Source organism: Ranitomeya variabilis, chromosome 4 (genome assembly GCF_051348905.1).
Source record: "Ranitomeya variabilis isolate aRanVar5 chromosome 4, aRanVar5.hap1, whole genome shotgun sequence".
Lineage (NCBI taxonomy): Eukaryota > Metazoa > Chordata > Amphibia > Anura > Dendrobatidae > Ranitomeya > Ranitomeya variabilis.
In genome coordinates this window covers 404,322,980-404,611,337 of record NC_135235.1, presented here as the reverse complement: position 1 = coordinate 404,611,337, position 288,358 = coordinate 404,322,980, and the positions used below count along the sequence as shown (strand labels likewise).

Genomic DNA, 288,358 nt, shown 5'->3' with positions numbered 1-288,358 from the left:
AGCCATTATACAGTATGGAGAACGGTGTGTGGCCATTATACAGTATGGAGCATCATGTGTGGTGGCCGTTATACAGTATTGAGCATCTTGTGTGGCCATTATACAGTATGGAGCATCATGTGTGGCCATTATACAGTATTGAGCATCATGTGTGGCCATTATACAGTATGGAGCATCATGTATGGCCATTATACAGTATGGAGCATCATATGTGGCCATTATACAGTATTGAGCATCATGTGTGGCCATTATACAGTTTGGAACACTGTGTGGCCATATTTTTTTTTTGTTTACAATTATTGTATATGAAACAGCGTGATCAGCAGTGCTAAATGGCTGTGGTTGGGACGTCAATATGGGTGTGACTAGTTGTGAAATGGGTGTGGTCAGAGGCGTGGCCTAAAATTTGCCGCGGCGCACTACGCGCGCTGCAAACTTTATACCTCCTTCCCTTCTTCAAAAGTTGGGAGGTATGGTACCGCATTTGCCAGATCACGGCAAGTGCCGTAAATCCCATAGGGAATGAATGAGGCCAAACGCAGTGTTGCCGTAAGTGATCCGTTACGCGGCAGATGCAGAAAAACTGCCGGATCTGCTGCAAAAGGCGACTTTCACATCAGCTATTTTTGCCAAAGTCACTGCCGATAGTGTCATACTCACCAAAGGGGGAGGCAGCACAAAAAGTGCCTAGGGCAGCAGAAACTCTAAATACGGCCCTGCTGCAGAGAGAACCCGGATAAATGGAGCGCGCTGGCTGATCAGCTGTCCGGCGCCGCAGAGCAGGATCCAAAATAGTAGCCTAATTTACTTAATGGGTGCAGAAATTCTGCAGAAAATCTGCAACATCAAAAACTCACCAAAGGCCTGTTGTGGGAACATAGCCTAAGGCGCAGATTTATGAAAATTGGTAAAAGAAACATTTGTCTTGTGCGCATAGCAGCCAATCACAGCTCTGCTTTTATTTTTCAAGAGCAGAATTTGAAATGAAAGCAGTGTTGTGATTTGTTGTTATAGGCAACAAAGACAGTTCTCTTGCAGTGTCAAATATCCTCTTAAGTTTATGTAGCGCCCCCACCGCCGCAGGGCCGAGGGGTACCCGGTACCGGGCCTCTGAGTCTCTGCTTCTGGGGTTGTCACGGCGGCTAGGCCCCGGTCCGTGACCCTGCCGTGGGGCGCACAGTGAATGATAGGTGTGGATGTTGGTGGTGCAGTTGTGGGGGTGCAGGTCGCGGTAAATAACGAGGACACCAGGTTGCAGTCTCTTTACCTCTTTACTGGAGATCTCCGAGTCCTCAGTCCAGAATATGGTTCACCAGGCTGCGCAAGTCCGGCCGGTCCAATGGCACCTACAGAGTTCACTTCACAGGTGGAAATCGGTGCCTTCCTTCTTAGCGCTATGTGTTGTAGTCCTTCCCTGCTATGCTTACGGAAAGTACCCCACAACCGTTGTGTCTGTTTCTCGTGTTCCCTCACAACTCGATTAACTGATCTTCTGCTAATCTTCCGTCCCTTCCTGATGTTACAGTTAGAACGGCACCCGTTTGTCGGGTAGGCCTGGAGTTCTTCCGGGACCCTAGAGACGCCCCTCTCCCGCAATTGCCTCCCAAGACTTCATAGGTGATTTAGGTGAGACAGCCCGCCTGAGACTGACTGTCCTGCCGCTGTTTAGAGTATTGCTTGAAGCTCTCTAATGAAATACTCCCTCGGCGTTCCGGCCACCGGTAATGCGCCTCAGTAGGGTGTTGCTCCGGTCTTACAGCATGACCCCTACTGGTATTCTCCTATTGCTTGATCTCGTTTCTCACTCAGCACAATCTATCTCGCCTCTAGTCCTTTCTTGGGTCCCGCCGCTTCCCGGAGCTGGCGCGGACCCGTTACGTTCTTTTTCAATGCCAAGCCTCTGTCAGGATCCCACCCCTGACAGAGACCCTACTGTCTCTTCCTCCACAACACCCTCTGCCACCAGGTGTTGCTTCGTTCAATCCAGTCAGCTTTCTCTTCTAACTTCCTGCCTGACCCCCAGTTTACCCACTATGGTGGGGAGTGGCCTAATGAATAGAACCCTTAGCTCCCCCCGGAGGCCCAGCTGTGAAATCTATTGGTGTCTGTGATACCTGATCAGATGAACTCCTTCAGTGCCATCGGACGCACCGTAGCTCCCCATAGTGGCGGAGCCACAGTACTGCAACGACCAGGACTCTGGGGCGCTGCATTTACACATTTACACAGCCTAAAATTTAGACTGTTTTAGTAAATCTTCTAATTTACCCACAACAGTAGCATAAGGGGGGCGTCTGGTGGGATGGGGGAGGGAGAGGGGTGTTTGCTCAAAGGGGCCCACCCGGAAGCATGCCGATATAGTTAAGTTGTGCGGTAGACGGTAGTTAGAGCAGGGAGACTGTCTCTTTGCACTACGCTCTCCTTTCTGTAGACCACAAGTCGCTTTATGCCTGCAGTCTACAGAACGGCAGAGTGCTGCAGAGACAGAAGCATCGGCACACAAACAGGACGTCAGACACCCGGTACGGTGATATCAATGCGTTGGACGTCTGATGTCCAGGGCATACGGCCGACGCATTGCAGGAAGGCTTGTCAAAATCCTGTGTTAGGCTACTTTCACACTGGCGTTTTTTGTCCTCCGTCGCAATGCATCATTTTGGTCAAAAAAGGCATCCTGCAAAAGTGCTTGCAGGATGCGTTTTTTGTCCATAGACTAATATTAACGACGCATTGCGACGAATTGACACATGTCGCAACCGTCGTGCGACGGTTGCGCCGTGTTGTGGCGGACCGTCGGCTGGAAAAAACGTTACATGTAACGTTTTTTGCTGCCGACGGTCCGCTTTTTCCGACCGCGCATGCGCGGCCGGAACTTCGCCCCCACCTCCCCGCACCTCACAATGGGGCAGCGGATGCGCTGGAAAAATGCATCCGCTGCCCCCGTTGTGCGGCGCAGAGAACGCTAGCGTCGGTAACCTCGGCCCGACGCACTGCGACGGGCCGAGCCCGACGCTAGTGTGAAAGTAGCCTAAGGGGAATATTTGATTTTTTTTTAATTAATTAAAACATAAGGGGCTTCAAAGTATGGAGGCATCATCTGACTATGGATGCATCATAAAATATGGGGGCCTCTTACATTGTAGTTGCTACTGTGATGGGCCACCATACAGTGCAGCAGTTTCTGTGGGAACCTTCATAAACTGTAGGGATTACTGTCGGGAGCCTCAATAAAGTGTGAGGGCCATTATATAGAGTGGTGCTATAGGCAGGGCCGTATTTAGTGTTTCTGCTGCCCTAGGCACTTTTAGTGCTGCCCCCCCCCCTTTGGTGAGTATGACACTATCGGCAGTGACTTTAGCAAGAATCGCTGATGTGAAAGTCGCCTTTTGCAGCAAATCCAGCAGTATTTCTGCATGTGCCGCGTAACGGATCACTTATGGCAACACTGCATTCGGCCTCATTCATTCCCTATGGGATTTGCGGCACTTATGATGTGGCAAATGCGGTACCATACCTCCCAACTTTTGAAGAAGGGAAGGAGATAGAAAGTGTGCGGCGCGCGTAGCGCGCCGCGGCAAATTTTAGGCCACGCCTCTGACCACACCCATTTCACAACTAGTCACACCCATATCCACGTCCCAACCACAGCCATTTAGCACTGCTGATCACACTGTTTTATATACAATAATTATAAACGTAAAAATATGGCCACAGTGCTCCATACTGTATAATGGCCACACATGATGCTCCATACTGTATAATGGCCACACATGATGCTCCATACTGTATAATGGCCACACGATGCTCCATACTGTATAATGGCCACACATGATGCTCCATACTGTACAATGGCCACACAGTTCTCCATGATACTGTATAATGACCCCCCCCTCCTGTATGCATGGCTCATATTCCCCCCCTGTATGCATGGCTCATATTCACCCCCCCGTATGCATGGCTCATATTCACCCCCCCGTATACATGGCTCATATTCACCCCCCCCCCGTTATGCATGGCTCATATTCACCCCCCCCCCTGTATGCATGGCTCATATTCACCCCCCCCCCTGTATGCATGGCTCATATTCACCCCCCCCCCTGTATGCATGGCTCATATTCACCCCCCCCCCCTGTATGCATGGCTCATTCACCCCCCCCCCTGTATGCATGGCTCATATTCACCCCCCCCCTTTGTATGCATGGCTCATATTCACCCCCCCCCCCCTGTATGCATGGCTCATATTCACCCCCCCCCCCCTGTATGCATGGCTCATATTCACCCCCCCCCTGTATGCATGGCTCATTCACCCCCCCCCCCCCCTGTATGCATGGCTCATATTCACCCCCCCCCCCCCTTTGTATGCATGGCTCATATTCACCCCCCCCCCTGTGTGCATGGCTCATATTCACCCCCCCCCCACCTGTATGCATGGCTCATATTCACCCCCCCCCCGCCCCTGTATGCATGGCTCATATTCACCCCCCCCCCGCCCCTGTATGCATGGCACATATTCACCCCCCCCCCCCTGTATGCATGGCTCATATCCCCCCCCCCTGTGTGCATGGCTCATCTCCCCCTCCCTCCCTGTATGCATGGTGGCATTGGTGGCTCTGGCTCGTCATCTCCCATCCCCCATCCGTGGCTCATCGGCAGCCTGCCCCGCCGCTCCCCATCTATCTTGTGGCTGCCGCCTGCCGGGCTCCTCGATCCTCCTCCTTCATCCTCCCCGGCTCCCCCCGTCCCTGCCTGTCATCATACTCACCTGGCTGTGTCACCTCACACCGCGCACGGCGCGCAGAAGAACGGGATCCTCCACCTCAGTGCTGTGTCCCGGCGCAGCACCCTCGTCGTCCTGTATGAGCGGTCAGGTGGTACCGCTGTTAAGGTCATGACCTTAATCAGCGGTACCATGTGACCGCTCACACAGCGAGGGTGCAGTCACTGAAAGCAGACCAGGCGTCGCTGGAGCAGGTGAGGTGAGTATGCATCAACCATAGTGTGTATGGGCAAGGAGGCAGCGGCGGGGGGGGCGGCGGTGACGGCGAGGGGGGGGGCGGCGAGTGGGGGGGAGGGGCTTAAGCCTTAAGGTGACCCCGGCCGGACCGGACTTTGCATTAAAAAAAAAAGAAAAAAAAAAAAAAAAGAGCACACACACCTGCTCAGGTGCCGCCCCCCCCCGCATGGCCCCGCCCTAGGCACGTGCCCTCAAGTGCCTAGTGGCAAATACGGCCCTGGCTATAGGATACGTTTATATATGATATTCTTAGAGTAACACACGCTGGGACTAGATACAGGGCTCAGTGTAGTGTATCACATGATGGAATTAGATGTTGGGCTCAGCAGAGTGTATCACACAAGATGGGATTGGATACGCAGTATATAGCGTACTGTATGTAATGTGTGACCCTGCCCCACATAGTGCTCAATACAGTATAGTGGCCCCACGTAGTGCTCCCCAGTATAATAGCCCCATATAGTCCTCCACAGTATAATGGCCCCATATAGTGTACCATAGAGTATAATGGCCCCACATAGTGCTCCACACTATAACCTCCCCACATAATGCTCCACAGTATAATGTGCACTACATAGTGTACCATAGAGTATATTGGCCCCACATAGTGCAACAATATAATGGCACCATAGTACTCCACAAGTATAATGTGCACCACATAGTGTATCATACAGTATAATGGCCCCACATAGTGCTCCACACTATAATGGCCCCATATAGTGCTCCACACTACAATGGCTCCACAGTATCCCCACATATTGCTCCACACAGTATAATGGCCCCACATAGTGCTCCACACTACAATGGCTCCACAGTATAATAGCCCTAACACACTGCTCCACAGTATAATGGCCCCACATAGCGCTCTACAGTATAATAGGCCTCACATAGTGTACCATACAGTATAATGGCCCCACATAGTGCTCCACACTATAATGGCCCATGCTCCACACTACAATGGCTCCACAGTATCCCCACATAATGCTCCACACAGTATAACGGCCCCACATAGTGCTCCACACTACAATGGCTCCACAGTATAATAGCCCTAACATAGTGCTCCACAGTATAATGGCCCCACATAGCGCTCCACAGTATAATAGGCCTCACATAGTGTACCATACAGTATAATGGCCCCACATAGTGCTCCACACTATAATGGCCCCATATAGTGCTCCACACTACAATGGCTCCACAGTATCCCCACATATTGCTCCACACAGTATAATGGCCCCACATAGTGCTCCACACTACAATGGCTCTACAGTATAATAGCCCTAACCTAGTGCTCCACAGTATAATGGCCCCACATAGTGCTCCACACTACAATGACTCCACAGTGTAATAGCCCTAACATAGTGCTCCACAGTATAATGGCCCCACATAGCGCTCCACAGTATAATAGGCCTCACACAGTGTACCATATGGCTCTATATAGTGCTCCACACTACAATGGCTCCACAGTATCCCCACATATTGCTCCACACAGTATAATGGCCCCACATAGTGCTCCACACTACAATGGCTTCACAGTATAATAGCAATAACATAGTGCTCCACAATATAATGGCCCCACATAGTGTACCATACAGTATAATGGCCCCACATAGTGCTCCACACTATAATGCCCCACATATTGCTCCATACATTACAATGGCCCCATATAGTGCTCCACACTAGAATGGCCCCATATAGTGCTCCACACAATAATGCCCCCACATAGTGCTCCACGCTATAATGGCCCCATATAGTGCTCCACAGTATAATGGACCCACATATTGCTCCATGTAGTATAATGGCCCCACATAGTGCTCCACAGTATAATTGCCCCACATAGTGTACCATACAGTATAATGGCCCCACATAATGCTCCATACAGTATAATGACCCCATATAGTGCTCCATACAGTATAGTGGACCTCAAATAGTGCCCATACAGTATAATGGCCCCACATAGTGCTCCACAGTATAATGGCCCCACATAGTGTACCATATAGTATAATGGCCCCACATAATGCTCCGTACAGTATAATGACCCCACATAGTGCTCCACAGTATAATGGACCACATATAGTGTCCCATACAGTATAATAGCCCCACATAGTGCTCCATACAGGATAATGTTCCCATATAATGCTTCATACAGTATAATGGCCCCACACAGTGCTCCACACTATAATGGCCCCACATAGTGCTCCACAGTATAACGGGTCCCACATAGTGTACCATGCAGTATAAAGGCCCCACATAGTCACCATGATGGGATTACATACACAGCTCTGCTGTATCAGTTTAATATGGCTAAATTAATAAAATAGGATGCATACATTTTACATTGCATACAACCAGTGGTCACTTTCTGTAATTTAGTGGTCATCCCCCTATAGCATGAACTGGTAGTGGAGAGTACATTGGTTAATGTGTCAGGACCTGTTTGTCAGAGAAGAGCAAAGTCCACATGTATTATGACAGAGGGACCTGGGGTGGAGACGGACAGGGACCAGAGAAAGTGAGGAGGAAAAAGACTAAAAGAAACTGATGTAAACTGTCATTTTGGTTTGTGGAACCTTAGAAAGCGCTTTTATATACATTTAGAATTAAAACTATTCAACCTCCATTGCGAAGTAGAATTAATAGTGCAGTAATTGTGTAAATTTTGCTAAATAAATTAAACAAGGACAATTTATGTAGCTGAACAAATCTAATTTGTGGTTTCTCCAAATTCATTAAAAAAATTAAACTTTTACTGCTGTCTCAGAATGATGTCCCTTCATGGCAAGTGTCTTTAATACTTAGTAGAGCGCCTTTTGGCTGTTATGACCTGCTGCTAATGCGATGGATGGATAACCAGCATCTGGAAGCGTTCCTGGGGAATTTTACTTTATGCTTCACGGATAATGGTCTCCGATTCACCAACATTCTTGGGTTGTAAGACCCCCGCGGAATTCACACTGGGATAATATCGTAAATACTGCAGCTTCCTATGAGAGGGTGGTGAATAAGAATAGACACTGTCCTCCAAAATTTGATAAGGTATGGAAGCCTTGGTTTTGATTTTCCTTTTGGCTCACTTTAGTCCCCAGGTGATTAGTGGTATTCTCTCATATTTAAATTATATGATATTTAGTGCCTGACATGGGTGTCTTATGCAAAGAAATGATGAAGGACAGCATCCAATCCAAGTGGAAAAAACTTCTTTTATTGTGCCAAGTGCACTTGCACAATAAAATAAGTTTTTTTCACCTGGATTGGATGCTGTCCATCATTTCTTTGGGTATGTACACTTCCACTTTGGTCCGTGGGACTAGGACGGGCATCCCATTGCCAGTTGTGCTGTCAGCTACTCTCTGAATTTCAAATGGGTGTCTTATGCTTCTGGTTAAGATATTAGACTCCTGGTATGTTAAGGGCAGGGTGAACTTTGCCAGACTTCCCAACATGCACCATACACATGTGGTCAAAATTGTTGGTACGCCTCGTTTAATGACAGAAAAACCCCACAATGGTCACAGAAATAACTTGAATCTGACAAAGTAGTAATAAATAAAAGATCTATGAAAATGAACAAATGAAAGTCAGACATTGCTTTTCAACCGTCCTTCCACAGAATTTAAAAAACAATAAAACTCATGAAATAGGCCTGGATAGAAATGATGGTACCCTTAACTTAATATTTTGTTGCACAACCTTTTGAGGCAATCACTGCAATCAAATGATTCCTGTAACTGTCAATGAGACTTCTGCACCTCTCGACAGGTATTTTGGCCCACGCTTCAAGAGCAAACTGCTCAAGTTGTCTCGTGTTTGAAGGTTGCCTTTTCCAGACACCATGTTTCTACTCTTTCCAAAGATGCTCAATAGGATTTATCTCAGGGCTCATAGAAGGCCACTTCAGAATAGTCCAATGTTTTCCTCTTAGCCATTCTTGGGTGTTTTTAGCTGTGTGTTTTGGGTCATTATCCTGTTGCAAGACCCATGACCTGCGACTGAGACCAAGCTTTCTGACACTGGGCAGCACATTTCTCTCTAGAATTCCTTGATAGTCTTGAGATTTCATTGCACAGATTCTAGACACCCTGTGCCAGATGCAGCAAAGCAGCCCCAGAACATAACAGAGCCTCTTCCATGTTTCACAGTAGGGACAATGTTCTTTTCTTGATATGTTTCATTTTTTTGTCTGTGAACATAAAGCTGATGTGCCTTGCCAAAAAGTTCCAATTTTGTCTCTTCTGTCCATAGGACATTCTCCCAGAAGCTTTGTGGCTTGTCATCATGTAGTTTGGCAAATTCCAGTCTGGCTTTTTTATTATTTTTTTTCAACAATGGTGTCCTCCTTGGTCATCTCCCATGAAGTCTACTTTGGCTCATACAACAACGGATAGTGCGATTTGACACTGATGTTTCTTGAGCTTGAAGTTCACCTTTAATCTGTTTAGAAGTTTTTCTGGGCTCTTTTGTTACCATTTGTATTATCCGTCTCTTTGATTTGTAATCAATTAACATCAACTCTTTCCTTCACTTCCTCTGGCCCATGTTGAGTGTGATACACACCATGTCACCAAACAGCACAGTGAGTATCTGTAGCCCTATTTACAGGCCCACTCACTGATTCCAAGATTGTAGACACCTGTGATGCTACTTAGTGGACACACCGCGATTTACCATGTCCCTTTTGTCACATTATTTTCAGGGGTACCATCATTTCTGTCCAGGCCTATTTCATGAGTTTTATTTTTTTTTTAATTTTGTGGAAGCATGGTTGAAAAGCAATGTCTGACTTTAATTTGATAATTTTCATAGATCTTTTATTTATTATTACTTTTGTTAGATTCAAGTTATTTCTGTGACCATTGTGGGTTTTTCTGTCATTAAACGAGGGGTACCAACAATTTTGACCACGTGTGTATACCGTATATATATGGCGCTGCATGAGCTGTGTTCCCGCAAACCGCCATATACAGTTGTACTCAAAAGTTTACATACCCCGGCAAAATTTTTGCTTTCTTGGTCTTTTTTCAGAAAACATGAATGATAACACCAAAACTTTTTCTCCACTCATGGTTAGTGGTTGAGTGAAGCCATTTATTGTCAGACTACTGTGTTTTCTCTTTTTAAATCATAATGACAACCCAAAACATCCAAATGAACCTGATCAAAAGTTCACATATCCCATGTATTTAGAGTGCCCGTCAAGGCCTAGGGTTACTCGGTACCGGGTCCGGTTGTCATTAAAGGGGTGGTCACGGTCCGTGGCCCTGGGAGTGACCCGGTCCGTGGCCCTGGGAGTCCAAATGAAAGGGAAGGTCTTTAAAGGGGTTATTAGAAATAAGAATGATCGTGACGCCACCTGTGGTATTCGGTCAGGGGTCACCGACGCTGCTTAAAGGGGTCCTCTGGGGAGTGATGGCTCTGCAGCAAGGATGGTACGGCTTCCCACAGGTGACGCTGGGTCCTCAGGGCCGGTGTATTCAGAAAAGATAGTGTGGTGCCAGAAATAAGCAGAGGACACAAGGTTGCAGTCTCTTTACCTGGTTTACTGGTGGTTTACAGCCACAGTCCAGGGTACCAGCAACAGGTGATGGTGGAGTCCAGGCAGCCTGGAAACGAGTTGAATTCCCTTTGCCAAGTCACATTGGGAGCCATCCGCTACGCGCTGTATAATAGTCCCTTGCTGCATATAGCTTCTTTCAAGGTCCTCTGTCACTCTCTGTCCTGAGACAGTATCTGAATGGTAGGCAACGCGAGCCGTTTTATAGGGATCTCTATTCACGGTGACTCCGGGCTCTGTATGTTGCTGTACCTCAGGGTGTAGATGTGGGCAAGTTACTTTCAATCTCCTGCCCTCCGGTTTCTGCTGTGGGGCATGCAGTCCCACACAGCCTCGGACTCCCGGTGTCCGGTTCCTGAGCTTCAGCGTGGAGGGAGCCCAGTTGCAGCTCTCCTCCAGCTCCTTACTTCTCCTGTGTTCCTTCCTCCTCTGTCTCACACAAACTCCAGACTGAACTAACTCCTCGTCCAAGCCAGAATATATATCTCTAGGGAAGCTCCCCTGAAACTGGGTCTAGAGCTCCCCCTTCTGGCCTGGAGTGAGAACATGTTGCATGTAAAGATTACCTGTCAAAGGGATCCTTCTCATTTTCAGGCATGGCATCACCCTCCACGAAAGGAAGGCAGTACCACTGTGGTACCCAAACTTCTGGGGTGCCACATATTGCCCCCTCTAACATCAATGGCAGCTTGAAGTCTTTTGTGGTAGTTGCGGACGAGGTTCTTTATTTTCTCAGACAGTAAAGCTGCACACTCTTCTTGGCAAAAAGCCTCCAGTTCCTGTAAATTCCTGGGCTGTCTAGAATGAACTGTGTGCTAGAGATCTCCCCAGAGTGGCTCAATGATATTGAGGTCAGGAGACTGTGATGGCCACTCCAGAACCTTCACTTTGTTCTGCTGTAGCCAATGACAGGTCGACTTGGCCTGTTTTGGATTGTTGTCATGTTGGAACATCCAAGTATGTCCCATGCGCAGCTTCCGGGATGATGATTGCAAATTTGCCTCCTGTATATGCAGATAACGTGCTGCATTCATCTTTCCTTCAACTTTAACCAAGTTTCCTGTGCCTTGGTAGCTCATACATCCCCAAAACATCAGTGATCCACCTCCGTGTTTTACAGTAGGAATGTTGTTCCTTTCATGATAGGCCTTGTTGACCTCTACCCAAATGTAACGTTTATGGTTGTGGGCAAAAAGTTCAATTTTGGTCTCATCACTCCAAATTACCTTGTTCCAGAAGTTTTGAGGTTTGTCTCTGTGCTGTTTTGATTATTGTAGGTGAGATACTTTGTGGCATTTGCACAGTAATGGCTTTCTTCTTCGACCATGCAGCCCATTTTTCTTTAAGTGCCGAAAGCATTGCAGAGTATTAGATCAGTAATCAATCAATTAAATAAAAATCGATGTCCCATCCTGGGACAATGTAAAAAAGTTAAAAAATAAAAGTTATAAAAAGTTAAAAAAAGAAAAATTATTAATCCAATAAATACATTTGTTTATGTAAAAACAAAAATAACCAAAAAGTACACATTTGGTATCATCACATCCAGAACGACCCCACCTATAAAACCGTCTCACTAGTTAACCCCTTCAGTGAACACCGTAAAAAAAAAATTAAAAACAAGGCAAAAAACTATAGTTTATCATCTCACTGCCAAACAAAAAGTGGAATAAAAAAGACGAATGTAAATAAAAATGGTATAGCTGTAAACATCATCTTGTCCCACAAAAACAAGCCTCCATACAGCTCCATCAGCAGAAAAATAGAAGAGCTATAGCTCTCAGAATAAAGCAATGCAATTTTTCTTTTCTATAAAAGTTTTTATTGAGTAGGAGTGCCAAAACATAAAAAAATATATAAATGTGGTATCCTGAACCTGAAGAATAAAGTTGCCTTTTCAATTTTACCACCCACAGAACAGCATTAAAAATAATCTGAATTGCTGTGTTTTGTTCATTTTGCCTTCCAAAAATCGGAATAGTAAGCAAAAAAATATGCCCCAAAATGGTGCCAATAAACAAAGTCAACTTGTCCTGCAAAAAACAAGCTGTCACATGACTGTCAGCTGAAATATGGAAAATTAATAAATTATATTTATTGTGATGCAGTGATCCCTGTTGCAGCTAGGGGGCGCTGTGTGTGCTCCTCGGGATATGCATGGAGGCGTATCTGTGGTTATAATAATGATGAAACAGTGACCGGCACTTGTAAATGGCCAATATGTGTCGCAGAGGGAGTCTGCGCTGTAAGCCTGAAGTAATGTTGTTGTTCTGGGACCTGTAGTCCCACAAGTGTTTGTATAGTAGTCAAGGGAGGCTTACAGGGCTAGTTATGAGAGCTGGGTGGATTGAACTAGACACACACACCATCCATCTATGGGAGTCGTTACAACTACATAATGTGACCTGGGTGTGGGTCACATGGTTCCTGTGTATGGACCTGAGTGGTCTCTGTAGAGTGTGTAGATACTGGACGGCTTGTGTGTTGGGAGATCCTGGGAGTAGGATTGGATCCCTGAACAGCGCACTGAAAGGCTGTGGATCTGGAAGACTGGTGTGTTGGGAGATCCTGGAAGTAGGATCGGATCCCTGAACAGCGCACTGAGAGACTTGTGTGTTGGACGGTCCCAGGTGGGGACGGACGTCCTGAATATTGCAGTGAGTGGCCTGTGTTGGAAGTCCTGGGAGTAGGATTCCTGAAGAGCACATGGGAAGGAGTGTATGCAGAGTCTGCAATGGCACTGCATTGGGGGAGCTACAGCCCATCTGAGGATCTGGACTATCAGGTGCCTAGTGAGCAAGACATTGTCCGGGATGGTGATCCCAGGTTGACAGCTTCCCTGCGAGACAGAGGACTGACGGGAGGTCAGTGTGTAGAGCAGGAGCTCCAGAAAGGTAACACCCGAGAAGGGGGCTATCATAACGGCAGAGAAGTATCTGCCAGTGGAACAGACTGTTGGTGCTTGTTGTGTTCCATGGACATTGATAAACTGTTCGGCGTATGGTCACCCATGGTAACTGGACTGTAATAATTATAGGGGATAACTCAGGAGACTCTTTGCATGGAACAAGACAACTACAGGACACAGTTTTATAAGTGGTAAAGTCTATATTATCACACTGTGATTCAAACAGGTGCAGAGAGAAACTCAAGTCCACAACACTTGGAGTAAATATTAAATGCAGCTAAGCAGTCTATAGGAAACCTCAGAGGAAAATGCAATCACACAGAAAGTCTATGAAGCACAATTATTCTTGAGGATACTTGACACGAATAAGTCCTTGCTTAGTCCAAAACACAGATAGATATGCTTATAAGGCAGTTCAAATAATATCTTAATATCTTAGCTCAACCAGGGAGGCCTGGGTAATAGTCTCAGGTTCTTGCAGAGCAGCAAAGCTTACATGTCCAGCAAATGCAGATGGAAGTAAACACGAGCAGCAGATGAAGGAGGATTACTAGAACTGGTGTATGCAGCAGGAACTCAGAGCAGAGTAGCAGAATAACCCCACAGGTTCACAGGAGCAGGTACTTAGCCAGGGAGTCACCAGAGGTCAGGAGCTGGATGCAAGGCAGAATACTCTAGCACAGACTGAAGGCTGGGGTGGAATTTTATAGCAGGAAGACACAGTGCACAGGAGACCAAAGACGCCATCTTGGAAAAGGGCAGTAATGCACAAAAGGTAAAAAATGTTCAGAGTCCTGACATTACTCCCTCCTTAGAAGCGGCCTCAGGACGATCCTGGACCTGGTTTCTCAGGGAATCTCTGATGAAAACGAGAAATCTTCTGTTGGGCACGGATGTTTTCCACAGGTTCCCAAGAGTCTTCCTCAGGGGGATATCCCTGCCATCTTATCAGATATTGGAGCCGATTCCTGAGAATCCTGGAATCAACAATTTCCTCCACCACAAATTGTTCTTGCTCATCAATCACCACAGGCTGCGGAGGTGGCACAACACGTCCCTGGAAGGTATTAGGAGATACAGGCTTTAGTAAAGATACATGAAAAACTGGGTGTACCTTCATTGTCCTAGGCAGCTTCAGCCGGCAGGCCACAGAGCTCACAATACCGTTGATCTTGAAAGGGCCAATGAATTTCTGTCCAAGTTTTTGTGAAGGAATGTTTACCTTCAGATTCTTAGTTGCTAACCACACGGAATCTCCTACCTTGAACATGGGTGCAGGTTTTCGGAATCTATCAGCCGATCTCTTATAGCGTTCTTGAGCTGTGGTCAGGGATTCCTTCAGAACCTCCAGATTTTGCCTCATCGCAGTCAGCCTTTCCTCCACTGTCAGAACCGGAGAATTAATTGGAGACCTAGGTAAGATACACGGATGATAACCCCGATTGGCAAAGAAAGGTGTAAATTTAGTGGAGGCGCTCTGAGAATTGTTATATGAAAATTCGGCTAACGGCAGCAACTCCAACCAATCATCCTGGAGATGGCTGACATAGCATCTTAGATATTGTTCCAGCGTCTGGTTGGTACGCTCAGTCTGACCATTTGTCTGGGGATGGTAAGCAGAAGAGAGACAGACATTAATATTGAGTGCAGAGCAAAACCTGTTGTGAATTAGACTTTTTTGGCTCCCTCTTGTGGTCACTAGTGATATGACTCTGGGATTGTCTTTCCTCAGTTTGGCACCCACCTGGGTCGTTAGTCCAGGGGTGTTGCTATATAAACTTCCTGGTTTCTCAGTCCAGTGCCTGGCATCGTTGTAATCAGTTCCTTTCTGTTTGCTCCTGTCTGCTGGTCTTGGATCTTGCAAAATTAAGCTAAGTCCTGCTTCCTTGTATTTTGGTTATTTGCTTTGCCCTTATTTTTTGTCCAGCTTGTACTAAATGTGATTCCTGATTTTGCTGGAAGCTCTAGGGGGCTGGTGTTCTCCCCCCGGGCCGTTAGACGGTTCGGGGGTTCTTGAATATCCAGCGTGGAAATTTTGATAGGGTTTTTGCTGACCATATAAGTCATCTTACTATATTCTGCTATTAGTCAGTGGGCCTCTCTTTGCTAAATATCTAGTTCATTCTTACGTTTGTCTTTTCTCCTTACCTCACCGTTATTATTTGTTGGGGGCTTGTATCCAACTTTTGGGGTCTTTTCTCTGGATTCAAGAAAGGTCTATCTTTTCCCTTCTAGGGTTAGTTAGTTCTCCGGCTGGCGCGAGACGTCTAGAACCAACGTAGGCACGTTCCCCGGCTGCTGCTATTTGTGGTGCTAGGATTAGATATATGGTCAGCCCAGTTACCACTGCCCTATGAGCTGGTTTTTTGTGTTTGCAGACTTGGTATGTACTTTTGAGACCCTCTGCCATTGGGGTCATAACAGTATGCCAGGCCAAGGTTGAATGTTTAATGCATTGCAGAAGTGGGATTACAAGAAAGGAAAGTCTGAGTTTTTTTTTTTTTTTTTTTCTTTCCTCTCTTTTTTCCTCCCCTTTACCTCTGAGTGGCTTGTGCTTGCTGCAGACATGAATGTCCAGACTTTGATTACAAGTGTGGATCAGCTTGCTGCTCGTGTGCAGGGCATACAAGATTTTGTTACCAGTAGTCCAATGTCTGAACCTAAAATACCTATTCCTGAACTGTTCTCTGGAGACCGATTTAAGTTTAGGAATTTCAGGAATAATTGTAAATTGTTTCTATCTCTGAGACCCCGTTCATCTGGAGACTCAGCTCAGCAAGTAAAAATTGTTATCTCTTTCTTACGGGGCGACCCTCAGGATTGGGCCTTCTCGCTAGCACCAAGAGATCCGGCATTGGCAAATATTGATGCGTTTTTTCTGGCGCTCGGATTGCTTTACGAGGAACCCAATCTTGAAATTCAGGCAGAAAAAGCCTTGCTGGCTATTTCTCAGGGTCAGGATGAAGCTGAAGTGTATTGCCAAAAATTTCGGAAATAGTCCGTGCTTACTCAGTGGAATGAGTGTGCTCTGGCCGCAAATTTCAGAAATGGCCTTTCTGAAGCCATTAAGAATGTGATGGTGGGTTTCTCCATTCCTACAGGTCTGAATGATTCCATGGCACTGGCTATTCAAATTGACCGGCGTTTGCGGGAGCGCAAAGCCGCGAATCCTCTGGTGGTGTTGTCTGAACAAACACCTGATTTAAGGCAATGTGGTAGAATTCAGACTAGAAATGAACGAAAAAATCATAGACGTCAGAATGGGTTGTGTTTTTACTGTGGTGATTCTACACATGTTATATCAGCATGCTCTAAACGCCTAACTAGGGTTGTTAGTCCTGTCGCCTTTGGTAATTTGCAACCTAAATTTATTTTGTCTGTGACTTTAATTTGCTCATTGTCTTCCTACCCTGTTATGGCGTTTGTGGATTCAGGTGCTGCCCTGAGTCTTATGGATCTGTAGTTTGCCAAGCGCTGTGGTTTTGTTCTTGAGCCGTTGGTAAATCCTATCCCTCTTAGAGGTATTGATGCTACGCCATTGGCGGAAAATAAACCGCAGTTTTGGACACAGGTAACCATGTGCATGACTCCTGAACATCGGGAGGTGATTCGTTTTCTTGTTCTGCATAAAATGCATGATTTGGTCGTTTTGGGTCTGCCATGGTTACAGACCCATAATCCAGTCTTGGATTGGAAGGCAATGTCTGTGTCAAGTTGGGGCTGTCAGGGAATTCATGGTGATTCCCCGCCAGTGTCTATTGCTTCCTCTACTCCTTCGGAAGTTCCTGAGTATTTGTCTGATTACCAGGATGTATTCAGCGAGTCCAGGTCCAGTGCTCTTCCTCCTCATAGGGACTGTGACTGCGCTATAGATTTGATTCCAGGTAGTAAATTTCCTAAGCGAAGATTATTTAATCTGTCTGTACCTGAGCATACCGCAATGCGTTCGTATATCAAGGAATCTCTGGAGAAGGGGCATATCCGTCCATCCTCTTCCCCTCTTGGTGCGGGATTCTTTTTTGTGGCCAAGAAGGACGGATCTTTGAGACCTTGTATTGACTATCGGCTTCTGAATAAAATCACTGTTAAATTTCAGTATCCTTTGCCTCTGTTGTCGGACTTGTTTGCCCGGATTAAAGGTGCCAAGCGGTTCACCAAGATAGATCTTCGCGGTGCGTACAACCTTGTGCGCATTAAGCAAGGAGATGAATGGAAAACTGCATTTAATACGCCCGAAGGTCATTTTGAGTACTTGGTGATGCCTTTCGGGCTCTCTAATGCTCCTTCAGTGTTTCAGTCCTTTATGCATGATATTTTCCGGAAGTATCTGGATAAATTTATGATTGTTTATCTGGATGATATTCTGTTTTTTTCTGATGATTGGGACTCGCATGTAGAGCAGGTCAGGATGGTGTTTCAGGTTTTGCGTGAGAATGATTTGTTTGTTAAGGGCTCAAAGTGTCTCTTTGGAGTACAGAAGGTTCCCTTTTTGGGTTTTATTTTTTCCCCTTCTGCGGTGGAGATGGACCCAGTCAAGGTCCGAGCTATTCATGATTGGACTCAACCCACGTCAGTTAAGAGTCTTCAGAAGTTCTTGGGTTTTGCTAACTTCTACCGTCGTTTTATCGCTAATTTTTCTAGCGTTGTTAAACCTTTGACGGATATGACCAAGAAAGGTTCTGATGTTGCTAACTGGGCTCCTGCAGCCGTGGAAGCCTTTCAAGAGTTGAAGCGCCGGTTTACTTCGGCGCCTGTTTTGTGCCAGCCTGATGTCTCACTTCCCTTTCAGGTTGAAGTGGATGCTTCTGAGATTGGGGCAGGGGCCGTTTTGTCGCAGAGAGGCCCTGGTTGCTCTGTAATGAGACCATGTGCTTTTTTCTCTAGGAAGTTTTCGCCTGCTGAGCGGAATTATGATGTTGGCAATCGGGAGTTGTTAGCCATGAAGTGGGCATTTGAGGAGTGGTGTCATTGGCTCGAGGGTGCTAAGCATCGTGTGGTGGTCTTGACTGATCACAAAAATCTGATGTATCTCGAGTCTGCTAAACGCCTGAATCCTAGACAGGCCCGCTGGTCATTGTTTTTCTCCCGTTTTGACTTTGTGGTCTCGTATTTACCAGGTTCAAAGAATGTGAAGGCTGATGCTCTTTCAAGGAGCTTTGTGCCTGACTCTCCTGGAGTCGCAGAACCAGTTGGTATTCTCAAAGAGGGAGTTATCCTGTCAGCCATTTCTCCGGATTTGCGACGTGTGTTGCAGCGATTTCAGGCTGGTAGACCTGACTCTTGTCCACCTGACAGACTGTTTGTTCCTGATAAGTTGACCAGCAGAGTCATTTCCGAGGTTCATTCCTCGGTGTTGGCAGGGCATCCGGGAATTTTTGGCACCAGAGATCTGGTGGCTAGGTCCTTTTGGTGGCCATCCTTGTCACGGGATGTGAGGTCATTTGTGCAGTCCTGTGGGACTTGTGCTCGAGCTAAGCCTTGCTGTTCTCGTGCCAGCGGGTTGCTCTTGCCCTTGCCTGTCCCGAAGAGGCCTTGGACACACATTTCCATGGATTTCATTTCAGATCTTCCGGTGTCTCAGGGCATGTCTGTCATCTGGGTGGTATGTGATCGCTTTTCCAAGATGGTCCATTTGGTATCTTTGCCTAAGCTGCCTTCCTCTTCCGATCTGGTTCCTTTGTTCTTTCAGAATGTGGTTTGTTTACACGGCATTCCTGAGAATATTGTGTCTGACAGAGGATCCCAGTTTGTTTCCAGGTTCTGGCGATCCTTTTGTGCTAAGATGGGCATTGATTTGTCGTTTTCGTCTGCCTTTCATCCACAGACTAATGGACAAACGGAGCGAACTAATCAGACTCTGGAGGCTTATTTGAGGTGTTTTGTTTCTGCAGATCAGGATGATTGGGTGACCTTCTTGCCGTTGGCTGAGTTTGCCCTTAATAATCGGGCTAGTTCCGCTACTTTGGTTTCGCCATTTTTTTGCAACTCTGGTTTCCATCCTCGTTTTTCCTCGGGACATGTGGAGCCTTCTGACTGTCCTGGGGTAGATTCCGTGGTGGATATGTTGCAGCGGATCTGGAATCATGTGGTGGACAACTTGAAGTTGTCACAGGAGAAGGCTCAGCGTTTTGCCAACCGCCGCCGCGCTGTGGGTCCCCGACTTCGTGTTGGGGATTTGGTATGGCTGTCTTCTCGATTTGTTCCTATGAAGGTCTCCTCTCCTAAATTTAAGCCTCGCTTCATCGGTCCTTACAAGATATTGGAAATCCTTAATCCTGTGTCCTTTCGCTTGGATCTTCCGGTGTCGTTTGCCATTCACAACGTGTTCCATAGGTCTTTGTTGCGGCGGTACGTTGTACCTGTGGTTCCTTCTGTTGAGCCTCCTGCTCCGGTGTTGGTTGAGGGCGAGTTGGAGTACGTGGTGGAGAAGATCTTGGATTCTCGTCTCTCCAGGCGGAGGCTTCAGTATCTGGTCAAGTGGAAGGGCTATGGTCAGGAGGATAATTCCTGGGTGGTTGCCTCTGATGTGCATGCGGCCGATTTAGTTCGTGCCTTTCACGCTGCTCATCCTGATCGCCCTGGTGGTCTTGGTGAGGGTTCGGTGACCCCTCCTTAAAGGGGGGGTACTGTTGTGAATTAGACTTTTTTGGCTCCCTCTTGTGGTCACTAGTGATATGACTCTGGAATTGTCTTTCCTCAGTTTGGCACCCACCTGGGTCGTTAGTCCAGGGGTGTTGCTATATAAACTTCCTGGTTTCTCAGTCCAGTGCCTGGCATCGTTGTAATCAGTTCCTTTCTGTTTGCTCCTGTCTGCTGGTCTTGGATCTTGCAAAATTAAGCTAAGTCCTGCTTCCTTGTTTTTTGGTTATTTGCTTTGCCCTTATTTTTTGTCCAGCTTGTACTAAATGTGATTCCTGATTTTGCTGGAAGCTCTAGGGGGCTGGTGTTCTCCCCCCGGGCCGTTAGACGGTTCGGGGGTTCTTGAATATCCAGCGTGGAAATTTTGATAGGGTTTTTGCTGACCATATAAGTCATCTTACTATATTCTGCTATTAGTCAGTGGGCCTCTCTTTGCTAAATATCTAGTTCATTCTTACGTTTGTCTTTTCTCCTTACCTCACCGTTATTATTTGTTGGGGGCTTGTATCCAACTTTTGGGGTCTTTTCTCTGGAGGCAAGAAAGGTCTATCTTTTCCCTTCTAGGTTTAGTTAGTTCTCCGGCTGGCGCGAGACGTCTAGAACCAACGTAGGCACGTTCCCCGGCTGCTGCTATTTGTGGTGCTAGGATTAGATATATGGTCAGCCCAGTTACCACTGCCCTATGAGCTGGTTTTTTGTGTTTGCAGACTTGGTATGTACTTTTGAGACCCTCTGCCATTGGGGTCATAACAAAAACCCCTTCCAGAATCTTGAAGTGAACTGCACTCTACGGTCAGAGATGATCTCATACGGAACCCCATGCAACCGAAAGACATTCTGTATAACCAAGTTCACTGTATCTTTAGCTGAGGGGAGGCCGGTGCACAGAACAAAATGAGCAGCTTTAGTCAGGCGATCAACTACCACCATGATTGTATTCATGCCCCCCGATGTAGGCAGCTCCACAATAATGTCCATTGATATAGACCCCCAAGGGCGGAACGGAACAGGTAGTGGTTGTAGAAAACCCATAGGTGCCACATGAGGAGTCTTGTAACGAGCACATACCTCGCAAGAGAGAACATAGTCCTTGGTATCCTTCAGGCAAGTTGGCCACCAGAAGAATCGGCTCAGGAACTCTTGTGTCTTCTGTACCCCCCTGTGACCAGCCAACTTGGAGTCGTGTACCAACTTGAGGATCTGCAGACGGACGACCTCAGGGACATAGATACGTCGATCTCTGAACCACATGCCACCCTTAAAGACAAGATTAATATCCACAGGTGGGTTGGCCAGAAATACATCACCGTCATAGGCCTCCCTGCACTCATTCCACAAGTCCTGATCGTGGATAACTCCGATGAAATTGGCATCAGATAGAATGTTCTTGGACGGGGCTCCAGGTACAGAATCCGCAGCATGGATTCGGGATAAAGCATCAGCCTTCCCATTACGAGAACCTGGACGGTACCAGATAACAAAGTTAAATTGATTTAAAAATAAGTTGCAACGAGCCTGACGAGGAGAAAGAGATCTAGCAGATCTAAGGAACTCTAAATTGCGATGGTCAGTTAGCACTATGATCTGTTGTGCAGCTCCTTGCAGATGATGCCTCCATTCTTTGAAAGCCACAATAATAGCCAGCAATTCCTTGTCTCCCATGTCGTAATTCTTCTCTGCTGGGGTTAGTCTACGGGAAAAGAAAGCACAAGGATGTAGCAGACCCTTCTCTCCAGTTCTTTGGGAGAGAATAGCCCCCAAAGCATTATCAGAAGCATCCACCTCCACAATGAAAGAAAGTGTTGGATCTGGGTGTATCAACAGCGGTGCTGATGTGAAACAGATCTTAAGCCAAACAAAAGCTTCTTGAGCCTGTGGTGACCACTTAAAGGGCTTTTCCTTCTTTGTCAAGGAAGTAATGGGACGGACAATATCAGAAAAATTTTGAATGAAGCATCTGTAGAAATTTGCAAAACCAATAAAACGGACCTCCTTAATGTTCTTGGGTACCGGCCAGTCAATGATAGCCTGAATCTTACCAGATTCCATGTTCAGCCCCTGGGGAGAGATGATATAACCTAAGAACTGTATCTCAGAACGATGGAACTCGCATTTCTCCGGCTTAATATACAGATGGTTCTCTTTCAGACGTCTTAAAACAGTTTTGACATGTTCTTCTTGTTCCTGTAGAGAGTCAGAAAAGATTACTATATCGTCCAAATAGATCACTACAAACTGGTCCAACAAATCTCTGAAAATGTCATTTGCAAGGTGTTGAAACATTGCAGGGGTGTTACAAAGCCCGAAGGGCATCACAAGAGATTCAAAGTGTCCATACCGGCATCTGAATGCTGTCTTCCACTCATCCCCTGGACGAATACGCACCAAATTATAAGCCCCACGAAGATCCAGTTTAGAGAACACCTTAGCATGGTGGACTCTTTCCAGTAATTCGGGAATCAGAGGCAAAGGGTAACAGTTTCGTAGGGTTACCTTATTGAGTTCCCGATAGTCAACACAGGGTCTCAGGGTCCCATCCTTCTTCTTTACAAAAAAGATAGGTGCCCCTGCTGGTGAGGAAGAAGGACGTATGAAGCCTTTGGCCAGATTTTCATCAATATACTCCTTTAAGGCTTGAAGCTCAATTATTCTTGAGGATACTTGACACGAATAAGTCCTTGGTTAGTCCAAAACACAGATAGATATGCTTATAAGGCAGTTCAAATAATATCTTAGCTCAACCAGGGAGGCCTGGGTAATAGTCTCAGGTTCTTGCAGAGCAGCAAAGCTTACATGTCCAGCAAATACAGATGGAAGTAAACACGAGCAGCAGATGAAGGAGGATTACTGGAACTGGTGTATGCAGCAGGAACTCAGAGCAGAGTAGCAGGATAACCCCACAGGTTCACAGGAGCAGGTACATAGCCAGGGAGTCATCAGAGGTCAGGAGCTGGATGCAAGGCAGAATACTCTAGCACAGACTGAATGCTGGGGTGGAGTTTTATAGCAGGAAGACACAGTGCACATGAGACCAAAGACGCCATCTTGGAAAAGGGCAGTAATGCACAAAAGGTAAAAAATGTTCAGAGTCCTGACATGGACGAAGTGAGAGGTCATGTTTAGTGTCTGTGAGTCAAAGCCGTATATGAAATATCTGAGCTAAAGCTGCAACTTAATGTCACCGGTTGGTGCCTATTGTGTTCTATGAAGTTTACAATGAACTGTGCATAACCCGGTTTATGTCTGCATAATAAACTGCATGGACTGTTTTTGTGAGAAAACGTACCTGCGTGACTGAGTCCCGATGCTAAGCGAGTGTCCCCCAACACATGCAGTAAGTGTTATCTCACACTATATAGATGCAAAAATCTTTCTTCTGCAATAAAAAGTGTCTTTTAGTGTGTGTGTAAGTCTGGTATCACTGTAATCACACCGTCCCAAAGAATAAAATCATAAAAAATAAATAAAACAAATTCTTCACCTGCTGTTGATGTGTTCATTCTACCTCCCAAAGTTTGCAGTAAAGCTTGGCTCACATTTATTCTGCGCTCTACGCTGACCTCTTACACCAGGTTTCCTTGTAAATTTCTGAAATACGTGATTCAGATGGAACCGCTGGCGGAAGATTCTCTATAATGAGGCAGATAGAGGCACTGTGGATGCTGTATATACACAATAGTAATACATATACAATGGTCAGATATGCAAATACAATAGTGGTAGTACAAAAGTATGCAGAATATAAGGGTCAGTTATCAGTCAGATGAAAGACCTGACTTGCTGCTGAAAGGGCTGCCACATGAGAGACTGGTGGTCCCCTCTATTCTTTTACTTCTCCCCACACCATATGTTGTTGCAACCTCCCCAGAGAATAAGCAATAGGCCATGCTTTACACAGCATTTAACCCCTTGGGGTCATTTCCCTCCTGCCTTCTGGTCTGGACCTAAATCCCCTCCCATTGCATCTAGCTGCTACAAACTCCAAAACCTAAGATGGGTTATAATTTCTTAATGGACAGTCCTAGAGAGGCTGTTTTGGCGCCATCAGTACAGCCGGGCCCCTGTTACACGTTAAGACCAATCACGGCTTTGTTACGTTTCTCCTACTAGCTATTCTCCCCATCCTGGGGTTGCTAGAACGGATCGAGACCCTGGAAGGCGTTCGGCCCATTCCAGAGATCTTGAAAATGTAACCAATGTGTGGCTAGGACATACAATAAGTCCATAATCTCCTTATGATATCCTAGATGTCTGAACAAAGCAGTTACACTGCATCGGCTCCACAGGAGGTCTTCATATAGGAGTTTAGATACTAGCTAAGCTGGTGGTAGTGTGAATTTATTCTTTGATGCTGCAAAGGCTGGGCCACTTGCTGAGCCAATTGTTCTGTTATAGCTACACATGTTGAAAGAGGGCTGTAGTCAGGGGCTGATGGCCCAGGTGGCAAAGAGGCAAATGCCCCCCGGGCCGCTCCCCCAGCAGCTGTTCAGGGCCGGCTGCCTGGTGGTGGCTACAGCCACACAGCAAATTGTGCGCAGCCATGTCTGCTGTACTGTGACGTGGCTGGCAGCAGACACAGCCGCATCACAGTTAGCACACACGTCTGCGCTGGGGCCAGGAGCTATGCTTGGCTGTCACCTTGACGGCTGCGCAGCTACTGCTCCCTTCATGTTCTCTTATACTTCCAGGTTAGCTGTTGGACATGCGCGATGGCGTCCTCACGCACACGCCGACATGACCCGGATGCTAGGAGCAGAGAGGCACTGCATGGGAGCGACTGGTGAGGTAAGTATGAAGAACTTTTTTGTTTTCTTTATAAAATAAATTTAATGGTGGGTAACTGCAAGTTATGAAGTGGGGGGTGTAAGGAGGCTGCACATGATAGAATTTGTGGGTTAAAGGAGACTGCACATGATGGAGTGAGGGGGTAAGTGGGGCTGCACATGAAGGTTGAGTGGGGCTGTACATGGAGTGGGGCTGCACATGATGAAGGGGAGTGGGGCTGCACATGATAGTTTAGTGGATAAAGGAGACTGCACATGATGAAGTGGGGAGAGCGGGGCTGTACATGATGGAATGGGGCAGCACATGAAGGGGGATTGTGCATGATGAAGGGGGAGTGGGGCTGTATATGAAGTGGGGGGTAAGGGGGACTGCACATGATGAAGTGGGGGGTAAGGGGGACTGCACATGAAGTGGGGGTAATGGGGACTGCACATGATAAAGTGGAGTGTAAGATGGACTGCACATGAAGTGGGGGGTAAGGGTGACTGCACATAATGAAGTGGGGGGTAAGGGGACTGCACATGATGAAGTGGGGGGTAAGGGGACTGCACATGATGAAATGGGAGAAGGGGACTGCAGGACTGCACATGATGAAGTGTGTCTGATGTGGGACTGCTCATGATGAAATGGAAGGGGGATAGGGGGTTGCAAATGATGAAGGGTCACTGCAGATGAAGTGAGGGGGTAATCGGGGACTGCAATGAATGAAGTAAGGGGACTTCAAATTAAAGTGGGGGGACTGCAAAATTATAAATTCAGTGTGAGGGACAGGGGACAGCAATTTAATTGAAGGTGGGGAGAGCAAATGATCAATTGAAGAGGGTGGGGAGAGCAAATGATGATCTAGGGGAAGAACAAATAATGAATTTTAAGGGTGGGGAAGTAAATGATGTATTGAAAGGGGGGTAGAGCAGTTGATAATGAATAAAGAGTAGGAGAGAGAAAGACATGACAATGAATTGGGGTGGGAGGGGCATGTAACTATAATGAATCGGGGTTAGGGTTAGGGTGGTACATAGTGCAGGGCGTTGAGGATGAAGTGACTGGTAATGCATTGGGGGAAAGAGTACAGGTGCTATTTAATTTATATATTAAATGGGGAAAGTGGCTATTTATAGTTAGTGGGTCCACAGAGGTGGATTATAATTTATATTTCGAATGGTCAGTTAATAATAATAATTATAATAATTTTATTTCTATAGTGCCAACACTTTACATTTTAGAGGGGACTTGTACAGACAATGGACATTAAGCATAACAATAAACACATAGATCAACAGATACCAAAAGGAATGAGGGCCCTGCTCGCAAGCTTACAATCTATGAGGTTGCATAATAACCAATTATATATTTTGTGGGTGCACCTCTGTATTCAGATGTCTAGTGTACACCATGTTCCAAATTATTATGCAAATTGGATTTAAGTGTCATAAAGATTTAATTGTTTTGTTTTTCAAATAAACTCGTGGATGGTATTGTGTCTCAGGGCTCAATGGATCACTGAAATCAATCTTAAACACATGTGATCATTAGTTTTCCAGGTGATTCTAATTAAAGAAAAACTACTTAAAAATTATGTTCCACATTATAAAGCAGACCACAGGTTTCAAGCAAAATGGGAAATAAAAAGGATCTCTCTGCTGCTGAAAAGCATTAAATAGTGCAATGCCTTGGTCAAAGTATGAAAACATTAGATATTTCACGAAAACTTAAGAGTGATCATCATACTGTGAAGAGATTTGTGACTGAAACAGAGCACAGACAGAGTTCATGCAGATAAAGGCATAATGAGGAAGGTTTCTGCCAGACAAATTCATTGGATAAAGAGAGCAGCTGCCAAAATACCATTACAAAGCAGCAAACAGTTATTTGAAGCTGCTGGTGCCTCTGGAGTCCTTCGAACCTCAAGGTGTAGGATCCTTCAAAGGCTTGCTGTGGTGCATAAACCTACTATTCGGCCACCCCTAAACAGTGTTCACAGGCCGAAACGGTTGCAGTGGGCCCAGACACACATGAAGACTGATTTCCAAACAGTCTTGTTTACTGATGAGTGTCGAGCAACCCTGGGTGGTCCAGATGGATGGAGTAGTGGATGGTTGGTGGATGGCCACCATGTCCCAACAAGGCTGCAACGTCAGCAAGGAGATGGAGGAGTAATGTTTTGGGCTGGAATCATGGGGAAACAGCTGGAAGGGCCCTTTAAGGTACCTGAAGGTTTGAAAATGACCTCGGCAAAGTATATAGAGTTTCTGACTGACAACTTTCTTCCATGGTATAAAAATCATCTTCATGCATGTCAATGCACCATCTCATGCTGAAAAGAATAAATCTGAGTCATTGGCTGCTATGGGCATAAAAGGAGATAAACTCATGGTATTGCCACCATCTTCCCCTGACCTCAACCCTATACAGAACCTTTGGAGTATCATCAAGCAAAAGATCTATGAGGGTGAGAGGCAGTTCACATCAAAACAGCAGCTCTGGGAGGCGATTCTGACTTCATGCAAAGAAATACAAGCAGAAACTCTCCAAATACTCACAAGTTCAATGGAGGCGAGAATTGTGAAGGTGATAACAAAGAAGGGTTCCTATGGTAACATGTGACTTGGCCTGTTAGGATGTTTTGGAGTTAAATAGCTTTTTTGTTCAGTGAATGTGACCTCCTAATGCTGCATATTCCACAAATTATCATTTTCAGTTCTTTAAAACAGATCAAATGTTTAGAAATTCTACTGTGCCTAATAATTTGGAACAGTGCATTTTGAGTTTTTATTCATTTTGGAGATTATACTGTTATCATTGGGAGGTTTCTCCAATAAAATTCGATGTATACTCTAACGGGTGATGACTTTTATTAGACTGACTGTCATTTGCACCGACCATTTAGGAAAATCTGAGAAAAATATAATTTGCATAATAATTTGGAACATGGTGTAGAAGAAAGGGAAAAAGTGGGGAATGTGGTCTGGAAGCCGTGCTCTAGGTAACTGTGTTATTTTATGCAGAGACGAGTCCTGGCTGGAAGAAGTGATGGCAGTCTGTGCTGGATGAAAATGAAAAGCAAAGATCAAGGACTTCAGCTAGAGACGTCACTAGTGAGTCAGTGTATTACCTGTACACTGACACTATACACTGTATACTATATACAAAGCTCCTATGTATAATGTCACTGGCAGTGGTGATCACTGTATTACCTGTACACTGACACCTTATACAGATCTCCTGTGTATAATGTCACCAGTGATCACTGTAATATCTTTACACTGACCGTAAATACAGAGTTCCTGTATACAATGGCACTTAGTGTTGTGCTTTTTTAAAATTAATGATCAGTATTGTAGTATACAAGTAGTAAAAGTTGTACACTCCCTGACAGAAGTAATGTCGCTTATCCATGTTATGTAAATAAAAGCTTATAACCAGAAGTTAAATTCATCCATTGGTTGCATAAATTATTCTTTTGAAAGCTGAAACCTTCCAAAATGTGGTTTAGGTTAAGAAAATAAATTGACATCAATGCAGAAATATTGATCAGTTAATGGACACAGAATGGTCAGATTTTAGCAAGACAAAAGTTTTGTCGCCTGGTCATATAATGCACCCAATCCTAGATTACATCCTCACCTGTGCTCAGTAAATGATCGGTTATTTAGTGTGTGTGTATAAAAAGAAACCCAGCACCCCAGACCTTCATTTGCACTGCAACTTGAGCTCTTGACAACATGCCAAAAATAAACCCTGCGACCAAACCCTGGATTATCAAGAGGCTGAAGACCAGATCCACTGCAGAGGTGGCGGGCACCTTTAATGTGTCTCAGCGTCAAGTACAAAGAATTAAAAAAAAGATTTGAAGAGACTGGATGTCACGGGGGTACTGGGTAGACTACAGCTGATTACCCGGACCCCGCAAGACAACTGCTCACGAGGAATGTTTGTTGGTTAGAAAATCCAAAGCAAGCCCCTCTTCCACAGCAGTAGAGCTCCAACAGGTCTGGTCACCTCAAGTCCCTGTGTCAACTAGTTAAATTCACCGCACGTGACACGCCGATCATTAGCAAGGTGCGGGAGCGCCGCTTGTCATAACAGACACTGCAGGTCCACACTACTGGACAGGATCTTCCATAGGCAGACATTTAGATTACAATAGAGCTTATATTGCACCGCAGGGACTTTCCGCCTTCTCTGTGTATCACTATCTTAGCTGGAACAAGCGATTACGTGACAAAGGCTCTGGTTGAGCTGAAACGTTGTATATAAAAAATCGCAGATGCTGTAATATTCTGTTACACTCCCAGTTTATGTATAATAAATTTATACCAGACTTTGCATAAGAAACCTAGAGAGAGTGCAGTGAATTTAACTTTTACTGTTATTCTGGGCCATTGGTCCGTTACACCAGCACCTCACCATATTAAGGCTGAGTGCACACCTAAACCTTTACCTGTGTCAACTAGAACAGTTTGTAGGATTCTGTCTCAAAATGGCCTCCATGGTCGAATCAGTGCCCAGAAGCCAGCACTAACAAAAGGCAAATAAAAAACCGTGTGGCATTTGCAAACTCCCACAGCCTGCTAAATAGATGGACGCTGGAAAAGTGGCAGAAGATGGATTTCTCTTCAGTAGAATTACACCACAGCTGCCACAAACACTGCAGGAGACCTACTGGAGCCCGTATGGATCCAAAATACACCCAGAAGACAGTTAAATTTGGTGGTTGAAAGATCATGGTCTGGGGTTACATTCAGTATGGGGGTGTGCGAAACATTTGCAAGGTGGAAGGCAATATCAATAGCCTAAAATATCAAGAAGTATTAGCTACCGCTTATATTCCAAATCATAAAAGAGGTCAAATTCTGCAGCAGGATGGTGCTCCATCTCATACATCCATCTCTACAACAAAGTTCCTCCAGGCAAAAAAGATCAAGGTGCTCAAGGACTGGCCAGCCCAGTCACCAGACATGAACATCATTGAGCATGTTTGGGGAAGGATGAAAGAGGAAGCTTGGAAGACAAAACCAAAGAATGTAGATGAGCACCACAACTTCATTCATCAATGTTGTGCAACATATATTTGTATTTTAAGTTAATTATTTGTCTGTGGGCAACAAAAATGTTGTCTTGCCAAAATCTGTCCATTCTGTGTCCATTAACTGATCAATATTTCTGCTTTGATAACAATTTATTTTCTTAACCTAAATCACATTTTGGAGGGTTCCAGCTTTCAAAAGAATAACTTATACAACCAATGGATGAATTTAACATCAAGTTATAAGCTTTTATTTACATAACATGGATAAGCGACATAACTTCTGTCAGGGAGTGTATGGTGGCATCATTGGTCTTTGTATAGAATGTAGTTTCATGTAGAGGTAATGGTGATATAATATTATGAATTCTCTGTGTAGTGGTGATAGTACTAGGCACTGTGTAGCTGTATTGTTGTATGTTTGTAAGTAAGCTCCGTTATGGCACCATATCTAAGCAATAAGCTTGGTTCTGGTACTCTATCAATGTAGTAATCTAGATTATGGTACTGTATGTATGTCGTAATCTCAGTTCTGCTCCAGTTTCTATGTAGCAGACTTGTTTCCATGTAGTAGACTTATTAAGCTCGGTTCAGCTCCTTTATCTCTGTAGTAAGCTCGGTTCTGCTCCCATATCTCTGCAGTAAGCTCGGTTCTGCTCCCATATCTCTGTAGTAAGCTTGGTTCTGCTCCCTTCTCTCTCTAGTAAGCTTGGTTCTGATCCCTTATCTCTGTAGTATGCTAGGTTCTGCTCCCTTATCTCTGTAGTAAGTTTGGTTCTGCTCCCATATCTCTGTAGTAAGGTCGATTCTGTTCCCATATCTCTGCAGTAAGCTCGGTTCTGCTCCCATTTCTCTGCACTAAGCTCGGTTCTGCTCCCATATCTCTGTAGTAAACTTGGTTCTGCTCCCATATCTTTGCACTAAGCTCGGTTCTGCGTCCATATCTATGTAGTAAGCTCGGTTCTGTTCCCATATCTCTGTAGTAAGCTCGTTTCTGCTTCCTTATCTCTGTAGTAAGCTCGTTTCTGCTGCCATATCTCTGTAGTAAGCTCGGTTCTGTTCCCCTATCTCTGTAGTAAGCTTGGTTCTGCTCCCATATCCTTGTTGTTAGCTCGGTTCTGCTCCCATATCTCTGTAGTAAGCTCGGTTCTGTGCCCATATCTTTGCAGTAAGCTCGGTTCGGCTCCCATATCTCTGAATCTAGTAAGTTCAGTTCTGCTCCCATATCTCTATAATAAGCTCTGTTCTGCTCCCATATCTCGGTAGTAAGCTCTGTTCTGCTCACATATCTCTGTAGTAAGCTCCGTTCTGTTCCCATATCTCTGGAGTAAGCTCGATTCTGCTCCCATATCTATGCAGCAAGCTCCGTTCAGTTCCCATATGTGTACCAGCCTGTTTTTAAAGCCTGTTATCTCTGCTACTTTAATGCAGTGGCCAGATATAAGCAGGGAAAAGGAGGGCCACCGCAACACGAGGGCCACTGCCTTGTGATTGCCCCCCAGGCTGAAAATTGCCAGCCAGCCCCTGGCTGTAGTATGATATGATACAGTTGACGGGCATGACTTAAATCCAGCCATATTCTTCACAGTTCCCAATAAAAGCTTCAAATCAATACACAAAAAAAAGCTACCACTCAGGCCTGTCATCTGTTAACAGAAATATAGGGGGCTTCCACATTACTTGTACAAAGGCTCTGGAAAAGCGCTATGGCTCCTTGCACCCCAAAACCAATTCAGCAAATTCTGCACTTCCGAATCCAAATGCCCCCTCCGTTCTGTCCATGACATGAGTAAGACTGCTTAGTGCAGTCGAAACACCTTGACTGGGTCATGTCGACCATGTAAATTTTTCTTTTGTATGCACTGTAATTTCTTTTGAAAAAAAAAAGGAAAATCCAGTCCTGTTGAGCCAGACTCCAATTTTTTCTATTTCTACATTTAGCAGAAATTGTATAACAATTTTTTGTGCCATTTTTACCCATTTGCCAGTGTGAAAATGCAAAAGCTAGGGCTAAAACAAAATGTTACTGGAAAACTGTAATTATTTTTTCTTCACTAACCAATTATATAAAAATTCTATGACACACCTGTGGTGTCAATATGATCAATTGACCCCTAGATGAATTAATTGAGAGATGTAGACATGTGGGAAATTGATTAACTATTTTGTGTGACATAACTCTTTGATTTAAGGGCAAAACAATTACAAGTTTGAAAGTTGCTAAATTTTCACAAATTTTCTGATACATTTTCACAAATAAATGCATGTTCTATTGAACAAATGTTACCTCTATCGTGAAGTACAATAGGTAATGAGAAAACAGTCTCAGAATCACTAAGATCCATTGAAGAATTACAGAGTTATTACTTCTTAAAGTGAAACTGGTCAGAATTGAAAAAAATGTCCTGGTCAGGAAGGTGAAAACAGGCTTTGGGGTGAAGGGGCTAATGAGCAATGAGAAATGCTGTTTGTTCTTTTGTTCTATGATGTAAACTTGTCATGGTGTAAAATTTTGAATAAAATGAGTTTAAAAAACAACAATATTCTTGGGTTATTAAGAGAATGGTCCAAAAAAGTCAAGTGGCAGAAAGAGGAAGACATCATCAGCTGCTATGAGAATTCTGAGTAGGGAGGTGGTTAAAAACCCTCAAGTGACTGCAAAAGGGTTTTGGTAGTCCCTAAATTGAGGTTTCAGTTTTTACACCGGTAACAAATTTCTCCAAATTAAATACAAAATGTCACTTTTACTGATTACTGTAGCATTGGAATTATTAAACCTATTCTTGACAAGTGTTTTTAGTTCTTAACAGAGCCCTTTTGACTGTTATGACCAAGTGTGTTGTGAAATTGGATTTTGGGCTCCCCCGGTGGCCACTGGTGGAATTGAACTGGTGTGCATCATCCCCTCTGTTCACCTGTTTCCATCAGGATGTGGGAGTCGCTATTTAGCCTTGCTCCTCTGTCACTTCCATGCCGGTCAACATTGTAATCAGAAGCCTTTCTGTGCATGTTCCTGCTGCTAGACAACTCCCAGCTAAGTTGGACTTTAGTCCTCGTTTGTTTTTGCATTTTGTTCCAGTTCACAGCTGTAGTTTCGTTTCTGTGTCTGGAAAGCTCTTGTGATCTGAAATTGCCACTCTGATGTTATGAGTTAATACTAGAGTCTTAAAGTAATTTCAGGATGGTGTTTTGATAGGGTTTTCAGCTGACCATGAAAGTGCCCTTTCTGTCTTCCTGCTATCTAGTAAGCGGACCTCAATTTTGCTAAACCTATTTTCATACTACGTTTGTCATTTTCATCTAAAATCACCGCCAATATATGTGGGGGCCTCTGTCTGCCTTTCGGGGAAATTTCTCTAGAGGTGAGCCAGGACTATATTTTCTTCTGCCAGGATTAGTTAGTCCTCCGGCCGGCGCTGGGCGTCTAGGGATAAAACGCAGGCAACGCTACCCGGCTACTGTTAGTTGTGCGGCAGGTTTAGTTCATGGTCAGTTTAGTTTCCATCCTTCCAAGAGCTAGTTCTTATGTTTGCTGGGCTATGTTCTCTTGCCATTGAGAACCATAACAGTTTGACCGGCCTTAAAGGGTTAAATTAATTGACAGAGAAAGGAGAGAAAAGAGAAGTCTGCTGAAGATTTTTTTTTTTTCCCTTCAGTTCTGAGTGTGCTTGTAATTGAATCTCTTGCAAGTCTGCCTATATTGCAGCCTTTCTCTCTCTCTCTCCTTCTAATCCTGGAATGGCTCTGTGTTCACCTGTTTAAAATGGATATTCAGAGTTTAGCTGCAGGTTTGAATAATCTCACCACGAAAGTTCAAAATTTACAAGATTTTGTTGTTCAGGTTCCTATATCTGAACCTAGAATTCCTTTGCCTGAATTTTTCTCGGGGAATAGACGTTGCTTTCAAAATTTCAAAAATAATTGCAAGTTGTTTTTGTCCCTGAAATCTCGCTCTGCTGGAGATCCTGCTCAGCAGGTCAGGATTGTGATTTCCTTGCTCCGGGGCGACCCTCAGGATTGGGCTTTTGCATTGGCTCCAGGGGATCCTGCGTTGCTCAATGTGGATGCGTTTTTTCTGGCCTTGGGGTTGCTTTATGAGGAACCTCAGTTAGAGCTTCAGGCGGAAAAGGCCTTGATGTCCCTATCTCAGGGGCAAGACGAAGCTGAAATATACTGTCAGAAATTCCGTAAATGGGCTGTGCTTACTCAGTGGAATGAGTGCGCCCTGGCGGCGAATTTCAGAGAGGGTCTCTCTGATGCCATTAAGGATGTTATGGTGGGGTTCCCTGTGCCTGCGGGTCTGAATGAGTCCATGACAATGGCTATCCAGATCGATAGGCGTCTGCGGGAGCGCAAACCTGTGCACCATTTGGCGGTGTCTACTGAGAAGACGCCAGAGAATATGCAATGTGAAAAAATGGGTTGTGCTTCTATTGCGGTGATTCAACTCATGTTATATCAGCATGCTCTAAGCGTACTAAGAAGCTTGATAAGTCTGTTTTAATTGGCACTTTACAGTCTAAGTTTATTCTATCTGTGACCCTGATTTGTTCTTTATCATCTATTACCGCGGATGCCTATGTCGACTCTGGCGCTGCTTTGAGTCTTATGGATTGGTCCTTTGCCAAACGCTGTGGGTATGATTTGGAGCCTCTTGAAACTCCTATACCCCTGAAGGGGATTTACTCCACCCCATTGGCTAGCAATAAACCACAATACTGGACACAAGTAACTATGCGGATTAATCCGGATCACCAGGAGATTATTCGCTTTCTTGTGCTGTATAACCTACATGATGTGTTGGTGCTTGGATTGCCATGGCTGCAATCTCATAACCCAGTCCTTGACTGGAAAGCTATGTCTGTGTTAAGCTGGGGATGTAAGGGGACGCATGGGGATGTACCTGTGGTTTCCATTTCATCATCTATTCCCTCTGAGATTCCTGAATTCTTGACTGAATATCGTGACGTTTTTGAAGAACCTAAGCTTGGTTCATTACCTCCGCACCGGGAGTGCGATTGTGCCATAGATTTGATTCCGGGTAGTAAATACTCTAAGGGTCGTTTATTTAATCTGTCTGTGCCTGAACATGCTGCTATGCGAGAATATATAAAGGAGTCCTTGGAAAAGGGACATATTCGTCCTTCGTCATCTCCCTTAGGAGCCGGTTTTTTCTTTGTGTCTAAGAAAGATGGCTCTTTGAGGCCGTGTATTGATTATCGGCTTTTGAATAAAATCACGGTTAAATATCAATATCCGTTGCCACTGCTGACTGATTTGTTTGCTCGCATAAAGGGGGCCAAGTGGTTCTCTAAGATAGATCTCCGTGGGGCGTATAATTTGGTGCGAATTAAGCAGGGGGATGAGTGGAAAACCGCATTTAATACGCCCGAGGGTCACTTTGAGTATTTGGTGATGCCTTTTGGTCTTTCAAATGCCCCTTCAGTCTTTCAGTCCTTTATGCATGACATTTTCCGTGATTATTTGGATAAATTTATGATTGTGTATCTGGATGATATTTTGATTTTTTCGGATGACTGGGACTCTCATGTCCAGCAGGTCAGGAGGGTTTTTCAGGTTTTGCGGTCTAATTCCTTGTGTGTGAAGGGTTCTAAGTGCGTTTTTGGGGTTCAAAAGATTTCCTTTTTGGGATATATTTTTTCCCCCTCTTCCATCGAGATGGATCCTGTCAAGGTTCAGGCTATTTGTGATTGGACGCAACCCTCTTCTCTTAAGAGTCTTCAGAAATTTTTGGGCTTTGCTAACTTTTATCGTCGATTTATTGCTGGTTTTTCTGATGTTGTTAAACCATTGACTGATTTGACTAAGAAGGGTGCTGATGTTGCTGATTGGTCCCCTGCTGCTGTGGAGGCCTTTCGGGAGCTTAAGCGCCGCTTTTCTTCCGCCCCTGTGTTACGTCAGCCTGATGTTGCTCTTCCTTTTCAGGTTGAGGTCGACGCTTCTGAAATCGGAGCTGGGGCGGTTTTGTTGCAGAGAAGTTCCGATTGCTCCGTGATGAGACCTTGTGCTTTTTTCTCGCGTAAATTTTCGCCCGCCGAGCGGAATTATGATGTTGGGAATCGGGAGCTTTTGGCCATGAAGTGGGCTTTTGAGGAGTGGCGTCATTGGCTTGAGGGGGCTAGACATCAGGTGGTGGTATTGACTGACCACAAAAATCTAATTTATCTTGAGTCCGCCAGACGCCTGAATCCTAGACAGGCGCGCTGGTCGTTGTTTTTCTCTCGGTTTAATTTTGTGGTGTCCTACCTGCCGGGTTCTAAGAATGTTAAGGCGGATGCCCTTTCTAGGAGTTTTGAGCCTGACTCCCCTGGTAATTCTGAACCTACAGGTATCCTTAAGGATGGAGTGATATTGTCTGCCGTTTCTCCAGACCTGCGGCGGGCCTTGCAGGAGTTTCAGGCGGATAGACCTGATCGTTGCCCACCTGGTAGACTGTTTGTTCCTGATGATTGGACCAGTAAAGTCATTTCTGAGGTTCATTCTTCTGCGTTGGCAGGTCATCCTGGAATCTTTGGTACCAGGGATTTGGTTGCAAGGTCCTTCTGGTGGCCTTCCCTGTCTCGAGATGTGCGAGGCTTCGTGCAGTCTTGTGACGTTTGTGCTCGGGCCAAGCCTTGTTGTTCTCGGGCTAGTGGATTGTTGTTGCCCTTGCCTATCCCGAAGAGGCCCTGGACGCACATCTCGATGGATTTTATTTCGGATCTTCCTGTTTCTCAGAAGATGTCTGTCATCTGGGTGGTGTGTGATCGTTTCTCTAAGATGGTCCATTTGGTTCCCCTGCCTAAGTTGCCTTCTTCTTCCGAGTTGGTTCCTCTGTTTTTTCAAAATGTGGTCCGTTTACATGGTATTCCGGAGAATATCGTTTCTGACAGAGGTACCCAATTCGTGTCTAGATTTTGGCGAGCATTCTGTGCTAGGATGGGCATAGATTTGTCTTTCTCGTCTGCTTTCCATCCTCAGACTAATGGCCAGACCGAGCGGACGAATCAGACCTTGGAGACATATTTGAGGTGTTTTGTGTCTGCAGATCAGGATGATTGGGTTGCTTTTTTGCCTTTAGCGGAGTTTGCCCTCAATAATCGGGCCAGCTCTGCCACCTTGGTGTCTCCCTTTTTCTGTAATTCGGGGTTTCATCCTCGATTTTCTTCTGGTCAGGTGGAATCTTCGGATTGTCCTGGAGTGGATGCTGTGGTGGAGAGGTTGCATCAGATTTGGGGGCAGGTAGTGGACAATTTGAAGTTGTCCCAGGAGAAGACTCAGCTTTTTGCCAACCGCCGGCGTCGGGTTGGTCCTCGGCTTTGTGTTGGGGACTTGGTGTGGTTGTCTTCTCGTTTTGTCCCTATGAGGGTTTCTTCTCCTAAGTTTAAGCCTCGGTTCATCGGCCCGTACAAGATATTGGAGATTCTTAACCCTGTGTCCTTCCGTTTGGACCTCCCTGCATCTTTTTCTATTCATAATGTTTTTCATCGGTCATTATTGCGCAGGTATGAGGTACCGGTTGTGCCTTCCGTTGAGCCTCCTGCTCCGGTGTTGGTTGAGGGCGAGTTGGAGTACGTTGTGGAAAAAATCTTGGACTCCCGTGTTTCCAGACGGAAACTCCAGTATCTGGTCAAATGGAAGGGATACGGTCAGGAGGATAATTCTTGGGTGACTGCCTCTGATGTTCATGCCTCCGATCTGGTCCGTGCCTTTCATAGGGCTCATCCTGATCGCCCTGGTGGTTCTGGTGAGGGTTCGGTGCCCCCTCCTTGAGGGGGGGGTACTGTTGTGAAATTGGATTTTGGGCTCCCCCGGTGGCCACTGGTGGAATTGAACTGGTGTGCATCATCCCCTCTGTTCACCTGTTTCCATCAGGATGTGGGAGTCGCTATTTAGCCTTGCTCCTCTGTCACTTCCATGCCGGTCAACATTGTAATCAGAAGCCTTTCTGTGCATGTTCCTGCTGCTAGACAACTCCCAGCTAAGTTGGACTTTAGTCCTCGTTTGTTTTTGCATTTTGTTCCAGTTCACAGCTGTAGTTTCGTTTCTGTGTCTGGAAAGCTCTTGTGATCTGAAATTGCCACTCTGATGTTATGAGTTAATACTAGAGTCTTAAAGTAATTTCAGGATGGTGTTTTGATAGGGTTTTCAGCTGACCATGAAAGTGCCCTTTCTGTCTTCCTGCTATCTAGTAAGCGGACCTCAATTTTGCTAAACCTATTTTCATACTACGTTTGTCATTTTCATCTAAAATCACCGCCAATATATGTGGGGGCCTCTGTCTGCCTTTCGGGGAAATTTCTCTAGAGGTGAGCCAGGACTATATTTTCTTCTGCCAGGATTAGTTAGTCCTCCGGCCGGCGCTGGGCGTCTAGGGATAAAACGCAGGCAACGCTACCCGGCTACTGTTAGTTGTGCGGCAGGTTTAGTTCATGGTCAGTTTAGTTTCCATCCTTCCAAGAGCTAGTTCTTATGTTTGCTGGGCTATGTTCTCTTGCCATTGAGAACCATAACACAAGTGCAAACGTGATGCATAGACAATCTCAAGAATCTGACAGCATTACTGAAGAATCTTAGCCAGTTTCTTATGGGCAATATTGTCTAGTTCACCAATATTCTTGGGTTTTTATGTTGCAACTGCCTTGTTGATTTCCCATCAAAGATGAGTTCAAGTTAGGAGACCGTGACAATGTAACGCCCGCCAGGGCCGTGGGGTACTCGGTACCAGGGCCGGCTCCAGGTTTTTGAGGGCCCCGGGCGAAAGAGTCTCAGTGGGCCCCCCCTTTAACACATACCACGATTCATGATCACATATAAACACAGCCATGTAGTATATAGCAGCCCAGCCCATGTAGTATATAGCAGCCAAGCCCACGTAGTATATAGCAGCGCAGCCAACATAGTATATAGCAGCCCAGCCCACGTAGTATATAGCAGCGCAGCCCATGTAGTATATAGCAGCCAACGTAGTATATAGCAGCCCAGCCCACGTAGTATATAGCAGCGCAGCCCATGTAGTATATAGCAGCCAACGTAGTATATAGCAGCCCAGCCCACGTAGTATATAGCAGCGCAGCCCACGTAGTATATAGCAGCACAGCCCACGTAGTATATAGCAGCGCAGCCCATGTAGTATATAGCAGCCAACGTAGTATATAGCAGCCCAGCCCACGTAGTATATAGCAGCGCAGCCCATGTAGTATATAGCAGCCAACGTAGTATATAGCAGCCCAGCCCACGTAGTATATAGCAGCGCAGCCCATGTAGTATATAGCAGCCAACGTAGTATATAGCAGCCCAGCCCACGTAGTATATAGCAGCGCAGCCCATGTAGTATATAGCAGCGAACGTAGTATATAGCAGCCCAGCCCACGTAGTATATAGCAGCGCAGCCCATGTAGTATATAGCAGCCAACGTAGTATATAGCAGCCCAGCCCACGTAGTATATAGCAGTGCAGCCCACGTAGTATATAGCAGCGCAGCCCACGTAGTATATAGCAGCGCAGCCCATGTAGTATATAGCAGCCAACGTAGTATATAGCAGCCCAGCCCACATAGTATATAGCAGCCCCCCAGCCCACGTAGTATATAGCAGCGCAGCCCACGTAGTATATAGCAGCGCAGCCCACGTAGTATATAGCAGCGCAGCCCATGTAGTATATAGCAGCCAACGTAGTATATAGCAGCCCAGCCCACGTAGTATATAGCAGCGCAGCCCATGTAGTATATAGCAGCCCACGTAGTATATAGCAGCCCAGCCCACGTAGTATATAGCAGCGCAGCCCGCATAGTATATAGCAGCGCAGCCCACGTAGTATATAGCAGCGCAGCCCGCGTAGTATATAGCAGCCCAGCCCACGTAGTATATAGCAGCGCAGCCCGCGTAGTATATAGCAGCGCAGCCTGCGTAGTATATAGCAGCGCAGCCCGCGTAATATATAGCAGCACAGCCCACGTAGTATATAGCAGCGCAGCCCACGTAGTATATAGCAGCGCAGCCCACATAGTATATAGCAGCGCAGCCCACGTAGTATATAGCAGCGCAGCCCATGTAGTATATAGCAGCCCAGCCCATGTAGTATATAGCAGTGCAGCCCATGTAGTATATAGCAGCCAACATAGTATATAGCACAGCCCATGTAGAAGTATATAGCAGCCCACGTAGTATATAGCAGCGCAGCCCGCGTAGTATATAGCAGCGCAGCCCGCGTAGTATATAGCAGCGCAGCCCGCGTAGTATATAGCAGCGCAGCCCGCGTAGTATATAGCAGCGCAGCCCACGTAGTATATAGCAGCGCAGCCCACGTAGTATATAGCAGCGCAGCCCATGTAGTATATAGCAGCCCAGCCCATGTAGTATATAGCAGTGCAGCCCATGTAGTATATAGCAGCCAACATAGTATATAGCACAGCCCATGTAGAAGTATATAGCAGCCCACGTAGTATATAGCAGCGCAGCCCGCGTAGTATATAGCAGCGCAGCCCGCGTAGTATATAGCAGCGCAGCCCGCGTAGTATATAGCAGCGCAGCCCGCGTAGTATATAGCAGCGCAGCCCATGTAGTATATAGCAGCGCAGCCCACGTAGTATATAGCAGCGCAGCCCATGTAGTATATAGCAGCCCAGCCCATGTAGTATATAGCAGTGCAGCCCATGTAGTATATAGCAGCCAACATAGTATATAGCACAGCCCATGTAGAAGTATATAGCAGCCCACGTAGTATATAGCAGCGCAGCCCACGTAGTATATAACACAACCCAATCAGTATATAAGAGCCCATACCTTGTCCTCCCAGCCAGGCTCTGCATCCCCCGGCCCCCGCAATCCTTTGTTCCAGGTGGCAGGTGCTGCACACTTCCTGTTTGGCGACGCTCGGCTCATTCTCCAGGCACTGGACAGTCGGAAGTCACTCTGCTCTGCGTATCCATGGCGACGGATTGTGGGCGGCTCTCCAGCAGCTGCAAAAGTCCCAGAGCTCCGTGCTGCCTCTGCCTCCTCTCTTCTAGCGTGCACCTCGGACCGCAGATGCTTGCCTCGGGCTGCATGCGGGCAGCCTGCCCCTAAATGGGCCCCCCTGTCTCGCCAGGGCCCCGGCACTTGCCCGGGTATGCCGGGTGCTGACGCCGGCCCTGCTCGGTACTGATACTTAAAGGGATGTCATGGCGGCGGCGACCCGGTCTGTGGCCCTGGGCGCCCATGTTAAAGGGATGGTCTTTAAAGGGGTTATTTGAATAATAAAAGTTCATGACGCCACCTATGGTACTCGGTCAGGGGTGACCGACGTTGCTTAAAGGGGTCCACTGGGGTGATGTTATGGCAGCAGGGATGGTATGGCTTCGCAGAGGTGAAGCTGGGTCCCCAGGGCTCCAGGTGTAATAGATGTAGATGGTGATAGGTGGTGTAGTAAGAAACGGAGGACAGGGGGTTGCAGTCTCTTTACCTCTTTACTTGGTTCAAAGCAGCCACAGTCCAGGGCACCGGATCACGGATCCTGGTGTGGTCCGGCTGGGTTGGAATTGATTTGAGAATCCCTCTAACCAGGTGGGGTTGGAAGCCTTCCTTCTAGCGCTGTGGTTTTGTAGTCTCTTGCTGCCTTAAGCCTCACACAAGGTCCTCACGTTTTCTCTCTGCCCCCCTTTTAGGTAGGACACTACCTGTATGACAGGTAGCTCGATCTCTATCACGACCTGGGCTCTATTTGCTACTGTGTCCTCAGGTGTTAATGGTGGACAGGTAACTTGCAATCAGCTGTCCGCCAGTTTCTGCCGTGGGGCATGAAGTTACCCCCACAAACTCGGTCTTCTAGCTACAAGTATCTGCGCTCAGCATGGAGGAAGCACAGTCGCAGCTTCTCTCTCCAGCTGTTCACTCTCCTGTGCTTCTTTTCCCTCTCTGTCTCCTACAGACTGCTCAGCTTTCCTTTTCCTTCCCAGGAGCTGCAGAATCACTAATCTCCACGGCCCCAGATTTTCTTCCTCTCACCTCGCTTTCCTCTCGCAAACTGTCTAACTCCAACTGCCTAGCAACTGACTCCTCCTCCCGACCAGAGAGCTACTCCCCTGAAGTCGGGTTTAGAACTCCCCCTTCTGGCCTGGAGTCAGAACAGTGTTGTATGTGCTGAATACCTGTTAAAGGGATCCTTCTTCGCTTCCAAGCATGACATCATTCTTCTTGTGAGGAAAGCAATGCCACTGTAACAACCGGTTCCCTGGGGTGTTACAAGGACCACTCCAGAATCTTCCAGGACGCCTTCTAAAGCCAAGCCTTGATGGATATTAAGGTATATTTCGGATCATTAACCCTTAGAAAGATCCAATGATGTCCAATCCAAACGTCATCTTTCTCATAGATGGTATGACATTTTCTCCTGACTTTTCCTGATGCTGTATTGAATCCATCTTATCCTACACATCCAATGGGTTTATAGTGTCAGAGAAAGCAAAGCAACCCCAGAGCAGCACTGAGCCACCTCCATGCTTTACTGTAGGCAGAGTGTTCTTTTACAGCATATGCTGCAGCCACAGGTCATAATAGCCAAAGAGTACTCTACTAAGTACAAAAGACGCTTGTCATGAAGGGATTGATTAATTTTGAGACTGCAGTAATAAATAAAAGTGACAATTTGTTACATTTAGAGAAACCACTTGTTATATTAGTTGTGTGGAGCTATTTAAATTGTTTCTTGTTTGATTGATTTATTGCAAACAGCAAAAATTGTATACATTTTGCTAATAAACCTAATTTGCAATGGGGATAATTTTGGGAATAACTTTGATTGCAACTGTATATCGGAGATAAGTTTAATAAAACTTTGGATATATTCCAGCTGCTGCATAATAAGTCTGATTGGTGGGGGGCCGGAATCTAAGACACTCATCGATCGCTCAAAACAGTACTTGGAACTGTTCTGCTCCGGCATGATATTGAGCACAAAAAGCAATTTACGGGCTCAATGGTAAGTCTGTGGGTCCATACACAATGTCAGGACTCTGAACATTTTGATTACCTTTTGTGCATTACTACCCTTTTCCAAGATGGCGTCTTTGGTCTCATGTGCACTGTGTCTTCCTGCTATATAACTCCACCCCAGCCTTCAGTCTGTGCTAGAGTATTCTGCCTTGCATCCAGCTCCTGACGACTCCCTGGCTTTGCACCTGCACCTGCTCCTGTGAACCTGTGTGGAGATCCTGCTACTCAGCTCTGAGTTTCTGCTGCATACATCGGTTTCCAGTAATCCTCCATCTGGCTGTTTGTGTTTGTTTCCATCTGCATTTGCTGGACATGTAAGCTGTTGCTGCTCTCCTTAAACCTGAGACTATTACCCAGGCCTCGATGGTTGAGCTAAGATATTATTTGAACTGCCTTATAAGCATATCTATCTGTGTTCGGACTACCAAGGACTTATTCGTGTCAAGTATCCTCAAGAATAATTGTGCTTCATAGACTTTCTGCGTGATTACATTTTCCTCTGAAGTTCCCTATAGACTGCTGAGCTGCGTTTAATATTTACACCAAGTGTTGTGGACTTGAGTTTCTCTCTGCACCTGTTTGAATCACCGTGTGATAATATAGACTTTACCACTTATAAAACTGGGTGCTGTAGTTGTCTTGTTCCATGCAAAGAGTCTCCTGAGCTATCCCTTATAATCTTTACACACAGCTTTGTGAGAGTGAGTGTACAGACCAATAGACTGACTATTGTACCTGTATACTAATCTGTGCACACAGCTCATGCAGGAGAGGTAGGATCTGCCATTGATCAGCATCACTGTGCAGTGCCTGTCATATATAAAATCTTTAGATTTAATTTTCCGCATCGGTAAAAAGTATCCATATATACTTTATAGTACCCATAGGCCATTATTCGTCAGACATATCCTCCTATATTGACAACTGGTCCATCTGGAGACATTGAAAGGTGTATACTGATATAGAGGATGATCCTTATTTTAGATGTTCTGTGCCTTCTTTAGGCCAGTGTTCTCAACTGTTTCAAGGAAAATACTCCCCAATAACAAAGTGTTCCAATCATGTAACCCAAGGCCAGATCCAGCAAATAACTGGAGTTAATTACAAAAATATTCGTCTACTGTGTCCTACACAACAGACATCAGAAAGTGGCAGCCCCAGACAAAAATTTTGCCTGCTCCACCTATTTAGAACATAAGTATATATGACCCCAACAATAATAAAGACCAGACTTCAGTGTGTTTTTTTTTAAATTGAATATATATTGAAGATTTCAGGCAAACTCTCTTTGAACTATGAATTTCCAGACTTTTTCCTAAATCTCAAGCATGCATGTGCAGCGCCCCAGGGTCCTGGTCGTTGCAGTAATGTCGTTCTCCTCTAGGGGGGAGTGATGTTACGTTTGGAGGCAATAAAGCAGATCTCACTACCAGGTAACACCAACACACAACACACTTCATATTCCAGTCCACCAGGGGGAGCTATGCTCCTATTTATTAGGGCACTCTTCGCAATTAGGTAAAACTGGTGGTCTGGATAGAAAGTTAGGTGGATGCTGACTGAGCTTCTCTCAGGCAGCTGCTAGCTGAGCTTTGGCTCAGGTAGTTGGTCCCTGACAGGGGTGGGATCCTGTCAGAGGCCTAGACAGAAGGCCACGGAGCTGCGCCTGCTCCACGTGCGGCAGCTTCCAGAAAAGACACGAACAGAGAACTGTATTGTAGAGAGTGAGAAGTCATAGCAAAAGGAGAGGAAACCAGAAGGAGTTTTGCCCTACACAGGCTGCCTCCTTCTGAGGCACAGGATCCCGGTAGCCGGAACACCGAGGGAGCAACAGTCCATTATGCCTTGCTCCAGAGACCGTCAGGACAGCTAATTTCACGTTACCTGCACGCCCTATACCCAGGAGGCAAGGGAGCACCCACGAGAGGCTGGGGCATGATAGAGTCCCTGTAAAAAGCCTCACGCCACCGGTCATACGGGTTTGTCCTATCCAACTGGGGGACAGAGAGAGACACAACATCTAGAACACCAACAAAAGTTGTGAGGACCTTATGAGAGGCTCATCAGTAAGGTACTACAACACCCAGGCGCTAGAGGAAGGCTACTGATTTCCACCTGGATAAGGGGACTCTGGATTTGCCTACAAACCGGCCGGACTCTGCCTGGCCTGTGATCTGGTGCTCTGGACTGTGGATGCTGAAGTCTACAGTAAAAAGGTAAAGAGACTGCAACCTTGTGTCCTTGTTCTGCACTGCGCCTCACACCATCCACCACCTACACACTGGGAAGCCCTGGGGACATACTTCACCTGTGGGAAGGTATACCATCTAGCTGCCATAACATCACCCCAGCGGACACCTAAGCAGCGTTGGTCACCCTGACCGAATACCACAGGTGGCGTCACGAACATTATCCCTTTAAAGACCTTCCCCCCCTTTTTTACAACGGACCTCCCGAGGGCCACGGACCGGGTCAGCTACCGTGACATCCCCCTTGAGAACCAAAGGGCCCTGTACCCCACAGCCCTTGGGGGCGCTCCACATGCGCCAGTTACATGTAGCACAGTTTTGCCAGTTTATTTTACCCTTCAGGTTTTCCATCTCCACTTCCCGTTTCCACTAAACCTACAATGTCATCCTGCAGAGGCAAGATTATGGCACTGTACAGTATACCTATAATGAGAAAAATAAAGCTTGTATTGAGCCTCTAACTGGTTTTACAGGCTTTTAAGACTATAGACAACTCAGTGAAAGGTTAAAGTGCAATTAAAGACACCTGGTCACTAGGTAAACATGTTATTGTGCAGTAGAAGAATGCTGTCTTAAGGAGCATTTACACTGCAAGATTATTGTGAACGTGCGTTCTGAAGAACACTCGTTTGGCAAAAATCTTTCAGTATAAACATGCTGCCGATCATCGGATGAACAAGAAAAACATATTTACTAGGTAAAAATGATCTTATGTGCTGCACAAAAAAATCGTTGTTCTCGGCAGCACATCATCCTGTGGAAATAGAATTTTCGCTGCTGAGAGCAAGGTCACTCAATACGAACTGTGCGATCTATTACAGATCATTTAGTATCTTCTTATCCTCTCGCGTCCTCAAACTCAATGTGGACAAATCATAACTCATCATCTTTCCTCCATCTCACAGATCTTCACAGACCTGACCTATCTATCACCATTAACTACATCACGCTTTCCCCCATACTGGAAGTCCACTGCCTCGGAGTAACCCTTGACTCTGCCCTGTCCTTCAAACCGCACATCCAAGTTCTTTCCACGTTCTGTCGTCTCCAGCTCAAAAATATTTCCAGAATCTGTCCTTCCCTCAACCCTCAATCTACTAAAATGCTTGTGCATGCCCTCATCATCTCCCACCTCGACTACTGCAACATACTTTTCTGTGGCCTCCCTGCTAACACTCTCGCACCTCTCCAGTCCATCCTTAATTCTGCTGCCTGACTAATTCATCTCTCTCCTCGCTACTCCTCCGCTTCCCCCTCTGCAAATCTCTTTACTGGCTCCCATTCCCTCAGCGTATCCTTCCCCACCATCCTGTAGAATGTAAGCTCGCAAGGGCAAGGTCCTCTTCCATCTGTATCAGTCTATAATTGTTAGCTTACTTACTGTAAGTGATATCTGTAATTTGTATGTAACCCCTTCTCATGTACAGCACCATGGAATCAATGATTAATAATAATATCATCATTACGAGAGATCGGCCTGTCCAAATAAGTTGCTGATTGGTGGTTGTTTAGTGCCTCCGATAGGTTTGTGTAAATGAACCTTAAAGGGGTGTTTGGTCCAAATCGATAAGTCTGCAGTCACTCTGTGTGACTGCAGACTTAAGAATCCCCCCATGCACAGTGCGCTGTGGGGATTCGCCAGTTTCTGACCTGGGACCAGAGGATATGTATGAGTTACACATACTCCCGACCAGTGGGCGTGGCCTAGCTCAATACACCTGTATTGAGCGAGACCGTGCCCTGTCTAGTGACATGGCCTTTCAGTGGGCATGGTCGACCAGAGGGTGTGGCCTCGCTCCATTCAAGTGTATGGAGCGAGGCCACGCCCAGTGGCCGGGAGTATGTGTAATGCATACAAACCCTGTGGTCCCGGGTCAGAAACTGGCAAAATCACAGACAAGTATTTACCATCATCAGGTCACAGTACTAATGTACTGCATGATGCCACAGTAAAGGAGAAGGCCGCACAGGTGCAAATCACTACTAAAATGACCACTGACACACCTATCATTCATATAGGGGGTGGCTTGTATAGGGCGCCGGTTACACATATACAGTACGTGTGATGGATAATGTCTTGCTTACAGCCTATTAATAACACCCATACTATTAGATCAGGCGGGCTGCCCAGCACTATATAAGTGCACTTCACAAGGACAAGACTGCACAAAAACGTGCAATGAAAAAGATGTAACAAATGTATAAGGTATCGGTTATAATTTTGCCCTAATTATGCAAGCTCACAACCTACGTCAGGGGTACTCATTGTCTTGCGAGGCCCTACACTAATATTAAAGGAACTTACCGAAAAGAACATAAAATTCAAAAATATAACCTCAAAAAAAAAGGCATGCCAGGTCACATTGTGCTGTGCACAGGGCCGTATTTGCCACTAGGCACTTGAGGGCACGTGCCTAGGGCGGGGCCATGCGGGGGGGGGGCGGCACCTGAGCAGGTGTGTGTGCTCTTTTTTTTTTTTTTTTCTTTTTTTTTTAATGCAAAGTCCGGTCCGGCCGGGGTCACCTTAAGGCTTAAGCCCCTCCCCCCCACTCGCCGCCCCCCCCCTCGCCGTCACCGCCGCCCCCCCCGCCGCTGCCTCCTTGCCCATACACACTATGGTTGATGCATACTCACCTCACCTGCTCCAGCGACGCCTGGTCTGCTTTCAGTGACTGCACCCTCGCTGTGTGAGCGGTCACATGGTACCGCTGATTAAGGTCATGACCTTAACAGCGGTACCACCTGACCGCTCATACAGGACGACGAGGGTGCTGCGCCGGGACACAGCACTGAGGTGGAGGATCCCGTTCTTCTGCGCGCCGTGCGCGGTGTGAGGTGACACAGCCAGGTGAGTATGATGACAGGCAGGGACGGGGGGAGCCGGGGAGGATGAAGGAGGAGGATCGAGGAGCCCGGCAGGCGGCAGCCACAAGATAGATGGGGAGCGGCGGGGCAGGCTGCCGATGAGCCACGGATGGGGGATGGGAGATGACGAGCCAGAGCCACCAATGCCACCATGCATACAGGGAGGGAGGGGGAGATGAGCCATGCACACAGGGGGGGGGGGATATGAGCCATGCATACAGGGGGGGGGGGGGTGAATATGTGCCATGCATACAGGGGCGGGGGGGGGTGAATATGAGCCATGCATACAGGGGCGGGGGGGGGGTGAATATGAGCCATGCATACAGGTGGGGGGGGGGGTGAATATGAGCCATGCACACAGGGGGGGGGGTGAATATGAGCCATGCATACAAAGGGGGGGGGGGTGAATATGAGCCATGCATACAGGGGGGGGGGGGTGAATGAGCCATGCATACAGGGGGGGGGTGAATATGAGCCATGCATACAGGGGGGGGGGGGTGAATATGAGCCATGCATACAGGGGGGGGGGTGAATATGAGCCATGCATACAAAGGGGGGGGGGTGAATATGAGCCATGCATACAGGGGGGGGGGTGAATGAGCCATGCATACAGGGGGGGGGGTGAATGAGCCATGCATACAGGGGGGGGGGTGAATATGAGCCATGCATACAGGGGGGGGGGTGAATATGAGCCATGCATACAGGGGGGGGGGTGAATATGAGCCATGCATAACGGGGGGGGGGTGAATATGAGCCATGTATACGGGGGGGTGAATATGAGCCATGCATACGGGGGGGTGAATATGAGCCATGCATACAGGGGGGGAATATGAGCCATGCATACAGGAGGGGGGGGTCATTATACAGTATCATGGAGAACTGTGTGGCCATTGTACAGTATGGAGCATCATGTGTGGCCATTATACAGTATGGAGCATCATGTGTGGCCATTATACAGTATGGAGCATCATGTGTGGCCATTACACAGTATGGAGCATCATGTGTGGCCATTATACAGTATGGAGCACTGTGGCCATATTTTTACGTTTATAATTATTGTATATAAAACAGTGTGATCAGCAGTGCTAAATGGCTGTGGTTGGGACGTGGATATGGGTGTGACTAGTTGTGAAATGGGTGTGGTCAGAGGCGTGGCCTAAAATTTGCCGCGGCGCGCTACGCGCGCCGCACACTTTCTATCTCCTTCCCTTCTTCAAAAGTTGGGAGGTATGGTACCGCATTTGCCACATCATAAGTGCCGCAAATCCCATAGGGAATGAATGAGGCCGAATGCAGTGTTGCCATAAGTGATCCGTTACGCGGCACATGCAGAAATACTGCTGGATTTGCTGCAAAAGGCGACTTTCACATCAGCGATTCTTGCTAAAGTCACTGCCGATAGTGTCATACTCACCAAAGGGGGGGGCAGCACTAAAAGTGCCTAGGGCAGCAGAAACACTAAATACGGCCCTGGCTGTGCACAATATAAAGTGTAATGTGTGAGGGTGATGTGTAATGTGAATTGTATTGTGATACATTGTAGTGTTTTGCACTGTATTGTTAGGAAGCTGAGTTCTGCCCAGAAACAGACAGTGATTATGGTAAGACATAGTTAAGTGTTAGGACTAGCCCAGAGAGGGCGGAGCTATGTAGCAGGGTCAAGGAGGACTTCCTAGTAGTGACTCAGACACTGACAGGGCCTAGCTTGCAGCTAGAGCAGAAGTTTGGTCTGAGTGCGCAGCATGTCCACATGTAGTGGACTGACCAGAGAGCAAAGGCAGCAAGTTAGATGGGTCTGGAGAAGGTATGCCTAGCGGCATGGCCCTGAGTAGCTTACAGCTCTTAAAGGTAATGGGCCAGTACGGAAAAAAATGAGACTAAGTGAGTGTCCAGGTCGGGAGTTCACTAAGCGTCAGAGAGATTGAAGCCGAGTCCGGTCATATTGGCAAACCCTCTCCTCTATTGTCATGACTAGGATTCCCTGTCAGTTATACTTTCGTTTAGTCTGTGTCTGACCCCTTGAGTGGGTGCTCGGTTTGCATTTGCGTGCTTTGCTCCTTGTGTTTTACTCTGCTTGTTTGTTCTGCTGGTTTTCTGACCTTTGGCTCCTTTCTGACTATCCCTCCGCCTCACCCCTTGGTTACCTCATCTCCTGGTTTTGATCTTGGCACGTTTTACTACTCTCCAGTGTATATCGTCTCCTGTGCATCCCAGCGCCTGGCGCTACCCTCGACCACCTCCTTCCCTGTCACATGGTTCAGGTCCTGTTTGCTACCCAGTGAGTTCCCCGCCACTCTGGTCTCAGCTCCCTTGCTGTAGCACGAAGCTCTCCCCACAGCAGTAATACTCGGGAGTCGTGACATTATAGCTGACCATACAGTCTTTCCCTAGTGGTGGGGTTGGTGCTAGTATATTATGATCCGGTACAGGCTCTCATGGAGCAGGTTAATGAGCTCTCCCAGTTTATGCAGAAGCTTTCCATGGAGCAGCAAGTCCTGGTTCGCTCGCACCAACAGGACTGTCCATGGACTTTATCACTAATCTTCCTCCTTCCAAGGGCAACTCAGTGGTATGGGTTGGGGTGGATAGGTTCTCCAAACAAGCCCATTTTATACCGTTACCCGTGTTACCGGCTGCTGAAACCTTGGCCCACTTATTTATACAGCACATAGTTCGGTTGCATGGGGTACCGGTGAATGTGGTGTCGGACAGGGGTGTGCAATTTGTGGCCAGGTTTTGGAGAGCGTTTTTGTAAGAAGTTGGGGGTCACGTTATTATTCTCCTCTGCTTATCACCCGGAATCTAACTGACAGACTGAACGCACGAATCAGTCATTGGAGCAAATTCTGAGATGCCTGGCCTCGTCCAGACAGGAAGACTGGTGTGAGGTATTACCCATGGCAGAATTTGCGTTCAGTTGTTGTATTCATCAGTCTACTGGAAAGTCTCCCTTTCAGGTCAATTATGGGTTTATCCTGCAGTTTGGGGAATTTGGGGATTCAGGTTGTCCTGGTGCTGAGGCTATGGTACAACATGAGAACCCTTTGGAGGGAGGTCCAGGGGAACATCTATTAAGCCCAGAAAAGGTACAAACGATTTGCAGACAGGAGGGGGTCAGCTCCGGTGTTAGCAGTGGGGGAGAAGGTGTGGTTGTCCACCTGTAATATCAAGCTTAAGATACCCTCTATGAAGCTGGGCCCCAGGTTTATAGGTTCATACAAGATTGTGGAGCTGATCAACCCGGTGGCCTATAGATTAGTTGCCTATCTCCTTCAAAATATCTAATGTCTTCCACAGATCCCTATTAAAACCTGTGGGACGGTTAGAGAAGATTCCTTATCTAATGTTCAGTCAGTGTTGGTAGAGGGTCAGCTGGAGTACGAGGTAGGGTGCATCATTGATTCACGATGGGTGCGTCAAAGGCTTCAGTATCTAATACATTGGAAGGATCGGTCATAGGTTCCGGCCAGTTCTGTGCATGCTGATCAACTGTTGCAAGCTTTTCATGCCAGATACCCTGAGAAGCCTGGGGGTCCAGTGGCCCGCAGTTAAGAAGGGGGGGTACTGTCATAGTATAGGACATGGTTCATGTCCTGCTCTCTCAGGGTTAATATTACTGGCCTCGCTTTGGATCTGGGAGGGGTATTTATACACACTCCAGATTAGGATTCCCTGTCAGCTATACTTTTGCTTAGGGCTTGTTTCCATTTGCGAGAAACACGTCCGTGTCGCGCATGTGGAAACCAAGCTCTGGCGCCGGCACTCCAGAGCGGAGCGTGCGGCCGCATAGGAACACATGGAGCTGCACAGCTCCACTCCAAAGTGCCGGCGCCAGAGCTTGGTTCCCACATGCGAGATACGGACGTGTGCCTCGCATGTGGAAATGAGCCCTAAGTCTGTGTGTCTGACCCCTTGAGTGGGTGCTCGGTTTGCATTTGCGTGCTTTGCTCTCCTACTTTACTCTGCTTGTTTGTTCTGCTGGTTTTCTGACCTTTGGCTCCCTTTCTGGCTATCCCTCCGCCTCACCCCTTGGTTACCTCATTATCTCCTGGATTTGATCTTGGCACTACTCTCCAGTGTATATCATCTCCTGTGCATCCCGGCGCCGCCCTTAACCACCTCCTTCCCTGTCACGTGTGTCAGGTCCTGTTTGCTATCTGGTGAGTTCCCCACCGCTCTGCTCTCAGCTCCCTTGCTGCAATGCGCAGCTCTCCTGGCAGCAGTAATACCCAGGAGTGGTGACATCTATGAGGAGATTCAGATGCAAAACCATAGGAAGAGGACATTACTTTCATGGATTCCACTGTGGTGTTAAGCTGGTGAAGGAAATGAGACCAGTGAGGCAGGAATGAGTGAGGCTGAGGAAGTAACGAGACTGTGTATTTAGATGCTCTGCAGTAATGAAGAAATGTTTGAGAAGTTGTGTATCCGCTATCCTGTGTACATAGTTGCCACGCAATGGCTGTTTAGGAAAGGTTCGTTTGTTACGAACTGGTGGTCTCCATTCATGAACTGATAATGGCAAACCAGGGTCATCAGTTACATGTGGCCTACACGCGCGTAGCACCCTCACAGCACAAGACCACACAGCCAGCACCACAACCTTCATGTAACTTGCCGAGGCACAACCGTCGAGTACCTTGTCCACGGCTACTGCCCCATGCAAACTTATACCTGCAAACAATAAATATGAGGTATGAAATGATTACATTTCATTTTTACAAAAGAGAAAAAGTTACTAATAAATAGGGGATAGTTAGAAATATTGCTAGAAGGCGAATAGATCACTCATAACACATTACAGGCATAAATCCTTCTGATAATTTCCCTTAAAATCACACCAGCAAGAGGATTAGAAAAAAAACATTCAAAGACGACCAGTTGCTGCAGGACAACTTGGGAGCTTCTTGTCTTGTTCTGGCTGATGTTTTTTTTATTTTCAGCCCTTTACTAGTATGCAGATAACCAACTTCTTATGTTGTTCTTCAAGAGAAAACATGCAAGTGATAAGACGACCATATTTATAGCAGAGTGGTGGTTAGGAATGGTTACTGCTGAAGCCGGGGTCATGGTGTCATACGGGGACATGCACAGTAGTACTGGGCAAATGGTAAATCACAGAGAAAACACCATTACACCAGAGGGGTTTAGCGTTACTATAAAATGAACTCATACAATGGTCTAGATAATAATTAATGCTTGAGACTACGATTTTATTGGTGGCAAAATTGTAACCTAATTTTGCAAGTAGGGTGACAGTACACAAGGTCTTCCATGTCTGGTTCTGTATCTCACTGCTGCTTCATCACAATCACATCAGTCAAAGTCTGATTACCTCCTTATCATCCTGCCCTTTGTATCTAGCCAAAGGGTTTGTGGCCCTGGGGTATGATATATAGAAAGTTTTTAATGTCATAAATTCCAGGGGATCAAGTAGTGTACACAAAAAGATCATGTCCAGCTTTATCAGTGTGCTCCTACATGGTCTGTATCAGTGAGTATTGTGTAGACAAATACATTAGTGGTGACAGAGAGTCACTGATGGCATGCAATGGGCAAATGCTGTTCTGCAGAAATCCTGTGCAAACACATTCTCCTAGACCAGTGTCTCTCTACTTTTTCAGGTCAAGTTCCCTCTAGTAACAAAATTTTTTGAAACCGTACCCCAATGGCACAATCAGTTATAAATGCAACGCTGTCCATACAACACATGATAAAACTTTGAACGACTGACTTATAAGTCAATGGGGGTCTGCCAGTTGGGACACTAGTATAGCCAAACTAGGAAGAGAAATAATAAGAATAAATTATTGGCTACTGCTCTAACCATTTTGAACAAGCCCCAACCTGCGACCTAGTACCTATGTCCTCCTTCAGCAGACCACAGCATGAATGGAGTCCATTCACCAGATATCTTAAAAATACAAACCCCTGCCATGCATTCAGACTCCAGGCAGGAACTCCCCATTAGGCCAGGGTCACACTTGCAGGGGTGATGCGAAAAACTCACGCGAGTCTCTCGCATCAATACCCGGCACTTGGACCGGAGCGTTCAGCTGCATAGAAATACATGCAGCCGCACGCTCTTATCCGAGTGCCGGCGGCAGTGTAGGGTACTGATGCGAGTTTTTTGCATCACACTCGCTAGTGTGACCCTGGCCTAATGGGGAGTTCCTGCCTGGAGTCTGAATGCATGGCAGGGGTTTGTATTTTTAAGATATCTGGTGAATGGACTCCAACAGAGTCCATCTACATCAACTAACCCCAGGCTCTCCTTTTATACACAATCCTCACACATATATATGACCATTGTCCTCCATAAAGCCAGTGACCATTGAGTCGCAATTGATGTGGCCCATGGCCGGACCAGCCCAGCCAATTTAGCATTTTCCAAAATTGCCAGTATGATTCTGTTCTCCCTTGCATCTACAGGGGGTCCAGCTAGCAAATAATGTGGGAGTTTGGGTGAATAACTGCAAGGCATGTAAATTTGTTTGGTTCAGTAATCCTCAGTGACGCAAAATGAGGCCTAAACTGTCACTGAAGCCAGGAATCCGAAACTCAAAATTAAGGCATATAAAAGTTTGGGCACCTCTGGTCAAAATTACTGTTATTGAGAACAGTTAAGAAAGTTGAAGATGAAATGATCTCTAAAAGGTCTAGATTAAGATAACACATTTCCTTTGTATTGTAGGCAAATTTTTTATTTTTTTTTCGTTTTAAAAATTATAATAATGAAAATGGACCAATGCAAAAGTTTGGCCACCCCTGGGGATTTGTGTGCTCAGATAACTTTGACCAAGGTTTCAGACCTCAATTAGCTTATTAGGGTTATGGCTTGTTCACTATCATCGTTATGAAAGGTCAGGTGATGCAAATTTCCCAGCTTTATAAAAACCCAGTGTCCTCTAACATTGTGCCAAAAACAGTAGCCATGGGTTCTAAGCAGCTGGCTACCACTCTGAAAATGAAAGTGGTGGAGATCTGCAAAGCATGCGAAGGCTATAAGAAGATAGCAAAGTGTTTTCAAGTTGCCCTTTCCTCAGTTTGAAAAGTAAATAAGAATGGAAGTTAACAGGAAGAGTGGTAGTTAACAGGAAGAGTGGAAGATAAGGTCTGGAAGACCAAGCAAAATTTCACTGAGAGCTGCTAGTAGGATTGCTAGAGAGGCAAATCAGAACTCAGGCTTGACTACAAAAGACCTTCAGAAACATTTAGCTGACTCTGAAGTTGTGGTACATTGTTCTGCAGGTCAGAGACACCTGCACAAATATGGCCTTCATGGAAGAGCCATCAGAAGAAAACATCTACTGCATGCTCATCATAAAATTCAGAAGTATACAAAAAAAAACATCTAAACAAGCTTGATGCATTTTGGAAACAAGTCCTGTGGAACTAGTAGGTTAAAATATAACATTTTGGCCACAATAATTAAAGGTATGTTTAGCGAAAAAGGGCACAGAATTTCAGGAAAAGAACATCTCGCCAACCATTAATCATGGGGGTGGATCAATCACGCTTTGGGGTTGTGTTGCAGCCAATGGCATGGGAAACATTTCACAGGTAGAGGGAAGAATGGATTCAATGAAATCTCAACAAATCCTTAATGCAAAAATAACACCATCTGTCAAAAAGCTGAAGTTGAAAAGAGAATGGCTTCTACAAATGAAAAATGATAATAAACACGACAATATCCACAATAGACTACCTCAAAAGGCGCAAGGTTTTACAATGGCCCTCACACTCACCTGTGTTATGAACTGGTGGTTTAGGAGCAACATGGGACGAGCTCTGGAGGAGGTGGTACCTGTACTGACCGCAGTTCCTGAGCTTAACACAACACTAGAAGTAGCCGTGGGATGTTCCTGTCACACCCTAGACACCTCGTCACAGCCGGAGGACTAACTACCCCTAAAGATAGCTTTCCTGTTTCTATCTTGCTTCAGAGAAAATCCCCAAAGGATAGGACAGCCCCCCACAAATATTGACTGTGAGTGGAGAGGGAAATGACATACGCAGAATGAATCCAGGATGTAGCAAAGGAGGCCAGTCTAACTAGATAAATAGAACAGGAAAGAATACTGTGCGGTCAGTATTAAAAACTAGAAAAATCCACCACAGAGATTACAAAAATCTCCACACCTGACTAAAGGTGTGGAGGGTAAATCTGCTTCCCAGAGCTTCCAGCTTAACTGAATAAATCCATACTGGCAAGCTGGACTAGAAAAAACATAGAAAGTGCAGAAAGATTAAGTCCACAACAAGTGGACTGCAAAAGAACAAAGCAAGGACTTATCTTTGCTGAACTGGTCAGAATATCAGGGAAATCCAAGCAGAGATGTGAATCCAACCAGGAACCATTGACAACTGGCACAGGCTGAAGGATAGAACCAGGCTAAATAGTTGAGCCAGAAAGACAATCAGTGGAAGCAGCTGCTGACTACTAAATCCAAGGAGCAGCAGTATCACTTAAAACCACCGGAGGGAGCCCAAGAGCAGAACTCGCAAAAATGCCACTTACAACCACCGGAGGGAGCCCAAGAGCGGAATTCACAACACACCTGATCTGAACATCATTGAAAATCTGGCTAGACCTCAAAATAGCAATGCATGCAAGATGACCCAAGAATTTTCCAAGGAAGAATGGATAAAAATCCCTCAAACAAGAATTGAAAGACTCTTGGCTGGCTACAAAAAATGTTTACAAGCTGTGATACATTCATAAGGGGGTGCTACTAGGTATTAACCGTGCAGGGTGCCAAAACTTTTAAATCAGCTCATTTTCCTTTTTGCAATTTTTAAAATGTAAGAGCTGAAAAAAATATATATTTATTTGCTTCAAATACAAAAGGAAATGTGTCATCTTCAACTTTAGGCCTTTAAGACATCATTCCTTCTTCAACTTGCTTACGTTTTCACAATAACAATAATATTGACCAGGGGTGCCCAAACTTTTACATGCCACTCCATATTTGAGCGATTATTGCAGGGGTCGTTGAGGTCTCTTCCTTCCTGGACGTGAATGAAAAAAAAAAAAAATTGTGCATCTTTCTCACTGGCAGTATCAGTTAGGCCTTATTCAGACATCAGTGTTTCACCTACGTAAAAAAAAAAAAAAAATGGTATCGGTTTTGGTTTTCAGTGTTTTTGATCCGTGTGTCATCAGTGTTCGGTCAGTGTTTCTTGCGTGGATAAAGAAGAACAAAAAAAACATGTCTTCTATCCTATGCAATGTTAAATACGGACAACACACGGATGCACAATGTTTTTCACAGACCCACAGACTTGTATTGGCATGTTTCATCTGTGATACCAGAAAATAACGGTCGTGTCTCTGTGATTTTTGAAAAACACAGTGCACAAAAACACAGACATGTGAATAGCAGCATAGATTATAAAGGGTACATGTATTGAAGAAAAACAAGGATAGGACACATACTGGTACATTAAACACGGACAGCTCATAGGCAAAGAAGGCGTATGGCTCCCTCGTTACATAGAGCCTTTGAGATGACTGGTTATATTAAATAAATTGAAAATATCCCTCCATTGAGCTAATCCGCTTTTAAATCTCTGTTTTGTTACTTATAACTCCTCTGTATTAATAAAGTATGATTGCAGTATTTATGAGACATTTTCCAGCACCCTGTTCTTTTTGGTTTATTGATTGAAAATGTTGGTGTATCTCCATTACTAAGCTTGTTATATTGGCTATAGGAAATTAGCCGGTCTTAAAACATCTATTTACTTGCATCTGTAGTACAAAAACATTATCCTCATAACGACCGCCAATACGCATTTTCACAGCAGTTGTTAAGAGGCTTTATTCCTCAGCGCCGTTTTTTCACAGTGCTGTGGAACAAATGTGCAAAGATCCCCAGCATGCGAAAATCCATGGAATATATAAACGTTGACACCCTACAGCATTGGCCGTGATCGGTTTTTGAACCGATCTTGATCGATTAACCCCTTAAATGCTGCAATCAAACGTGACAGTGGCATCTAAGCGTTTTAAGGAGGGTTATAACATCCCCTTTAACACTATTGCCACCCATAATCGCGGGTGCCGATAGTTGCCATTGCACCCCCAGGTAATCTGATGAGCCCAGGGTATGGTAGCTTGTCAGACCTAGCCATAAGCAGGCAGAGACAGTGAGAAACTGATAGATCTCATGCACTGAAATACACAAGTACTGCAGTGTATGAGATCAGCGATCAAAGTCAAAAATATTCATGTCCCACAGTGGGACCAAGTGAAAAAGTAAAACAAAAAAGTTGAATAAAATGTTTAAAAGGAAAGCCCAAAAAATGCACAAAAATCTGTTTTGCCATTAAAAACAAAAATATACCAAAAAGTTACCCAATTGATAGCGCTACGTCCAAAACAACTTGAACTATAAAACGGTCACATTAACCCCTTCATGACCTTGGGATTTTCCGTTTTTCCGAGTTAGTTTTTCGCTCCCCTCCGTCCCAGAGCCATAACTTTTTGATGTTTCCGTCAATATGGCCATGTGAGGGGTGAGGGCTTATTTTTTGCGAAACAAGTTGTACTTTTGAATGACATCATTGGTTTTAGCTTGTCGTGTACTAGAAAACGGGAAAAAAATTCCAAGTGCGGTAAAATAGCAAAAAAAGTGCAATCCCACACTTGTTTTTTGTTTGGCTTTTTTACTAGATTCAATAAATGCTAAAACTGACCTGCCATTATGATTCTCCAGGTCATTACAAGTTCACAGACACCAAACATGTCTAGGTTCTCTTTTATCTAAGTGGTGAAAAAAAATTCCAAACTTTGCTAAAAAAAAGAAAAACAAATTGCGCCATTTTCCGATACCCGTAGCGTCTCTATTTTTCATGATCTGGGGTCGGTTGAGGGCTTATTTTTTGCGTGCCAAGCTGGCGTTTTTAATGATACCATTTTGGGGCAGATACATTCTTTTGATCGCCCGTTATTATATTTTAATGCAATGTCGCAATGACCAAAAAAAACGTAATTCTGGAGTTTCGATTTTTTTTTCTCACTACGCCGTTTTGCGATCAGGTTAATCCTTTTTTTTATTGATAGATCGGGCAATTCTGAACGCGGCGATACCAAATATGTGTAGGTTTGATTTTTTTTTTTTTATTTATTTAGAATGGGGCGAAATGGGGGTGATTTAAAGGGCCACTGTCACCCCCCTCCAGCCGTTATAAACTAAAAGAGCCACCTTGTGCAGCAGTAATGCTGCATTCTAACAAGGTGGCTCTTTTAGTTTTAGGTTCAAGTATACCCCAAATAAAGCGTTTTTATACTTAGCCACAATTCCTGTCTCTAGCCAGGGAGGCGGGTCCTCACTCCCCAGCTTGACCTGCTCCTCTGCCGTCACTCCAATCTTCCTGCGCTTTCGGCGCCGCCCCCTCAGGGCTGTTATCGTTTCAAAACCGGCGCCTGCGCTGTGTACTGGTGTCCTGCGCAGACGCAGTAAGCTCTGGCCGTCTGACGTCCCAGCCAGGCTTGCACACTGCGCCTGCGCGGGCATTGCGGCCACCCACCTTTGGAATCCCAGCCCCGCACTGTGCATAATGCATAACACACAGTGTGGGGCGGGGATTCCAATTTAAGCTTTAAACATGCCTCAATCACACCTATCCTCAAAAAGCCCTCACTTGACCCATCCTCTGTATCTAGCTATCGCCCTATATCACTTCTCCCCTATGCCTCAAAACTACTGGAACAACATATCTATCTTGAACTGTCATCCCATCTATCTTCCTGCTCCCTCTTCGACCGCTTACAATCAGGCTTCCGGTCACACCACTCCACTGAAACTGCCCTAAGGTCACCAATGACCTATTAACTGCCAAGAGCTTCTCTATCCTCCTCCTCCTGGACCTGTCCTCTGCCTTTGACACAGTGGACCATTTCCTATTACTACAGACCCTCTCATCTCTTGGCATCACAGACTTGGCCCCATCCTGGATCTCATCATACCTAACTGACCGAACATTGAGCGTCTCCCATTCACACACCACCTCCTCACCTCGCCCCCTATCTGTCGGAGTCCTGCAAGGTTCAGTTCTAGGGCCCTTGCTCTTCTCCATTTACACTTTTGGCCTGGGACAGCTCATAGAATCTCACGGTTTTCAGTATCATCTCTATGCTGATGACACACAGATCTACATCTTTGGACCAGATATCACCACCCTACTAACCAGAATCCCTCAATGTCTATCCGCTATTTCATCCTTCTCCGCTAGATTTCTAAAACAAACATGGACAAAACAGAATTCATTGTGTTTCCCCCATCTCATGCGACCCCCCCAACGAACCTATCCATTACAGTAAATGGCTGCCGACTCTCCCCAGTCCCACAAGCTCGCTGTCTCGGGGTAATCCTTGACACTGATCTCTCCTTCAAACCGCATATCCAAGCCCTTTCCTCTTCCTGCCGCCTTCAACTCAAAAATATGTCACGGATCCGTACATTCCTAAACCAAGAATCTGCAAAAACCCTAGTCCATGCCCTCATCATCTCCCGCCTCGACTACTGTAACCTCCTGCTCTGTGGCCTCCCCTCGAACACTCTCGCACCCCTCCAATCTATTCTAAACTCAGCTGCCCGACTAATCCACCTGTCCCCCCGCTATTCCCCAGCCTCTCCCCTCTGACAATCCCTTCACTGGCTCCCCATTGCCCAGAGACTCCAGTAAAAAAAGCCTACAAGCATACAAGATTTATCTCGCGCATCACCCCTACTCTGGAACCCTCTACCACAATACATCAGACTTTCACCTACCATCGAAACCTTCAAAAAGAACCTGAAGACTCACCTCTTCCGGCAAGCCTACAACCTGCAGTAACCAACGATCGACCAAACCACTGCACGACCAGCTCTATCCTCACCCATCCCTTGTAGATTGTGAGCCCTCGCGGGCAGGGTCCTCTCTCCTCCTGTACCAGCTGTGACTTGTATTGTTCAAGATTATTGTACTTGTTTTTATTATGTATACCCCTCCTTACATGTAAAGCGCCATGGAATAAATGACGCTATAATAATAAATAATAATAATATGTAGCTTAATAACAGGCTTGCTATGAGCGCCGACCACAGGGTGGCGCTCACAGCTGGCTGGGATCAGTAACCATAGAGGTCTCAAGGACCTCTATGGTAACCATTCTGATGCATCACTGACCCCCGATCATGTGACGGGGGTCAGCGATGTGCTCATTTCCTTCTGGATGCGCCGGTTAAGTGCCACTGTCAGCATTTGACAGCGGCATTTAACTAGTTAATAGCGGCGGGTGAATCGCAATTTCACCCGCCGCTATTGCGGGCACATGTCAGCTGTTCAAAACAGCTGACATGTCCCGGCTTTGAAGCGGGCTCACCGCCGGAGCCCTGCATTAAAGCGGGGGATCTGACCTCGGACGTACCATCTTGTCCGGGGTCAGAGAGGGGTTAATTATTGCGTATGGTGAACACCTTAAAAAAAAATGTTGCTTTTTCATCATACTGACATACAAAAATTCAATAAAAAGAGATTAAAAAGTCATATGTAATTTAAAAAAAAATGGTATTAATGAAAATGCCAAATCGTCCAGCAAGTAACAAGCACCAATATGGCTCTCTCTGCAACATTTAAAAAAAAAAGTTACAACTCACAGAATATGGTGATGCAAAAAGAAATACATTTTTGTAAAATGTTGTTTTTAGAGTGTTAAAATTGCAAACAATAAAAAATAATATATAAATCTGGTATTGCTGAAATCGCAATGACCCAATCGCAAGAATAAGTTGTTCTTTTCACTTTTACCACACAAAAAAATCTAAGAATCATACCAGAATTGATCGTTTTTGTTAATTCTGCGACTGAAAAATCAGAATAAAAAAACGATCAAAAAAATTGTAGGTACCCCAAAATAGTACCAAAGATCTTTAACTCATTCCATAAAAAAAATAAACCCTCACATGACCAAAAAATAATAAAAGTTACAGCTCTCTTAATATAGCAATGTTAAAACATTTTTTTTTTTTTTTACAAAAAATTTTTTTGGGCATGTGATAGTAACAAACAGGGGTGTAACAATCGCAGTCATAGAGGGTGCGACCATGACCGGGCCCGTGTGGGAGGGGGGGCCCGCCAATGTCACCTGGATGTGCGTCCTCGGATAGGACATTCAGGTGAAATATATTGCAGTGCAGAGACCTGCCGGGTCCCCCCTCGCCGCAATACACGCGGTCAGCCAGATGTCGGAAGCTGACGTTGCCTTTCCAGTGACGCACCGCGCATGGCAGTGACATCCTGCGCTGTCCGTGCCAGCAAGCCAAAGTTAACTGTTGGCTCCTATGCCAGCTACAGAAGAGGAAAGTGAGAATAATTATTTCTTTTTAAAATGTGCTTTAGAAGAATGGAAGGGGCCCAAGATGGGGGATATTGTACAAGAATGGTGGACATTATACCAGGATAGACATTGTTGACATGATTACAAGCAAACAGGTCGCAGGTGAGGATGTTACCTTTAGTGGCTATTCAAACCCATTTGTGTCAACTTCTGTGCATGTTATCAGGCCAAAATCACCAGGGTATGTAAATTTTTGATCAGGGTCATTTGGATGTTTTGGGTTGTCATTATGATTTAAAAAGAGAAAACACAGTAGTTTGACAATAAATGGCCTCTCCCAACCACTAACCATGAGTGGAAAAAAGTTTTGGTGTTATTCATACTCTCTGAAAAAAGGCCAAGAAAGCAAAAACTCTGCCTGGGTATGTAAACTTTTGAGCACAACTGTATTTATACACACACATTAACTAATGTAAATGTTTCTTTATAGGGTAATGTCAGGATTTGCCAATTTTTATATTTAGGTGAAATAAAGACACTCTCTAGGCAACACTTACTACACTTGGGGGGTGCAGCTTCGCTCAATACGACTAGTGACATGGCCATCCAGTGGGCGTGGCAAATTAAAGGGCACAGCCTCGTTCCCTACAAGTGTAGGGAGTGAGGCTGCACTCACTGGATGGGCTCTGGCCGGCAGTACACTACCGTTCAAAAGTTTAGGGTCACTTAGAAATTTCCTTTTTTTTTTCCCTAAAAGAAAAGCCGTTTTTTCCAATGAAGCTAACATTAAATTATTCAGAAATACACTTTATACATTGTTAATGTGGTAAATGACTATTATAGCTGCAAACGTCTGGTTTGAAATGCAATATCTTCATAGGTGTATAGAGGCCAATTTCCAACAACCATCACTCCAGTGTTCTTATGGTACTTTGTGTTTGCTAACTGTGTAAGAAGGCTAATGGATGGTTAGAATACCCTTGAAAACCCTTGTGCAAGTATGTTAGCACAGCTGAAAACAGTTTGGCTGATTAGAGAAGCTATAAACCTGACCTTCCTTTGAGCTAGTTGAGAATCTGGAGCATTACATTTGTTGGTTCCATTAAACTCTCAAAATGGCCAAAACAAAAAAAAACTCATGTGAAACTCTACAGTCTACTTTTGTTCTTAGAAATGAAGGCCATTCCATGTGAAAAGTTGCCTAGAAACTGAAGATTTCCTACAACGGTATGTACTACTCCCTTCAGAGGAGAGCACAAACAGGCTCTAACCAGAGAAGTGGGAGGCCCCGCTGCACAACTGAGCAACAAGACAAGTACATTAGAGTCTGTAGTTCGAGAAATCAACACCTCACAGGTCCTCAACTGGCAGCTTCATTAAATAGTACACGCAAAATGCCAATGTCAACGTCTACAGTGAAGAGGCGACTCCGGGTTGCTGGCCTTCAGGGCAGAGTGGCAAAGAAAAAGGCATATCTGAGACTGGCTAATAAAAGGAAAAGATGAATATGGGCAAAAGAACACAGGCATTGGACAGAGGAAGATTGGAAAAAAGTGTTATGGACAGACGAATCCAAGTTTGAGGTGTTTGAAGAACATTTGTGAGACGCAGAACAACTGAAAAGATGCTGAAAGAGTGCCTGACGCCATCTGTCAAGCATGGTGGAGATAATGTGATGGTTTGGGGTTGCTTTGGTGCTGGTAAAGTGGGAGATTTGTACAAGGTAAAATGGATATTGAATAAGGAAGGCTATCATTCCATTTTGCAATGCCATGCCCTGTGGACAGCGCTTGATTGGAGCCAATTTCATCCTACAACAGGACAATGACCCAAAGCACACCTCCAAATTATACAAGAACTATTTAGGGAAGAAGCAGGCAGCTGCTGGTATTCTATCTGTAATGGAGTGGCCAGCACAGTCTCCAGATCTCAATAGCAATGAGCTGTTGTGGGAGCAGCTTGAACATATGGTACGCAAAAAGTGCCCATCAAGCCAAACCAACTTGTGGGAGAGGCTTCTGGAAGCATGGGGGGAAATTTCTCCAGATTACCTCAGCAAATTAACTGCTAGAATGCCTAAGGTCTGCAATGCTGTAATTGCTGCAAAGGGAGCATTCTTTGACGAAAGCAAAATTTGAAGGAGAAAATTATTATTTCAAATAAAAATCTTTTTTTCGAACCTTGTCAATGTCTGGACTAGATTTTCAATTCATTTGGCAACTCATTTGATTAATAAAAATATGAGTTTTCATGGAAAACACAAAATTGTCTGGGTGACCCTAAACTTTTGAACAGTAGTGTATGTATAATGCATACATGCCCTCCAGTCCCGGCTCAGAAACCGGTGAATCTGCACAGAGTGACTGCAGTCTTATCGATTTGGACTAGACAACCCTTAATGTAAGTGCTCTTTGAATTTGGCAATGGCAGCTGCTAGCTGATATACTAAGCATTTCTGATACAATCTTTATAGGATGCTAGCTGTGGCAGAAAGAAACGGTACAGTAGATAATACAGAGTACCTAGTGATCAGGATAGGCAGAATAGCAACAAGTATATGATTTGCAATGGATGTGTAATGGTGATCCCAGCATAATAACACATTTCCATATTGCATTTTTGCTCACATCCTACACATACAGCTCTGGCAAACATTAAGAGACCATTGCACAGTTTTTATAAAAATCAGCTTCTCTACATGTCTGACAGCCATTCCATTTGGTGGAGGATTGGTGATGATCTGAGGATGCTTCAGCAAGGCTGGAATTGGGTAGGTTGTTCTTTGCGAAGGACGCATGAATCAAGCCGCATACAAGGTTATCCTGGAAAGACAGATGATTCCTTCTGCTCAGGCAATGTTCCCCAACTCTGAGGACTGGTGTGTCCAGCAGGACAATGCGCCATGCCACACAGCTAGGTCAACCAAGGTGTGGATGAGGGACCACCACATCAAATCCCTGTCATTATCAGCTCAATCTCCAGACCTGAACACCATTGAAAACCTCTGGAATGTAATCAAGAGGAAGATGGATAGTCACAAGCCATCAAACAAATAACTGCCTAAATTTTTGTACCAGGAGTGGTAAGAGGTCACCCAAAAGAAGTGTGAAAGACTTGTGGAAAGCATGCCAAGACACATGAAAGCTGTGAAATAAAAATCATGGTTATTCCACAAAATATTGATTTCTGAACTTTTCCTGAGTAAAAAACATTTGTATTGTTGTTTCAAAATGAATAAGAACTTGTTGTTTGTTTTTGCTTTATTTGAGGTCTGCAAGCAATACATTTTTTGTTATTCTGACCATTTCTCATTTACAGAAAATAAATACAATGTATTGCTAGGAACGTTAGAGACATGTCAGTAGTTTATAGAATAAAAGAACAATTTACATTTTACTTAAAAATATACCTATAAAGAGAAAAATCAGACAAACGGAAAATTTTGCGGTAGTCTTAATTTTGGCAGAGCTGTATATGCGTGGCCTAAGCAATTCATTAAGTGCTCATGCATTTTCTGTGGCTTAGGAAGCTTGCTTGAAGTCTATATGAGCTAAAGATTCTGGACTCCATAAAAAAAAGTAAAAAAAAAACCATAACACAAAGATTCTCAAATATAACAATTTATATATTATAATATGACATGATCCAAACATTTTCCATTATGGACATAACAGTAATATATGTTATGATTAAACAGCCAAAGTGATTTCACATTTATACATTTTTTAAAGCTACACAAGGATATTGGTGTTAACCCTTTTACCACCCATCATACCAGTAGAAAACAGAAAGTCTTTGCATCATGGCACATCTCCAGAATAATACCAAAAGCACCGTAGTCCAGAAGAGGCTTCATTTGTCACTTTATCTGGATATTTGCACTTTGGATTTTACGCTACATTGCAAATAAAGTTTTTATCCCTAAGCTTTTTTGGAATTGTTTTATACACTCCCAAGCCGGGGGCCAAATTTGTGCAGGTTTTCTTACAGAAGCTAGTTGGCGAGTCACTATATAAACTCTTGTTAACCCTTCCAAAATCACAGAACCATGCTATCCAGCCAAGGTAAAGATGGCAGCACTACTAAAGGGCATGTCTCAAGACATAAAGCCCAATGACCCAATGCTGAAATCAGAAAAGCAGCTTGGCAACAGTTATGTTACGTTATTTCAGCTGCCATTACTAATCTGATTTTGTAAAAACCTCTCATAACTATAGATCTTTTCTGTAAATGAGTATAGGGCAGCCTTCTTGCACTCAGCAGCAACTACACAGATTGTTCATTGTTTTCTAACAATGCTTTCCCTTTAATTTTAACTGACCATTCAAAAAGCAAGACTCATGATTCCGCCAGAATGATTGTGTCCAGCTTTATAAAGTGCAGACAGTCACGATAAGCTGCATACATTCTCTCGCATTTGTTCTCATCACCAGTGGAGTTCTCAAGTCATTAAAGTACCACTCAAGCAGGAAAGGGGGGTGTCACGGCTGGAGTGGCGCGTCCAATGTAAGTCGCCTGCCCCCGGTCATATACTCACCCTCAGGCATATCCAGCATTTCTTAGAGCTGGCCCGCTTCCACTGCACCATCTTGTGGGAATAGCTTCTGACTAGCCGAAACTCAAAAGCTAGTAACTCAGAAGCTACGCCGCAAGAGCTCAATGCATGTCTATGAGAGCCAGAACAAGGTTCTCATGGACTTACATTGATTAGTGACCTCCGGCGTGCTCCATGAAACACTGAAGCAGCCAGTAGGTCACAAACTGCATGAGAGGGACCGCAGAGCCGCAGAGAACAGATGAAAACGTCAGAAGGTGAGTATCAGACACGGGACTTTGATTTTAAGCACCACTCCAGCGGTGAAATAAAAACAAAAACGCTGGAGTAGTGTTTTAAGGGTGGTCAAAAAAATTTGGAGACAAAAAACAAAGGAGGACATATTAACACCAGGGGGAATGCTGCTCTTTAGATATAAATAAATACCAATAGGAACAACCCAGTTCCTTCTTCAGGTGTGAGGCAGTTCTGTTAAAGTTATCTTCAATCTTCCACAGACATGGAGTTTGTTGGTTGCCTCATAGATGAGCAGTTAGTTGGCTAACACAGGACTCAAAGCCCAAAGTCAGGAAGACAAACCCTTCAGTGCACAGAGCACTTCTCAACCCTGATTCTAGAGAAGTGTCACTAATTGGACTGCTTGCAGTAGTTTTCATGGAAAAAAAATTGTAGTTTTAACGATCTACCAGTTCTCTGAATGTTGAGCTCTTTTTCAGGCATGTAAACTGCTCGCACATCACTGGTTAAATCCGAACCCTCCAACCTTAACAGAATTGTGAAATAAAATGAATAATATCATATTTATGGAGAGAGGAGTGTATCAGAAGAGAAATGCCATGCATAAATAGGAGTCTATGTAGGACCCTAGTTAGATACTCCCAATTTGTCTTCCAACATACTAATAAAGAGATGGAGCAATCTTTTCTATTGTCCGTCCTCTTACACTTAGACCTTGAGAGAAAGGAAGGAATAATCAAAATCAGAACCAAATTACAGAACAGTCAATGAGAATCAGTTCTTGTTTAGATAGATGGATATTGTTCTACTCAAAGGCTAGTTAAAGAGAATCTGTCACCTCATATTTCGTATATAAACCGCCATCAGGGGCTTATCTACAGCATTCTGGAATGCTGTAGATAAGCCCCCAATGTAACCTGAAAGATGAGAAAAAGAGATTAGATTATACTCACCCAGGGGCGGTCACGCTGCGGTCCGGTCCGATAGGCGTCGCGGTCAGAAAGGTCAGAGAGGCCCGGCACCTGCGCACTGCAGCACTTTGCTCTGCTCTCAACAGGGCAGACAAAGTACGCCGGAGCCGCAGCGTGAATACAAGAAGAGGACGTCATCGTAAGAAGATGGGAGGCCCCGGACCGGACCGCGGCGCCCATCGTACCGGGACCACCCCTGAGTGAGTATAATCTAACCTCTTTTTCTCATCTTTCAGGATACATCAGGGGCTTATCTACAGCATTACAGAATGCGGTAGATAAGCCCCTGATGCTGGTGGGCTTAGCTCACCTTCGATTTTGGGGGTGACAGGTTCCCTTTAATACTAATTTCTGTTGCTTTATTGTTGTTTTTGATTGTCACTTTATATGCAAATACTATGATTGCCTTGAACTAATCTGTAACTAAGTGAATATCTATCTATCTATCTATCTATCTATACACACACATACACACACAACGTATATGCTCGAGTATAAGCCGAGGCACCTACTTTTGCCATGGAAACCTGGGTAAGCTTATTGATTCGAGTATAAGCCGGGTATGTATTGTCCCCTCATGCCAGTCCTGCTATGCATGGCTCCCCCTGTCCTGGTATGTGGCTCCCCCGTCCTGTCTTGCTATACGTGGCTCCCCCGGTCCGGCATGGCTCGGCTCCCCCCTACCCCCGTCCTACTCACCCTCCTCGTACCTCCATCTCCGTTGTCCCGGCAGCTCTCCTCTCCTGTGCTGAGCAGTCACATTGTACCGCTCATTAAGGTAATGAATATGCACTCCTCCTATGGGAGTGGAGATGCGAACATATTAATTACTTTAATGAGCAGTACCACGTAACCGCTCAGCACAGGAGAGGAGAGCTGCCGACACCGGGACAACGGAGATGCAAGTATGATGTCTTCTGTTAGCTGGCGACTGCAGCTCTCACTGTGCCACAGCCGCCGGCTCCTGCTGCTGCTACGCCGCTCCCCCTCCAGCGTTCTGGACATCTGACTCGTGTATAAGCCGAGGGGGGCGCTTTCAGTACAAAAAAACGTGCTGAAAATCTAAATATACAGGAGTATATACGGTATATTTCTCTTTCCTTGTTTTGTAAAAATTATTTGTTTAAAAAAAAGAATGTTGAGTTCAGTATAACTTCACCCACATCACTGATTGGCAGCTTTCTGCCTACGCACAGTGTACACAGACAGCTGCCAATCATTCGTTAGGTCAGAATTAAACCGAGCTCATGAATATGGAGGACTACATAGCAGCAAGTTTACTAGCCCTCTAGTGAGAATGTCCTACTGATAAACTACAGCAAGTGACACATCGCTGGAATCAGGATCTATTTATTATATTGCAAAAACCTGGTGTCAGTTTTGTTTTAAATAGATACACGTAAAAAAAGTACTAAAAATCCATTAAGAGCCACCTATTTTTCTCAAACAGCAACACATACTTTTGTTTCTACATTGCACAATGTAACCCACATAATAGAAACGTTTACAACAAAAGAACCCTGAGATTTTATAGAAAAATCAGACTGTAGCTGAAAAATATATTGGACATTCAATGCTTTGAAAAAGTATTTATATCCCGTGAACTTTTCCACATTTTGTCACATTACACCCACACACATACATGTATTTTAATTGATATACCAAGATAAATAGAAAGTATTTGTGAAATGTAAAGGAAAGGATGCATAGTTTTCTAATTATTCTAAATAAATTAATTTCAAAATTGCGATGTGCATTTGTATTCATCCCCTGGTATTCTACTACCCTTAAATTAAATCATGAGTGACCAATTGCCTCCAGTAGTCACATAATTAGCAAATTGAGTCTACCTCTATGTAATTTATTCTCAGTATAACTACAGCTGTCCTGTCAAGGCCTCAGAAGTTTGATTGATCACAATCGTTATCAAACAGCACCATGAAAACCAAGGAACACACCAGACAAGTCAGGGATAAAGTTGTAGAGAAGAGTAAAGCAGGGTTAGGTTATAGAAAATATCCCAAGCTCAAACATCTCACAGAGCACTGTTCAAGCCATCATCAAAAAATGGAAGGGGGGGGGGGCGTGGCCTAGCAGCATGTGAGGAGGACGTGTGCTTGCAGAGCTCCTGCATGACCTAGTGAATTACTGCTGCTAAATCCCCACAGCACAGCCAGTAATTATCTGTGGAGAGGCCCTGGGGACTGGTGGAGGTCCTCGGGCCATCGAGGGAGCATTCCAGGCGTGCAACATGCCGAAAAAAGGTCAAAGGAGGATTACAGGAGAGATGGCCTCTGGTTCCCAAGATGGCGCTGCTGCTTCAGCACATGCTCTGGCAGATGCAGAGACTGATAGTGCAGCCAGAAACAGAGAAGTAGCGGCTCGTCTGCAGCGATTTGCCCGAGTGGAGGAATTGGAGAAGGAATCTCCCCATGCAGTTGGAAAAGATCCGGACACAGGAGGAGAAGGTACAGAGCGGGGGATGAGTGAAGAGGGGGAGGAGGAGACTGAAAGTGCTGGAGGGCAGAGGAACCAGGAGGCCCTGGCTAGCTGGGGAGAGCTGGTGGAACAAAATAAGAAGCAGCTCACAGCGCTGAAGCTGCAGGTTCCTGCTGAGCCCACTATAAAGGACGTGCTGGTGGCTGTTATGCAGTGTGGATCAGCTATTACTAATGTGCTCACTCAGTTGGGCTTTTTACAGGAATCAATGCAAAATGTAAAACATGATCTTCACACAGTTAAGGACAGAACTGGGCAATTGGAAAAAAGAGTTGGTGTGGTTGAAAATACAGTTTCTGCGTCTGCGCAGCACAATAAGGAGATCACGAAAGATATTGCTGCGATTTGGAACAAAACGGATGATTTGGAGAACAGGTCCAGGCGCAATAATGTTCGCATTGTCGGTGTGCCAGAACGATGCGAGGGCAAAAATCCTACTACTTTTATTGAGACCTGGATAAAGGAGAAAGTTGGACCGGCCACTCTGACTCACTTGTACGCGGTGGAGCGCGCTCATAGAATTCCGACCCGTCCCCCTCCCCCCGGCCATCCACCAAGACCTATTTTGGCCAAAATACTTCACTACAGAGACAGAGACAACATTCTTCGGTTTTCAAGAGATCACCCTGAACTAACTATTGATGGTTCTAGAGTTTCATTTTATCCGGATTTTTCGCCGACAGTGCAGAAAATGAGAGCAAAATTTGTTGACATTAAAAAACGGCTGAGGGCTCTTGGCCTGAAATACTCAATGATGTTCCCGGCTAAATTGCGGGTCGAGGCTGGGAATAAATCTCATTTTTTTCTGGACGCTATGGAGGCAGCTGATTGGTTGGATCTGAATGAACAACATTTAAGAAGAGAGATGGAAGACCGCAGTGGGGAAAAGTGAACTTTTAGACATTTTAAGTTGTCTCTGTGCTCAGATGGTCACATTGTGCTGTGGGGTGTTATCCTGTAAAATGTGGGGGGCGAGATGGGAACTGAAACGCCTGGTGTTGGGGGTTTTATCTATACCAGAGTGGGATGAATCCAACACAATTTAAAGTTATGTTGGGATGGGTTGTTAGGAGGGTGGGAGGGAATGGGGGGGGTGTTAGGTCCTTTGATATGTGCACATATGTTAAAATAGGTTTGGCTAAGATTAACTGGATATTGTTTTGTATGACTGAAACTACTAGTTATGGGGGAAGTTAGGATTCTTAGTTGGAATGTTAGAGGGATGAAATCCCCAGTAAAAAGACAGGCAATTTTTTCTTTTATTGCGGATCATAAGCCAACGGTAATCTGTCTGCAGGAGACGCATCTTACCCGAGAGACACTCAATATTCTAGATAAGAGATGGATATTGGCGGGATATCACTCCACTTATTCCCAGTATTCCAGAGGGGTTAGTATACTAATTGGACGGGGTGCTCAGTTTTCATGTAATCAGGTGGTGGTGGACGAAGAGGGGCGGTTTGTTATTTTATGTTGTACCTTGTCTGCAGTTACAATGACACTCATATCTTTATATATTCCTCCGCCATATAGTAGTAAGATCATATATCAAATTCTTACTATTTTGAGAGGTTTTCCAGGGGTCCCATATTTAGTGGTGGGTGATTTCAATAACATTTTAGATGCCCATTGGGATAGAGGTAATCACGCACCTATAAAACCGGAAGGTAATTGCACACCATTTGGGGCGCTCCTGCGAGAACTAGCTTTAACTGATCTGTGGAGATGCAGGAATCCCGAGGTGTATCAGTATTCATGTTTTTCTCCTACTTTTACTTCTCTATCTCGTATCGATCTGGCCTTGGGGGATGGTCTTATGCTGGGGAAAATTAAAAATGTTGAATATTTGCCAAGGACAGTGTCGGACCATTCACCCCTGTCCATTGTGATCAAGGGGGATGACGTGGCGTCACGGGGTAGGCCTTTGTGGCGCTTAAATCCATTTTGGTTGCAGCTAGTGGATAAGACAGATATGTTCACCTCGGAATTACAGGAATTCCTTCAGTTTAATGAGAACTCAGCCTCTAGTCTGGTGGTGTGGGAGACTCTGAAGGCATACTTGCGTGGTATGTTTATTCGCGAGATTTCAAAGATTAAGTCTAGTTCAAGACAAAAATCTAAACTTGTACTTCAGGAGTTGGAGGCTGCAGAGGGGGCTTTCTCAATGCAGGTCACCCCTAACACACAGAGGAGACTTAGGGATGCTCAGTCACGAGTGACCAAAATGACTCTAGAGGCGGCCGCGCAGAAACGTATGTTCCAATCAACCCAATTCTTTGAAAGTGCAGAGAGTGTGGGGCACCTACTCTCGGTTATAACGTCAGCACAAAAAGGGTCCTCGTTCATACCTGGGCTCAGTGGTGGGGATGGGACACTTATTACGGATTCACCGGGAATTCTAAGGATTTTGAGGGCCTTTTACACTAACTTGTATTCCTCTCATTTTGGGGCTTCCACGGAAGAGCTTGCGGACTTTTTAGAAGCCGCCAGGCTCCCGCAACTTTCTGATGCGGATAGAGCTTTGTTAGATGAACCTTTGGGTTTAGATGAGCTTGAAGAGGCTCTGAACACTATTTCTAATAACAAATCACCGGGGGTGGATGGCATACCAGTGGAGGTCTATAAAAAATATAAGTCGGTTCTACTCCCAATATTATTGACTACACTTAATGATAGCCTCGGGCTTGGGGTCCTTCCGCCTTCTATGCGGGAAGCTATTATTACTGTCTTACCAAAAAAAGATAGGGATCCTACCCTCCCGGCCTCGTATAGACCAATTTCCCTTCTGACAGTAGATATTAAGCTATTAGCAAAGGTGTTGGCCATTCGTCTTTCAAAAGTCGTGGAATCTCTAATACACTCGGATCAGACGGGATTCATGCCTCATAAGTCAACGGCCCTAAATGTTAGAAGACTATATCTCAATATGCAAGTGGGGGCAGACAATGTGGGGAGGAGGGCAGTTCTGTCCCTTGATGCCGCTAAGGCGTTTGACAGCGTGGAATGGAAATACCTGTTTGCTACGCTTCAGTGCATGGGTTTTGGTCCAGGCTTTATTGGTTGGATTAAGCTTTTGTACTCAGAACCGTCAGCAAGAATACGAGCAAATGGACTGCTGTCTGAGTCCTTCAATCTGTATAGGGGTACGAGGCAAGGTTGTCCTCTGTCTCCGCTGCTTTTCGCCCTGGCGGTGGAGCCTTTGGCTTCAAGGATAAGGCTTAGCCCAGAAATTGAAGGGTTTAGATACGGGACATTAGAGGAGAAAGTGGCTCTCTACGCCGATGACATTCTCCTGTTTTTGGCTGACTCTGACGAATCGCTCAATGGCGTAATGTCACTTTTTGCTGCGTTTGGGGCTATATCGGGTTTGGCCATAAATTGGGAAAAGTCTGCTATTTTACCATTAGACCCAACTGTGGTTAGAGCTCCACAGGTGCCAGTAGTGTCATGTTTTAAATACCTGGGTATTAATATATCAAACAACATATTAGCTTATGAACACTTAAATCTTTCCCCACTTGTGGCTAGGATTAAACAGAAGATTAAGGCCTGGGCTAAGTTACATTTGTCAATAGTTGGGAGAGTGAACCTGTTGAAAATGGTGATTATGCCTCAGCTTTTATATGTTCTTCATAACTCCCCAATTTGGCTTCCCCAAAATAGGTTCTTTAAAATTAATGCACTGTTTAGGGAACTTATATGGTTGAAAAAGGGTGCGAGAATTAAGTTAGAGCACTTACAAAGGAGTAAGGAGGAAGGAGGGTTGGCATTGCCTAACCCTTGGCTATATTTTTTATCTTCCCAGTGTCAACATCTGGCAAGTAGAGTGGAGGACACATCTGTGGAAATAGGGGGAGGTCGAGGGATTCTTCAGTTTCTCGGGGGTCGGGGTCCCCTATTGTCTAAGTTAGAGGCAAATAAATTTAAACCGTGGGTGTCTAAATTTCCGACGGTAATGCTTATGGTCAAAGTGTGGGGTAAAATTAAAAGTTTAAGGGGAATTACTGGGTTCACAAGGTATACCCCTATATGGGATAATCCATATCTGCCGCAATTGAGGACACTGAAGGGGTTTGCGCAATGGCGACGAGTGGGTATCTGGTGGCTCTCACAGCTGATAGATGGGGGTGTCTTTAAATCATTTGAGGACTTACGAAGGGAGTTCTCACTTCAGCATTCTATGTTTTATCAGTATTTACAAGTAAGACACGCTTATATAATGCAGACTCATATACACCCTATTATTATACATCATGATACTGTTATTAATAGGCTCGGTTTACAGGCATCTACAAGGGGACTAATTTCATTCGTGTACGGGGAGCTCCTCTCGAGGGCGCTATTAGGTCACCCGATGACTGCATTGGCGAAATGGGAACATCAAGTGGGGGGGATTTCGGTAGATCAATGGGAGTCAATAATGCAAATGATCCCTAAGTTGTCTCTCAGTGAGCCTAACCGTCTGTCTCAACTATATATCCTTTATAGGGTTTATAGGACTCCTAAGTGGCTGTTTGATTTAGGTCTAAGGCCAAATTCAAAATGTCCCAAGTGTACGCTCGATAATGCAGATATCCTACATATGTTCTGGACGTGTCCCTGTATACAAATATTCTGGATTATGGTTCTCAACTTAATATATATGGCCACAGAGCAGGATATTCCCAGAGATCCTATTGTCTGTGTGCTTGGATATGTTGAGGAGGCGGGAAGAGATGATCATTCACAAATAGCTGTTGCCAGAATGCTTTTTACTGCTAGAAAATTAATAGCATATCACTGGATCTCAGATAAAGTTCCCACGAGGAAGGAGTATGTAAATAAGCTAAACCTCATACTATGCAGAGAGAAGGCCATTTATCTTAAACGGGGTAGACCGGCAGTGTTTGAGAAAATTTGGGCAGGATGGTTGAATGTTCCAGGCTTACCGTCTGTAAGTTTATTCTCGTGATACCATGTTTATATCACCCTGAAAGTGATTTAGTTGTACTCCATGACTGGTGCCTTGGGATATGTGCCTTATCTATGTCTGTATTTTTCTTGTGATATATTTTATCATTGGACCAGGGTTGGGGGGGGGGAGTTGTTGGGAATGGGAAAAGACTGTGGGGTATTTTGGAAAAAATTCTGTTATGTTCTGAAAACTTTAATAAAAAATATCTGATTTAAAAAAAAAAAAATGGAAGGGGTCCACCTAAATAAATTGACATCTCATGCAAGGAGAGCACTAATTTGAAACACAGCCAAGAGGCTCATGGTCACTCTGGAGGAGTTATTCCTGCTCAGGTGGAATAAATTGTACATATGACAACTATCACACCTTTATGGAAGAGTGGTCAAGAAGAAAGCAAGTCATAAGAAGTTTTGTTTTCAGTTTGAACAAAAAGCTATGTATGAGACACAGCAAGCATGTGGAAGAAGGTGCTCTGGTCAGATGAAAAAAGTTGAACTTTTTGAGCTGCAGTAAATGCAAAACGATCTGTGTGGTGGAAAACAAACACTGCACATCACCCTTAAAACACCATTCTCACTGTCAAACGTGGTGGCAGTGGGGATGCTTTTCTTCAGCGGGGGCAGCATTGAAGGGAAGATGGATGGAGCTAAATACAGGTAAACCGTGGAGGAAAACATGTTAGAGGCTGCAAAAAATTAGACACTGGGGGCATAGGTTTACCTTCCAGCAGGACAACAACACTAAACCTACTGAAAGAGAGACAATGGAATGGTTTAGGGAAAAGCATATTCATGTGTGTGAATGGGCCAGTCAAAGTCCAGACCTAAGTCCTATAGAGAATCTGTGGCAAGACTTGAAAATTGCTCTCCATCTAAGCTCATTGAGCTAGAACTAGTCTGCAATGAAGAATGGGAAAAAAGTCAGCCTCTGGATGTGCAAAGCTGGTATAAATGCAAGTCACAATTTTAAGATTTATATTTTTAAAATATTTAGAAAACCATGTGTAATTACCTCTACACTTCACAAATACTTATTACTTGGTAGATCACAAAAAAATCTCAATAAAACACAGGAAGCAGCATCACAAAGAAGCTTCCTACTCACGTCAAGATTCAACAGTAGGAGACAGAAGCGGGTAGGTGTATTGCTCTTCATTGACTAATGAACATAAGTCACGTTGCAAGTGATAGCCACAATTTTGTCATCACTAACATCCCAATGATGGAAACAAATGTTGCACTACTTGTCCTATTTTGGTAGATCACTTACACATACAGGTAGCCCAGTTATCTTTTAAGAGCACATTTTTGGCATTTGAGCGATTGCTTCCACAATCACAGCAGCTTAGGTTCTTCTCCCTCATACCATCCTCTAACAGAAGAGAACATTCCCACATGTTTTACTAGGTTGGGCTCTATTGCCCATGCCCGCTCCTTTCTTTTCTTAAGTTCCTTGTAGAGAGCAATGTCCTTGGCATAACCCGGTTTACATTGTAATTCCTTCAGATAGTCCAGTGTCCTCCGGGCAGAGGCTTCAGAGAACAGCATGGCTGGAGTGCAGCACTCGGTGGCAGGCACTACGTTATAAAGAGCTGGCGACATCCTGCGCAGTTCCAAAAGATAATGCCTACCTGCAAGCTCTGCCAACAGCATGGTATAAATAGTCAAGGCCACAAACACACACCAGCTAAACCGCGACCGGTAAAAAATAATTGTGTAGAGCCAGGTAAGTACTAAACCCCCAAATACCCCAAGGCCAATCCATTCCACAATACGCATAGGTTCGGGGTTCAGGTAACCCTGTAATCTTTCTGGATGATATAGTTTTGCATAAAGACCTCCCCCTAGAGGTTCCTTAGGAAAACGCACTTGTACCAACTGGAAGAAGGCACTGAAAATATCCGCGAGTGGGACAGCATCATCCTCAACCAGTAACACATATTCTGGAGCATAGAGCTCCAGTGACTGAGACAGGCAGTAAGCATAATCTTGCTTCTCCTGCTCAAAACGGTTGGGGGCTTCAGCAACATGTGTATTCAGGTAGCGTGCGACCACTGGCAAAAGTTGGGAGAGAAGACAGGCATCAGTGTGTATATTGGGCTGAGGGTCAACATTGCAAACTAAAAGCTTAAAGCCAGAACAATCTGTGCCACAGTCATTTAGCCGATCTAGAAATCCTATTGCAACTTGCAGAAGGTAGTGATATTCAGGCCGGCGTCGGGTCGTAATGATAGTAATGGCAAGGGGTGTGCCAGTGCCTGTATGTGAAGCCTTCATGCTCTCCATGGGTCTGTGGTTGCAAGACATAGAAAGGTTACTGGATTCTGTAGATAGAATCCGATGAAAATGTTTCAGGGCATTAGTCCCATCCTTCAAGTTTTGCTGTAAGAAATCTTGACTCAACTGTTGGAGATAGAGTTTGCGAGAAAACAAGGGCGAATACAAAAAGCTGCGGAACCAGAAAATGGCCAGAAGTAGAGTACAGACGTAGAGGAATGAGAGGTGGAAAAAAGGAGCCCTGATCACCGCAAACAAACGCATGATGTTGGTTGCAGATCCCTCCAACATTCATTAGACCGCCTCTCTTTGACGATCATGTCTCAGAATCCATCACATTCTCCAGGCCATTATGTTTTTAATTTTCAAAGCATCCCTGTAAAAAAATAAATAATAATTAAATTTAAAAGATATCGTCTAAGTAAAAAAAAGAAAAAAAAAAGTTAGCTTAATACTAGTGATGAGCGAATATACACGTTACTCGAGTTTCTCAAGCACGTTCGGGTGACCTCAGAGTATTTTTTAGTGCTCGGAGATTTAGTTTTCATCGCCGCAGCTGAATTATTTACATCTGTTAGCCAGCATAAGTACATGTGGGGGTTGCCTGGTTGCTAGGGAATCCCCACATGTAATCAAGCTGGCTAACAGATGTAAATCATTCAGCTGAGGTGAGGAAAACTAAATCTCCGAGCACTAAAAAATACTCGGAGGACCTCCCCCGAGCGTGCTCGGAAAATCTCGAGTAACGAGTACCGGTATATTCGCTCATCACTACTTAATACACATATTTATGCATGTAATGTAGTGTAAAGTGTACATACGTGCTTCCCAAATGATGTCTTCTCCGGTACCTCGCATGGCTGCGGTCCCCTTCTGGCCAACATCACCCTCAGCTTTGCCGACTCACACTGCATGGAGCGGTCCATCGTTACCAGCATAAGCCTATGAGACCCAAAAGCAAGGCTCCATAGACTTACATTGAGAAAGCAAGTTTTGCACCGCACAATCCCATGTAAGCCAGCCGGTCCGATTTCAGGTCACATGGGCCAGAAGAAGACCGAAGCTGGAAATTGGGGAAAACAGCGGTCAATAAGTACTTTAATAAATTTGTACCACCTTACATACAAAATTAGAAGGGATCAAGAACACAAATTCCAAGACTCTTTTTAAAAGGGGTTTTCCAGTCTAAATTAAAAAGTCTGCAGTCGCTCTGTGTGACTGCAGACTTTTGAATCCTCCCAGCGCATGTGAAGATTTGATGTTCTCTGCCCTGGGAACAGTGGTACAGGTACGCGATATGCAAACTGAGTCCCCGCAGAGCACAGTGCGTGTGCTTGGAGGGTTCAAAAGACTTTTCAGTTTAGACCGGACAAGCCCTTTAATACCTCTCTCAATATGTATAATGCAATATTTTGTTTCTTTTCTCACCATAGATAATTGGGTTCTTGGCTATTGCAAAAGCATTTGTCAGACAGCATCTAGGATTATTGAGTACAATGCAGCTTCATTTCCGATAGCGGAGGTGCCACTCATGACACCACCCTTCCTGGAAGAGATTGTGACTGATTACCTGGATTCAAACCTAGAAATGAGCCCAAACCTGGTTTTCATTTCATGGTCTTCCACTGTCTATAGTAAAAAGACAACCTGTCAGCAGGATTTTGCAATGTAAACTACAGACGTGGCCATATTAGTGCTGTAACACGGATTGACACCTTAGTTCTTCTATAATCAGTAAAGAGAAGTTTTCTTCCAATGAGATTTGGGCGCACAGGAGCTGGGTCTTCTCCTCCTTGTCTGTAACGCTCTGCCCCCTCCGCTTGCCGGTCTATGAATGACAGTATGAAATTTCATACAGAGGCGGCAGGTCATTCAAAGGCTGGATGGGAATCACAGAGAAGGAGGAGAAGAACCAGCGCATAGTCCGGCCCCTGTGCATCAAAAGCGCATTAGCAGAAAACTTCATATGGTGGTTACAGAAGAACCACTTGTGGTTCATGGGCTTTCACCATAAGGCATCAATGTAATCAGTTTTACTGCACCATTACAAAAACATGCCAATAGGTTGTCTTTAAAAGTTATTATTAAAAAAAAAAAAAATGGCCAACTGCATGGACTACCAGTAATCCGGGCTCTGCAGCCCTCTATTGAATGGAGAAGAGGTAACCATGGTCAGCCTATGTTCCACTCATTGTTAATGGGGCTGCCAGAAAAAAAAAAGAAGGTATGGTGATTGGCTTTTTCCACCACTTCCTTACACAATAAATGGAGTGGAGGCAAAGCATTTGCAGCAATGCCTCATTCAAGAGAGGGCTGCAGAGCCCCATTCTCAGGGTTCTATAGCCATGACCTTGGGATCGCTGGTAACCCCAAGGGTCAGATCCCAAGCAATGGGACAGATCTCCTATATTCTCAAATACATAGGTGATAATTAGTTTTTTGGGGAACAACTCTCTAAAGGTACCTTCACACTAAGCGACTTTGCAGCGAGAACGACGACGATCCGTGACGTTGCAGCGTCCTGGATAGCGATCTCGTTGTGTTTGACACGCAGCAGCGATCTGGATCCCACTGTGATATCGCTGGTTGGAGCTAGAAGTCCAGAACTTTATTTCGTCGTCAGATCACCCGCTGTCATCGCTGGATCGACGTGTGTGACGCCGATCCAGCGATGTGTTCACTTGTAACCAGGGTAAATATCGGGTTACTAAGCGCAGGGCCGCACTTAGTAACCCGATATTTACCCTGGTTACCATTGTAAAAGTTAAAAAAAAAAACTACATACTCACCTTCTGATGTCTGTCACGTCCCCCGGCGTCCACAGGTTTACGCGCTGCTGCCGAGAACTTCCTGCACTGACTGTCAGCGCTGGCCATAAAGCAGAGCACAGCGGTGACGTCACCGCTGTGCTCTGCTTTACTGCCGGCGCTGACACATTCAGTGCAGGAAGCTCTGAGCAGCAGTGCGTAACCCTGTGGACGCCGGTGGGGGACGTGACAGACATCAGAAGGTGAGTATGTAGTGTTTTTTTTTTTTTTTAACTTTTACAATGGTAACCAGGGTAAATATCGGGTTACTAAGCGCGGCCCTGGACTTAGTAACCCGATGTTTACCCTGGTTACCCGGGTGCTGCAGGGGGACTTCGGCATCGTTGAAGACAGTTTCAACGATGCCGAAGTCGTTCCCCTGATCGTTGGTCGCTGGAGAGAGCCGTCTGTGTGACAGCTCCCCAGCGACCACACAACGACTTACCAACGATCACGGCCAGGTCGTATCGCTGGTGGTGATCGTTGGTAAGTCTTTTAGTGTAACGGTACCTTAAGGTGTTCTGGAGCCTCCTCTAATCTTTGCACCAAAACCAAATCTGCATCTAGCGTTCCCCTCCCCCCCATCAAGATATACTGTTATACTAGTTCAGAAGGTATGATCATCATGACATCCTAAGACGTCACTGAAGGGAAGCCTGGTATGTCATCTTTTGGTGTCCCAGACATTACTTGGGAGTGGAAAGAGCACACAAAGAGAAAAAATGGAATGAAAAGGTAAAAAAAAAAAAAAAGACAGTGGAGGTGAAAACCCGCAATGACAAAGGAGCGAAAGCGATGTTAAAAGTAGTGAAATTGAGTGAACTGCAAGCACTATTAATGAAAAGGAGAACTCCAGATAATGCACACATTAAAAAAAATATGTGGAGAATACCTATGTAGTAAGGATGCAGAAGACTGAAACGAAGAGCAATGCCACTTCGTTATGTAATGTGTGACAGCCCCATGGTTCAAGCCATCAAGCTTCTCCTTTCATTGGAAGACAGTAATCTCACCGAATCAGTCATTTAGAGTCTAGGGGATTTGGTAAGTTCCAACAACATGACTTACAGGCGATGCCGTATAAGGGAGAGCTTAAAGGGAACCTGTCACCCCGTTTTTTCAATAGGAGGTAAAAATAGTGTTCAATAGGGCCTGAGCTGTGCTGGACAATAGTGCCTTTATTATCCCGATTCCCCACCTTTGCTGCCAAAATACCTTAGTAAAGTCGCCGTTTTCGGCTGTCAATCACGCAGGTCTGGGCAAAAGGGCGTGGTGAAATGGCTGTTTCTCCCCCACCTCTTGCTTTTCTTCCCGGCGTTGGCGTAGTGTTTTGCACATGCGCAAGAGCCGAATGCACTGCGCAACGGCAAAAAAAGATGCGAACTCGGCTTCAGGAAAATGGCCGCCGCGATCTCCATCTGCGCACGCGCGGCATCCCGCGGCCATTTTCCTGAAGCCCCGGGAAGCAAAGCACTCCATCTGCACAATCGCAGCCTCAGGAAGATGGCCGCCCCCACGATAAACCTCTGAATAGCACAGATCGTGCTCTTTTTGCCGTTGCGCAGTGCAGTCCGCTGTTGGGCATGCGCAAAACACTACGCCAACGCCGGGAAGAAAAGCAAGAGGTGGGGGAGAAACAGCCATTTCACCACGCCCTTTTGACCAGACCTGCATGATTGACAGCCGAAAACGGCGACTTTACTAAGGTATTTTGGCAGCAAAGGTTGGGAATCGGGATAATAAAGGCACTATTGTCCAGCACAGCTCAGGCCCTATTGAACACTATTTTTACCTCATATTGAAAAAACGGGGCGACAGGTTCCCTTTAAGGGTTTTTTGGGTCAGAGGGAACACGCAATAGATCCCATAAGGGGAAGTCAGAGAGACATACATTGACTAGAACCTTGTTGCAGAAGTTCAACTCCAACAAATGCAAGACTTAGAACAGCTCTCCAAAAGCCAGCAGTCTCCAGGAGTGGTTGGGAACCTTTAAGGCCCCTTTCACACATCAGGCTTTTTGCCGTCAGGCACAATCCGGCGAATTTTGGAAAAAAAACGTATCCGGCTTTTTTTTTTTTTTTTTTAACACAATACGCTGACAAACGCAGCATGCTGCGATTTCCTCAGCCCGTAAAATACGGCCGAGAAATATACAACTGATGGAAGCTGCCCCTAGAGAAACATTGGTCCATGTGCAATGCGTTGTTTTTGCGCCTCTCGCTCGTCCGTATTCCTCTCTAGTGTGGCCCCGGCCTAAGTGGTAACATAGAATACCCCAGGGGCGTTGCTAGGGTCCTAAAAGATCAGGGACCCAAGCCCCAAAGTACGTGTTTCCCATACAACCTCCCTGCCACTTAACTGAGGATCCTAAGATATAATTACAGTATACCACTGTTGCTATTGCTAAGCTAAAATACACAATACAAAGACCAATATTAATAAAATTACTACTACACAAGGCCAAAATACTCTACACAATGCCCTCTACCATCACCACTACAGTGAATACAGTACATATTATAATATGACCATTGCCGCTACATAACACATACTGTACAAAGACCAATAATACCGCCATACACCTACCACTGCATGACTGAAATGCATTAAGCTGTTGCTAAATAAAAAAAGAAGAAAAAATGCTATTGAAAAGACAGATATTAATCGCCACACTGTGACCATATAGTGGCAGATACCAGTCCTGCCAACCATATTACGGAGATTACAGTACAGATATATACAGTATATGGGCTTACAGCGCACATTCTTTCTGATGGAGTCATTTTCTTTTCTTGTCTTTTCCATTTGGTCCAGACCGACATGACAACTTCTTCCAGTCAGAACTCGACTGCACAGGTTACAGCAAAAACACTTGACTTCTCACATTTCCAGCACCATCCTCATCTATTCCCAACCTGCCCAACCTCCCCATGCTGCCTGCTCTTCGGTGTGGAGCAGTGACCCCAATACGTCAACTATTATGTCATTACTATGATTACCCCTCCACAAATTAATGCTACAACGACAATGTGCCACAGAGGGGGCCTATAAAAATAATAACGTCTCATAGAAAGTAGGAAAGCTCCCAATGTGCTACCTAGCATGCTCTTTTGAAAGTTATAATACCCGAAGTGTCCCCTCCAAGCAACAAATACCCTTGATTATCCCCTTTAAGTAACAATGCCCCTCCCCAACAGTAACAATGCCCCCTGAAATCCACAGTCAAAACAAATAATTCACCCATTTAAAGGAAATAATATCCTGAATGCCCCACAAGCCCCCTCTATACTGTATGATAGCCCCCATAGCTCCAGGATAGCCCCACCCCTCCCTATGCACTGTAAACTCATCAAAAAAGCTCCCTATGCACTGCATGATGGTCCCCACAGCTCCCTACACACTGCATGATGGTCCCCACAGCTCTCTATGCACTGTATGATGGTGATCACAGCTCTCTATGCACTGTATGATGGTGATCACAGCTCTCTATGCACTGTATGACGTTGATCACAGCTCCCTACACACTGCATGATGGTCCCCACAGCTCCCTACACACTGCATGATGGTCCCCACAGCTCTCTATGCACTGTATGATGGTGATCACAGCTCTCTATGCACTGTATGATGGTGATCACAGCTCTACGCACTGTATGATGGTGATCACAGCTCTCTATGCACTGTATGATGGTGATCACAGCTCTCTATGCACTGTATGATGGTGATCACAGCTCTCTATGCACTGTATGATGGTGATCACAGCTCTCTATGCACTGTATGATGGTGATCACAGCTCTCTATGCACTGTATGATGGTGATCACAGCTCTCTATGCACTGTATGATGGTGACCACTGCTCTCTATGCACTGTATGATGGTGATCACAGCTCCCTATGCACTGTATGACGTTGATCACAGCTCCCTACACACTGCATGATGGTCCCCACAGCTCTCTATGCACTGTATGATGGTCCCCACAGCTCTCTATGCACTGTATGATGGTGATCACAGCTCTCTACGCACTGTATGATGGTGACCACAGCTCTCTACGCACTGTATGATGGTGATCACAGCTCTCTATGCACTGTATGATGGTGACCACAGCTCTCTATGCACTGTATGATGGTGATCACAGCTCTCTATGCACTGTATGATGGTGACCACTGCTCTCTATGCACTGTATGATGGTGACCACTGCTCTCTATGCACTGTATGATGGTGACCACTGCTCTCTATGCACTGTATGATGGTGACCACTGCTCTCTATGCACTGTATGATGGTGACCACTGCTCTCTATGCACTGTATGATGGTGATCACAGCTCTCTATGCACTGTATGATGGTGACCACTGCTCTCTATGCACTGTATGATGGTGATCACAGCTCTCTATGCACTGTATGATGGTCCCCACAGCTCCAAATGCACTGTATGATGGTCCCCATAGCTCACTATATCCTGTATAATGGCCCCTGTAGCCCCATATATACTGTATGATGGCCCCCACACTGCCTTCTACAATATATTATGGTCCCCACAGCTCCCTATATACTGTTTGATGGCCCGACACCACCTTATACATTATATTATGGCACCCACTCGCCCCTTATTATGGCACCTATATATATATATATATATATATATATATATATATATATATATATATATATATATATATATATATATATATATATATATCTATAATATAACGCTGGGAGCGTCACTCTGTCCGAAGCCTTTATAGACTGCGCAAGCGCAAGCGCCGGCGCAGTCTGGACCCCACAGAGTGACGCTCCCAGGAGATCGCGGTATGCGTAAGCACTGAACGCACACCGCGATCTCCAACGGAGAAGCGGGGACGAGCCACGGAGCCAGGAGGGTGAGTATATTTACCTGTCCTCCGTTCCACCGCTGCGCGCGAGCCTCCGTCCTCCACATCCTCTGCCTGAGACGTTCAGTTCAGAGGGCACGATGACGCGCTTAATGCGCGCCGCCCTCTGACTGAACAGTCACAGCCAGAGGACAGGACCCGGAAGACAGACCGGCGCGCAGCAGTGGAACGGGAGGACAGGTAAATATAGCAAGTGCCGGGGGCCTGAGCTAGCGGCGACCCCGGCACCTGACCCCCACAGCGCGCCGGTGTCCCCGCCTGCTCAGGCCCCCAGCACAGCCACGCACAGCCGCCCGCAGTCAGCAGAGCCACGCACAGCCCCCCCGCAGTCAGCAGAGCCACGCACAGCCCCCCGCAGTCAGCAGAGCCACGCACAGCCCCCCGCAGTCAGCAGAGCCACGCACAGCCCCCCGCAGTCAGCAGAGCCACGCACAGCCCCCCGCAGTCAGCAGAGCCACGCACAGCCCCCCGCAGTCAGCAGAGCCACGCACAGCCCCCCGCAGTCAGCAGAGCCACGCACAGCCCCCCGCAGTCAGCAGAGCCACGCACAGCCGCCCGCAGTCAGCAGAGCCACGCACAGCCGCCCGCAGTCAGCAGAGCCACGCACAGCCGCCCGCAGTCAGCAGAGCCACGCACAGCCGCCCGCAGTCAGCAGAGCCACGCACAGCCGCCCGCAGTCAGCAGAGCCACGCACAGCCGCCCGCAGTCAGCAGAGCCACGCACAGCCGCCCGCAGTCAGCAGAGCCACGCACAGCCGCCCGCAGTCAGCAGAGCCACGCACAGCCGCCCGCAGTCAGCAGAGCCACGCACAGCCGCCCGCAGTCAGCAGAGCCACGCACAGCCGCCCGCAGTCAGCAGAGCCACGCACAGCCGCCCGCAGTCAGCAGAGCCACGCACAGCCGCCCGCAGTCAGCAGAGCCACGCACAGCCGCCCGCAGTCAGCAGAGCCACGCACAGCCGCCCGCAGTCAGCAGAGCCACGCACAGCCGCCCGCAGTCAGCAGAGCCACGCACAGCCGCCCGCAGTCAGCAGAGCCACGCACAGCCGCCCGCAGTCAGCAGAGCCACGCACAGCCGCCCGCAGTCAGCAGAGCCACGCACAGCCGCCCGCAGTCAGCAGAGCCACGCACAGCCGCCCGCAGTCAGCAGAGCCACGCACAGCCGCCCGCAGTCAGCAGAGCCACGCACAGCCGCCCGCAGTCAGCAGAGCCACGCACAGCCGCCCGCAGTCAGCAGAGCCACGCACAGCCGCCCGCAGTCAGCAGAGCCACGCACAGCCGCCCGCAGTCAGCAGAGCCACGCACAGCCGCCCGCAGTCAGCAGAGCCACGCACAGCCGCCCGCAGTCAGCAGAGCCACGCACAGCCGCCCGCAGTCAGCAGAGCCACGCACAGCCGCCCGCAGTCAGCAGAGCCACGCACAGCCGCCCGCAGTCAGCAGAGCCACGCACAGCCGCCCGCAGTCAGCAGAGCCACGCACAGCCGCCCGCAGTCAGCAGAGCCACGCACAGCCGCCCGCAGTCAGCAGAGCCACGCACAGCCGCCCGCAGTCAGCAGAGCCACGCACAGCCGCCCGCAGTCAGCAGAGCCACGCACAGCCGCCCGCAGTCAGCAGAGCCACGCACAGCCGCCCGCAGTCAGCAGAGCCACGCACAGCCGCCCGCAGTCAGCAGAGCCACGCACAGCCGCCCGCAGTCAGCAGAGCCACGCACAGCCGCCCGCAGTCAGCAGAGCCACGCACAGCCGCCCGCAGTCAGCAGAGCCACGCACAGCCGCCCGCAGTCAGCAGAGCCACGCACAGCCGCCCGCAGTCAGCAGAGCCACGCACAGCCGCCCGCAGTCAGCAGAGCCACGCACAGCCGCCCGCAGTCAGCAGAGCCACGCACAGCCGCCCGCAGTCAGCAGAGCCACGCACAGCCGCCCGCAGTCAGCAGAGCCACGCACAGCCGCCCGCAGTCAGCAGAGCCACGCACAGCCGCCCGCAGTCAGCAGAGCCACGCACAGCCGCCCGCAGTCAGCAGAGCCACGCACAGCCGCCCGCACTCAGCACAGCCGCCCGCACTCAGCACAGCTGCACTCGGGCAGTAGAGCCGGAGAGAGAAAGATGGGAGCAACATATGGCAGAATGGAAACAGGAACAGGCAGAATGGGGGCGCGGGATGGGAGCAGCACATGACAGAATGATTGCGCACGATGGGAGCAGCACATGACAGGATGGGGGTGCAGGATGGGAGCACATGACAGGATGGGGCGCAGGATGGGAGCAGCACATGACAGGATGGGAGCAGCACATGACAGAATGGGGGCACACACATGACAGGATGGGGGTGTAGGATGGAGCAGCATATGACAGGATGGGGGCGCAGGATGGGAGCACATGACAGGATGGGGACGAAGGATTGAGCAGCACATGACAGGATGGGGGCGCAGGATGGAGGAGCACATGACAGGATGGGGGCGCAGGATGGAGGAGCACATGACAGGATGGGGGCGCAGGATGGAGCAGCACATGACAGGATGGGGCCGCAGGATGGAGGAGCACATGACAGGATGGGGACGCAGGATGGAGCAGCACATGACAGGATGGGGACGCAGGATGGAGCAGCACATGACAGGATGGTGACCATATACCAATATAAATGCTCGCCACCCGGGCGTAGAACGGGTTCAATAGCTAGTATATATATATATATATATATATATATATATATATATATATATATATATATATATATATATATATATAGTATGATGGCTCTACTGCCCCTTAAATGTAGCTTGATGACCTCCATAGCCTCTTCTACATAATATGATGGCACCCACACCCCTTATATGTATAGTATAGTCTCATCAGCACGATTATGGCGATACTAAACTTGGGCAGTCTTTTAAATACTTTTGTCGTGAAAAGAAAAATTGAAAATTTGTAAAATATAATTATATATATTTTTATCAATATGATTGTGTCATCATTTCCAAAGACCCTTAGGCTATGTGCGCACATTGAGTATTTACTTGCAGAAATTTCTGCAAGGTTTCTGCATCTCTTGGTTTTTGTACAGCGAGGAAGGCTTTTTGAGCTAAATAAAGCTATTAAAAAAAAATAAAAATAATTCTGATGTACTGTAATTTCTTGATTCAACACTACCTTTTTAATTCTGATGCAATAGATTAATGGGATTAGGGTTTTTTGCCAGCAGCTGTCATTGATACCAAGCCCTAGGCTTAGTAATGAAAAGGTGTCACACCCTCTTTACTAAGCTGGTAAACACAAACACACACACACAGTCTCCAGCCTATGTAGGAGTGTTAACAGAATGGAGGTACATAGGCAGTAAACAAACCAACTCTTAACCCCTTCAAGTCGCGGCCCTTTTTCGTTTTTGCGTTTTCGTTTTTCACTTCCCTCCTTCCCAGAGCCATAACTTTTTTATTTTTCCGTCAATATGGTCACGTGAGGGCTTATTTTTTGCGGGACGAGTTGTACTTTTGAACGACACCATTGGTTTTACCCTGTCTTTTACTAGAAAACGGGAAAAAAATTCCAAGTGTGGTGAAATTGCAAAAAAAGTGCAATCCCACACTTGTTTTTTGTTTGGCTTTTTTGCTAGGTTCACTAAATGCTAAAACTAACCTGCTATTATGATTCTCTAGGTCATTACGAGTTCATGGATACCTAACATGTCTAGGTTATTTTTTATCCAAGTGGTAAAAAAAATTCAAAACTTTGCTTTAAAAAAAAAAAAAAAAAAAAAAGTGCCATTTTCCGATACCCGAAGTGTCTCCATTTTTCGTGATCTGGGTTCGGGTGAGGGCTTATTTTTTGCGTGCCGAGCTGGCGTTTTTAATATCACTTTTGTGCAGATACGTTCTTTTGATCGCCCGTTATTGCATTTTAATGCAATGTCGCGGCGACCAAAAAAACCGTAATTCTGGCGTTTCTAATTTTTTTTCGCTACGCTGTTTAACGATCAGGTTAATGCTTTTTTTATTGATAGATCAGGCGATTCTGAACGCGGCGATACCAAATACGTGTAGGTTTGATTTTTTTTTTATTGTTTTATTTAGGATGGGGTGAAAGGGGGGTGTTTTAAACTTTTATATTTTTTTTCATATTTTTTTTCATATTTTTAAAAACATTTTTTTTTTTTTTTTTTTTACTTGTGCCATGCTTCAATAGCCTCCACGGGAGGCTAGAAGCTGGCACAACTCGATTGGCTCAGCTACACAACAGCGATCATCAGATCGCTGCTATGTAGCTGAATTGCAGGTGTGCTGTGAGAGCCGACCACAGGGGGGCGCTCACAGCAGGCCGGCATCAGTAACCATAGAGGTCTCATGGACCTCTATGGTTACTGTCCTGACACATTGCCGACCCCCGATCATGTGACAGGGGTCGGCGATGCGCTCGTTTCCGGATGCACGGCCGGAAGCGGTAGTTAAATGCCGCTGTCAGCGTTTGACAGCGGCATTTAACAGGTTAATAGCGATTTCCCCCTGCCGCTATTGCGCGCACATGTCAGCTGTACAAAACAGCTGACATGTCATGACTTTAATGTGGGCTCAGCACCGGAGCCCACATCAAAGGGGGGAGACACGACATGCGCAGTAATAGTACAGCGCATGTCGTGAAAGGGTTAATAGAAAAAAATTCAGCGTAATTTTCATAATCAGCAGAAGGAAAGCCGGCGGCTGAGGCTGATGTTAATATTCTGGGAAGGAACCAATTAGCCATAAAGGTTCCCAGGCTATTAATATCAGCTATAAACATAAGGATGAATGACCTCGGGGAGATCAAAACATCCAACACCGCGGAGCCACCATCACGTGTTTTTCACCGCAGTGATCCAGAACACTGCCCCCATCCCTTAAGGGAAATATGCAAATGCATGTAGAAAAGCCGTGGAGACACCATCACGTGTTTCTCAACGCAATGAATAGCCAGGTCTTTCACCGGGAAGGAACAACCACGGGAAGGGCAGCATCCAATAAAGGAAAACCACCTATGCCAAAACATGGTATCCATCCACAGACAGCTGTTTCGGGGTATTTGCCCCTCATCAGTGTGGAGTAGGAAACTGGCTATTAGGAGCAGTGCCTAGTGAAAAGGCTATGAACATAAGGATGAATGACCTCGGGGAGATCAAAACATCCAACACCGCGGAGACACCATCACGTGTTTCTCAACGCAGTGATCCAGAACACTGCCCCCATCCCTAAAGGGAAATATGCAAATGCATGTAGAAAAGCCGCGGAGACACCATCACGTTTCTCAACGCAAGCAATGAACTACTTCCTACTCCACACTGATGAGGGGCAAATACCCCGAAACAGCTGTCTGTGGATGGATACCATGTTTTGGCATAGGTGGTTTTCCTTTATTGGATGCTGCCCTTCCCGTGGTTGTTCCTTCCCGGTGAAAGACCTGGCTATTCATTGCTTGCGTTGAGAAACGCGTGATGGTGTCTCCGTGGCTTTTCTACATACATTAAAGGGCCACTGTCACCCCCCTCCAGCCGTTATAAACTAAAAGAGCCACCTTGTGCAGCAGTAATGCTGCATTCTAACAAGGTGGCTCTTTTAGTTTTTGGTTCAAGTATTCCCAAAATAAAGCGTTTTGAAACGTATCCAAAATACCTGTCTTTATCCAGGGAGGCGAGTCTGAACCCCCCTCTTTGAAGCACCCAACTGCCATCAGTCATCTCTTCTGGGGCACTGGTCGCCACCCCCTCAGCGATGTTTACCTCTGAAATCCGGCGCCTGCGCTGTGCTCTTCTGCCTGGGGCACGCGCATTGAGCATTGGCCGTCAGCTCAGATGCCGGGTTCCGGACTGCGCCTGTGCCGTGCCTAGGAATCCCAGCCCCGCACTGTGCATAATGCATAACACACTGCGAGGGGTGGATTCAGTAGCAGGGTGGCCGCACTGCCCGCACAGCCCCTGAAGATTGGAGTGACGGCAGAGTAGCGGTCCAAGCTGGGGAGTGAGGACCCGCCTCCCTGGCTAAAGACAGGTATTTTGGATAAGCTTCAAAACGCTTTATTTTGGGAATACTTGAACCAAAAAGTAAAAGAGCCACCTTGTTAGAATGCAGAATTACTGCTGCACAAGATGGCTCTTTTAGTTTATAACGGCTGGAGGGGGTGACAGTGGCCCTTTAATATCAGCTCACAGCTGTTTGCTTAGCCTTTACTGGCTAGTTTACAGGGGGACCCCAGAAAAAAAAAATTGACATAGGGTCCCCCTATAAAATCTAACCAGCAAAGGCTAGGTAGACCGCTGCAGCTGATATTAACTCGACCGATGTCGGACACCCTCCTTTTGATGTGGGCTCCGGCGGTGAGCTCACATCTTTTCCGGCACATGTTAGCTGTTTTGAACGCAAGATCACCGTGGGACACTCGGGATTACGTGGTCACGCCGATAAGAACCACCCCGCCGGTGTTTTCCGATCTATCACACAGATGACAGCATGGGAAACACTACAGGAAGCCGTAACACTGCAAACAAAAACTCAGCAAATCCGCAAACATTTTTATACCTGCGTTTTTGCTGTGGATTTGATTGACTCAATTGAAGTCAATGTGTGGAAAACACTAGAAATTCGCACAAAGAATTGACATGCTGCAAAAAAAATAATAAATAAATAAATAAAGCACTGCAAATACTCAAAGGAAATTTACTGATCATGTGCACAGCACTTCAGAATGGTCATTGAATTAGCTTGCATAAGGTTTCCATAGTGTTTTTGGCCCATTTCCGTGTGGAAAAAACAGCTGCGAAAACGCATAAAAAAAGCACCGTGTGCACATAACCTAAATGTTTTTATTTTTCAGTAGGAATAATATTCACCTGCGTGGTCTACAATAGGGTAATAATGTGGAAATAAATATGGGTTCAAAAACACAATTTGTTATCATTGGAAAAAGAATAGGTAAACTCCGGATCCTGTTTGGTGCCCGTTGCAGGTGGCGTTTAAGTTATTAGTGCCAATATGGGTGCCGTGCTACTTGTAGATACTCAGATGTTTGGGACTACCCGTTTCTGTACGATCTTACGGTTCCCCCTGAGGGATAAATTTACACCTTTTTAAAATATGATTGCACTAGTCCATATAAAGCCTAGAACTGTGGATTTAGGTGTACTCACTCTTGATGGGCGGTCAGAGTGCTGATGGTCATCAGCTGGTAGAAGGCGCTCAGAGCAAGGTTCATGTCCTGTGCAATTAAATTTTGGAGAATCGTATCCCTGATAGAGTCAATGTGCTGATATATCATACAGGTCAACATGCACACATAATTATAGTGCCGTATCTATATATATCTATATACACATATATATATATATATATAAAGATTAAAAAAGAGGCAGCACTCCGTTTCCAAAAAGGTGCAGGATTTATTCAAATCCACATGTCTGTGCGACGTTTCAGCTCTATTGAGCTTTTCTCAAGCAGTGGACAAAGGTTCCTTTGTACATATATATAGTGTTTAAACATCCTTAATTACCGCCATTTGTGTTTAATTATACAAATCTTTTAAATAAAGTGCATCTGTGCATTGTGCATTTATATATGTAAATATTGGCAGCCATGCCGTTCTTACCGCCGTGGGAGCCAGTTACTCGTGGAGGACGCCATTGCTTCTGTCAGCGTTCATATATTTCTATTGCGCATGTCTGCTACTACATAAAGTTTGGTTGAACCGCAAGTCAGACAAATAAAGTCGGCGCATGCGCAGTAGCGCTCAATTTCGCCATTTTGTTGTAGGTACAATCTCTAGAGCTCCAAGCATGAGAGGGTCAGACACATAAAGTCGGCGCATGCGCAGTAGCGCTCAATTTCGCCGTTTTGTTACAGATATACTTTCCAGAGCTCCAAGCACAAGAACAACCGGAATGGACATACTACTGTGCTCATGGGACGCCTCAGAACATGCTAGTGGGCACAGCTATATTCTATGGCATCACTTAATATAGTTGTAACTAACCATTCTCACTATGGCTCACAATAATTGCCGTATTTTTGATATTGACTCATGTAAGCAGTGATTTCTATTAGTGTATATTATCACCAAATGGACATTATTTTTACCACCCTGATGATGTGAGCATAGCCTTCCACAGACCATACCTCACAGACCAGATAGCATTCAGCATGGTCAAGTCAGACCTGTTACGGCCAGGCTGCCCATATCCAGAATTGCTATAAAGTGGTAAATGTCCTGGCGTATAAATAAATTCTCAGTTCAAAACAAACACAACAGGTACTATAGCCTTCCTTTAGCACACTTTATTTGATTGACTTATGTTCAACAAAATTACAGAAAAATTTTTTTTACAGAAAAAATTCTTGAATAATATATGCGTCCTCCATTTTCACATTGCTTCCTCATAGTGGCAATTCCGCATGGCCGACTTCCTATCTACATAGAAGATAAAAACAAGAAATACATTAATGTCTAAATTAAAAACAAATCTAGCAATAACTTGGGACCATATAATCAAACAACATATTCAAACGATCGTATGCATTTTAAAATCAACATTAAGACCCCCAGGTTTTAGGGTATTGAGCTCGTATATCCACATGAGTTCTCTCTTTTTAAGAATGGATTCCCTATCACCCCCCCTTCTCTGTATAGGGACAGTATCAATAATTTTAAAGCGCAAATCCTTTTCAGTATGTTTTAGTTCAGTAAAATGTTTGGGGACCGGAAGATCAGTTCTCTTTTTCCTTATGGTATATCTATGTTGGTTCATCCTGACCTTTAGTTCACAGGTCGTCTCCCCAACATACCACAAGTTACAAGGACATATGAGCACATAGATGACGAACTCTGAACTACAAGTCAGAAAATGTTTGATTTGATAAGTTTTATCTGTCACTGGATGCTTAAATGTAGGTCCTTTTACCATGTGGTTACAGTTTATACAATTTAAACAGGGGAAGCATCCCTTTCTACCAGATCCAGTAAGGGACGTTTGGATACTTCTCCTCATAGGGCCAATATCTGCCCTAATGAGCATGTCCCTGATATTTCTGCTTCTTCTATATGAATGTAATGGAGGCATCTTAAACTCTTGGATCTTGGGAAGACACTTTCCTAACATTGTCCAATGTTTTTTGATAATACTAGCTATTTTGTCACTTTCTTCTGTGTACGTGGAGACAAAAGGAATCCTTTTGAATATTTTTTTCTTCTCGTTGGAATTTTTATTAATCAGTTGAAGTCTATCCTTCTTCATGACCATATTTTTTGTCTGCTCTAATAACCTCTTAGGGTAACCCCTATCTAGAAATTTTTTGATCAATAAGTCTATAGTTGAGTCAACTCTATCCTCCTCTTTCACTATTCGTCTGACTCTAAGTAGTTGGCTCAAGGGAATGGATTCCTTCATAGATCTTGGGTGATGGCTGTCATATAAAAGTAAATTGTTTTTATCCGTATTTTTTGTAAATAAAGTGGTATTTAGATAGCCATTTCTTTGTTCAACTAATACATCCAAAAATTGAATTTCAGTTTTAGATTTTACCAAAGTGAATTTGATTGTTTGGTCAATCGTGTTAAGAAATACATGGAATTCATCCAACTCTTTTTCCGTACCTGTCCAAAGGAGGAAGACGTCGTCTATGTATCTCCACCACACCAATGCATGTTGGAAGTGGTGGGACACATAGACAAGGTCCTCCTCCAGGACCTCCATAACAAGGTTAGCGTATGAGGGGGCCATATTGGCCCCCATAGCTGTACCTTGTTTTTGAGCGTAAAACGCATCACCAAAAAGAAAATAATTATATTTTAAAATTATTTCCAACAGCCTGAGGAGAAAGGCTCTACCTTCCATTGTATATTTAATTGGATCCAGCATCTTATTAACAGCCCCTAATCCTCGTGTATGATCAATAGAGGTATATAGTGACACTACATCGAAGGAGGCTAGAAGCACCTCCCCCTTCAACTGCAGTGTCTCCAACTTCTTTAGGAAGTCTGTAGTATCTTTGATGTAAGATCCACATTTCTTTGTAATAGGGTTCAGTATTTTATCGAGGAAGATACCCATTTTGTTAAAAATGGAGCCAACTCCGGACACTATCGGTCGCCCCGGAGGGTCGACCAAACTTTTATGTATTTTTGGTGTCATATACAGCACCGGGGTGCGTGGGTTCTCCTCCCATAAAAAATTATATAGTTCTTGGTCTATTATAGATGCCTGCATGGCTTCCTTCAGGCATTTTTCAATTACTTCCTGAATACTGAATTTTGGATCCCTATCTAGTTTTTCATATACATTTCTGTCATTTAATTGTCTCATGACTTCTTTTATATAGGCTTGCTTGTCCATGACGACGACCGCTCCCCCCTTGTCTGCGGGTTTTATTATAATGTCATCGTCATGGACAAGCTCCTGTAGGGCTACCACCTCCTCCCCCCGAATGTTAGGATGTCTAAATTCATTGGTACATTCACTTTTAAGCACTTCAATATCCATTTTTACAGCTTTTTCAAACGCTTCTATAATAGCTGAGTTAGTTGGTGGAATAAATTTACTTTTCTTCTTTAACTCGACCATTTGTAAATCAAATTCACTTATTTTACATGACATACCATCACTTTTATCACTAAACCATTCTTTTAGTTTAATTTGTCTGAAGAAGCTTTCTAATTCTATTTGTAGCTCAAACCAATTAACATGGGTACATGGACTAAAACTTAAACCTTTGCTTAATACAGATATTTGTGTATTCGTTAGTACCTTGTGGGAAATATTCACCACTAAGTCTGTTCTCTCTTTCTGAGGTTCAAAGTCCTTTGTGGTTTGGCTTTTTCGGGTTTCTTTTTGCCGCCGGTGTTGGCGCTTGCCTCCTCTTCTTTTCCTTCTTCTGGACCTTTGGTCGGATCTAGAGGATATAAACTCAGAGTTTAAGTGACCAGTATTATCAGTATTACTCTCATGTCTATTCTGATGACCTCTTTTTCTCCAAGACATTTTCACATTTTCTGTTTGCCAGGAATATACATGGCCCGTCTCATAGTCTCCAGTATCTCTAATCCATTTTTTTCTTTTAGTCTCTTCTAGTTCACCACGAAATTTACTCATATCTTTATCCGTTTTGTCCTTAAATATAGTCCAATCTTCCTTGCTCAAGATTTCCTGTAATTTAATTTCCACTTCCCCAATATTTGATTGCAGTTTTCTAACTTCTACTTGTAGATATTCAACATTAAGTAACATCACATCCATTGCATATTTGTTAGAAATCATCATAAACCTATTACAGAAGGCAGTGTTACTACTGAACAAGTTTGGTCTAATGCTAGACCTCAGTCCCCTAGGTATTTTGCGATCTTTGAGGTACTGTCCCAGTGTAGTCAAGTGTAACTGAGAACTTATAAGTCGCTTCATATCATTTATATATTTATGCTTGGTTTCAATTAGTGAGGGTATTTTTAAAAAGGTTGCATCCCCCTCTATGTTATTAAGTATACGTTGCTCATCTTCCGTTGTATAATTAAAAGTCCCAGGTTCCATGGAGTGCTCCTCCATGTTACCAAAAACTGGCTTAAGGATGTTAAGAAAAAATATCACAAAAAATCCGAATGTGCAAAAATTTCCAGACATCAGTATAAATAGTAAAAAAGGGAACAGCACACTGGTGTAACTTATCTCTGGGTGCAAAGCCTCCAGGCAACCCGTCCACTGGTCCGCCGCATTCAATAAAGATTAAAAAAGAGGCAGCACTCCGTTTCCAAAAAGGTGCAGGATTTATTCAAATCCACATGTCTGTGCGACGTTTCAGCTCTATTGAGCTTTTCTCAAGCAGTGGACAAAGGTTCCTTTGTACATATATATAGTGTTTAAACATCCTTAATTACCGCCATTTGTGTTTAATTATACAAATCTTTTAAATAAAGTGCATCTGTGCATTGTGCATTTATATATGTAAATATTGGCAGCCATGCCGTTCTTACCGCCGTGGGAGCCAGTTACTCGTGGAGGACGCCATTGCTTCTGTCAGCGTTCATATATTTCTATTGCGCATGTCTGCTACTACATAAAGTTTGGTTGAACCGCAAGTCAGACAAATAAAGTCGGCGCATGCGCAGTAGCGCTCAATTTCGCCATTTTGTTGTAGGTACAATCTCTAGAGCTCCAAGCATGAGAGGGTCAGACACATAAAGTCGGCGCATGCGCAGTAGCGCTCAATTTCGCCGTTTTGTTACAGATATACTTTCCAGAGCTCCAAGCACAAGAACAACCGGAATGGACATACTACTGTGCTCATGGGACGCCTCAGAACATGCTAGTGGGCACAGCTATATTCTATGGCATCACTTAATATAGTTGTAACTAACCATTCTCACTATGGCTCACAATAATTGCCGTATTTTTGATATTGACTCATGTAAGCAGTGATTTCTATTAGTGTATATTATCACCAAATGGACATTATTTTTACCACCCTGATGATGTGAGCATAGCCTTCCACAGACCATACCTCACAGACCAGATAGCATTCAGCATGGTCAAGTCAGACCTGTTACGGCCAGGCTGCCCATATCCAGAATTGCTATAAAGTGGTAAATGTCCTTTACATATATAAATGCACAATGCACAGATGCACTTTATTTAAAAGATTTGTATAATTAAACACAAATGGCGGTAATTAAGGATGTTTAAACACTATATATATGTACAAAGGAACCTTTGTCCACTGCTTGAGAAAAGCTCAATAGAGCTGAAACGTCGCACAGACATGTGGATTTGAATAAATCCTGCACCTTTTTGGAAACGGAGTGCTGCCTCTTTTTTAATCTTTATTGAATGCGGCGGACCAGTGGACGGGTTGCCTGGAGGCTTTGCACCCAGAGATAAGTTACACCAGTGTGCTGTTCCCTTTTTTACTATTTATATATATATATATATATATATATATATATATATATATATATATATATATATATATATATATAATTGTCTAAGGGGTACTTCCGTCTTTCTGTCGGAAAGTTCCGTCACGGAAATCCCGCGTCGCTGATTGGTCGCGCCAGCTGCCTGTCATGGCTGACGCGACCAATCAGCGACGGCCAGAGTCCGATTAGTCCCTCTCTACTCCCCTTAAGTCAGTGCCCGGCGCCCGCTCCATGCTCCACGGCTCACACAGGGTTAATGCCAGCAGTAACGGACCGCCTTATGCCACGGGTAACGCACTCCGTTACCACCGCTATTAACCCTGTGTGACCAAGTTTTTACTATTGACGCAGCCTAGGTCATGTGACCGCGACATCACAAGTCCTGCGCACCTGCGCGAGAAGGACCTGCCGTGACATCACGGTCATGTGACCGCGACACGGTCATGTGACCGCGACACGGTCATGTGACCGCGACGTCATCACAGGTCCTGCGCGAGAAGGACCTGCCATGACGTCACGGTCACATGACAGCGACGTCATCACATCCTGGGACTGGAAGCTGCCGCCTGCACCCCACACAGGCGACAGAACTACAACGCGCCTGCGGAAGGTGAGTATATGTTTATTTTTTTAACCTGTGACATACGTGGCTGGGCAATATACTACGTGAGTGCCCAATATACTATGTGGCTGGGCAATATACTACGTCGCTGTGCAATATACTACGTGGCTCTGTGCTGTATACTACGTCACTGGGCAATATACTACGTGGCTGGGCAATATACTACGTCGCTGGGCAATATACTACGTGGACATACATATTCTAGAATACCCGATGCGTTAGAATCGGGCCACCATCTAGTAATTAATACTCACTGATCCCCCGTGCTGCAGGGTTTGGAAACGGTGCAGAGGTGCAGATCGCGAGCGGGTCACGGCTGGGATTTGTGAGGTGAACTGCGAATGAAGCTGCGGCGAGAGCCGCAGGACCGCGAAAGCCCCGCATGCCCCGGCCGGAAGCAATGCCGAGGTAGCGGTCGGAGGGGGTGGGTGGAGCTGGGGGTGACGTCAACGAGCTACGTAGGACAGGTGTGCTGTGGACAGCCAACCAACGCGTTTCAAGGGCTGATTACCCTGACGAAGAGGGCTAGAGCCCTTGAAACACGTTGCTTCCGGCCTGGGCACGCGAGGCTCTCGCGGTCCTGCGGGTCTCGCCGCAGCTTCATTCGCAGTTCACCTCACAAATCCAAATCACAGTGGTGACCCGCTCGCGATCTGCACCATTTCCAAACCCTGCAGCACGGGGAATCAGTGAGTATTAATTATACGGCACTATAATTATGTGTGCATGTTGACCTGTATGATATATCGGCACATTCACTCTATCAGGGAGACGATTCTCCAAAATGTAATTGCACAGGACATAAACCCTGCTCTAATATGTAATATTCTCTTTCCCCCATGACGGCACCACGGAGAGAATTTCATAGAATATACATTGGGGGGGGGGGGGGGGGACCACTGCCTCTAGGACCCTTCTGCCAAAGGTGAGGTCTGAAGAAGTCAGGTCTAATCGGTAGTGTTTAAAAAATGTAGAGGGAGATGACCAAGTGGCCGCTCTACATATCTGCTCAATTGATGCTCCCGCTCTCTCTGCCCACGAGGCAGCCACCGATCTGGTTGAATGAGCTCTGACTCCCTCTGGAATGGTTTCATTAGACGGAGAATACGAAAGGATGATGGCGTCCCTTATCCATCTCGCAAGTATGGCCTTCGATGCTTTATGTCCTTTCTTTGGACCCTGAAAGCACACAGAGACCTATCCCTCCTACAGTCCCTCGTGGCTGCTAGATATTGGACTAAGCATCTTTTAACGTCTAGTGTATGTAGGAGTTCTTCCTTTCTATTTCTGGGGTTTGGACAGAAGGAGGGCAGAGATATTTCCTGAGATCTATGGAAACGTGACACCACTTTGGGGAGATAGGATGGGTCGGTCTTCAGGATTGCTCTGTCATCTAGTATCTGGGTTAGAGGTGGGTATGCTGATAGGGCCTGCATATCACTGATTCTGCGTGCCGACGTTAGTGCCACAAGAAGGGAGATTTTGAGGGATATTATTTTTAAAGAGGCTTGTGACAGAGGCTCAAAGGGTGCTTTAATCAGTGCAGAGAGAACTAAATTTAGATCCCAGGGAGGTGTAGAATGGTGGACAACTGGTCTAGATCTACTCGAGGCCTTAATAAATCTCTTTATCCAGCGATTTCCCGCCAAGTCGCAGTTGTAAAGGGCCCCTAGCGCTGCTATTTGGACCTGAGGCTTCTATCACACTAGCGTCGTACTCGGCCCGTCGCAGAGCGTCGGGCCGACGTACCGACGCTAGCGTTGTTTGCGCTGCACAACGGGTGCAGCGGATGCTGTTTTTCCACGCATCCGCTGCCCCATTGTGAGGTGGGGGCGGAGTTCCGGCCGCGCATGTGCGGTCGGAAATGGCGGTCCGTCGGCCGCAAAAAACGTTACATGTAACATTTTTTGCAGCCGACGGTCCGCCACAACACGGCGCAACCGTCGCACGACGGTTGCGACGTGTGGCAAAGCGTCGCAATGCAGGATGCGTTTTTGCAACCAAACGACGCATAGCGACGTGCAGTGCACGACGCTAGTGTGAAAGTAGCCTTAAGTGTGCTTGTTACTAAGCCTTTCTCTAGTCCTTTCTGAATGAACTCTAGTACCTTTTGAATTGGGATTTCCTCAGATAAACTGGCACCTGAAACAGATAAAAATCTCCTCCAAACCTTCCCATATGCTCTAGTAGTCACTGGTTTCCTACTTAACAGGAGAGTGGAAACTAGGTTTGAAGAGAATCCTCTCTTGGTTAGAAACTCCCTTTCAAATTCCAGGCCTTCATATGCAAGTTCTTTACTTGCGGATGATTTACCGGCCCCTGATGCAGCAGGTTCGGAATATCTGGAAGAACCCAAGGGTCTGTTATGGACATTATCCGTAACCACGGAAACCAATGCTCTTTTTGGCCAAAAGGGAGCTATCATGATGACTCTCGCTCCGTCTTCCCCAACACTAAGGGAATTAGCGCTATTGGGGGCAAAGCATAGGCTAGATCAAAATCCCAAGGAATTGAGAACGTCTAGTGTCACCGGGCTCCCCCACGGGTCGATCGAACAGAAGGCACGAGTCTTCTGGTTTTGGCTGTTTGCAAATAAATCTATTCCTGGAAGACCCCACAGCTCTACCATGTTGTTGAATACTGCCTGGTTCAATTCCCACTCTCCCTGCTTCAGCTGTGCTCGACTTAAAAAATCTGCAGTCTAATTTTCCGTCCCTTTGATGTGAAGGGCTGACAGTGACAACAGATTGGCCTCTGCTAACAATGGGATGGATTTTGCCACCTCCATCAATGCTCAAGATCTTGTGTCCCCCTGATGATTCAAGTATGCTACCACTACCCTGTTGTCCGAGAGCACCCTCACGTGTTGGGAAAGGAGGGAGTGTAGGAAGTGGTTGAGCGCACATTTCACTGCCAGGAGTTCTTTCAGGTTTGAGGAACCAAGTTTTTCTTCCTCCGACCACGGCCCTTGAGCAATCTGATTGTCTAAATGAGCCCCCCCAACCCCAAGGACTCGCGTCGGTAATCAGAATTATAGATGTTGGCCATACTCATGTAACACCTCTGGTTAGGTTGTCTGGATTCACCCACCAAGCTAGAGAACATATTGTTTGTAAGGAGATTTTTAAGTGCTTTTCTAATCCCCCTTTAAGCGAGATTCTGCTTCTAGTATTTCCCACTGGAGATCTCTGGTGTGACTCTGGGCCCATTGGACCGTTGGAAGACAGGCTGTCATCAATCCCTGTATGGACATCGCTTTGCGCAGAGTGACAACTGGGGACCGCCTCAATTGTTCTACCAGTAGGATCATGTTTGAAATGTTTTCCTCGGGAGGCGGCATTCTTGTCTGTTTGAGTCTATTATTATCCCTAAGTACTGTTGTACTTGGGTTGGGAAGATTCTGGACTTTGCTAGGTTCAACATCCACCCTAGATTTGTCAGGGATATCATTGCTTTGTTCAACTGTTGGCTGCAATGGAGAGGAGATTCGCCAATTACCAGGAGGTCGTCCAGATATGGGACTATTAATATGTTTTGCTCTCTTATGTGAGCCATGACCTCTGCCATCAATTTCGTAAATACCCTCGGGACTATGGCTAGGCCGAAGGGAAGGGCCCTGAATTGGTAATGTTTCAACTCTCCTTGCATTAATACCGCCACTCTGAGAAATTTTTGGTAATCTGAGTGGATGGGCACATGGTAATATGCATCTTTTAAATCGATGACAGGCATAAAACAAGACGGATAAAACGTTCTCACACAAGTCTTTATTGTTTCCATTTTGAAACTTTGAGTCACTAGGCACTTGTTTAGTTTTTTCAAATTTATTATTGTCCTGTAAGTTCCATCCAGTTTCGTTTGAAGAAACAGAGGGGAATAGAATCCCATGCCTTTCTCCTGGTCCGGGACTTCCTCTAGGACATTCTTTATTAGGAGACTTTGCACCTCTTTTTGAAGGCCCAGTTGTTCGGCCTTTACTTTCCTTTGTGGTGTTACTACAAAATGATGAGGTGGCAATGTATGGAACTTCAGCATCAGTCCTGTTTTTATTATGTTCAATATCCATACACTCCCAGATATTTTTCCCAGGCTGGAAGAAAGTGTGTCAATCTCCCTCCCACCTGGGGCCCAACTTCATTGGGGTTGTTTTTTGTGATCAGGTTTGTTAAACATGTAGCCTTTCCCCTTAAATCTTTTATCCTCCCATCCTTCCTTTTGATTTTTAGGGGGCTTTCTACGCATAAATTTTCTGTTCCGAAAGGGTCGTCTATACGATTGGTTAGGAAACCCCGGAAAGGCTTTTTTCTTTTCTACCGCTTTCTCAAGAATGTCATCTAGAATAGGCCCAAATAAGAACTCCCCTTCGCAGGGAATAGAGCATAATTTGGCTTTCGTCTGTAGGATCCCCGGCCAACACTTAGGCCGGGGTCACACATGCGAGTTTTACGGACGTAAGAGCGCAGAAACTACGTCCGTAAAACTCGCATAACATACGGCACAATTATTCTCAATGGGGCTGCTCCTATTAGCCGTATATTACGGTTCAGTATTATACGGCTTTCTACGGCCGTACAAAATCGCAGCATGCTGCGTTTGTCAGCGTATTGCGCAAAAAAATCGCCAATGAAAGTCTATGGGGGCGAGAAAAATACGGATTCCACACGGACCAGCAGTGTGACTTGCGAGAAATACGCACCGGTGTTAGTGAAAAGTCGGTAATTCAATTGCCGGCTTTTCATTTCTCCTGCACAAACCCGACAGGATATGAGACCTGGTTTACATACAGTAAACCATCTCATATCCCCTTTTTTTTGCATATTCCACACTTCTAATGTTAGTAGTGTGTATGTGCAAAATTTCAGCGCTGTAGCTGCTGAAATAAAGGGTTAAATGGCGGAAAAAATTGGCGTGAGCTCCCGCGCAATTTTCTCCGCCACAGTGGTAAAGCCAGTGACTGACGGCAGATATTAATAGCCTAGAGAGGGTCCATGGTTATTGGCCCCCCCGTGGCTAAAAACATCTGCCCCCAGCCACCCCAGAAAAGGCACATCTGGAAGATGCGCCTATTCTGGCACTTGGCCACTCTCTTCCCACTCCCTGTAGCGGTGGGATATGGGGTAATGAAGGGTTAATGTCACCTTGCTATTGTAAGGTGACATTAAGCCAGATTAATAATGGAGAGGCGTCAATTATGACACCTATCCATTATTAATCCAATTGTTTGAAGGGTTAAAAAAACACACACACATGATTAAAAAGGATTTTAATGAAATAAACACAGCGGTTGTTGTAATAATTTATTGTTCTCTCAATCCATTTCCAGGCCCTCGCTTGGCAAAATAATAAACGCACAAGATACATACCTTCTGATGTCCGATCACTTCCCACGATGTAATCCATCTGAAGGGGTTAACTAATATTACAGGCACGAGCTGCGATAAACCACTCGCTCGTGTCTGTAATCCCCCGGCGAATGAATGAAATGTAGGTCATTGACCTACATTTCCTTCAGTCGCGGTGATGCGCCCCCTGGTGGATGTCCTCATATGACCTGGAGCGTGGGAAAAAGTTCCCAGGCTGCAGTTCATGAGAAAATCCACCAGAGGGCGCCTCACCGCGACTCAATGTAAGTACAGATCCAGCTTTCCTTTCAGCACCCGGGGGATTACAGGCACGAGCGAGTGGTTTATCGCAGCTCGTGCCTGTAATATTAATTAACCCCTTCAGATGGATTACTTCGTGGGACGTGACGTTTCAGCAGAAGATATGTATCTTGTGCGTTTATTATTTTGCCAAGCGAGGGCCTGGAAATGGATTGAGAGAACAATAAATTATTACAACAACCGGTGTGTTTATTTCATTAAAATCCTTTTTAATAATGTGTGTGTGTGTGTGTGTTTTTTAACCCTTTCAGACAATTGGATTAATAATGGATAGGTGTCATAATTGACGCCTCTCCATCTCCATTATTAATCTGGCTTAATGTCACCTTACAATAGCAAGGTGGCATTAACCCTTCATTACCCCATATCCCACCGCTACAGGGAGTGGGAAGAGAGTGGCCAAGTGCCAGAATAGGCGCATCTTCCAGATGTGCCTTTTCTGGGGTGGCTGGGGGCAGATGTTTTTAGCCACGGGGGGGGGGGCAATAACCATGGACCCTCTCCTGGCTATTAATATCTGCCCTCAGTCACTGGCTTTACCATTCTGGCGGAGAAAATTGCGCGGGAGCCCACGCCAATTTTTTCCGCCATTTAACCCTTTATTTCAGCAGCTACAGCGCTGAAATTTTGCACATATACACTACTAACATTAGTAGTGTGGAATATGCAAAAAAATAGCCGGATTACTTACGGTAATGCTCTTTTAATGAGTCCATGACAGCACCCACTGGAGAGATAGGGATCCGCCCCAAGGAACAGGAAACCTACAGAGACATAAAAGGGGGCGGTCCCCCTCTCCTCCTCAGTTTAATTTCAGAGTACCCGGAGGACCGCCAGTGTTAGTCAACCATCACAATGTATCATCAGAATATAAACTTCATAGAAGTAATTACATTGGCTTTTATTAGGGAGGGATGTGACTGGGTGCTGTCATGGACTCATTAAAAGAGCATTACCGTAAGTAATCTGGCTATTTACCCTTCGCCATGACAGCACCCACTGGAGAGATTTCCAGAGACCAACACCTAGGGGGGGACCACCGTGCTGAGGATAGTCCTGCCAAAGTGTAGGTCAGAGTCGGAAGACAGGTCAAGCCTGTAGTGATTATAGAAAGTGGAAGGAGCCAACCAAGTTGCAGCCTTACATATATCCTCGATTGGCACGTTCCCTTTTTCGGCCCAGGAAGAAGCCATGGCTCTGGTGGAATGTGCTTTGATACCCTCCGGAGGTTCTTCATTTTTCATGGAATAGGCCAACCGGATAGCGTCTCTTATCCACCTGGATAATGTTGCTCTTGTGACTCCATATCCTTTCTTTTTGTCCTGGAAGGATATGAACAGAGCCCTACTCTGCCTCCAACTACTAGTTTTCTCAATATCATTAAGCAAAGTACCAGCTGTATACCACTTTCCAATTTATTCAGACAACTCATATATGATTTATATAAATAGGAGGACATGGAGTTATTGCTGAACATATAATTTATTAAATTCAAAGAAAAATACAAGAAGAAATATCAAATTTACATGATAAAAATGGATAATACATATCAAATGTGACAAGTGAGTTACCCAGGTGAGTGTAAATGACCTATGGGCCACACAAAGAGCCACAATATAACCTATTGATGATAAATTACTGACATCCCGACATTTCAATGTAGTTTGTGTGGTTAGACCCTATATCTATGCTACAGCATGTTACTAGTGGGCCATTATGCACAACATAACTATCTCATTAATTGCCTTAATAGATGTCCATGCCTAAACAGGTTTATTTCTCATAATATTTACCCATGTGGTCTCAGTGAGCTTCCTGTGTGGGCCTCAGTCTCCCCAACGCGCGTTTCGCGTGCTATAGATAGCCTCGCTTCCTCAGGGGGCTCTAGGAATATCTGTACTGGCTAAACCACAATACGGCTAGCCAGCACCATCGATGCAGCCACCAAACCCACATACAGGCAAGTAAGTAGTCTCAAATTATACCAACAATAGGTGGAAGGTGTATGTTAATACTTTGCAATACGTAATACCCTATTCCTCCTTAGCAAACATGCTTTAAGCTTGGGGAAAGGAGGACTAGCAGCACCAACACAAGAACACTTTTACAGTATAGCAGATACAAGCCCTTTATAATAAGTAAGTGTGTATTCAATATCCTCTATTACAGCATCTGCACTATTGTATCTATATCACATTTATTGTATGATATTCTTTTCAGTTATATACCGCAAACAGGTTCCACTCCACCTCCAAGGGAACTCAAGGCTTTTATTCCTATTCATTTAATTCCTTATCCAGTAAGTCCAGTTTTTTTCTGCTCATTTTATTGCTTTTGGGATGCGCAGTGGTTCTCATTATTCTTTACTACTCAGTTTTAAGATTAGTCTGTCATGAAATGTGAGAAGGTAAGGTTGATCTATCAACAAGGCCTGAATGTCGCTGACTCTTCTAGCTGATGTTAAGGCTACTAAGAAGGCTGTTTTTAACGACAAGTGTTTCAAAGATGCTGTGTCTATAGGCTCAAACGGAGATTCTGTTAGAGAGTCTAAGACTAGATTTAGATCCCAAGGAGCTACCCTAGGTATGTGGACAGGAGTAACTCGTTCACAGGCCGTGATGAAGCGGGATACCCATTTATTACCAGCAATATTATGGCCATAGAGGGCACCCAGAGCGGACACCTGGACCTTTAGTGTGTTAACTGACAGACCTAACTCTTTCCCTTTCTGTAGAAATTCTAGTATAGATTTTATTGGGACTTCAGAGGGGTTTGAACTAGTATGGAACTGAAGAAACTTCTTCCATACTTTGGTGTAAATTTTTGTTGTAGATAGTTTCCTGCTAAGCAGGAGTGTATCAATTAAGCCTTTTGAAAAACCCCTGGAATTTAATATCTGCCTTTCAAATTCCAGGCCGTCAGGTGGAGGCTGTCCACCTGAGGGTGGAAGAAAGGTCCCTGAGAGAGAAGGTTTGGGATTGAGGGAAGGACCCAAGGATCCGTCACCGACATTGACCGCAGGCACGAGAACCATGGTCTCTTGGGCCAGAATGGCGCTATCAGTATTATCCTGGCCTGCTCTTCCCTGATCTTCCGTATTACTTGTGGAAGCAGAATTATCGGAGGGAAAGCATACGCTAGCTTGAATTGCCAGGGCGTTTGAAGAGCATCTAGAATGTCCGGGTGATCTGCACGGGACCGAGATGCGAATTTCTGGACTTGTTTGTTTTGTTTTGTAGCGAACAGGTCTATTTGGGGCTTGCCCCATAATAATGTTATTTTGTGGAAAATGTGAGGATTGAGACACCATTCTCCTTGATGAAGAGTGTGTCGACTTAGAAAGTCCGCTTGTTGATTGTCCTCTCCTTTGATGTGGACTGCCGAGAGGGACAACAGATGCTTTTCGGCCAGGATTAAGGTACTGTTTGCGGAAGACATTAGAGCGTCTGATCTTGTGCCGCCTTGTTTGTTTAAATACGCCACTGTCGTAGTGTTGTCTGAACAGATTCTGACGTGGCTTCCTCGTAGCTGTGGGAGAAATTGACGCAGTGCATAGTAACCGCATTCAATTCTTTCAGGTTTGATGAATATAAATCCTCATTCTTATCCCAGGTTCCCTGGCAGAATCTATCTCCCATGTGTGCGCCCCACCCGTGGGGACTAGCGTCCGTAGTTATCGTGTGGGATGGTGATATTACCCAAGGGACACCCCACGCTTGGTTGTCTTTATCTAGTCACCACTCTAAGGAGGATAAGACTTTCTCGGATAAAGTTATTTTCGATTCAAGGTGCCCCAGAAATTTTCTCTGTTCCCGAAGTATCTGATGTTGTAATGTTCGGGTATGAAGTTGTGCCCACTGAACGGCTGGAGTACAGGAGGAGAGGGATCCTAGCAAGGACATTCCTGCTCTCAGGGACATTTGAGGTTTGTGAATGGGCGCCACTACTTTACCCTCTATAAGAGATATTTTTTCTTGGGGAAGTAGACATTTTTGCTTTATGGAATCTAGATTGAACCCCAAAAATGTCTGAAGAGAGAGTGGGATGAGTCTGGATTTTTTATAGTTGACGATCCAGCCCAGGCTTTCTAAGGACGAGACAGTGTCAGCTAATCGTTCCGCACACTGAAGGGACGAATTTCCTACAACTAAAAAATCATCTAAGTAGGGAATGATTAATGTGTCTCTCTGGCGAAGGTAGGCCATTACTTCTAACATTACCTTCGTGAAGATCCTGGGTGCCGTGGAGAGACCGAAGGGCATGGCTGTATACTGGAAATGATGAATCTCCCCTTCAAGAGTTACTGCCACTCAAGTATTTTTGATACTTACTATGGATAGGGAGATGGTAGTAGGCATCTTTTAAATCAATGCCGCCCATTCTACAATTTGGGAAAAGGAGCTTAATGGCTGATCTAATAGACTCCATTTTAAACGTATAATTTTTAATAAACGTATTGAGTTTTTTAAGATTTATAATTGTTCGAAATGAACCATCGGGTTTAGGGATTAAAAATAACGGAGAGTAGAACCCTTTACCCTCTTGTCCCTTTGGCACCCTAACTAAAACATTTTTAACTATAAGACTTCTAATTTCCAGTTCAAGGGCTTTCTGTTGCACTGGTGAGGAAAGGGCTGTTAAAATAAAGGAATCATGGGGAATTTGGAGGAATTCTATTTTCATTCCTTCCTTAATAATATTTAGCACCCAGGAACTTGACGTGATTTTTCGCCATTGGGGAAAGAAAAATTTTAACCTACCCCCTACTGGGGTGTCTGGTGTTTCAGAATTTATTGTCTCTACGGAAGGGGGGGCCTTTAAACATAGTGCCACCCTGTTTTCCCTCTCTTGTGGCCCATCGTGACGATCTTTCATTTTGTGTTCTTTTCCCGAACGGCCTCTTCCTAAAGGTTTTCCTATAGAAAGGAATTGAGGGGTCAGGGAAGGCTTTTTTCCTCTCTTTTGCTTTTTTGAGGATCTCGTCTAATGCTTTCCCAAACAAAAACTCACCCTCACACGGAATAGCACAGATCTTAGCCTTTGACTGCGTATCCCCCTTCCAGCTCTTCATCCATAACGCACGTCTGGCATTATTAATCAGACCGGCTGATCTTGCTGCAAGGCGAAGAGAGTCAGCTGAAGCATCGGCCATGAATGCTGCTGCACCTCTAATTAGTGGTATCGCATCCCGCAATTTTTGTCTGGAGACCCCCTGTTCGATCTGTTGATCTAGCTGATCAATCCAAACAAGCATGGATCTAGCAGTGCATGTACTGGCAATTGATGGTTTAAATATGCCCGTGGAAGCCTCCCATGATCGTTTTAGTGACGATTCTGCCTTCCGATCTAGAGGATCAGAAAGTAGGCCCGCATCCTCGACTGGTAGAGCTGACTGTTTTGAGGTGGAGGCGACTGCAGCGTCTACCTTAGGGATTTTAGTCCATGAAATTAACTCCTCATCATTAAAGGGGTACTTCCTTTTGGAGGCTGATGGGAGAAAACCCCCACTCCCTCTTTATCAGTGCCTTAACCGCAGGAATTACTGGGAATGCTCTTCTCTTCCTCTCTGCCAACCCTGCAAACATGATGTCTTGTGCAGTTTGGTCGTCTTTTGCATCCTCACAACCTATAGTATTCCTGATGGATTTTACTAGGTTGTCCACCCCATCAAGGGGAAAACAAGCTCGACCCTCAATGTCGGATTGTGTTGAGGAAGAGGATGATGCCTGCGAGGAGTCTGAGTGGATAACGCCTTCCTCCTCGGACTCAGAGCTGGATATAGCCTTTTCTTTCCCGGATTTTTTAGGGGGGGTACTGGCTTGTGAGATGGCCTGTAATTCCTCTCTAATTATGGCCCGTATATCTGTGACCGACATAGATGGACTCTGCATTGTTTCCGCCATACATTGATTGCAGAGTTTTTTGGGGTGGGAATCTGGGAGAGGCTCGTCACATAACGCACACTGTTTGTGCTTAGATTTCTGTCTCTTTTTGGCCTGGGAGAAGAAGACATTTGTGGAAAAGGGTGTCAGCTTTATAGGCAGAGGGGAAATTACACTCACCCAGTGAAGCTGTACGGTACCGAAATAGGAGGCTGCGACTTTCTGGATCTTGAATCCTTGGTCTCACTCCTGTGGCTGGCATCTGAGGACCTTCTGCTGGCTGGCTCACCTGCTGGGTCCACTGTTTTGCCTGGGGACGACATGTTGCATCGCCTGTGCGTTTGCAACTTCCCCCTTTTTATAGGCCAAGATCCGGTCAGTTTCCTTTTTTTTTTTTTCCTTTCCACAGCGGTGTACTGCGCATGCGCGAAACCGCGCTTTCCCCCACCGCTGTGTGAGTGACCCGGAAGTGTTCCCATACCTCCGGGTCAGTATGGGGATTCTTACACCGCTCCACGCATGTGCGGCCGCCATCTTATCCCGGCCTGTGCTATGGAGCGGTGTACCGGCTGCCGCTGCAGCTGTGCCGCAGATCCCGGACCCTTTTACCTGCTGGTCCGCATCTGGAGCCTCTTCAAGGCCGCACCTCTGCAGCGTTGCTCTGTGGAATCGGGCGGCGTCTTTCCGGACCCAGCCATCCCACATGCCGGACAGACGAGGGGGGAGCCGTCTAACGGAGTCTCCCCCGACGCTGCTTCTGGACTGCATCCCCTGCCGTTCCCGCAGAAACCGCACAGGCGGATGCTCCTAGCCCAGGTATGATCTTCTGTAGTTTTCTCAGAGATCCTGTCCCCTGGGAACAGGAAACCTAAACTGAGGAGGAGAGGGGGACCTCCCCCTTTTATGTCTCTGTAGGTTTCCTGTTCCTGGGGGCGGATCCCTATCTCTCCAGTGGGTGCTGTCATGGCGAAGGGTAAAAAAGGGGATATGAGATGGTTTACTGTATGTAAACCATGTCTCATATCCTGTCGGGTTTGTGCAGGAGAAATGAAAAGCCGGCAATTGAATTACCGGCTTTTCACAGATATCGCGCTGAATGAAATCTAAATACAGAATATATATATATGTGTCTCAATGACATATATATATATATACTGTATATATGCTTTCCCTAACATTTGAGCACATAAATCCATTAGATGTCGGTTTTGCAAGCCTGCGCGAAAATCTCGCAGTACGGATGCCATACGGATTACATACAGAGGATGCCATGCGCAAAATACGCTGACACACCCTGACTACGGATCAATATTTTGGGAACATTTCTCCGTATTACGGCCGTAGTACGGACGTATAATACGTGGCGTATTGTCTTACGCCAAGTGTGACTCCAGCCTTAAGCCATAAAGCTCCCCTTGCTGCGCTTGAAAAGGAAGCAGATCTTACCGCCAGTCTCGCCGAGTCTATAGAGGCGTCTGCTAGAAACGCAGCTGCTCTTTTCTTTATTGAGAGTGAGTCCAAGATTGATTCTCTTGGGGACCTATCTTTTAGTTGTGCCTCTAGGTGGTCTAACCACACCATTAGTGCTCTGGCGGTACATGTGGCAGCTATGGCTGGTTTCAGCCCCCCCCCCCGGCAGCTTGCCAAGAACCTTTTAAGAATACCTCTGCCTTTTTGTCCGTGGGGTCCTTTAGGGTCCCCATATCCTCAAAAGGTAAGGCAAATTTTTTAGAGGCTTTTGCAATGGTGACGTCCAATTTTGGCGCCTTCCCCCAGAAAGAGCAAGCCGGGCCATCAAAAGGATTTTTCCTCTTTGGGGTTAAAAGGACTTTTTTATCTGGCCTTTTCCACTCTTTTTTTTATTAAATCCTGTGTTTTTTCATTTAATGGAAACGTTCTTTGTTTCCTTTGTTCTAGGCCGCTAAACAAGGTCTTGCGCCGTTTTCTTGGACCTGGTCTCCACTAGCCCCATGGTTGTCCTTACTGCTTTTACTAAAGCGTCTGTCTCTTCGATGGGGAAGCAATTGCGACCCCCATCTGAGGAAGAAGAGGATGAGGGAGAAGAGAGCGAACTGTCCGAGTTATAATGGTCGCTATCTTCCTCACTGGAACTTAACTCTGGGGATCTGTGTCTGGATTTACGATTTCTTTTTACATTTTTAACACTTTTTAACGCATCCTCCACCTGGGTTTTAATTAACTGTTTTAAGTCAGATGCGAATCTTGGGGACTCTTCACAAATGGTATTCACTATGCATATAGCACAGAGCTTTTTTACCCACATAGCGGGTAGTTCTACAGAGCAGATCGGACATACTCTGTGCCTGGTTTTCGCTGTACACTTCTTTCCCTAAGAAGACACAATAAACCCACATTTAGAAGATGAACATTCACGGAGGTCACTCACCCTCCTAATGTAAGGGGGATACCGGTTCTGGCGTAGGAGTTGCTTCCTCGACGTGAACCGCTGTTGGTCTTCCAGATCCACCCGAGCCTCTGCTACGCTGGGATCCTGAGCTGCAACGCTGGGAAGATGTCTTGCTGTTGTCGTAGCCGCTGCTGGTGATGGCGCTGCTGCTGCAGACACCTTTTTGGAGGGGACTGCAGAATTTCTTCTGCCGGTTGCTCCTTCTCACTCATGGCGAGACTATTTTGAGCACCGGCCATGTCATCTTGCTGCTTTTTTATCCATAAGCAGGCGGCACAGCGCTGCATCAATTACCCAGAGATGCCGCGCGCCACCCCTGAAGTGACCCCTACACCTGCGCACTCTGGGACTCCCCGAGATGCTTTGCGGTCAGCGCGCGTTCAGTTTTCCGGCGCCCGGCCTCCAGGAGGGAGCATCGGAGGTGACGGCGCCGCTCCTGATGCCCCCATGTTGCGGCTCTCCTGCGGGTGATCCCTCACCACTTCCCAGGCCAAAAGGTGGACCGGCGGTATAATACCAGGTGACCGCTGCCACCTATTAACGGCAATGTAGATTTTTTAGGGAGAGGCAGACTGGTTCCTGCTTCACTGCCTCTCCCCCACACACGCACAGGGCCCGCTGACCCTGGAATCGTGGCTTTCGGGGAGAAGAATCCACCGTGTCCGAGGCAGGGCCCCCTGCTGCCTGAACCCGAACCAATTGACCCCCGGCATCACACGACAATCAGGTATGCTGTAGGTTCCCCGTGAGGGACAGGAAACCGAACTGATGTGGGAGACAGGTACCGCCTTTTTCACCTGTAGGTTTCCTGTCCCTGAGGGCGGATCCCTCTCTCTCCATGGTGCCGTCATGGGGGAAAGAAAAAAACGTTTCCTAGGGTTTTTCTGTTCAGGGATCGCTTTTTGTCCATAGCTTTCTCCAAGATCTCATAAAGAGCTGGACCGAAAACTTAGTGACCCTGAAAGGGAATGACGCAAAGCTTAGCCTTGGGGTGACGCCCCCACTCCATGATTTCAGCCACAGAGCTCTCCTAGCTGAGTTGGAGATGACTGCGGACTTAGCTGCTACACGTACAGATTCTGCAGAAGCATTGGCAAGGAACCCTGCTGCTTTCTAAAGGAGGGGAAGGGAGTCATGTATCTCCTCCCTAGAAATTCCCTGAGTAAGGTGATCTTCTAATGTATGGAGCCAGCGAAATAGAGTTCTGGCGACACAGGTGGAAACCACATTTGTTTTCAGAAGATTAGTGGAGGCATCCCAGGATTTCCTCAGTAAACTCTCAATCTTCCGATCCATGGGATCTTTGAGAGGAGACGAGTCCTCAAACGGGAGGGCCGTCTTTTTTGCCACCCTGGATACCTGCACATCTACTTTGGGACTCTCCCATAGAGAACAATCTCCGTCTAGGGGAAAATGATATTTTAAATCTAATGGGACGCCAAGCCCTTTCTCGGGGAGGTCCCATTCATGAAAGATAAGGCTTTGGATGTTTTCATGTATGGGGAAACCCTTGTGTTTTTTAGGTTTCAACCCCCCAAACATTTTGTCCTGCACTGACTGCTTCACTTCCTCCTCCTCAACCCAAATGGTGCTTCTCACCATACTAACCAATTCCTCCATATCCTTGGAGAAAAAACAATATTTTTTTATTGTCGGACCTGGGGGTGGCACACCACGCAGCCCGTGAGTAAGGGGTCCTGGCATGGCACATTCAACTTTGATACATTTGAAGGCAATTACCCTCCCTCTCCCATCATTCTCCCTCTGCTCAGCGAGTGTGTGATGACGTCAATTCATTGTGCGCCATGCTGCGCCAGCAGTGGAGCTGATTCGTGCTGCAGAATCCAGAGCAGCGGAGGGGGGGGGGGGAACAAGGAGAGGCAAGTATGTATTTATTTTTATATTACTGTGTGTCTGCATTATAGTGTCAGCACTGTGGGGCTGCAGTGTACTGTGTGTGTGTGTGAGTATTATACTGTGTGGATGTGTTATACTGTGTGCAATATTGCGGGACTGTGGGGCTGCATTATAGTGCGTGCGTGTGTGGTGGAATGCTGCATTGTAATGAGTGTTGTACTGTGGGGGGGGAATGCCGCATTATACTGTGTGTGGGGGGGAATGCCGCATTATACTGTGTGGGGGGAATGCCGCATCATACTGTGTGGGGGGAATGCCGCATTATACTGTGTGGGGGGAATGCCGCATTATACTGTGGGGGGAATGCCGCATTATACTGTGGGGGGGGGAATGCCGCATTATACTGTGTGGGGGGGGAATGCCGCATTATACTGTGTGGGGGGAATGCCGCATTATACTGTGTGGGGGGGGATGCCGCATTATACTGTGTGGGGGGGAATGCCGCATTATACTGTGTGGGGGGAATGCCGCATTATACTGTGTGGGGGGAATGCCGCATTATACTGTGTGGGGGGGAATGCCGCATTATACTGTGTGTGGGGGGAATGCCGCATTATACTGTGTGTGGGGGGAATGCCGCATTATACTGTGTGTGTGTGGGGGGGAATGCCGCATTATACTGTGTGGGGGGGAATGCTGCATTATACTGTGTGAGGGGGAAATGCCGCATTATACTGTGTGGGGGGAAATGCCGCATTATACTGTGTGGGGAGGAAGGCCGCATTATACTGTGCGGGGGGAATGCTGCATTATACTGTGTGTGGGGAATGCTGCATTATACTGTGTGTGGGGAATGCTGCATGTGTGTGTGTGTGGGTGGGGGGGCTGCATTATACTGTGTGTATGTGGGGGTTGCATTATACTGTGAGGGGCGCTGCATTATACTGTGTGTAATATTGCTGGACTGTGGGGCTGCATTATAGTGTGTGGGGGGCTGCATAATACTGTGTGTATGGGGGCTGCATTATACCGCATGTGTAGGGGCTGCATTATACTATGTGCAATATTGCTGGACTGTGGGGCTGCATTATAGTGTGTGTGGGGCTACACTATACTGTGCGTGTGTGTGTGGAGGGCTGCATTATACTGTGTGTGGGGGGCTGCATTAGTGTGTGTGTGTGGGGCTGAATTATACTCTATGAGGGGGCTGCATTACACTGTGTGTGGGGTTGCATTACAGTGTGTGTGTGTGGGCTGCAGTATACTTCATGAGGGGGCTGAATTATACTCTATTGAGGACTATGGGTGGCATTATACTTTATGGGGGCTGCATTATACTGTATCGAGGGCCATGGGGAATGCATTATACTATAAGAATGGCATTGGGGTGCATTATATTATGGAGGAGTACATTGTACTATATGGAGGTCTATGGGGGGTGCATTATATAATATGGAGGACTATGGGGAGCGTATTACACTATAGGGAGGATATGGGGAGTGCATTACACTATAGAGAGGACTATGGGGAATGTACTGGACGATGTGGAGTGTATTAAAGTATATGGAGGGATATGGGGCACATTATACTATATGGAGCACTATGGGGTGCATTATACTATATGAATGACTATGGGGTACATTTTACTATGATGAGTACATTGTACTACATGGAGGACTATGGGGGTGCATTACACAATAAAGAGGACTATGGGATGCATGATACTATATGGAGTACTATATGGAGTGCATTATATGGAGTGCATTATACTACAGGGAGGATATGGGGAGCGTATTAAACTATAGGGAGTATATTATATTTTATGGAGGATATGGGGAGTGTATTATACCATATGGAGGACTATGGGGATTGTATTATACTATATGGAGGACTATGGGGTACACATTATACAATATGGAGGATATGGGGTGCATTATGCTATGTGGAGGACTATTGCATGTATTACACTAAACAAGCAAAATGCTTCCTAGTCATCGAGTGATTGTATTGTTTATGCCGAAACAAAAATCATTGGTCTCAGCAGGACATCGCTTGGTAAATACTGCAGATAACATGATACTGTATGGGGACAAATTGATCTATTCGTGATCGTTCTGTCTCCATTATTCTACTTCTCTCCCTATGTTCTAACTGTTACGTTTGTACTCTCTCCTAATCTGGAACACCTACTGCACCCCAGAATCCCATGTACTTCTCTCCCTCTGTTCTAACTGGTACATCTGAACTATCTCCTAATCTGGAATACCCACTGCACCCCAGAATCCCATTTACAGTACTTCTCTCCCTCTGTTCTAAGTAGTACGCTGCTGCTTTTTCCCTGACTTTAACTCCATGTATTATACGGCAAATTTACTGAATGTATATTGATATGTCTGTGCTCCTTCACACCTAGCCCCATCTTTCGATCTTATCCTGCCTCTGGTTTCATCTTTGATGCTAGTCAAATGTTCTCTTAACTGCAATCTGTTAATCGCTCCCTGCTGCGAACTGTCCTTGAATGGTATAATTTGAATGGAGCAGGTCAGATATGACCTTGGTCAGATGTAACATAATTTGAAGTGACATCTTTTAAGTGTAACATCAGAAATCAGAAATATACCAGAATGGTCCAGAAATCGGCCAGAGGGTAAGACTAATCACGGTCTTCTAATTTTACTTACCTTTTCTTACCCTGCCCTTTAAACCATGCTCATATTTGCCCTCACCATTTTTGCTCCACTAATCCTCACCCTCCTTCGCTATCCCCAAACCCCTGCACTGTCGAACCAAATAACCATCTCCCCCTGTCTCTTACTCCCCACCTCGCTTCATCTGCATCTCCTTAACCTCAGACTTCTCCTACTAAAATATAATATAAGCCGATCACTCTCCTTCGCCCATCTGCTTTCCCTTTCTCAGCTTCTTCTCACTGCTGGTGACATATCCCCCAATCCTGGCCCCCCTTGCCTCATACATCCCACTAATCCTCACCCCTTTACTTCTCACACTAAAGGTACCGTCACACTAAGCGACGCTGCAGCGATAGCGACAGCAATGCCGATCGCTGCAGCGTCGCTGTGTGGTCGCTGGAGAGCTGTCACACAGACCGCTCTCCAGCGACCAGCGATGCCGAGGTCCCCGGGTAACCAGGGTAAACATCGGGTTGCTAAGCGCAGGGCCGCGCTTAGTAACCCGATGTTTACCCTGGTTACCAGCGTAAAAGTTAAAAAAACAAACAGTACATGCTCACCTGCGCGTCCCCCAGCCTCTGCATCCTGACGCTGACTGAGCTCCGGCCCTAACAGCACAGCGGTGACGTCACCGCTGTTGCTTTCACTTTCAGTTTAGGGCCGGCGCTTTAGTGTCAGGAAGCAGAGGCTGGGGGACGCGCTGGTGAGTATGTGCTGTTTGTTTTTTTAACTTTTACGCTGGTAACCAGGGTAAACATCGGGTTACTAAGCGCGGCCCTGCGCTTAGTAACCCGATGTTTACCCTGGTTACCAGTGTAAAATATCGCTGGTATCGTCGCTTTTGCTGTCAAACACGGCGATACACGGCGACCTAGCGACCAAATAATGTGCAGACCTTCTAGCAGCGACCAGCAATTTCACAGCGGGATCCAGATCGCTGCTGCGTGTCAAATACAGCGATATCGCCATCCAGGTCGCTGCAACGTCACGGATTGCTGGCGATATCGCCTAGTGTGACGGTACCTTAAGAGAAACTACCGCAATCCCTCACACTTAAAATCTGTGCCACTGACCCCCACCCCCCTGCTTCCTCTCTCTGGAGCAATTTGGAATGCCCACCCCATCTGCAACAAGCTCCACGTGAGCCACAATCTCTTTACTTCCTGCAAACTTTCCTTTCAGGCCCTCACTGAGACCTGGCTGACACGGCCTCCCCTGCTGCACTGAGTTACAGTGGCCTCAACTTTACCAACACTCCTCGCTCTGGCAACAGACATGGCGGAGGAGGGGGTTTCATTCTTTCCAAAAACAGCTCCTTCAGCCCTATCCAGTCCCCACCCTCCCTTATCCTCCCTTCGTTCGAGGTTCACTCTGTCCGAATCTACTCTCCAAATGGCTGTCATATACCGACCACCAGGCTCATACACTGCCTTCAATGACCAATTCTCCACCTGGCTTTTTTACTTTCTCTCTGCTGACATCCCTGACATCATCATGGATGACTTTAATATCGCTACTGACACCTGCAAGCCAGCAGCCTCCAAACTCCTGTCCCTTACTTCATCTTTGGACTTACTCAGTGGTCCTCCACAGTCACCCACACAGATGGACATACACTAGACCTCATCTTCACCCGCCTCTGTTCCATATCTAATCTCACAACCTCTCCCTTCCCCCTATCTGACCACCATCTACTCACCTTCTCAGCCTTGTCCTCCTCACCCGCCCCCCCATGTCCAGCCACTAGCACATCCTTGCAGAAACCTTGCACACCTAGACATTCACAGACTCTCAGACTCTCTTCTAACTCTGTCCTCCATATCTTCACTCCACGACACAGACAGCACCACCGCTTTCTATAACTCCACCCTCACATCAGCCATAGACTCAGTCGCCCCCCTCATGCAGGGCAAAGTGCGACAAATCAATAGGCAACCCTGGCATAACAATCTCACCAAAAAACTTCGACAACCATCCAGGGTCGCGGAGCGGCTTTGGAAGAAAACACGCCTGCCAAACGACTTCACTGCCTTCAAACAAGCTACACTTGCTTTCAAATTAGCCCTCACCTCTCCTAAACAGACCTATTTCACAAACCTTGTATCTTCATTACCTACAACCCAAAACAAATGTGCAGCACATTCAACTCTCTCCTCCGCCCACCACTGCCACCTCCAACTCCCCTCATCTCTACCACCTATTCAAAAATTAGATCGACCAAACAAGGCAAACCTTTACTGTTCCACCACACAAACCACTCCATATACCAAACTTCTGCCCTTCCCTAATAACCTCCCTCTCCAACATCACTGAAGGAGAGCTTACTCATCTCCTTTCCAAATCACACCTCAACACCTGTGCACTTAACCCCATCCCTTCCCACCTGCTCCCCCAACCTCACTAACACGCTTATTCCAGCCCTTACCCATCTCTTCAACCTATCGATATCTTCTGGTACCTTCCCCTCTGCCTTCAAACATGCCACCATCACACCCATCCTCAAAAAACCTAACCTTGACCCAACTGCTATGCCCAGCTATCGCCCCATATCACTGCTCCGATTTGCTTCCAAACTCCTTTAGCAGCATGTCCATGCTCAACTTTCCTCCCACCTCTTATCTAACTCTCTCCTTGACAACCTCCAATCTGGCTACCTCCCCCACCACTCCACCGCAACTGCCCTGACCAAAATGAGTAATAACTTACTCACAGCCAAAGCTAACACAGTTCTCCATTCTCCTCCTTCTCGACCTGTCCTCTGCCTTTGACGCAGTCAACCACTGCCTACTGCTACAGATTCTTTCTTCCCTTGGCATCAAAGACCTCGCCCTGTCCTGGATTGCCTCATACCTTTCCGACCGCAAATTTAGCGTTTCCCGCTCCCACACTACCTCCTCATCCTGCCCTCTCTCTGTTTGAGTGTTGTGAATTCCGCTCTGGGGCTCCCTCCGGTGGTTGTAAGTGGCATTTTTGCGAGTTCTGCTCTTGGGCTCCCTCCGGTGGTTTTAAGTGGTACTGCTGCTCCTTGGATTTAGTAGTCAGCAGCTGCTTCCACTGATTGTCTTTCTGGCTCGACTATTTAGCCTGGTTCTATCCTTCAGCCTGTGCCATGTTGTGAATTCTGTTCTCGAGCTCCCTCCTGTGGTTATGAATGGTACTTCGGCGAGTTCTGTTCATGGACTCCCTCTGGTGGCTGTGAGTGGAGCTGCTGGTTCTGAGATTCCTTCTCCAGCTGATCTCGTTCAGGTCTTGGCTGGCTGCTCTATTTAACTCCACTCAGATCGTTACTTGATGCCAGCTTTCAATGTTCTAGTACTGGTTCAGTTCTCTTGGATCTTTCAGATGACCTGTCTACTTCAGCAAAAGCTAAGTCCCTGCTAGCTTATTTGTTACCATTGTGTTTTTGTCCAGCTTGCTATTATATTTAATTTTGTTAGCTGGAAGCTCTGGGATGCAGAGTGGCACCACCACGCCGTGAGTCGGTGCGGTGGTTTCTTTTGCACACTCTGCGTGGTTTTTTGTTAGTTTTTTATGCTGACCGCAAAGATACCTTTTCTATCCTCAGTCTGTTTAGTTCAGTCTGGCCTCCTATGCTGAAACCTATTTCATTCTTGTGTTTGTGACTTCCATCTTAACTCACAGTCAATATATGTGGGGGCTGCCTATTTCTTTGGGGAATTTCTCTGAGGCAAGGTAGGCTGTATTTTTTATCTTTAGGGGTAGTTAGCTCTTAGGCTGTGAAGAGGCGTCTAGGCAGAGTCAGGAACGCTCCACGGCTATTTCTAGTTGTTGTTGATAGGATTAGAGGTTGCGGTCAGCAGAGCTCCCACTTCCCAGAGCTCGTCCTGTATTGCTAGTTTGCTCATCTGGTCATTTCTAGTGCTCCTAACCACCAGCCCAACAAAACAGTACAGCTGGCCCGCAAAGTGTTAATGCATCTCAATAGAGGGATAAGAGAAGTTCTGAGACCATTTTTTTTTTCTCTGCAGTGGGTTTTGTATTTCTTTTCCCCTTAACCTCTGGGTGGTTCAGGACACAGGTGTAGATATGGACATTCAAGGTCTGTCCTCTTGTGTGGACCAACTCACTGCAAGGGTACAAAGCATTCAAAATTATGTAGTTCAGAAACCGATGTTGGAACCCAGAATTCCAATTCCTGATTTGTTTTCTGGGGATAGATCTAAGTTCCTGAATTTCAAAAATAATTGTAGACTGTTTTTTTGCTTTTAAACCCCGCTCCTCTGGTGACCCCATTCAGCAAGTAAAAGTCATTATTTCTTTGCTACGTGACGACCCTCAAGACTGGGCATTTTCCCTTGCGCCAGAAGATTCTGCATTGCGTGATGTAGATGCGCTTTTTCTGGCGCTTGGATTGCTTTATGATGAACCAGATTCAGTGGATCAGTCAGAGAAAATTTTGCTGGCTTTGTGTCAGGGTCAGGATGAAGCGGAGGTATATTGTCAGAAGTTCAGAAAGTGGTCTGTGCTTACTCAGTGGAATGAGTGTGCCCTGGCGGCAATTTTCAGAAAGGGTCTTTCTGAAGCCCTTAAGGATGTTATGGTGGGATTCCCCACGCCTGCTGGTCTGAATGAGTCTATGTCCTTGGCCATTCAGATCGATCGACGCTTACGTGAGCGCAAAAATGTGCACCATTTGGCGGTGTTTCCTGAGCAGAAGCCGGAGCCTATGCAATGTCATAGGACCTTGACCAGAGCTGAACGGCAAGAATACAGACGTCAGAATGGGCTGTGTTTTTACTGTGGTGACTCCACTCATGCTATCTTTGATTGTCCTAAGCGCACTAAACGGTTCGCTAGGTCTGCCACCATTGGTACGGTACAGCCAAAATTTCTTTTGTCCGTTACTCTGATTTGCTCTTTGTCGTCCTATTCTGTTATGGCATTTGTGGATTCAGGCGCTGCCCTGAATTTGATGGACTTGGAGTTTGCCAGGCGCTGTGGTTTTTCTTAGAGCCCTTGCAGTATCCTATTCCATTGAGAGGAATTGATGCTACACCTTTGGCCAAGAATAAGCCTCAGTACTGGACTCAATTGACCATGTGCATGGCTCCTGCTCATCAGGAGGATATTCGCTTTTTGGTGTTGCATAATCTGCATGATGTGGTCGTTTTGGGTTTGCCATGGCTACAGGTCCATAATCCTGTATTAGATTGGAAATCAATGTCTGTATCCAGTTGGGGTTGTCAAGGGGTACATGGGGATGTCCCATTGTTGTCTATTTCGTCCTCCCATCCTTCTGAAGTCCCTGAGTTCTTGTCAGATTACCGGGATGTATTTGATGAGCCCAAATCCAGTGCCCTACCTCCTCATAGGTATTGCGATTGTGCTATTAATTTGATTCCTGGTAGTAAGTTTCCGAAGGGCCGACTGTTCAATTTATCTGTGCCAGAACACGCTGCAATGCGGAGTTATATAAAGGAGTCCTTGGAGAAAGGGCATATTCGCCCGTCATCGTCACCGTTGGGAGCAGGGTTCTTTTTTGTGGCCAAGAAGGATGGTTCTCTGAGACCTTGTAAAGATTACCGCCTTCTTAATAAAATCACCGTCAAATTTCAGTACCCTTTGCCGCTACTGTCTGATTTGTTTGCTCAGATTAAGGGAGCTAGCTGGTTCACCAAGATAGATCTTCGAGGGGCGTATAATCTTGTGCGTATTAAACGGGGCGACGAATGGAAAACAGCATTTAATACGCCCGAGGGCCATTTTGAGTACTTGGTGATGCCATTCTGGCTTTCTAATGCTCCATCTGTGTTTCAGTCCTTTATGCATGACATCTTCCGAAAGTACCTGGATAGATTCATGATTGTATATTTGAATTATATTTTGGTCTTTTCGGACGATTGGGAGTCTCATGTGAAGCAGGTCAGAATGGTGTTCCAGGTCCTTCGTGCTCATTCCTTGTTTGTGAAGGGGTCTAAATGTCTTTTTGGAGTTCAGAAGGTTTCATTTTTGGGCTTCATTTTTTCCCCTTCTACTATCGAGATGGACCCTGTTAAAGTTCAGGCCATTTATGATTGGACTCAGCCTACTTCTGTGAAGAGCCTTCAGAAATTTCTGGGCTTTGCTAATTTTTACCGTCGCTTCATCGCTAATTTTTCTAGTGTTATTAAACCATTGACTGATTTAACCAAGAAAGGTGCTGATGTGGTCAATTGGTCCTCTGCGGCCGTTGAGGCTTTTCAGGAGCTGAAGCGTCGTTTTTCTTCTGCCCCTGTGTTGTGTCAGCCAGATGTTTCGCTCCCGTTTCAGGTCGAGGTGGATGCTTCTGAGATTGGAGCAGGGGCTGTTTTGTCTCAAAGAAGTTCTGATGGCTCTGTGATGAAACCATGTGCTTTCTTTTCTAGAAAGTTTTCGCCTGCTGAGCGCAATTATGATGTGGGTAATCGAGAATTGTTGGCTATGAAGTGGGCGTTTGAGGAGTGGCGACATTGGCTTGAAGGAGCCAAACATCGCGTGGTGGTCTTGACGGATCACAAGAATCTGACTTATCTCGAGTCTGCCAAGCGGTTGAGTCCTAGACAGGCTCGATGGTCGCTGTTTTTCTCCCGCTTCAATTTTGTGGTTTCGTACCTTTCGGGTTCTAAGAATGTGAAGGCTGATGCCCTTTCAAGGAGTTTTGTGCCTGATTCTCCAGGAGTTCCTGAGCCGGCTGGTATTCTCAAAGAGGGGGTAATTTTGTCTGCCATCTCCCCTGATTTGCGGCAGGTGCTGCAGGAGTTTCAGGCTGATAGACCTGACCATTGCCCAGCGGAGAAGCTGTTTGTCCCGGATAGATGGACTAGTAGAGTTATCTCTGAGGTTCATTGTTCGGTGTTGGCTGGTCATCCTGGAATCTTTGGTACCAGAGATTTGGTGGCTAGATCCTTTTGGTGGCCTTCCTTGTCACGAGATGTGCATTCTTTTGTGCAGTCCTGTGGGACTTGTGCTCGGGCTAAGCCCTGCTGTTCTCGTGCCAGTGGGTTGCTTTTGCCATTGCCGGTCCCGAAGAGGCCCTGGACGCATATTTCCATGGATTTTATTTCAGATCTCCCTGTCTCTCAGAGGATGTCAGTTATCTGGGTGGTTTGTGATCGCTTCTCTAAGATGGTCCATTTGGTACCTTTGCCTAAATTGCCTTCCTCCTCTGATTTGGTTCCATTGTTTTTCCAGCATGTGGTTCGTTTACATGGCATTCCGGAGAACATCGTGTCGGACAGAGGTTCCCAGTTTGTTTCAAGATTTTGGCGGTCCTTTTGTGCTAAGATGGGCATTGATTTGTCTTTTTCTTCAGCTTTCCATCCTCAGACAAATGGCCAAACCGAACGAACCAATCAGACTTTGGAAACATATCTGAGATGCTTTGTTTCTGCTGATCAGGATGATTGGGTGTCCTTCTTGCCTTTGGCTGAGTTCGCCCTTAATAATCGGGCCAGCTCGGCCAATTTGGTTTCGCCTTTTTTCTGTAATTCTGGTTTCCACCCTCGTTTTTCTTCAGGGCAGGTTGAGCCTTCGGACTGTCCTGGTGTGGATTCTGTGGTGGACAGGTTGCAGCAAATTTGGACTCATGTAGTGGACAATTTGACATTGTCCCAGGAGAAGGCTGGGGATTTGGTTTGGTTATCCTCTCGTTTTGTTCCTATGAAGGTTTCGTCTCCTAAGTTTAAGCCTCGTTTCATTGGTCCTTATAAGATTTCTGAAATTATTAATCCTGTGTCATTTCGTTTGGACCTTCCAGCTTCTTTCGCCATCCATAATGTGTTCCATAGGTCGTTGTTGCGGAGATATGTGGCTCCTATGGTTCCCTCCGTTGATCCTCCTGCCCCGGTGTTGGTTGAGGGGGGAGTTGGAGTATGTGGTGGAGAAGATTTTGGATTCTCGTATTTCGAGACGGAAACTTCAGTACCTAGTCAAGTGGAAAGGTTATGGTCAGGAGGATAATTCCTGGGTGGTTGCCTCTGATGTTCATGCTGCCGATCTTGTTCGTGCCTTTCATTTGGCTCGTCCAGAGCGGCCTGGAGGCTCTGGTGAGGGTTCGGTGACCCCTCCTCAAGGGGGGGGTACTGTTGTGAATTCTGTTCTCGAGCTCCCTCCTGTGGTTATGAATGGTACTTCGGCGAGTTCTGTTCATGGACTCCCTCTGGTGGCTGTGAGTGGAGCTGCTGGTTCTGAGATTCCTTCTCCAGCTGATCTCGTTCAGGTCTTGGCTGGCTGCTCTATTTAACTCCACTCAGATCGTTACTTGATGCCAGCTTTCAATGTCCTAGTACTGGTTCAGTTCTCTTGGATCTTTCAGATGACCTGTCTACTTCAGCAAAAGCTAAGTCCCTGCTAGCTTATTTGTTACCATTGTGTTTTTGTCCAGCTTGCTATTATATTTAATTTTGTTAGCTGGAAGCTCTGGGATGCAGAGTGGCACCACCGCGCCGTGAGTCGGTGCGGTGGTTTCTTTTGCACACTCTGCGTGGTTTTTTGTTAGTTTTTTATGCTGACCGCAAAGATACCTTTTCTATCCTCAGTCTGTTTAGTTCAGTCTGGCCTCCTATGCTGAAACCTATTTCATTCCTGTGTTTGTGACTTCCATCTTAACTCACAGTCAATATATGTGGGGGCTGCCTATTTCTTTGGGGAATTTCTCTGAGGCAAGGTAGGCTGTATTTTCTATCTTTAGGGGTAGTTAGCTCTTAGGCTGTGAAGAGGCGTCTAGGCAGAGTCAGGAACGCTCCACGGCTATTTCTAGTTGTTGTTGATAGGATTAGAGGTTGCGGTCAGCAGAGCTCCCACTTCCCAGAGCTCGTCCTGTATTGCTAGTTTGCTCATCTGGTCATTTCTAGTGCTCCTAACCACCAGCCCAACATAACAGTGCCAGTTGTCAATGGTTCCTGGTTGGATTCACATCTCTGCTTGGATTTCCCTGATATTCTGACCAGTTCAGCAAAGATAAGTCCTTGCTTTGTTCTTTTGCAGTCCACTTGTTATGCACTTAATCTTTCTGCACTTTCTATGTTTTTTCTAGTCCAGCTTGTCAGTATGTATTTATTCAGTTAAGCTGGAAGCTCTGGGAAGCAGATTTACCCTCCACACCTTTAGTCAGGTGTGGAGATTTTTGTAAACTCTGTGGTGGATTTTTCTAGTTTTTAATACTGACCGCACAGTATTCTTTCCTGTTCTATTTATCTAGTTAGACTAACCTCCTTTGCTACATCCTGGTTTCATTCTGCGTATGTCATTTCCCTCTCCACTCACAGTCAATATTTGTGGGGGGCTGTCCTATCCTTTGGGGATTTTCTCTGAGGCAAGATAGCTTTCCAGTTTCTATCTTTAGGGGTAGTTAGTCCTCCGGCTGTGACGAGGTGTCTAGGGAGTGATAGGAACATCCCACGGCTACTTCTAGTGTTGTGTTAAGCTCAGGAACTGCGGTCAGTACAGGTACCACCTCCTCCAGAGCACGTCCCATGTTGCTCCTAAACCACCAGCTCATAACATTGAGTTCCTCAAGGCTCTGTCCTGGGGCCTCTACTTTTTTCCATCTATACCCTTGGTCTAATTCATAAAGTCCCATGGCTTCCGGTTAAAGTCCCATGGCTTCCGGTACCACTTGTATGCAGACGACACTCAGATCTACCTCTCTGGCCCAGATGTCACCTCTCTGCTGTCCAGAATCCCGGAGTGTCTATCAGCCATATCCTCCTTCTTTACCTCTTGCTTCCTAAAACTCAATGTAGACAAAAGCGAACTCATCATCTTTCCTCCATCACACGTATCTCCCCTACTGGACCTATCTATTATGGTAAATGGCATCACGCTCTCTCCTGCACCTGAAATCCACTGCCTCCGAGTAACTCTCAATTCTGCCCTGTCCTTCAACAAACTCTTGCCACCTCCAACTCAAAAATATTGACAGAATCCGTCCCTTCCTCAGCTCTGAATCTACTAAAACTCTTGTGCATACCCTCATCATCTCCCGCCTCGATTACTCCTCTGTGGCCTCCCCGCTAACTCTCTTGCACCACTCCAGTCTGTCCTCAACTCTGCTGCCCGGCTAATCCACCTCTCTCCTAGCTACTCCCCTGTTTCTCCCCTCTGCAAATCCCTCCACTGGCTCCCAATTCCACAACGAATTTAGTTCAAACTACTAATACCCTGAATATCCCCCATCCTCTGGAATTCCACGCCTCAACACATCCGATTATCCACCACCCTCGGATCCTTCAGACGGAACCTGAAAACCCAACTTTTCAGTAAAGCTTACAGCCTGCAATAACCATTCTGCCGCCTCAACCACCCGAGCTGCTGCACCCCCGACCTTCTGTCTCTTCCCCATTATCCCGTAGAATGGAAGTCCGCAAGGACAGGGTCCTCTCCCCTTTGCACCAGTCTGTCATAAATTTGTTTACTGTAAACGATTTCTATAACTTTGTATGTAACCCCTTCTCATGTACAGCACCATGGAATTAATGGTGCTATATAAATAAATAATAATATTCATTATTCCCCGGCCGGTGTAAAGAGGCCAGGAAACCAGCACTGAACGACTTCATTATTGTTGATCAGCTCATTTAGCAGCCTGAACTCAGCGCATGCAAACACAACAGAAATGTTTCTGTGTGATGTGCAATATGTGAGCATTTTAGGCCCCACTTTAAACTTTTGCCCAGGGCCCCACTTTGTCTAAAGCCGGCCCTGCTGAAGACACTTTGTTTCAGGGTGGGGACTGGCTGCGTCAGTAACCGCAGACTCTAGCCCCGATGATATCCTGTTTGAGTATCCCAGCATGCACTTGGGATTCTCAAACAAAATATTATCACTATAGAAGAAGGGGAAAAAAAGCAGGTACAGAGAGTAGTAGGGACTTTTTAAAATTAAAGTATACTAAACAAGTGATTAGATTATTACAGTCTCAGTGACGGATCTGCACAGCTCCATCACCAGGCGGAGGTAGAGTACTGCATATTTCAGTCAATAGAGGGTGGATGTGTAGTACCAGGCAGTGGCCACAGATCTGACAGCTGAACATTTCCCACCACTGTTGGCACCAGTTGATGGGCGAGGGTCCCGGGTGTCGCACCCTCACTGATCAGATATTGACTACCTATCCCAAGAATAGGCCATCAAGTGTAAAATCCCAGAAAAAAAGCTATAAAGGGCAAATGGTGCAAAATATCTAATGGAATTCAATAGCAAAAAATATTTTTAACCCAAAAACAATCATTTAAGAAAAAAAGTCCCCAAAGGCGAACAAAACCCTGCGATTGTTTGTGGTGCCATAATCCCAATATGGCTGGCAAAAACGCAGGCGTAAACAGGTGAACACCTTCCAGCCATGAAAGGGTTCAATTTAGAAGACAAACGAAGCACGTCTGGAATGCAATGAATGTCACAGTCCTTGCAGGGTGTGCCCACATGAATGAGCCAGACCGATGCCAGGATGCTGCCTTGTAATTACTGACCACTATCGTGTAGCTCATACCTTAATTGTGCCCACAGAAACCGGGGCTGCTGCAGGGACGCCAACCTCACTGTTTATACCGCTGACTCCATGCCAACATGCTCTGGAGTGAAAACACACCTTTTTCTGCCACAACCAACATGGCTGCCTGCTATTGCAGTTCACGCACAACTTCCGTGTAAACGTCATCACATGCGACGTGCTTTACCAACATGGCGACTTGACGCTTCCGAAGTGATTACGTCACGAGCCACGGCCACCTTTACCAATATGGCCCCCGTAATCCCACCCTGTCAGTCGCTCTGTGCTTTCTCAGCGCGTCACTTCCTGTTCCGGGCTGCTTCTGTGTTGGGCTTATCTGTGTCTAAAGGTAAATGTTATAGGATGGCTTACAATAGGAGAGGAAATACGTGACCCGAGCTGCCTCCGGTGTACGCCCGGCACGGTGCAGGCGGCAGGGGCGCTGCTGGGGATAGGGGTACTCTGGAGCGGCTGTCAGTGGCAGGCAGGGTAGCTGTCAGCTAGGCTGCTTCCTGTGTATGGCTCCTGATGTGTAGGGTATAATATGTAGGGAAGGGGCACTCAAAGGGTTATTCCCACAGTAGTAAGTGATCCCCTACCTATAAGGGGGGCTGAATGGAGCAGATCCCACAGTAGTAAGTGATCCCCTACCTATAAGGGGGACTGCATGGAGCAGATCCCACAGTAGTAAGTGATCCCCTACCTATAAGGGGGGCTGAATGCAGCAGATCCCACAGTAGTAAGTGATCCCTTACCTATAAGGGGGGCTTAATGCAGCAGATCCCACAGTAGTAAGTGATCCCCTACCTATAAGAGGGGCTGAATGGAGCAGATCCCACAGTAGTAAGTGATCCCCTACCTATAAGGGGGGCTGAATGCAGCAGATCCCACAGTAGTAAGTGATCCCTTACCTATAAGGGGGGCTTAATGCAGCAGATCCCACAGTAGTAAGTGATCCCCTACCTATAAGAGGGGCTGAATGGAGCAGATCCCACAGTAGTAAGTGATCCCCTACCTATAAGGGGGACTGAATGGAGCAGATCCCACAGTAGTAAGTGATCCCCTACCTATAAGGGGGGCTGAATGCAGCAGATCCCACAGTAGTAAGTGATCCCCTACCTATAAGAGGGGCTGAATGGAGCAGATCCCACAGTAGTAAGTGATCCCTTACCTATAAGGGGGGCTGAATGGAGCAGATCCCACAGTAGTAAGTGATCCCCTACCTATAAGGGGGGCTGAATGGAGCAGATCCCACAGTAGTAAGTGATCCCTTACCTATAAGGGGGGCTTAATGCAGCAGATCCCACAGTAGTAAGTGATCCCCTACCTATGAGGGGCTGAATGGAGCAGATCCCACAGTAGTAAGTGATCCCTTACCTATAAGGGGGGCTTAATGCAGCAGATCCCACAGTAGTAAGTGATCCCCTTCCTGTAAGGGGGGCTTAATGCAGCAGATCCCACAGTAGTAAGTGATCCCCTACCTCTAAGGGGGGCCTAATGCAGCAGATCCCACAGTAGTAAGTGATCTCCTACCTATAAGAGGGGCTGAATGGAGCAGATCCCACAGTAGTAAGTGATCCCCTACCTATAAGGGGGGCTGAATGGAGCAGACCCCACAGTAGTAAGTGATCCCCTTCCTGTAAGGGGGGCTTAATGCAGCAGATCCCACAGTAGTAAGTGATCCCCTACCTCTAAGGGGGGCCTAATGCAGCAGATCCCACAGTAGTAAGTGATCCTTACCTATAAGGGGGGCTGAATGGAGCAGGTCCCACAGTAGTATGTGATCCCCTACCTATAAGGGGGTCTGAATGGAGTAGAGCTGTGCACACTCACTCTAGTGAGTGTCTATGGTCCTGCTGGGATCGGCTGCCTCCATTAGTCCCATAGGTTCTTCTTTTTAGTATCACAAATATCCTTAGCCTCCCCCCAGTAGAAACGATGTCCAGAGTAACAGCCTTAGGACCCCAATGACATTGATAGCTACAATACTAGCTATAGGGCCATTAATGCCAGGTGGTAACATTGATGGTTGCGCTACTAGCTGAAGAACCGAGTAATAGAAGTGAGACCCCATGTAACATTGATAGTGTCAGTACTAGCTTCAGGGCCCCAGGTAACATTGATAGTCATTGTACTAGTTGTAGCACCCCCAGTAATAGAAGCAGAGCCCCATGTAACATTGATAGTTGCAGGGCCCCAGGTAACAGTGCTAGTCACAGTACTAGATGTTGGAACCCCACTAACAGATGATGGGCCCCAGGTAACATTGATAGTCACAGTAAGGCCACATTCACACATTCAGTATTTTGCATCAGTATTTATAGCCAAAACCAGGAGCGGAACAAACAGAGGAAAAGTATAATAGAAACATATGCACCACTTCTGCGTTTATCACCCACTCCTGGTTTTGGCTTACAAATACTGATGTAAAATACTGACCAAATGGTGACCGTGTGATCGTGGCTTAATAGTTGTAGGACCCCCAGTAGCAGAAGCAAGACCCTAAATAACATTTATAGTCTCTCTACTACCTGTAAGAGCTCATGTAACATATTACAGTACTAGCCGTAGGACCCCCAGTAACAGCATGTCCCTAGGTAACATTGGTAGTCTGTGTACTATCCATAGGACCCAAGTAACAGCAGGTCCCTATTTAACATTGGTAGTTTCTGTACTATCCATAGAACCCCAAGTAACAGCAGGTCATTAATAATCTTTATTTTTATATAGTGCTAACATATTCCGCAGCGCTTTACAGTTTGCACACATTATCATTGCTGTCCCTAATGGGGCTCACAATCAGTATGTCTTTGGAATGTGGGAGGAAACCGGAGAACCCGGAGGAAACTGGAGAACCCCGAGGAAACCCACGCAAACACGGGGAGAACATACAAACTCCTTGCAGATCATTTTCAGGTCATTAAATAACATTGGTAGTTTCTATACTATCCATAGGACCCCCAGTACCAGCTGAAGGGCCCCATGTACCATTTATAGTCACAGTACTAGCTGTAGGGCCCCAAGTAACAGCTGCAGGATCCTAGGTAACATTGATAGTTGCAGTACTGGTTGGATGACCCCAATAATACAAAAAGGACCCATGTAACATATTGAAGTGCTACCCATGGGAGCCCAGTATCAGCCGCAGGACCCTAGGTAAAGCCATGTTCACATGTTCAGTATTTGGTCAGTATTTTATCGCCAAAATCAGGACTGTAACAATGAGAGGAAAAGTATAATAGAAACATGTCAGCACTTGTGTATTATCACCAGCTCCTGGTTTTGGCATATAAATACTGAGGTAAAAAACTGACCAAATACTGATAGTGTGAACATTGATAATTGCAGGACACCCACTCCTGGTTCTGGCTTACAAATACTGAGGTGAATACTGACCAAATACTGAGCGTGTGATCATTGATAGTTGTAGGACACCCACTCCTGGTTCTGGCTTACAAATACTGAGGTGAATACTGACCAAATACTGAGCGTGTGATCATTGATAGTTGTAGGACACCCACTCCTGGTTCTGGCTTACAAATACTGAGGTGAATACTGACCAAATACTGAGCGTGTGATCATTGATAGTTGTAGGACACCCACTCCTGGTTCTGGCTTACAAATACTGAGGTGAATACTGACCAAATACTTAGCGTGTGATCATTGATAGTTGTAGGACACCCACTCCTGGTTCTGGCTTACAAATACTGAGGTGAATACTGACCAAATACTTAGCGTGTGATCATTGATAGTTGTAGGACACCCATTCTTAGATACAAGCCCAGTAACAGAAGCAGGGCTTTGGTCGCAGTGAGTGCTGTGCCCTCCCTTATAACAGCTGCAGTAATAGCCCAAGGCCCGGAGTGCCGGCTGTAGGTACACAGGAGCCATATTTACTATCCTTGTACAGATTGCTGGCCAGATAAGCATGTGGTCTATAGCGAATGTCTAGAATCAGTGGTGTGTCATCTCCGTCACACCGTGAGCAAACTTCGCTCACTGCTGCTGTGTATCTTAGGGCTGTGCTGGTGGGCAGAGTGGAGAGAGGAAGGTAAAGTGGGAACAGAAGCCAGCATGTCATGTAACATAATCATCCGGAGGGACTGTGTGCACGTAATATGGCGGGCTATCATCAGACGTGTGACTCCGGGGGCACTGAAAGCACAACTGTCTGCAGTGCGTGTTCAGCACCAGAGGGCCTGGCGGTAGAAATGGCCTGGGTTAGGCAGGTCGGGATATGTGTGCGAAGCTTTCTGCTGCTTAGGTAGGTGCCTGTATTGTAGAATGTATATACCTGTACCACCGCCTCTCCGCCGTGCTGCCCTCATGATTCTAAGGCTCCTGTGGATGCCCAACTTACTGTAGCACCTGGAAAATGATAAAAATAAGAAAAACGTTATCTATACCAAGCCCAGCCGCTCCAGGAACCTGAAACTGTACCTAAAGGAACCAAACAAAATGCTGAGCCCATTCTAACACACTCAGTTCACACAAAATAAAAAAAACTAGTTTGTTTTCTTGAAAAATATATTTTTCTTTCTCCTCTTCTATTATTATTATTATTGTTATTATTATTTATTGTTATAGCGCCATTTATTCCATGGCGCTTTACATGGGAGGAGGGGTATACATAATAAAAACAAGTACAATAATCTTAAACAATACAGGTCACAACTGGTACAGGAGGAGAGAGGACCCTGCCCGTGAGGGCTCACAATCTACAAGGGATGGGTGAGAATACAGTAGGTGAGGATAGAGCTGGTCATGCAGCGGTTTGGTCGATCAGTGGTTACTGCAGGTTGTAGGCTTGTCGGAAGAGGTGGGTCTTCAGGCTCTTTTTGAAGATTTCGATGGTAGGCGAGAGTCTGATGTGTTGTGGTAGAGGGTTCCAGAGTAGGGGTGATACGCGAGAGAAATCTTGTATGCGATTGTGGGAAGAGGAGATAAGAGGGGAGTAGAGAAGGAGATCTTGTGAGGATCGGAGGTTGCGTGTAGGTATGTACCGGAAGACGAGGTCACAGATGTAAGGAGGAGACAGGTTGTGGATGGCTTTGTACGTCATGGTTAGGGTTTTGTACTGGAGTCTCCGGGCAATGGGGAGTCAGTGAAGAGATTGACAGAGGGGAGAGGCCGGGGAATAGCGGGGGGGCAGGTGGATTAGTCGGGCAGCTGAGTTTAGAATAGATTGGAGGGGCGTGAGAGTGTTAGAGGGGAGGCCACAGAGCAGGAGGTTGCAGTAGTCAAGGCGAGAGATGATGAGGGCATGGACTAGGGTTTTTTGCAGATTCTTGGTTGAGGAATGAAATATTTTTGAGTTGAAGTCGGCAGGAAGTGGAAAGGGCTTGGATATGTGGTTTGAAGGAGAGATCATCGTCAAGGATTACCCCGAGGCATCGAGCTTGTGGGACTGGGGAGAGTGGGCAGCCATTTACTGTAATGTTGAAAAAATATGCCATAAAAACCCTAATACTAAACAGCCTAACACATGAAAACACTCTACTTGTGGTAAATTTTCATTCATCTGAGCCAGAATAGCTTTTTTAAGTGTTCACATTAAACCAAATGATTGAAAAGTAAATGGCAGAGGTTTGGGTTTAGAATATACCAGGGTGGATAAACGGCCACTGAAACAGGTTGGGTATAGTCATTAAGTGCTGCTCCCATACACATCCATAGAGGACCCTCGAAAAGTGGGGTACTGTGATAAGCAGGGCTGTGGAGTTGGTAAGCCAAACCAAAATGGGCTCCAACTCCATGACTCCGACTCCACAGCCCTGGTGCTAAGGACACTGTATGGTATGGTGTGGGGTGCGGATGCCACTGGCTCCCGTGTGTGTAGGGGGCATGTGTACACGGCACTAGCTTGTGTATATGGCAAATACTGTTATGTATCTTCTGTATATATTTTTTAGGCACAACCCTCTAGGACACCGCACCTCTTCTGCTCAACTCCCAGGATGTCAAGTGCTGGTAGTAAGAGAGCAGCAGGGGATGCTGGCCCCTCGGGTCCCCCTGAAAAAAAGGCAGCAGTCGAGGATTCTGGGACCACAGTGGAAACTATAAAGCTGGGGGGCGTCTCATCCACAGTAAGTTTTGTTCACAGAAGCTTTTTTTTTTGTTTGTTTTTTCTGTTAGTTAATTTGACTTTGTTCTTCTAGGAGGAGCAGGACTTGCGCACCCTGCAGGTGAAGAACAAGAAGCTAGCTGGCATGCTGGACCAGAGACAGGCCATAGAAGACGAGCTGCGGGACCGCATCGAGACCCTGGAGAAACGCCAGGCCACAGATGATGCATCTCTCCTCATTGTGAACCGTTACTGGAGTCAGGTCTGTCCTGCTGTTGGCAGTGCCACCCTGGCCCTACTCCTCTGTACTAGGCTAGTGCATCTTACTCCTCTAGCTTCTCATACATTCCAACTGCTATGGACTTTAGGGCTCTTTAGTTCCTGCAATCCGCAAAAAGATTTGTGTAGCAGTCATATAGCAATCCGTGTGGAGCACACGTGCACGTCCTGCGGCCCCCCATCATCAGGACGCGGACACGCTTCTGCATGCCGACTAGTAAAAGTATTCCACATGTAGGTCTCAAAACAGAGTCTTAACTCTTTATATAAATGCATGTAAAATGCCATGGCCACATATCAGAAACCATATTGAATGTGTAGTCAGAACATGCCAGCCGACCATCTAATATATCACATCCTCAGGGACAGGACTGGACAACCCTTTTAGGTTACATCCCCACATTGAGCTTTTGGTGCAGCGTCTTGCATTTCCAGCAAAGTAGATGGGATTTATAGAAATCTCATGCCCACTGTCGTTTTTTGCCTATCGCTCTATTGGGGGACACCTAAAACCATGTATTTTTGCACAGTGTAAACCGCAGGGTCTGCTGTGCCAGCGTGACTGATATTTCCGAGCTCTCATGCACACACTGCTTATTTTTTCTGTACAGATATAAAGGCTTACAAATCTGCATGATGTCACTTCCTTCAGAGTTTATGCAGTGTTTTTCCCCCATTGGAAAAAAATCTGCCTCAAAAATGTGCATATTTTACGGTTTTCCTGCCAAAACTCCAGTACTTGCAACAGCTTTTTGTACTGCAAATACTGAACATGTGCACATACCCATATGTGCAGAAAGTCTACAACATCAACAACTCACCAAATACTCATCATGGGGACGTAGCCTTAACATGAATCTGTCAGCAGGTTTTGCTATATAATCCGTCAGCAGCATGAAGTAGGGACAGCGACTCTGATTCCATCAATGTATCACTGAGTGCAGCAGTTGTGATGGTCACAGTTTTCTCTGCTGCAGATCTAGCAGAGCTGAGATGTTTAAGCTGTGTATAATCTCACCCACACCATAGCTTTCTGTGTACATTGTATAATGACAGTGAACTGCACAAGGAAGCACAAGGCCAGTTGTCCTGTAGTGATTATCTCTTGCTGATAAATCACAGACGTGTAGGTGGCACATCATTGGAACCAGGGTCTCAGCTCCTATGTTATGGTGTTCTCATATTACTTAGCCAAACTTGCGGACAGATTGCCTTTAAGGGCTGGTTCAGGAGGGGTTTGTTTTTGCATACTTTAATAAAAAGACAAATTTGCTTCTAAAGTAGTAAAGCCTTTACTTATTGTGTATGGCCAGTTTTGTGCTGTATGTAATGTGGCAATGTAAACCGCTGAATGTGGGCAGGACTGGTGCCTTGTGATTGACAATTCTGGCCTAGCGTCCTGTTTCGGGAGAATGATCACATCTGCAATTCACACACAGCAGAGAGTTACGCAGAGGAAAGAGGTCTGTGTTGGAAAGGCTTCGCTCTAACTTGAACAGCAGGCGTAAAATAATGTACAATAGTAAGTCGATCTGACACAATCATTAGATTTCCTTTTACCATTTACTCAACGTTTCTCTCTTTCAGTTTGATGAAAACATTCGGATCCTCCTTGGCCGTTACGATTTGGACCAAGATTTGGGAGAGTTTCTCAGTGAGCGGAAAGCGCTGGTGATTCCAGAGCCCGAGCCAGATTCTGACAGCAATTCAGAACGCAAGGACAGTGAAAGAGGTAAGGGATTTACCCTGCAGATTTTTTTGGATTCTGCTTGGATAAAGTGGGGTACATGGCTAGGATTCCAAGTAGTAGTGATTTTGGTCTAGTGTCTCAGTATGGAGCCAAAGCTGTCTGGGCTCTATATTAAGTATCCATATGATACAAGATTTTGGTTTAGCATTGCGCTCTCAATGGCTTATAGGGAATCTGTTAGCAAGTCTTTGCTACCTCATCCTAGAGCAGCATGAGGTAGGCAAGGAAAAGCTGAATCCAACGATGTGTCACTTAGTTTACTGGGTGCAGCCGTTCTCTCACAATCAGAGCTTTTAGATATAGAATGAAGCAGAGCTGAAAAAGCTAGCCCAACCCACTCCAGACAGTGAGGTGCTTAGTTGCCAGACTAGTCCTGCAATGTTAATCTCTTAGGCTACTTTCACATTAGCGTCGTGCACTGCACGTCGCTATGCGTCGTTTTGTAGAAAAAATGCATCCTGCAAAAGTGCTTGCAGGATGCGTTTTTTCTCCATAGACTTGCATTAGCGACACAGTGCGACGCATTGCCACACGTCGCAACCGTCGTGCGACGGTTGCGTCGGACCCTCGCCACCAAAAAACGTTGCATGTAACGTTTTTTGGTGCGTCGCGTCTGCCAATTCTGAACGCGCATGCGTGGCCAGAACTCCGCCCCCTCCTCCCCGCACCTCACAATGGGGCAGCGGATGCGTTGAAAAACAGCATCCGCTGCCCCCGTTGTGCGGCGCTTTCACTGCTTGCGTCGGTACGTCGCAACGACGCAATTCGTCGTGCGTCGTACGACGCTAGTGTGAAAGTAGCCTTAATGATAAATCCTTCACAGTTAGTAAACAGCAGCACGCACTTTGGCAAGTGACACAGCCCTGAATTCTGTGTTTCAGCCTCTATCTCCTGCTGCCCTCAGGTTACATAGCAAAAACCTGCTGACAGATTCCCTCTAAGGACCTCAGCGTCTGAGCCCACTCTATACACCCCACATGCAACCTGTTCCAAAAATGGTTGTCACATGTCATTAATGGGTTATTTGATCCGGACAACCACTAGATTTTGTAAAGTTACAGGGGTGTGGCTTTTTCTGACCTTTCTCTAACTGATGGCCTTTTACTTGTAGGCGATGGGCTGACGGAGTCCTCGTTCTCTTTCTTGGGCACTTTGGCCAGCAGTAGCAGTGAAGAGATCGAGTCTCAGCTGCAGGAACGTGTAGAATCCTCTCGCCGAGCCGTTGCCCGCATTGTGTTGGTCTACGATCGGTTACATGCCCGGCTGGACCAGGTGTCTGCTAAACTCAACAGCAATGGTAAGAAATCCTGGCATTTAGCAACATCGAATCTTGATCAGTTTTGAATGCACCATTGTTTGGTATCCACTCTTTGCCTGTTTTCATGCAGACCCATCACAGATGGAAGAAGCTGTGAAAGAGTTGAGCTCTATGTTAACTAATGAGAACATACGTCTGCAGGAGGTGTGCAAGCGGGTGCAGGAAAAGCAGCAGAACATGACTCAAGAGGTTTGGAGACTTGTTTTCTCAGCTGAGTGAATGTCCAGTTGGCCATCAGTAGGGGACACACTTATCTCCTTCTAGTAAAGGCTGGAGACAGCCAGATTCTTATCATATCAGCAGCTTTATGGCTATGCAGGACACTTGGTTCCCCCTACCATAAAAGAAAAAGCTAGGATTGCTCTAATCTATTTTACCTATTCCATTTATATTAAGAAAGTGATTAGCACAATCTATGGGATTTGCAAATTGCATTATCGTTTAAAGGTGTGTGTGTGTGTGTGTGTGTGTGTGGAGACGGGGGTGGGGGAGACATTTATTTTATAAGCTGAAAATAATTTTACATGAGGCATAGGTGACCGGATTGATTATACTGGGTCACATGGCCAAAATCTGCTTCCCAGCCTTCAGATTTAGTTTCAGACTTGACACAGTGGCATCTGCCATTGTAGTTCCAACAGATCACAGGCAAGAATTTTTGACATGAAAGTTTCACCTAAGCATTTATTACTTTAATGTGTCTTTTAGATAAAGACTCGCTTTTTTAGCAAGAAAAATATTTCTAAAAAGTGTGCATCTGATACATCAGACCTGGGCAAACTGCAGTCTGCGGGCCACATCCAGCCCTCTAGCTGTACTAGCCTGGCCCATGGACAGAGCTGAAGGGCTGAAACAGCGTCCCACGGGCCGCGCCATGCCCTCCTCCGCCCGCCGTCCATCTGCCGCCGCTGGCAGTGCTATCCTCATGGATGCAGACAGATGTGAATACATTGGTGGAGGACGCGGCTGCCGGCTCATATTTCACCAATCAGTGTGTGAGACAGGAGACGCAATTACGTCATTTCTGCTTCTGAGACTTATGTAGGAGGCTATGTAGGGCTGACCCTGTATGTAGGAGATTATGTGGGGGGGGGCTCATTCTGTATGTAGTGAGGCTATGTTCGCACATGCTGTATATAGGTGGATATGAGTATATATAGGTATGTATATTTTCAGCAGAGCTATGTGTTTGTCTGTGTATAGAGCTGAGTGTGTATATGCAGCAAAGCAATGTTTATATGCAGCAGAGCTATGTGTATAGAGCTGCGTGTACATTATATATGCATTAGAGCTGTGTTTTTGTGTGTGTTTATGAAGCAGAGGTTGTGTGGGTGTGTGTGTGTCTGTGTATGTATGTGTGTATGTATATATATATGTATGTGTGTGTGTGTGTATATATATATATATATATATATATATATATATATATATATATATATATATATATATATATATATATATATATATATATACACACTCACCGGCCACTTTATTAGGTACACCTGTCCAACTTCTTGTTAACACTTAATTTCTAATCAGCCAATCACATGGCGGCAACTCAGTGCATTTAGGCATGTAGACATGGTCAAGACAATCTCCTGCAGTTCAAACCGAGCATCAGTATGGGGAAGAAAGGTGATTTGAGTGCCTTTGAACGTGGCATGGTTGTTGGTGCCAGAAGGGCTGGTCTGAGTATTTCAGAAACTGCTGATCTACTGGGATTTTCACGCACAACCATCTCTAGGGTTTACAGAGAATGGTCCGAAAAAGAAAAAAAATCCAGTGAGCGGCAGTTCTGTGGGCGGAAATGCCTTGTTGATGCCAGAGGTCAGAGGAGAATGGGCAGACTGGTTCGAGCTGATAGAAAGGCAACAGTGACTCAAATCGCCACCCGTTACAACCAAGGTAGGCCTAAGAGCATCTCTGAACGCACAGTGCGTCGAACTTTGAGGCAGATGGGCTACAGCAGCAGAAGACCACACCGGGTACCACTCCTTTCAGCTAAGAACAGGAAACTGAGGCTACAATTTGTACAAGCTCATCGAAATTGGACAGTAGAAGATTGGAAAAACGTTGCTTGGTCTGATGAGTCTCGATTTCTGCTGCGACATTCGGATGGTAGGGTCAGAATTTGGCGTAAACAACATGAAAGCATGGATCCATCCTGCCTTGTATGGAGCATCTTTGGGATGTGCAGCCGACAAATCTGCGGCAACTGTGTGATGCCATCATGTCAATATGGACCAAAATCTCTGAGGAATGCTTCCAGCACCTTGTTGAATCTATGCCACGAAGAATTGAGGCAGTTCTGAAGGCAAAAGGGGGTCCAACCCGTTACTAGCATGGTGTACCTAATAAAGTGGCCGGTGAGTGTATATAATATATATACAGTGGGGCAAAAAAGTATTTAGTCAGTCAGCAATAGTGCAAGTTCCACCACTTAAAAAGATGAGAGGCGTCTGTAATTTACATCATAGGTAGACCTCAACTATGGGAGACAAACTGAGAAAAAAAAATCCAGAAAATCACATTGTCTGTTTTTTTATCATTTTATTTGCATATTATGGTGGAAAATAAGTATTTGGTCAGAAACAAACAATCAAGATTTCTGGCTCTCACAGACCTGTAACTTCTTCTTTAAGAGTCTCCTCTTTCCTCCACTCATTACCTGTAGTAATGGCACCTGTTTAAACTTGTTATCAGTATAAAAAGACACCTGTGCACACCCTCAAACAGTCTGACTCCAAACTCCACTATGGTGAAGACCAAAGAGCTGTCAAAGGACACCAGAAACAAAATTGTAGCCCTGCACCAGGCTGGGAAGACTGAATCTGCAATAGCCAACCAGCTTGGAGTGAAGAAATCAACAGTGGGAGCAATAATTAGAAAATGGAAGACATTCAAGACCACTGATAATCTCCCTCGATCTGGGGCTCCACGCAAAATCCCACCCCGTGGGGTCAGAATGATCACAAGAACGGTGAGCAAAAATCCCAGAACCACGCGGGAGGGACCTAGTGAATGAAATGCAGAGAGCTGGGACCAATGTAACAAGGCCTACCATAAGTAACACACTACGCCACCATGGACTCAGATCCTGCAGTGCCAGACGTGTCCCACTGCTTAAGCCAGTACATGCCCAGGCCCGTCTGAAGTTTGCTAGAGAGCATTTGGATGATCCAGAGGAGTTTTGGGAGAATGTCCTATGGTCTGATGAAACCAAACTGGAACTGTTTGGTAGAAACACAACTTGTCGTGTTTGGAGGAAAAAGAATACTGAGTTGCATCCATCAAACACCATACCTACTGTAAAGCATGGTGGTGGAAACATCATGCTTTGGGGCTGTTTCTCTGCAAAGGGGCCAGGACGACTGATCCGGGTACATGAAAGAATGAATGGGGCCATGTATCGTGAGATTTTGAGTGCAAACCTCCTTCCATCAGCAAGGGCATTGAAGATGAAACGTGGCTGGGTCTTTCAACATGACAATGATCCAAAGCACACCGCCAGGGCAACGAAGGAGTGGCTTCGTAAGAAGCATTTCAAGGTCCTGGAGTGGCCTAGCCAGTCTCCAGATCTCAACCCTATAGAAAACCTTTGGAGGGAGTTGAAAGTCCGTGTTGCCAAGCGAAAAGCCAAAAACATCACTGCTCTAGAGGAGATCTGCATGGAGGAATGGGCCAACATACCAACAACAGTGTGTGGCAACCTTGTGAAGACTTACAGGAAACGTTTGACCTCTGTCATTGCCAACAAAGGATGTATTACAAAGTATTGAGATGAAATTTTGTTTCTGACCAAATACTTATTTTGCCACCATAATATGCAAAGAAAATGATAAAAAAACAGACAATGTGATTTTCTTGATTTTTTTTTCTCAGTTTGTCTCCCATAGTTGAGGTCTACCTATGATGTAAATTACAGACGCCTCTCATCTTTTTAAGTGGTGGAACTTGCACTATTGCTGACTGACTAAATACTTTTTTGCCCCACTGTATATATATGTGCCTAAAAGTAGTATTCAACCCCCTGCAGGTTTAATAAGATGCAAATAAGTTAGAGCCTTCAAACTTCAAACAAGAGCAGGATTTATTAACAGATGCATAAATCTTACAAACCAAAAAGTTTTGTTGCTCAGTTACATTTTTATAAATTTTAAACATAAAAGTGTGGGTCAATTATTATTCAACCCCTAGGTTTAATATTTTGTGGAATAACCTTTGTTTGCAATTACAGCTAATAATCGTCTTTTATAAGACCTGATCAGGCCGGCACAGGTCTCTGGAGTTATCTTGGCCCACTCCTCCATGCAGATCTTCTCCAAGTTATCTAGGTTCTTTGGGTGTCTCATGTGGACTTTAATCTTGAGCTCCTTCCACAAGTTTTCAATTGGGTTAAGGTCAGGAGACTGACTAGGCCACTGCAACACCTTGATTTTTTGCCTCTTGAACCAGGCCTTGGTTTTCTTGGCTGTGTGCTTTGGGTCGTTGTCTTGTTGGAAGATGAAATGACGACCCATCTTAAGATCCTTGATGGAGGAGCGGAAGTTCTTGGCCAAAATCTCCAGGTAGGCCGTGCTATCCATCTTCCCATGGATGCGGACCAGATGGCCAGGCCCCTTGGCTGAGAAACAGCCCCACAGCATGATGCTGCCACCACCATGCTTGACTGTAGGGATGGTATTCTTGGGGTCGTATGCAGTGCCATCCAGTCTCCAAACGTCACGTGTGTGGTTGGCACCAAAGATCTCGATCTTGGTCTCATCAGACCAGAGAACCTTGAACCAGTCAGTCTCAGAGTCCTCCAAGTGGTCATGAGCAAACTGTAGACGAGCCTTGACATGATACTTTGAAAGTAAAGGTACCTTACGGGCTCGTCTGGAACGGAGACCATTGCGGTGGAGTACGTTACTTATGGTATTGACTGAAACCAATGTCCCCACTGCCATGAGATCTTCCCGGAGCTCCTTCCTTGTCCTTGGGTTAGCCTTGACTCTTCGGACAAGCCTGGCCTCGGCACGGGAGGAAACTTTCAAAGGCTGTCCAGGCCGTGGAAGGCTAACAGTAGTTCCATAAGCCTTCCACTTCCGGATGATGCTCCCAACAGTGGAGACAGGTAGGCCCAACTCCTTGGAAAGGGTTTTGTACCCCTTGCCAGCCTTGTGACCCTCCACGATCTTGTCTCTGATGGCCTTGGAATGCTCCTTTGTCTTTCCCATGTTGATCATATATGAGTGTTGTTCACAAGTTTGGGGAGGGTCTTAAATAGTCAGAAAAGGCTGGAAAAAGAGATAATTAATCCAAACATGTGAAGCTCATTGTTCTTTGTGCCTGAACTACTTCTTAATACTTTAGGGGAACCAAACAGAATTCTGGTGGGTTGAGGGGTTGAATAATAAATGACCCTCTGAAAAAACTTTTCCCAATTTAAAAAAAAAAATAAACAAAGAAATAACATTCTTTTTTGCTGCAGTGCATTTCACACTTCCAGGCTGATCTACAGTCCAAATGTCACAATGCCAAGTTAATTCCAAATGTGTAAACCTGCTAAATCTGCAGGGGGTTGAATACTACTTGTAGGCACTGTGTATATATATATATATATATATATATATATATATATATATATATATATATATATATATATATATATATATATATATGTGTGCAGCAGAACTGGTCAGAATCCCCTGTTAAATAAATCAAGGGTGCCACTTTTGGAAATCTACCCATGGCCACGCTGTTATTGGTCCATTGTTACCAACTGGCCACATCGGCTATTTTAAGCAGTCACCTAAACCGTGTAAACGGCAAACCAGGGTTTCTTTTATATTGTTTCCCATTTTAAAGTTGTCTCTTGAGCAGCTCAGAACTATGCGGTCTCCTTTTTTCCTAGTTTCTGGCAGGGTTGGGCTCACCTCACTGAGTGACAATTTTTTGCGTTTAGCAGAGCTATAGTGTTAGTAAAACTATAAAGCTCAGAACAAGCTCTGCTGTAACACATTCAGCCATCAATGGTCTGTTCTGGAGTCTACACTGCCATCCTGCTCTGGCATAAGCTGATGCTGTAGACTGGTGATTTTGCAAGTTTTTAGCATCAGGTTGTCAAGAGCTGAGAGAGAGCGAGGGAGGTGAGCAGATAACTGCTGCATCGAAATCAATGGTTTGGAAAGCGCTGGCTGGGATCTTAGGCGATAACACCTCTCCTAGAATGTAACTACTGCGCACTCTGGGTAGAAACTGATGGCCGAGCTCCATAGAAACCAGCTGTGCACTATGTAAGATATAAGTTCTCATTGCAGGAGAATGACAGCAAATTGAAAACAAATTGATTTTCAAAGTTGCTTATTTTCTTGCTGTGTAACTAATTAAAGTAAATGTAATAGCTTAAGAATACCCCTTTAAGGGAATATAGTGATAGGTGGAGGTAATTTACCATACTTTGTAAAGCTTCAGATGCATATGTGCAACTCTTGTTCCTCTGTATTTTAGTTTAGTCAGTTGCAGACACGTTTGGAGAATGCAGAGTCTCGGGTCTCTGTGCTAGACAGTCTTATTGAAGATCTGCAATGGGACATTGATAAGGTCCGGAAAAGAGAACAACGCCTGAACAGACACTTGTCTGAGGTCCTGGAGAGGGTAAGCAATATTGATGGTGTTAGGAGATGGCACTTACACGATTTCTGATACACCGTCATTAATCGTCATTATCTTGGCAGGTCAATTCCAAGGGCTACAAAGTGTATGGTGCCGGAAGCAGCTTGTATGGAGGAACCATAACCATCAATTCTAAGAAGGTGAAGAATTGTACTTATTAATGGACTGATACCTATAAGGTATCATGTTGTCTGATTGTGTAGTCTCAGTTATTAGTGAACCAGGCCTCTGGTTCCTTCTCTAAGATGTTTGGCTGAGAAGCTACAATGTCAAAGCACATTTCCCCCTCTTTCTTTCTTCTCCCATTGCCGTAGCCAGCATGCTAGTGTCTCCTTCCTGCTCTTCTCTTGGTTGTACTAGCTGGCATTATAGGGAAGAACGCAGCTAAGTGTCCTTGATGATATATAACATTCTTTGTGTCAATAGTCCTTACCTGCACAGACCACAGATGCTAGGACATTACTCAGGAACAGGTTAGTGAAACGGGCAAGAGATGCTGCAGGATCTGGCACACATTGTCCCGTATAGGAGCTGTATACACACAACCTTACTGCAAGTTGCTGTATTCTAGATACATTGGAGGAAAGGTGCAATTGCACTTTGGTTTCTTATTGGAATGTCACAAAATAGAGCTTTAATGGACATTTAGGGCAATACATGCTGTCACATAGTGGGTTTTTGAACACATATACAAGAAAAAGGTGAAATAACATGTCATCTTTGTAATTATGCAAGTGGTGACCTAGGGTATGGGCAATGTAATTTTGCCATTGTGCCCAACCCAAGTTAGAAAACATTTGCAGATCTGTCCACCTTCTACACTCTCTGAATGGGGAGGTTTGCAGCCTGCCTGGTATTTATATATGACACTGTTAGATTTTGGCATAGATGTTTTATGTTCTCCTCCGTTTTCATGCAGTTTGAAGAGATGACGTCAGAAGTCGACATGAATACGGAGTTAGCAGTCAACCGCCTGCAGGAATTGGACAAATTGCGACAGGACCTGCAGGATGTGACTGCAGAGAACCAGGAACTTCAGGTAGCTTTCTTCTTCTGTAGTCTTTACTGCTGATGCAGAAGTGATTTTGCAACATGAATCTTTGGGTTTCAGTTGACATCAAAATGAAATGGGAATGTTAGAGTGACGCTTGTCACATGTGAATGCCCATTCGTCATTATAATTGAGGAAACCTAGCCACTTTTATTTACAGGTGGAGCCCACAGAAGGCTCATTATGGTAGTCCTACCCATGATGACTGATGGAAATGGCTCAGTCCTGTCCTCTAAAGTGTGCTGCTAGCCTTCCAGATCTTATATACTGTGTGGCCACATTTGTTACATCTCCTCTAAAACAGGAAACATTATTGAAGCTTGCCTCGTAGGAGTACCGTACTCTTCCTCTTTCAGACCACAATCTACTCACATTCTCTTCCCTCTCCACTCCTTGTCTACAATCCCCACCCCACAAACTTGCACACCCTTGCAGAAATCTTAAACACCTTGATCTACACTCACTCTCTGAATCCCTCCTCCCTCTCACAGACATAAGTTTCCTACACAATGCGGATGATGCTGCCGCTCTATATACAGTGTCACAATAGTTGCAGCTTTGGAATCTCTTGCCCCTCTCACACATACCAAAGCTCGCAAAATCAACAGACAGCCCTGGCACACCAGCCTGACCAAAGAACTGAGGCGAGCTTCCAGGGCTGCAGAGCGGAGATGGAAAAGATCCCACTCCGATAAGCACTTTATCGCATTCAAACAGTCCCTCACTACTTTCAAGACCACACTCGCCACAGCTAAACAAACCCACTTCTCATCTCTCATATCCTCCCTGTCTCACAACCCTAAACAGTTATTCAACACCTTCAACTCTCTCCTCCGTCCCCCAGCACCTCCTCCCTCCCCACTCATCTCAGCTGAAGACTTTGCCTCATTTTTCAAGCAGAAGATTGAGAACATCAGAGACAGTTTTAGTTGACAACCCCCAGAACCCTTCCTCCCAACTACCCAGCCCTCCACCTCCAAAACCAACTTCTCCACCATTACAGAAGATCGACTCTCAACTCTACTGTCAAGATCGCATCTCACCACCTGTGCACTTGACCCGATCCCTTCCCACTTCATCCCAAACCTCGCCACCATCTTCATCCCAACCCTAACCCATCTCTTCAACCTATCACTAACAACTGGTGTTTTCCCCTCAAGCTTTAAACATGCCTCAATCACACCTCTCCTCAAAAAGCCCTCACTTGACCCATCCTCTGTATCTAGCTATCACCCTATATCACTTCTCCCCTATGCCTCAAAACTACTGGAATAACACGTCCATCTTGAACTGTCCTCCCATCTATCTTCCTGCTCCCTTTTCGACCGCTTACAATCAGGCTTCCAGTCACACCACTCCACTGAAACTGCCCTAACTAAGGTCACCAATGACCTCTTAACCGCCAAGAGCAAGCGACACTACTCTATCCTCCTCCTCTTGGACCTGTCCTCTGCCTTTGACACAGTGGACCAGTCCCTATTGCTACAGACCCTCTCATCCTTTGGCATCACAGACTTGGCCCTATCCTGGATCTCATCATACCTAACTGACCGAACATTCAGCGTCTCCCATTCACACACCACCCCCTCACCTCGCCCCTATCTGTCGGGAGTCCCGCAAGGTTCAGTTCTAGGGCCCCTGCTCTTCTCCATTTACACTTTTGGCCTGGGACAGCTCATAGAATCTCACGGTTTTCAGTATCATCTCTATGCTGATGACACACAGATCTACATCTCTGGACCAGATATCACCACCGTACTAACCAGAATCCCTCAACGTCTATCCGCTATTTCATCCTTCTTCTCTGCTAGATTTCTAAAACTTAACATGGACAAAACAGAATTCATTGTCTTTCCCCCATCTCATGTGACCCCCCCCCCCCCCAACGAACCTATCTATTACAGTAAACGGCTGACGACTCTCCCCAGTCCCACAAGCTCGCTGTCTCGGGGTAATCCTTGACACTGATCTCTCCTTCAAACCACATATCCAAGCCCTTTCCTCTTCCTGCCGCCTTCAACTCAAAAATATTTCACGGATCCGTACATTCCTAAACCAAGAATCTGCAAAAACCCTAGTCCATGCCCTCATCATCTCCCGCCTCGACTACTGTAACCTCCTGCTCTGTAGCCTCCCCTCGAACACTCTCGCACCCCTCCAATCTATTCTAAACTCAGCTGCCCGACTAATCCACCTGTCCCCCCGCTATTCCCCGGCCTCTCCCCTCTCTCAATCCCTTCACTGGCTCCCCATTACCCAGAGACTCCAGTACAAAACCCTAACCATGACATACAAAGCCATCCACAACCTGTCTTCTCCATACAACTGTGACCTCGTCTCCAGGTACTTTCCTGCACGCAACCTCTGATCCTCACAAGATCTCCTTCTCTACTCCCCTCGTATCTCCTCTTCCCACAATCGCATACAAGATTTCTCTCGCGTATCACCCCTACTCTGGAACCCTCTACCACAACACATCAGACTCTCACCTACCATCGAAACCTTCAAAAAGAGCCTGAAGACCCACCTCTTCCGACAAGCCTACAACCTGCAGTAACCACCGATCAACCAAACCGCTGCATGACCAGCTCTATCCTCGCCTACTGTATTCTCACCCATCCCTTGTAGATTGTGAGCCTTCGCTGGTAGGGTCCTTCCTCCTCCTGTACCAGTTATGACTTGTATTGTTTAAGATTATTGTACTTGTTTTTATTATGTATACCCCTCCTCACATGTAAAGCGCCATGGAATAAATGGCGCTATGATAATAAGTAATAATAATAATAATATGGCAATGGAGCTTGGGGATGCAGTTAACGCTCTTGAGATTTGCCAGTTGCCCATCACCGCTTCTTTTTGAAATTCTTGTTCTTCTTTTTACCATCAGGCTTTGCTGGCAAATGCTGTGGAGGAAAACGTGCGAGTGTCTCCAGAATATAGATGCATGCAGTCTCAGTTTTCTGTCTTGTATAATGAATCTCTACAGTTGAAAGCCCAGTTGGATGAAGCTCGTTCCCTTTTACATGGAACACGTAGCAATCACCAGCGTCAGCTCGAGCTCATTGAGGTGAGTTCACTAAACTGAAGATACTAGCCAACTTCCTCCCAATATAGGAAACACTAAACTGCATAATATAAATCAATCTATCATTCTACATATATAAGTATGTATGTACCAGATATACTAGTGTATAAACCGACCTGAGTATAAGCCGAGACACCTAATTTTGCCACAAAAAACTGGTAAAACGTATTGACTCGAGTATAAGCCTGGTATGCATGGCTCCTCCTCCCTAGCCTTGTATGCATACCTCCTTATCCCCATCCTTGTCTGCCTGGCTCCTTATCCCCATCCTTGTCTGTCTGGCTCCTTATCCCCATCCTTGTCTGTCTGGCGCCTTATCCCCATCCTTGTCTGTCTGGCGCCTTATCTCCATCCTTGTCTGTCTGGCGCCTTATCCCCATCCTTGTCTGCCTGGCTCCTTATCCCCAGCCTTGTCTGCCTGGCTCCTTATCCCCAGCCTTGTCTGCCTTTGCGCCTTATCCCCATCCATGTCTGCATGGCTCCTCATCCCTTTCCTTGTCTGCCTGGCGCCTTATCCCCAGCCTTGTCTGCCTGGCTCCTTATCCCCATCCATGCCTGCCTGGCTCCTTATCCCCATCTTTGTCTGCATGGCTCTTCATCCCTTTCCTTGCCTGCATGGCTCCTTATCCCCATCCTGGTATGCATGGCTCCTTATCCCCATCCTTGTATGCATGGCTCCTTATCCCCATCCTTGTATGCATGGCTCCTTATCCTCATCCATGTATGCATGGCTCTTTATCCTCATCCTTGTATGCATGGCTCCTCATCTCCATCCTTGTCTGCATGGCTTCTTATCCCCATTTTTGTATACATGGTTCCTCATCCCTGTTCTTGTATGTATGGCCCCCATGAGAAAAGCATAACAAAACCCCAAAACATCCTACTTACTTTCCCTGCGCGCCCTTGCAGCATCTGGTTCCGTTGCCAGCTGCATCTGCGGCCAAGCGATCACGTGTCCCCGCTCATTAAGGTAATGACTATTCACCTCTATCCACGCCTATGGGAGTGGAGAGAGATGAATATTCATTACCTTAATGAGCAGGCACAAATGATAGCCCGGCAGCTGCTGCAAGCCGGTGTCTGCTGCTGACACTGTGCACGCTTTAAGAGAAATGAAAAGTTCACTGCTATTGCAGTGAAAATTTCTCTTTAGCAGCAGCGGGCACAAACTTTAGCCGCAGCCGCCGGCTTTTGCCTCCTGTGAACCTCTCCCCCGCCTGATTCTGGGACAATGACTCGTTTATAAGCCGAGGGGGAGGGGCATTTTAGCAGAAAAAAGTGCTGAAAAACTCTGCTTATACAGGAGTATATACAGTACTAGATGGTGGCCCGATTCTAACGCATCGGGTATTCTAGAATATGTATGTCCACGTAGTATATTGCCCGTCCACGTAGTATATTGCCCAGCCACGTAGTATATTGCCCAGTTACATTGTATATTGCCCAGTTACATTGTATATTGCCCAGTGACGTAGTATACAGCACAGAGCCACATAGTATATTGCCCAGTGACGTAGTATACAGCACAGAGCCACGTAGTATATTGCCCAGTGACGTAGTATACAGCACAGAGCCACGTAGTATATTGCACAGCCCATGTAGTATAATGCCCAGCCATGTAGTATATTGCACAGCCCATGTAGTATATTGCCCAGCTACGTAGTATATTGCCCAGCCACCTATGACACAGGTTAAAAAAATAAAAAATAAACATATACTCACCTTCCGCTGGCGCGTTGTAGCTCTGTCGCCTGTGTGGGGTGCAGGCGGCAGCTTCCGGTCCCAGGGTGTTATGACGTCGCGGTCACGTGACGTCACGGCAGGTCCTTGTCGCGCAGGACCTGTGATGACGTCGCGGTCACATGACCGTGTAGCGGTCACATGACCTGACGTCACGGCAGGTCCTTTCCACGCAGGACTTGTGATGACGTCGCGGTCACATGACCGTGACGTCATGGCAGGTCCTTCTGCCAGACCATCCTTGCCACCGGAATGTGCCGTTTGCATCGCGAGGAGCGGGAAAGGCGGCGTAGGTGAGTATATAATCATTTTTTATTTTTTTTTATTATTTTTAACATTAGATGTTTTTACTATTGACGCTGCATAGGCTGCGTCAATAGTAAAAAAAAACTTGGTCACACAGGGTTAATAGCAGCGGTAACGGAGTGCGTTACCCGCGGCATAACGCGGTCCGTTACCGCCGGCATTAACCCTGTGTGAGCGGTGACCGGAGGGGTGTATGCGGGCGCCGGGCAGTGAGTGCAGGGAGTAAGGAGAGGCCGTTTTCTTACGGACTGTGCGTGTCGCTGATTGGTCGTGGACGTTTTGCCACGACCAATCAGCGACTTGGATTCCATGACAGACAGAGGCCGCGACCAATGAATATCCGTGACAGACAGACAGACGGAAGTGACCCTTAGACAATTATATAGTAGATATGGATAATTGTACAGTGAAGGAAATAATTATTTGATCCCATGCTGATTTTGTAAGTTTGCCCACTGGCAAATGAATGAACAGTCTATAATTTTAAGGGTAGGTTAATTTTATATACTATATACTTCCCCTGACGAAGCCTCATTCGGGAGGCGATACGCGTGGGGCTGTGATCCACCCAGTCCCCTGGATATTTCAGCTTGCCAGTTTATAGGTGGGTTCACACTCCACCGCAGGTATCATGCCTTTTTGATCTAGACTCATCTATGGGCCCCTTTTCCACCATTATATATGGGCGGTTTGTGGCTATTTTGCCTATCTTTTCTTTGGGTTTTGTGAGCTACCATTATATATGGTCACCCTTAGATTCCCCATGAGCCGCTAGGTAGGATGGTATTATTATATACGTTTTTCTATCCTATAGGCATATTGACAGGCTGTACTTATTACTTATATATGTATATATAAATATGTATGTTATGTATCCAGGTGGTCTGTAGTGGCGTAGTGATTTTAAGTGCTTTTATTGTTTTTTGCCAATAAAGTGTGTTTTTTGCTATTTTGTTAAACATTGGGTGGTGTGCATTCTTGTAGCAGTGTCTCCTCTTCTTCCTCTTGTTAAGACTAATCAGCGACGGGCACAGTCTGGCGGAAAAATGGCCGCTCCTTACTCCCCGCAGTCAGTGCCCGCTCCGTACTCCCCTCCAGTCAGCGCTCACACAGGGTTAATGGCAGCGTTGAATGCAGTGTAACGCACTCGGTTAACGCTGCTATTAACCCTGTGTGACCAAATTTTTACTATTCATGCTGCCTGGGCAATATACTATGTGGCTGGGCAATATACTATGTGGCTGGGCAATATACTATGTGGCTCTGTGCAATATACTACATCACTGGGCAATATACTATGTGGCTGGGCAATATACTATGTGGCTGGGCAATATACTATGTGGCTGGGCAATATACTATGTGGCTGGGCAATATACTATGTGGCTGGGCAATATACTATGTGGCTGGGCAATATACTATGTGGCTGGGCAATATACTACGTGGCTGGGCAATATACTACGTGGCTGGGCAATATGCTACGTGGCTGGGCAATATGCTACGTGGCTGGGCAATATGCTACGTGGCTGGGCAATATGCTACGTGGCTGGGCAATATACTACGTGGGCTGTGCTGTATACTACGTGACTGGGCAATATGCTACGTGGCTGGGCAATATGCTACGTGGGCTGTGCTGTATACTACGTGACTGGGCAATATGCTACGTGGCTGGGCAATATGCTACGTGGCTGGGCAATATGCTACGTGGCTGTGCAATATACTACATGACTGGGCAATATACTACGTGGCTGGGCAATATACTACGTGGGCTGTGCAATATACTACGTGGACATGCATATTCTAGAATACCCGATGCGTTAGAATCGGGCCACCATCTAGTATAGTATAATAATTATGACTGGACCATACATAACAGCACGTTCTACCTTTTTGTGTCCCCCTATTTCCTTATAGATTGTAAGCTTGTGAGCAGGCCATCACTCCTCCTGTAACTGTTGAAATGTTACAATAAAAACTTTACATTGTCTATACATGTCCCCGCTTAATTGTAAAGGGCTGCGGAATGTGTTATATAAAAAAAATATTATTATTACAATTCCACATCTTTCCTCCTATTTTTCCTGATATGCTTGTCTCTGTTTCCGCTGCTATTAATATTAAGGTATTTTCCTCTTACAGAGAGATGAGGTTTCCCTTCAGAAGAAAGTGCGTACCGAGGTTATTCAGCTGGAAGACACACTTGCTCAAGTAAGGAAGGAGTATGAGATGCTCAGGATTGAGTTTGAACAGACTTTGGCTGCCAATGAACAGGCTGGTAAGTCTGACATCCACTTTTCCAATGCTAGTGAGATAGCTTGGCTATGCAATCAGTGTATGATTGGCTGATATCCGACTGCTGCTGATCACTAGATCCAATTGGCTTTCTTTGAGTGCTACATTGTCGACTTTTTAAAGTCTTTGACTTTGTGGCCACCGAGGAAAGACTACGTACAGTCAATTGAAGATGAAGTAGCATGACACTTTTAGCGTTGTCCGTTGTCAAAGGCGTTCACAAGTCTAACATTGCTGGCATGTCCTAGTGATATGACTCTGATGCCTATGTTGACATGATCCCTTTATTGTGAAATAGAAGTTACAGTGCTGCTTATGGTTTTTTTTTGGTAGGTCCTATTAATCGGGAGATGAGACATTTAATAAGCAGCCTACAGAACCACAACCACCAGTTAAAAGGTGAGGTGTTGCGGTACAAGAGGCGTCTCCGAGAAATCCAGGGAGATATCAACAAGGTAAGTGAGAAAGTATGACAAGTAGGCATTAAGAAAGCATGAACAGCATGACTGTACCCCCTCTGTCTTTTAGATGCGCTCCCGCAGTAGTAGTGGTCTCTTCCTGCTACCGTCACAGTCCAGCGTGGAAGATACCAAAGAAGAAACAGTTGAAATAAAGATAGAGCCTGAAGAAAGTGCCCCTCCAACACCAGCTTCATCCCAGCCAGAGCCCGTCGTAAAGCGTGAGGAGGAGGATGTACAAGCACAGCCCCAACAGAGAGAAAGACGGGAAAGGGAAAAAGAGAGGGAAAGGGAGCGGGGGAGAGAGAAAGACAGAGGAGACTGCTCTAAGGAGAAGTCAAAACATGAACCAGATACCAAACGCAAAGATGCAGAAGGTGTCAAACAAATGAAGGCCGATCTAAAGTGAGTGCACGTTTGCCCATTTCGATTTTGTTCTCCTTTTGACAAATATCTGGTGGATCCACATGAAATAGCAATGTTGTTGCATCTCTTTTGCTGTACCCCCAGCATTGCTCCTGGGAATGAATGAAACAAAAATGATAACTAACTTAGGAAAAAAAGACATGTCAGAGGAGATCTCATTTATATGTATAAATGCATATGTGGTCTATACAAAGTACTGGCACATGTCTTATTCCTTCTGAAGACCTTACAAACAATCAGGGGGCACTCATTAAATGTAGAGGAAAGGAGAATCTAGCAGTTTAATAGGAAAGGGTTCTTTACAGTTAGAGCGGACAGACTGTGGGATGCCCGACCACAAGAGGTAGTAATGGCAGACACTATATCCGCCTTTATAAGGGGCTGGATGATTTTCACACAACAAATTATATTGTCGGTTATTAATAATCTGGGGATAGATATTATCTAGCTGGTGAAGAAAGGCTGAACCTGATGGACGTCTTTTTTTTTTTTTTTTCAGCCTGTCTATGTTACTATTCCCTTTATTTATGGGGTTCTATGACTAAACAGTCTTACACTATCAGCACTAAATGGACCTTGTCATAGTGTGTAGTGAAAAGCTCCTTAGACTAGGGAAATGGTAATAGTTGTGAATTCATATAGTCCCAGGGTTGTTTTTTTTTTTTTGTTTTATTTAATACTAAGGATAGGTCATTAATACAGTGGGCATCTGGTATCCCCCACTCATGTTGTTGCCATGTAAACTAACATAATAAATATGTTGTGGAGCGGAGTAGGAAATCCACCCCTATTCAAGTGAATAACAGTGGATTTGTACATCGCATCAGGCATTACACAGTTGATGGAACGAACATCCAACTGTTATTTGCATTGAGAATATCTAATCAATGGGGGTACCATTTGTCGCACCTGCACCGATATATTATTGATGACCCATCACAAGGTCATCATCGTCATCAATATTAAATAGGGGGAGCTACCCTTTAACAGAGGAATGTCACTTATTGCGGTCTAATTACAGCCTGCTGTTATAGCCATGACATATCGCCTTCATGTGTGGTTACAGAAGAGTAAACCGTTCATCAACAAACACCAATTGGCTGAGAATTAAAAAAAAAAAAAAAAGATTTTCTTTTACTTTTTGAACCAGGCGAGTCCAGGAATCTCTTCGAGACATGAAACTGCTCTTGGATATGTATCGTTCAGCACCCAAAGAGCAAAGGGACAAAGTGCAACTAATGGCAGCAGAGAGGAAGAGCAAAGCAGAGGTAAGATAACATATTCCATTGCAACACCTTGATCGGTGTAGTTGAAGATATTCTCATTTTTCGTTACCTGTTTTCGTTTCTCCATAAGCTGGAAGAACTTCGTCAGCGGCACAGGGAATTGGAGGAGAGAGAACGTAGAGACAGCAAAAAAATGGCAGATGAGGATGCTTTGCGTCGAATGAGAGCGGCAGAGGAGCAGACAGAGGCACTGCAGAAGAGGCTCTCAACAGCCAAACAAGTGAGTGCATATTTAGACAGTCATATTAAAATCACCTTGACTGGACATAGGAGCGTATGAGTTATTTCCTGTTCACTTTAGCAATTTGCGGACTGCTTGATTCCTTAAAATCGGAAGCCGGTCCATACATGACTCTGCAATATTATTTTAAAATCATTGCAGAGTCAGCAGCTGCATGGAGATCTTGCGGGGAGATGGCCAAATTCCATATATATAAGGACAGAGATGGTTTATTGCCATCTTGCCTTCCTGACTGCTGGATACACAAATTCCATATATATAAGGACAGAGATGTCTTATTGCCATCTCTGCCTTCCTGATTGCTGGATACACAACACTCAATGAGTGCTGTGTAATTAGTTTAGAAAAAATAAAACCCCTTCTTGTGATCATAATTATTACTTACCGGGAGAGAGCAAAAGGTGCTGGGTCTTACCCCCCAGTTACAGGCAGAGTCAGCCCCCTGCCTGCACTGGAGAGCTTATCTGGGTCTGTTAATATACAAGCCCCAGTTACAGGGTAAATCAGCTTTAAAAAAATATATATATATTTTAAATGTTGAAATTCCGCCAAATGTTTTTGATGACTTTATGGGGTGCACACTATGTGAAATAAATTACATAAAACTAACGGAAGGACAAAAATAAGGAAAGCTACCGGTAAATAAAAAAAAAAAAGAAGGCAAGTCTAAACCGCTGTATGTAACACGCCCCTGTTGATCATCCGATATGTAAAATTAATTTCAACAGAAAGGGAAGCATAATATATGAATGCTTTTTAGTGGTCCTCTGTTGTCTTTAAAAAAAAAAAAAAATGAAAAGCAGAAACTTATTTCCTTTTTTTTCCCGCTCTTAAAACTGCATATTGTACAAAAATGTCAAACTCATTTATTTGTAATATTTTTTATTTATATTGGTCCCATGATAATGTCCAAAATTATATTGGGAATTTTATAGGATTTTAGTAAATATTTGTGGTTCCATCTGTCAGGAGGAGGAGGCTTTGCTGTCAGAAATGGACGTCACAGGCCAGGCATTTGAAGATATGCAGGAGCAGAATATACGTCTGATGCAGCAGCTGAGAGAGAAAGATGACGCCAACTTCAAGCTGATGTCCGAAAGAATAAAGTCCAATCAGATCCATAAACTACTCAAAGAAGAGAAGGAGGAACTGGCAGATCAACTGCTTACCCTACGGACACAGGTATCATGTCTTTGGCTCATCTAGCGCTCCTGAGCTAATCAATTCTATGCAATTCATATAACTTTTCTCATGATTGCTGAAAACAGATGTCATTCCTAGGAGTGGAGTGGGAGGAGTGGAGTGGGGTGGGAAGAATGGAGTGGGGTGGGAGGGGTGGGGTGGGAGGAATGGAGGAGGTGGGGGTGAGAGGAATGGGATGGGTGAAGTGGGTTGGGAAGAATGGGATGGGTGGAGTGGCGTGGGAGGAATGGAGGTGGGTGGGAGGAGTGGGGTGGGAGGAGAAGGATGGAGTTGCATTGGAGGAGTGGGGTGGCATGGGAGGAGTGGTGTGAGAGGAATGGAGTGGGGTGGGATGAGTGGAGTGGAGTTGAGAGAGTTTAGTGGAGTTGAGAGAGTTTAGTGGAGTTGAGAGAGTTTAGTGGAGTTGAGAGAGTTTAGTGGAGTTGAGAGAGTTTAGTGCAGTGGCATGGGAGGGAGTGGAGTGTTATGTGAGGAGTGGAATGGCGTGTGAGGGACGAGTGGAGTGTTGTACCTGACCAGTGATGCATATTTAGACACATGTAACTTCCATTTCAGGTGGATGCTCAGCTACAGGTTCTCCGAAAACTAGAGGAAAAGGAGCATCTGTTGCAGGGAAGCATAACTACAGGAGAGAAGGAGCTGACTTTGCGCACACAAGCGCTAGATCTCAGTAAGCGAAAGGTAACAATGTTTTATTCACCTTATAGCTTTTTTCACCCTTTAATGACCAGGGCATTTTTATTCTTTTCGTTTTTTGCTCCCTTGATACCAAGAGCCATAACTTTTTCTTTTATTTGCTATTGACATAGTCAAATGAGGGCTTGTTTTTTTGCGGGACAAGTTTTTATTATTATTATTATTATTATTATTATTATTATTATTATTATTTATATAGCACCATTGATTCCATGGTGCTGTACAGGAGAAGGGATTACATACAAAATACAGATATAATTAACAGTAAACAAATGAACAGTGATAGATTGGTACAGAGGGAAGAGGACCTTGCCCGTGCAGGCTTACATTCTACAGGATGTAGATTGCGAGCACGTTGTGCCAATAGTCTTTCTCCTCCTCTGTTTTTCCCGATAGATGGCCATGGGTCACCCAGGTACAGTGGACTCCTGCCGAGAGCAGCAGCTGACACACTTCCTGCCTGTGTGCTTTTGCCTGATCTATTGCCCTGCAATTAAAAATGCAAAAAATTATAAACATGTAAAAAAAATAAAATCACAAAATAAAAAGCAACAAAAGAAAAAATATAAATTCAAGAAAGATATATATTACTCTGTCGCCTCATTGGGGGACACAGGACCATAGGTGTTATGCTGCTGTCCACTAGGAGGCGACACTATGCATAATCTGAAAAAGATTAACTGTGGCTCCTCCTGTGCAGTATACACATAGTTACATAGTTAGTAAGGCCGAAAAAAGACATTTGTCCATCCAGTTCAGCCTATATTCCATCATAATAAATCCCCAGATCTACGTCCTTCTACAGAACCTAATAATTGTATGATACAATATTGTTCTGCTCCAGGAAGACATCCAGGCCTCTCTTGAACCCCTCAACTGAGTTCGCCATCACCACCTCCTCAGGCAAGCAATTCCAGATTCTCACTGCCCTAACAGTAAAGAATCCTCTTCTATTTTGGTGGAAAAACCTTCTCTCCTCCAGACGCAAAGAATGCCCCCTTGTGCCCGTCACCTTCCTTGGTATAAACAGATCCTCAGCGAGATATTTGTATTGTCCCCTTATATACTTATACATGGTTATTAGATCGCCCCTCAGTCGTCTTTTTTCTAGACTAAATAATCCTAATTTCGCTAATCTATCTGGGTATTGTAGTTCTCCCATCCCCTTTATTAATTTTGTTGCCCTCCTTTGTACTCTCTCTAGTTCCATTATATCCTTCTTGAGCACCGGTGCCCAAAACTGGACACAGTACTCCATGTGCGGTCTAACTAGGGATTTGTACAGAGGCAGTATAATGCTCTCATCATGTGTATCCAGACCTCTTTTAATGCACCCCATGATCCCGTTTGCCTTGGCAGCTGCTGCCTGGCACTGGCTGCTCCAGGTAAGTTTATCATTAACTAGGATCCCCAAGTCCTTCTCCATGTCAGATTTACCCAGTGGTTTCCCATTCAGTGTGTAATGGTGACATTGATTCCTTCTTCCCATGTGTATAACCTTACATTTATCATTGTTAAACCTCATCTGCCACCTTTCAGCCCAAGTTTCCAACTTATCCAGATCCATCTGTAGCAGAATACTATCTTCTCTTGTATTAACTGCTTTACATAGTTTTGTATCATTTTTTGTACACCCCTGGACGGCATCAGCCTTCTCCACACCTAAAGATTTTTACTCCGTTTTACTCCGTTTCCCGTTTTCCGACGGGATTACAGTGATACACAGGATTTGGAAGGCATTTGCGACTCTGACTCGGACAGAGAAACGGAGGGGTCCCTGATCCCAATCCCTCCTAGCAATACAGCGCTAGTTGAGGACATAATATCGTCCATCCATCGGGTGCTGGACATTTCTGATCCGCCACCAGAGGTCCCAGAACATAAGATTTCCTTTGAAGGACCTCTGAAGCCGCCTAAGGTTTTCTCGAACCACCCAGAGTTTAAGGCGATCCTTAAAAAACAGCTCTACAGCCTGAGAAAAAATTCGCTCATCGCAAATATCTGGGGGCGAGGTACCCCTTCCCACAGAAGGAGGAATGGACAGATCCACCTGAAGTGGATTAAAAGTCTCCAGGCTAGCAGCACAGACCCTCCTTTCACTGCCAGATAGCTCAACCCTCAGGGACGCAGCAGACCGGCAGGTAGAACGCATGGCTCGTTCAATTTTCGAGGCAGCAGGGGCATCCATGGCTCCCGCGTTCGCCTCAGCTTGGGCTGCCAAGGCCATCCTGACCTGGGCAAAGAATTTACAAGCCTTCCAAGCATCCGCTCCTGAACTGTCGGACCAAGCGGTTCAAAATGCAGTTGTAGCAGATTACATGCTCCATGCAGCTCTGGTTTCAGCAAGGGGAGTCGCGGGGATAGCATCAAACGCCATCACGATTCGGCGTATCCTCTGGCTGCGGGAATGGCAAGCGGACGCAGCCTCAAAGGAGTCCCTCACGCACCTCCCCTACCTCAGTGGGAGTCTTTTCGGTGAACAGTTGGACACTATGATATCCAACGCCACAGGGGGTAAGAGTACTTCTCTTCCCCAACTGAAACCTAAACGCACTTACAAGAAGCGTAACAAACTCGATTCCGATCCTTTCGCAATTCCTCCGGCTGGTCCGTCTCACGTCCGGTACAAAATCGTATCAGTTCCCCACGCAGGGATATCTCACGATCGACGCAAAGGTCGGACAAGACCTGGCAGTTAAAAGCAGGCCAGTCTAAGCCCAGAGGAGGAAAATCCCAGACTTCTCCTCATGACTCACGGACTCCGGATAACACCACACCAGTAGGCGGCCGAGTTTTGTAAAACCGCCAGCCAAGGCTCGAGCCTACCACCAAGCGGTCTCCTCGCTTTGTTAATCAGGAGTCATAGTACCGGTACCCACGACCGACCGCTTCCGAGGGTTCTACTCCAATCTGTTCGTAGTTCCCAAGAAAGGAGGCAGCGTACGGCCCATACTAGACCTAAAACAGCTCAACAAATATGTACGGGTCCGTCACTTCCGCATGGAGTCCCTTCGGTTCATCTTGCGTCCATGGAGAAGGGAGAATATCGCGCCTCCTTAGACATACGTCCATATACCCATTGCACCTGCCCATTAGAGGTTTCTCAGGTTCGCAATAGGCCAGGACCACTACCAATTCGTGGCTCTCCCCTTTGGACTCGCCACGGCTCCCAGAGTCTTCATCAAGGTCATGGCAGCAACCATGGACGTCCTGCATTCCAGAGGCATAGTAGTCGTTCCATACCTGGACGACCTACTCATCAAGGCTCCCACCTTCAAGGAATGCGAGCTCAGCATCTCAATCACAACCGATACTCTCAGTCGCATGGGCTGGTTAATCAACCTACAAAAGTCATCACCAACCCCGAGTCAGTCCCTGACTTTCCTGGGAATGTTATTCAACACTTCCAGGGGTCTAGTGCTCCTTCCCAAGGATAAGGCACTGGCCCTCCGACTAGCAGATGAAGAAAGAGGGTCTCTTGTGAGACTCCCGGCATGGCTCCTTCCTCGACCCCCTATTATGGGGTGCCCAGTTGAAGTTGAGATGGCTATTCCCCATGCTGCTCCTTCCCCAGTCCCTCGGGTGCTGGTTCGAAGTCGAGACCCCCCCCCCCCCCCTTTCCCAATTCCCTTTGGTTTCTGGGTTGAGGTCGAGGCGAGGATAAAGGCCCCTGAAGGTGACAACAGCACCCTCCCTATCCCCCTCTGGGGGTATTAGGTTGAGACACCTCAGGTAGGGCCTGTACAGGCAGCATCCTACAGCTCCCAGCAATGGGCCAGCACACTGCGCCTGCATCCAGGGACCCCAGCCCAGCTGCGGGCTCCTGTTGGGCAAGTGGTCTTCAGCGGAAGCGTCCATGCCCATCAACATCCTGGAAATTCGTGCCATCCTTCTGGCATTGAGGGCTTTCCATCACTTACTGGCCGCCTCTCACATCAGGATACAGTCGGACAATGCCACGGCTGTGGCATATGTGACTCATCAAGGGGGGACCCGCAGTACCCAAGCGATGCGGGAAGTGCCACATATCCTCCGCTGGGCGGAGGACACAGGGTCGGTCCTTTCGGCGGTCCACGCTCCGGGTGTGGACAACTGGGAAGCAGACTTCCTCAGCCGACAAGGAATAGACTCAGGAGAGTGGTCTCTCCATCCCGAAATTTTTCAACAGATCTGTCTCCGCTGGGGGACCCCGGATGTGGACCTAATGGCATCCCATTTCAATGCCAAGGTCTCCAACTTCATTGCCAGAACACACGATCTGCGGTCGCTCGGAGCAGACGCTCTGGTTCAGGACTGGACCCAGTTCCAGCTTCTGTATATTTTTCCACCTCTCCCCCTGATATCCAGAGTGGTGAGGAAGATCAAACAAGAGGGAGTTCCAACCATCCTCATTGCACCAGACTGGCCCATACGTACATGGTACGCCGACATCGTACAACTCACAGCAGACGCTCCCTGGCGTCTCCCCGACCGCCACGATCTTCTATCACAAGGGCCGTTCTACCACCAGAACTCAGGGGCTCTCAATTTGACGGCGTGGCCCTTGAGACCTGGGTTCTAACCCAGGCAGGGCTCTCGGCAGATGTCATTGGAACCATGATCAGAGCACGGAAACCAGCCTCTGCCAAGATTTATTACCGTACCTGGAAAGTTTTCTTTACCTGGTGCGAATCTCGTGGCCAGATCCCACTCCCTTATTCCCTACCCAAAATTCTTGGTTTTCTCCAAGCGGGTCTGGAGGCCAGGCTGTCATGGGGCTCGCTTAAGAGCCAGGTGTCAGCCCTCTCAGTGCTTTTCCAAAAGCGCATTGCTATCAAGCTGCAAGTAAGGACTTTCCTTCAGGGGGTTTCCCGATTGGTTCCCCCCTACAGACGACCACTAGAAACGTGGGACCTCAACCTGGTCCTGACAGCATTGCAGGAACCACCCTTCGAACCCCTTAAGGAGGTCCCGCTCCGCCTTTCTCTCCCAGAAGGTGGTTTTTCCTGGTGGCAATCACCTCACTACGCAGGGTGTCTGAACTGACAGCACTCTCCTGCAGATGGCCTTTCCTGGCATTTCACCAGGACAAGGTAGTTCTTCGTACGGTCCCATCCTTCCTTCCGAGGGTTGGTCCGACTTCCACCTCAATGAGGAAATTTCTCTACCATCCCTTTGTCCGGTTCCGGTTCATAGAGTGGAGAAGGCTCTGCATACGCTTGACCTTGTCAGGCCTTTGCATATATACGTGTCTAGGACTGCGTCCTTCCGGAGGTCTGATTCTCTTTTCCTCCTTCCGGAAGGCGGCCACAAGGGTAGGCCAGCTTCCAAAGCTACTCTTGCCAGGTGGATCAAATCCACCATACAAGAGGCGTACCGCCTTAAGAATCCTCCTCTTCCAGCCGGTATTACGGCACACTCTACACGGGCGGTAGGGGCCTCCTGGGCCATTCGGCACCAGGCTTCGGCACAACAAGTGTGTAAGGCGGCCACTTGGACTAGCTTACACACATTTACTAAACACTACAGGGTTCATACCCAGTCCTCAGCGGACGCGAGCCTGGGTAGACATGTCCTGCAGGCGGCGGTGCCCTAAGTGTACGGGCCTGTCTGCACAATATTCGTCCATTGCTTCCCACCCAGGGACTGCTTTAGGACGTCCCATGGTCCGGTGTCCCCCAATGAGGCGACAGAGTAAAGGAGATTTTTGTGTACTCACCGTAAAATCTCTTTCTCTTAGCCTCTAATTGGGGGACACAGCTCCCACCCTGTTGCCCTTTCCGGGCTGTTGTAACTGTTGAGTTCTCATATTGTTTCTTGAGCTCGTACATAGTTGCCTTCTTACAGGCATAATTATGTTATTCATGTTACGTTCCTCCTACTGCTTTGGCACAAAACTGGAGAAGGCTGATGCCGTCCAGGGGTGTATACTGCACAGGAGGAGCCACAGTTAATCTTTTTCAGATTATGCATAGTGTTGCCTCCTAGTGGACAGCAGCATAACACCCATGGTCCTGTGTCCCCCAATTAGAGGCTAAGAGAAAGAGATTTTACGGTGAGTACACAAAAATCTCCTTTTTTGGTATCACTGCATCCGGAAACAGACAACCTATAAGCTGTTATACTAGTGAACCCCTTAAGTGACCAAAAATAAATTAAAAAGAATGAAGAAAAAACCCCACAGCAAAAGGTGGAATAAAATGCGATCAAAAAGTCAAATGTAAATAAAAATGGTATACCTGAAAATGTCATCTTTTCCCGCAAAAACAAACTTCCATACAGCTCCAGCAGAGTAAAACAAAGTTATAGCCCTCAGATTAGTGTTGGAAAAACAATTCTTTTTTTTGTAAAATTGTTTTTGTGTAAAAAGCGGCAAAACATTTAAAAATAATCATATAAACGCGGTGTCGCTGTAATCGTACTGATCCGAAGAATAAAGCTGCCTTATCAATTTTACCACACTGTGAGCGGCATAAAAAGGGAAAAAAAACAATTCCTGAATTGCTGGTTTTTGTTCATTCTGTCTCCCAAAAATCAGAATAGAAATCAATAAAAATTTCATACTGAAAAAGGTACCAATAAAAACGTCAACTCATTCTGCAAAAAATAAACCATCACATGACTCTGTCAGCAGAAATATAGAAATATAGAAAAATAAGCTCTGAAAATATGGTGATGCAGAAACTTTGTTTTGCAAAAAACAAAAGTCTGTTTAGTGTGACAGCAGCCAAACATAAAAAAAGTTTAAATCTGGTATCTCTGTGATCTCACCGACCTGAAGAATAATGTCACCTAATCATTCATACCGCACGAGGAACAACGTAAAAATAGATAAAATCAATTCTTGACCTGCTGTTGATTTGTTCATTCTGCCTCCCAAAGATCACAGTAAGGATTGGCTCACATTTATCCTGCTCTCTACACTGAGTACACCAGGGTTTGTGTGTAAATCTCTTAAATACGTGATTCAGATCGAACCCCCAGCAGAAGATTCCCTGTAATGAGGCAGATGGAGGCACTTTTCACTCTGTCTGGACTTTGATCCAGCAGTGTCCATCTTTTTAGGCATGCATAAAAGCACGGTCGACCACAGTTTTGTACACCTCCGAAAAGGATAGTGCTGAACAGAGGCCAGAAGGAGTTCAGAGTAACTCTGCTGCCTCATTATAGCGATTGGATCCCTTAGGGGTTTCATCTGAATCGCTTCATTCGGAGATTTAGATGGAAACCTCAATATCAGTGCTCAGCGTAGAACACCGTATAAATGTGATCCAAAATGTTATGTAAAATGTTCCTGTCACGGATCCCTACTCTGTGGTGTCACTTATTCGTCATGTGCCTGCTCTCATACGTGACTTGGGGTTGTGCCTGCAAGGGTTAATCTGTCTCCCCTCTCTCAGTCCAGCATTCAACCTCTGTCCTATGCTGTAATGGGAGCATAAATCACACACCGACCCAGGCCACACACCCGTTCATACGCACTGCCACCACTCATCGAATACACGGGCGATGAGTCCCGGACTAATAATAATACTAATAAAAATATGTCTATCACTCATAAGGCTCACACACCTTTAGGCTGTGGATTCTTTAGAACATTCAAGGTTCAACTTGTTAAAGTTTTATACTTTAATAACAAAAGGGTCAGTGCTTACAATAAGAAAAGGTATAAAAATATGATAATAAAAAAACATACAACTTATGCAAAACAGTATCAAAATAAACAGGAGAAACTTACAGAAGTTATCGAACTGGTAGTTGCTTCTGCTCCCTGAGGGTAGGACGAATGTAGATTGGATCACAACAGCTTCTCAGGCTGCCCTCATCGTGTGAACACAATTCTCTGTCTGCAGCCTAAATTTATAACTTTGGTCTGAGGTCAGGTTTCTAGACCGGCACCTCAGGCCAGTATCATAACTGCTGCCTGTTTGATTGGGCCACGGCCGCGCCCCCAATGAATATATTATTCTCTCTTGTGGAGAGGTTCTCAGGGATAGATTACCTCAGGCCGCAATTTAGCATCTCCCCTCCCAGACCTCAGAGGTGTCAAGTGTTCCTTTGTTCTTGGCCTTAGCCAGACCTCCTGGTGAGATCTGGAGACAGCATTTCTACTAGTTCCAAGGAAGTACCTATTAACACCTAGGTGCGACTTGCCTTCAGGACAGATGTTACATTATCACTAGTCACACATATAACCCTAGACATATGTCACTACACATATATATATATATATATATATATATATATATATATATACACACATACATATTTCACCACAGTTCCCAATAAAAGCTGCAATTCAATCTGCAAATAAAGCAAGTTCCAACTCATGTTACTGGTAGCACAAGGGCTCTGGAAAAGCGCTATGGCTCCTCGCCCCCCAAAAGAAAACCAACAAATTCTCGCTGTGTGGCTAAGCAGTACTGTACAGCTACATATGAGGCATTGCCACATTTAGGAGAAATTGTATGACAAATATTGATGTTACTTTTACCCATTTTTCCCGTGTGAAAATGCAAAATCTGGGGCTAAAACCAAATTTTTGTGGCAAAAATGTAATTGTTTTGTTCCTCACTGCCACATTTTTTGAAGGTATAAGTGGTGTCAATATGATCACTACACCCCTAGATGAATTCATTGAGAGGTGTAGTTTGTAAAATGAGGTCAATTAAGGGTGTTTCTGCTGTTCTGGCACCTCCGGGTCTTCCAGTGTGACATGGCAACCCACAAACCAGTCCAGCAAAATATGCACTACAATATGGCCTTCATTCCGTTCTGGGATTTGCATTGTGCCTCAAAAGTAGTTTTCAACCACATATGTGGTGTTGGAGCACTCAGGAGAAATTGCATAACAATTGTATAATTCATTTTCTCCTATTACCCCTTTTGAAAACTGAAACTTTGGAGCCAAGGCAACATTTGTATGGAAAAAATGGTAATTTTCCATTGACTAAGCACAATGTTATACAATTCTGTAAATCGCCTAGATGAATTCTGCAAGAGGTGAAGTTTCCAAGGTGGGGTCATTTTTGGAGGTTTCTGCTGTTCTGTTACATCAGGGGATCTCCTCCACTGTGACCTGGCAGTTGCAATCTATTTCAGACAAAATTGATCTCCAGAATTCAAATGATGCTTTTTGCCTTCTGAGCCCTGCCATGCGCTCAAACAGTAGTTTGCCACCACATATGATGGGGTATCTGGGTACTCAGGGCACATTGCACAACAAATTTAACAGTCCATTTTCTTCTGTTACCCTTGTGAAAAGAAAAATCTGGTGTTAACCCCTTAGCGCCATGCGCCGTACTAGTACTGCGCTGCCGGCACTGCATTTGTGCCAGCCGCAGTACTAGTACGGCGCACCGATCACCGCGGTCTCACGCTGAGCGCCGCGGTGATCGGGTGCGGGTGTCAGCTGTATATGACAGCTGACACCCCGCAGCAATGCCCACGATCGGCGCTAGCGCCGATCGCTGGCATTTAACCCCTCTGATGCCGCTGTCAGTAGTGACAGCAGCATAGTGGGGGATCGCGCAGGGACGGGGGCTCCCTGCGCTCTCCCACCGGAGCAACGCGATGAGATCGCGTTGCTCCGGTGATCCGGAAGGAGTCCCCGGATCCAAGATGGCCGCGGGACTCCTTCCGGGTCATGAAATGACCTGGCTAGCCGCCGCCTGCTGAGAGCTACTAAGAGCAGGCGCAGGAAAGCTGTGCACACTGTCAGATCAACGATCTGATCTAATACAGTGATGTCCCACCCTGGGACAATGGTAGAAAGTAAAAAAAATAAAAAAATAGAATGTATAAAAAAAAAAATCCCCAAATAAAGAAAAAAAAAAAAATTCCCAGTAAATCCATTTATTTATGTAAATTAAAAAAAACAATAAAAGTACACATATTTGGTATCGCCGCGTCCGTAACGACCCGCTCTATAAAACTGTCCCACTAGTTAACCCCTTCAGTGAACACTGCAAAAAAAACAAAAAAAAAAAACAAGGCAAAAAACAACGCTTTATTATCATACAGGCGAACAAAAAGTGGAATAACACGCGATCAAAAAGACGGATATAAATAACCATGGTACCGCTGAAAATGTCATCTTGTCCCGCAAAAAAAAAGCCGCCATACAGCATCATCAGCAGAAAAATAAAAAAGTTATAGCTCAGAATAAAGCGATGCAAAAACAATTATTTTTTTATATAACATAGTTTTTATTGTGTGAAAGCACCAAAACATAAAAAAATTACATAAAGGAGGTATCGCTGTAATCGTACTGACCTGAAGAATAAAGCTGCTTTATTAATTTTACCACACGTGGAACGGTATAAACGCCCCCCCTAAAAGAATTTCAGGAATTGCTGGTTTTTGTTCATTCCGCCTCCCAAAAATCGGAATAAAAAGCGATCAAAAAATGTCATGTGCCCGAAAATGGTACCAATAAAAACGTCAACTCGTCCCGCAAAAAACAAGATCTCACATGACTCTGTGGGCCAAAATATGGATAAATTATAGCTCTCAAAATGTGGTGATGCAAAAACTATTTTTTGCAATAAAAAGCATCTTTTAGTGTGTGATGGCTGCCAACCATAAAAATCCGCCAAAAAAACACTATAAAAGTAAATGAAACCCCCCTTCATCACCCCCTTAGTTAGGGAAAAATAATAAAATTTTAAAAAATGTATTTATTTCCATTTTCCCGTTAGGGTTAGGGTTGGGGTTGGGGTTAGGGCTGGGGTTAGGGTTAGGGTTTCAGTTAGAATTGGGGAGTTTCCACTGTTAAGGCACATCAGGGGCTTTCCAAACACAACATGGCGTCCGATCTCAGTTCCAGCCAATTCTGCTTTGAAAAACTAAAACGGTGCTCCTTCCCTTCCGAGTTCTCCTGTGCGCCCAAACAGTGGTTCCCCCCCAACATATGGGGTATCAACGTTCTCAGGACAAGTTGGACAACAACTTTTGGGGTCCAATTTGTCCTGTTACCCTTGGGAAAATATAATGTGGGGGCTAAAATATCATTTTCGTGGAAAAAAAAAATTTTTTTATTTTCACGGCTCTGCGTTATAAACTGTAGTGAAACACTTGTTGGTTCAAAGTTCTCACAACACATCTAGATAAGTTCCTTGGGGGGTCTAGTTTCCAATATGGGGTCACTTGTGGGGGGTTTCTACTGTTTAGGTACATCAGGGGCTCTGCAAATGCAACATGACGCCTGCAGACCAATCCATCTAAGTCTGCATTTCAAACGGCGCTCCTTCCCTTCCGAGCTCTGCCGTGCGCCCAAACAGTGGTTCCCCCCCATATATGGGGTATCAGCGTACTCAGGACAAATTGGACAACAACTTTTGTGGTCCAATTTCTCCTGTTACCCTTGGGAAAATAAAAACGTGGGGACTAAAATATAATTTTCGTGGAAAATAAAATATTTTTTATTTTCACGGCTCTGCGTTATAAACTGTAGTGAAACACTTGTTGGTTCAAAGTTCTCACAACACATCTAGAGAAGTTCCTTGGGGGGTCTAGTTTCCAATATGGGGTCACTTGTGGGGGGTTTCTACTGTTTAGGTACATCAGGGGCTCTGCAAATGCAACATGACGGCTGAAGACCAATCCGTCTAAGTCTGCATTTCAAACGGCGCTCCTTCCCTTCCGAGCTCTGCCGTGTGCCCAAACAGTGGTTCCCCGCCATGTATGGGGTATCAGCTTACTCAGGACAAATTGGACAATAACTTTTGTGGTCCAATTTCTCCTGTTACCCTTGAGAAAAAAAAAATTGCGGGCTAAAACATCATTTTGCAGAAACAAAAAATGATTTTTTAATTTTCACAGCGCTACGTTCTAAACTTCTGAAACAATTGGGGTTAAATTTGCTCACCACACATCTAGATAAGTTCCATAGGGGGTCTTCTTTCCAAAATGGAGTCACTTGTGGGGGGTTTCCACTGTTTAGGCACATCAGGGGCTCTCCAAACGCGACATGGGTTCCGATCTCAATTCCAGCCAATTTTGCATTGAAAAGTCAAACGGCACTCCTTCCCTTCCGAGCTCTGCCATGCGCTCAAACAGTGGTTTATCCCCATATATGAAGTATCAGCGTACTCAGGACAAATTGCACAACAACTTTTGGGGTCCAATTTATCCTGTTACCCTTGGGAAAATAAAAAATTGGGGGCAAAAAATCATTTTTTGTGAAAATTAATATGACATTTTTTTATGGCTCTACATTATAAACTTCTGTGAAGCACTTGGAGGTTCAAAGTGCTCACCACACATCTAGATTAGTTCCTTGGAGGGTCTACTTTCCAAAATGGTGTCACTTATGGGGGTTTCCACTGTTTAGGCACCTCAGGGGCTCTCCAATCGCGACATGGGTTCCGATCTCAATTCCAGCAAATCTTGCATTGAAAAGTCAAACGGTGCTCCTTCCCTTCCGAGCTCTGCCATGTGCCCAATCAATGGTTTACCCCAACATGTGGGGTATCAGCGTACTCAGGACAAATTGTACAACGACTTTTGTGGTCCAATTTCTCCTGTTACCCTTGGTAAAATAAAACAAATTGGATCTGAAGTAAAACTTATGTGAAAAAAAAGTTAAATGTTCAATTTTTTTTAAACATTCCAAAAATTCCTGTGAAGCACCTGAAGGGTTAATAAACTTTTTGAATGTGGTTTTGAGTACCTTGAGGGGTGCAGTTTTTAGAATGGTGTCACTTTTGGGCATTTTCTGTCATATAGACCCCTCAAAGTCACTTCAAGTGTGAGGTGGTCCGTAAAAAAAAATGGTTTTGCAAATTTTGTTGCAAAAATGAGAAATCGCTGGTCAACTTTTAACCCTTATAACTCCCTAACAAAAAAAAATTATGTTTCCAAAATTGTGCTGATGTAAAGCAAACATGTGGGAAATGTTGTTTATTAACTATATTATGTGATATAACTCTCTAATTTAAGGGTATAAAAACTAAAAGTTTGAAAATTGCAAAATTTTCATAATTTTCGACAAATTTTTTTTTTTTCACAAATAAATGCAAGTCATATCGAATAAGTTTTACCACTATCATGAAGTACAATATGTCACGAGAAAACAGTGTCAGAATCACCAGGATCCGTTGAAGCGTTTCAGAGTTATGACCTCATAAAGTGACAGAGGTCAGAATTGTAAAAATTGGCCCTGTCACCTAGGTGAAAACAGGCAAATTTATTTTTTCATTTTCACGGCTCAACATTATAAAATTGAGGGGTTCAAGGTGCTCACTACACATCTAGATAAGTTTCTTGAGGGGTTTTATTTCCAAAATAAGTCCCTTGTGGGGGGTTTTCACTGTTTAAAAACATTAGGCTTCTCAAATGCAACATAGCGTTCGTTATCTATTTCAGCCAATTTTGCACGCTCAAAGTTAAATGGCGCTCCTTCCCTTCTGAGCCCTGCTGTGTGCCCAAACAGTAGATTTCCCCCACATATGGGGTATCGGCGTACTCAGGAGAAAATTGCACAACAAATTTGTACAGTTAATTTACCCTTGTAAAAATTTCTGTAAAGAACCTAAAGTGTTAATAAACTTGAATCTGGTTTTGAGTACATTGAGGGGTTATGGACTTAAAAATTAAAAGTCTGAAATTTTTGCCAAATTCCAATATTTTCCTAATACCGACTTAAATTTACCACATGAAGCACAGTGTATCACGAAAAAACACTGACTAAAAAATAAAATAAAGAAACATCTTTTTCAAAATACAGAAAAGTATCTAAAAATTAGAATCATCCCTCTTTTCCAACATTAAAAATAAAGAAATAAGGGGCGTAGCCAGGACACTGGAGAGAGCAGACATGCGGAGCTGAGCTCTCCCTGGCATCTAAGGAAATACCGGGCTCCTGTCTTGAAAACGGCAGTCTTGAGTCTCGGTACAGCTGGAGGAGGCACCCTAGAGCCGGCAGGATGGATTTGAGCCCTCGCTTGCCCTGGGGCTCGGAGTCTGGAAGTGCGGCCCACGTGTGGGCCTGAGGAGACGGTGTGATGGATGTGTCCGGACCGGCGGGACACCTAACTTACACGATCAGTGACTCACCCTCCGATCACTTACCGGATGAGTGGAAGATGCAGAGAGGACTGAGGGAAGCGCTCGTGAGCTGGAGGTTGGAGAGCGGACCTCCTGGAGTCGTGTGGCTCTGGCTTGACACGGCCATTTTTGGGATCTCCCTGGTGTGTGGTGGAGGAGAGATACTAGGCCATGGGCACAAGATCTGGAAGCTTCTAAGGAGAGTGGTTGGCTGATTGATTTGACTGTGGAAGAGGTACAGGGGGGGGGGGGGCTTGCAAACTGAGGGAAGTGAAGAGGTCTGGACCCCCTCCCTCTCACCTCCCGTGCTGTTTGGGGTGTAGTCTTAGGCTACTTTCACACTTGCGTCTGTACGGGCCCGTCGCAATTAGTCGGGCCGACGTACCGACGCAACCTGTGACATTTCTGCTAGACGTGGGCAGTGGATGCAGTTTTACAATGCATCCGCTGCCCATTCTGCACTCCGGGGAGGAAGGGGCGGAGTTTCGGCCGCGAATGCGCGGTCGAAAATGGCGGACATGACACACAAAAAAAGTTACATGGAACGTTTTTTTGTGCCGACGGTCCACCAAAACACGTCGCACGATGGATGCGACGTGTGGCAATCCGTCGCAATGCGTCCCTAATGCAAGTGTATGGAGAAAAAACGCATCCTGCGTGCAACTATGCAGGATGCGTTTTTTTTCTCCAAAACGACGCATTGCGACGTGCGTCACACGACGCTAATGTGAAAGTAGCCTTATCCCTGATGCAGACAGGAGAACTTGGTCTGTGTGGTAAAATCCTCTATACTTGTATTCTGCAGCACGTTACTGCCACCTACTGTTCTTTGTTGGAACTATTCCTGTTGCACATAGTCTACAGCAAAACTGAGTAGGGAAATGACTTTTGACCCTCTAAATATTAATATCTGAACCACTGACATTATCCTGTGACTACATACTGAATAGCCAGGTAAAAAACGTATTGTTATATCGCATGTATTTTTTGGGCACAGCACTGTGAGTCCTAGTAAGACGCAATCTGCAGCTGAAAAACTAAAGCCCTATGCCAGAGGGAATCACTGGACAAAAACTCAAGAGACCCTGTAATAAAGTATCTCAAGGGGAGACGTCAATGATGCAAGGACCAAATGATATGGACTCAGAGCCCGCTTTGAAGCAGGTATCTACACAACTGCTAACTGCCATCCACAGTTGTACATCCTCCCTAACTGGGAAAATTGAAGAGGTTAAAACTGATTTGGGATTCCGTCACAATATGTCAAATCTGAGAGAGAAAGTTTGACAGGCGGAGGACTGAATCGAGAGTCTGGAGGAGCTAACAGGGCCCTTTCCAGAACGTATCTGAGCAGTTGACCAAAAGATGGAAGTGTGCACACAAAAAAATGATGATTTAGAGAATAGACTGAGGCGAAACGATATTCGTATAACTGGATTGCCTGAAAGGGCAGAAGGGAACAATCCCAGTGAATTTGTGGAAAAATGGATCTGCGATTTATTTCCAGGAGCTACCTTTTCTGCGGCATATGCGGTGGAGAGGGCACACCATGTACCTGGAATTCCGAATCCCCAGGGGCTCCACCAAGACCCCTATTGGCCAGATTCCTCAATTGGAAAGACAGGGACTTTATCCTACAACTGGCATGGAAAGATCAAGTAATTAAGCATGAAAATGGCACTGTAATGCTATTTCCTGGTTTTTCAGCCGACTTTCAGAAACAAGGATCTTCATTTATATCAAATAAGAGACGCCTGAAAAGTTCCAATGGGATTTATTCAATGGCGTACTCAGCCAGGCTAAGGGTAATAGATGGGGACTAGTGATGAGCGAGTGTACTCGTTGCTCGGGTGATCTCTGAGTATTTGTGAGTTCTAAGTGATTTAGTTTTCATCGCCTTAGCTGCATGATTTACTACTGCTGGACAGCCTGAATACATGTGGGGATTCCCTAACAAACAGGCAACCCTCACATGTACTCAGCCTGGCTAGCAGCCCTAAATCATTCAGCTGAGGGGAGGAAAACTATATCTCCGAGCAGTCACAAATACTCTGAGACCACTTGAGCGTGCTCTGGGGAAACCCGAGCAACGAGTATACTCGCTCATCACTAATGGTGAGGTTGCCTTGACCCCCTGACGAAGGCAATGGGCCAAAACGCGCGTTCGGGAGGCATGACATCCGGGAGTGTGAGACCCCACTATCTCTGTAAGCATTCTTATACCTCTATGATCATTCCTATTTTTGACTAGATCTTCACTCATTTAGGTGGTCTCTGTCCTCCAGCTAATAGTAATGCTGTTCCAATGTACTTGCATACTATGTTCACTGATTGTCTTTATCACCTTGGTTTGCAATGAGATCACTTGTTGCACTGTGTTTCTTCATTTTTCGGGACACAACAGCACTAAGCACTTTACGGCAGATTACTGTTTACTTTGTGCATAAAAAAGTTGTTTTTTAATAATTTTTTTACTTTTTTACATATTTTCTTTTTTAATCACAATTTTTTTGATTTTTTACATTGTGAACTGCAATTTGTTTTGGCCTGACTATATCTGTGTTCACTACTTATGGCCATTTTTTTCTTATGTAGATGTGCGGCCTTGTTTCTTGTGTTTTATCCTAATTAATAAAATATTATATTATTGCTGTACTACTTCTTGGACTTTTTGGTAGTTTTTTTCTTTTGTTTCCCCTTTGGCATTCTCCGATTGTTTGTGATACTGTCCTAGTCTTTTGTATTATTTAGCTGGCCAGAAATGTTACTTGAAACGCTGGATAGATAGTGGCAGGCTTACTGACGCAGAAGCTCATCTTCTACACTTCTTGGGTGGGAATACACCATGGGCAATACTAGAAGAATCATACAGACACCCACAAGGTTTACAATTTGCTCACAGCTTAGCGGTACAGGTGTGGCCAGAGAGTAAATGTAGTGAACTGACCAAATGGGAGAGACTCAGATATGGGATAATCCTGAATTTCCGCACCTCAAAAGTCTACAAGACCCAGTTTTCTGGAAGCAGTATGGAATAATGACACTTAATCAGATTTTCGAAAATGACATTTTATCATTTGATCAAATTTGTACAAAATTTGGGACCCCTCATAGAGATTGTTATAGATACTTGCAAATGAGACATCCCATATTGCACCAGTTTCCATTTCCTAGGATGCGAATATCCAGATATCCATTGATGGGGTGCTAACTACTCAAGGACCCACGGGTGTGATATCCTCTCTATACACCTTTCTACTAAACTCCAGAATTGCTTCTACTCAACTTGCTGCAGAGAGAAGATGGCGGCAATTAATTCCTTCTGTCACTGGTGATCAGTGGTATGATGCCCTAGAGGCGCACGCGATGGTGTCGCCGGCTGCAAATAATAAGTTAATTCAACTGTATATACTAGATCAATCTTACCTGGCCCCAATTAGGCTAAATAAATTTGGCAGACTAGTAACTGATGAATGTCATAGATGTAGGGAATCAGGAGAGGACTTCTGGCATCTTATTTGGAATTGTGGGATAATACGAAAATACTGGAGCGAAGTGATAACTACATTAGAATGGATAATTGGAATACCAATTGAATGTGGTCCAAATATATGTTGGGTATTATTGATGAGGAAATTGCACTATGATAGAATATTTCTCAGTAGGCTATATTTATTGCTAGGAAAGCAATAGTACTAAGATGGAAGGGGGGAAGCCTCCCACTGTTAAACAGTGGAAAAAACTAGTAAATGATATAATACCATATGAAAATATATTATATAGAAATAGAGGATGTCCCCAGAAATTCCTTAAAATATGGGGGAGATCGTGTGACTCGCCCTTACCGCACCTATCCCCCAATGCCATGACTTCGTCAATCTCACGTTATATACCCTGATATGTGTCCCTTCAAACATATGAAGTGTGTTACATGATCTACACAGATTGAAAGAGTGTACTTTTGATACGGCCCATTCGGTACGTATTCTGAATTATTTTGATAAAGAACCAGCTAATTTAGTTGAGAGTGCAATGCTTGCTAACGGAAATTATCCTAACCTACTATGCTCCAATCTGTTTTTTCTTTTCTCTTTATTGTTTTGCTCTGTTATTGAGAGTGTAATATTACTTCTATATTGTTGTATTGAATGGATAAAGGAAACTGTTTATATTATTCTGACCTTATACTAAGATAATATATGTCTGTAACTTTATCTGGCGGAATCTTCAAAAATAAAGAGAGTTACGGTAAAATAAAATAAAGAAATAATATAAAAAATAAGCATGGTACCACTGGATCCTTAAGTCAAATCTATCAAAATAAAAATTAATCTGATAGATGTCATAACAAAAGCAAAAAAATGAAGCACCAGAATTGCAATTTTTCAGTTGCCGCAACACCTCAAAAAATTTCAATAAGCAGTGATCGAACCTCACTAACTAAAAACGTCAGATCTTCACATAAAAAATCCACACTCGCACAGCTCCATCTACTGAAAAATTAATGTTACATGTCTTGGAAAATGGTGACATAAGCTAAAAAATGTTTTTATTAATGTATTTCTGATTTTTTTTACCACTTAACAAACTTGTATAGGTTTTTTTTTTTTTTTCCATTTGTCGCAATAATTGTACTGACCTGGAGAATCACATTGCCAAGTTATTTTAACATGATGGAAGCTGTATAAACAAAACCCAAAAATATTTTTTTTATAGTATAGTTTTGTTTTGTTTGTTTTTTTTTTGTTCTCTTTTGCTGACTTTTTATTTACTTGGATTTTTCCCCGTTTTCCAGTAGCTTCAATGGTAAACTTTATGGTCCCTTTCAAAAAACTAACTCATCCTGCAAAAAAGTTATTGCACTTTTGAAAAGAAGGGGAGGGGAAAAAAGAAAAACGCAAAAGCAGAAAATTGCAATGTAGGCAAGGGCTTAAATGTGAGAGACTGACAGCGGCATTTAAATAGTTAAACCATTGCAATTGAAGCAGTCATTGTAGTCGCAGGCACACAATGGCCACAGCCGGCATCTGCTACATATGAGGCAGGTTCGGCTCCTGAGCCTGCTTCATATGCTCTTTAACCACTTATCATGAAAATGTTTGCCATAGTCATTAACCAGTTAAAAAAACGTTGAATAAGCGAAGTAGTGGAAGTCCAAGCATTCTGATGTCCACTGGTCACCCCATGTGCACCGCGCTCCTGTCCCTTGTGTCTACTTTCCATGGATGTCCTCAATACGATTTCATTTTAGACTTCTGCTTTAAGGCGCCATAGCGAATTCAAGACTTTGCTTATCAGTTCTTTGTACCATTACCTCCTTATTTCCTGATTATCAGGCAATGGAGGCCTCACAGCAAGCAGAGGAGCTTCGAGCTCAGCTGGAGCTGTCACAGAAGAAGTTGCAAGACCTTCGGGTGGAGATTATAGAAAACAGTGCGAGCCGTGAAAAAGATGCCTTCAACTACAAGAGAGCCCAGGTAAAGTGGAAATACATTGCTGTGTGACCAACGTGAGTATTCACTGACACATGTCTGAGGTCGGTTCGGTCAATGGAAATCATATCCATTAAAAATGATAAGAGGAGCTGGAAAGAATTAAAATTAAGTACAATTAGAGGTGTTTTCCTAACTAAAGCTTTTATGGTATTTTCTCTCAGTACATATTAGAAATGCCTATTGTACTCACAGTATTTTGTGGAAATGCATATAATATCCAAAGTATATGCAGGAAATACCTGTAATATCCAAAGTATATGCCGGAAATACCTGCAATATAATAATAATAATAATAATTTTATTTATATAGCGCCAACATATTCCGCAGCGCTTTACAACTTATAGAGGGGACTTATACAGACAACAGACATTACAGCATAACAGAAATCACAGTTCAAAACAGATACCAGGAGGAATGAGGGCCCTGCTCGCAAGCTTACAAACTATGAGGAAAAGGGGAGACACGAGAGGTGGATGGTAACAATTGCTTTAGTTATTTGGACCAGCCATAGTGTAAGGCTCGGGTGTTCATGTAAAGCTGCATGAACCAGTTAACTGCCTAAGTATGTAACAGTACAGACACAGAGGCTATTAACTGCATAAAGTGTATGAGAACATGATGGAGGAACGTGATTATGTTGTTGTTTTTTATTAATAGGCCACACAGGGATAATTAGGTTAATGCGTTGAGGCGGTAGGCCAATCTGAACAAATGAGTTTTTAGTGCACGCTTAAAACTGTGGGGATTGGGGATTAATTGTATTAACCTAGGTAGTGCATTCCAAAGAATCGGCGCCGCACGTGTAAAGTCTTGGAGACGGGAGTGGGAGGTTCTGATTATTGAGGATGCTAACCTGAGGTCATTAGCAGAGCGGAGGGCACGGGTAGGTTGGTAGACTGAGACCAGAGAGGAGATGTAGGGTGGTGCTGAGCCATGGAGTGCTTTGTGGATGAGGGTAGTAGTTTTGTACTGGATTCTGGATTGGATGGGTAGCCAGTGTAATGACTGGCACAAGGTAGAGGCATCGGTGTAACGGTTGGCGAGGAATATGATCCTGGCAGCAGCATTCAGGACAGATTGGAGCGGGGAGAGTCTGGTAAAAGGTAGGCCAATTAGTAGAGAGTTACAATAGTCCAGACGAGAATGAATAAGTGAGACAGTAAGAGTTTTTGCAGAGTCGAAAGTAAGAAAAGGGCGAATTCTGGAAATGTTTTTGAGATGCAGATAAGAAGAGCGAGCCAGTGATCGGATGTGGGGGGTGAATGAAAGCTCGGAATCAAGGATGACTCCAAGGCAGCGGGCATGTTGCTTTGGAGTAATGGTGGAACCGCACACAGAGATGGCAATGTCGGGCAAAGGTAGGTTTGTAGAGGGAGAGAACACGAGGAGTTCAGTTTTATCAATATCCAAAGTATCTGCTGGAAATACCTGTAATATCCACAGTGTGTGCCCGGAATACCTGTAATATTCACAGTGTGTGTGCCCGGAATTCCTGTAATATCCATAGTGTGTGTGCCCAGAATACCTGTAATATCCATAGTGTGTGTGTGTGTGTGCCCGGAATACCTGTAATAGCCACAGTGTGTGTGTGCCCGGAATACCTGTAATATCCTCCACAGTGTGTGTGTTCCCGGAATACCTGTAATATCCTCCACAGTGTGTGTGCCCGGAATACCTGTAATAGCCACAGAGTGTGTGTGTGTGCCCGGAATAGCTGTAATATCCTCCACAGTGTGTGCCCGGAATACCTGTAATATTCACAGTGTGTGTGCCCGGAATTCCTGTAATATCCATAGTGTGTGTGCTCGGAATACCTGTAATATCCTCCACAGTGTGTGCCCGGAATACCTGTAATATCCTCCACAGTGTGTGTGTTCCCGGAATACCTGTAATATCCTCCACAGTGTGTGTGCCCGGAATACCTGTAATAGCCACAGAGTGTGTGTGTGTGCCCGGAATAGCTGTAATATCCTCCACAGTGTGTGCCCGGAATACCTGTAATATTCACAGTGTGTGTGCCCGGAATTCCTGTAATATCCATAGTGTGTGTGCTCGGAATACCTGTAATATCCTCCACAGTGTGTGCCCGGAACACCAGTAATATCCTCCACAGTGTGTGTGCCTGGAATACCTGTAATATCCTCCACAGTGTGTGCCCGGAATACCTGTAATAGCCACAGTGTGTGTGCCCGGAATACCTGTAATATTCACAGTGTGTGTGCCCGGAATTCCTGTAATATCCATAGTGTGTGTGCCCGGATTACCTGTAATATCCATAGTGTGTGTGTGTGCCCGGAATACCTGTAATATCCTCCACAGTGTGTGCCCGGAACACCAGTAATATCCTCCACAGTGTGTGTGCCCGGAATACCTGTAATATCCTCCACAGTGTGTGTGCCCGGAATAGCTGTAATATCCTCCACAGTGTGTGTGTGTGCCCGGAATACCTGTAATAGCCACAGTGTGTGTGTGCCCGGAATACCTGTAATATCCTCCACAGTGTGTGTGCCCGGAATAGCTGTAATATCCTCCACAGTGTGTGTGTGCCCGGAATACCTGTAATAGCCACAGTGTGTGTGTGCCCGGAATACCTGTAATATCCTCCACAGTGTGTGTGTGCCCGGAATACCTGTAATAGCCACAGTGTGTGTGTGCCCGGAATACCTAAATATCCTCCACAGTGTGTGTGTGCCCGGCATACCTGTAATAGCCACAGTGTGTGTGTGCCCGGAATACCTGTAATATCCTCCACAGTGTGTGTGCCCGGAATACCTGTAATAGCCACAGTGTGTGTGTGCCCGGAATAGCTGTAATATCCTCCACAGTGTGTGCCCGGAATACCTGTAATATTCACAGTGTGTGTGCCCGGAATTCCTGTAATATCCATAGTGTGTGTGCCCGGAATACCTGTAATATCCATAGTGTGTGTGCTCGGAATACCTGTAATATCCTCCACAGTGTGTGTGCCTGGAATACCTGTAATATCCTCCACAGTGTGTGCCCGGAACACCAGTAATATCCTCCACAGTGTGTGTGCCTGGAATACCTGTAATATCCTCCACAGTGTGTGCCCGGAATACCTGTAATAGCCACAGTGTGTGTGCCCGGAATACCTGTAATATTCACAGTGTGTGTGCCCGGAATTCCTGTAATATCCATAGTGTGTGTGCCCGGATTACCTGTAATATCCATAGTGTGTGTGTGTGCCCGGAATACCTGTAATATCCTCCACAGTGTGTGCCCGGAACACCAGTAATATCCTCCACAGTGTGTGTGCCCGGAATACCTGTAATATCCTCCACAGTGTGTGTGCCCGGAATAGCTGTAATATCCTCCACAGTGTGTGTGTGCCCGGAATACCTGTAATAGCCACAGTGTGTGTGTGCCCGGAATACCTGTAATATCCTCCACAGTGTGTGTGCCCGGAATACCTGTAATATCCTCCACAGTGTGTGTGCCCGGAATACCTGTAATATCCACAGTGTGTGTGTCCCTGGAATACCTGTAATATCCTCCACAGTGTGTGTGTGCCCGGAATACCTGTAATATCCTCCACAGTGTGTGCCCGGAATACCTGTAATAGCCACAGTGTGTGTGTGCCCGGAATACCTGTAATATCCTCCACAGTGTGTGTGCCCGGAATACCTGTAATAGCCACAGTGTGTGTGCCCGGAATACCTGTAATAGCCACAGTGTGTGTGCCCGGAATACCTGTAATAGCCACAGTGTGTGTGTGCCCGGAATAGCTGTAATATCCTCCACAGTGTGTGTGCCCGGAATAGCTGTAATAGCCACAGTGTGTGTGTCCCCGGAATACCTGTAATATCCTCCACAGTGTGTGTGTGCCCGGAATACCTGTAATATCCTCCACAGTGTGTGTGCCCGGAATACCTGTAATATCCTCCACAGTGTGTGTGCCCGGAATACCTGTAATATCCTCCACAGTGTGTGTGCCCGGAATACCTGTAATATCCTCCACAGTGTGTGTGCCCGGAATACCTGTAATAGCCACAGTGTGTGTGCCCGGAATACCTGTAATAGCCACAGTGTGTGTGTGCCCGGAATACCTGTAATAGCCACAGTGTGTGTGTGCCCGGAATACCTGTAATAGCCACAGTGTGTGTGCCCGGAATACCTGTAATATCCTCCACAGTGTGTGTGCCTGGAATACCTGTAATATCCTCCACAGTGTGTGTGCTCGGAATACCTGTAATATCCTCCACAGTGTGTGTGCCCGGAATTCCTGTAATATCCTCCACAGTGTGTGTGCCCGGAATAGCTGTAATATCCTCCACAGTGTGTGTGCCCGGAATACCTGTAATATCCTCCACAGTGTGTGTGCCCGGAATACCTGTAATATCCTCCACAGTGTGTGTGTGCCCGGAATACCTGTAATATCCTCCACAGTGTGTGTGTGTGCCCGGAATAGCTGTAATAGCCACAGTGTGTGTGTGCCCGGCATACCTGTAATATCCTCCACAGTGTGTGTGTGCCCGGCATACCTGTAATATCCTCCACAGTGTGTGTGTGCCCGGAATACCTGTAATATCCTCCACAGTGTGTGTGCCCGGAATAGCTGTAATATCCTCCACAGTGTGTGTGTGTGCCCGGAATAGCTGTAATAGCCACAGTGTGTGTGTGTGCCCGGAATACCTGTAATATCCTCCACAGTGTGTGTGTGCCCGGAATACCTGTAATATCCTCCACAGTGTGTGTGTGCCCGGAATACCTGTAATAGCCACAGTAAATATCCTGTAAATTGTAATAAAGGACTTCACCCGTATTTTCCTATGTTACACTGACCATGCTCACCGCAGAGTGACGAATGCATAGTGTATGTTGTTTGGTGCCTTTAAGCTTAAACTTGTGGCATACCCGGAATATGTGGGGCGTATGCCGGGAATACCTGGAATATGTGCGGCGTATGCTGGGAATACCTGGAATATGTGCGGCGTATGCCGTTTTATACCTGGAATATGTGCGGCGTATGCCGGGAATACCTGGAATATGTGCGGCGTAAGCCGGGAATACCTGGAATATGTGCGGCGTATGCCGGGAATACCTGGAATATGTGCGGCGTATGCCGGGAATACCTGGAATATGTGCGGCGTATGCCGTTTTATACCTGGAATATGTGCGGCGTATGCCGGGAATACCTGGAATATGTGCGGCGTAAGCCGGGAATACCTGGAATATGTGCGGCGTATGCCGGGAATACCTGGAATATGTGCGGCGTATGCCGGGAATACCTGGAATATGTGCGGCGTATGCCGGGAATACCTGGAATATGTGCGGCGTATGCCGGGAATACCTGGAATATGTGCGGCGTATGCCGGGAATACCTGGAATATGTGCGGCGTATGCCGGGAATACCTGGAATATGTGCGGCGTATGCCGGGAATACCTGGAATATGTGCGGCGTATGCCGGGAATACCTGGAATATGTGCGGCGTATGCCGGGAAAACCTGGAATATGTGCGGCGTATGCCGGGAATACCTGGAATATGTGCGGCGTATGCCGGGAATACCTGGAATATGTGCGGTGTAAGCCGGGAATATTTGGATTATGTGCGGCGTATGCCGGGAATACCTGGAATATGTGCGGTGTATGCCAGGAATACCCGCAATATGCACGGCGTATGCCAGAAATACCCCGGATATGGGCGGCATATGCCAGGAATACTCGGGATATGCACAGTGAATGCCCGGGATCTGGCCACTGTGTCTTTTTTTGACATGCAGTTCTCTCCAGTGAATTCTATGGGAGCTAAATGAAAGTACTGCTTGTGAGGCTCCACATGTTCTGTGATATCAAGTTGCAGTAAATGTACTAAGAACGTAGCACGTTATTTAAATGTGTCTTCAATATACTGTCCTATGCCTGGTTCAACTGTGAATCTGCTTGTTTTCTTGCAGGAGGATATCTCCCGTCTTCGGAAGAAACTTGAATCCACCAAGAAGCCTGATCTTGTACCAACCTGTGATAAGATTTTAATGGAAGAAATAAAAGAGTGCAAGGTAACAATAGGTTCGATGTTTTTTCAGTGGACCTCTCCATACATACATACTGTGTATAGGGAGAAATCCGCTATTCACAGACCATTATCGTTTACTTATATGCACACATTTACCTTTTTTTTTCCATTATTTTTAAACTTTGTCATTAATCTGCCAGTGGTGTAATATAGGCACAAGATTCATACCTTGCCAATCATTGCCTTCTCCAATCTCTGTTCACCTGAAGTCAGCGTTGACCTGTTGCTACTTGGCTGCTGCAGGGTATGGCATGGCATTGCAAAATGGAGTGATAGCCTTCCTTATTCAAAATCCCTTTTACCTTGTACAAATCTCTCACTTTACCAGCACCAAAGCAACCCCAGACCATCACATTACCTCCACCATGCTTGGCAGATGGCGTCAGGCACTCTTCCAGCATCTTTTCAGTTCTGCATCTCACAAATGTTCTTCTGTGTGATCCAAACACCTCAAACTTGGATTCGTCTGTCCATAACACTTTTTTCAATCTTCCTCTGTCCAATGCCTGTGTTCTTTTGCCCATATTAATCTTTTCCTTTTATTAGCCAGTCTCAGATATGTTTTTTTCTTTGCCACTCTGCCCTGAAGGCCAGCAACCCGGAGTCGCCTCTTCACTGTAGACGTTGACCCTGGCGTCTTGCGTGTACTATTTAACGAAACTGCCAGTTGAGGATCTGTGAGGCGTCTGTTTCTCAAGCTACAGACTCTAATGTACTTTTCTTGTTGCTCAGTTGAGCAGCGGGGCCTCCCACTTCTCTTTCTACTCTGGTTAGAGCCTGTTTGTGCTCTCCTCTGAAGGGAGTAGTACACACCATTGTAGGAAATCTTCAGTTTCTTGGCAATTTCTCGCATGGAATAGCCTTAATTTCTAAGAACAAGAATAGACTGTCGAGTTTCATGTGAAAGTTTTTATTCTGGCCATTTTGAGAATTTAAGGGAACCAACAAATGTAATGCTCCAGATTCTCATCTAGCTCAAAGGAAGGTCAGGATTATAGCTTCTCTAATCAGCCATACTGTGTTCAGCTGTGCTAACATATTTGCACAAGGGTTTTCAAGGGTATTCTAACCATCCATTAGCCTTCTTACACAGTTAGCAAACACAATGTACCATAAGAACACTGGAGTGATGGCTGTTGGAAATGGGCCTCTATACACCTATGAAGATATTGCTTTACAAACCAGACGTTTGCAGCCAGATATATATACACTGTGTGCAGAATTATTGGGCATGTTGTATTTTTGAGGATTATCTCTACTATTGATCAACAACTATGTTCTCAATCAACCCAAAAGACTCATAAATATCAAAGCTTAAAATTTTTGGAAGTTGGAGTGGGCTTTTTTTTTAGATTTGGCTATCTTAGGAGGATATATATATATATATATATATATATATATATATATATATATATATATATATATATATATATAATATATTTCCTTACATGTGTACAGACCATAATACAATTGTATGTATGTATGTATATATATATATATATATATATATATATATATATGCATATATATATATATATGCATATATATATATATATGCATATATATATATATATATGCATATATATATATATATATATATATATATATATATATATATATATATATATATATATATATATATATATATATATATATATATATATATATGCATATATATATATATATATATATATATATATATATATATATATATATATATATATATGCATATATAAATATATATAATATAACCTGTACACATGTAAGGCCGGGTTCACACAAGTGTATTCCTCGGACTGCTATGCCTGGACTGACCGTTGGTCTCCTGACCCAAACTTACCGCCTCATAGACACATAATTAGGCTGTAAGTTTGGGTCTGGAGACCTGAAGGCATACTGGGCATTCCTCATGGTTATAGGCATATTTTGAAATGGACTGATGGGTCCAATTAGACGAAACATTGCCTAGACACACGTGGTATTTGGGAGGTCTGTGGGCTGTGACCTCTTTAGAGTTTAATCCTATTTACTTGAATTGGACATAGCATCTCTAAGCTTTAATGTGAGGCACAACTGTTGCTAACACTATGTAGTTGTGCTTGGGCAACAATGAAGCCGAAATGGTGGCTCTCTTCCTTCAGCTGATCGGTGGGCGGTTACAGTCGACCTTGCACCAGTCTGATATTGGTAGCTAATGCTAAGCCATCCGTATTAGCTCGGGAAACTTATTTTACGTTTCTCTGATTTGATAAAAGATATGAATTCTTGCTTTTCTGATAATCTGCATGTACCGCAATATACAGATTATTGCCTTTCTAATGTAATGCCTTCTCTACTACAGTCCCGGCTCACGTGTCCTTGCTGCAACTCCCGCAAGATGGATGCTGTCTTAACAAAGTGTTTCCATGTCTTCTGCTTTGAGTGTGTGAAGACCAGATACGACACGCGGCAACGCAAGTGCCCAAAATGCAATGCTGCATTCGGAGCAAATGACTTCCATCGTATTTACATTGGCTGAACAGATGACCTATTGCCAAGCCTTTCATGACTTGTCATGGCACAATGTTTCTGGTTGGACACAGGAAAGGCATCACCTGTACCTGTCCCGTCTCATGCACACACAGCCCTCTGTCTCCACATTGTAAGATTATCTCTGCATAAGTCTTATATTGCCACTAAGGGCGCTCAAGAGGCCTTGTCCAATAGGGAACACTGCCTGGATTATCACTTGCTGATGTTTATGATGGTGGCAGTCTCCTTTTCATAGGGGTGATAGGTGAATTTCTGCAGAAGCTGTGACACAGATGGGTATGGGTTATTTGGACGTACGATGCCATTTGGATTTTTATTTTTGTGTAACTAGAAGCAGCTCTACCATGTATCGATGGAAATATTTATTGGGAGAGTCCCTTCACCCATTACTAAGGGGTGTGATCACCACCTACTAATAGAAACCCATGTATACTTGTTACGGGATAACATGAAGTCCAGAGAATGTTTGCAAGGGCGAGTCTGTCGCTGACCAATATTAAAGGACCACCAATTAATAATTATAGTTGAGGATGGAGGGATTGTTATGACAGGCGAAATACCCACCTCTCTTTTTTCTGTAGGAGAGTGCCACCAGACACCTCTAGTAGCACCTGATCTCCCTGCCTGCCTAAAGATCTGCCTTAGAAATTGCAATAGCCGGATCCTTCTGTTCCCCTATGTAATCTGTCTGAGGAGAGTTGGGATGGCCCTGTACAAATTAGTGTCTGCCAATACCGGTTGGTTGGGCTGACTTTAGTTTGGGCCTTGACACTAATTTCTGCCGGCTTCTTTCAAATTGTCACTTCCCTACTTGATGTCACCACTAAGACTGAAGATTCGGAGATAGAGCGTCTGGCACAACAGCCCAAGTGCCACAAGTTCTTCTCCCCTTTCCCTCTCACAATTACTAGTGTAAAGTGGCTGGAAAACTAATTGCTACTTTGTCTATGAGCTCCATTTGGATTTCTATACCGGCTACATTGTTGGCTTAAAGCTTGTTAGCTAATTCATGCTGCCCAAACCACGGACAGCATGAATCAGAATTTGGCTGCAGAATCGTAACTAAACATTCTTTTCTGAAACGCCCCAATGATTTAGAGAAATATAGTTTGAAGACTTTTTGGCAGCCCCAGTCCAGGTGATTGACAGTTCTCTTCCATGTGTCTACTTAGAGACCTGTCAATCACCTGGATCAGTGCAGTGAGAAGCTATATTTAAACTATATCTTTTCTGAAACACTACAGCCAGGTGTATTTTCCTCTGGCTCCTATCGTGCAGCCAAGCTCTGATTCGTGCTGCCCGTGGTTTGTGCAGCATGAATCAGCTGATGGGTTTCCTTTAACAAAGTCAATAAATGATCATATAAAGCAGAGCTGACATGAGGCGAATTAGCACTTTCTAGCAATATGTCAAGGTTCACAGGATTAGGACCAATTACACCTGGTTAGAAGGGATAACGCTGTGAGTAAATCAGTGAGACTGAGGAGCCCCTTTAGGTAGTATGAATACAAAATGCTTACTTGCTGAGTTATGCAATACAGCATAGCCGCATGGGACTGAAGCCACTCCTAGCCAAAATACCAGATGGGCCCAGGACAAAAGATGTACAGAAAGTAGATAAAACTTGTAGTCTCTGGTGCTGCCCATAGAGGAGGGTTAAAAAGTACTTGATTTATTTCAGGGGACTAAAACCAAAATAACGTAGTAAAAACATAAAGATCGGTGAAGAGTGAGTGAACGATTTTTCTCTCCAGCACTTGGATCTTCCTCAGGTTCACAGTCAACTTTCTGTTGGTTTCAAGAAAAATGGGGTCAGGGGGTTATACATTAGAATAATTTTCAAAACATGCAAGTTTACAAAACCAGTTATTAACATAAAAAACTTGATTAAATCATTTGAAACATATTTCACTTGCTCTAAGTGACTATAAGGTGCTATTTTTTTTTTCACTACTCGCTCCCTCTCTTCCACTACTATTGTACATCTTATAAAAATAATTACATTTAATTGCTAAAAGTAGCTATGTATGTTTTACATTTCTTTAATAACGTTTTCTATGTTAAAGGGAATCTGTTAGCAGGTTGTTGCTTTCTCATCTGAGAGGAGCATAATGTAGGCAAAGCTGAATTCAGCAATGTATCACTTAGATTGCTGGTGCAGCCAATCTGACACAGAGTTATTAGATTTAGCAATGAATCACAGCTGAGGAAGCTAACCCCGCCCACACCAGGTTCTGTATATACAGTGTACATAGACAGTGAGCTGCCTATCACAGGAGGGGGTGTGTCAGACGAGGACTCACATGACCAGCTAGTCACAGCAATGTTAAGCTACTGGTGCTAAAGCAAACAAAACCTCAGAGCTTGATAAGAGAAGCATTGCTGAAATCTGTGTTTAACCCCTACCTCATGCTGTCTTCAGATTGCATTGGAAAAACCTGCTGACAGATTCCCTTTACCACCAAAAACACTGCATTTAACCTAGAAATTAAATGAAGCCCGGTATAAACCTGAGGAAGATCCAAGTACTGGATCTAAAACACGTTTCATTATTCACCGATCTTTGTTTTTTACCAGGTTCTTATTTTGGTATTAATTTACCTGAAATAAAGTGTTTTTTCAGTCTCCTTTATGGACCGCGGCAAAGAGTCCATTGTTTTTCCTACTTTACGTACAATTAAACTTTTTTCCAATATTTTGACAATTAAAATAAAAGGGGGTTTCTTTATAGACATCCTGTGTATACATTGCCAAATTTTCTTTTATACTGGAGATTGGGTCAGGACTCAGTCTTAAGGTTATTAAGGGTGAAGCTTCGAGACTTCATCAAACTGAACGGAGACAAGAAGATGCGATAAGAGGGGTAAAAAGTTCAGCAGAATATATTAATCATCCCCTAGATGGGAGATCAATGTCAGATTGGTGGGGGTCTGACTCCTGGAATCCCCAACCTTCACTGTTAGCAAAGTTGACTAATATATGTATATATTGCTGTCCCTGTAGTCCTTCTAACAGAAATGATCCCAGCTCAGACGGTCTGGTATAAAAGTTTGGTATTATTTGATATCGGAGGACTGGAAGTATAGCATCATTCGATGGAGCAATCAGACTTGATCATACATCTGTCACAGCCGACGTGGAGCTTTTATACATACACATGTATGATACCACATTGCCTTTTCTTATTGCGGATGCTTCGGTGGGATTTTGGGATGATCGGTGTCCTATTTTTATTCTGACACCATGTCACCCTGTGAATTTCTGCATTAGTTGTGGTGCCTGTGAGTGAGTAAAGTGTGATTAGAGGTTCTGCCCACTGTGAAAAGGTGGTTTTGAAAATGGCGACGAGAAATATGGGGTCCTGGATGATTCCTGTGAACTGCTGCCTGTATTTTTAGAGGGCAAATAAATGTCCTTTTTTTCTGTTATTGTTTCAGAATGGTTCTTATGGGGTTAAGATGCTGATATTTCGTCAACGTTCCTAGTTAGAGAGCCTTTTTGCAGAGCATCTTGTGCTTGTGATATAACCTCCGACGAGCTGGTGCTGGGTCGTATACACTGATAATGCTGAACATGTAGCAACGCTCTCCGTGCGACAGACCCTGAAAAACATCACAGGAAAAAAAAAGGTTCTGATTTTCATGGGTGATCCTGTAGAATAATATACAAGCCTCTTAAGAAAATCACGCCTTTATAGGCTGATATCTGGAAAGGGCAGACACAATGTAACGTGGGATGTAGTGGAAAGCTATCCTTACAGAGGACCTTAAACATTACATATAACCCACCAAACAGATGTCTTCACTGCAGGTATCATTTTAATCAGTACCACATCACCAATATGGCCATGTCTTTACTTTACAAAGACAGGTTCTCTATAACATCTTTGTGTGGTTTGTATAAAGTAATTCTTATTGGTGGTGATTCATGTAAACAGTCTAAGGCCAGGATCACACTTGCGATTTCAATGCAAGAAACTCGCTCATCAATACCCAGCACTGCCGCCAGCACTCGGTGCTGGAGCGTGCGGCTGCATAGAAATACATGCAGCTGCAAACTCCGGTCCTGAGTGCCGGCGGCAGTGCTGGGTATTGATGCGAGAGACTCACGCGAGTTTCTCACATTGAACTCGTAATTGTGACCCCTGCCTAACAGTAAAACTACAGTGAACACAGTGTTGTGGCATCCACGGTCACTAGCATCACCGGTGTTACTTTTATTTATGGGGTTAATTAAAGAGGACACACAATATAAAAGTGGCTGCAGAGCTTAATCATTTACTTTTTTTTTTATTTTGCTTTTAGTAGTGATGAGCGAGTATACTCCTTGCACGGGTTTTCCCGACCACGCTCGGGTGGTCTCCGAGTGTTTGTAAGTGTTTGGAGATTTCGTTTTCATCGCCGCAGCTGAATGATTTACAGCTACTAGCCAGGCTGAGTACATGTGGGGGTTGCCTGGTTGCTAGGGAATCCTCACATGTAATCAAGTTGTCTAATAGCCGTAAATCATTCAGCTGAGGTGACGAAAACTAAATCTCCGAACACTCACAATTACTCGGTCACCCGAGCGTGGTCGGGAAAACCTGAGCTACGAGTATACTCGCTCATCACTAGTCTTTAGCAATCAAAGTATTTGGTCCCTGATGAGTTAACCCTAGAACGCATACCTGGGGCCTCGCAGGCCTGCCAGGTTACTTGTTTTCTATTTTCTGTAAAAGTACTTTAGTTAGAATTTTTAAAATCTAGGTAATCCTCAGGTATATAGTTGTTAGTAATTTCCAGTTATTCATATATTTTTATGTTACAGACATTTCGGTATAACAACCTTTTTTTGGGACTACCCCATATTCACGCACCTGGGGACTTTTAGGCCTGTACTAGGTTTACATGTGATACTTTTGTTTACATGTGAAGGCAAATTACGGAGGCAATGATCCGATGTGGAATACGCTTTCTGGAACATCCAGAGCAAAGAGAAAAAAAAAGAAAGTTCTGCTATATTTGTCCAGCAAAGAAGAAAAGAAAATCGGAGCGTTTCTGTTCTACTTGCGGACAAAATGTATGCAGGGAACATTCAGCCGAAAAAATAATATGCGAGAATTGTCGGGGGAAAATGTAAAGTTACAAATAAATATTCCTGCACCAAGTTTGCTACAACCAAAAAATGTTTTCATAAAAAAATTGCATATAGAATGCCTATATTTGGTGTGCCCGTTTACTTACTTTTTTGTTGTTTTATGCACATAATTATGTTTTGAAATATACACATCTTAGGCTGTGTTCCCAGTAGCGCTGGGGTTCGCCAGAAGGGGATCCATAATGGATCTGACCTCCTGGTAACTCCAGGATTCCGCCAGCCTTAGCTGGGGTCACCAGGAGGTCAGATCCATTACGGATCCCCTCCTGGCGGACCCCAGCGCTAGTTGGAATGCATCCTTACCTTGCAATTGTAAAATAAATTTTGAAAAGTATTTTTATTTGAGTTATTCCGTGTTTGCACACAGGCCTAAAAGGCCCCAGGTGCGTGAATGTGTAGATTTCTATGGGTATGCGATCTAGGGTTAACATGCACTTGTACCTAGAAAAGTTATCAGTTTTCAGTTGGGGCTGGGGGACGATGTACTTTTTCTCCCTGTATGATGCTGGCCAATCATACGCAGGCAGGAGCACTCAGAGAGAAGAACACGCCTCCACAGTTGATTAGAGCTAGTCTCACATTGTGTAAAATGTTTAATAACAAACAGCCCTAATCTGCATGAGTCTGTGGGGGGAGGAGTATTTAGCTGTGTTGCATTATAAGCAATCCTCTCATCCTCTCCTAGTACTGTCTCTAAAGGGTAGGGTTTATAAGACTAAGGCCCCTTTCACACATCAGTTTTTTGCCGTCAGTCACAATCCGTTGGCTCGACGGATCCGTCACAGATTAAAAAACTGATGCGACTGATTCGTTTTTTCGACGGATCCGACTAGCGCATCTGGCTAATTGGATCCTAAAAAAATCAGAGCATGCTCAGTTAAAAAAAAAAAACGGAATCCGTCGCCGGATTCCGTCATTTGATGGATCCGGCGCCCATAGGCTTCCATTCGAGCAAACGACAGATGACGACTGATCCGTCGCTGTTTTTTCGACAGACACAAAAACGATACTCTGTCCTTTGTCTCCGGCAGCCGGACAAACAATTTTCGACGGATCCGGCGAACGACGGATGAAACGTGAGGCCATCCGTCGCAAACTGTGCCTAATACAAGTCTATGAGAAAAAAAACAGATCCGGCGGCATCAGTCGCCGGATTCGTTTTTTTCAAAATTCAACAGATTGCGACTGATAGCAAAAAACTGATGTGTGAAAGGGGCCTAATTCCCCAGGCAAGGTATGAAGTAAAACGTGCAAAATGAAGTGCATGTTCCAGGCAAGGTATGAAGTAAAACGTGCAAAATGAAGTGCATGTTCAAGATACCGAAAATAAGTCAGGGCACAATTTTGCTTGGTGCTAGTAGAAACAACTTCGAGAATCTCCTGTAATGGGTAAGTATTATTTCTTCCATTATCCTGTACAAACCAAACGGAATCGATACAGTGTGTAGCAAAAGCTCCAGCCATTATTTATAAGCTGTGTAGTACCCACAAAGGGCACATCCTGGAACAAACAATTCAGGTTTTCCAACATCTTGTAGAGGCCCATCTTTACCACCACTGTAAATTTCCTGTACAAACAAATTCTGTGTGTAAAGTTACTAATATAATCCGATGACTTTTATGATCCACTGCATGCTGGAACCAGGCTGAGAGGTTTTTTTTTCTGACAGTGACCACGTACCTGCAGTAGTGGATGATGTCGTTCAATCTTCGGGATTTTGATATTTTCCAAGTTATAGTTTATTCTTTGTAATTTTCCTTTGTCCTGAAACTTAACAGAAGGTAATTTTTTTAGACTAACAGTAGATCATGTAATAGAAGCTTCCATTCCACTCTAATTCCATGCAGTGTGAGGGAGAATAAGGTCCTTTGCAGGTGAGGATCGTTGGCCATTTGGCTGGGATATAATGATTTGAGTAAAATGCTGCCCTTCTGTTGGAGCTGATCTGATTACTTTCCTAAGCAAATGTTCTTGCACAATTACATATTCTGACCAAAAGGTTAAGTACAAACACAAAACATCATCTTCCATGATACTGGATAGAAGGTAAGTTTTACATTATCCTGATCATTGCCACATTGTCGTGTGACAAAGCTGTTTGAAAGGATTGCCGCCTTTATAAACTACATTTTACTGAACTTATTGGGGAATTTCCAGTTAAACAAGCTCTTCGTCAAAGTGGAAATCGAATGCAAGAAGTGTCTCCCTTTGTAGTACCTGCAATAGGCTGAATTCATATTATCACTCTGTCGCTGTGGCACACAGGCCCATAGAGATTTATTGATCCGTACACACATACTTTTGAAAAAGGATCCATATGACTTTTCTCATTCGTTTTGCTAATCAGATGCTGCCATTAAAGTGAACCCGCAACTGAGAGCCTCGCTGCTGGGAGGAGATGGACTTTATTTTTCCTGAATGAGTTTCGCTTCCAGTCACAGGGGTGTTTCCGGCATGGTTTCAGTGACCGCTCTGTGCATAGAGAGTGTCAGTTGTAACTGTGCCCCAGCACTGACTGACAGCACGTTCAGCATTAATACTGGTTGTCAGTTCTGGGGACTACCAAATGGGAACAAACAATACAATATATACAATTACATAAAAAGGAATAACAAACAAAAATAACTAAACCTGGACACGGGAATGGCTGAGTTTAGTAGAGGGAAATACATTGACTGGGAAAATGGACATAACCCACAGTGAACTATGTCTTCCAAGAACTGACCAATGACCCATACCTATAGTACCATCCGTTGGACCATTATTAAGTCGGATGGGATTCTAATGGCCCTACGGTGGAGTGAGCGAATGTGCTCCATTTTTCCCTTTGCCACAACCCTGAAAATCCACATCCCTTAAATATCGGCTCAATATGGGTTTGCCCCAATACTCATCTGGACAATCGAGACACAAAGTCTGGAACACATAAGAAAAATCATTTGAACCCACATGCTTCTTCCTTGGACCAAAGGCAGCCCTTGCAACGCTCCCCTGTGTAAACAAATCTCAAGCTCACTGTCTTTTTCCCTAGCAGGTATCCTGTTTTAATCAGCTGTACACAGCAGGAGGTTTCTAGCTAAGATTAGTTTACTCTCTTTCCCATATGTTTAGTGTGAGGGGGACATGTCCCCTCCCTTGAGATGTCAGTCTTGTGGATTTTAGTTTTTCTCTATGACACCCCTTTTTGAGATTGCACGAGAGACTGAATATAAATCGTCCCCCAAGGCCACCTTACGGCACAACAGCCCTGGATCCCAAAGTACTCTCTCATTCTGTGACTTTGAGATTAGGTTCTCCATGAGGTTACTCGAGACTGCCATCTATGGGTAGTGCAGTTTAAAACTCCTGGCTGGAGGTAGCCAAAACCAATGCTAAGGCCCCAACCTCGCAGGAAGGACCTGCTTCGCGTCAATAACTTCCTGATGACGAAGGTCCAGAAGGCAGTGCCAGGACTGGGAAAAGGTATTTTGATGCCCTAGCCAGATAAAGCAGACAGTGCCCCCCCACTACCCTTCCCTGATGAGCCCTCAGCAAGGAAGTAAAGGAATGAGTCAGAGACTAAGGGTACCGTCTCACAGTGGCACTTTTGTCGCTACGACGGTACGATCCGTGACGTTCCAGCGATATCCATACGATATCGCTGTGTCTGACACGCAGCAGCGATCAGGGACCCTGCTGAGAATCGTACGTCGTAGCAGATCGTTTGGAACTTTATTTCGTCGCTGGATCTCCCGCTGACATCGCTGGATCGGTGTGTGTGACACCGATCCAGCGATGCGTTCGCTTGTAACCAGGGTAAACATCGGGTTACTAAGTGCAGGGCCGCGCTTAGTAACCCGATGTTTACCCTGGTTACCATCGTAAATGTAAAAAAAAACAAAAAACGTACATACTCACATTCCGGTGTCCGTCAGGTCCCTAGCCGTCTGATTCCCGCACTGACTGACTGCCGGCCGGAAAGTAAAAGCAAAGCACAGCGGTGACGTCACCGCTGTGCTCTGCTTTCACTTTACGGCCGGCACTCAGTCAGACATGTCAGCTGTTTTGTACAGCTGACATGTGCGCGCAATGAGCGCGAGCGGAATCGCGATCCGCCCGCGCCCATTAACTAGTTAAATGCCGCCGTCAAGCGCTGACAGCGGCATTTAACTAGCGCTCCCGGCCGCGCGGCCGGAGGTGCTCGCACTACTGACCCCCGTCACATGATCAGGGGTCAGTGGTGCATTGCCATAACAACCAGAGGTCTCCTTGAGACCTCTACGGTTGTTGAGTTGATGGCCGATTGCTTTGAGCGCCACCCTGTGGTCGGCGCTCAAAGTACACCTGCCTTTCTGCTACATAGAGGTGATCTGTATTTCACCTCTATGTAGCAGAGCCGATCGTGTAGTGCATGCTTCTAGCCTCCTATGGAGGCTATTGAAGCATGCCAAAATTAAGAAAAAAAAGTGTTTAAAAATATAAAAAATATATATAAAAGTTCAAATCACCCCCCTTTCGCCCCAATCAAAATAAAACAATTAAAAAAAAATTTAACCTACACATATTTGGTATCGCCGAGTTCAGAATCGCCCGATCTATCAATAAAAACAAAGGATTAACCTGACCGCTAAATGGCGTAGCGAGAAAAAAAATCAAAACGCCAAAATTACGTTTTTTTGGTCGCCGCGACATTGCATTAAAATGCAATAACGGGCGATCAAAAAGAATGTATCTACACCAAAATGGTATCATTAAAAACGCCAGCTCGGGGCGCAAAAAATAAGCCCTCACCCGAACCCAGATCATGAAAATTGGAGACGCTACGGGTATCGGAAAATCGCGCAATTTTTTTTTTTTTTTTTTTAGCAAACTTTGGAATTTTTTTTCACCACTTAGATAAAAAATAACCTAGACATGTTAGGTGCCTATGAACTCGTAATGACCTGGAGCATCATAATGACAGGTCAGTTTTAGCATTTGGTGAACCTAGCAAAAAAGCCAAACAAAAAACAAGTGTGAGATTGCACTTTTTTTGCAATTTCATCACACTTGGAATTTTTTTCCCGTTTTCTGTTACACGGCATGGTAAAACCAATTGTATCGTTCAAAAGTACATCTTGTCCCGCAAAAAATAAGCCCTCACATGGCCATATTGACGGAAAAATAAAAAAGTTATGGCTCTGAGAAGGAGGGGAGCAAAAAACGGAAAAAGCTCCGGGGGTGAAGGGGTTAATCCCTGATATACTATATTTTATATGTCAGACCCAAGGACAGTGATGGAAACTAATAGGACTTGACAAACACTGCTCAAAAAAATGAAGGGAACGCTTAAACAACACAATGTAACTCCAAGTCAATCACACTTCTTTGAAATTAACCTGCCCAGTTATGAAGCAACACTGCTTGTGAGTCAATTTCTCCTGCTGTTGTGCAAATTGAACCGACAGCAGGTAGAAATTATAGACATTTAGCAAGACAACCCCTATAAAAGAGTGGTTCTGCAGGTGGTGACCACAGACCATTTCCCTGTTATCCTTTTTGGCTGTTGTGTTGGTCATTTTTGCATTTTGAAATTTCTCTCACCATCAAGAGGCACAGTAGCATAAGGCGGTGTCTACAACTCATAGAAGTTGCTCAGGTATTGTAGCTCATCCAGGATCACACATCAATGCAAGCTGTGGCAAGAAGGGTAGCTGTGTCTTTCAGTACAGTGTCAAGACCATGGAGAAGATACCAAGATACACAGAGTAGGCCATAGGAGGGCAACAACCCAGCAGTAGGACCGCGAGGAGAAGTGCCAGAGCCCTGAAATATGGCCCGCAGCAGGAAGCTAACATCCATGTGTCTGCTCAAACTGTCAAAAACAGACTATGAGGGTGGTATCAGGGCCTGACATACACAAGTGGCTGTTGTGCTTACAGCCCAACACTGTGCAAGGCAATTGGCATTTGCCAGAGAAAACCAAGATTGGCAGATTCGAGATTGGTTCCCTGTGCTCTTCACAGATGAAAGCAGGTTCACACTGAGCACGTGACAGTCTGGAGACACCGTGGAGAATGTTCAGCTGCCTGCAACATCCTTCAGCATGACTGGTTTGGCAGTGGGTCAGTAATGGTGTGGGGAGGCATTTTTTTGGAGGGCTGCACAGCCATCCATGTGCTACTCAGAGGTAACCTGACTGACTGCCATTAGGTACCGGGATGAGATCTTCAGATCCGTTGTGAGAACATATGCAGGTGCAGTGTACCCTGTGTTCTTTCTGATGCATGGCAATGCTAGGCCTCATGTGGCTGAAGTGTGTTAGCAGTCCCTGCATGATGAAGGCATTGATGCTATGGACTGGCCTGCCCGTTCTCAAGACTTGAATCCAATCGAACATGAGAGACATCATGTCTTGTTCCATCCACCAATGCCACGTTGCACCACAGATTGTCCAGGAGCTGACTGATGCTTTAATCTAGGTCTGGGAGGAGATCCCTCAGGAAAACATCTGCTGCCTCATCAGGAGTATGCCCAGGCATTGTAGGAAGTAGAGATGGTTGAACCCAAACATTAAAGTTTGGCATCTATACCGAAAACCTACTGTTCAGGCACATAAAACATGGACTTCACCAGGAAGTCCGTGTTACTGATCGGGTTCGGCCCATCAAACACTGTGTTTGTCGTGCTGTCGTATACATGACAGCGCAGCACACACTGCTTCTGATCAGGTGTAAAATTATCACTGCTGGTCAAACAGCTGCAGTTCCCATGCTGTCAAATGACAGCGTGAGCCCGCAGTTGTGATAGGAGGTATAAAGTTTATCTCCGGTGACTGTTGTCAGCTGATGGGACTACTGGAAGCATTCATCAGCCGGTGCCCGTGTTGTAAATAAATAATTGATTAAAAAAACAGTGTGGGCTCCCCTGTATTGTTGATAACCAGCCAGGTAAAACTCACAGCTGGGGGCTGCAACCCTTCGCTGTCAACCTTAGCAAGGCTGGTTATCAAGAATAGAGGGGTCCCCTCTCTGATTTTTTTTTAAATTATTTAAATAAATAAAGCAAATTGCATGGGGTCCCCTCATTTTTGACAACCAGCATTGCTAAAGCAGACAGCTTGGGGCTGGTATTCTCAGGCTGGTAGGTGGCCAGGGATATTGCACCCCAGCCTATAAATAGCAGTCTGCAGCTGCCCAGAAAAGGCGCATCTATTAGATGTGCCAATTCTGGCACTTTGCCCAGCTCTTCCCACTTGCCCTGTAGCAGTAGCAAGTGGGGTTCATATTTGTGGGGTTGATGTCACCTTTGTATTGTCCGGTAGCATCAAGCCCACAGGTTAGTAATGGAGAGGTGTCTATCCATTACTAATCCTATAGTTGTATAGTAAATAAAGACACAGCCAGAATAAAGTCCTTTATTAGAAATAAAGCAAAACACACTTTTACTTTTTTATTTAAAAATAATAAACACAGTTATGCTCACCTAATGCCTAATTCCACTGAATCCCTTGTCTCCTGTAATAAAATAAAAAAAACAATATCCCTTAGCAGTCCGTTGTTCTCTGCTGCACCATAATCCATGCCTGGCGGATAAACAGTTTTCACTCTGGACGGTGCCAAGATGGGACCGTCCAGGATAAGAACCACTGGGGAATGAGCTGCTGTGAGCTCAGCCTCATTTGCCCGGCTGTTGACACGCATCATCAGTGACCTACAGTAACCTCGATGACGTCACCGCTAGTCACTGAGGCTGAACTCACAGCAGCTTATTCCCCACTGGTTCTCAGCCTGGTCGGTCACATCTTGGCACCATCCAGGTGGAAAACTGCTTATCCCCCAGACATGAATTACGACGTGGGACAGAATGATGGACAGGTCAAGGATATGGTTGTTTTTAATTTTTGTTTTATTACAGGAGATAAGGGATTCAATGGAATGGGCATTAGGTGAGTATAATTGTGTTTGTTATTTTTAAATAAAATAGTGTTTTGTTTTATTTCAAGTACAAGACTTTATTCTAGTTGTGTGTTTATTTACCATACAACTATAGGATTAGTAATGGATAGTGTCTTATAGACAGCTCTCCATTTCTAACCGGTGGGCTTGATGTCATCAAACAATTCAAAGGTGACATCAACCCCACAAATATGAACCCTACTTGCTGCTGCTACAGGCAAGTGGGAAGAACCAGGCAAAGCGCCAGAATTGGCACATCTAATAGATGCGCCTTTTCTGGGCTGCTTTAGGCTGTTATTTTTAAGCTGGTGGGGGCCAATATCCATGGTCCCTTACCAGCCAGAGAATACCATCCCCCAGCTGTCTGCTTTTGCAAGGCTGATCGTTAAAAATGGAGGGGACCCCGCAAGGTTTTTTAAATTATTTAAATTTAAAAAATCGCAGTGAGGACCACTTTATTCTTGATAGCCAACCTTGCTGAACTGACAGCTGAGGGTTGCAGCCCCCAGCTGTCAGTTTTGCCTGGTTGGTTATCAAAAATACAGAGAAACCCACACCGGTTATTTTTCGAAATTATTTATTTATTTACAGCATGGGTGCCGGCTGATGAATACTCTCATCAGCCGCTGCCTGCTCTCACTGTTATTAGCGGCAGCAGGTGTCAGCTGATGGGAGCAGTAGTCCCATCAGCTGACACCAGTGACCGGAGGTAAACTTGATACCTCTAATCACAGCTGCATGCTCACGATCAGCCAACGCCAATCAGAAGTGGTGTTTGCAGTACTGTCATGCACATGACAGTGTGGCAAACACTGGATGTTTGGGCCCCCCATTCAAGTGAATGGGGTCTGGGTACTGTTCTGGTACCCAGACCCAAACTTTTTGTAACTGTTCGGCTGAAACAGACATCCAGGTGTCTCTAGTAGGGAGGTCATACAGGCAAGTGAAGGCCACACACACTACTGAGCATCATTTCTTTGTCTTGAGGCATTTCCACTAAAGTTGGGTCAGCCTGTAATTTAATTTTCAACTTTGATTTTGAGCATCATTCCAAATCCAGACCTCCATGAGATATTAATTTTTATTTACATTGATCATTTTTATATTTTATTGTTTTCAACGTATTCCACTATGTAATGAATAAAGACTTGCAACTGCAATATTTCATTCAGTGATCTCTAGGATATGGTATTTTAGTGTTCCCTTTATTTTTTTGAGTAGTGTATAATGGGAACTGGATTCAGTTAAAGTGTTCATCATTTTGCAGATGCCCTAATGGAAACTAAACAGACCCCATTATAGATAAAGGAATATTGATATTTATGATTGTTTTTATAAATTCACTCCTATCAAAATTTTTATCCTCTTAACCTATTACTTGCCAAATTATAATGTTTGCAAGTACGGATTTTTCAGAAATGGGCGTCCCAATATTCAATTAAAAATGACAATGACATGATTTCCTATTTTGAAAACATTCATTTTACAACCACAACACAAAAAAATTGGACCTAATTATAAAAATTATAAAATCTTAGTTGCTAGAAGCTAAAGACTAGGCATCCTAAAAAAGGACATTGGTAGATAATGGGTTAAGGCCATGCTCACACATTTAGTATTTTACATCAGGATTCATATATCTAATGCACAGTCCAGCTGTGGAACTCCTGTCCCCGGGGCTAGAGTTAGGATTAGGATTAGGGTTGGGCTAGGGTTAGGGTTGGGCTAGGGTTGTGGTTAGGGTTAGGATTAGGGTTAAGGGTTTAAATACTAATAAAAGATCACACTGGCGCTTGGCTTAAAGGGAACCTGTCACCACGTTTTTGGAAGATGGGATAAAAATAGCGTTAAATAGGGGCAGAGGTGGGCGTTACATTAGTGTGTTTGTTATGCGTTTATTACCCACCTAAGTTGCCGAAATACCTTTGCAAAGTCTCCGTTTTCGCCTGTCAATCAGGCTGGTCTGGTCAAAAGGGCGTGTTGTCTTCTCCCAGATTTTGCGTAGTTTTCCATTGGTGGCGTAGTGGTGTGCGCATGCCCAAGGTCCCGAATCCTCTGCCAGGGGATTTAAAAGAGCGCGCTGTTCGTTATTTCATTGGTGATCGGTGGGCGCGGCCATCTTCCTTTGGCCGCGCGTGCGCAGAAGCGGCGCTCTGCTGGCCGCGGCTTCAGGAAAATGGCCGCGGGATGCCGCGCGTGCGCAGATGGATATTGCGGCGGCCATTTTCCTGAAGCCGCGGCCAGCAGAGCGCCGCTTCTGCGCACGCGCGGCCAAAGGAAGATGGCCGCGCCCACCGATCACCAATGAAATAACGAACAGCGCGCTCTTTTAAATCCCCTGGCAGAGGATTCGGGACCTTGGGCATGCGCACACCACTACGCCACCAACGGAAAACTACGCAAAATCTGGGGGAAGACAACACGCCCTTTTGACCAGACCAGCCTGATTGACAGGCGAAAACGGAGACTTTGCAAAGGTATTTCGGCAACTTAGGTGGGTAATAAACGCATAACAAACACACTAATGTAACGCCCACCTCTGCCCCTATTTAACGCTATTTTTATCCCATCTTCCAAAAACGTGGTGACAGGTTCCCTTTAATGCAGTTTAGTTAAAAGCCGCTGGCACCCTGGCAGGTAAAGTGTGCAACCCTGCCTGAAAATCAATCAGCACATGAATAACAAACTCGGCTGCCGCGCTAGTAACAAGTTGTGAATGCTGCTCCAAAATCACTAAATCTCCATGCAGTACAAAGAATGGTACATGCCTGATGTTACTGATTTCAAGGATGTTCAGTTTGTGCAGATGAAGATGAATGTAGTCCAGAATAAGGGGGTGTCCTCCTGTTCTCAGAAAATTCCCCTTTCGCTCGTGGCTGTAAGATCCGGCGGTCAGCGTAGTAGCGTAGCGAGCGGGAGGCGTGGTTAGCGGTGACGTCACCTGCCCATAGTAACGGACACACAAAGGGGCCAAACCCGACGCATTTTGAGGGACCCGTCCCTCTTTCTCAAGGTATATTCTCTGTACTGCACGGAGATTTAGTGATTTTGGAGCAGCATTCACAACTTGTTACTAGCGCAGCAAGGTTAAGGGTTTGTTGGGATTATGGTTGTGGTTAGGGTTATGGGTAGGGTTGGGATTAGGGTTAGGTGTGTGTTGGGGTTACGGTAGAATTAGAATTGGGGGGTTCCACTGTATAGGTACATCAGGGGGTCTCCATACGCAACAGGGTGCCCACCATTGAGTACAGCCAATTTTGCATTCAAAAAGTCAAACGTGCTCCCTCTTGCCATGTGCCGAACAGCAGCTTTTCCCCACATGCGGAGTATTGGCGTGCTCAGGAGAAACTGCACAACAAATTTTGTGGTTAATTTTCATATGATACCCTTGTGAAAAAGAAATTTGGTTCCAAAGTAAATTTTTTGTGAAAAAAGTTAAATGTTCATTTTTCCCGCATTGCTTTAGTTCTCGTAAAGCACCTGAAAGGTTAATAAACTTCGTGAATGTGGTTTTGCGCACCTTGAGGGGTGCAATTTTTAGAATGGTGTCACTTGTGGGTATTTTCTGTTATACAGTATTTACCACCCAAACTAACTTCAAATGTGAGGTGGTCCCTAAAAGAAATGGTTTTGTAAATTTTGTTGGAAAAATGAGAAATCTCTGGTCAACTTTTAACACTTATAACATCCTAACAAAAAAAATGATGTTTCCAAAATTGTGCTGATGTAAAGTTGACAAGTGGGAAATGTTATTTATTAACTATTTTGTGTGACATATCTCTCTGATTAAGGCCCGCGTCACACTTGGCGTATGAAAATACGGTCCTTTTTTTAATACGCAGAAATGATCCCAAAACAGTGATCCATATGTCATCCGTAGGCAGGGTGTGGCTGCATATTTTACTCATGTCATCCTCCGTATGTAATCCGTATGGCATCCGTACTGCGTTTTTTTCTCGTAACCTTGCAAAATGGACATATAATGGATCCATAGGCTCAAATATTTGTGAAAACATATATACAGTCTCTATATATATATATATATATATATACAGTATATATATATATATATATGTCAGTGAGACAAATATATTTATATTTATATTTCATACAGCCAGCGTCGGACTGGAGTTGCTTGGGCCCACCAGAGAAAATCATTCTAAGGGCCCACCATGCTTAAGGGGTACTAGCAGCAGAGTCTTCCCTCTTTCACTGGATCCTGCATAAAAACGGTCCGTCGGGCAGAGAAAACGTTCAGAGGAACGTTTTTTCTGCACGTCGGAAAATCGGTCAGCGACGCATCCTGCGCTGTCCGTCACTGGCTACAATGGAAGCCTATGGGCACAGGATGCGTCGCTGCCTGTGAAAAGCAGGAATCCAGCAACTGGTCCCGTCTTTTCAAAGAGAGCATGCGTGGAAGAATTTCCCGTCAGGGAAATTCTCTCTTGCTCGCTCGCTCTCTCTCTCTTTTTACTATTGATGCTGCCTATGCAGCATCAATATAGTCAATAAAATATATACACGGCACTCTGAAGAAGGAAGGCGTAGGTGCTCAAGTAGGGTATCCGACCCCCAATGATAAATTCGTAGAAAAACTTGGCACTCAAGGGTTTTGAAATATTTTCTAAAGTTTTTATTTAACATCCAGAGAAATTAGTCAATTGACTAATTTCTCTGGATGTTAAATAAAAACTTTAGAAAAAATTTCAAAACCCTTGAGTGCCAAGTTTTTCTACGAATTTATGCAGCATCAATAGTAACAAGATATAATGTTAAAAATAATTTAAAAAATAAAAAAATCGCAGTATTCTCACCTACCGGAGTTCCCACGTAGCGTCACCAATGCTCCCGGCAGCTAGCGTTCCTAGTAATACATTGTGACTTCTTGCGAGATTTCGCAGAGTATTGCTAGGAACGTTAGCTGCCAGGAGCATCAATGACACTGCGTGGGAACGCCGGTAGGTGAGAACACTGCGATTTTTTTTTAAACCTGGTTTGTGTTGTGTATGCGTTTTCGCCGCGGAAAACCGCTGCAAAGACCCATACACAACAGGTGCACATAGCCTCGATGGGCCCAGTGCACACGTTTTCCACAATCTGCACAGGATCCGTCATTTCAACGTCTTGACGGATCCTGTGCAGATTTTGAAGATGGAAGTGTGAAAGTAGCCTAAGTTTCCATCTAGTTAAGCACCCTTATCAGCAGCAGATAATTTTGTGTAAACAAGACAAGTGCTGCCTAGAACAATGATATTCTATAAGCACAGAAAGATTTTATTATTTAGACATGTGCCACATACACACAATAGACACGACACACACACACCAGTCACACGCTAGCCACATGACACACTCACGCGCCATACATACACCAGTCACACACTAGACACAGGATTAGAGATGAGCGGACCCCTAGATGTTCGGGTCCGGCCGAACAGTTAAAAATGAGTCCAGGTTCGGGTACCAGAAAAGTACCTGGACCCTATTCATTTGAATGGGGGGCCCAATACATCCAGTGTTTACCACTCTGTCAGATACACGACAAAGCGGCAAACACTGCTTCTGATCGGCGGGAAAATCATTACTGCCAGTCTGAAAGCTGATGTTCACACGCTATCAAATGATGCGAACCCGCAGCTGTGATCGGAGGTATAAAGTTTACCTCTGGTCACTGGGGTCAGCTAACCTCATCGAGGTTATGGCAAGCCATTGAGGCTTTGTTCCCAGCCAGGCCCCTGAACTGCGGTGACCTTGGTGAGATCCCCACTAGCGCAGTGAGAAAGTCCCACGGTGCAGAGGCGGTGAACTCACCAATGGGCTTTTTCTCACTCCCCCTCTTCTCCACACAGCCCCGGATCACCTCTTTTTCCACAAAGCTCATCATACCCCCTTTTCCACACAGCCCCCTCATCACCCCCCCTTTTCCACAAAGCTCATAATCCCTCCTTCTCCACACAGCCCCTCATCGTCCCTCCTTCTCCACACAGCCCCTCATCGTCCCTCCTCCAAACAGCCCCTCATCATCCCTCCTTTTCCACAGCCCCTTCAGCATCCTTCCTCCACACAGCCCCCTCATCCCTCCTTCTCCACACAGCCCCCTCATCATCCCCCCTTCATCACACAGCCCCTCATCATCGCTCCTGCTCCACACAGCCCCCTCATCATCCCTCCTCCACACAGCCCCCTCATCATCCCCCCTTCATCACACAGCCCCCTCATCATCCCTCCTTTTCCACACAGCCCCCTCATCATCCCCCCTTCATCACACAGCCCCTCATCATCGCTCCTGCTCCACACAGCCCCCTCATCATCCCTCCTGCTCCACACAGCCCCCTCATCATCCCTCCTGCTCCACACAGCCCCCTCATCATCCCTCCTCCACACAGCCCCCTCATCATCCCCCCTTCTCCACACAGCCCCTCATCATCCCTCCTCCACACAGCCCCCTCATCATCCCCCCTTCATCACACAGCCCCTCATCATCGCTCCTGCTCCACACAGCCCCCTCATCATCCCTCCTTCTCCACACAGCCCCCTCATCATCCCTCCTCCACACAGCCCCCTCATCATCCCCCCTTCATCACACAGCCCCTCATCATCCCTCCTCCTCCACACAGCCCCCTCATCATCCCTCCTTCTCCACACAGCCCCCTCATCATCCCTCCTCCACACAGCCCCCTCATCATCCCCCCTTCATCACACAGCCCCCTCATCATCCCTCCTTCTCCACACAGCCCCTCATCATCCCTCCTTCTCCACACAGCCCCTCATCATCCCTCCTCCACACAGCCCCCTCATCATCCCCCCTTCATCACACAGCCCCCTCATCATCCCTCCTTCTCCACACAGCCCCCTCATCATCCCCCCTTCATCACACAGCCCCCTCATCATCCCTCCTTCTCCACACAGCCCCCTCATCATCCCTCCTCCACACAGCCCCCTCATCATCCCCCCTTCATCACACAGCCCCCTCATCATCCCTCCTTCTCCACACAGCCCCTCATCATCCCTCCTCCACACAGCCCCCTCATCATCCCCCCTTCATCACACAGCCCCTCATCATCGCTCCTGCTCCACACAGCCCCCTCATCATCCCTCCTTCTCCACACAGCCCCCTCATCATCCCTCCTCCACACAGCCCCCCTCATCATCCCTCCTTCTCCACACAGCCCCTTTCAATTTACATCAAATAAATACATCCTCTGACCACTGACACTGAATGCTGGGTCTTCATTCCTATCTGTGCAAGGGTCCATTGTGCAGACCCTCATTCCTCTCCTTACACAGTTCCATAGTGCAGCCCCCTCGGTCCTCTAGTAGTCACAGGGCTCCAGCACAGCAGCCTCAGTGAGCACAGCGCTTCCTGCTATCAGGTCAGGTCACTGGTCTGATGGAGGCCCCGCCCCTTCCAGTGACATCATGCCCTCGAAAAATCAACTCCGTTCTAGACGCTGTGTGCAGCCACTGCCAGTGTCTCTCAGCCTGTGGCTCTGTGCGGTGCGTGGTGCTGTGCGTGGTATTCTATACCCGGTGCTGGCCACCTGCACGGCTCAGCACCAAGTGATGTGAGGCGAGAGCTTTCTATCACCTGCTGCTGCCGCTTCTATTGATCTCATGAGCACTGCGCAGCTGAGAGAGCGGCGCGAAGACATCAGTAGAAGCCGCAGCAGGTGATGAGAAAGCTCTCACCTCACATCACATGTTACTGAGCAGTGCAGGCGGCCGGCACCGGGTATGGAATAACACTCACTGCTGGGTGCATGCAATCATAATGCGCTAAAATGCAGGACAGAGCAGGAGTCTGGTGGGGGGGAGGGCCCCCTGGGGGGCGGGCCCACCGGAGGATTCTCCGATCTCCCGGTGGGCCAGTCCGACCCTGCATACAGCGCTAGATAGCATAAAAGCCGGTAATTCAATTGCCTGCTTTTGCTATCTCCTTATCAAACCCGACAGGATATGAGGCATGGTATACATAGAGTAAACCATTTCATATCCCTTTGTTTTTTGCAAATTCCTCACTACTAATGTTAGTAGAGTGTGTGTGCAAAATTTGGGGGCTCTAGCTGTTAAAATAAAGGGTTAAATCGTGGAAAAAAACTGGCGTGGGCTCCCGCGCAATTTTCTCCGCCAGAGTGAGAAAGCCAGTGACTGAGGGCAGATATTAATAGCCTAGAGAGGGACCATGGTTATTGGGCCCCCTGGCTAAAAACATCTGAGAAAATATTCATAAAAATTCTCACACTAGAGTTCATATGAGTTTATGCCAGCAGGGGGCACAACACCGCATGTCTACGATGCTACATTCCCCTGCTTTCAATAATTCCCCCATTGATCTCAGGATCTAATTTTTACATGAAGACTATAACACTGGCCATGCCCCATGACAGTAGACAGACAGGCTGTCACCATAATCAGTGACTTGCGGCAGCTCTTGGATTGGCTAAAGACCAATGCCCTACAAGGAAATTCAGGAGGTCTCCTGCCAGGAAGTTTGGAAAATATGCAGAAAACCAGAAAAAACTATTGTTAGGGTAGTTGTATTGTAAAAATGCTGCTGATTTGTCACTTTAGTGTTCGCGAACACTGGTGAGTAGCATCCGATGATTCCCTCATGTGAGAGAATCGGATGCTATATGCAAATGACCCTCAGCTTAAACTCTGCTGCAAGCGTGAGTCGACTCTCTCGCATGCAAGAATTGGATCACAGCAGCGGACAAGATGGAACTTAATTTCCCCATCCTCTCCATTGTGTGAGACACGCCTGCGGCGCGTCTTTCCAGACCGCAGAATGGCAATTTATCTTGCGGAGACGCTCAGTCTCCGCAAGATAAATGTCCCCGTACAATGTATTAGGCACGGTGATTCTATACGGTTCAATGAACACATGCGGAATCACCTGCGTTCAATAGCCGGCAGCGCTTTGGACAGAGCGGACATGTGCTGCGTCCAAAGCGCTGCCAGTTCCTGACTGTGGGAACAAACCCTTAAGAGGCTTTGTCAGCCCAGGATGACTGTCGAAACTAAGTCCCGCCGCTCGGAGATTCAAGGCTGGGACAATCATTTATATAAACTTTCCCACCTGCTTGTTTTTCCCTTAATCTCCACCCCCGTCTTTGATTGACAGCTCTACTAGCTTCATAGGGCCACAGAAGGGTGGAGATATACAGAAACCAAGCAGGTGAAGCGCCGAGAGCCTGTACTTGGTTTGAAAAGTCATTCTGTGCTGACAAAGTCCCTTTAAACTTATTTCTTTGCAGACAGCTATGTTAAGCCATATTTTTTTCCATTCACAGCAGTTAATGGTTGGCCAATAACCACTCAGTAACACCAGAGTTCAGTTTAACCCCATAAACACCACCCACAACCATTTTGTTGTTTAGAAATGTATAATAAATATCTTATCTTGAAGTTATGTTCATGTGAACCCAAGCCCAGCCCATAAAACTGTTTCTCACTCTATGAGTAGGTCAATCATTATTGTGTATGATGGCATCACAGTTTACAAAACAACAATAAACTTGAACTACCATTTTATGGTCCATGCTAATTGTCTCCTTGTCTTTCTTCTGTCTTCTTTCTGAAAAGCAGAAAATACATGGAAGGAGATAATATATAACTATGATCATTTATAGAGACCCCATTCATGAGATAAAAGTCAGTCAAACCTCGTGATTTATGTTCAGTGGGCCTCTCCAACCATCTAATGAGTATGGGGTCTCCTGACTGTTGCCGGGCAGATGATTTCAGTAAGAGAAGGATCAAGCTTGTTGCATTCTAACACCTGATTCCTTTCTTAGGAGAAAACCACGCTGCCCCGAGGCATACTACATTCATGGAAATGTTGTCAACCACACGTGGCCCATATGGCAGGAGCTATGTAACGGTAAACTATAAAGCATAAATAAATTATTTGCCAAATACTAATTTCACATTTTCTTCCACATGCCATTTAGCATGCTGGATTAGAAATATAGTCTTGTAATATATTATGACAGCTACATACCTGTTTTTCACTCCTTGGGTGTTCGTGTTTATGGAACAGCTTGTTGTCAGTGACAGTCTCCAGTGGGAGGAGATGTAGAAAGGCTTCCACCACAACCTCCATGCCTCACCCATAAACGTCCTGTTAATTGCTATTTAAATCTTCCCCTCACAAAAGTACAGTCATTTGCCATATGATATCGTTTATAACATAAAAAAGATTGACACAAAAAGCAAAAGAAGAATGAAAGAAAGAAGTAGACCTAGAAAGAATGAGAGGGAGAAAGAAAATAAGTGAGAGAAGACAGTAGGAAAAAGAGAGAGAAAGAAATAGAGAGAATGAAACAGGAGCACAGAACTCTGCTTCGGTTTGCAAGCACAAGTATGAATATTCACTTGTGTATTCTTTTCTATTCTTTTGCATGTTTGTCACACTTAAATGTTTCAGATCATCAAAAATAATAATAAATATCAAAGATAACACAAGTAACCACAAAATGCAGTTTTTAAATGAGGGTCTTTATTATTATTAAGGGAAAAAGAAATCCAAACCTGCAGGCCCCTGTGTGAAAAAGTGATTGCCCCCTAAACTCAATAACTAGTTGAGCCACCCTTAGCAGCAACAACTGCAATAAAGGAATTATTGCCCACTCGTCTTTGCAGAATTGTTGTAATTCCGCCACATTGGAGGGTTTCTGAGCATGAATTTTGTTTTCTTAAGCCATTCAATATTGGGCTTGCTGGTGTGCTTTGGATCATAGTCCTGCTGCGTAACCCAAGTGCGCTCCAGCTTGAGGTCAGGAACACATGGCCGGACATACCTCCTTCAGGATTTTTTGGTAGACAGCAGAATTTATGATTACATTTACCACAGCAAGCCTTCCTGGTCCTGAAGCAGCAAAACAGCCTCAGACCATCACACTACTGCCACCATATTTTGCTGTTAGTATAATGTTCCGTTTCTGAAATGCTGTGATCCTTCATTGCCAGATGTAATGGGACATACACCTTCCAAAAAATTAAACTTTTGTCTTGTCAGTCCACAGAGTATTCTCCCAAAAGTCTTGGGGATCATCAAGATGTTTTCTGGCAAATCTGACATGAGCCTTTATATTCTTATTGCTCAGCAGTGGTTTTCATCTTGGTACTCTGCCGTGCAGGCCATTTTTGCCCAGTCTCTTTCTTATGGTGCAGTCATGAGCACTGACCTTAACTGAGGCAAGTGAGGCCTACAGTTCTTTGGATGTTGTTGTGGGGTCTTTTGTGACCTCTTGGATGAGTCGTCGATCCACTTTTGGGGTAATTTTGGTCAGCCGGTCACTCCTGGGAAAGTTCACCACAGTTCCATGTTTTTGCCATTTGTGGATACTGGCTCTCACTGTGGTTTGCTGGAGTCTCAGCTTGAGAAATGGATTTATAACCCTTTCCAGACTGATGGATCTCAGTGACTTTGTTTCTCATTTGTTCCAGAACTTCTTTGGATCGCGACATAATGTCTAGCTTTTGAAAATCTTTTGGTCTACTTCACTTTGTCAGGCAGGTCCTATTTAAGTGATTTCTTGATTGAGTGCAGGCGTGGAAGTAATCAGGCCTGGCTGTGGCTAGGGAAAGTGAACACAGTTAATTTATGTTTTAAGGGGAGGGGGACAATCTCTTTTTCACACAGGTCCCTATAGGTTTGGATTTCTTTTTTGCTTAATAATAAAGACCTTAATTTTAAAACTGCATTTTGTGTTTACATGTGTTGTCTTTGTCTAACATTTACATTTGTTTGGTGATCTGAAACATTTAAGTGTGACAAACCTAAAATAATAGGAAATCAGGAAGGGGGCAAACACTTTTTCACACAACTGTAGTCTAAAACTTTCCACTTCCATGAGATGCCATATAACACTATTAAGATCTTTCCACTTCTGCATTAAAGCATTTGTGCTACCTTGAAGGTAAACAGGGATGCAGTAGGGGTGCACAGAATTTTAAGTGCCCACTATTAAAGGAGACATATATACACCATTCTAGAATTAGATTAGGAGACTTTTAACCCCTTCCCGACATGTGACGGAATAGTACGTCACATGTCGGGACCCCCGCTTTGATGTGCGCTCCGGCGGTGAGCGCACATCAAAGTCGCGACATGTCAGCTGTTTTTTACAGCTGACATGTGCGCGCAATAGCGGCGGGTGAAATCGCGATCACCCGCCGCTATTAACTAGTTAAATGCCGCTGTCAAACGCAGACAGCGGCATTTAACTACCGCATCCGGCCGTGCGGCCGGATATGAGCGCATCGCCGACCCCTGTCACATGATCGGGGGTCGGCGATGCTCCTCCATTGTAACCATAGAGGTCCTTGAGACCTCTATGGTTACTGATTGCCGGTGGCTGTGAGCGCCCCCCTGTGGTCGGCGCTCACAGCACACCTGCATTTTAGCTACATAACAGCGATCTGATGATCGCTGTTATGTAGCAGAGCCGATCGGGCTGTGCCTGCTTCTAGCCTCCCATGGAGGCTATAGAAGCATGGCAAAAGTAAAAAAAAAAAGTTTTTAAAAATGTGAAAAAAATAAAAAAAACATAAAAGTTTAAATCACCCCCCTTTCGCCCCAATCAAAATAAATCAATAAAAAAAAAAAAAAACCTACACATATTTGGTATCGCCGCGTTCAGAATCGCCCGATCTATCAATTAAAAAAAAGCATTAACCTGATCGCTAAATGGCGTAATGAGAAAAAAATTCGAAACGCCAGATTTACGTTTTTTTGGTCGCCATGACATTGCATTAAAATGCAATAACGGGCGATCAAAAGAACGTATCTACACCAAAATGCTATCATTAAAAACGCCAGCTCGGCACGCAAAAAATAAGCCCTCACCTGACCCCAGATCACGAAAAATGGAGACGCTACGAGTATCGGAAAATGGCGCAATTTTGTTTTGTTTTGTTTTTTGCAAAGTTTGGAATTTTTTTTCACCACTTAGGTGAAAAATAACCTAGTCATGTTAGGTGTCTATGAACTCGTAGTGACCTGGAGAATCATAATGGCAGGTCAGTTTTAGCATTTAGTGAACCTAGCAAAATAGGCAAGCAAAAAACAAGTGTGGGATTGCACTTTTTTTGCAATTTCACTGCACTTGGAATTTTTTTCCCGTTTTCCAGTACACGACATGCTAAAACCAATGATGTCGTTCAAAAGTACAACTCGTCCTGCAAAAAATAAGCCCTCACATGGCCAAATTGACGGAAAAATAAAAAAGTTATGGCTCTGGGAAGGAGGGGAGTGAAAAACGAAAACGGAAAAACGGAAAAAGCTCCGGGGGTGAAGGGGTTAAAGAGCAATGCTCCTCTGGGAAATATGCAAATTATCTCTTCAGAGAGGAAGAGGACTAGAACTCTAGTGCCACCTATAGGAAGTAGCAATCCTAAAAGTCAATATTGACTCTCTAACGAGGCTTGTCACATGACTTTGGATAAAATCCCAAACCAAAATCTCAATTTGCAGACACTGTATTTCTGGGTACTGTCCTATCAGTGCAAAGTGTGAGATCTGGTTTGGCTGAGGGAGAGGCATCTGACCAGGATTCAAGGTGTAACAGAGAGTGACAAGTCTACATCGACAAAGAGCCTCCATTCTTCTAGATTATGACTTATCTTTAGTGCTTCTATTAAACTGTTGATGTTGTTGCATGCCACAAGATCACCCTCCACGAAGAGTATTGGACCTTCATCATAGTTGCGGTAATCTGAACATCACCCGTTAGGAGATTCCACTGCTGTAGCCTGGAGCCTAAGAGCTCAGCCTTACTCTTGAGCAGGTCCAAATCTCTAACATTGTTCACTTCACTTTGTGTTATAAGGTATGGTTCAGTTGAGGTTGCTGACACAAAGTCTGGGTCCTGAGAGGAAGATGCTTCATGACACCAAGCACCCTCTTTTTCCTCACTTTACTTTATCTGAAACAACGGATACTGGAAGCCTGAGCTAGCATTTCTTCTGTGGTGTTGCTATCAGAGTGTCAAGAGTGGGAGAAGAGGGTTGCATTGACAATCCAACACAATGGGCAGCACTTTGAACACATTTTATAAGTGGTAATAAACTTGTAAATAACTCATGAAACAATAAAGTTACGTTAAAACTAAGCACACCATTGTTTTCTTTTGAAATTCTCAGTAAGTCTGATGTGTCACATGACCCTCTCCCCATTGAAAAAAATAAAGTTGGATCCAAAATGTTCACCTTTAAAATGGCTGCCATGGTCACCACTCATCTTGAAAAGTTTTCCCCCTCCCATATACTAATGTGCCACAAACAGGAAGTGGATATCACCAATCATTCCCACTTTATTTAGGTGTACCCATATAAATGGCCCACCCCGTACTATGGGGTGCATTATATATTATGGATAAGTATTGAGTGCATTATACTTTATAGATGACAATAGGGGTTCATTATGCTTTATGGATGACACTGGGGTGCATTATACTTTACGGATGACTATGAGGGTGCATTATACTTTATGGATGACTATGATGGTGCATTATTCTTTAAGCATGACTATGGGGTGTATCATACTTTAAGGATGACTATGGGGTGCATTATACTTTAAGGATGACTATGGGGTGCATTATACTGTGTGGGTGCATTGTACTTTATGGATGACTATGGGGTGCATTATACTTTATGGATGACTATGGGTTGCATTATACTATGAGGGTGCATTATACTTTATGGATGACTATGGGGGTGAATTATACTTTATGGATGACTATGAGGGTGCATTAAACTTTAAGGATGACTATGGGTTGCATTATACTTTATGGAGGACTATTAGGGTGCATTATACTTTATGGATGACTATGGGGTGCATTATACTTTATGGATGACTATGAGGGTGCATTATACTTTATGGATGACTATGGGGTGAATTTAACTTTATGGATGACTATGGGTGCATTATACTTTATGGATGACTATGGGTTGCATTATACTTTAAGGATGACTACGGGGTGCATTATACTTTAAGGATGACTATGGGGTGCATTATACTATAGGGGTGCATTATACTTTATGAATGACTATGGGGGCGAATTATACTTTATGGATGACTATTGGCTATGCATTATACTTTATGGATGACTATGGGATGTGCACTGGGTCGGACTGGCCCACAGGAGGATTCTAACATCTGCTTTCACAGTGAATATAAGTCACGTGTGCCAGCTATGCGCATACAGACCACTTTCCTCGGTTATCTAACTGAGAGGAGTGGTGACATAAAAAGTCATCAGAATGCAGGAGCGTTCTGTTACTTACAAATATTGAGCCGCAGTCTGCAGCAGAGGAGCATGTCAGCTGTGTTATCAGAGACACGCACACTGCTCTCTAACTTAGGGAGGAGCCGCGAACAGCATGTCCTCCCAGCGACTTCGTCACTACTCCTCGTGGCTCCTCCCAGAGCTAGACAGAGAGCAGTGTGCGCATCACTGACAACATAGCATACTTGACAAAGACCTACTGTTGGTCGAAACGTCATATTGTACCATGGCGAAATAAAGCTTTTTTTCTACTACTACACCTGGATGGAGCGCTGTTCTTATCTTCTTTGACAACATAGCTGACACGCTAGCCTGCTGCAGACTGCTGATCACTACAAGCAACAAGAGTGCTGTTGCGTCCTGATGACTTTTACGTCACCGCTCTTCCCTGCGTTGAACAAACAGGGAGAGCGGTGCAGCTCTTGATAAGGCTAACACTGATTGGTTGCAGCACTGCCAGTGTTAGCTTTGTTTGTGTCATCTTCTCCCCGGCTGTACACCACAGATCAGGTAATGAGCTGTGCTGTCATCCGTAACACACTCTCCCCCACAGTGTATGCAGCAGAGGGAGATAGATGACTACCTGCTACATCTGCAATGGTTAAAGGAGGGCCTTCTTGCCAGCCTAACAGTGAGTAAGTGTAAATGGGGGGCCTTTAGTCTGGGGTGATAAAGGGGAGTGGCTAAGTTATTTAGAGATTAATGACGTCCCCATTACCTCATTTCTCCTTTCATCCGTGACTCACTGCACCCCCTCCCCCTATATCACCCTTGACTGAGCCCCCTCCCACAATATTACCCATGACTGCACCCTCTCTCTTGTATCATGCCTGACTGCACCCCCTCCCCTGTATCCCCCTTGACTACACCCCCTCTCCCTATATCAACCCTGACTGAGCCCTTTCCCAATATATCACCCCTGACTGCACCCCCTCCCCGTATCACCCCTGGCTGAGCCCACTCCCTTGTATCACCCCTGACTGAGCCCCCTCTCCCTGTATCACCCCTGACTGAGCCCCTCCCCTGTAACATCTCTGACTGTGCCACTTCCTCTTGTATCAGCCCTGCTGAACCACTAACTGACTGCACCACCACTCCCTATATCTCCCTGACAGAACCCCTCTCCCCATGTATCACCCCTGACTACGCCACCTCACCCTCTGTTACCCTTACTGAACCACCCCTGACTGCGCCACTACCCCCTATATCACCCTGACTGAGCTCCTCTTTCCCTGTATCACCCCTAACTGCGCCACCTCCCCATGTGTCACCCGAATGACTGAGCCCCCTCCACCTATATCACCCCTGCAGAACTCCCCCTGACTGCACCACTACCCCCTGTATCAACTTGACTGAGCCCCCTCCCCTGTATCAAACTGACTGTGCCCCCTCCCCCTGTATCACCACTGACAGAGCCCCCCTCACCCTGTATCATCCCTAGCTGTTACCTCTCCCCCTGACTGAGCCCCATCTCTCTGTATCACCCCTGACTGAGCCCCATCTCTCTGTATCACCCCTGACTGAGCGCCATCTACCTGTATCACCCTGACTGAGCCCCTTCCCCCTGTATCACCTCTGACTGACTGAACTCCCTCTCCATGTGTGAGGTGGCCAGAGTGGTAGTCATTGTGAGGAGCTGTTGTTCCGGCACACACTGGCACCCCACAAAGAAAACACAATGTACCATTTGTTGTCTGATTTGTATGCAGTGCAAGTCACTCACTTTTAGGTTGGAGGTCTCCTCAGGTTGCGCTGTCTCAATTCCAGATATCATCACACACTGACAGAGTCCAAGTCCATTTTTAACAAAACAACTTTACTCAGCAAGTTCAGTTCAGTCACCGACATCGCACAGTAATTCTCACTGATCATAGATCCTTTCCTCTGTGCTGTCCCTTGCTCTCCTGGCAATCTTTGTTCCGGTAGCATACCCTCCAGTACTGCAGCTTCCCAACTAGCCAAACTAGTTCTTGCCAGGGGGTCCCCACCCGTTTTCCCCTCCAATGAAGAAATAAAGGATGGCGCTTCCACTCCACATGACCCACTCCACCGCAACAATGGGTGCAGGAGTGCTCCATTGGTGCTGGTGCCGCATCTCATAATGGCACCGCGCTGTCCGACATGAGGTTTTCTTCTTCCGGACTCCGCTCTTCTGTGGGTGGAGCTGCTTCTGGTTACTCCGCCAATTCAGCATTGGACCCCTCCCATTCTTCAGGGAACTGCAGCTTCCCAACTAGCCAGACTAGTTCTTGCCTAGGGGCCCCCGCCCGGTTTCCCTTCCGAGGGCAAAATAAAGGATGGCGCTTCCAAACCTTTTCCAGACCGTAAGTCTCGGATGTTGCGGGATTTCCCGCTGAACCTAGTCGCTACCACTTTCATGCTGCTCTGGTTCCCTCATGCTCGGGTGACTTCAAGACCCGAGGCCCTGGACTGCTGGACTCCTCTTCTTAAACTTGTCTCTGCAACAAACTTACTGTTCTTCATCGCACTCTCTACCTAACTAAACACAGAAAGTGAACATTTAAGTTAAACAAAGACAGTTCATGGTTAATACAGGACAGTCCATAGAGCAGCCGCACACAGTCTGTTTTTATCACAAAGGGTGATCAACCCCATTAGGGCCTCAGTCCTGTAATCCAACAGGGAATGCTCAAACGTGTGCAAAAGAACTTTGAGGGGGAAAACACACACAAACTTATTTAACTGTAGCTGCACCGACCACACTATATGTCTCTTACAACTTCGTCCCACTCTGGCCTGCACCGGTGTTGTTCCGACGCATTTGGGATTCCTTCCCCTTTTAGAGACGCGGAACAGTCTCTTACATTTATATTTTTCTTAGGTGCAACTAGCACAACATTTCTTAAAGGGGCAGCCTTTATTCGCCATCTTTGCGGCTGCCATATTGCGCTGCTCCTTTCCCCTGCACATAGATAAAGGTATTCCCGGAGGAGTACGCACTGGAGGCAGACTATCCACTTTCCCTCCAGATCCGCCTCTCCACCACTGGACTCTGTGGCCATGCTGCACTGCCAAGTTGTGGCTCAGGCACCACTTCCAGTGTCGCAGTTCCCAATGCTGCTGACGGGGGGGAAGCAGAGTCCTGCGTTCCATCAACCGACAGTTGCTTCTGAGCCTACGCCCACTCACGCTCCTGGTGCACGTGCAGCTCAGGATCATCTTCCGGGAACAGAAAGGCGACCACCACCACAAAATAACCCCTGAGTCCTTTATCCCTAATGAAGGTGACCCAGTCACCTTCCCGCAGCGGACGCTGATACCTAATGGAACACGCGTTCACATATACTTTATCTCCTGTGTCCAACTCCCGGATTAATCTGTAGCCGCCCGATGGGTTAGTATACATAAGCAGGCCGCTTGTTCTCCTACCAGCCATGGCTCTTCCTCCTGGTCAGAGCAGCTCCACCAAAATTTCTTTCTTTCGCCTCTTCTTTTCCTCCACCCCCCGCTATCCATGCCTTCTGTTCGGGGAACGGGAAGGGGCCCTCTCCCTCATGGTACCAGTGTGGGGAGCTGGGGGATGGACCAGCTGCAAACTTAGGCCATTGGTCTGGAGTCTGGGGCCGAGACTCATTGACCGCAGATGCTCTAGTGTCACTCTGCTGTGGCTTCAGGACCATCGCTGGCTCAGCGTCATTCGACACCTGGTCCACTCCCTGCCTGTGGCTGGCAGGAGCTGAGTCTCTGGCCACATCCTTTGGACGGCTGATGAGTCCTCAGCCTTCCGCTGCTTCCAGTTTCTGGCTGCTTCTGATTGGTGGCCATCGGTTAAACAGATATTTGAGGGGTATAGACTTGCTGTCATTGGGCGCTTCCTCTCAAGGTGCCTCTTCTTGAAGTCCACCAGGCTTCTCTCTCTTTTCTGCGAGTCACCACTTCCACTCCACGCAGCACACTCCAGCACAACAATGGGTGCAGGAGTGCTCCATTGGTGCCGGTACCACATCTTGTAATGGCGCCGCGCTATCCGACACAAGGTTTTCTTCTTCTGGACTCCGCCCTGCCGTGGTTGGAGCCGCTTCCGGTTGCTCTGCCCGTTCAGCATCAGACCCCTCCCATTCTTCAAGGAACTGCAGCTTCCCAACTAGCCAGACTGGTTCTTGCCTAGGGGTCCCCCCCTGGTTTCCCCTCCGAGGGCAAAATGAATGGATGGTGCTTCCAAACCTTTTCCAGACCAGACTGTAAGTCTCAGACAATTTCCCATTGAACATAGTCGCTGCCACTCTCATGCTGCTCTTGTCCCCTCGTGGTCGTGTGACTTCAAGCCCCGAGGCCCTGGACTGCTGGACTCCTCTTCTTAAACTTGTTCTTGCAACAACCTTAGGGTACTGTCACACAGTGGCACTTTGGTCGCTACGACGGTACGATCGTGACGTTCCAGCGATATCCATACGATATCGCAGTGTCTGACACGCTACTGCGATCAGGGACCCCGCTGAGAATCGTACGTCGTAGCAGATCGTTTGAAACTTTATTTCGTCGCTGGATCTCCCGCTGTCATCGCTGGATCGTTGTGTGTGACAGCGATCCAGCGATGCGTTCGCTTGTAACCAGGGTAAACATCGGGTTACTAAGCGCAGGGCCGCGCTTAGTAACCCGATGTTTACCGTGGTTACCAGCGTAAAAGTAAAAAAAAAAAAAACCGTACATACTCACATTCCGGTGTCCTTCAGGTCCCTTGCCGTCTGCTTCCCGCACTGACTGACTGCCGGCCGGAAAGTAAGAGCAGATCACAGCGGTGACGTCACCGCTGTGATCTGCTTTCACTTTACGGCGGCACTCAGTCAGAGCGGGAAGCAGACGGCAAGGGACCTGAAGGACACTGGAATGTGAGTATGTACGTTTTTGTTTTTTTTTACTTTTACGCTGGTAACCACGGTAAACATCGGGTTACTAAGCGCGGCCCTGCGCTTAGTAACCCGATGTTTACCCTGGTTACCCGGGACCTCGGCATCGTTGGTCGCTGGAGAGCGGTCTGTGTGACAGCTCTCCAGCGACCACACAACGACTTTCCAACGATCACGGCCAGGTCGTATCGCTGGTCGTGATTGTTGGAAAGTTGCAGAGTGTGACAGTACCCTTAGGGTACTGTCACACAGTACCATTTTGATCGCTACGACGGCACGATCCGTGACGTCGCAGCGATCGTATGAATATCGCTCCAGCGTCGTAGACTGCGGTCACACGTTGCAATCACGGCGCTGGAGCGATGCCGAAGTCCCCGGTAACCAGGGTAAACATCGGGTAACTAAGCGCAGGGCCGCGCTTAGTAACCCGATGTTTACCCTGGTTACCAGCGTAAAAGTAATAAAAAAACAAACAGTACATACTTACATTCCGGTGTCTGTCCCCGGCGTTCTGCTTCTCTCCACTGTGTAAGCGCCATAGCCGGCAAGCACAGCGGTGACGTCAGACGTCACCGCCGGGCTCGCTTTCCGGCTGGCAGACGCTCACACAGTGGAGAGAAGCTGAGACGCTGGAGGACAGACACCGGAATGTAAGTATGTACTGTTTGTTTTTTTACGTTTACGCTGGTAACCAGGGTAAACATCGGGTTACTAAGCGCGGCCCTGCGCTTAGTTACCCGATGTTTACCCTGGTTACAAGCGAACACATCGCTGGATCGCTGTCACACACAACGATCCAGCGATGTCAGCGGGTGATCAAGCGACGAAAGAAAGTTCCACACGATCTGCTACGACGTACGATTCTCAGCAGGATCCCTGATCGCTGCTGCGTGTCAGACACTGCGATATCGTAACGATATCGCTAGAACGTCACGAATCGTACCGTCGTAGCGATCAAAATGGTACTGTGTGACAGTACCCTATGTGTTCTTCATCCCACTCCCAACTAACTAAACCCAGTTTCTTAATCAGTTCTTATCCTAACCTTATCTAATCTCCTAATTTACAGTGCCCCTCACTGTATTAATCCGTATATTACCCATTACTATTACTAGATTTTACTCTTATACTGTATCTCCCTATCTCTATTCCTAGTCCATAAAGATGCCTAACTTACACATTACACAAACATCACAACATTATTTAGCCTCATACTACACAATAAAGCATTATCACATAATACACCAATATACACGTAAAACGTACCCGCTTTATCAGGAAGGGATGCGAAGGGATGCAGGGCATGACTTGACCCCCAACACACCCCTTTCACCTGTATCACCCTTGACTGACTGAGCCTCCTTTCCCTGTATCACCCCTGACTGACTCAGCCCCTCGCCTGTATCATCCCTGACTGCGCCACCTCGATTGTGCCATCACCCCCTGTATCACCCTAAGCCCCTCTCCCCTGTATCATCCCTGACTGTGCTACCTCCCCATGTATCACCCCTGCTGAACCAACCTGACTGCACCACCACCTTCTGTATCACCCTGAGTCGCTTTCCCCCTGTATCACTCCTGTTGAATCCCCCTGACTGCACCATCTCCCCTGTGTTTCCCCCGACTGAGCCCACTCCCTCTGTATCACCTCTGACTGCGCCCCTTCCCTCTGTATCACCCCTGACTGAGCCCCCTCTCCATGTATCACCCCTGACTGCGCCTCCTCTCCCGGTATCAACCGTGACTGAGCCCTCTACCCCTGTATCACCCCTGACTAAAAGTTTAATGTCTAATGAGACTAATTTGCTGCATGATCCCACTGGCTAAATATTTACTTATATATCTCTCTTTCATACAACATATTTCTTATGAAGATTATTCACACCATCATTAAACGAATGATATAGTAATTCATATATATTATATCGGTCATGTTCATTGGAGTATAGCAGAAATTTATGACTTTGATAAATAACATGAGATGTTTTTGACGTGACCTATTCATACAACATATGTTTGTCATTCTTCAATTTCATTTGAATTTTTTCTTTTGTTATTTACATAGATATAATTGATAAAGGCATAGATGCCGAAAAATTTTAAACTATGTTTTGTCCTTTTCATATGGCGGCTGTGAGTTAAAAACTCTTGATATGCACTAAATCAAACCCGAAGTGTCATATTTTGAGTGCCGAAGGTGTCTTCTAGAATCTGGATCCTGGTATATATGCCCCCCCATCCTATGCCTCTTCCTGGTATATATGCACACTCAATCCTGGTATATATGTCCCCTTTCTGCCGCTGTTCTCTAATGGATTAAAAACTCAAAAATAATTCTACTCACTTTCCCCAGCTCTCACAACACGCAATGTCCTCTTCTATAGCCAACACAGAAGCCGACAGCTGACTTTGGCATGGCTGCTATGGGCAATGTGCACCGCCTGCCGACGTCATCTGCCAGCCTCTGACTGGCCAGAAAGATGTATTGTGGTGCAGGGACTTGGCAGGTCTATGTGTTGCAATAGATTTCAGCTGAATGCGCGTCTTCCAGCTGAAAGAGCTGCTGGTGTCGGCGGGTTCCTCTCTCGCATGAACCCAGTCTTATCCTCTGTTACACGCGATCGTTACCTACCTGATTGCAGTTTTTGTCCTGGGACAAGGGCCCTTACCTTTAGCTATTGCAGTCACTATCCTGGGACGCACTGTCTGCGTCTTTAATATTAATATATTTGAATGAAAGAAGAGACATACTAGAACCAGGGATCACCAGAATAAATGGGGATAACAATTTTATTCAAGTCACAAAACACACCAACAGCTTAATTAAAATAATTTAAAAACAGGATGACAAATACCCCCTATTGGGGTAGACCCCCCGAGACTGATACCACTGCCACAGATGAATCATTAAATTGTATTCGTCACAATACACTCTGGACATAAGAAACACAATATACATTTGTGAAATACAATGAGCATACAAATGATCTATTATTTAGGCTATAAAAATGGGAATACAATGTCAACAACACTATTGAAACAGTGTGTCAGTATGGAACATAAAGGCGAGAGAAACCCCTTGTTTCACCCCCCATGTGTGTGCACCAAGGTCTAAATCAACAAGCAGAAAGGCCCAGGTGTAGGTTAAGCAATGCAAATAACAGACATTTAAGAACATTTAAAAACAGACATTTAAATAACTCCCCCAGATACTGTGGCGTATATTGAACTATTGAATATATACTGTATATCACATACCTAAACTATTAAATCTGTATCAGCTGTGCAGATCCTCACCTGAATCAGGAACGGCACGCTGTTCAAATTCAATTCCCCCTTAAGGGGGAAATGTAGTTTTGTGGCCACATGAACAATATGTTAGAGAGAATACACGTCAACTTTACAGAGGGCATTGTTATACGGTACTACTGTACCTTCTAATCCCACACAATTCTTCAAGGATAAAATTGATTGTCTTATCAACAGAGCCCTCGACTAAAATGTTGAAAGAAAGAGGCAGCCTTCCTGATGACCCCTTCTCCAGTGGTGCCTTCCTTTTATGCTTTACCCAAGATTTATAAGTCTCTCACGGAACCGCCTGGCAGACCAATAGTCTCTGGCATAGGTAGTATATTTCAACGGCCTTGCATCTACGTTGACCATTTTCTTCAACCATTGGTCACCTCTTTAAAATCTTTTACTAGGGACCCTACTCACCTGATGCAAATTCTTGAGAATCTGGAGATACCTGATGGCACTCATATAGTTAGCATGGATGATGAATCCCTCTATACGAGTATCCTTCATCAATCAGGTATGCAAGCTATTACATATTTCCTTGAAAAAGATTTCAGTTGATCTATCGAACACAACAACTTCATTTTAAAACTTCTATTTTTCATACTGGACAAAAATTATTTTGTCTTCGATAGGAAGTTTTATAGGAAAATCTTGGGTACAGCGATGGGTGCACGTTGCGCAACCCTCTTATGCTAACTTATTTCTCGGATGGTGGGAGGAGTCAATTGTATATAAACATCAAGCCTTTGTGTCCCATGTATTGGTTTGGCAATGGTAGATTGATGACATTTTGTTGTTATGGACAGATCCATTGGAAGAACGTAAGAGGTTTATTGAAGATCTTAATGATAAACAACTTAATATCAAACTTACTTCCATCATTTCAGATTCCTCTATTGACTTTCTGGACCTTAAACTCTCCACTGAGAATTCAAGGATTATGTGCACCTTATTTAGAAAGAACACGGCAACAAATAGCCTTCTTCATTATACAAGCTTCCATCCTCACCATTTAAAAAATGGGATTCCGAAAGGCCAATTTCTCTGGCTCAGAAGAAATTGCAGCACTGAAACTGAATTCCTACAACAAGCGAAGGATCTTTCTAATCGCTTTAAGAAGAGAGGCTATCCTCAAAGGACCATTTCTGGTGCCTTTCAACATGCATTACAACAGGACAGAAAAAGCCTTGTCATTAAAAAGGTACGTGACTCCTCCCGCCCACTTCCACTGATTACGACATATAATAATCAATGGTCTGACATCCGTGAAATTCTTAATAATAACTGGGATATTCTTAAGAGTGAAAAGAAAATTATTCCCTTTGTCTCCAATTCGCCCTGTTTGGTAGACAGAAGAGCTAAGAACTTACGGGATTCCTTATGTCACAGTCACTACCAACGCCCCACAATAAGATTGAATCGTGGCACCAGAATCTTTGGATCATTCCTGTGTGGCAACTGTACTATTTGCCAACACATGATAGCACAGGATGGCTACTCTATTTCCACTCTTTCTTTTCAGATCCAACCCAGGGAATTTTTTAACTGTAGATCTAGGAATTTGGTCTACGCCATTTTCTGTGACTGTCCGAAAATATACATCGGACAAACGACGCAAGAACTAAGAAGATGGACACAGCAACATCTATCTAATATCACAACTGCGCAACAGGATCGGGAGAGGAATAAAACTTTGTCATCAATAGCGACACATTTTTTGGACCAACATCATGGCAAAACCTCTTGTTTTAAAGTCATGGGACTTGAAAGTGTTCACGTCAACATCAGGGGTGGCGATATCACTAATTGCCTGCTCCGTTGTAAAACTAAATGGATATTCAACTTACAGAGGCTTTGGGTGTTACTTTATAGCACCACTTCATGTAGTTTTCCGTGTCATACGTGTAGAAGGGGTTTGTGCACATATTTTTTTCTGGGGGATACTCAATTTAGGTATCCATTTATCCTTATGTTGTCCGTTATGTGAGTGAGCAACTCTTTGTGGTCATGTTACTAGCTATATAGCATTAATGGGTCAACAATAAGTTATCTTAGCTTGAGCCTCTATATCTCCAGGTTGGCTTCCGTGCACATGGGATCTAAGGTGTATACATCTATACTGGGCACAGACCCGTCCGGGCTATTTAATGGAATTCTGGTACAGAATTGAGTGAACTTCTATTTTTTGTGTTCCATTCTCATGGGGATTTCTTTTCAGTAGTGTGACATATGTTTTTTGAGCTTTGACCTTGAGTGTGCAGTATTTGTTGTTTGATAAAATATGCGTGGATGCCTACATCTTCTGCGCTGACTTTTTGTGCATCTAATGAGATCACGTGTGTCCTGTTGTGGATTCTGTTTTTGGGCTCCCTCTGGTGGTTACAACTGGTACTGGGTGACTTTGGTGGGTTGCGGTCTCTGGTTTCCACCTGTCCATCTGAGGCTGGGTGTTTCCTATTTAACCTGGCTTTCCTGTCATTCCCTTGCCGGCTATCAATGTATCAGTGTGTCTCTGTTACCTGCTCCTAGGCCTTCAAGACAAGCTAAGTCTGGATTTCCTTGTTTCATGATTGCTTTCATGTTTTTTAGTCCAGCTTGCAGATATGTAATTCTCTGCTGCTGGTTGCTCTAGTGGGCTGAAATTACCACTCATGTACCATGAGTTGGCACATGAGTTCAAGTAATTTCAGGATGGTATTTTGAAGGGTTTTAAGCTGACCGCGCAGTTCACCTTTTGTATCCTCTGCTATCTAGCTTAAGCGGGCCTCATTTTGCTGAATCTGTTTTCATAACTACGTTTGTGCCTTCCTCTCATTTCACCGTCATTATATGTGGGGGGCTGCTATTTCTGTGGGAATATTTCTCTGGAGGCAAGATAGGTCTGTTATTGTTCTGATAGGGGAAGCTAGATCTCCGGCTGGCGCGAGACGTCTAGGGCCCCCCAGGAACGTTCCCCGGCTACTGTTAGTTGAGTGTTGAGGTTCAGGATCGCGGTCAGCTCAGGTTCCATCACCCTAGAGCTCGTCCTGTTTTTGCCCGTGTTATGTTGCTAAATTCCCTGCCATTGGGACCATGACAGTATAGCCGGCCATCAAAGTGTTAATTATTTGGGCTGAAGCAGGAGAAAAAGAAGTGTTGAAGGGAATTTTTTTTTTTTTTTCCCTCAGAGTTTTGCTGCCTAGCCCTTAATTGCTGTCTAGCTGCTTCTTACCTCCTCTTAACCCTTGAATGGCTCTGACCTTAGCTGTTTAACATGGATGTCCAGAGTTTGGCTTCCAGCCTGAATAATCTTGCTGCAAAAGTTCAAAACATACAGGATTTTGTTGTTCACACTCCTATGTCTGAACCTAGAATTCCTATTCCAGAGTTTTTTTCTGGAGATAGATCTACCTTCCTGAATTTCAGGAACAATTGCAAATTGTTTATTTCTTTGAAATCTCGCTCCTCTGGAGACCCTGCTCAGCAGGTCAAGATTGTAATATCTTTCCTGCGGGGCGACCCTCAGAATTGGGCATTTGCATTGGCACCAGGGGATCCTGCATTGCTTAGTGTGGATGCGTTTTTTCTGGCACTGGGATTGCATTATGAGGAACCTAACCTGGAGATTCAGGCTGAAAAGGCTTTATTAGCCCTCTCTCAGGGGCATGATGAAGCGGAAGTATATTGTCAAAAATTTCGGAAATGGTCGGTGCTTACTCAGTGGAATGAGTGCGCCCTGGCTGCAAACTTCAGAGATGGTCTTTCTGAGGCCATTAAGGATGTTATGGTGGGGTTCCCTGCGCCTACAGGTCTGAATGAGTCTATGACTATGGCCATTCAGATTGATCGGCGTTTGCGGGAGCGCAAACCTGTGCACCAGTTGGCGGTGTCTTCTGAACAGGCACCTGAGACTATGCAATGTGATAGAATTCAGTCCAGAAGTGAACGGCAAAATTATAGGCGGAAAAATGGATTGTGTTTTTATTGTGGTGATTCAGCTCATGTTATATCAGCATGCTCTAAACGCACAAAAAAGGTTGATAAATCTTTTGCCATTAGTACTCTGCAGTCTAAGTTCATTTTGTCTGTAACTCTGATTTGTTCACTGTCATCCATTTCCGTCGATGCCTATGTGGATTCGGGCGCTGCCCTGAGTCTTATGGATTGGTCATTTGCCAAACGCTGCGGTTTTAGTCTGGAGCCTCTGGAAGTTCCTATTCCTTTGAAGGGAATTGACTCTACACCATTGGCTATGAATAAGCCGCAGTACTGGACACAAGTGACCATGCGCATGACTCCCGTTCATCAGGAGGTGATTCGCTTCCTTGTACTGTATAATTTACATGATGTACTAGTGCTTGGTCTGCCATGGTTACAAACTCATAATCCAGTCCTGGATTGGAAAACAATGTCTGTGTTAAGCTGGGGATGTCAGGGGGTTCATGATGATGCACCTTTGATTTCAATCGCTTCATCTACTCCTTCTGAGGTCCCTGCGTTTTTGTCTGACTATCGGGATGTTTTTGAGGAGCCTAAGCTCAATTCGCTCCCTCCTCATAGGGATTGTGACCGTGCTATAGAATTAATTCCTGGCAGTAAGTTCCCTAAGGGTCGTTTATTTAATCTGTCAGTGCCAGAGCATACTGCTATGCGGAATTATATTAAGGAGTCCTTGGAAAAGGGACATATTCGTCCATCTTCGTCCCCTCTGGGAGCAGGTTTTTTTTTCGTGGCTAAAAAAGATGGTTCCCTGAGGCCTTGTATAGATTATCGCCTTCTGAATAAGATTACAGTCAAATTTCAGAATCCATTGCCATTATTGACTGATTTGTTTGCTCGCATTAAGGGGGCTAAGTGGTTCACTAAGATAGATCTTCGCGGTGCGTATAATCTTGTGCGGATAAAGCAGGGTGATGAGTGGAAAACCGCATTTAATACGCCTGAGGGCCATTTTGAGTATTTGGTAATGCCTTTTGGACTTTCTAATGCTCCTTCAGTCTTTCAGTCCTTTATGCACAATATTTTCCGTGAATATCTGGATAAGTTTATGATTGTGTATTTGGATGATATTTTGGTGTTTTCTGATGACTGGGAGTCTCATGTTCTACAGGTCAGGAAGGTGTTTCAAGTCCTGCGGGCCAATTCTCTGTTTGTGAAGGGCTCGAAATGTCTCTTCGGAGTCCAGAAGATTTCTTTTTTGGGGTACATTTTTTCTCCTTCTACTATTGAGATGGATCCCGTCAAGGTTCAGGCGATTTGTGACTGGACACAGCCTACATCTGTTAAGAGTCTTCAGAAGTTCTTGGGTTTTGCTAATTTTTATCGTCGGTTCATTACTAATTTTTCCAGTGTTGTTAAACCTTTGACTGATTTGGCTAAGAAGGGTGCTGATGTTGCTAATTGGTCTCCTGCGGCTGTGGAGGCCTTTCGGGAACTTAAGCGCCGGTTTTCTTCTGCTCCTGTGTTATGTCAACCAGATGTTTCACTTCCTTTTCAGGTTGAGGTTGATGCTTCCGAGATTGGAGCGGGGGCGGTTTTGTCACAGAGAAGTTCCAATGGCTCGGTGATGAAGCCATGTGCGTTCTTTTCTAGAAAATTCTCGCCCGCCGAGCGCAATTGTGATGTGGGTAATCGGGAGCTTTTGGCCATGAAGTGGGCATTTGAGGAGTGGCGTCATTGGCTTGAGGGTGCTAGACATCGTTTGGTGGTCTTGACTGATCACAAAAATCTGATTTACCTTGAGTCTGCCAGGCATCTGAATCCTAGACAGGCTCGTTGGTCGTTGTTTTTTTCTCGTTTCAATTTTGTGGTTTCATACCTGCCAGGTTCAAAGAATGTGAAGGCAGATGCTCTTTCCAGGAGTTTTGTGCCTGACTCTCCTGGAGACTCTGGGCCTACTGGTATCCTTAGGGATGGGGTAATATTGTCCGCCGTCTCCCCAGACTTGCGACGTGCATTGCAGGAGTTTCAGGCGGATAAACCTGATCGTTGTCCACCAGAAAGACTGTTTGTTCCGGATGATTGGACCAGTAGAGTCATCTCCGAGGTCCATTCTTCTGTGTTGGCTGGTCATCCTGGAATATTTGGTACTAGAGACTTGGTGGCCAGGTCTTTTTGGTGGCCTTCCTTGTCAAGGGATGTGCGCACCTTTGTGCAGTCTTGTGAAGTGTGTGCTCGGGCTAAGCCTTGCTGTTCTCGGGCCAGTGGGTTGTTGTTATCCTTGCCTATCCCGAAGAGGCCTTGGACGCACATTTCCATGGATTTTATTTCAGATCTCCCTGTCTCACAGAAAATGTCCGTTATCTGGGTTGTGTGTGACCGCTTTTCTAAGATGGTTCATTTGGTACCCTTGCCTAAGTTGCCTTCCTCCTCTGAGTTGGTCCCTTTATTTTTTCAGAACGTGGTTCGTTTGCATGGGATTCCGGAGAATATCGTTTCTGACAGGGGATCCCAGTTTGTGTCTAGATTTTGGCGGACGTTTTGTGCTAAGATGGGCATTAATTTGTCTTTCTTGTCTGCATTCCATCCTCAGACGAATGGCCAGACGGAGCGAACTAATCAGACCTTGGAAACTTATTTAAGGTGTTTTGTTTCTGCTGATCAAGATGACTGGGTTGCCTTTTTGCCACTGGCCGAATTTGCCCTTAATAATCGGGCTAGTTCTGCTACTTTGGTTTCTCCTTTCTTTTGTAATTCGGGGTTTCATCCTCGTTTTTCCTCTGGTCAGGTGGAGCCTTCGGATTGTCCTGCAGTGGACGTGGTGGTGGACAGGCTACATCAGATTTGGAATCAGGTGGTGGACAATTTGAAGTTGTCTCAGGAGAAGGCTCAGCAGCTTGCTAATCGCCGTCGCCGCGTGGGTCCCCGACTTCGTGTTGGGGACTTGGTGTGGTTGTCTTCTCGTTTTGTCCCTATGAAGGTCTCTTCTCCCAAGTTCAAGCCTCGGTTCATCGGTCCTTATAAGATCTTGGAGATTCTTAACCCTGTATCTTTTCGTTTGGATCTCCCAGCATCGTTTGCTATTCATAATGTGTTCCATCGGTCGTTATTGCGGAGGTATGTGGTGCCCGTTGTTCCTTCGGTTGAGCCTCCTGCTCCGGTGCTGGTGGAGGGAGAATTGGAGTATGTTGTTGAGAAGATCTTGGATTCTCGTGTTTCCAGACGTAAACTCCAGTATTTGGTTAAGTGGAAGGGTTATGGTCAGGAGGATAATTCCTGGGTGGTCGCCTCTGATGTTCATGCGACTGATTTGGTCCGCGCCTTCCATAGAGCTCATCCTGATCGCCCTGGGGGTTCTCGTGAGGGTTCGGTGACCCCTCCTCAAGGGGGGGGTACTGTTGTGGATTCTGTTTTTGGGCTCCCTCTGGTGGTTACAACTGGTACTGGGTGACTTTGGTGGGTTGCGGTCTCTGGTTTCCACCTGTCCATCTGAGGCTGGGTGTTTCCTATTTAACCTGGCTTTCCTGTCATTCCCTTGCCGGCTATCAATGTATCAGTGTGTCTCTGTTACCTGCTCCTAGGCCTTCAAGACAAGCTAAGTCTGGATTTCCCTGTTTCATGATTGCTTTCATGTTTTTTAGTCCAGCTTGCAGATATGTAATTCTCTGCTGCTGGTTGCTCTAGTGGGCTGAAATTACCACTCATGTACCATGAGTTGGCACATGAGTTCAAGTAATTTCAGGATGGTATTTTGAAGGGTTTTAAGCTGACCGCGCAGTTCACCTTTTGTATCCTCTGCTATCTAGCTTAAGCGGGCCTCATTTTGCTGAATCTGTTTTCATAACTACGTTTGTGCCTTCCTCTCATTTCACCGTCATTATATGTGGGGGGCTGCTATTTCTGTGGGAATATTTCTCTGGAGGCAAGATAGGTCTGTTATTGTTCTGATAGGGGAAGCTAGATCTCCGGCTGGCGCAAGACGTCTAGGGCCCCCCAGGAACGTTCCCCGGCTACTGTTAGTTGAGTGTTGAGGTTCAGGATCGCGGTCAGCTCAGGTTCCATCACCCTAGAGCTCGTCCTGTTTTTGCCCATGTTATGTTGCTAAATTCCCTGCCATTGGGACCATGACAGTGTCCTCAGTTATTCTCTATGATGTCTGTGGAATTTTATAGTGGTCCTTGGCATGCATTATCTAACCCTATCTACTATATAATTGTCTAAGGGGTACTTCCGTCTGTCCTTCTGTCTGTAACGGTTATTCGTTCGCTGATTGGTCTCGCCAGCTGCCTGTCATGGCTGCCGCGACCAATCAGCGACGCGCACAGTCCGGAAGAAAATGGCCGCTCCTTACTCCCCGCACTCACTGCCCGGCGCCCGCATACTCCCCTCCGCTCACCGCTCACACAGGGTTAATGCTGGCGGTAACGGACCGCGTTATGCCGCGGGTAACGCACTCCGTTACCGCTGCTATTAACCCTGTGTGACCAAGTTTTTTACTATTGACGCAGCCTATGCAGCGCCAATAGTAAAAACATCTAATGTTAAAAATAATAAAAAAAATAAAAAACGATTATATACTCACCTACGCCGCCTTTCCCGCTCCTCGCGATGCAACCGGCACGTTCCGGTGGCACAGATGCTCTGGCAGAAGCACCTGCCATGATGTCACGGTCATGTGACCGCGACGTCATCACAAGTCCTGCGCGCCTGCGCGGAAAGGACCTGCCGTGACGTCACGGTCATGTGACCGCTACACGGTCATATGACCACGACGTCATGACAGGTCCTGCATGACAAGGACCTGCCGTGACATCACGGTCATGTGACCGCATCACGGTTACGTGACCACGACGTCATCACACCCTGAGACCGGAAGATGCCGCCTGCACCCCACACAGGCGACAGTGCTACAACGCGCCTGCGGAAGGTGAGTATATGTTTATTTTTTATTTTTTTAACCTGTGTCATACGTGGATGGGCAATATGCTACATAGCTGGGCAATATACTACCTGTCTCATACGTGGCTGGCCAATATACTACATGCAGGGCAATATACTACATGGGCTGTGCAATATACTACGTGGCTCTGTGCTGTATACTAAGTCACTGAGCAATATATTACGTAACTGGGCAATATACTACGTGGCTGGGCAATATACAATGTAACTAGGCAATATACAATGTAACTGGGCAATATACTACGTGGCTGGGCAATATACTACGTGGCTGGGCAATATACTACGTGGCTGGGCAATATACTACGTGGCTCTGTGCTGTATACTACGTCACTGGGCAATATACTACGTGGACATACATATTCTAGAATACCCGATGCGTTAGAATCGGGCCACCATCTAGTATGACATATGGGGTTGTAAACTCTCTTTGTGGGTATGGCCTGCCTCTATTTCATTAATACCGCCTGTCTTCATACTTTATTGTGAATACCATATGGTTACCTCTATGCATCAAGTCTAGTGAATATTTCCTTCCTCTTTGACTTTATGGCAGCATGCACTTTTTTTATGCGGCTGCTGATCAATACATTGGCGGCATAACTTTGCCATCTGGTATAAGAATTCTGCAGTGTATTGGCGTTACTCCTTTTTTCATTATCTGTACGCCATTCACTTACCTTGTAATATCGAGCACAACTGGGAGATGTAGGGGTGTAATGTTCAATAATTATGAAAAAATGGTGCATAATTATTTGTTAGATACCATCACACTGCCCTTGTTGATGGTTTTTCTCCTGCCCTTTTCTTTTGCCTCATGGTGGTTATAGAAACTGATATAATCGGTTCCTTGGAGCCATGTGCATGTGCGCATGAGTGATGTTATTTATTCCTAATAGATGAGATACGTAAGGTACGCTCAATTAGTTTGTAATCATTCCGTGGAGCAGTTTTATGAGGATCGATTTCTGCGCATGCGCACTTGGTCTGCAATCGTCCATCCTTGTACAATCACAAGATCTCCTCTGCATTTGTACTCAGTACTTCTGGTACACAGCGCCATTTTTGATCTATGAGACCAATGTACTTGCGCAAGCGCATTGCAGCAATGTTCATCCATCTTGATGCACCTGCTCGTTTACTTCCTGCTGTGTTGAAGGATTTCCGGCGCTTAGTGTTACGTTCTATTGAATTTGAACAGCGTGCCGTTTCTGATTCAGGTGAGGATCTGCACAGCTGATACAGATTTAATAGTTTAGGTTTGTGATATACAGTATATATTCAATAGTTCAATGTTATCATCACTCTTGCCCCTGACGAAGCCACGCTTGTGGCGACACGCGTTGGGCTCAGTGCCCCCCGGACCGTTCTGACTGCACTCCGGTCATGTCTTTCAGCTGAGGCTATCCCTCTGTCTCAGGGCTTAGTGCCCCTTCGATCACTCTATCTGCATGCACCTTTTGTCATGGTTCGGAGCTGAGGTAATTCCTCTGCTCTAGCCTGCCTCCTAGTGTATTATGGATCTATATGGTTGCCACCTACAGGTATACTCCGTATCATTGTTTTTTTCGAACATTTTTACTAGGTCATAATCACTTTGGGGTCCTAATTAGGTACACTTTGTATTTTTGGGGTGGTTGCAGACATCCTTTGATAGATTCTCATGTGTGTTATTACTGTACTCTAGGGTTAACTGTACATGAATCTTTCCTATAGTGGCTACTATGGACTTCGTATACCCCTTTTTTTTGCTGAGTACCACCTTAGCCACTATTAGCATGCAATAAGGGTTATTGATAATACAGCCAATCTAATTATTCATAAGTACTGTACCAGGATTATTTGATGGATCTTATTACACCACAGTATCTGGGGGAGTTATTTAAATGTCTGTTTTTAAATGTCTGTTATTTGCATTGCTAAACCTACACCTGGGCCTTTCTGCTTGTTGATTTAGCCCTTGGTGCACACACATGGGGGGTGAAACAAGGGGTTTCTCTCGCCTTTATGTTCCATACTGACACACTGTTTAAATAGTGTTGTTGACATTGTATTCCCATTTTTATAGCCTAAATAATAGATCATTTGTATGCTCATTGTATTTAACAAAGGTATATTGTGTTTCTTATGTCCAGAGTGTATTGTGACGAATACAATTTAATGATTCATCTGTGGTAGTGGTATCGGTCTCGGGGGGAGGGTCCACAACCAATAGCGGGTATTTGTCATCCTGTTTTTGAATGATTTTAATTAAGCTGTTGGTGTGTTTTGTGACTTGAATAAAATTGTTATCCCCATTTATTCAGTTGATCCCTGGTTCTAGTATGTCTCTTCTTTCATTCAATGCAGTCTGCTCTGACATACTCCAGGTGGATCCCAGTTGTGCATTGTTGTTTGATGGTGCACTCCACCCCTTTGTTCTTAAATATTAATACATTTATCACAAATAATGGCAATGTTGCCCTCAAAGAAAAATGACTTAAAAAATAAAACACATTATAACATCCCCATTGGTTTTCTAGATGAATATGGTGCCTCCATAAAGGGGATCTTCAGTTTTGCCAATGGTCTTTAGTGGCATCAACATCACTCTGCTTTCACTTGTTCTGCATTTCTTGTAAATGTTACAGTTCCTCATAGACATTCCATTCTGTTAGCAGAGGAAGGATAACCACATTATGTCCTTGGGCATAGCTACCACCCAGGATTAGCCTTTCAAATACCTCTTCTTTTTCTCTTAAGCACAAAAAGTAAGCAAAGTATGTAGCAGGTTGTGTTATTTCACTAAATATTGACTTTAGTCTTCTGTAGCAACCAGAGATTAAAGGAATTTAACTTCTTTGCACAAGGCTGGAGCTTCTAAACGGGACGATGCTTATATACTCAGGCTAAATATGGCTCCTGAGGATTGGCAGCTAAGACTGAGTCGCCCGCCAGGGCCGTGGGGTACCCGGTACCGGGTCCGGTGTTCACAGTGGGATGTCACGGTGGCGGCGACCCGGTCTGTGGCCCTGGGCGCCCATGTAAAAGGGAAATTGAATAAAGTTTATGTTCGTGACGCCACCTGTGGTATTCGGTCAGTGGGGACCGACACTGCTTTAAGGGGTCCTCTGGGGTGATGTTATGGCAGCTAGATGGCATAACTTCCCACAGGTGAAGTATATCCCCAGGGCTCCCGGTGTCTAGATGGAAGATGGTGAAAGGTGTAGTAAAGAAAGAGGACACAGGTTTGCAGTCTCTTTACCTGGTTTACTGTAGACTTCAGGCAGCCACAGTCCAGGGCACCAGATCACAGGTACAGGCTGGGTCCAGCTGGCTTGGAAGCGGATCCAGAGTCCCCTTTACCAGGTGGAGTTAGAAGCCTTCCTCTAGCGCGGTGGTGTTGTAGTCCCTTACTGCCTATGGCTTCAGATAAGGTCCTCACAGTTCTCTCTGTCCCCCATATAGGATAGGATAATACCTGTATGACAGGTGACTAGAGCCTTTTTACAAGGACTCTATCACGCCCCGGGCTCTATGTGTTACTGTGTCTTCAGGTGTGCGTGGCGCACAGGTAACTTGCAGTTCAGCTGTCCTGACGGTCTCTGCTGTAAGTCTTAGAGTCCCTTACAACCTTGGTATACCGGCTACCGGTTATCTGCACTTCAGAGGGAGATAGTTCACTCTTAGCTGTCCTCCCCTGATGTCACTCTACTGTGCTTCGCTCTCCTTCACGCTCACTGAACGATGTCCTTTCCTTCTGTATGTCTCTTTCTCCAGGGGTTGTAGTATCTCGGACTACAGGACCCCTTCAGACTTTCTGACACTCTATGTCCATCTCCTCTTTTCTCTGTAACTCACTTTCTGAACCCTTTCTTTCCAGATCAGAATGTATTTATAGGGGAGTTCATCCTAAACCAGGCTTAGAGCTCCCCCTTGTGGCCTGGAGTGTGAACATGTTGTATGCATTGTGGTACCTGATAAAGAGATATCCTTCATCGCTTCCAAGCATAACATGACTCTCCCCATGAGGAAAGCAATGTCACTGTGATGACCAGGACCCTGGGGCGTCACAAGACAAACCCACCTAATTTAGCTTTAGTTGCATATGTAGAAGTTGCCATTCAGTGGGCTGCATGCAGGAATGGGGGCTCCACATCAAAGATCATTATTAGCTCCCCATTAGGAGGCCCACTTTTGCCACACAGTGTCAATACCTTAATCTGGTTCTTCTGGGTAGCTGGTTCCTGTGCAGGTTCCCAACATGAAGTAGGAAAGAGAAGAAGACCAGTGTTGTGAACTATACTTCATGGCTCCCTCTTGTGGTCACTAGTGGTTTGACACTTGGATTGTCTTTTCCCAGGTTGGTTCTCACCTGGTTCGTTAGGCCTGGGGTGTTGCTATTTAAACTTCCTGGATTCTCAGTCCAGTGCCTGGCATCGTTGTAATCAGTTCATTTCTGTTTGCTCCTGTCTTCAGGTCCTGGTTCTTTGCAATATAAGCTAAGTCCTGCTTTCTTATTTTTGTTTATTTGCATTGTTTATATTTTTGTCCAGCTTGTACAAAATGTGATTCCTGATACCGCTGGAAGCTCTAGGGGGCTGATATTCTCCCCCCTCACCGTTAGTCGGTTCGGGGGTTCTTGGATATTCAGCGTGGATATTTTTCAGGGTTTTTTGCTGACCAAATAAGTCATCTTACTATCTTCTGCTATTAGTCAGTGGGCCTCTCTTTGCTAAAATCTAGTTCATTCTTACGTTTGTCTTTTCTTCTTACCTCACCGTTATTATTTGTTGTGGGCTTGTACTATAACTTTGGGGTCTTTCTTCTGGAGGCAAGAGAGGTCTTATTTTCCCTGATAGGGTTAGTTAGTTCTCCGGCTGGCGCGAGACGTCTAGGATCAACGTAGGTACGTTCCCCGGCTACTGTTAGTTGGTTGTGCTAGGATCAGGTATATGGTCAGCCTAGTTACCACTTCCCTATGAGCTGGTATTTATGTTTGCGGACCTTGCTGTAATCTCTGAGATCCTCTGCCATTGGGATCATAACAGTATGCCAGGCCAAGTGAATAGTTAATGCATTGCAGAAGCGGGATTAAAAGAAAAGAAGTTCTGAGTTTTTTTTTTTCTTCCTTCCCCTTTCTCTCTGAGTGGCTTGAAGCTTTGCTGCAGACATGAATGTTCAGACCTTGATTACTAGTGTGGATCAGCTTGCTGCACGAGTGCAGGGCATTCAGGATTTTCTTGTTAGCAGTCCTATGTCAGAACCTAAGATACCTATTCCTGAGCTGTTCTCTGGAGATCGATTTAAATTTAGGAATCTTAGGAATAATTGTAAATTGTTTCTATCTTTGAAACCTCGTTCGTCTGGAGATTCAGCTAGTTAAAATTGTTATCTCCTTATTGCGTGGCGACCCTCAGGATTGGGCTTTCTCGTTGGCGCCAGGAGATCCGGCATTGGCGGATGTTGATGCGTTTTTTCTGGCGCTCGGATTGCTTTATGAGGAGCCTAATCTTGAAATTCAGGCAGAAAAAGCCCTACTGGCTATCTCTCAGGGTCAGGATGAAGCTGAAGTGTATTGCCAAAAATTTCGTAAATGGTCCGTGCTTACTCAATGGAATGAATGTGCTCTGGCCGCAAATTTCAGAAATGGCCTTTCTGAAGCCATTAAGAATGTGATGGTGGGTTTCACAATTCCTACAAGTCTGAATGATTCTATGGCGCTGGCTATTCAGATTGATCGGCGGTTGCGGGAGCGCAAATCCGCTAATCCTCTGGCGGTGTTGTCTGAACGGACACCTGTCTCAATGCAATGTGATAGAATCCTGACTAGAACCGAACGACAAAATCATAGACGTCAGAATGGGCTGTGTTTTTACTGTGGTGATTCTACACATGTTATATCAGCATGCTCTAAACGCCTAACCAAGGTTGTTAGTCCTGTCACCATTGGTAATTTGCAGCCTAAATTTATTTTGTCTGTGACTTTAATTTGCTCATTGTCTTCCTACCCTGTTATGGCGTTTGTGGATTCAGGTGCTGCCCTGAGTCTTATGGACTTGTCGTTTGCCAAGCGCTGTGGTTTTGTCCTGGAGCCTTTAAAAGTTCCTATTCCTCTCAGAGGAATTGATGCTACGCCACTGGCGGAAAATAAACCGCAGTATTGGACACAGGTGACCATGTACATGACTCCTGAACATCGGGAGGTGATTCGTTTTCTTGTTCTGCATAAAATGAATGATTTGGTCGTTTTGGGTCTGCCATGGTTACAGACCCATAATCCAGTTTTGGATTGGAAGGCTATGTCTGTGTCGAGTTGGGGTTGTCAGGGAATTCATTGCGATTCTCCGCCGGTGTCTATTGCTTCTTCAACTCCTTCAGAAGTTCCTGAGTATTTGTGTGATTATCAGGATGTATTCAGTGAGTCCAGGTCCAGTGCTCTTCCTCCTCATAGGGACTGTGACTGCGCTATAGATTTGATTCCTGGCAGTAAATTTCCTAAGGGACGATTATTTAATTTGTCTGTACCCGAGCATGCCGCGATGCGTTCTTATGTCAAGGAGTCTTTGGAGAAGGGGCATATTCGTCCATCCTCTTCCCCTCTTGGTGTGGGATCCTTTTTTGTGGCCAAGAAAGACGGGTCTTTGAGACCTTGTATAGACTATCGGCTTCTGAATAAAATCACTGTTAAGTTTCAGTATCCTTTGCCACTATTGTCAGACTTGTTTGCTCGGATTAAGGGTGCCAAGTGGTTCACCAAGATAGATCTTCGTGGTGCGTACAACCTTGTGCGCATTAGGCAGGGAGATGAATGGAAAACTGCATTTAATACGCCCGAAGGTCATTTTGAGTACTTGGTGATGCCCTTTGGGCTCTCTAATGCTCCTTCAGTGTTTCAGTCCTTTATGCATGATATCTTCCGGAAGTATCTAGATAAATTTATGATTGTTTATCTGGATGATATTCTGTTTTTTTCTGATGATTGGGATTCTCATGTAAAGCAGGTCAGGATGGTGTTTCAGGTTTTGCGTGATAATGCTTTGTTTGTGAAGGGCTCAAAGTGTCTCTTTGGAGTGCAGAAGGTTTCCTTTTTGGGTTTTATTTTCTCCCCTTCTGCTGTGGAGATGGACCCAGTCAAGGTCCGAGCTATTCATGATTGGACTCAACCCACGTCTGTTAAGAGTCTTCAGAAGTTCTTGGGGTTTGCTAATTTCTACCGTCGTTTTATCGCTAACTTTTCTAGCGTTGTTAAACCTTTGACGGATATGACCAAGAAAGGTTCTGATGTGGCTAATTGGGCTCCTGCAGCCGTGGAGGCCTTCCAGGAGCTGAAGCGCCGGTTTACTTCGGCGCCTGTTTTGTGCCAGCCTGATATCGCACTTCCCTTTCAGGTTGAAGTGGATGCTTCTGAGATCGGTGCTGGGGCTGTTTTGTCGCAGAGAGGCTCTGGTTGCTCTGTGATGAGACCATGTGCTTTTTTCTCTAGGAAGTTTTCGCCTGCTGAGCGGAATTATGATGTTGGTAATCGGGAGTTGTTGGCCATGAAGTGGGCATTTGAGGAGTGGCGTCATTGGCTCGAGGGTGCTAAGCATCGTGTGGTGGTCTTGACTGATCACAAAAATCTGATGTATCTCGAGTCTGCTAAGCGCCTGAATCCTAGACAGGCTCGTTGGTCATTGTTTTTCTCTCGTTTTGACTTTGTGGTCTCGTACCTGCCTGGTTCGAAGAATGTTAAGGCTGATGCTCTTTCTAGGAGCTTTGTGCCTGACTCTCCTGGAGTCTCGGAGCCAGCTGGTATTCTTAAAGAGGGAGTAATCGTGTCGGCCATATCTCCTGATTTGCGACGTGTGTTGCAGAGATTTCAGGCTGGTAGACCTGACTCTTGTCCACCTGACAGACTGTTTGTTCCTGATAAATGGACCAGCAAAGTCATTTCCGAGGTTCATTCCTCGGTGTTGGCAGGGCATCCGGGAATTTTTGGTACCCGAGATTTGGTGGCTAGGTCCTTTTGGTGGCCTTCCTTGTCACGGGATGTGCGATCATTTGTGCAGTCCTGTGGGACTTGTGCTCGGGCTAAGCCTTGTTGTTCTCGTGCTAGCGGGTTGCTTCTGCCCTTGCCCGTCCCGAAGAGGCCTTGGACACACATTTCCATGGATTTCATTTCTGATCTTCCGGTGTCTCAAGGAATGTCTGTCATCTGGGTGGTGTGTGATCGTTTTTCCAAGATGGTCCATTTGGTACCCTTGCCTAAGTTGCCTTCCTCTTCCGATCTGGTTCCTTTGTTTTTTCAGAATGTGGTTCGTTTACACGGCATTCCGGAGAATATCGTGTCCGACAGAGGATCCCAGTTTGTGTCCAGATTCTGGCGATCTTTTTGTGCTAAAATGGGCATTGATTTGTCGTTTTCATCTGCCTTCCATCCTCAGACTAATGGTCAAACGGAGCGAACTAATCAGACACTGGAGGCTTATTTGAGATGTTTTGTTTCTGCGGACCAGGATGATTGGGTGACCTTCTTGCCATTGGCGGAGTTTGCCCTTAATAATCGGGCTAGTTCCGCTACTTTGGTTTCGCCATTCTTCTGCAACTCTGGTTTTCATCCTCGTTTCTCCTCGGGTCATGTTGAGTCTTCTGACTGTCCTGGGGTGGATTCCGTGGTGGATAGGTTGCAGCGGATTTGGAATCATGTGGTGGACAACTTGAAGTTGTCACAGGAGAAGGCTCAGCGTTTTGCCAACCGCCGCCGCGGTGTGGGCCCCCGACTTCGTGTTGGGGATTTGGTTTGGTTGTCTTCTCGGTATGTCCCTCTGAAGGTTTCCTCTCCTAAGTTTAAGCCTCGCTTTATTGGTCCTTATAAAATTTTGGAAGTTCTTAACCCGGTTTCTTTTCGTTTGGATCTTCCGGTGTCGTTTGCCATTCACAACGTGTTCCATAGGTCTTTGTTGCGGCGGTACGTTGTGCCTGTGGTTCCTGCTGTTGAGCCTCCTGCTCCGGTGTTGGTTGAGGGCGAGTTGAAGTACGTGGTAGAGAAGATCTTGGATTCCCGTCTCTCTAGACGGAGGCTTCAGTATTTGGTCAAGTGGAAGGGCTATGGTCAGGAGGATAATTCCTGGGTGGCCTCCTCTGATGTTCATGCGGCCGATTTGGTTCGTGCCTTCCACGCTGCTCATCCTGGTTGCCCTGGTGGTCTTGGTGAGGGTTCGGTGACCCCTCCTTAAAGGGGGGGTACTGTTGTGAACTATACTTCTTGGCTCCCTCTTGTGGTCACTAGTGGTTTGACACTTGGATTGTCTTTTCCCAGGTTGGTTCTCACCTGGTTCGTTAGGCCTGGGGTGTTGCTATTTAAACTTCCTGGATTCTCAGTCCAGTGCCTGGCATCGTTGTAATCAGTTCATTTCTGTTTGCTCCTGTCTTCAGGTCCTGGTTCTTTGCAATATAAGCTAAGTCCTGCTTTCTTATTTTTGTTTATTTGCATTGTTTATATTTTTGTCCAGCTTGTACAAAATGTGATTCCTGATATCACTGGAAGCTCTAGGGGGCTGATATTCTCCCCCCCTCACCGTTAGTCGGTTCGGGGGTTCTTGGATATTCAGCGTGGATATTTTGCAGGTTTTTTTGCTGACCATATAAGTCATCTTACTATCTTCTGCTATTAGTCAGTGGGCCTCTCTTTGCTAAAATCTAGTTCATTCTTACGTTTGTCTTTTCTTCTTACCTCACCGCTATTATTTGTTGTGGGCTTGTACTATAACTTTGGGGTCTTTCTTCTGGAGGCAAGAGAGGTCTTATTTTCCCTGATAGGGTTAGTTAGTTCTCCGGCTGGCGCGAGACGTCTAGGATCAACGTAGGTACGTTCCCCGGCTACTGTTAGTTGGTTGTGCTAGGATCAGGTATATGATCAGCCTAGTTACCACTTCCCTATGAGCTGGTATTTATGTTTGCAGACTTTGCTGTAATCTCTGAGATCCTCTGCCATTGGGATCATAACAGACCAGCCAACATTGGCTGCTTTTTCAAAGGACCCCATAAGATTGACATGGTCTACCACTAATATGATATGTATTCCACTAGTACCATTTGTAGGACTGTGTTTTTTTCCTCCTCTCTCCTACTTTCATAGAAAATAACAGGGCAGCTACTCTACAAATACTATTGTGTCTATCTAGAGGATGTAAGGGCATGGTCAGCTGTGGCTCCATATATTGGCAGATTCTTCAGATTATACCAATTGCTGTGGAAACATTGCCATCCACCCAGCTGCAGAATTACCAGGAACTGAGGGAGTTTAACATTTTAAGGTTACAAGGGTCCTACCAGCCGCTGAAAGGAGATCATGTATTTACAGTACAGACCAAACCTTTGGACACACCTTCTCATTTAAAGATTTTTCTGTATTTTCATGACTATGAAAATTGTAAATTCACACTGAAGGCATCAAAACTATGAATTAACACATGTGGAATTATATACTTAACAAAAAAGTGAGAAACAACTGAAAATATGTCTTACATTCTAGGTTCTTCAAAGTAGCCACCTTTTGCTTTGATGACTGCTTTGCACACTCTTGGCATACTCTTGATGAGCTTCAAGAGGTAGTCACCGGAAATGGTCTTCCAACAATCTTGAAGGAGTTCCCAGAGATTCTTAGCACTTGTTGGCCCTTTTGCCTTCACTCTGCGGTCCAGCTCACCCCAAACCATCTCGATTGGGTTCAGGTCTGGTGACTGTGGAGGCCAGGTCATCTGGCGTAGCACCCCATCACTCTCCTTCTTGGTCAAATAGCCCTTACACAGCCTGGAGGTGTGTTTGGGGTCATTGTCCTGTTGAAAAATAAATGATGATCCAACTAAACGCAAACCGGATGGAATAGCAGTGTCACCAGCAAAGTACCCCCACACCATCACACCTCCTCCTCCATGCTTCACGGTGGGAACAAGGCATGTAGAGTCCATCCGTTCACCTTCTCTGTGTTGCACAAACACACGGTAGTTGGAACCAAAGATCTCAAATTTGGACTCATCAGACCAAAGCACAGATTTCCACTCGTCTAATGTCCATTCCTTGTGTTCTTTAGCCTAAACAAGTCTCTTCTGCTTGTTGCCTGTCCTTAGCAGTGGTTTCCTAGCAGCTATTTTACTATGAAGGCCTGCCGCACAAAGTCTCCTCTTAACAGTTGTTGTAGAGATGTGTCTGCTGCTAGAACTCTGTGTGGCATTGACCTGGTCTCTAATCTGAGCTGCTCTTAACCTGCGATTTCTGAGGCTGGTGACTCGGATAAACTTATCCTCAGAAGCAGAGGTGACTCTTGGTCTTCCTTTCCTGGGGCGGTCCTCATGTGAGCCAGTTTCTTTGTAGCGCTTGAAGGTTTTTTCAACTGCACTTGGGGACACTTTCAAAGTTTTCCCAATTTTTCGGACTGACTGACCTTCATTTCTTAAAGTAAGGATGGCCACTCGTTTTTCTTTACTTCGCTGCTTTTTTCTTGCCATAATACAAATTCTAACAGTCTATTTAGTAGGACTATCAGCTGTGTATCCACCAGACTTCTGCTCAACACAACTGATGGTCCCAACCCCATTTATAAGGCAAGAAATCCCACTTATTAACCCTGACAGGGCACACCTGTGAAGTTAAAACCTTTTCCGGTGACTACCTCTTGAAGCTCATCAAGAGAATGCCAAGAGTGTGCAAAGCAGTCATCAAAGCAAAAGGTGGCTACTTTGAAGAACCTAGAATATGACATATTTTCAGTTGTTTCACGCTTTTTTGTTAAGCATATAATTCCACGTGTGTTAATTCATAGTTTTGATGCCTTTAGTGTGAATTTACAATTTTCATAGTCATGAAAATACAGAAAAATCTTTAAATGAGAAGGTGTGTCCAAACTTTTGGTCTGTACTGTATATGTGCTACTGATTAATATAGAGATGATATAGTAGTTTTGTTTGAGAATGGATATGTTATAGCATGTCTCACTTTTTCTTTGCATGGCAGGTAAGGAGGAAAATCACAGTAATCCCGCCACCTTTTTTTCATATTTAAGACAACTTGGTGAAGGGTGATACATCAGTGTTATGTTTGCTGTCTGGGTGTGTAAACCTGCTGCCATTCTTGTTTTCACCATAACAAGACAAATAAAATAAATACCATTGCTAACATTTTATTGGACTTTGACACATGTTCAGAAATATATAAAATATTTGCACACTCCTGTAGGAAAGCAGAAGAGCAAGACATTCAGGTAGGTATCTGCTCCTTGCGCTGTGTCCTCATATTGCTGTTTATGTGTTTGTCTTTAGAGGATTTCCACTTTGGATGATAGATTTTTATTAGAAGGACCTCCTGATGATAACTTCAGGGAACCCTTCTGGTATGGGCCAACTGTCCAATGTACTAGTGGATCTTCCAACTTAACTATTTTCAATCTCACTCAAGATGCCTGATCCTTTATTCCTACAAAGAAAATTCTGAAGGGTCTAGCAGAAAAGGAGATCGATGGTTGTCCGACTGCTGAGACTTCCACCTATCCCGAGAACCAGAGCTCTGAAGAGCTTGATGGGAATGCAGCAGTGGTCAAGCATGCGCACTGCAGCTCCATTCATTTCTACGGTAGTGACCAACCAAACTGATCTCACCTATCTCCAATGGTTCCATTAATAACGAATGGAGTGGTAGAATGCATGATCGATCACTGCTCCATTACAACGGGTCTCCTAGTTCTCGGGATTGGTGGGTATCACAGCAGGCAGATCCCAGTGATCTGAAAGTTATCCCCTACAGATGTGGGTACATTTTATTAAGTCACATGGTCTAGCTTTGGAAATATTGGAGAAGCAATAGGCTTCGGAAACAAATTAGCAAAATGGTTACATTTTTTTTTTTTTGCAAATGCAAACTTTGGCAGGGGGTTATAACTTCCCTTCCGCCACTAAGAATACATTTTATATAGGTTACACTAGTGTGGATGAGGGCATCTTGGTTCACCAAAGGAAATTGTTTTCAGGACCAAACCTCAAATTAAATTGGACACCCCCGCCTACAAAGATCAAGTGGATATCATGATCTTATAATTTACATAACATTTATAAAGTTGCCAACTTTTTTCCTGAACCACTTATCCAACATTTTTTATGGGCACATTGGAAAACCATAAAAATTTATTAAGATTTTAAGCAATATATGTCTACAGCCAATAATACTGATATAAACATATAGACGAAATAACTGTAAAATAATGAAAATTACAATTTTACTAAAATTCAAGAACACACCAAATTTTGAGACAGGATTCTACTGACCCAAAGGGATCAGTTAAAACAGTTGTTTCATTTGGACTTAACGCTAATTATTATATTTGTATTCAATGATAGGAAAATTATCCTTGTAACATTAGTGGCTCTTAATGTCTTCAGGGCATTAGAGTTGTATTGTAGAAAATGCAATGTGATGTGTCCTGTCTGAGGGATAAATATATAATAGTGGATAATTCCAAGTGGTGTTCCGGCGAGCTGTGACAATATATTATGACCCATCTAAAGATCAAAATAAATGCGCTCTATTACAAAAGTTACAATATATATAAAATTATGAACTATATAGCGACTAGCTCCAAAATGAGTTTTAGTTTACTGATGTGGTCAATGTCTCACGGAATCTTATTGGGTACCCTTGAGGAAATTATTCTTATTTTCACTCCCAATAATAACTAGTTGGTATTTGTTCGTTATTATCACACACTTCATTAACCTGATCTAATAGGGCTTTTGTGAATCAACCCATTTCCATTAGACCCTAGTGACAAGTGGTTGGCTTCAAACCTGTCTTCTACTGGACTTTTGTGGTGTCAGACCTTGAACTTTTAAAACTGTTGGGCTAGTCAGGCTCTATATGGGCTATACATTTTATTAATGTCCTTACTATATACTGTATGTATGGATATATTTTTATTACATGTATCAGTCAAATATACTCGCATTACGTTTTTACAGGACTAAAGATGTCCAGAATGCTGTCTTTATCACTGTTACTTCCTTTGCTGTTTCTTCAAGGTTCTCTAGGTAAGTTATGTTCTTTTCCTTTGTAATCAATCTAAACCTTAGCTCAACAGAGAAGACGTGTGGTTAAGACCACTGACCTAGCAAATGTTTATTTATAGGGTTTCTATTTGGGAAACCTCAAGACTCAAGATCCTCTGGAATCAATCTTCCATTCCTAAACATTGGGTTTGGCTCTTCACATGAGCACCATAGCCACCATGGAGAACAAAGTGAATCATCAGTGTCAGATGACCTTAACCCAAAGTTTTTCTGCCAAGGGCCTTGTAAAGATGGCTGGGTCTCCTATAAAGGTTATTGTCATATGTATGTGGCTCGGGAACTTAGCTGGAAGGATGCCGAGGTAAGAAGAGATCATTGTCGAGACTATGTATCATTTACTACTATTATAAAAACTATCTAGCTGGTTATGCATGATGAACATTGATAGAAAATGACCCTGGTCAAGTTGAAGGGTGACGAAACTTAGTGCTATTCACTTACATTTTAAAGCTAAAAGAAAAAAGCAATAAATGTCTAAATGTTAATGAATTACTTTTAGTCAGTGGTTTCAGATTGTTTTAATTTACATTATTATAAAACGTACGACATTTAGATGTAATACGCTCCCGCATATGCTATCTGAACAAGCAACTTCTTAAACCATTTTTATTACACTTTTTTGCACGGTAAATGGAGAAAAAAAACCCCAGTAATTCTGGATTCATTTAGTATATTTTTATTTGCTATGCTATTTGTATAATTGACATGTGTAATTTACATGTTAATTATATTCTGAGGTTAATGTCATTATGGCCATACCAAATGCCGTATATATATTATATTTTACTCTTGCAGAAAATAATAACTTTTAAAAAATTATTTATATTTTTAGTCTGTTTTTCCCCAAGTCAGAGCTGTGTGAGGGCTTGTTATTTTGCAGGACACGCTATAGATTTAATCAGTACTATTTTTGATACTTGCAACTTTTTTTAATGACTTTTTATTTAATTTTTTGATAGAAGATCTGAAAAAAAGGGTATGTTCACATGTCATGTTTTTGATGAACTTTTCCCGCATTTTTTTCCCCGTCCATATTTGCATAGAAATGCAGCACTTTCCTGTCCAAACAAAATGTCTGAGATTACTGAATCTGTTGCTTATTTTTTTCTGTTCAGATGTGAAGTAGTTTCACATCTGTAGCATATAAATTCTTTCAGTGTTTTTTCAGCATATTTCACCCATTCATGGACTGGAGTGAACTTTCTCTGGGAATGCCACAACTCTTGACTAATTAGATGAGCTGAGGCGTCACGACTCTGACGCATCCCGTCCCCCCCAACTCTGCCAATTTTAGCTGGGAGAAACTGGCATCAAAACACCAGAGGATAGGTGCATACTGTCCATAGTGACAGTTCACGCGGTCGCTATGGGACTTGTGAGTTGGGGAGGCACAGTGTGGATCGGCACCATGCTCACTCTCCTGCCCTCATCGTCACAATTTCAGCAGCATCCACATCCCCATGACTCAGATACCATTGAATAGAATGATCATCAGGGAAAATTCACCATTCAATCTGCGCCATTGAGTCTTAGACTCCGTGCACTGCAGATGTGATGATGACGTCACAATATCGCGCCTGTGGTGTGGAGCCTCAGTACTCACACTGCACAGTGCTCTGGGAAAACGGGACAACGTGAATAGTATTTTTTTTAAATGTCAGTAATTGTGGGGGCCCATATACTGTGTGGGTTGCTGGTGGGGGCTCTCATAGTGAATAGGCCATTATGCTGAGTGAAGGGCTAGTGAGGCCTTTACTTTGAGTGAGCGGCTGGCTGGTGGGGCTATTATACTCATACTGAGTAAGGGGGCTGTGGGAACCTTCATATTGAGTAGGGTTCTGTGTGGGCCCTCATACTGTGAGGCATCATACTTTGTTGGGCTACTGTGGAGGCTATCATACCAAGTCGGGGGCTGTGGGGGCCAGCATACTCAGTGGGGAACTGTGGGGGCTCCCATACTGAGTGGGGTGCTGTTGGTGCTTCCCTACTGGGTACACGGCTGTGGGGCCCTCATATTGAGTTGAGTCTGTGGGAGCGATCACACTGACAGGTCATCATATTGTGTTGGGGCCATGATACTGTGAGTGTGTTAGGAGGGACTATGGGGATATGCATTACAATGAAACCCTGCAAAGTGCCCTGGATGAAGTGGCACCTCCAATACATAGAAAAACTCAGCACAGACGGCGACAACCGTAGCACACGCTGCAAACACGTTTCCTGCAGCGGTGCTCCAGGTGCGCCGAACGTCTGTGGAGAAAATCTAATCTACCTGAAGATTTCATCCATTTTAAGTTCATGCTAAAAACATACAACTCTGCCCATCACCTCTCCAAACAAACCTATTTCAACACCCTCATCACCTCGCTGTCAAATAACCCTAAACATCTCTTTGACACTTTCCAGTCCCTACTCAACCCAAGAGAGCAGGCCCCAACCACAGATCTCTGCGCTGACGATCTGGCCAATTACTTCAAAGAAAAAATTGACCACATTCGACAGGAAATCATCTCCCAATCTCTTCATACCATGCACTGTCCTCCCTCCCCCACTGCATCTAGTTCACTCTCTGACTTTGAACCAGTTACAGAAGAAGAAGTAAGCAGGCTCCTTGCATCTTCTCGCCCGACCACTTGCACCAGTGACCCCATTCCGTCACATCTCCTCCAGTCCCTTTCCCCGGCTGTCACCTCTCACCTAGCAAAAATATTCAACCTTTCCCTCACTTCCGGTATTTTTCCCTCCTCATTTAAGCACACCATCATACATCCATTACTTAAAAAACCCTCCCTCGACCAAAATTGTGCCGCTAATTATAGACCTGTCTCTAATCTTCCCTTCATCTCTAAACTCCTCGAACGCCTGGTTCACTCCTGTCTTACCCGCTATCTCTCAGATAACTCTCTTCTCGACCCTCTTCAATCTGGCCTCCGCTCTTTACACTCTACAGAAACTGCCCTCACTAATGTCTCTAATGACCTACTAACAGCTAAATCTAATGGTCACTACTCCATGCTAATTCTCTTGGATCTCTCTGCAGCATTCGACACTGTGGATCATCAGCTCCTCCTCACTATGCTCCACTCCATCGGCCTCAAGGACACCGTTCTCTCTTGGTTCTCCTCCTATCTCTCTGACCGATCCTTCACTGTATGTTTTGCTGGTTCCTCCTCCTCTCACCTTTTCCTTACTGTTGGGGTTCCTCAAGGATCAGTCCTAGGCCCCCTCCTCTTCTCTTTGTATACTGCCCCTATTGGACAAACAATCAGTAGATTTGGTTTCCAGTACCATCTCTATGCTGACGACACCCAATTATACACCTCTTCTCCTGTTATCACGCCGACCTTTTTAGAAAACACCAGTGATTCTCTTACCACTGTCTCTAACATCATGTCCTCCCTCTATCTGAAACTGAACCTGTCAAAAACTGAACTCCTCGTGTTCTCTCCCTCTACTAACCTACCTTTGCCTGACATTGCCATCTCCGTGTGTGGCTCCACCATTACTCCAAAGCAACATGCCCGCTGCCTTGGGGGTCATCCTTGATTCTGAGCTTTCATTCACCCCCCACATCCGATCACTGGCTCGCTCTTCTTATCTGCATCTCAAAAACATTTCTAGAATTCGCCCTTTTCTTATTTTCGACTCTGCAAAAACTCTTACTGTTTCACTTATTCATTCTCGTCTGGACTATTGTAACTCTCTACTAATCGGCCTCCCTCTTACCAAACTCTCCCCACTCCAATCTGTCCTGAATGCTGCTGCCAGAATCATATTCCTCACCAACCGTTACACCGATGCCTCTACCTTGTGCCAGTCATTACACTGGCTACCCATCCACTCCAGAATCCAGTACAAAACTACTACCCTCATCCACAAAGCACTCCATGGCTCAGCACCACCCTACATCTCCTCTCTGGTTTCAGTCTACCACCCTACCCGTGCCCTCTGCTCCGCTAATGACCTCAGGTTAGCATCCTCAATAATCAGAACCTCCCACTCCCGTCTCCAAGACTTTACACGTGCTGCGCCAATTCTTTGGAATGCATTACCTAGGTTAATACGATTAATCCCCAATCCCCACAGTTTTAAGCGTGCCCTAAAAACTCATTTGTTCAGACTGGCCTACCGCCTCAATGCATTAACCTAACCATCCCTGTGTGGCCCATTCAAAAAAAACAAAACATAATCAGGTTCCTCTCATCATGTTCTCATACACTTTATGCAGTTAATAGCACTCTGTGTCTGTACTGCTACATACTTAGGCAGTTAACTGGTTCATGCAGCTTTACATGAACACCCGAGCCTTACACTATGGCTGGTCCAAATAATTAAAGCAATTGTTACCATCCACCTCTCGTGTCTCTCCTCATAGTTTGTAAGCTTGCGAGCAGGGCCCTCATTCCTACTGGTATCTGTTTTGAACTGTGATTTCTGTTATGCTGTAATGTCTATTGTCTGTGCAAGTCCCCTCTATAATTTGTAAAGCGCTGCGGAATATGTTGGCGCTATATAAATAAAAATTATTATTATTATTATTATTATTATATCATACTTTGGGGCATCATGCTGTGGGGGTATTAGGCTATGTTCACATATTTGCATTTCTGCTGCATTTTTTTATGCAATTAAAAGCTTCTTTTTATAGTACCAACAACAGCTATGAGATTTCAGAAATCTCATGTACACGCTTGTTTCTTTTCCTGACTCAATTGGAAAATTTCAGCGTTTTTTAAATCTGCAGCATGTCTATTCTTTCACTGTTATTTCTATAGAAAGTAATGAGAAAATGCAAAATGATGAAAAAAATACTTAGTTGTGCTTTTGCATAATTTTTGCAGGGTTTTTGGTGAATAAAAATGCCTATATTAAGCAAGTACTGTAGACAAATTACACAAGTAATACGCATAAAAAAAGTGGCAAAAAATGCTCTGAAAAATGCCCCCAAATTCTGAAAAATAGCAATGTCAAATTCTTGTGCACTGTTTTCTAACCACTAATCATTTGTCATGTATAAAGACATACATTTATGATATACTGTATGTTTGCCAAACAGTTGTGGCCACCAAATGCTTTCCTTGACCCATTTAGTCAGGGAAGGCACCAGGTTCTTCACAGGGCCCTATTCAAATTAACTTTCATTCCAAAATATATGGGCTGCTTACGTCCATATACCATGAAGAATCTCCTAAAGGCCACTGAGAAGACCATAACCTTATCAAACCAGATATTCTGTTCCATTTTTCTTTTATGCATGTCATTTTTTTTTAGAGGACCCATCCGTCTAGAAGATGTAAATTTTGGATGGTCACCTCAGAGACAGTTGACATCTGATATTCAGAGCTGAACAAATGCCTGGGTCTAGGTTTATGAAAAGTATATGTTATTTTCCTCTCAATTCTAGGACTACATTAGTCAGCGTTTGAGACTTTATCTTCATGAGAGTAAACATGGATTATCTACTGATTTCTAAATTACATATTTGTATTTGCAATCTAGGTGCCAGAAAAATAACTTTGCAAAGGCTTATCTGTACTTCATCTTTGATTACTCTCTGTTATCACAAGGAGGGTATTCATTCCTTGTGGATATAGCAGAACCCTTGAAGTATTTAGAGCTAAAATGCATCAATGACTCTTTATTCCCATGACACTCATTGTGCTCTGTCCATACAATAATCCATTTATCCTCTACTTTCTATTGATTACTGCTTCCATATTGGAAGCTAAGATGAGGCTCTATTGACTGGTGACTCTTCCATTTACAGTGTAATAGATGGGGGATAAGAAAGAAAACTGGGAGACCCACAATGCCCTGTACCATAATAAGCAAAGATACTTCGGGAATCTAATGTCTAATCATGTGAAAATGTAAAGATACCCTATGCAGTTCTTATAATTGTCAATCTCTGACATTAACTGGGAGAAATCTCTTCTTACTCCTCCGTGGAGAATGTTTTCTTCAGTACTACATATGAGGGAACTTCGTCTGTAAGGAGGTGGACATATTGCCCATATTCCCCTTTGAAGAGCAAACATATTGCTGTATTGTATAATGTGAATGGTGATATGTGTTAATTGTGTTGGTGTTGTGTTCTACCCAACAGAAGGGAGAGTTAGAGTTAATAGTTGGGAGTAACCCAGAGAGGGAGGGCTAAGGTGAAGGGACAGAGACCGTTTCCTCTCAGGAAGACAGATAGGACGACAGATGCAGGAAAAGTGGACCTGTGGTCTGACTAGTGAGCCGATCCTCGGACGTGGGTATCCCTGACATGAGTGGAGACCAAGGCAGTGGAGAGAGTGATCCTGAGTAGAGAGAGAGAAGTGACCAAATGACAGAGTGATGCACTGGATTCAGGTCCTGGGACAGGACAACTAGCAGTATGGTGTCAAGATTATAACTCAGAGAAGTAACGGGCCAGGACTGAGAACATGAGATGAAGATAGTGTCCCAGTTGCGAGAGTTGCAAGGACATCGCCCACGGCTACCGTACTGTGCTAAGTTACACTTGCATGCAGAGGTTATTATAAATCCCACCACTAGCATCTTAATGGGATTTACGATGGCCATTCACATAACACTAAGGTGGCTGGAACCCACCATTATTGGCAGGACAGGTTGACCATCTAATAAATATTACATGTTTGGCAAAAGAGCTGATTGGGCATGTTATATTTGCTGTGACTAAGGAGGTGAGGGGTGTCTCCCATTGAATAATTTAAACATGTCCTCATGTCCTATAATAATATGTTTTGGATTGCATAGGATTGAAATACAGTGAGCTGATTTTTAATTACGTCTGTCTCTTTATGAAGTGTTGAACTTCACAGTCGTACAATACTGTGGAACAAATAATGGTGGCACAGAGCTTGATAATTACATCACTTGACAGTGGCACAGAGCTTGGTAGTTACACTACTTGACTGTAGCACATAGCTTTGTAGTTATACTACCTGGCAGTGACACAGAGCTTGGTAGTTACATTACTTGACTGTAGCACATAGCTTGGTAGTTACAGTACCTGACAGTAGCACAGAGCTTGGCAGTTACAGTACTTGACTGCAGCACATAGCTTGGTAGTTATGTTACTTGACAGTAGCACATAGTTTGGTAAGTACACTACCTGACAGTGACACAGAGCTTGGTAGTTACACTACCTGACAGTAGCACATAGCTTGGTAGTTACACTACCTGACAGTGAGACAGAGCTTGTTATTTCCACAATTTGACTGTAGCACAGAGGTTGGTAGTTTCACTACTTGAAAGTAGCACATTGCTTGGTAGTTACCCTTCCCTGACAGTGGCACAGAGCTTGGTAGTTACACTATGTCACTTTCGTACAGAGGTTGCAAATTACAACATTAACAGAGTCTCTTGTTATTCATACAGTCAATTCATACTGTCAGCAGTTGTTGTCAACATTAAACACAGTTCAGCAACTTTGGGTTATTAACATGGAACACCATGCGATGGGTTGCACCCAGTCCGCAGTTGCTCTCTTACAGGTACAGTTTGTAATGTTTACTTATAGATGAAGAGATTCACATAGAGCATAAATATATTAGTATCGATTCATTCCCTGGTGCAAAACAAATAAGTAGAAAAAGGAAATTACTCGGTCTGTCAAAGAATAGATACTACAGTGGGGGAATTAAGTATTTGATCCCTTGCTTATTTTGTAGGTTTGCCCACTGACAAAGACATGAACAGTCTATAATTTTAAGAGTAGGTTAGTTTTAACATTGAGAGATAGAATATCAAAAATAAAATCCAGAAAATCACATTGTATAAATTATGTACATTTATTTGTATTTTGCAGTGAGAAATAAGTCTTGTTTGCCAGAGGGATCAAATACTTAATACTTGGTGGCAAAACCCTTGTTGGTAAGCACAGCAATCAGATGTTTTTTGTAGTTAATCATAAGGTTTGCGCACAAGTGAAGATAAATTTTGGCCGCTCCTCTTTGCAGATCATCTCTAAATCATTAAAATTTTGAGGCTGTCGCTTGGCAACTTGGAGCTTCAACTCTCTCCATAAGTTTTCTATGGGATTAAAGTCTGGAGACTGGCTAGGCCACTCCATGACCTTAATGTGCTCCTTTTTGAGCCACTCCTTTGTTGCCTTGGCTGTATGTTTTGGGTCATTGTCTTGCTGGAAGACCCAGCCACGGACCATTTTTAATGTCCTGGCGGAAGGAAGGAGGTTGTCACTCAGGATTTTACAGTACATGGCTTCATCCATTCTCCCATTGACACAGTGAAGTAGTCCTGTGACCTTAGCAGAGAAACACCCCAAAAACATAATGTTTCCCCTCCATGCTTGACAATGGGGAAGGTGTTCTTTGGCAGCATTTCTCTTCCTCCAAACATGGCGAGTTGAGTTAATGCCAAAGAACTCAATTTTGGTCTCATCTGACCACAGCACCTTCTCCCAATCACACAGAATCATCCAGGTGTTCATTGGCAAACTACAGGTGGGCCTGCACATGTGCCTTCTCGAGCAGGGGGGCCTTGCGGGCATTGCAGCAGTTTTTACCTTTAAGGCGGAATGCGTTAGCAATGGTTTTCTTGGTGACTGTGGTCCCAGCTGCCTTGAGATCATCAACAAGTTCCCGCCGTGTAGTTTTAGGCTGATCTCTCACCTTCCTCATGATCAAGGATACCCCACGAGGTGAGATTTTGCATGGCGCCGCAGATCGATGTCGATTGACAGTCATTTTGTATTTCTTTCATTTTCTTACTATTGCACCAACAGTTGTCTCCTTCTCACCCAGCGTCTTACTTATGGTTTTGTAGCCCATTCCAGCTTTGTGCAGGTCTATGATCTTGTCCCTGACATCCTTATAAAGCTCTTCGGTCTTGCCCATGTTGTAGAGGTTAGTGTCTGCCTAATTCATTGAGTCTGTGGACAGGAGTCTTTTATAAAGGTGACTATGTAAGACAGCTGTCTTTATTGCAGGTAACGAGTTGATTAGGAGCGTCTAACTGGTCTGTAGGAGCCAGAACTCTTAATGGTTGGTAGGGGACCAAATACTTATTCTCACTGCAAAATGCAAGTAAATTTATATCATTTATCCAATGTGATTTTCTGGATTCAGTCAACAAGGGATCAAATACTTGTACCCCACACTGTATATATTTATGAAAACTGCAATTGTGGCACCAAGAATCAAAAGTCATGGAATTATGGAAATCACAGGATGAATAGACATGTTACTGATATGTAAATAATGTAAAAATGGAATCCATATTTTCAAAACATTTAAATTTATTCAGTATAGATTATGAGTGCAATGTGCAGAAATACATGTACTAAAATGGCTTGGCTGCTATCAATGCATGATATAAAATGTGTCAAAAAGTAGAATTGCAGAACAGGATGCAAATACAGTTATTAACAAGAAATAATCAACTAACATTTCTGGTGGAGCAAACTATTTTTCTGAGATACCTGCGGATAGTTTGAATTCATTCATTCATTTCTATTAGGGTTTGTAAGGCTTTAAATACTCAAGCTGGAAAGAGACTTAAAAATTAAGCGTCTTGAATAATGAAATTAATTAATGTACAAAGAGATAACAGATGGCCTGATGGCCAATATAATTAAGGCAAAAGCAACCAGAATGAGACTTACAATGAAGCAAGGGGCAAAATGCCGCAGGAAAAGGAGTCCTGGTGAGCGGGGACAAGAGTGGAGGACCTGGACGTAGCCCCACGCGTATTGCCGTAACAGGTACGGCTTCGTTAGACTTCCTGTTTGTACATCTTGGCATTTAGCACGGCCCATTATTGTCTGGGATTTTGTCAATTATGACATTCTTCCTATAGGGGTTTCTCTCATCAATGCTACAGCTTACAACATCAGGGTCCTATGCCTTCATTCCCATCTTTTGAACATGTGTGATCTCACATGGACATATGATCAGACACTCACGTATCTTGTTTTTTCATGTCAGATAGACTCCAGATAGATTGGGTCATCATTTATTGGGACCACGAGTATGGTCTGCACTTGATTTGTGTTATATATACATGCACCATGTTCAGATGTTATGTGATCTATTTATGAAGGGGCTTGAGTGGTTGTACCTATCTGTTTTTACTTATCTTTTAAGTCACCATTGTATTGTGTGTCAATAAAGTACACTCTTTTCTTCGTTTCAGTTTTGGTTTAGTGTGCATACCTTACAGTAGTGCTTTCTTCTCCCCCTTTTTTGTTCATCATTCTTACTACTGGGTTTGCACCTCCCCATATAATGATATAGTAGTGCACCTGGCCTAATTTATTCAACAGAATGTGCTATTCTCCTGTCATGCTTATGTTTTAATGGAATTTTGAATAAAGAACACTACATTTTACTCAGAAGCTCAAGCCTTTCTTATTTTGGATATGAATATGTAGAGATTATGGCTCTATCATATCATGGTGAGTGATGTTACGTGAAAGTAGTCTGAGTTCTGTGTGGGTTCATATTGGCATATATTCCTTGTATGAAGGCATGTTGTTGGCTGAATACTGGGCAACCAGTTTTTCCGAACAAAACGGTATAATCTTAATAATAATTCATATACAAAATACATTATCATCATTCATTTTGAGCCAATCACTTCTTCCCTTCTTTCGTACTATACAGAAACATTGCCAATCTATGTTTAGTCGTGCCCATCTTACAAGTATAATGAATGAGGAGCACAATCAATTCCTCATGGCTCTGGCCCGTTCACAAGGATATCGTGGTGACCAACTCTGGACCGGTGGCAGCACGGGAAAGGTGAGTGACAGTCGTCTATATTAAACATGCAGCTCATATTGTGGTGGCATGTCAATTATTTACTGGTTCCTTTGGAGATATAGGCATAACATTTCTGGGAACGCTCTCTGTTTGGTGAGGTTATTTCACATTTCAAAATGATTTTCTTTCTTCCAAACTTTGTCACCATACTCTTTTTTTTTTTTAATTAAAGGGAGTCTGTCAGCCCAAATTTACACTTCAAATAAACCACATAGCCTTGTAGGAGATTGAGCAACAATAAAAATATTTTTTTTTGTTTCTAAATCTGTTCCTCTGTTGCCCTCTCAAATAACTTTATTGTAATATGCAAATGAAGGTACATAGTACACTTTTTTGTGACTAAGGCCGGGTTCACACTTGCGTTTGGCTGGGCTGCATACTTCCACCCTTAAGCTCTGTCTACTCTCTGCCTACTTCCGCATGCGTCCTGCGTCGTCCTGCATACCGAACATTGGGTACGCAGGGACGTGAGTTGTATGCGGATGCGTCCGTATGCGGCATTTTGATGTGCCAGCCGAACGCAACATGTTGCATTTTCTTGCGGTTGGCGGGCACGTCAAAATGCCGCATGCGGACGCATCAGCATACAACGCATGTCCCTGCGTACCCAATGTTAAAGATAGGTATGCAGGACGACACAGGGCGCATGCGGAATTAGGCGGAGCATAGATGGAGCTTAAGGGAGTAAGTACGCAGCCAAAGCAGACCAGCCAAATGCAAGTGTGAACTTACCCTAAACGCCTCGATGCACCGTTCCACCAACATTTTTAGATTACTGCTACTTTCTAGGTTGATTGACAGAGATGGTTTGAACAGAGACAAAGCTGTCTGAAGATAAACCTCCATTACATGCACACTGTCCCTGTACTGCACAGCTATACCTGAGTAATGTCATCAGCGGGGAGAAAGTGATTAGTGTGCTCTCTTTTGCACTGAAGTGATAGCAGAAAAGATGAGCAATGTCAGAAGCGAGGAGAGAGTGATTTGTGTGTTCTCTCCTGCACTGAAGTGATAGCAGAAGAGATGAGCAATGTCAGAAACAAGGAGAGAGTGATGTCTGTGCTCTCTCCTGCGCTGAAGTGATAGAAAAATAGAAAAGCATTGTCAGAAGCAAGGAGAGAGTGATTTCTGTGCTTTTTCCCGCACTGAAGTGATAGCAGAAGAGACAAGCATTCTCAGAGGCGAGGAGAGTGTGATTAGTGTATTCTTGTAAGGTGCACAGGGCGGTAGTGTCTTCCCACACCCTGGCACCACACAAATAAACAGAGTCTTTTTCATGTGCTGTGTGTGTGGTGAAGAACACTCACGGTTCAGCTGGAGGCCTTCACTGTCTTCACGTTTCCGGATCAAGGAACAGTAGCACATAAATCAGGGGAAACACACTTCTTATCAACCAGTTCAACTTTACTTAAAGGTACCTTCACACTAAGCGACTTTACAACGATAACGATAGCGATCCGTGACGTTGCAGCGTCCTGGATAGCGATATCGTTGTGTTTGACACGCAGCAGCGATCAGGATCCCGCTGTGAGATCGCTGGTCGTTGCTGAAAGTCCAGAACTTTATTTCGTCGCTGGATCTCCCGCTGACATCGCTGAATCGGTGTGTGTGACACCGATCCAGCGATGTCTTCACTGGTAACCAGGGTAAACATCGGGTTACTAAGCGCAGGGCCACGCTTAGTAACCCGGTGTTTACCCTGGTTACCATTGTAAAAGTAAAAAAAAAAACACATACTCACATTCCGGTGCCCGGCGTGTGCTTCCCCGCACTCCTCCTGCATCCTGTGTAAGTGCCGGCCGTAAAGCAGAGCGGTGACGTCACCGCTCTGCTCTGTGGGAGATGCCGGAGATGTTCGGCGCTGACACAGGATGCAGGAGGAGTGCAGGGAAGCGGACGCCGGGCACCGGAATGTGAGTATGTGTTTTTTATTTTTTACTTTTACAATGGTAACCAGGGTAAACATCGGGTTACTAAGCGCGGCCCTGCGCTTAGTAACCCGATGTTTACCCTGGTTACCAGGGGACTTCGGCATCGTTGGTCGCTGGAGAGCCGTCTGTGTGACAGCTCTCCAGCGACCACACAACGACTAAACAGCGACGCTGCAGCGATCGGCATCATTGTCTGTATCGCTGCAGCGTCGCTTAGTGTGAAGGTACCTTAAGAGTCAGTTCAATTTCATGACAAAGCACAGCATGTTTTCATGTTCTCCATTTGTTCAGCCTGAACAATCCCTTCACTTACTTGCTCCTTCAGCCCCTGTGATCTTCCGTTCAGCCCCGCAATATTCTCAAGACTTGTCCAGTCTCCCTTACACGTTTTCCCATCTGCTTCCACTTGTTTGAAGGGAATAAGCCAGTCGTCTTAGAGCCTAGTTCGGGATGTAGGCCCCGGACATTACAGGAATGTCCACAGAAGAAAGTTGCCAACGTTTTCATACTGCCAGAACTATGCGTACTCCACATCTTAGTGTGTCCATGATTTAGTTAACCATGTTTACAGTGTGGTGCATCTTAATCATAGTGTGCATGTTACTGAAAATAAAGTATTCAAAGACTAAGACCATTATTACCACCATACAGTTTTGCAGAACATATTAAGAGATGACAATGCAGTTATAGAACATGACTTACAGCTGAAGTTCTCTCTCATGGAATCATTCAACGTACCTGTCTTTTCTATCAGGCCCAGCCCGCCATGACTACTCCTTCCAGCCACAACTCGTCTGCAGAGATTACAACAAAGACGCATTTGACTTCTCACATTTCCAGCACTGTCCCCATCTATCCCCAACCTGCACAAACTCCTCATCCTGATGATACCCCAATACTGAGCCGCTGCTAATGTATTTGTCTCTATTTCTGTACCTGCTGTGTGGCATGCTATCAGTGCTCTTCTTAGTGCTCCACATAGTACTAATGCCCACTGGTGCTCCTTACATAGTAAAACCCCTCTTTGTGCCCGATTGATGATAATTTTGCCCCCTAGAAAATATTAATGACTTTTGCGAGTGCCCTAGAAAGTACCCCTTTCACAGTTACAGTATTTTGATTGCCCTGTAATGTAACATGCCTTAGTCTCCCCACACAGTAAACTAATAATCCTGAGTATCGACACAAAAAGGTATGGTGTGTAAGATAGCAGGAACGCGGGATGCAGTGAAGAGCAGGAGGCAGAACACGAGTTAAAGGGTTTATTACAAGGGATACTCCTTGCAGGGAGAGAAAGGGTTAAGAAGGGAGTAAAACTGGGTATAGTGTCAGGGCGAGAACAAATGGTTATGAAACTGGTAAACTTATCAGTCTGATGGTTTCCTAGATGTGGAAGCTTGAAATCCCACTGTGGCGCCGTAGGTGACCCGTGAGGTCTCTGGCCTGTTCTTGAAGGAAGTTGATGCACTGTTTCTTGACGAAAGTGGCATATTCTGGCTCCCAGAGGTGAGGTCCTCGGTTACCGGAATGACGTACAGTACAGAGCAAAAGTTAGGACACACCTTCTCATTTAAAGATTTTTCTGTATTTTCATGACTATGAAAATTGTAAATTCACACTGAAGGCATCAAAACTATGAATTAACACATGTGGAATTATATACTTAACAAAAAAGTGTGAAACAACTGAAAATATGTCTAAGGGTATGTGTCCACGTTCAGGATTTGCTCAGGATTTGACGCAGGTAAAATCTGCACCAAATCTGCACCTGAGGTCACTGGCAGGTCACCTGAGCTTTTCATGCGTTTTTTTCATGCAGATTTGTGTGTGTTTTTGTAAGCTCAGTAAAGATATACAAAAAAAGAATTGTGATGTCATTTCTTGTCCAACCTCTTCATTTACATACTCCATTGAAGAATATACACACACAGCTAGATAGATAGATACGTTAGATGGATACAATAGATAGACAGATACGATAGATATGTATCGTATCTATCTATCTATCGTATCTATCTATCACATCTATCTATGGATCTATCTATCGTATTTATCTATGGTATCTATCTATCGATATATCTATCTATTATCTACCGATATATCTATCTATAAATATATCTCTATATAGATATATTGATAAATAGATATATTGATAGATAGATAATAGATAAATAGATAATAGATACGATAGATAGATAATAGATAAACAGATGATTGATAGATACAATAGATAGATAAATTCGATAGAAGGATCACACAAGCGAGAAACTCGGACGAGTCTCGCATCTTTATACCCGGTACTGCCACCGGCACTCAGGTGCAGAGCATGCAGCTGCATGAATTTCTATGCAGCTGCATGCTCCACTCCCGAGTGCCGGCGCCAGTGTCGGGTATTAAGATGCGAGACTCATCCGAGTTTCTCGCATGTGTGATCCCAGCGTTAAATAAAGACACACGTTAGGCCGGGGTCACACTCGCGAGAAACTCACACAAGTCTCTCGCTTCAATACCCAGCACTGCCACCGGCACTCGGAAGCGGAGCGTGCGGCTGCATGTATTTCTATGCAGCTGAATGCTCCGGTCCCGAGTGCCAGCGGCAGTGCCGGGTATTGACGCCGGCCTTAAATGCAATATGTTTAATTTAAAAAAAAAGAGGGGGAAAGCCGATGGCTGGGGGCCAATATTTGTAGCCTGGGAAGGGGGTAATACCCATGGCCCCTCTCTAGGCTATGAATATCAGCCTGCAGCTGTCTGCGTAGCCTTTACTGGCTATTAAATTAAGGGGACCCAAAAAAAATGACGTGGGGTCCCGCTATATTTTATAGCCAGAAAGGCTACGCAGACAGCCGTGGGCTGATATTCATAGCCTAGAGAGGGGCCATGGATATTGGCCCCCCCAAGTACAAATACCAGCCCCCAGCCGCCCCAGAAATGGCACATCTGTAAGATGCGCCAATTCCAGCACTTAGCCCTCTCTTCCCACTCCCCTGTATTGGTGGGATATGAGGTAATAAGGGGTTAATGTCACCTTGCTATTGTAAGGTGACATTAATCCTGGTTAATAATGGAGAGGCGTCAATAAGACGCCTATCCATTATTAATCCTAGAGTAGTGAAAGGGTTAAAAAAAAATAAAGACACAGCCAGAAAAAAGTAATTTAATATTCTTACTTTTACCATACTTACCATACTCGATCGCCTGCATAAAAAATTAAAATAATAAACCAACCTTATTCTTACTTTCTGCCGTAGTCCAATTAATAACAAGTGTCCCACGACGATCTCCCCTATAGAACAGTGACATCGGGTGATGTCACCGCTCTATAGACCTCCAGTGACACACTGACAGGAGACAATGGCTCCTGCAGTGCATCACTGAGGTTACCTTAGTTCAGAGTCTCACTTTATGGCATTGCTGTGTGGGAACTTTCTCACACAGCAGAGCCACAAGTGAGACTAGGGACTACAGTGGCAGAGGAATACAGTGCCAAAGGATACCTTCCATCATTGTATTCCTGGAGCCCCTGGAGAGCGGTCACATCAGCTGATGCTGCTGCTCTCCATGGGAGATCGTCGTGGGACACTCGTTTTAATTGGATATCTGCGGATCAGGGAGTATATTGTTTGTTTATTATTTTATAATTTGTTACAGGTGACACTGGCTTCAGGGATCAAGGTGACAAGTGATGGTGAGTATGTACTCTATGTTTAATGTACTGTATGTCTGTTTGTATTGTATGTATGTTATGAATGTTGCATGTTCTGTATGTAAGTACAGTATGTTGCATGTCGCATGTTGCCGCATGTTGTCGCATGTTGCATGACGCATGTTGTCGCATGTTGTATGTCACATGTTGCATGCTGTTGCATGTCGCATGTTGCATGTTGTCGCATGTCGTTGCATGTTGCATGTCACATGTTGGCTTGTCGCATGTTGTCGCATGTTGCATGTCGCCACTTGTTGCATGTCGTCGCATGTTGCATGTCACATGTTGCCACATGTTGCATGTTTCGCATGTTGCATGTTGTCACATGTTGCATGTCATGTCGCATGTTGTTGTCGTCGCATGTTGCATGTTGTCGCATGTCGCATGTTGCAAGTCGCATGTTGTCGCATGTTGCATGTCGTCACATGTTGCATGTCGCATGGTGTATGTTGCATGGTGTATGTTGTGTGTTGTATGTGCACACAGTCTAGACGAGTCCAGCTCTGCTACATCTGGATGCATGACATCTAGATGTAGCAGAACCTGTAGATGATCACCGGAGATAACTCTCCAGCGATCACCTACACTACAGCATTCTCACAATCAGCTGATCAGCTGTTTGCGAGAACCAGACTAGTGACCGGAGATAACTCCCGGTCACCTGCATGGCAGTTCTCACGATAACCTAAGTTATCGCGAGAACTGCAGTGGACGAGGGACTTCCGGCGGCGAGACAGGTGAGCCGGCAGACATGCGTAGTAAGCTGCGTGTACGCAGTTTCTACGAATGTGAATATCATTAGATGCTATAAAATCGCATCTAATGATTAGTCTATGGTAAATTTACGGTCGCCCCTTTGTAAACAGACATGCTGCGTTCTGAAGAGACGCGCCGCATGTCCGTTTACGCGGGTCTGCCGCCAGCATGTTTTACCGCATAGTGGAGACGGGATTTCATGAAATCCCCTCCACTATGCTGTAACATCTGGACGCTGCGTGTTTGACGCTGCGGCTCTACGCAGCGTCAAACACGCAGCGTTTCCTGAACGTGGAAACATACCCTTATATTCTAGGTTCTTCAAAGTAGCCACCTTTTGCTTTGATGACTGCTTTTGCACACTCTTGGCATTCTCTTGATGAACTTCAAGAGGTAGTCACCGGAAATGGTTTTCACTTCACAGGTGTGCCCTGTCAGGTTTAATAAGTGGGATTTCTTGCCTTATAAATATAAACATATTTTCAGTTGTTGCACACTTTTTTGTTAAGTATATAATTCCACGTGTGTTTGTTAATTCATAGTTTTGATGCCTTCAGTGTGAATTTACAATTTTCATAGTCATGAAAATACAGAAATATCTTTAAATGAGAAGGTGTGTCCAAACTTTTGCTCTGTACTGTACGTTGTGTGAAGCAGTCTCTGACACCGCCGGAAAGTGTCTCAGTTCAGTGGCGGTGATAAAGCTACCCGACTCTAGATGATTCGCCTGGTCAGGTTTAGGCTGCGCACTCGTGGCAGTCAGCAGAATGATGCGGGTCAGACCCTCAGTTGCAGGGGTGAACGGACACACGAATCCATGTCCCTCATGGTCAGTGTGCATAAGGGTTGAGGAGCTGCAGCACAGGCTTGTACTATCGCGTAGCCCCACGAAGAGCGAGTCAACCTTCTCCTGCTGCAGGCTCTGTCTTCCCACCAAGTGTCTTGCTTTCCCGCGCACCGTGCCTTTTATGCCTGACACGCCCCCTACAGTCGAGTGCAAAGGTCTGTCCGGGTCAGATAGCTTTCCCTCCTGGCAACAATGGTGACAGCCCTGATAGTTCCGGAACAGACATGCGAGAGGCATCACCGGCCCGGTCCATCTTCCTACACTCCTCCTCTCCTTTTGCTCACCATTCCATGGGTGAGTGTTTTTATAAAACGGGTGGACAGTCTTTATTTTCTTTGGATGGTTTGCTGCCAAATAAATTGGTCCTGATTGTATCGGTTGGGGGTATTCCGGCTGTTGTTCGTTCAGAGTGCCGTAAGTCAGAAGGAGAAGTTGAGTCACCTTGTGTGATTGACTCAGGTTGCATAGGTGAAGGTCACTGGGGCAGACTCTTCGGGATCTTCAGGTACTGATTCTTCCCATAACTCTTCAGAATTTTCTTTCTCTTCACAATCTACTACAACTGGTGCACGTACTTCAGGCGCATCTTGCACCTCGTCTACCTGATCTGGATCCTTTGACAGACAGGGCCGGAGCATATTTCGGTGAACTATACGGGTGGCGGAGTTTCCCTCTCCTTCAGGCTGGATTTCATAAAAAGGCCCTTCGGAGCTGATCCGGCATTTCACCCGATATGGGTTCTTCTCCCACTGGTACTCTAGTTTGTCTCGTGGACGTTTTTCTCATTCCAGTACTCAGTCCCCAGCTTGGAGATCTGTCCCCTGCAATGGAGTTGCATGTTCCATTTCCTGAAATCTGGCCCGCAATAAGTTTGTAAACGTTGGCGATGTTCTCGAACCCAGGTGCACACCCCCGTCCACGGGTAGTTCTCTTCTGGGTCCAGCTCCAGCTCGGTGATTTCTTTCCCTGAACGACCAAATAGCAGAGAGTGTATGGAGTATAACCGGTAGTCCTATGGGTGCGGATGTTGTACACCCACACTAACTCGGCTACGAACTCGGGCCATCGAGCCTTCCAATCTTCATCCAGGGTTCTCAGCATTTGAATTAGGGTGCGATTGAACTGCTCGCAGACTACATTTCCCTGAGGATGATACGGTGTGGTGCCAAACCTTATGATCTGGTACAGATGATGTAACTCTTCCAATACCTTTCCCATAAAACAGGACCCCTGGTCAGAATGAATTTGCTTTGGGCCGCTGTATAGTTGAATGAAGTTTTTACAGATGGCATGCACAGCAGATTTAGCAGTTTGATCACGTGTCGGGGTCATGACAGCGTACTTCGTGAAGTGGTCCGTCATCACCAAACAATGCTCGTACCCCTGATGCGCGGGCCCAATAGTCAGAGTCTATCATAAGCACTTCCAGGGAGCCAGACGTCACGATGGTTTGTGTGGGTGCTCTCTGCTCAGGTGGTTTCACCAACTCACAACTGCTGCATTGCCTACAGGTCTCCTCCACTACGGCCTTCAATCGAGGATTATATAAAAATCGCTGTAGTCACTGAAAAGTTTTCTCCTGGCCGAAGTGTGCTCCCCTCTCATGTGCCTCTGTAGCCACTTTAGACAGAAACGTCTCTGGAATTACCATCTGCAAAGTGACACCAAGTTCCCGTTGTAGCTGGACTTTCCGATATAGTAGCCCATTTTTCATTTGGAATCTTTCCCATTGTCACAGAATCCGTAGAGCATCTGGGGACAGAACATTTCTCTCTTAAGAAAGACATAAGGAAGTTAAAAACCACAAAGAGAAAAATGAAAAGAAGTCCAATAATAAGGTATATATTACAAAATTTATTAAAATATGGTAGGGTGGAAACAGATACCAGGAATAGGCACTATACCAGGGACATACAAAATAAGAGAAATAATGGCAAACATAGATAATTAATTAATATAACTCAAGTGAAAGTTCAACATGTGTATAAGTACAGTATGTAAAAATACCATAGAATCAGTGAAATAAGTAATAAGAACCATAATGCACATAATAAACTAAGCAAGAATACCAAAAGGTGTACGGCTAGATAAAGTGCATGTGCATATTTACTGGGGTGGCAAGAAAAATGAATAGTATAAGAAAATGTTCAAAAACAAATGTAAACAGTGATCAAAGTGATCAAAGTGATGTCAGCGTGATATAGCCCATGTATAATGAGATGGGCCCAGATAAAAGGGGGGGAAAAACAAGCCACCTGGTATTTACCTGCTGAGGATGGTGAAGTCCCTAGGATGTGCCTTGCCCCGACGAGCGTTTCGGCGTCTGCCTTCGTCAGATTCTCTGATTCTATGGTATTTTTACATAGATACGTATACACATGTTGAACTTTCACTTGAGTTATATTAATTAATTAATGTTTGCCATTATTTCTCTTATTTTGTATGTCCCTGGTATAGTGCCTAATCCTGGTATCTGTTTCCACCCTACCATATTTTAATAAACTTTGTAATATATACCTTATTATTGGACTTCTTTTCGTTCTTTTCTTTGTGGTTTTGGTCTAAATTCCGATTTGTCCACCATAATATTCCATTGGTGCACATTGTTGGTGATGGTATTCCCTCTCCACATGATCTTTTATGTGTACCGTGCCTAGAGTTCTTTATATTAATAAGGAAGTTGCTTAGACGTCACCCACTGTCGCAGCTGGGCCAGTTCCCCATCTTCCTGCTGTAACGGAACCCACTCGTGATGGGATCGTCCCAAGATGCCCTCTCGGGCCACCACTTGTACCTGTTCCTGCGTGGCTACCTCCGCCCTGGTTGACTCTCGGAACCTGGGGATCTCCTCATCTTCTAATTCCTCATCTCTGTTTCGCCCTGGTCATCCATGTTTCACTCTGGATAAGGCATCCGCATGAGTGTTCTCAGCCCCCCTTTTGTAGGCGATTTTATATTGAAATTTTGCCATTCTAGCCACCAATCATTGCTTCAGAGCTCCTAGTTTTGCATTTTCTAAATGGGCCAAAGGGTTGTTATCAGTGCATACCAAAACTTCAGACCGGATAGGTAAAGGTACTTTCACACTAAGCGACGCTGCAGCGATACAGACAACGATGCCGATCGCTGCAGCGTCGCTGTTTAGTCGTTGTGTGGTCGCTGGAGAGCCCTGCAGGGCCGCGCTTAGTAACCCGATGTTTACCCTGGTTACCATTGTAAAAGTTAAAAAAAAAACACATACTCACATTCCGGTGTCCGGCGTCCACTTCCCTGCACTCCTCCTGCATCCTGTGTCAGCGCCGAACATCTCCGGCATCTCCCACAGAGCAGAGCGGTGACGTCACCGCTCTGCTTTATGGCCGGCACTTACACAGGATGCAGGAGGAGTGCAGGGAAGCGGACGCCGGGCACCGGAATGTGAGTATGTGTTTTTTTTTTTTACTTTTACAATGGTAACCAGGGTAAACATCGGGTTACTAAGCGCGGCCCTGCGTTTAGTAACCCGATGTTTACCCTGGTTACCAGTGAAGACATCGCTGGATCGGTGTCACACACACCGATTCAGCGATGTCAGCGGGAGATCCAGCGACGAAATAAAGTTCTGGACTTTCAGCAACGACCAGCGATCTCACAGCGGGATCCTGATCGCTGCTGCGTGTCAAACACAACGATATCGCTATCCAGGACGCTGCAACGTCACGGATCGCTATCGTTATCGTTGTAAAGTCGCTTAAGGTACCTTCACACTACACGACTTTGCAACGATAACGATAGCGATCCGTGACGTTGCAGCGTCCTGGATAGCGATATCGTTGTGTTTGACACGCAGCAGCGATCTGGATCCTGCTGTGATATCGCTGGTCGTTGCTGAAAGTTCAGAACTTTATTTGGTCGTCAGATCGGCGTGTATCGTCGTGTTTGACACCAAAAGCAACGATGCCAGCGATGTTTTACAATGGTAACCAGGGTAAATATCGGGTTACTAAGCGCAGGGCCGCGCTTAGTAACCCGATATTTACCCTGGTTACCATTGTAAAAGTAAAAAAACAAACAGTACATACTCACCTTCTGCTGTCTGTCACATGTCCCCCGCCGTCCGCTTCCCGCACTGACTGAGTGCCGGCCGTAAAGTAAAAGCAGAGCACAGCGGTGACGTCACCGCTGTGCTGTGCCTTACGGCCGGCACTCACAGTAAGTGCAGGAAGCAGACGCCGGGGGACGTTACGGACACCGGAATGTAAGTATGTACAGTTTTTTTTTTTTTACATTTACACTGGTAACCAGGGTAAACATCGGGTTACTAAGCGCGGCCCTGCGCTTAGTAACCCGATGTTTACCCTGGTTACCCGGGGACTTCGGCATAGTTGGTCGCTGGAGAGCTATCTGTATGACAGCTCTCCAGCGACCACGCAGCGACGCTGCAGCGATCGGCATCGTTGTCGATATCGCTGCAGCGTCGCTTAGTGTGAAGGTACCTTAAGTGTGAAGGTACCTTAAGGGTATGTGCACACGTCCGGATTTCTTGCAGAAATTTCCTGAAGAAAACCGGAAATTTTCTGCAAGAAATCCGCAATTTTTTTTTGCGTTTTTTTTCCATTTTTTTTCGCGTTTTTTCAGCATTCTGCAAGCGTAATTAGCTTGCAGAATGCTAAAGTTTTCCAAGCGATCTGTAGCATCGCTTGGAAAACTGACTGACAGGTTGGTCACACTTGTCAAACATAGCGTTTGACAAGTGTGACCATCTTTTTACTATAGATGCTGTCTATGCGGCATCTATAGTAAAAGATAGAATGTTTCAAAATAATAAAAAAAAATTTTAAAAAAATGGTTATACTCACCTGCAGACGTCCGTTCCTATAGATGCCGGTGTGGTTCAGGACCTTCCATGACGTCGCGGTCACGTGAGCGGTCGCATGACCAGTCTCGACCAATCACAAGACCGCGACGTCATCGCAGGTCCTTCACCGCACACCAGCTATAGAAACCGAAGCGGCAGCATGCAGCGGAGAGGCGGGAAGACTCCGGAGGCCATCGAAGGTGAGTATATGACTATTTTTTATTTTAATTCTTTTTTTTTGACCAATTATATGGTGCCCAGTCCGTGGAGGAGAGTCTCCTCTCCTCCACCCTGGGTACCAACCGCACATAATCTGCTTACTTCCCGCATGGTGTGCACAGCCCCGTGCGGGAAGTAAGCAGATCAATGCACTCCTAGGTGTGCGGAATTCCCGCAATTCCGCATTTTAATGAACATGGTTTTTTTTTCCGCGATACGATTTTTTCACGGAAAAAAAGGCTACATTTGCACAAAAAATGCGGAATACACTGAAAATAATGGGAGGCATATGTTAGCGTTTTTTTCGCGTTTTTATCATGTTTTTATAGCGAAAAAACGCGAAAAATACTGAACGTGTGCACATGGCCTAAGGGTACCGTCACACAGTGCAATTTTGATCGCTACAACGGCACGATTCGTGACGTTCCAGCGATGCATTTACGATATCGCTGTGTCTGACACGCTACTGCGATCCGGAATCCCCGCTGAGAATCGTACGTCGTAGCAGATCGTTTGAAACTTTCTTTCGTCGTCTAGTGTCCCGCTGTGGCGGCATGATTGCATTGTGTGACACAGGTTGTATACGATGTGCGCACAGTAACCAACAGCTTCTACATCGCAAATACGTCATGAAATTATCGCTCCAGCGCTGTGTATTGCAACGTGTGACCGCAGTATACGATGCTGGAGCGATACTTATACGACGCTGCAACGTCACGAATCGTAGCGATGAAAATGGCACTGTGTGACGGTACCCTAAGTGTGCTCTATCGTTGATGAATAGTCAGGTCTACTGATATGCTAATTATACATTGTCTAGCCCAGATAGTTTGTTGATTGTTAAAACAGAGGAGGAAAATCTATGCAAATAGATAACATAATCAAACAAGGCAACTTGGTCATCACCATTCTTCCCCTTATCTGAGGGTGGACTGAAGGACACTGGTTAAATCTAAAAAACAGGTTACATGCCACTATATAGAGAGACTTTTTCTTCTGGTTGGGGTGACTCTTCAGGATCTCAGCTTAAGGTACTATGGACTTGGCTGGTAGAACACAGGACTGCTTCATTGACCATCACTGAAACCCCAGAGACATCTTAAAGAATCCAGGTTGTGACAATCGGTTCACCTGACCACATACCTCACTACTCTCGGTTTACTTCCTAAGCTGGTTGTTACCGCCTCACTGTGGGGGTTTGCCAAAAGTGGGGAGCCACTGGTGGGAGTATGCAACACAGGAAGCAGCTCTAATCCCAGCCTGTCAGCGGAAGGGGGAGACTCTGTAATTTGCACCATCTTGGGTATTTGCTGGGACTGTTCTGTATGCTATGGTGTATTTGGTGGTTCAATAAATTATTGCCACACTGTTTTACCCTTAACCTGTGTTGTCTGAGTAGTGTTCTGCCCACATTAAAAGGAGAGCGGGCATTCGGCGGGACGATCCCTGGTCCATGCGGTTCCAGATAGCGGACCTGGGCGTCCACCGATCCCCCGTGTTTCCATATATGCACTTTGTATGAAGCTATTTTTTCATGCTGACTTCTGGTTTGCTTATAAACAGTACAGCATGGTTAGTAATGTCGAGCTTCATCTGAGGCCAGCAAAAGTCTTTGTAGTGAGGAAAATGCTATGTTTTTCTCTTGGTTTAAAGTTAAGTATTATTTTAAAGCAACATTAGTTAAGACATGTAATCTGTATTAATGCTCCTTAGGGAACAAATTCTTGGGCTGATGGATCATCATTCAACTTTCTGAAGTTTCCCGAAGGCAATCTGTTGGGATTTTTTGGTGTCAATAAGTGCTTGAGCCTGTCGTTTGGAGGTGAATAACTAAAAATGTCATATGGGAAAACAGTGGCAATGAAATTGTATGTAAGCTAGTGCAAATTAAATAAATTCTCTTACCCATAGTTAGGATTGCCACCCGATACCATGATGCCAGTGCAGGTAATACATTGATATCTACTCCTGCTCTTCTTAGGTCAGCTTCACACATCCAACATTCATGGCCTAAGTACGGACCATGATGTTTGGACTGACTGCGGGTCTCTTTAACCATAATCAACAGTCTCGTAGGCATATTTGAGGGTGACGAGTTTAGGGACAGGAAACCCTCAGCTTGTCCGCAAGTTGTGGTCTGTGCTAGTACTGTGAATGTTGGAAGTGTAAAGCTGGCTTTGCTGTGATTAGGCTAACAGTTCAGAGAGGTGGATGATTAACCTTTTCATTATACTAGATTGCCAGGGATGCTTGACCTCAACCCCTTAATTACCTAGACCACGTAGAATGCTTAAATTAACCTAGGGCTAAGTTAATTTAAACTTTTTATTGCCTTAAGGCTATGTGCACACGTTCAGTATTTTTCACGTTTTTTTTGCGTTTTTTTCGCTATAAAAACGTGAAAAAAACGCTAACATATGCCTCCTATTATTTACAGTGTATTCCGCATTTTTTGTGCTAATGTTGTATTTTTTTCCGCAAAAAAATCGCATCACGGAAAAAAAAGCAACATGTTCATTAAAAATGCAGAATTGCGGGGATTCCGCACACCTAGGAGTGCATTGATCTGCTTACTTCCCGCACGGGGCTGTGCACACCATGCGGGAAGTAAGCAGATTATGTACGGTTGGTACCCAGGGTGGAGGAGAGGAGACTCTCCTCCACAGACTGGGCACCATATAATTGGTAAAAAAAAAGGAATTAGAATAAAAAACCGTGATATACTCACCTTCAATGGCCTCCGGAGTCTTCCCGCCTCTCCAGTGCATGCTGCCGCTTCGGTTCCTATAGCTGGTGTGCGGTGAAGGACCTGCGATGACGTCACGGTCTTGTGATTGGTCGCGAGACCGGTCATGTGACCGCTCTTGTGACCGCGACGTCATGGAAGGTCCTGCACACGCGCACCATCTATAGGAACGGACGCCGCTGAGGAGATCCGCTGTCTGCAGGTGAGTATAACCATTTTTTTTATTTTTTTTAAACATTCTATCTTTTACTATAGATGCTGCATAGGCAGCATCTATAGTAAAAAGTTGGTCACACTTGTCAAACAGTATGTTTGACAAGTGTGACCAATCTGTCAGTTTTCCAAGCGATGCTACAGATCGCTTGGAAAACTTTAGCATTCTGCAAGCTAATTTCGCTTGCAAAATGCTAAAAAAACGCGAAATAAACGGGAAAAAAACCGCAAAAAAAAATGCGGATTTATTGCAGAAAATTTCCGGTTTTGTTCAGGAAATTTCTGCAAGAAATCCTGACGTGTGCACATACCCTAAAACCCAGGAATATTAGGTAATACAAGTCTTCATACAAAAGCACACCTTCCTTTTTATAAAGCCGGTATATTGGGTTGGAAAAGTTCTCAACTCTACCTATAGCAATAAGTTAAATGTAAAATGTCATTGTTTGGGATCCTGGGGTCTTGTCAGTGGAATATTGTGCGGATATAAATTACCACTAACATTAGACTTGAGCTACACAGCGACTTTAGTTGTGACACAAGCCAAGTGGCCAAATATTGCCAATTATCGCTACTGCATTGCAGCACAATACAAGTCAAATAGGTCACCCGAGCCACCCGAGGGTTCTGCGACCATGACAAGCAAGTCGCAAAAAAGTCCAACAGCATCTGAATTTTTGAGACTTGCTTGTCACGATCATAGTACCCTCGGGGTGAAAATGTGGCACTATTTATTAGCATCACCTAGCAATTGCACGGCTTGAGTCACGGCCAAAGTTGTTGTGTAGTCCAAGCCTAAATGTGTACATCTATATGCCAATAAGTGGTTCTATAAGATATGTAATAAAATATGTAAAAAAAAAAAAAAGTACACATTTAAATATTAAACATTTTTCTAAATACTTTTATTTAGCAAAAATGTATGCTTTATCTAGTGCCCTCTGTCAGGATTTTAAAGATAAAACATAAAAAAAAACAAATAACCTGCAGAAAATAAGCAAACAGCAATAGTTTAATATTAAAGGTTAGGACCGTCCCGAATAGGGTCCCCATAACGTGGTGGGATGACTGTCATTTTTTAAATCAAAATTATGTTAACTAAGCACCCTATATTTTTTTCATGCACTACTGCTGTTTATTTATTTGCTGCAGGGTATTTACTTTTTATGCTTTTATCTTGGGTTTTGTCTGTTTGGTGGCCAGTGTGAACATGCGCTTACATGCTGCATGCACACCAACTTATATTCCAGTTAATATCTTCAGGTGTTTTCCAGATTTTAAAGATGATAACTGCCATCAATCACAACCTGTCTTAAATTTCGGGGACAAGTAGTAGGATGGCTGAGTGAAGAACATCTGCTTGAGACAGAGTCAGGCATTGTGAACACACACTCCTCTGTTCAGTCAACCCGACAGGACAATAAATGGAACTGGACTAAAGGAGAAGATGAATACCTTTCTTTAGCTGACTGAAAATGAACGTCCATCTTAGTCAGCCTGAGAGTGTGTGTCTCATGCTTCATGCAGACCATCCTACTGTGGGTCCTGGCAGTTGGCACTTTTAAAATCCTGACAAAAATAAAGCATATCTTTACGATAAATAAGGGTATTTAGAAAAATGTTTAATATTTAAATGTGTATTATTTATTTTATTTATTTAATTACATTTCTAGGAGAACCCCTTTAAGCCAGATTGTATGTGGGCATTGATATCTACAATAATTTAAATCTTCAAAGACTAACAGAAAGTATCATGATGGAGAAAAAAAAACTAAAAACTAAAATCTAGAAATGTTTATATTTTTTATATACTTTTGCCATTTCTCTCTAGGTTCAAAGTTCTGGGATCAACTAAACTGTGTGCAGAAGCTCCATTTTATCTGCATCTACAAGCCAAGTCAGCTGTGAGGCTGAAGAGCATCTTCATCACAAACGTGGCACAAGCTGAAGCAACCAATCAGTTACTAGCTTTTAGAGCTGGCATTAAGACACTTTGTAATTGGTCTCTTGTTTAATGAATATATTCTTGGTTTATAGTAGTATTCCAATTAGGAATATTTGCCTATATGCAGTGGTCAGATCTGGTCAAGATTAATGGAACAGATGACTGTATCATGGATATTGTTTCTGTAACTCCTACTGATATAAGTGGGAGTTACAGAAACTGCTTACCACAGCAAACAAGGTTATTTCTGTAGCTCCTGAATTTCTAAAACACTCATCCCCTTGCTATTACAGATAGATATGAATGGCTGAGATTGGAATATGCCTTTGAGTGCAAGATAAACACCAAATACTATAGCACAAAATATTAATAAAAAAATAATTGTAAAACAATATGTTGAATGATTTCAAACATGCAAGGGCTGGTGATCCTCTGCCAACTACAGACTTCTGTAAAAATGTTAACTTTTACTCATGTAGGTACAGAATGGTTTCTAAGAAAGTGTTTGTTATACTTTTCTGTGTGCATATTATCATCCTCTGAACACATGTTCTTATATATCATACGTCAACAACCAAGTAGCCCACACCTTAAAGATGACCTATCACCTTCTGGAAAACTTCATGGAGTTAAAAGAGGCAAAAATTTAAATACTTTCTTAATTAACCCCTTAAGCCCCGAGGGTGGTTTGCACGTTAATGACCAGGCCAATTTTTACAATTCTGACCACTGTCCCTTTATGAGGTTATAACTCTGGAACGCTTCAACGGATCTTGGCGATTCTGACATTGTTTTCTCGTGACATATTGTACTTAATGTTAGTGGTAAAATTTCTTCGATATAACTTGCGTTTATTTGTGAAAAAAACGAATATTTGGCGAAAATTTTGAATATTTCGCAATTTTCCAACTTTGAATTTTTATGCCCTTAAATCACAGACATATGTCACACAAAATACTTAATAAATAACATTTCCCACATGTCTACTTTACATCAGCACAATTTTGGAACCAAAATTTTTTTTTTGTGACGGAGTTATAAGGGTTAAAAGTTGACCAGCAATTTCTCATTTTTACAACACCATTTTTTTTTAGGGACCACATCTCATTTGAAGTCATTTTGACGGGTCTATATGATAGAAAATACCCAAGTGTGACACCATTCTAAAAACTGCACCCCTCAAGGTACTCAAAACCACTTTCAAGAAGTTTATTAACCCTTCAGATGTTTCACAGGAATTTTTGGAATGTTTAAATAAAAATGAACATTTAACTTTTTTTCACACAAAATTTATTTCAGCTCCAATTTGTTTTATTTTACCAAGGGTAACAGGAGAAAATAGACCCCAAAAGTTGTTGTACAATTTGTCCTGAGTACGCTGATACCCCATATGTGGGGGTAAACCACAGTTTGGGCGCATGGCAGAGCTTGGAAGCAAAGGAGCGCCATTTGACTTTTCAATGCAAAATTGACTGGAATTGAGATGGGACGCCATGTTGCATTTGGAGAGCCCCTGATGTGCCTAAACATTGAAACCCCTAACAAGTGACACCATTTTGGAAAGTAGACCCCCTAAGGAACTTATCTAGATGTGTGGTGAGCACTTTGACCCAACAAGTGCTTTACAGAAGTTTATAATGCAGAGCCGTAAAAATAAAAAATCATATTTTTTCACAAAAATGATCTTTTCACCCCCAATTTTTTATTTTCCCAAGGGTGAGAGAAGAAATTGGACCCCAAAAATTGTTGTGCAATTTGTCCTGAGTACGCTGATACCCCATATGTGGGTGTAAACCATTGTTTGGGCGCAGGGCAGAGCTCGGAAGGGAAGGAGCGCCATTTGACTTTTCAATGCAAAATTGACTGGAATTGAGATGGGACGCCATGTTGCATTTAGAGAGCCCTTGATGTGCCTAAACATTGAAACCCCTAACAAGTGACACCATTTTGGAAAGTAGACCCCCTAAGGAACTTATCTAGATGTGTGTTGAGCACTTTGACCCAACAAGTGCTTCACAGAAGTTTATAATGCAGAGCCGTAAAAATAAAAAATCATATTTTTTCACAAAAATGATCTTTTCACCCCCATTTTTTTATTTCCCCAAGGGTAAGAGAAGAAATTAGACCACAAAAGTTGTTGTGCAATTTGTCCTGAGTACGACGATACCCCATATGTGGGTGTAAACCATTGTTTGGGCGCATAGCAGAGCTCAGAAGGGAAGAAGCGCTATTTTACTTTTCAATGCAAAATTGACTGGAATTAAGATGGGATGCCATGTTGCGTTTGGAGAGCCCCTGATGTGCCTAAACATTAAACCCCCCCACAAGTGACACCATTTTGGAAAGTAGACCCCCTAAGGAACTTATCTAGATGTGTTTTGAGAGCTTTGAACCCCCAAGTGTTTCACTACAGTTTATAAAGCAGAGCCGTGAAAATAATTTTTTTTTTTTTTTTTCACAAAAATGAAATTTAGCCCCCAGTTTTGTATTTTCACAAGGGTATCAGGATAAATTGGACCCTAAAAGTTGTTGTCCAATTTGTCCTGAGTACGCTGATACCCCCTATGTGGGGGGGAACCACTGTTTGGGCGCATGACAGAGCTCGGAAGGGAAGGAGCACCATTTGGAATGCAGACTTAAATGGATTGGTCTGCAGGCGTCACGTTGCATTTGCAGAGCCCCTGATGTACCCAAACAGTACAAACCCCCCACAAGTGACCCCATATTGGAAACTAGACCCCCCAAGGAACTTATCTAGATGTGTTGTGAGAACTTTGAACCCCCAAGTGTTTCACTACAGTTTATAACGCAGAGCCGTGAAAATAAAAATTATTTTTTTTTTCACAAAAATGATTTTTTAGCCCCCAGTTTTGTATTTTCACAAGGGTATCAGGATAAATTGGACCCTAAAAGTTGTTGTCCAATTTGTCCTGAGTACGCTGATACCCCCTATGTGGGGGGGAACCACTGTTTGGGCGCATGACAGAGCTCGGAAGGGAAGGAGCGCCATTTGGAATGCAGACTTAAATGGATTGGTCTGCAGGCGTCACGTTGCATTTGCAGAGCCCCTGATGTACCCAAACAGTACAAACCCCCCACAAGTGACCCCATATTGGAAACTAGACCCCCCAAGGAACTTATCTAGATGTGTTGTGAGAACTTTGAGCCCCCAAGTGTTTCACTACAGTTTATAACGCAGAGCCGTGAAAATAAAAAATCCTTTTTTTTCCCTCAAAAATTATTTTTAGCCCCCAGTTTTGTATTTTCCCAAGGGTAACAGGAGAAATTGGACCCGAAAAGTTGTTGTCCAATTTGTCCTGAGTACGCTGATACCCCATATGTTGGGGTAAACCCCTTTTTGGACGCACGGGAGAGCTCGGAAGGGAAGGAGCACTGTTTTACTTTTTCAACGCAGAATTGGCTGGAATTGAGATTGGACGCCATGTCGCGTTTGGAGAGCCCCTGATGTGCCTGAACAGTGGAAACTCCCCAATTCTACCTGAAACCCTACCCCTAACCTCACCCCTAACCGTTTACTGAACATTTTCTGACAGTCATAAGTGCCACGTATATAAGTGCCACGTATAAGTGCCACGTATGTAAGTGCCACATATGTAAGTGCCACGTATGTAAGTGCCACGTATGTAAGTGCCACGTATGTAAGTGCCACGTATTTAAGTGCCACGTATTTAAGTGCCACGTATTTAAGTGCCACGTATTTAAGTGCCACGTATTTAAGTGCCACGATATTTAAGTGCCACGTATTTCAGTGCCACGTATTTCAGGCACTGAAAAATACGTGGCACGTAAATACGTGGCACGTAAATACGTGGCACTTAAATACGTGGCACTTAAATACGTGGCACTTAAATACGTGGCCACTGAAATATCATGGCACTTATATACGTATATAAACGTATATTTCAGTGCCACGTATTTCAGTGCCACGTATTTCAGGTTAGGGGTAGGGTTAGGGTTTTTTGTTTTTTTCTTGTTTTCTTGTGTTTTTCTATAAAAACGCATGCGTTTTACCGCGTTTACATGCATTTTTTCACACATGCGGTTTTTTTTAAAAACGCATGCAGATAAAAACGCAAGTGTGAAACCAGACTAAAAGACGCTTTTTATAGCAAAAAAGTTTTTGCGTCTCCACATTTTGAGACCTATAATTTTTCCACATTTTGGTCCAGAGTCATGTGAGGTCTTGTTTTTTGCGGGACGAGTTGACGTTTTTATTGGTAACATTTTCGGACACGTGACCATTTTTTATCACTTTTTATTCCGATTTTTGTGAGGCAGAATAACCAAAAACCAGCTATTCATGAATTTCTTTTGGGAGAGGCGTTTATACCGTTCTGTGCTTGGTAAAATTGATAAAGCAGTTTTATTCGTCGGGTCAGTACGATTACAGCGATACCTCATTTATATCATTTTTTTATGTTTTGACGCTTTTATACGATAAAAACTATTTTATAGAAAAAATAATTATTTTGGTATCGCTTTATTCTCAGGACTATAACTTTTTAATTTTTTTGCTGATGATGCTGTATGGCGGCTCGTTTTTTGCGGGACAAAATGACGTTTTCAGCGGTAACATGGTTATTTATATCCGTCTTTTTGATCGCGTGTTATTCCACTTTTTGTTCGGCGGTATGGTAATAAAGCGTTGTTTTTTGCCTCGTTTTTTTTTTTTTTTTTTTCTTACGGTGTTTACTGAAGGGGTTAACTAGTGGGCCAGTTTTATAGGTTGGGTCGTTACGGACGCGGCGATACTAAATATGTGTACTTTTATTGTTTTTGTTTGTGTTTTTTAGATAAAGAAATGTATTTATGGGAATAATATTTTTTTTTTTATTATTATTTATTTAGGAATTTTTTTTATTTTTTTTTACACATGTGGAAATTTTTTTTTTAACTTTTTTACTTTGTCCCAGGGGGGGACATCACAGATCGCAGATCTGATAGTGTGCATAGCACTCTATCAGATCGGCGATCATACTTTCATCGGAGCAGGCTGCAGCTTTCATCTGTGAGCGCGGCCGATCGCGTATGACGTACTATACCGTCACCGGGAATTAAGGCCCACCCCACCTCGACGGTATAGTACGTCATACGGGATTAAGGGGTTAAATAAATTAAAAATTACAATACAAATCCTATCTAATTTAATAATAAAAGTTTTGACCTTTAAAAAACGGAAACGGTTAAGGTCCAGCTCTTCACGGTCTCACTATTTTGACAACTATGTGAGACTTCTTGCTGCTGAGCTGGAAGACAACACTGTGTGGGAAGACTGAGTGTGCAGCATGAAAACACAGGTCAGATCTGTGCTGCTGTCTCTATGCTGAATGTACTTATAAAAGCAATTTAAGATGGACGCAGGAAGAGGAGGAGAACGTTAGAAGGTGCAGCAGAGGTAAACTGTCACAACTTTATTCTCAGTGCAGAGGGATCATGGACCAGATTGCATACATTAAAATACTTGAAGATGTCATGTTGTCTTACGCTGATGAGGACATGCCATTGAGATGGGTGTTTCAACAAGACAACACTCCTAAACATACCAGCAAATGAGCAAAATCTTAGTTCCAGCCAAGCAAAATTGAGGTTATGCAGTGGCCAGCCCAATCCGCGGACCTTAACCTGATGGAACACATGTGGGGTGACATTAAAAATGCCATTTCTGTGGCAAAGACAACAAATGCCCCAAAAATTGAGATATATAGTCCAAGAATCCTGGGCTGGAATAACAGTTGACAGGTGCCAGAAGTTGGTTGACTTTATGCAACATAGATGTAAAGCAGTTCTAAAAAAACCTGTGGAAATACAACTAAATATGTAGGTGATTCACAGGAATGCTAAATCCACAAAAAATATATTTTGTGAGTTTGTAAAGACAAATGCAGGCACTGCTATTTTTTTTTAGAACAGCCCAATGTTAATTTTTTGCTATTTTCTGTAAAGTAGTTAAAAATTATATACATTTCTTTTCATGTTTTGAATTAGAAAACAGTGTGCAATGTTCCCAATGCATGGAAATAAAAACTAGTATAAAGATTTTGTGATTACTGTATTTTTCGGACTATAAGGGTATGTGCACACGATGCGGATTTTGCTGTGGATCCGCAGCGTTTCCGCAGCTGCGGGTCCGCAGCAGTTTCCCATGCGTTTACAGTTCAATGTAAATGCAGCGCCCCCACTGCCGCAGGGCCGAGGGGTACCCGGTACCGGGTCTCTGAGTCTCTGCTCTGGGGTTGTCACGGTGGCTAGACCAGGTCCGTGACCCTGCTGAGGGGCGCCCAATGAACGGTGTGGATGGTGGTGGTAGTGCGGTGCAGTGCTGGTCACAGTAAATAACGAGGACACCAGGTTGCAGTCTCTTTACCTCTTTACTGAAGGCTTCAGGATCCTCAGTCCGGAATACGGTTAACCAGGCTGCGCAAGTCCGGCCGGTCCGATGGCACCTCCAGAGTTCCCTTTGCAGGTGGAAATCTGTGCCTACCTTCTAGCGCTTGTGTGTTGCGGTCCTCCCCTGCTGTGCTTACGGGATAGTCCCCACAACTGTTGTGTCTGTTTCTCGTGTTCCCTCACAACTCGATTCTGATGTTCTTCTTCGTCCCCCAGATGATATGGCTAGGACGCACCCGTATGACGGGTAGGCTCGGAGCTCTTCCTGGACCCTAGTGTCGCCCTTCTCCTGTTGTTGCCCCCTATGTCTTCGTAGGTGATTTGTGTGAGACAGCCCGCCTATAGCTGACTGTCCTGCCGTAGGTTTGAAGTATTGCTTGGAGCCTAGTACTTCCTCGGCGTTCCGGCCACCGGCTACGCGCCTCAGTAGGATGTTGCCTCGTCTTACAGCACGACTCCTACTGGTATTTCTCCTTGTTGCGTTGATCTCGTTTCTCACTCAGCACAATATACCTCGCTTCTCGTCCTTTCTTAGGGCACCGCCGCTATCTAGTGCAGGCGCGGTCCCGTAACGTTCTCTCAGTTCGCTAGGCCTCCGTCAGGATCCCACCCCTGACGGGGACCCCCCTGAGTCTCTCCCCGCAACACCCTCTGCCACAGGGTGCTGCCTGTTCGATTCCCAGTCAGCTTCTCCCTAACTTCCTGCCTAACCCCCAGTTTTACCAGATTGTGAGGAGTGGCCTAATACATAGCACCCTTAGCTCCCCCTGGAGGCCAGACTGTGAAGTGTATTGGTGTCTGTGATACCTGGTCTGGTGAATTCCTTCATTGCCATCAGACGTACCATAGCCCCCCTTAGCGGCGGGGCATCAGTACTGCAACGACCAGGACTCTGGGGCGCTGCACTCCCCCCCGGTTAAATCCAGTACTCCTGGACTGGTAAGAAAACAACAATACATGTCAGCAAAAAGACATACAATTTTGAAAATGCAGTAACAATAAGTAAATTTGAACAGAGCTTCCCTTTATGGGAGGTGAGGACACTTGAACGTTACAAACTTGGTTAAATACTTTAAATAGCATATTATAAATAACTTTTCTTACCCAACCGGGTATTCTACTAAGTTCAAAATTTTGAACAATAATTTAACGTTGCCTTTAAGGACGTACACGCTGAATCCACTAAAGACCTTCTTATAAAACATTATAAGGCTAATCAACTTTTTTCTTAATTTTCCATCTTTACATCTGCAGGACCGCCTGTCTATCTGCCCCAGGCCTACTGCCTCTCGTTCTGTTGCAGGACCGCCCCTTTCAGCCCGGGCCTACTGCCTTTCTGCTACTATACACAGTATAGAACGTATCATCCATCTCTCAGTTCAGGATCACCGAGCCATCTCTGTATGGCTCCTAGGAGGACTCACCGATTAACCCCGTCTGGGTTCACTTCCTGTCCTCATTCTTCTAGCAACATCATTAAACATTTCTCACAATTAACTAGCTCACTACATATAACCCTTTTTTTTTTTTTTTTATACGTAAACATTGTTAATACTTTCTTTTAAAGCATCATAATTCTTTAAGTGCTATCAATGAACGTCCCCTTTAAGAAGGGACCAAGTCTCTATGAGGTAGTGCAACTTCTCAAGCTGCAAGTCCGTGTGCAGCAAGGACTCCGGTACTACTTCCAGGAACAGTTTCTTCGCAAAGAGTCCTTTCTTTTATAGAACCAGTAGAGGGCACCTTTAAGAAGGTGCAAACTATTTGCAAGCAGTTTGTAATCATGCAGTGTTCATGATCCAGCAGTTCTTTCAACAATGATAAAACAGGAAACAAAAACAAAAAGCAGAAGAAGGGATCCCGGGTAAACAAAGGGATCCCTTTAAGAGTTACCCTGATCGGGTTATAGCAGCAAGAGGACAAACAGTTAACTATTTACATACTCGTGGTTCCGAGGTTTACTCTCGCTCTGGCGGCCGCAGCTCCGCATAGACCTCGCCCGGCAAGGTGATCGGCGAGATCGGGGCCTTTAAGAAGTGCTCCATACCCAGGGCCTGATCCCAGGGTGTAAGGCGCTGGAGTCTATAGGTTCCAGGGAGAGGGGGTGCCGTGACGGGGACTATCAGCAGGTCCTCTGCTGGTGGGGCAGGGTCGTTCTTCATACCTGCTTCAGATGCGGTCCCTCCGGTGCCGATCTGCTCCGTCTCCGCTGGGATCCGGAACGCTGGTTGCAGGGCCTTGCGCTGCGGCGCTGTCATCTCCGTTTGCAGCATCTCGCTTTCCGGCAGGGCCTTGCTTTCTGGCTTCGGAGCGCTGGAACTTCTTTCCGGCTCCGGACCAGACGAGGCTGCCGACAGACGTCTGGTGAGGCTCCCGATGAAGGTCTTCTTCCACCCGGCCTCAGTGCTCAGCTGCGTCCGCAGGAGTTGGTCGCTGAGCTCATCCACTCCGGCCTGCAGGAAGTCAGTATCAGCGGTGGAGGCCTGGTCACGGTGTCCCTCCGGGTAGCTGGGGGAGTCCTCTGCTCCGACCCCACGCTCCGGTTCTGGGCAGCTCGCCATGGCGTCCTCCACATGTTCTGCTCCTTCTTCCTCATCCTTTTCCCGCTCTCTCCTTCGTGGGCGGTTCCGTTTTCTCTGTCTCCGCCCGCCATTGAGAATCAGGAGGCGGATCTCGGCCGCTGACGGACACGTCCTCAAGGTACAGAAATATTTAGATTGGGCGGCCATTGTCTTTCGCGCTCTTCAGCTTGTCTACGCCCACTTCCACGCCCTTCTTCTTCTCCTGCGCTCTCCTTAGCGCTGTAATGGCGGCGGTTCTTGGCGGGAACTTTTGGCGGCAAGTGGCAATACACAGTCTTTGCAATAAGTCATAGTCCAAGTATAATAAATCACAGTTCCAAGGCACACATGACCTGATTCTTCAGGCTTAAGTAGATCCTGTTCGTGACGCCAAGTTTGCAGCGCCCCCACTGCCGCAGGGCCGAGGGGTACCTGGTACCGGGTCTCTGAGTCTCTGCTCTGGGGTTGTCACGGTGGCTAGACCCGGTCCGTGACCCTGCTGAGGGGCGCCCAATGAACGGTGTGGATGGTGGTGGTAGTGCGGTGTAGTGCTGGTTATAGTAAATAACGAGGACACCAGGTTGCAGTCTCTTTACCTCTTTACTGAAGGCTTCAGGATCCTCAGTCCGGAATACGGTTAACCAGGCTGCGCAAGTCCGGCCGGTCCGATGGCACCTCCAGAGTTCCCTTTGCAGGTGGAAATCTGTGCCTACCTTCTAGCGCTTGTGTGTTGCGGTCCTCCCCTGCTGTGCTTACGGGATAGTCCCCACAACTGTTGTGTCTGTTTCTCGTGTTCCCTCACAACTCGATTCTGATGTTCTTCTTCGTCCCCCAGATGATATGGCTAGGACGCACCCGTATGACGGGTAGGCTCGGAGCTCTTCCTGGACCCTAGTGTCGCCCTTCTCCTGTTGTTGCCCCCTATGTCTTCGTAGGTGATTTGTGTGAGACAGCCCGCCTATAGCTGACTGTCCTGCCGTAGGTTTGAAGTATTGCTTGGAGCCTAGTACTTCCTCGGCGTTCCGGCCACCGGCTACGCGCCTCAGTAGGATGTTGCCTCGTCTTACAGCACGACTCCTACTGGTATTTCTCCTTGTTGCGTTGATCTCGTTTCTCACTCAGCACAATATACCTCGCTTCTCGTCCTTTCTTAGGGCACCGCCGCTATCTAGTGCAGGCACGGTCCCGTAACATTTTCTCAGTTCGCTAGGCCTCCGTCAGGATCCCACCCCTGACGGGGACTCCCCTGAGTCTCTCCCCGCAACACCCTCTGCCACAGGGTGCTGCCTGTTCGATTCCCAGTCAGCTTCTCCCTAACTTCCTGCCTAACCCCCAGTTTTACCAGATTGTGAGGAGTGGCCTAATACATAGCACCCTTAGCTCCCCCTGGAGGCCAGACTGTGAAGTGTATTGGTGTCTGTGATACCTGGTCAGGTGAATTCCTTCAGTGCCATCAGACGTACCATAGCCCCTCTTAGCGGCGGGGCATCAGTACTGCAATGACCAGGACTCTGGGGCGCTGCATACACCTATGGGAAACCAAAAACGATGTGCACATGCTGCGGAAAAAAACGCACGGAAACGCAGCGGTTTACATTCCGCAGCATGTCACTTCTTTCTGCGGATTCCACAGCGGTTTTACAGCTGCTCCTATGGAAAACCGCAGTTGTAAAACCGCAGTGAAAACCGCAGAAAAACTGCGGTAAATCCGCAATAAATCTGCAGCAAAAACGCAGCGTGTTTGCCCTGCAGATTTATCAAAACTGCTGCGGAAAAATCCGCAGTGACCAGGAATACGTGTGCACATAGCCTAAGATGCACTTTTTTCCTCCAAAAATGTGGAGAAAAATGGGGGGGGGGGGGTTGTCTTATAGTCCAGATGTCCCTCATCTGGCTGTGGTGGGTAGGTCAAGGAGCGGGAGCAGCGGAGCCGGCTGCTGTGGCTAACTCCCATGGGCATGGAAAGGAGTGAATATTCATTTCTTTTGAATAGCAAGCACAGTGTTAACCGCAGCAGCCGGCTTCTTGGAGCTGCCCGGCGTTTGAGTGTGCAGGCTACTTAAGGCAATGAATACTCACTGCATTCTACTCCCATAGGCGTTGAATGCAATGAATATTCCATCCCTTTAGTAGCAGCACACTTGAAAGCCCGGCAGCTGCAGGAACCCGGTGGCTGCGGTTGACACTGTGTGATGAATACTCACTGTTCTCCACGCACACAGTCCCGGCGTGGAGAACAGTGAGCATTCCAGCAGCTGTCCTTGGCGGCTTGTAAGCAGCGCGTGATGTCATTGCCATACGCTGCTTACAAGCATAAAGCAGCTGCTAGAACCAGAGCAGGACACTGCCAGGGCACGCAGAAAAGGTAAAAATGTTTTTGTGTTTTTTTCCTGCTGGGGTCATGCATACTAGGATGGGGAAGGTGACCAATCATACCAGGATAAGGATGGGGCCATGCATACCAGGATGTAGATGGGGTCCCTGCATACCAGGATAGGGATTGGGACCAATCATACTAGGATAAGGAAGGGGCCATGCATACCAGGAAGGGGACGGGGTTGGGGACCAATCATATCAGGATAAGGATGGGGTCATGCACACCAGGTTGGGAATGGCGGCCAATCATACCAGGATAAGGATGGGTGCCATGCATACTATGACGGAGAATGAGGCCCTGCATACCAGGATAAGGATGGGGGTCTGCATACCAGGATAGTGATAAAGGAGCCATACATACCAGGATGGGGGATATTAAGAATAGAATTGACCAAATATTTTGCCTCAGTTCTCAATTTTTTTTTTTAATTTCGTCCTTTAAAACCTAGGTGCGTCTTATGGTCCGGTGCATCTTATAGCCCAAAAAATACAGAACTCATGTTTTTGAACACACTGCTATTATTTCGAACACTAATGTATATAGTATACAGTGTATAGTATAAGTGTACAGGCAAAACAGTGATCAGCAGTGACAATATACACAGGAGGTCTGTATGTAGTATACAGTGTATAGTGTGTGTGTGTACATGTAATACACTGACTCACCAGTGACGTCTCTAGGTGAAGTCTTTCATATTTGCTTTTCTTCTTCATCTGGCACAGTCCACCATCACTTCTTCCATCCAGGACTCGTCAAAATAACACAGTCATCAATAGCTGATTGCTTCTAGAGCACATTCCCCATATGTCCCTTGTCCTGGCCCTCATATGCGCATCCTGTACCCTTTATGTGTGTCCTGGCCACCACATATCCATTCTGGCACTCCACATATCCAACCTACCCCCATGTGTGCATCCTGCTCCCCCATATATCCATTCTGGTCCCCATATGTCCCTTGTCCTGGCCAACTTTTGTGCATCCCACTCCCCCCCATGTATCCATCCTGGCCCCATATGTGCATCCTGCCCCCCATATATCCATCCTGTCCTCCATATGTCCTTTGTCCTAGCCCCTCATATATCCATCCTGAAACCCATATATCCCTTCTCCTGCGCTTCCCCCCCAATATATCCATTTTGTCTCCCAATAAAACCATTATGGAACCCATATATCCATCCTGGCCCCCATATGTCCCTTGTCCTGGCCACCCATATATTCATCTTGCCCCCCCATATAGCTATCTTGGAACCCACTTGTCCCTTGTCCTGGCCCCCATATGTGCATCCTGTCCCCCATTGGTGCATCCAGCTCACCTCCCCCCAGTTTTGAAAAATTTGGGACAAACTCCTTAAAAACCTGCGGACTGGTATATACACAGAAAATACCCAGTTGAAAGGCTAGATGAGTCCAATAGGTGAAGTTTACATTAATACATTACATTTCCCTTGGGCGGAAGGGAGGACGCCAGGCACATACTTTTTGGTGGTTAGTGGTAAGCGCTTTTTTATAGATAACACATTCTACTCCTAGGCACCAACAGGGTTGCTAACTCATCCTTGGTTAGTACTCAGTTTATGGGACACCGCTGTTTCATGCATGTGGCCCATTGGGGAAAATATATATACAGCGTTTTTGGTCCCCTTGTACAGGTTTAGCTTCCCTGTTTTTTAGGATTGCCTTTATTGTGCGGTACCGTCTGCACTAATCATTATCCGCACATCTTGTGTGTCATCCACTGTTGCCAATATATTTGTGCATATTTTGTGCATGTGTTTGTGCATATATTAGTATCCTGCTGGACCCCTATATATATTGCAGATGGTATTCCTGTCTAGTTATTATGGTATTATTACAGCAGTATTTTTATGTGCATCATTCGTTAACATTATAGCCTTGCGACCACTAATTAGTGCATTTATACTATATAATACATTTTTTGCACATGTACTATTTGTGTCTGCATTCATCTCCCTCTCTAAGGAGGTTTTTTTAGCCCTGTTTAACAAATATTTTTGTTATACATAATTCTTCTAATAAAGATATAATTTTAATATAATTGTTTTGGCCTATATCACTCATTATCCTGGGTAATTGTACCCATATGGATATTTTTGATTAATCCTATGTTGAGTGTCCTTTTGGGCAAATTATCTTGTGATGGACTAATAGTATTAATACATCTGGTGAGCACATGGAGGGCCCTCCAAAGAAATGCCACCCCACACCATTACTGACCCACTGCCAAACTGGTCATGCTGAAGGATGTTGCAGGCAGTAGATCGCTCTCCACAGCATCTCCAGACTGTCAAGTCTGGCACATGTGCTCAGTGTGAACCTGCTTTCATCTGTGAAGAGAACAGGGTGCCAGTGGCGAATTTGCCAATCCTGGTGTTCTGTGGCAAATGCCAAGCGTCCTGCACGGTGTTGGGCTGTGAGCACAACCCCCGTCTGTGGATGTCGGGCACTCAGACCATCATCATTGAGTCGGTTTCTAACCGTTTGTGCAGACACATGCACATTGTGGCCTGCTGGAGGTCATTTTGCAGAGCTCTGGCAGTGCTCCTACTGTTCCTCTTTGCACAAATAAAATATATCATCACTGCACTCGTACAGGGGAAGATTTGCTTCAAATGGATAATTTACTGGTGATAATAAATTGTCCACTTGTACCAAACCTTCTCCTGTACGAGTGCAGTGATTATATATTTTATTATCCATGGGACTACTGGCTCAGATCACTAGCACCGTCACCTCCACAGAAGTCAAGTGCTAGCCTTCTTCTTTTCCTCCTTGCACAAAGGCTGAGGTAGTGGTCCTGCTGCTGCGTTGTTGCCCTCCTACTTCCCCCTCCACGTCTCCTGGTGTACTGGCCTGTGTCCTGGTAGTGCCTCCAGCCTCCGGACACTACACTGACAGACACAGCAAATCTTCTTGCCACAGCTCGCATTGATGTGCCATCCTGGATGAGCTGCACGACCTGAGCCACTTGTGTGGGTTGTAGAGTCCGTCTCATGCTACCACGAGTGTGAAAGCACAACCAACATTCAAAAGTGACCAAAACATCAGCCAGAAAGCATTGGTACTGAGATGTGGTCTGTGGTCCCCACCTACAGAACCACTCCTTTAGGCTGGTTTCACATTTGTGGTTGTGTCCACAGCGTTTTGGATGTATACATCTGCATGTGTCTTGATTTCCTAACTTTTACATTGTAGACACAGGTGCATGCGTTAGCCCACATTTGCTTCCGCATGTTTATTTTCACGGTGTGCGGCTGGGCGCGGCTGACGCACCATGTTAGAATTTTTGTGGCAGCAAATTTCTGCCGCAATACACATGCGGACGCTTCCGGAAGGAGTGCATCAAACAAAACGCATTACAGTCTATGGGAACGCATGCGTACGCAATGACTTGCATTTGCGTACGCATGCGTTCTTCTGAGTAAACATGTCTAGGAACTTGTTTTAAGCCAACCCCCAAACAAACCTTATAAAAGTAGGTGTGGGCAGTGGAAGTCCATTACACTCAAGACTCTGGAAGCGAGAAAAGCATTGCAGCATCAAGTTTGGAAGATTCTATCAAAA

The 288,358-nt window shown here is 45.2% G+C and overlaps 3 protein-coding genes and 1 long non-coding RNA gene across 7 annotated transcripts; 2 read left to right on the top strand and 2 right to left on the bottom strand.

Moving 5' to 3' along the window:
• Positions 1 to 75,758: 75,758 nt before the first annotated feature.
• PGAP4 (post-GPI attachment to proteins GalNAc transferase 4) lies at positions 75,759 to 129,162 on the bottom strand. Of its 3 annotated transcripts, XM_077251095.1 has the most exons (3): positions 129,035 to 129,158; positions 96,267 to 96,411; positions 75,759 to 78,199 (listed from the first exon to the last, which is right to left on the bottom strand). In XM_077251095.1, the coding sequence occupies exon 3, from the start codon at positions 78,112 to 78,114 to the stop codon at positions 76,882 to 76,884; it is 1,233 nt and encodes a 410-aa protein (XP_077107210.1). In that variant the 5' UTR covers positions 78,115 to 78,199; positions 96,267 to 96,411; positions 129,035 to 129,158; the 3' UTR covers positions 75,759 to 76,881. The 3 variants fall into 3 exon arrangements, with proteins under 3 accessions (XP_077107210.1, XP_077107208.1, XP_077107211.1); XM_077251093.1 differs by lacking the exon at positions 96,267 to 96,411 and having other exon boundaries at positions 129,035 to 129,162; XM_077251096.1 differs by lacking the exons at positions 96,267 to 96,411; positions 129,035 to 129,158 and adding an exon at positions 78,645 to 78,779.
• A 92-nt stretch (positions 129,163 to 129,254) lies between these two features.
• RNF20 (ring finger protein 20) lies at positions 129,255 to 189,397 on the top strand. The gene is made up of 20 exons (XM_077251092.1): positions 129,255 to 129,383; positions 134,947 to 135,120; positions 135,193 to 135,360; positions 136,965 to 137,109; positions 138,239 to 138,424; positions 138,516 to 138,634; positions 144,938 to 145,084; positions 145,165 to 145,242; positions 146,022 to 146,141; positions 149,041 to 149,220; positions 153,421 to 153,556; positions 153,907 to 154,028; positions 154,102 to 154,436; positions 155,608 to 155,725; positions 155,814 to 155,963; positions 156,954 to 157,166; positions 157,743 to 157,868; positions 177,248 to 177,388; positions 183,324 to 183,425; positions 185,784 to 189,397. Exons 2-20 carry the CDS (start codon positions 134,992 to 134,994, stop codon positions 185,958 to 185,960), a joined length of 2,892 nt encoding a protein of 963 aa, XP_077107207.1. The 5' UTR covers positions 129,255 to 129,383; positions 134,947 to 134,991; the 3' UTR covers positions 185,961 to 189,397.
• Positions 187,621 to 209,195, bottom strand: LOC143764949 (uncharacterized). Its single transcript, XR_013213305.1, has 4 exons — positions 209,031 to 209,195; positions 208,555 to 208,604; positions 192,792 to 192,881; positions 187,621 to 189,576 (listed from the first exon to the last, which is right to left on the bottom strand). It is a non-coding gene; the product is annotated as an uncharacterized LOC143764949 (long non-coding RNA).
• Positions 209,196 to 243,533: 34,338 nt separating this feature from the next.
• Positions 243,534 to 273,822, top strand: LOC143764948 (lectin-like). Of its 2 annotated transcripts, none has more exons than XM_077251098.1 (6): positions 243,534 to 243,582; positions 245,330 to 245,398; positions 245,497 to 245,738; positions 256,072 to 256,209; positions 270,240 to 270,348; positions 273,317 to 273,822. In XM_077251098.1, exons 2-6 carry the CDS (start codon positions 245,338 to 245,340, stop codon positions 273,391 to 273,393), a joined length of 627 nt encoding a protein of 208 aa, XP_077107213.1. In that variant the 5' UTR covers positions 243,534 to 243,582; positions 245,330 to 245,337; the 3' UTR covers positions 273,394 to 273,822. The 2 variants fall into 2 exon arrangements, with proteins under 2 accessions (XP_077107213.1, XP_077107212.1); XM_077251097.1 differs by lacking the exon at positions 243,534 to 243,582 and adding an exon at positions 243,672 to 243,711.
• The last annotated feature ends 14,536 nt before the right edge of the window (positions 273,823 to 288,358 follow it).

Excerpts from the sequence above, each read along its gene's own strand:
- PGAP4 (XM_077251093.1), bottom strand. The coding sequence starts at position 78,114 with ATGTTGGAGGGATCTGCAACCAACATCATGCGTTTGTTTGCGGTGATC.
- LOC143764948 (XM_077251097.1), top strand. The coding sequence starts at position 243,687 with ATGATAACTTCAGGGAACCCTTCTG. Across the intron at positions 243,712-245,329 it reads AACTTCAGGGAACCCTTCTG|GACTAAAGATGTCCAGAATG; the intron begins GTATGGGCCAAC and ends ACGTTTTTACAG. Across the intron at positions 256,210-270,239 it reads CCGGTGGCAGCACGGGAAAG|GGAACAAATTCTTGGGCTGA; the intron begins GTGAGTGACAGT and ends AATGCTCCTTAG.
- RNF20 (XM_077251092.1), top strand. The coding sequence starts at position 134,992 with ATGTCAAGTGCTGGTAGTAAGAGAGCAGCAGGGGATGCTGGCCCCTCG. Across the intron at positions 157,167-157,742 it reads TGCTTACCCTACGGACACAG|GTGGATGCTCAGCTACAGGT; the intron begins GTATCATGTCTT and ends CTTCCATTTCAG. Across the intron at positions 177,389-183,323 it reads TCAACTACAAGAGAGCCCAG|GAGGATATCTCCCGTCTTCG; the intron begins GTAAAGTGGAAA and ends GTTTTCTTGCAG.